Raw genomic sequence first — 288,358 nt, forward strand, 5'->3', positions numbered from 1 at the left:
AGAGAGCTGTAGGATTTTCATACTAAATGTACCTTTAATGAGAAGCATAGAATGAGAATTGTGAACAGGACGGAGTGAGTGAGTGAGTGAGTGAGTGAGTGAGTGAGTTAGTTAGTGAGGCTACGTGTAACAGTTTATGGTCTCAAACACCTGAGCCTCTAGAAAAAAGACAGGGATGTCAGTTACTTTTAACAACCCCTTTCCCCCATTTGTTCCCATCCGACCACTCTGACAGCTGATTGGCTAGCCGATCCCCTAACTTCACACATCGCTCCCCAATGAAGTTTCCCCTAGGTACAGATCTAGGATTAACTTCCCCTACTCCAATCCTAACCTTAAAACCATTAGTGGGTAAAATACAAAACGGACCCAAGATCACCATCAAGGGACAACTTCCCCCTATTCCCCTCAAGTGCCACACAGAGGTCAAGGCAGTGCTGCTTCTGAAGACGCAAAAATGACAGAAAAGTGTTATTTGGGTCATTGCATTTCCAAACCACCTGAGCAACCGTGACAGAATTTACATAACTGGTCACAAGACTGGGACTGCATCCCATATGGTACCCTATTAAGTACGTAGTGCACTATCTTTGACCAGAGCCCGATGGGCAACAGTGAAAAGTAGTGCAATATATAGGTTGCCCTTTGGAATGCACACTGGGGTTTCCCTTTTGCTAGTAACAACCAGTTTAGTGGTTGAATCACAGATAATCTAGAAGAAAGGTCAGTCTCGCAAAAAGACGCATTCTTGTGTTCTAACTACCTGCTATTCAAAGTGGTCTGAACAAATTAAAGGGAATTGTTCACAAACATTGGCACATCCTAAAATCCGATGATAGTCTCGGTAATGTGTTTTCGAACCTTCCCTTGGTCGTATTCTCGCGGGGCAGAAATCTCAGAGACCAATTGGTAAACTCTGATTTACCACCCCAAGATATTCCTGAACAACGTCTCTTTGCGACCCTACTGGATGGAAACTACAAGTGTAATGGCTGTGCTCAATGCAATGGCACTTATAAATGTAGATCCTTCAAACACCCACAAACAGGGAAATCGATCCCAATCAAAGGTGTTATTACGTACTCCACTAAGGCAGTTATTTATCTTATAACTTGTCCTTGTGGTAAAAATTATGTAGGTAAAACAAAGCGCGAATTAAAAGTACGTATCTCAGAGCATCGTAGCACCATTAGGTGTAAAAACTTTACTTATCCAGTTGCGGCCCACTTCTTGGAGGCAGGCCACTCGATTTCGTCTCTGCGTTATGTTGGCGTTGAACATGTCACCCTCCCTAGGAGAGGGGGTGACCTTGATAATTTATTGTTAAAACGAGAGGCTGCCTGGATCTTTAATTTAAAGACCCTTGCGCCCTTCAGTCTCAACGTAGACTTTGATCTGAAGCCATTCTTGTGATTATTGTGACTTTGCCATTGTAATTGTTTGCAAGCCTGTGTAGTCAAATGAATCTATGATCGTATGCTATCTATTTGTTGTTTGTATGCTGTTCTTTGTATGCCATTTTAATATTTGATAATTAACCAATGATATTAGGCCACTCTTGGCCAGGATTACAGACACCTGTGTCTTTTGACACTATATAAACGAGTCATCCCGCAGTGTTTGTGATTATACCCTGATGAAGACAGCTTGGCTGTCGAAACGTTGGTAATTACATTTTTGCATCTGAGCTCCTAGAGTGTGCGGCTCTCTTTTATTTTCATGAATCACAGATAAGCCAGGTCCTTGGGATGACAATCATTCACTCTTGTAAGCTACCACAGGGCAAGTCCAGACAGTGTAGTCACATGATTACTGTTAAGTTACAGTATGACCAGTTAGTGATACTTTAATATGGCACCTTCAGTGGCCCACAAACAGCAACATCTTCCTGGTTCACTGCCATATATAATGAGAAGTGCGAATGAACTCAGTGTACTTAATATATGCAAATAAAATCGAAACGCACGTGTCAACAGGCACAGAGCCAAATCCAAGTCCAAACTATTTCCGATGTAAAATGAAAATGAGTATTTCTTATAGGACAAGTTGGAGATTGAGTACCTCACACTCCACTTCAGACAGTCTTCTTCTGTTTGGTGCCTACTTAACATGACAGATGTGTCAACAACACCTGGTTGTCATTAGCGGCTGTGACACATTGAAGTCATGCAGGTGTAGGATAGGAGAGGGAGCTGTGACTCACAAAGACAACTTTCTGCACAGTACAGTGATAGGAGGAATGCCTGTCTTCAAGGGTTGCCGTGTTTGCTGGTTTCATTTCTAACCTTTTAGGATGGAAAAACGTCTAAACCAGGAACAACAGGGTAGAACATAAAATGGAAACCGTTTAACACTCCTTTTAACTCTAATGTTTACCTTCAGGTTCTCTATCATTCTGAAAAAATGAGAGCAAATTTGCACTGCAGGAAAGCTTAGTAAATTCTGCTGACAAACGATATGTCTATCTTGAAAGGACAGACAACAAAGCATGGTCACGGTCAGTGGGCCTTAAAAACTAACATCAAGCTCCTCTGTTATAGGCCTACTGGTAAACAAATCTGTATGTAAAACAGCAAGAGAAGGATGAGTCCAGGCAAGTGCAGAGTCGTTGGCTGATTAAGAGTGAGAGAAGTGGTTGGCTGACTCAGAGGAAGAAGCAGAGCCAGACATGATATCGGTGAACAAACTGACTGCCCACAAAGCATGAGCAATAGGCTGGTCCGACAGCTGCATTAAACCATTTCTAATTCAATTATGCCAAGCAGAGCTGCTCTATATTGAAAAGCCATGAAATACAAATACTGTACATTTCAATGATTAATATTACAAATTAAGGCTAATAAGTAATATGCTAGCCAGACCAACTTCCTTTTTCGGCAGTCTATATGCACTTGATCCAAATTCTCATAATTTTATCTTTATACCAATGGCACATTTAAAAAAAAAACTTACCACAGTTGAACTACTGTGCTTCGGACACCAATACTCCATCTCTGAATTGAATTGCTTTTCATTCTACCAACTTAGTTTTCCCTTGGACTGGACAAGTGTGTGACTTTTCTCAGTGGAGGCACTAGGTAGGGTAGAGGGAGGGAAAGGACTGTCTGTACTGTCAAGACACCAATCCATGAGCGACCAAGCGGGTTCCTCCTCTCTCTCTAGCAATATTCTGATTATGGAGGATTTTACTTGCAAACTAGCCGCCACTCCTCTCCTATCAAATATTAACTTCACCGTGGGATAAGCTTGTACGCCTCACCACCTGTCCAGGCAGGCAGGCAGGCAGACAGACGTCCTTGGGAGAGAGAGCGATTTCCTTGAGCCTCTGGCCTAAAGGCAGAGAGTTCGAGTGCTATTATTTAGAGTTAAAGAGCTAGTTCCATCTCATGGTCATTAGTCCACTTGCGATACAGTGGTATTCAAACTTTTTCAGCAGGTACCCCATTTTTCTGCCAGAAATCTAATGACACAAACTTAATTTTAAAAAAAAATCGGTCAATTTCCATTTTTACATCAACAAATAAGTGAATTGTTTTGTTTTCTCTTATCAAAATGAAAATAAACCAATTAATACATTTACATCTTTCAAATTATCTATTTTTTTTTTTAAATATATTGCCCCCCCCCCCTCAAATAAATTTTTACATTTTTATAAATAAATAAATAAATATATAAATATATATATATAAATATATATATATATATATATATATATATATATATATATATATATATATATATATATATATATATATATATATATATATATATATATATATATATATATAGGCAGCCCCACTGCAGTTTCCAAGACTTAATACAATCTCAAACAGCCTGGTCTCAGACTAGACTTAACATAAATGTAAATTAGTATTTGTTACACTTGGTAGGGTTACATAAGACAGAAACTGAACATAGGATTGTTGGTCAGGGTGGATGGGTGGGCATATTATGCAAATGTCTAGCAACCGAAAGGTTACGTGTTTGAATCTAAGACAACTTTAGCATTTTAGCTAATTAGCAACTGCTTCTTAGCTACTTCGCCACTACTTTGCATGTTAGCTAACCTTTCCCCTAACCTTCACCCCTAGCATAGGTAACATTCGCCACCTAGCTAACATAAACTCAGCAAAAAAAGAAGGACCGTCTTTGAAAGATAACTCGTAAAAATCCAAATAACTTCACAGTAAAGGGTTTAAAAACTGTTTCCCATGCTTGTTCAATGAACAATAAACAATTAACGGTTGTAAAGACACGAACAGCTTACAGACGGTAGGCATTTAAGGTCATAGTTATGAAAACTTAGACCACTAAAGAGGCCTTTCTACTGACTCTGAAAAACACCAAAAGAAAGATGCCCAGGGTCCCTCCTCATCTGCATTAATGTGTTTTAGGCATGCTGCAAGAAGGCATGGGGACTGCAGATGTGGCCAGGGCAATAAATTGCAATGTTCATACTGTGAGACGCCTAAGACAGCGCTACAGGGAGACAGGACGGACAGCTGATTGTCCTCGCAGTGGCAGACCCCGTATAACAACACCTGCACAGGATCAGTACATCCGAACATCACACCTGTGGAAACAGGCACAGGATGGCAACAACAACTGCCCAAGTTACACCAGGAACACACAATCCCTCCATCAGTGCTCAGACTGTCCGGCTGAGAGAGCCTGGACTGAGGGCTTGTAGGCCTGTAGTAAGGCAGGTCCTCACCAGACATTACCGGCAACAACATCGCCTATGGGCACAAACCCACCGTAGCTGGACCAGACAGGACTAGCAAAAAGTGCTCTTCACTGAAGAGTAGCGGTTTTGTCTCACCAGGGGTGATGGTCGGATTCGCGTTTATCTGTCGAAGGAATGAGCGTTACACCGAGGCCTGTACTCTGGAGTGGGATCGATTTGGAGGTGGAGGGTCTGTCATGGTCTGGGGCGGTGTGTCACAGCATTATCGGACTGAGCTTGTCATTGCAGGCAATCTCAACGCTGTGCATTACAGGGAAGACATTCTCCTCCCTCATGTGGTACCCTTCCTGCAGGCTCATCCTGACATGACAATGACCGACTCATCCAGCATGACAATGCCACCAGCCATACTGCTCGTTCTGTGCGTGATTTCCTGCAAGACAGGAATGCCAGTGTTCTGCCATGGCCAGCGAGGAGCCCGGATCTCAATCCCATTGAGCACGTCTGGGACCTGTTGGATTGGAGGGTGAGGGCTAGGGCCCCTGCACTTTTTCCACATTTTGTTACAAAGAGGAATTAAAATTGTATTTGTCATTTGTTAGTGATCTACACAAAATACTCTGTCAAAGTGGAAGAAACCTTCTAACATTTGTTAAAAATGTATGTAAATTAAAACACTAATATCTTGATGAGAAGTATTCAACCCCCTGAGTCAATACGTTAGTCACCTTTGGCAGTGATTACAGTGGTGAGTCTTTCTGGGAAAGTCTTTAAGAGCTTTCCACACCTGGATTGTGCAACATTTGCCAATTACTCTTCCAAAATTCTTCAAGTTCTGTCAAATTGGTTGTTGATCATTGCTAGACAACCATTTTCAGGTCTTGCCATAGATGTTCAAGTAGATTTAAGTAAAAAATAATTCAGCCACTCAGGAACATTCAGTGTTCTTGGTAATTAAATTGTGTGGAGTTGGCCTTGTGTTTTAGGTTATTGTTCTGCTGAAAGGTGAAGTCATCTCCCAGTGTCTGGTGGAAAGTAGACAACCCGGTTTTCCTCGAGGAATTTGCTTGTGCTTAGCTCCATTCCATTTATTTTTTAACCTTTTGGTTTTGTCCTAGCACTACACAACAGATTCAAATAAACTAATCAAGCTTTGATATTAAATCAGCTGTGTAGTATTAGGGCAAAAAAACAAATATGCACCCCTTGGGGTCACGAGGACTGAGATTGGATAACTGCTTTAACGATTACACGCATACCCATAACATGATGCAGCCACCACTATGGTTCAAAATATGGAGTGGTATTCAGTCATGTGTTATTGGATTTGCCCCAAAACAGGACACTTTGTATTCCGGACAGTTGAATTGCTTCATTTATTTTTTACAGTATTACTTTAGTGCCTTGTTGCAAACATGATGCATATTTCAAAATATTTGTATTCTTTACAGGCTTCTTTTCACTCTGTCAATTAGGTTGGTATTGTGGAGTAACTACAATGTTGATAATCCATCCTCAGTTATCACAGCCATTAAGCTACGTAACTTTTTTGGGGTTAAAAAAAAAAAAAAAAAATCACCATTGCCCTCATGGTGAAATCCCTGAGTGGTTTCCTTCCTCTTCGGCAACAGAGTTAGGAAAGACGCCTGTATGTTTTCAGTAACTGGATGTATATATACACACCATCCAAAGCGTAATTAATAACTTCACCATGCGCAAAGGGATATTCACCCTCCTCCCCCCGGTGTTTGACTGAGGGACCTTACAGATCAATTGTGTGTGGTGTACAGAGATGAGGTAGTAATAAAAAGTAAAGTCCATGAAACTAATGACTTAAGCAAATGTATACTTCTGACATTTCAGCTTTTCATTTGTACAAATTTCCCAAAACAATTTCACTGACATTTTGGGGTAGTGTTTAGGTGACAACAAAAAAAAAAAATCTACATTTATTCCATTTTCAATTCAGGCTATAACAAAATGTGCATGAAGTCAAGGGCTGTGAATACCTTCTGAAGGCACTGCATGTCAGACCAAATGTAACTTACACTAATTGGAATGTTCTAGATTTACATTTACCATGTTACATCTACCCCCCCGAAAACACACAACGCAAGTCTGGCTGGTTAACTGCAAGTGTATGCCATGCTCTAACTTAATAAGACGTAACTCAGATTTATGTCAGAACAGAATTCTCTCTGTTCATGTACCATAAAACAGTTCAGGGGTGACTGGTCTATGATCAATGCCACCAGGACAACACCCTCTACAGGCCATATATAGGCAGTACATCCTAAAAATGAATACAACCATTAAAAAAACTAAACACGCAAAACAGTCATAATGAATAAGACGTATACTTTATTATGAACAATCGCATTTAACAGAAAAACAATTACATTGAAATGAGGAAAAAACTAAGGGACTAGCAAAAACATCTAGGAGACAAATAAAATCTAAATAGCCACACGGATAAATCACTGGGAAGGTAGTGCTAGGAAAGAAAACTAGGCGCCATAGCAAGCAAATGTAGACTTCTTCATGTCTTCAAGTAGCTCTGTGAGAACTGATACAGAAGGCCTGTCTCCGGGATTCAGAACGGTCCGGAAGAACTTGCTCCAAAACGCATCGCTCCGGTCACTGTAAACAAAAAGAGGGACAGGGGATGAAAGACAATATCTGCATCCCAGTAATCTAATAATGTGTCCTTTCTCAAGGCCGCATTCTCAGAGCTTGCGCTGACCAGCGTCTTCACTGACATTTTCAACCTGTCCGAGTCTGTAATACCAACATGTTTCAAGCAGACTACCATTGTCCCTGTGCCCAAGAACACTAAGGTAAACTGCCTGAATGACTACCGACCCGTAGCACTCACATCTGTCACCATGAAATGCTGGTCATGGCTCACAACACAATTATCACAGAAACCCTGGATCCACTCCAATTCGCCCCAACATGTCACAATTGCTATTGTACTTCATACTGCCCTCTCCAATCTGGACAAAAGAAACACCTACGTGAGAATGTTGTTCATTGACTACAGCTCAGCAGCGTTCAACACTAGTGGCCTCCAAGCTCATCATCCAAGCTAATGACCCAGGGACCGAACTCCTCCCTCTGCAACTGGATCCTGGACTTCCTGACGGGCCGTCTACAGGTGGAGGGTAGGCAACACACCAGCCACACTGACCATCAACACAGGAGCCCCCCCAGGGGCGCGTGCTTGGTACCTCCTGTACTCCATTCACCCACAACTGCGTGGCCGTGCACGACTCAAGACGCCATCATTCAATTTGCTGACGACGCAATGGTGTTAAGTCTTATGACTGACAACATGACCTAGCAGTTTGGTGCCAGGACAACCTCTCCCTTAACGTGAGCTAAACAAAGGAGCTGATCATGGACTGCAGTAAACAGAGGGCCGAGCACACCCCCATTCACATCAGCAGGGCTGTCGTGGAGCTGGTCGAGAGCTTCAAGTTCCTCAAAGTTCTACAGCTGCACCATTGAATGCATCTTGACTGGCTGCATCACAACTTGGTATAGAAACTACTGTCAGAGGAAAGTCCTAAAAATGGTCAAAGACTCCAGCCACCCAGGTCATAGAGTGTTCTCTGCTCCCGCACAGGAAGCGGTACAGGATAGAGGGCAACCGATTAATTGGCAGGCTGACCACCTGTTACGCGATTGCAGCAAGGAGCCAAGGTAAGTTGCTAGTTAGCATTAAACTTATTAAAAAAAACAATACATCTTAACATAATCACTAGTTAACTACACATGGTTGATGATATTACCAGGTTACCTAGCTTGTCCTGCGTTGCATATAATCAATGCTGTTAATTTATCATTGAATCACAGCCTACTTCGCCAAACGGGGGGTGATTTAATTAAGCATATTTACAACAACAACAACAAAAAAGCACAACCGTTGCACGAATGAACCTAACCATGAACATCAATGCCTTAATTACACAAGTATTTCATTTATTTATTTTTTAAACCTGCATATTTAGTTAAGAAATTAATGTTAGCAGGCAATATTAACTAGGGAAATTGTGTCACTTCTCCTGCATTCATTGCACGCAGAGTCAGGGTATTTGCAACAGTTTGGGCCACCTGGCTCGTTGCGAACTAATTTACCAGACTTTTACATAATTATGACATAACATTGAAGGTGGTGCAAAGTAACAGCAATATTTAAACTTAGGGTTGCCGCCCGTTCGATAAAATACTGATCGGTTCCGTATTTCACTGAAAGAATAAACATTTTGTTTTCAAAATGATAGGTCATTAATATGGTCAAATCCAGAAACTAACGCTCATATTTGTGTTTATTATAATTAGGTCTATGATTTCATATTTGATAGAGCAGTCCGACTTAGGCAGCAGCAGGCTCGTAAGCATTCATTCAAACTTTACTGCTTTTGCCAGCAGCTCTAAGCAATGCTTGCTTCACATCTGTTTATGACTTCAAGCCTATCAACTCCCGAGATTCAGCTGGCAATACTAAAGTGACTATTAGAACATCCAATAGTCAAAGGTCTACGAAATACAAATGGTATAGAAATAGTCAACGCGTCATAATTCCTATAATAACTACAACTTAAAACTTAACTGGGAATATTGAACCACCAGCATTCATATGTTCTGAGCAAGGAACTTACACGTAAATTTTTTATTTTTTAAAGCTAACATGGCACATATTGCACGTTTACTTTCTTCAACACCATTTTTGCATTATTTAAACCAAATTGAGCAGGTTTCATTATTTGAGACGAAATAGATTTTATTTATGTATTATATTACAATAAAAGTGTTGGTCCAGTATTGTTGTAACTGTCATTATTAAAAAATATATAAATCAAATGAATAAAAAACAAAAAACAAAACTCTGCGTCAAAATCATTAAATCGGTTGACCTCTAGTACAGGAGCACCAAGTCTGGAACCAAAAGGCTCCTGAACAGCATCTACCCCCAAGCCATAAGACTGCTGAACAGTTAATCAAGTGGCCAACCCGACTATTTACATACCCTGTGTATTATCTATCCCGATTGCCTATTCACATTTACTCCTACCTAAATGTAGATATTACCTCTACCTCGTATCCCTGCACATACTCCTTGTATATAGCCGCTGTCATTTTATTGTGTTAACATTACTTTTTTGGCAAATCTGTAAAAAATATATGAAATAAATGTAAACTCTGCATTGATGGGTAAGGGCTCGTAAGTAAGCCTTTCACAGTGGACTACACCGGTTGTATTCGGCGCAAGTGACATAAATGTGTTTGATAATATGGTGAAAAACAAGAGGATTGGAAGACAGGAGCCAGTTGTGTTCCAACATACCTATATGGCTTCCTAACCTCATCATTTTCTCTCTATGACCACTTATCAGACAGCCCGTAGGGTCATCACTAGTTACCACAGGCACGAAGTCAGAAGGCCCGCTTACTGGACCAATCAGATGAGGGTGTGTGACGAGGCATATTCCGGTTGGTGGGAACTGTCTCATTTTCGAAATAGCATCGAGTTCAAGTTTGATATATAATGTGTATATCAAAACATTATACTGTGTATTAAAAGTAAAGTGCAGGAATAAATGTAACAAAATATCAGTAAAAAACAAAAAATGTAAGTCAAGGTTACATTTGTCTTCCTAAGAAGGGGGTGGATGGGCTAATAGAACATTTCCAGATGGGTTTCACCCCAGTGTTTTACCCAAAAGGCTCAGAATTAGTTTCCATCTATGCGGGCCGGCACTCAGTTGGGGCCAAAGCCAGGCCACTGGAACTTTTCAGATTTCATTAACATAACAATGGCTAACTGAACTTTAAACACCTCGCAAAGCAAAAAAGGTTGAAGTTGTCATCTTAAAAAAAATATGAAATATGTGAAACTACATTTTACTTGTGGATTTTAAAATAAAAATCAAGATGTCAATTTGTCAACATGCCATTTTAAAAACAACACAGATATTAAACCTATTTTGGTTTTACACAAGTAGTAAGGGCAAACAAGCTCGCTAGGAGAGTTTGAATAAGACATCCAAGTAGGACTCTGCATTTAAAACGGTTGGTTTATTAGATAATAAATAAGCTAATCATTGATGAGCACTAGATTCAAGCAACGCAAGTCTCTCGTCTGCATACACATACTCCCTCATTTGATTGGTCGTTCCCCACTAACCGTAAGCCGGGGTACATGACATCACCCCCTCATCCGATTGGTCGAGTAGGACAGGCCTTCTGACTGTGGCAACTGGTGAGGACCCAGCGGCAGGACATGACAAGAGGAAACCGTAATATACCTGGGACGCGCTTCCTGATATTCCTCCAGTGTCCACAAGGAGTCTTCCTTAACCAGGCGCATGGTTCTCTTCTTCAGCAGAGTGTGGACAGTCTCTGCAATGCCCAGGAGATCCACCTGTAATCAGGGAGAGCGACAGCTACTGAACTAGGGGAGAGCGACAGCTACTGAACTAGGGGAGCGCGACAGCTACTGAACTAGGGGAGCGCGACAGCTACTGAACTAGGGGAGCGCGACAGCTACTGAACTAGGGGAGCGCGACAGCTACTGAACTAGGGGAGCGCGACAGCTACTGAACTAGGGGAGCGCGACAGCTACTGAACTAGGGGAGCGCGACAGCTACTGAACTAGGGGAGCGCGACAGCTACTGAACTAGGGGAGCGCGACAGCTACTGAACTAGGGGAGAGCGACAGCTACTGAACTAGGGGAGCGCGACAGCTACTGAACTAGGGGAGCGCGACAGCTACTGAACTAGGGGAGCGCGACAGCTACTGAACTAGGGGAGCGCGACAGCTACTGAACTAGGGGAGCGCGACAGCTACTGAACTAGGGGAGCGCGACAGCTACTGAACTAGGGGAGCGCGACAGCTACTGAACTAGGGGAGCGCGACAGCTACTGAACTAGGGGAGCGCGACAGCTACTGAACTAGGGGAGCGCGACAGCTACTGAACTAGGGGAGCGCGACAGCTACTGAACTAGGGGAGCGCGACAGCTACTGAACTAGGGGAGCGCGACAGCTACTGAACTAGGGGAGCGCGACAGCTACTGAACTAGGGGAGCGCGACAGCTACTGAACTAGGGGAGCGCGACAGCTACTGAACTAGGGGAGAGCGACAGCTACTGAACTAGGGGAGAGCGACAGCTACTGAACTAGGGGAGAGCGACTCAATCGTAAATGTAGGTATCTGGTAGCTTTTTAGGATGGGTTTTATTTATATATACACGTACCACAATGGAATATTTTACATTAAAGAAAACCTAATTGCAGTGCATCTTACATAAGGGAAAAACATGATTAAAAAGAGAAACACATACAGGTGAGGTTCAAAAGAGCATTGGGGCCATGCAATAAATAAATGAATCAAATACATCCTACATAATGTAAATAAAGTATAAAGATGAAGATGGGGCAGGCCGAGGGTTTTTGGGGAATGCATTTCAATTAAAAATAGTGAAACATTGACTTTATTCTTGATGTCTTTTTAGACTTTCCTCTGGAAAGCATGTAGCGATGTGATGGTGCCAACAAGAGGCTGTAGACAGGTGTGTACCGTACCTGATAGGGGCTGGCAGAGGGGGCTAGTAGATCCTGTGTGATGAAGTTATGGGCTGCTGGGAGGATGTGTGCTGCTGTCACCTCTGGCTGAAGCTCCAGGTCCACGGAGCAGGAGAAGTCCAGCGCCACGGCAGCACTGATCTTATCCATTGGTTCATCATAATGACTGAGGGGGGGGGGGGGGGGGGCAGAGAAAAGGAAGAATAAGACTTGACTAGTAGATAATATGACTTATGATTTAAAGATCAAATACACATGTAGGGAAATGGCCCTAATGTTTATCTCCCACAGCGAGTGTATGCAAGGATGCAAGGTGAGTGAGTAAGTAATATGCCTGTATGTCAGAAGTCTGCGTTCGGAAACTCATATGCATGCGTGGCTGGACCGTGTGTGTGTGTGTGTGCATACCGATTCATGACCAGTGTGTCTGGACTGAGAGCTCCGTGGATCAGGTGGCAGGAGTGCATGAGTCTCACCAGCTCCACTGTCTGCATGGCCAGGGAGGCCACGATTTCCTCAAATGACTCCTCAGCCACCTCCTGTGTATGCCATAAGGAGAGGAACCACAGACTTTAACAGGTCTTTCCTATCAGAATCCTGTTCTTTACATCATAACTAGTGTTTTTTTTGCAAAAAGAACACTCAACTAGCAGTTCTTAATGGACAACTTCAAATAGAACCTCCTCGTTTCAGATCATTTTCTTCCGTTTGATGCCTACTGAACACGACCCAAGGTAGACTATAAAATTACATCTTGCAAAGGGTTTATACGCCGAGCTATTGTTATTTTAGGGGTGGGGAAAGGTTGCAAGATTGAATCCCCGAGCAGACAAGGTAAAAATCTGTCGTTCTGGCCCTGAACAAGACAGTTAACCAACTGTTCCTAGGAGGTCATTGAAAATAAGAATTTATTCTTAACTGACTTGCCTAGTTATATAAAAAGGTTAAATAAAATTTTTAAAAAAAGCAGATTCTATAAGGGTACAATAATGCATGGAGGACAGGGGTGGAACTACCCACACGCAGTGTGCTCTGCTGGGAGGCCTTGTGGACCGTGACGCAGCCATCCTGGAACAGGAAGCAGCGCCCCGCGTCGTGGACGGGTGCCTGGGAGTCCCGGGCTAGTCGCTCCCTCAGTTGTGAGCCGATGTAGAAGTCCCACGGCACCGCGGTGCGCTCCAGCTGCACAAGGCAAGAGTGACGTGTTAGATCTCAACTCACTGGAGAACACCGTGTAAAGTAAATGTCAAAATCATCATGTTGATCTCATGGACTGTCAGTCATTGTATCCATAGCACCATATATGGACTTGATTTCTCCAGCGCCATCCCTCAGCTTTATAGCAAAAGTGGAGGGGAAAATTTTGCCATTAAAATAAAGCCAACGAACCAGCAGTGCAATTTTGCTTAATCTGCTATTCTAGAAAAATAGAGGTGGAGTCTGCATACATAAACAGTTTGAGGTGGAGCGTACATGAAGGAAATCATTCAACTCATCAACTCACATGAAGGATAGTTATTTAAATCTACTTTGAGTTCAGTCATTCACTGCCTTACCTTAATGGCAACGTCACCTCCACCTTGGCCTGCATAGATGGAAAAGTTCTCATAGTCCATCTTGGAATAGGTAGCAAAGGTGTCGTTCCCTTTAAGCAAGACGGTAAAAAAATAAACAAACAAGCGGTGTAGTATTATAATCCGTCATTTAAACCAGCCGCCCAGCCCTCACTAAACCAGCCCTCACTAAACCAGCCGCCCAGCCCTCACTAAACCAGCCGCCCAGCCCTCACTAAACCAGCCGCCCAGCCTTCACTAAACCAGCCGCCCAGCCTTCACTAAACCAGCCGCCCAGCCTTCACTAAACCAGCCGCCCAGCCTTCACTAAACCAGCCGCCCAGCCTTCACTAAACCAGCCGCCCAGCCTTCACTAAACCAGCCGCCCAGCCTTCACTAAACCAGCCGCCCAGCCTTCACTAAACCAGCCGCCCAGCCTTCACTAAACCAGCCGCCCAGCCTTCACTAAACCAGCCGCCCAGCCTTCACTAAACCAGCCGCCCAGCCTTCACTAAACCAGCCGCCCAGCCTTCACTAAACCAGCCGCCCAGCCATCATTAAACCAACCGCCCAGCCATCATTAAACCAACCGCCCAGCCATCATTAAACCAACCGCCCAGCCTTCATTATTAGTTGAACTACCTAGAATCAGCACACCATCTTCCTCAGCCATGGGAAGGGGACCATCCTCTGAGTAGAAGTTTGGAAAGGAGCTCAGGTCCACTTGATCCAGCAACCGTTGTCTCACCCTCACACTGCAAGGGTCCTCAATCACAGGTTGTACTGCAATACCAGGAAGGAAGAACAAGGCATTCCAACATCAAATAGACTTTACTTATTCCTTACAGCTCCTAGTGAAGCCAAGAGTCTTAAATATACTAGCCATACAAAATGAATGGGCACTGGATTGAACCCCCAAATAGTCAGATTCAGCAGTGTTAAATAGGTGAAATGAAATGTCAGTGTGCAGTTGAGCACATTAATTCATAACTGATAGTTTCTTATGGACCACATGGAGTTAACAGTTACCTACTATGCACCAATGCTTCTACTGAAACATAAGATACCAATCCAAATGAAAATGTATTTTAAGAAAAATTAATAGAAGGCTTATTTTTTTGGTCCACTAAACTGCCATGTGCAATACAATGCAATGACTTTTACATTGATTTGAGGTGAAATACAGCTTTCTTGGACAGCCAAAGAAAAGGCAGGCAAGAATTTATACTGGAAATAGGATTGTGTAATTCAGCAGTGGCAAAGTTTGTTTATTATTATTATTTTTTACATTTACGTCATCTAGCAGGCTCTTATGCAGAGCGACGTACAGTAGTGCATACACTTCACACCCCCCCCTTCTCAGTCCTGGTCCCCCGTGGGAATCAAACCCACAACCCTGGAGTTGAAACCGCCATGCTCTACCATCCAGATACTCACTGCATGGTGAATTCTGGTCCATGGCTTCGGGGTGGGGTTCTGCGTGGCTGTCCTTCAGCCTGCCGAGGTGGTGGACGGCCTTGCCTCCAGAGTTCGTGCACACGGAGGAGGCGGAGGTGGGGCCTGAAGCCATGGAGCCCCAAGCCTCCAAGCTGGCTTCTTGGATAGGGCTGCAGAGCAAACGTCAAGGAGATGGTCACAAGTGCCCTGTTCAAATAGATATTTTCTTGACGCAATTACTGTTCTGACATAATTGGTGAAAGCAATACAATGGGTTTTAGAATGTTGGTAACACATTAGAGCTGCACGTTATGACCTTTCCCTTTATTTTCCATTTGAGCGGGGTTGTGTTCATTAGGCATAAAACTGAAGAAAACAAGGTGTAAAGAGGGGAGGTACTACCTGAACTTGTCCAATAAGAAAAGGGTCATTTTCAGATACATTCAAACATTTTACAACAATGTGTCCGCATCAATGAACACAGCCCCCGGCTTATCATCATGACTTGCACTGGCAGAGATGGTTTAGAATGACTCCGGGAGGGAAAGGGGACAAGCTATAGAACTCGCTGCCATCAAACCATCAATAAGGCTAGTGGACCCTTGTCGGTCGGGTCAAGTCATTGGGTGGACAAACTATACCTGAGCTTCTTCCTTCCGTCCGAGTCAGCATCAAGTTGAGGGGTAATGCTGGGCTCCTTGGTCAGAATCCCAGCGTTGGGCGAAACCGCCCTCTGTCCCATGGCGTGATAAGGAGAGGAGGCCATCTTGGCGGCCTTCACAAAGTCCTGCGTGTCCTCTGGGCTGGAGCACAGAGTCTTGTTCTTGTGGCCGCTGACCACCTCCTCGTTCAGGGACTCTGTTCGCTCTGGGAAGTTCTGGATGGTACAAGTCAATCAATCTACCTATTGATATGATTTTTTTTGTGCAACCAGGAATTTCCAACAGATAACATACGTACACTAGACTGAGCTCAGGTCTGAGTTAGCAAGACCGCACAAACAGATCTGGGAACAGGCTTTACAATCAAAGGCAGTGGATCATTGATGGTCTTGTCTGAACTGTACTAGATTAGAGAGATCACTTCGTAGCACAAGTGATCTTGTTCCAAAAACTGTCCAAACCTTAGATAATTGAGTTCGTTCAGAGTGGGGGATACTGCCACCTGTCAAAAAACACACAAAAAAAAACCAGGATCACCATTGAAGTGCATGGAAAAGTCTGAAAGAGTTTGATTAGTGTCATTGTTCCCGCATAATTATTAGTTCTCCAAATAATACTACTGTGTTAAAATAACATGTTTTAACCCATGTTACAAAACTTAACCTCAACAGTTTTGAAGTAGGTTGGCATTTAGAGGACTTGTGTACATTCAGAATTACCTGGAAACGGGTAAGGAGTCTTAAAGCAAAGACCTCTGTCTCCAGCAGGTAGGAAAACATCATCTAAAATAGCAATCAAGTCAGAGAAAGACCTCAAGTACAGGTCAAATGTCAGATAAAGGCCAAGTACAGGTCAAAGTTGATAATTGACTATCAAATAGCTATATATTTTGTTTTACCTCACATTTTTTTTGTATGTTGCGTGTATAGCATAGATGCAAACTAAGGAACACAAACCTGGACACATGTCCTTTTCACAGGGAATAGGGTTTCTGTAAAGTAAAATGGGGGAGACATTTCATTGTCATATAGCCTAATTCATGCATGTGAAAGTATGACTTGTTTGACTGTCTATGACAATGTAAACTAGACTTAAGCAATCAGGCCCGAGGTGGGGTATACGGCCAATATACCACGGCTAAAGGCTGTTCTTATGCGCGACACAACGAGGAGTGCCTGGACGCAGCCCTTAGCCGTGGTATATTGGCCATACATATACATACATCTATCTATCACTAACCCTAGAGGTGCCTTATTGCTATTATAAACTGGTTACCAATATAATTAGTGCAGTAAAAATAAATGTTTTGTCATACCCTTGGTACACGGTCTGATATACCACGGCTGTCTGCAAATCAGAATTCAGGGCTCGAACCACCCAGTTTATAATGTTTATTAATGCAGTGATACATGACAGGAGTCTCAATGGCTTACCCAGACCCATGTGCAGAGCCAGACTGGGATCCTTCATCAAAGATCTGGAAGGCCATTGCATTCGGTTGGCTGCTAGGTAGGACAGTTCCAGACCTACACTCTGTTATTTGCATGGAATCAGTCCCAGTGTCATCCTAGGAGCAAAAAGTTAGGAAAATTGTTTATTTTGCATGAAAACACTTAGACAGCAGGGTTGTGCTCAATAAGGAGAAAATGTTTAGGAACTAACTTGTCCAATAAAAAAACTAATTTTCCTGTTGCAACCCCTATGATATTTTTCAGAAGCAGTGGCAGAGTAGAGTCTTCCTGGGGTATACATCTATACTAAATAAAAACATTAAAAAAACTGGGGAAATATTGGCTACGGTGCGCTCTACTGAACATGACCCAGATAGTCTAGTAGCAGATAATCATATTAACTATCCCAAACAAGTTGCTTTCACAGTCGACGTCAATGACCTCTGCAGTTTTTCTAAACACTTTCTAGCTGGGTTTCCTAAACAGACCTCCAACTGAAAAAAAGGGATGGCAAATCACAATTACGAAACACATTGGACATTTGCAATGCAAGCTCAGATCTCTCAAACCAGAATAGTGTTCAGTAGGCAAGAAACGCAACGAAAGGGGTAGATAATAGCGGAATTTGTCCAATAAGAGACACTTTGTTACAAAACGCGTCGCTACGATGTGCCCTAATGAACACAACCGTGTATTAAGAGTGTTTGCCACTTGCCTGTTGTGATAGTTGTGGTCGTTGCTGGGATTGCTGCAACTGAAGCAGTCGTTGCTTCTCATCAATCTGTTGCCTCAGCCTCTCTTTGGCTTGGCTCTGCTGTTGAATCGTCTCTATCAAAAGGAAAGGGTGGGAATAAAGAATGAATATAAAGGGTCATTGGTGGTTGACCTTGAGGGAATATGCCAATATGAGGAGAGAAGATCATTGAATTTTTTTAATTTATTTTTTAAAGTCCGAAGACAAAAAGGGAGGGCCCCGAGTGACCGTGTGAAACAGCAGTCGAAAGCACAGTAGACCATTTTATTCCCCGACAAGATACATGAATATGGGATACACAGAGCTTTTTTTACCCAAGTATTTTGTCCAAATCTATCGGTTGTATGTCTATACTTTAAAAGATGCATTTGAAAACAGGAAATATGTAAAATGTCATGGGACATCCCAGGTATAATGTGACAGTTACTGTCCAATGGTAACCTTCGATTTCTTGCCGCTTGCGTGCGAAGTAGTGTTCGGCACGCAGCTCTTCGATGCTCAGCTCCACAGCGCCATTCAGCAGCAGCTCTTTGAGGTACATGCTCTGTTCCTTCACCCCGCCTCCTCCTCCCTCCTCCAGCACAGACTCCTCTTTGGAGGGGGGCGGGCGATCAGAGAGGACAGTGTTCACTGCCGGGTCAATCTTACACGCAGACCTGTAGCCGTGGAGAAAGTGGAGGAGATTATTTTTGCTGCATTTAGGTCAGAGATAAGACATTAGCTAGCCTACTTGGTTAGTTAGCTACTGCAAACAAGAATTTCCATGGTTTCTAAGAGCATAACCAGACCATTGAGAGTTTATGCATCATCAACTTCTTGTAATTTACTCCTTTTACTAAAAACACATTTTTGACCAGAATATGCACCAAAATTAATTCTGACCAGGTAGAAAATTCATGCGAGTGTTCTTTATATGCATGTATGAACCTTACTCTTTACACTTGAGACATTTGTAACAACATTTGTTTGCAGAGTCCATCTTTAACCATGAGGGGAGTTACTCTAACCTGGCCCTAGATCAGCTGCTTGAGTCAACTTTAGTCCTCCACAACTCACAAAGAAGGGGTCTGGTCTAGAGGTCAACCAATTAATCGGAATGGCTGATTTCACAATCAGTGAATCACAATCAGTAATCGGAATTTTTGAACGCTGATTATATTGAAATGAAATCAAATGTATTTATATAGCCCTTCGTACATCAGCTGATATCTCAAAGTGCTGTACAGAAACCCAGCCTAAAACCCCAAACAGCAAGCAATGCAGGTGTAGAAGCACGGTGGCTAGGAAAAACTCCCTAGAAAGGCCAAAACTTAGGAAGAAACCTAGAGAGGAACCAGGCTATGTGGGGTGGCCAGTCCTCTTCTGGCTGTGCCGGGTAGAGATTATAACAGAACATGGCCACGAGGAGACTGCGTGGCAGGCTGACCACCTGTTACGCGAGTGCAGGCAGCAAGGAGCCATGGTAAGTTCCTAGCTAGCATTAACTTATCTTATAAAAAAAATCTTAACATAATCACTAGTTAACTACACATAGTTGATGATATTACTAGTTTAACTAGCTTGTCATGCGTTGCATATAATCAATGCGGTGCCTGAAATTGTGTCACTTCTCTTGCGTTCAGTGTAAGCAGAGTCAGGGTACATGAAGCAGTTTGTGTCGCCTGGTTCATGTGTGAAGACCATATCTTCCTAACAAAGACCGTAATTAATTTGCCAGAATTTTACATAATTATGACATAACATTGAAGGTTGTGCAATGTAACAGCAATATTTAAACTTAAGGTTGCCACCTGTTCGATAAAATACAAAACGGTTCCGTATTTCACTGAAAGAATAAACGTTTTGTTTTCGAAATTATAGTTTCCGGACTTGACCATATTAATGACCTACGGCTATTTCTGTGTGTTTATTATATTATAATTAAGTCTATGATTTGATATTTGATAGAGCAGTCTTGACTGAGCGGTGGTAGGCAGCAGCAGGCTCGTAAGCATTCATTCAAACCGCACTTTCCTCTGTTTGCCAGCAGATTTCCACAATGCTTGAAGCACAGCGCTGTTTATGACTTCAAGCCTATCAACTCCCGAGATTAGGCTCGCAATACTAAAGTGCCAAAAAGAACATCCAATAGTCAAAGGTCTATGAAATACAAATGGTATAGAGAGTCCTATAATGACCTAAAACTTCTTAACTGGATTTAAAAAAAAGGAACCACCAGCTTTCATATGTTCTAAGCAAGGAACTTAAACAGTAGCTTTTTTTACACGGCACATACTGCACTGTCACCTTCAACACTGTTTTTGAATTATTTAAATCAAACCAAATTGAACATGTTTAATTATTTATGAGACTAAATGATTTTATTTATGTATTATATTAAGTAAAAATAAGTGTTCATTATTCATTGAGTATTGTTGTAATTGTCATTATTACAAACACATTTAAAATATGTATATATTAAGCATCTGCTTTTTTTGGTCCTCCACTACTCACACAGAAGGGGTCTGGTCGCCCTCCTCCACTACTCACACAGAAGGGGTCTGGTCGCCCTCCTCCACTACTCACACAGAAGGGGTCTGGTCGCCCTCCTCCACTACTCACACAGAAGGGGTCTGGTCGCCCTCCTCCACTACTCACACAGAAGGGGTCTGGTCGCCCTCCTCCACTACTCACACAGAAGGGGTCTGGTCGCCCTCCTCCACTACTCACACAGAAGGGGTCTGGTCGCCCTCCTCCACTACTCACACAGAAGGGGTCTGGTCGCCCTCCTCCACTACTCACACAGAAGGGGTCTGGTCGCCCTCCTCCACTACTCACACAGAAGGGGTCTGGACGCCCTCCTCCACTACTCACACAGAAGGGGTCTGGACACCCTCCTCCACTACTCACACAGAAGGGGTCTGGACACCCTCCTCCACTACTCACACAGAAGGGGTCTGGACACCCTCCTCCACTACTCACACAGAAGGGGTCTGGTCACCCTCCTCCACAAAAGGCTGGAAGTTGAGCCTGCTGGCAGGGACCGTTACACTGGAGGCAGAACACCATGACTTCTGGGGAATCTGCCAAGACAAAGAACACCCCCTTAAAATGGCTTAATAATAACAGTTATAAACAGTCAAATACAAAAAGGTTCCACAGAAAATTGTATTAGTTCCATATTAAAACACAAACCCAAGTCTACCAACTCAATTCACTACTGGCAAGCTATCTCGACAAAGTCTCATAGATTAGAAACCGTGCACATTGATGCAATTTAAATGACAGGTCAAGTTATCTATGGAGATCGGCATCGGCGGTCAAACCTTGATGTCGGCCAATTGCTCAGACATGACTTGGTTCTCGTTGGCCCTGCTGCTGGGTGGTGCCATCCAGGGTTCCAGCTTCAGTTGTGCAGCTTGAAGGGAATCCGCCTGATTCTCGTTAAACCCCAGGATCGGGTTTTTCTGGATGTGGCGAGCTGACCGCCTGGGCAACTGCAAGTTCAGACTTCGAGAGTGTCCTACCAAAGATAGCAAAACAGTTGAACCGCTACATCCTTACTTTACTTTTAATTAAAGGCTCAGTGGCTTTTTCTTGTGTCAAAGTACAGCATTTCATCTGAAAATACTGCATTTTAGAACATTTTCTAAACATCAACCAAGATCGACTCTGGATCCACTTTCCTCAAAGACGGCATTGAATTCAGAACACTGCCGATTGGCTGAGAAAGCCCCCATCTACACACCCATTCGTAGAGCAGCTACTTTGCAGCTAAACCCCTACCTAGTAACGACCACAAAGGGCTAACCTGCAGCCTCTGTTCGATTGACTGGTGCGACGGCCTTCTTTCTCCCCCGTGGTCTCAGGTCTACCATACTGGTTCTTGCTGGTTCGGGTTCCTCCTCAGTTGCAGACCAAGCCTGATGGGCCACCCTGGCCTGGAAACCACTAAAATGAACAAATAATAATCACCAAACCACCGACAAGCAAGGACAAGGGCTGTGCCTAAATCCTCATTAAATCACGCTAAAGTAATTACTATGAACTAATAGTACATTCTGTTCAGTACAAATGAAAATCTAAGTACTGTGACTTATTTGTAATGGGGCATATTGTTTACAGCCTACTCCCTTCCATATATGACGTAGACAGAGGCAGACATAGGACAGCTAACAAGGAATGGACAGAGACAAGGAGCACACACTTGTGATATTGCTGAAGTTTATCCATGGGCTGGGCTCTGCACTTAAGTCCCTCACGGAAGATGGCGTCTGCCCTCTGGAAGTTGCCGTGCTTCTCGAACTCCTCCGCCCAGGCAATGTAAAGGTCAGCCCGAGTGAGTCCGATGCCGTTGTCCTGCATGTAGCTGAACATTTCCAGGGGCTCCATGCTGTTCTGGGCCTACAAAACAGCAGTGTCCATTAGGCACCAAAACAAACTCAAATAGGGAGGAACTACCTGGACTTGTCAAATGAGAAAATCTATTTTTTTTTTATGTTGCAAAATGACTTGGAACTTTTCCGTTGCGTATCCTAATGAACACAACCCAAGTTGGGTCAATTGTTCAGAGTTCTGTATCGATGCAAACAGGTGGGTAGTGATAGCATGCAAGCCAATGTCTGTGCTTTACCCAGTAGTAATGTACAGTATATTGAACGGCAGGGGTTGGAACAGGTTCGAGGAACAGAACCCTCAAAAAACATTGAGGAACTGAAACAAACATTTTCAAATCTTGAGAACCGGTTAATGTTATTTTTGCTCCAAAAATATTCCTAATGTCTAGTCTATAATTCAGTAATAGCTAGTAATAGCCTAAACACATTCCAAGCCACATCATGATGTTCTGTATTTTAAGCCAAGCTCCATCCATGTCCACCCTCTCTCCTCACCCGTGAACTGTCCGTTGCTCTAGTACTTGCACTTACAGTATCTGTCCATCAAACTAGCTTACCCATTCCATAGCCAGCTGCTCTATCCATGCTAATTGGTGGAGTAAATTAAATAGCCAAATGTAAAAACGATTGATTTCACTAGGCACATTTTTTTTTTATATATACAAAAAGTAACTGATACTTTTTGGGGTTCTAACTGGCTCAGAAGTTTATTCTTCCGGTCAGAACACTGAAACAGAACAATATAAATGGGGATTATTTTCAGAATGAGTGGAAAATGTATGTTCCAAACCGTTCACATTTTCATACAAATTGATACGAGCATCTAAACATGGCTGTAAACATACATTACTACACCTAGTATTAGCTTGGGGAATGCAGAGAATATTGCTCCATTTCACTATTGTCAATGAAGGGAAACAGTGAAACTGAGCAATATTTCATTTGGATTACAATATTCCAGGCTATCCTTAGTAAAGCATGCGTTTGCAAGTGTGATATTGCATGAGTGGGCAATAAACTGCCTTAGCTCTTGCTTAGCTCAATAAACAAATTGGATATGAACAAGATCACGCATAAAATGTAGATATTCTCATTGACCACTAGAGTGTGATCATAGAAGCGAGGCACACGAGGCTATCGGTATTCCTTAATCTTTTGGTAATCCATGTCATGTTGCCGCTCACTAGCTCTGGTCCAGGGCATTAGCGGAGTTTGTCTATGGAGTTCAACATCTTTCAATACAGTAGTGGAAGATCACGCACTAACGACCTGGACTAGCCACTCACCAAATTGATCCAGAGGTTGATGTAACGGGGGTCATCGTAGTATTTCTTGTCATGAGCAAAGAGCTGCACAGCCCTCTCCAGCATGGCCGTAAGACTGCTCTCTTTACTACCCTGGGGGTAGGTCTTGAGTGTCCATTTTAGGTACCTGCACAACACAGAAGCCAAAGTTGTGTATGGTCCCAGAGTGTGTGTGTGTGTGTGTCTGTGTGGTCAAACTATTGTCCAGAGGGACATTTTGGACTGGAAGCAAGTTAAACCGGATTTAAAAAGTTGACCTATACAAAAGTTAAACAGATCACACAAAAACACAGATATACCATTATGGCAGGTGAAGTTAGGGAGCATGGGGAAGTGTATGCCTAAACCTCTGTGTGTGTGTGTGTGTGTGTGGTGAGGTGAGGTGAATTGCATATGCTGCTGCACATCTCACCTATCCCAGATATCAAGTGGATCATCTCCAGTGTACATATGGAGTTCCAATTCAAACGCTCTGTGGGGCACAAAACAGAGCTTTCAATTTTATAGACTGAGCCTGTGTGAACTTTTAAAGATATGCCCCATGTAGAAACTCACCAAATCCACACAACACCAAATTCTAGAACAGATATTATAACATATCTCTACACAAAGCCAAAACAGAATAGCCCGGACAGTGATTCTTGACCCCAAACTTAAAATGGTTGAATATAGCTAGCTAGTAACATTGTGAAGACAGCGTTGTTGACATACTGTCTCTGTTGCTGGATGGCTGCATGACAGGATCCCTCTTGGTGGCTGAGGTGCAGACCAGTCACAGCCAATCCCTCTCTCAATGGCTGGGTGTTCTCTTTACACAGCCCCCGTTCTGCCTCCACCTGGGCCATAACCACAACTTTGAAAGAAAAGGGGATGTTCACTAGCTAATTACTTTAAAATGCTAAAAAAGTAGCCTTCAATCTAGATTACATGATGACACCAGTGTACATGACACCATACATACACACTTCACTAAACGTTATATTGGACGTATTGTACTGAATTTGTCAGTGTTCCTTCGACATTACTAACGCTAACGTATATTAATTTACGACTAGAATACTAAACAAAAACACTTACACTTGGTAATAGTAACGCAAGCTAGCTAACAGTTAGCATGTGGCTGAAGTAACATTTACCGTTTAGTCAATTAGCAGACGCTCATTTCCATTGACAGGAGAAATTAGGTTTAAGTGCCTTTATCGACAGACTTTAGGCCAACTTAGAATTTTTATAAAAACGACTCATTTGCTGATTTAACTAGCCAGCAATCTGCTGTTCATGACACACTAGTTGGCTAGCTTTCTTGGTTTGCATTTTGTTATTTTAGTAATGAAACGCCACTACGCTAACGTTAGTTTGGCAGCAACACAGTTATTTTATAGCTAACGTTAGCTAGCTTAATGAAAGGGACCGGTCGAGTTAGTGGTAACTAACGTTACATACATTATGTAATGTACAACTCAAACTTAGCTAGCTAAAGACAACTTACAGTTTCTGTAATTATACAAAATATATTCACCGTTTCTCTTCTCAAATCTTAAAATGCAAAAGTTGGCTACAGCTGGTTACGCCTGTGTTTTCCACACATTTAAAATGAACCGCCAGCAAAGGACGAACGCGATTGGATTATTTATTTTTTGATCCGCCTATTCGTGTTCTTCTTCTGTGGGTTTATGCGGACTACAACCCCAAAAATGTGTGTTGCTGCCACCAACTGGACGGGTTGAAGCCAAAACAAGGTCAAAAGAAAAGCCATATGTTATATGGAAACTAACTTAATCCACCAAAATAAAAATAGTACATTGACAAAGCAAAACAAAACTCCCACTTCTCCTTTCTTTCAATTCTCCATATCTCGCTTCTCAGGCTCTAGGGCCTGAGAGGGTGGTACGGCTCTAGGACCTGAGAGGGTGGTACGGCTCTAGGGCCTGAGAAGGTGGTACGGCTCTAGGGCCTGGGAGGGTGGTACGGCTCTAGGGCCTGGGAGGGTGGTACGGCTCTAGGGCCTTAGTTGGTAGTACGGCTCTAGGGCCTGAGAGGGTGGTACGGCTCTAGGGCCTGAGAAGGTGGTACGGCTCTAGGGTCTGAGAGGGCGGTACGGCTCTAGGGCCTGAGAGGGTGGTACGGCTCTAGGCCTGAGAGGGTGGTACGGCTCTAGGACCTGAGAGGGTGGTATGGCTCTAGGGCCTGAGAGGGTGGTATGGCTCTAGGGCCTGAGAGGGTGGTACGGCTTGTGAAAATATTCCATGTAACTCCTTCCCAGGAAATCTTTTAGCCCCAGGAACCTCTCTGCCGCTTCCACAATGATTTCCATCTTCTTGGACCTTCTCTCCACCTTGGCAGTGCCATTTATCACCATAGGTATAATGGCCACAAAGTCCACCCTAACATTTTAAATGTCAGGATCCTGCAAGTGAAAGGGAACCCCTGCAGCCTGGAGTGAAGGCCTATTCACCACCATGGACTCCTTTCACACCCTCAACCCTTTTAACAGCTGCTGCATAGCCCTGACTTTGGCCACCTCATTTTATTTCACCCTTGTGGGGCATTTGAAAGACTTGGCTTCATGGTTCCCACCACAATTACAACATTTTCATCACTTTTACAACATATAATATGATATTTTCCACAAATTTGACATCTCAGTTTCTCCCTTCTGCAAACACTCAAAACATGACCAAAAGCTTCACTGCATTGGTCTTGGGATAAAGGCTCTAACTCTGTAGTTAATATACCCTAACTGCACTGGAGTAGGGAGAGACTCCATGTAAAAACATTTTTAAAGAACAGATGGACTCTTCACTTTTTCACCCTTCACCACACAATTAATCCGAAGTGCATCAATCACTCCAGGAATATTTTTCAACATCTACTTCCCACGTGACTCCAGATATAACCCTCTTGAGGGGTGCCCTATTCCTAAGAGAGACACACACAACACTTCAAACTTATCAAATCGGGTGAGACGCAACACACATTTATTCTGATCCTCAGAAGCACAAAAAATCTAAACCAGGCCGCGTCTCATGATCCTCACAGCCTTCACTTTACCCAGCACTCTCTTCACCAGTCTGGATATCTCAAATGGATTCCTCAAGATTGGTAATTTGACCATCTGCTCCTCATTTATAAACCGTACCCCTACAAGATACGAAGTGACATTCTCATCACATTCTTTTGGACAATATTCCAATTCTCCTTGATTTTACCTCCATGAGATTCCGAATCCACTTCATCATTCCCCTTCCGCCATCTTTTTCTCCTCTCTGAGTGGATAATGTCACTGCACTTCCGTAGAAATGGGTAGATTAGATTATTCTGAGCCCCTGGGCACCGGCCAAAGGCCTGTGACATGACCAGGCAAAAGGGCCATTGGAGGAGCACCCTTTTCAAATGGAACAGTAATCTGAGCCACTCTGTCATGTTGTCAACAAGGCAGCATAGTGCATCGTCCAGAAACATAGTTGTCATTGGGAAGGCAGATTTTTACCAAAAGCAAACCCTTTTGCATGTGAAAACAAAGAAGCGTACCTCGTGCTTAATTACGTCACTTTTGTTTTAAGGCGACTTCCCGAGTGCTTTAAACCGGGCATCTGGCCCGAACGGTTCCAAAACTAATGCAATTAACTTTCGCCCTATGCAAAACACAATTACCCGGGCGCCTGAGCCAAATTAATCGAATCCCCTCATGGCACCTGAGCCAGATTCACCGAATACCCTCATGGCACCCGAGCCAGATTCATTGAATACCCTCATGGCACCTGAGCCAGATTCACCGAATACCCTCATGGCACCTGAGCCAGATTCATTGAATACCCTCATGGCACCCGAGCCAGATTCACCGAATACCCTCATGGCACCTGAGCCAGATTCACCGAATACCCTCATGGCACCTGAGCCAGATTCATTGAATACCCTCATGGCACCCGAGCCAGATTCATCGAATACCCTCATGGCACCCGAGCCAGATTCATCGAATACCCTCAATCTTTCTAGGTTCACACTATCCTTCCACTCTTTCTTGGCAGGCGTAACATGCAGGTCAAAATACAGTTGGGGCTCTACTGGATTGGAATGTGAAAACATTAAGAGAAAGAGGAGAGATATTCTGAACTTCAGAAGCCAGCACACAGTTCACTAATAATGCAGTGCAGCCTGTAATACTGAAAAAATATATAAACGCAACATGCAACAATTTCAATGATTTTACTGAGTTACAGTTCATATCAGGAAATCTGTCAATTGAAATCAGTTCATTAGGCCCTAATCTATGGATTTCACATGACTGGGCAGGTGTGCTGCCATGGGCGGTTCTGGCTCCCAAGTGGGTGGGCCAGGCCCAGCCAATCAGAATGAATTTTTCCTCTAAAAAGGACTTTATTATTTACAGAAATAATCCTCAGTTTCATCAGCTGTCCAGGTGGCTGGTCTCAGACTATCCAACAGGTGAAGAAGCTGGATGTGGAGGTCCTGGGCTGGCGCGGTTACACGTAGTCTGCGGCTGTGAGGCCGGTTGGACGTACTGCCAAGTTCTCTAAAACTACATTGGAGGTGGCTTATGGTAGAGAAATTAACATTTAATTATCTGGCAAACGCTCTGGTGGACATTCCTGCAGTCGTCATGCCAATTGCACGATCCCTCAAAACTTAAGACGTTTGTGGCATTGTGTTGTGTCAAAAAACTGCACATTTTAGAGTGGCCTTTTACTGTCCCCAGCACAAGGTGCACCTGTGTAATGATCATGCTGTTTAATCAGCTTCTTGATATGCCACACCTGTCAGGTCGATGGATTATCTTGGCAAATAAGAAATGCTCACTTACAGGGACAATACATACAATTTGAGAGAAATACGTTTTTTTGTGCATATGGAAACTTTCTGGGATCTTTTATTTCAGCACATAAGACCAACACTTTACATTATGTGTTTATAGTTTTGTTCAATATATTTAAATATTTTAATATATATATAATATTTAAATATTATATTATATTATAAGTCAGTTAAAGAACTTCTTCAGGGTGGGTGGGTTCCCTGTGGGACGGTTGAGCTAACGTAGACTAATGTGATTAGCATAAGGATAAAAGTAACAAGTACATTTCCCAGGACATAGACATATCTGATATTGCCAGAAAGCTGACATTCCTGTTAATCTAACTACACTGTCCAATTTACAGTAGTTATTACAGTGAAATGATACCATGCCATTGTTTGAAGAGAGTGCACAGTTTTGAACATGAAAAGTTATTAATAAACAAATTAGGCACATTTGGGCAGTCATGACTACATTTTGAACAGAAATGCGATGGTTCATTGGATTAATGTAAAACTTTGCACATACACTGCTGCCATCTAGTGGACAAAATCTAAATTGCAACTGGGCTGGAATAATACATTATGGCCTTTAATTTCAAAGATGATGGTAAAAAAAAACTTTTTTTTTTCTTTGTATCATCTATTATCAGATCTAATGTGTTATATTTTCGTACATTCCTTTCACATTTCCACAAACTTCAAAGTGTTTCCTGTACCAAGAATACCAAGAATATGCATATCCTTGCTTCAGGGACTGAGCTACAGGAAGTTAGATTTGGGTATGTAATTTTAGGCGAAAATTGAAAAAAAGGGGTGGATCCTTAAGAGGTTGTTAAGAACAAATTCTTATTTACAATGACTGCCTACCGGGGAACAGTGGGTTAACTGCCTTGTTCAGGGGCAGAACAACAGCTTTTTTACTTTGTCAGCTCGGGAATTTGATCCAGCAACCTTTTGGTTACTAGCCCAATGCTCTAACCACTAGGCTACCTGCCGGGAAAACACTATTTTTCTTTAATTTGACTGTTTTCCACCCAACAACCTTCAAAAAGGGTATTTGCCACCCCTTGTATCCAACTGCATCCATCTTTCCCTGAAGTGTAACTCCCGATCACTCCTCCATGGTTAGATAAGAGCCGTTGAAATGTATCTGTCAAAGATAGACAGTCATGTACAGTAACTACAGTAAGGAGAGAGATACAGTATGGTTAGGAGAAAAATACACCAAGAAGAAAGATATTACACTCTTATCCAGTTAGGGAAACAGTCTATATAGGCCATATCATTTTGTGAAGGTATGCTCTTTACTGTAATATGATACAATATATAAAACGGTATATACTGTATGTGATATTATGTGATATTATAAAACACAAAAAAAACACGCTCATTTGTATCAGTTGGTGGTTGTTGAGGTGGTCGTTGGCTAACTTGTAATCCCTGGATTACAATTGTCTGTCAACTGCTGTAAGGTGTTGAATTATGAGCTGGGCGATAAACCATATTCCCTTACATTTTATTTGTGTTCAGGAAATAGGTTTTAAAAAGGGCAGTAGAAAAGAAGAAAAAAAAAGAGTCAGAAAATGCAATATAATATATAAACTAATTCAATGGTAAGAACATTTGGGAGTAGATTGAACCTGCCTCAAATTAAATAAATTACGTTTATTTAAATATTTGTATTGTCACAAACACTGGATATGTGCAGTGAAATGTGTTGTTTTACAGATAGGTGCAGTGAAATGTGTTGTTTTACAGATAGGTGCAGTGAAATGTGTTGTTTTAGACAGGTGCAGTGAAATGTGTTGTTTTACAGATAGGTGCAGTGAAATGTGCTGTTTTAGACAGGTGCAGTGAAATGTGTTGTTTTAGACAGGTGCAGTGAAATGTGTTGTTTTACAGATAGGTGCAGTGAAATGTGTTGTTTTACAGATAGGTGCAGTGAAATGTGTTGCTTTAGACAGGTACAGTGAAATGTGTTGTTTTAGACAGGTGCAGTGAAATGTGTTGTTTTAGACAGGTACAGTGAAATGTGTTGTTTTAGACAGGTGCAGTGAAATGTGTTGTTTTACAGATAGGTGCAGTGAAATGTGCTGTTTTAGACAGGTGCAGTGAAATGTGTTGTTTTACAGATAGGTGCAGTGAAATGTGTTGTTTTACAGATAGGTGCAGTGAAATGTGTTGTTTTAGACAGGTGCAGTAAAATGTGTTGTTTTACAGATAGGTGCAGTGAAATGTGTTGTTTTACAGATATGTGCAGTGAAATGTGTTGTTTTACAGATAGGTGCAGTGAAATGTGTTGTTTTACAGATAGGTGCAGTGAAATATGTTGTTTTAGACAGGTGCAGTGAAATGTGTTGTTTTACAGATAGGGGCAGTGAAATGTGTTGTTTTACAGATAGGGGCAGTGAAATGTGTTGTTTTACAGATAGGTGCAGTGAAATGTGCTGTTTTAGACAGGTACAGTGAAATGTGTTGTTTTACAGATAGGGGCAGTGAAATGTGTTGTTTTACAGATAGGTGCAGTGAAATGTGTTGTTTTAGACAGGTGCAGTGAAATGTGTTGTTTTACAGATAGGTGCAGTGAAATGTGTTGTTTTACAGATAGGTGCAGTGAAATGTGTTGTTTTACAGATAGGTGCAGTGAAATGTGCTGTTTTAGACAGGTGCAGTGAAATGTGTTGTTTTACAGATAGGCGCAGTGAAATGTGTTGTTTAACAGGGTCAGCCATAGTAGTACAGCGTCCCTGGATCAATTTAAGGTTAAGTGCCTTGCTCAAGTACACAGACACATTTTTCACCTTGCCGGCTCGAATACTCGAACTCGCCATCTTTTGGTTACTGGCTTAACGCTCTGCTACCTTCTGCCCTGAAGAATGTCAAAACTCTGATATGCTTCCACTGATTTATTGAAATTCACAAAGAGAAAAAGTTTCGATCCCCCCCATTGGGATCTTTAGCGGATCCAAGGCTCGTCGACATTCTGTGATGCCTAACTGCCCTTTTATGGATTGAAGTGAATTTGTTTTAGGTGATATTTTCCAGAATATCATAGGTAACATCACAGTACACATATTTTCAATTGGAGATCACATTTGAAATTCCGATGTAACAGTTAATGAGAGCACTGCCTCTTTTAAAACAATACTTTAAGATAAACAAAAGTATTAGTAACCATATTTACAGTACTGTCATGACATTGGCCTGGGGGATTGGTTTATGACAGTCCAACCCTTTTTCCTCTCTCTACCCTACTGAGGTTACATTTGCAAAACTCTTGGTTAACATAGAGATTCTGCCTGCCCACGTGAAGAGACAGAGGTTGAAAACTATGAAACACAACCCTTTTCTCCCTTTCTATATAAAGACTGTTCCGCCCGCTAGGGACGTTTTCCTTTATGACGTAATTTGTAATCAAGTTATGATTAATTGTGTGTATGTGTAATTCTGTGTGATTAGTTAGGTATTTAGTAAATAAATAATTAAACCCAATTTTGTATTGCTGATTCAAATTGTTAGCCAGGGTTCATGCAGATAACTAAGAATCTACAACTTTCAGATGAGACTGAATTAAGGTGATGATTAATGTTGACTGCTATTGATGTAAAATATTACTAGGTCTTTAAAAGTTTATTCGGAAGATAACAGCTCTATAAATATTATTTTGTGGTGCCTGACTCTCTAGTTAATTACATTTACATGATTAGCTCAATCAGGCGATATTAATATAGAATAGCATATCATATTACTGAATCCGGCATAGCCAAAGTCACGACAGTACATTCTTGGGCTAGTCATAGCAGGGGATTCATCAGAGAAAACATTTCAGAAAAAATTCAGAAAAAATAAAAAAGAATGTCAACATAAGCTGTGATCTGATTATTCAAAATGCCAGAAGTGTCCATTAACACCGAAGAACATAACAAACCAGGCCATGGTGAATTGGTGAACCATTCTGTAACATAACAGTGAAAAACATCGACATAAACGATAGACTGGATAATCCATCAACACTAGACTGGATCTCTCATTCTACTTCAGAGGCAACTGATACCAAGAGGTGTTTGAATCTAGTAGGACATCTCTATGCTATATTACGTCATATTTAAACTCAGTTTTACACAGATGCCCCATTGGAAGACCCACCAGGCTTATGTGAGTAAGACATGTATGGTATCAAATGGTCCTAATAATATAAGGTCAGGACGGACTGGCCATGGGGACCCTCTTTGACAAGTGCTGCCAACCACTAATATAGACACTGATAGTGCAGATTGTGGATACATAAGGATATATCTAGATACATGAGGACTGTCACTGTACACACATCCACAGCTACAGGTGAGAGACAATGGTGTCTCATTTCACATGGTCCAACTTTTGTTCATTTTTTCAGGGACATCTTGCGAAGTCCCTTCATACGATACAGCAAGCCGTCGATGAAGTCCTGTCAGGAAACAGTAGAGAAGATGTGAGCGAGAGGTGGTAATTCTGTTTACAGGTTAACCAGTCAATACGTGCATGCACAACACAGTTTTAGGTGTGTTTATGGAAACTTAGTGGAAGTATATCTCACATGTTGTGGTTGTAAGAGTCATTTTGATAGGGTGTATGTTTGGGTTTGTTTTTGGGCTGTCACTTCTCACCACTAGAGAGCAGTCTCACGAGGGTAAGGGGTTGTGTGGTGGGGTCAGGTAAACAAGTAGCAGTCGTGTATGGGTCAACGGAAGATTCACCGTTTTTTAGCGCACATCACAAGATAATAATCAAACGTTTAGGGGCTGCTTATATTTGTCCTGTTACACACTGGTACAAGTGTCAGTGTGTCGTGGAAAGGTGTTTCTTCATATCCCAACTCCCCCTGAGACACCCGCAGGGAGTGGGGTCACGGCCAGGGTCACCGTTGTCCAGCGCCCCTGGAGCAGTTGGGTTTTCACCTTGTCGGCTCTGGAATTCAAACCACCAACCTTTAGGTTACTGGTCCAACGCTCTAACCTCGAGGCTATCTGCCTCCCGTTAGAAAGATTGCCTGTATCATTGGATTATTCATTAAACGGTGCCTCACCCACCCATCATTAGCGTGTCAATAACAGTTTCCACATCCTTCATGAATCAAGTAGATAACTTTGAAATAGCCAATACCGTGGTAGTTACTATGTCAGGCTTTTCCTTTCTCTCAGCTGAATGTGCATGGGGCTCAGAGTGAAGCTGTTTAGGGGTGGATGGCTCATAAAATGACTGGAATGGAGTGTAATGGCTATGAATGGAGTGTAATGGCTATGAATGGAGTGTAATGGCTATGAATGGAGTGTAATGGCTATGAATGGAGTGTAATGGCTATGAATGGAGTGTAATGGCTATGAATGGAGTGTAATGTCTATGAATGGAGTGTAATGTCTATGAATGGAGTGTAATGTCTATGAATGGAGTGTAATGTCTATGAATGGAGTGTAATGTCTATGAATGGAGTGTAATGGCTATGAATGGAGTGTAATGTCTATGAATGGAGTGTAATGGCTATGAATGGAGTGTAATGTCTATGAATGGAGTGTAATGTCTATGAATGGAGTGTAATGGCTATGAATGGAGTGTAATGTCTATGAATGGAGTGTAATGGCTATGAATGGAGTGTAATGTCTATGAATGGAGTGTAATGGCTATGAATGGAGTGTAATGTCTATGAATGGAGTGTAATGTCTATGAATGGAGTGTAATGTCTATGAATGGAGTGTAATGGCTATGAATGGAGTGTAATGGCTATGAATGGAGTGTAATGTCTATGAATGGAGTGTAATGGCTATGAATGGAGTGTAATGTCTATGAATGGAGTGTAATGTCTATGAATGGAGTGTAATGGCTATGAATGGAGTGTAATGTCTATGAATGGAGTGTAATGTCTATGAATGGAGTGTAATGGCTATGAATGGAGTGTAATGTCTATGAATGGAGTGTAATGTCTATGAATGGAGTGTAATGGCTATGAATGGAGTGTAATGTCTATGAATGGAGTGTAATGGCTATGAATGGAGTGTAATGTCTATGAATGGAGTGTAATGTCTATGAATGGAGTGTAATGGCTATGAATGGAGTGTAATGTCTATGAATGGAGTGTAATGTCTATGAATGGAGTGTAATGGCTATGAATGGAGTGTAATGGCTATGAATGGAGTGTAATGTCTATGAATGGAGTGTAATGTCTATGAATGGAGTGTAATGGCTATGAATGGAGTGTAATGGCTATGAATGGAGTGTAATGGCTATGAATGGAGTGTAATGTCTATGAATGGAGTGTAATGTCTATGAATGGAGTGTAATGTCTATGAATGGAGTGTAATGGCTATGAATGGAGTGTAATGGCTATGAATGGAGTGTAATGGCTATGAATGGAGTGTAATGGCTATGAATGGAGTGTAATGTCTATGAATGGAGTGTAATGTCTATGAATGGAGTGTAATGGCTATGAATGGAGTGTAATGTCTATGAATGGAGTGTAATGTCTATGAATGGAGTGTAATGGCTATGAATGGAGTGTAATGGCTATGAATGGAGTGTAATGTCTATGAATGGAGTGTAATGTCTATGAATGGAGTGTAATGGCTATGAATGGAGTGTAATGGCTATGAATGGAGTGTAATGTCTATGAATGGAGTGTAATGGCTATGAATGGAGTGTAATGGCTATGAATGGAGTGTAATGTCTATGAATGGAGTGTAATGGCTATGAATGGAGTGTAATGTCTATGAATGGAGTGTAATGTCTATGAATGGAGTGTAATGTCTATGAATGGAGTGTAATGGCTATGAATGGAGTGTAATGTCTATGAATGGAGTGTAATGTCTATGAATGGAGTGTAATGGCTATGAATGGAGTGTAATGGCTATGAATGGAGTGTAATGGCTATGAATGGAGTGTAATGGCTATGAATGGAGTGTAATGGCTATGAATGGAGTGTAATGGCTATGAATGGAGTGTAATGTCTATGAATGGAGTGTAATGGCTATGAATGGAGTGTAATGTCTATGAATGGAGTGTAATGTCTATGAATGGAGTGTAATGTCTATGAATGGAGTGTAATGGCTATGAATGGAGTGTAATGTCTATGAATGGAGTGTAATGGCTATGAATGGAGTGTAATGGCTATGAATGGAGTGTAATGTCTATGAATGGAGTGTAATGTCTATGAATGGAGTGTAATGTCTATGAATGGAGTGTAATGGCTATGAATGGAGTGTAATGTCTATGAATGGAGTGTAATGTCTATGAATGGAGTGTAATGGCTATGAATGGAGTGTAATGGCTATGAATGGAGTGTAATGGCTATGAATGGAGTGTAATGGCTATGAATGGAGTGTAATGTCTATGAATGGAGTGTAATGTCTATGAATGGAGTGTAATGGCTATGAATGGAGTGTAATGTCTATGAATGGAGTGTAATGTCTATGAATGGAGTGTAATGGCTATGAATGGAGTGTAATGTCTATGAATGGAGTGTAATGGCTATGAATGGAGTGTAATGGCTATGAATGGAGTGTAATGTCTATGAATGGAGTGTAATGGCTATGAATGGAGTGTAATGGCTATGAATGGAGTGTAATGGCTATGAATGGAGTGTAATGGCTATGAATGGAGTGTAATGGCTATGAATGGAGTGTAATGTCTATGAATGGAGTGTAATGTCTATGAATGGAGTGTAATGGCTATGAATGGAGTGTAATGGCTATGAATGGAGTGTAATGGCTATGAATGGAGTGTAATGGCTATGAATGGAGTGTAATGTCTATGAATGGAGTGTAATGTCTATGAATGGAGTGTAATGGCTATGAATGGAGTGTAATGTCTATGAATGGAGTGTAATGTCTATGAATGGAGTGTAATGGCTATGAATGGAGTGTAATGTCTATGAATGGAGTGTAATGGCTATGAATGGAGTGTAATGGCTATGAATGGAGTGTAATGTCTATGAATGGAGTGTAATGGCTATGAATGGAGTGTAATGGCTATGAATGGAGTGTAATGGCTATGAATGGAGTGTAATGTCTATGAATGGAGTGTAATGGCTATGAATGGAGTGTAATGGCTATGAATGGAGTGTAATGGCTATGAATGGAGTGTAATGGCTATGAATGGAGTGTAATGTCTATGAATGGAGTGTAATGGCTATGAATGGAGTGTAATGTCTATGAATGGAGTGTAATGGCTATGAATGGAGTGTAATGGCTATGAATGGAGTGTAATGTCTATGAATGGAGTGTAATGGCTATGAATGGAGTGTAATGTCTATGAATGGAGTGTAATGGCTATGAATGGAGTGTAATGGCTATGAATGGAGTGTAATGGCTATGAATGGAGTGTAATGTCTATGAATGGAGTGTAATGTCTATGAATGGAGTGTAATGTCTATGAATGGAGTGTAATGGCTATGAATGGAGTGTAATGTCTATGAATGGAGTGTAATGTCTATGAATGGAGTGTAATGTCTATGAATGGAGTGTAATGGCTATGAATGGAGTGTAATGGCTATGAATGGAGTGTAATGGCTATGAATGGAGTGTAATGGCTATGAATGGAGTGTAATGTCTATGAATGGAGTGTAATGTCTATGAATGGAGTGTAATGGCTATGAATGGAGTGTAATGGCTATGAATGGAGTGTAATGGCTATGAATGGAGTGTAATGGCTATGAATGGAGTGTAATGGCTATGAATGGAGTGTAATGGCTATGAATGGAGTGTAATGTCTATGAATGGAGTGTAATGTCTATGAATGGAGTGTAATGTCTATGAATGGAGTGTAATGTCTATGAATGGAGTGTAATGTCTATGAATGGAGTGTAATGTCTATGAATGGAGTGTAATGTCTATGAATGGAGTGTAATGGCTATGAATGGAGTGTAATGTCTATGAATGGAGTGTAATGGCTATGAATGGAGTGTAATGTCTATGAATGGAGTGTAATGTCTATGAATGGAGTGTAATGTCTATGAATGGAGTGTAATGTCTATGAATGGAGTGTAATGGCTATGAATGGAGTGTAATGTCTATGAATGGAGTGTAATGGCTATGAATGGAGTGTAATGGCTATGAATGGAGTGTAATGTCTATGAATGGAGTGTAATGGCTATGAATGGAGTGTAATGGCTATGAATGGAGTGTAATGGCTATGAATGGAGTGTAATGGCTATGAATGGAGTGTAATGGCTATGAATGGAGTGTAATGTCTATGAATGGAGTGTAATGTCTATGAATGGAGTGTAATGTCTATGAATGGAGTGTAATGTCTATGAATGGAGTGTAATGTCTATGAATGGAGTGTAATGTCTATGAATGGAGTGTAATGTCTATGAATGGAGTGTAATGGCTATGAATGGAGTGTAATGTCTATGAATGGAGTGTAATGGCTATGAATGGAGTGTAATGTCTATGAATGGAGTGTAATGTCTATGAATGGAGTGTAATGTCTATGAATGGAGTGTAATGTCTATGAATGGAGTGTAATGTCTATGAATGGAGTGTAATGTCTATGAATGGAGTGTAATGGCTATGAATGGAGTGTAATGTCTATGAATGGAGTGTAATGTCTATGAATGGAGTGTAATGTCTATGAATGGAGTGTAATGGCTATGAATGGAGTGTAATGTCTATGAATGGAGTGTAATGTCTATGAATGGAGTGTAATGTCTATGAATGGAGTGTAATGTCTATGAATGGAGTGTAATGGCTATGAATGGAGTGTAATGGCTATGAATGGAGTGTAATGGCTATGAATGGAGTGTAATGGCTATGAATGGAGTGTAATGGCTATGAATGGAGTGTAATGGCTATGAATGGAGTGTAATGTCTATGAATGGAGTGTAATGGCTATGAATGGAGTGTAATGGCTATGAATGGAGTGTAATGGCTATGAATGGAGTGTAATGGCTATGAATGGAGTGTAATGGCTATGAATGGAGTGTAATGGCTATGAATGGAGTGTAATGGCTATGAATGGAGTGTAATGTCTATGAATGGAGTGTAATGTCTATGAATGGAGTGTAATGTCTATGAATGGAGTGTAATGTCTATGAATGGAGTGTAATGTCTATGAATGGAGTGTAATGTCTATGAATGGAGTGTAATGTCTATGAATGGAGTGTAATGTCTATGAATGGAGTGTAATGTCTATGAATGGAGTGTAATGTCTATGAATGGAGTGTAATGTCTATGAATGGAGTGTAATGGCTATGAATGGAGTGTAATGGCTATGAATGGAGTGTAATGGCTATGAATGGAGTGTAATGGCTATGAATGGAGTGTAATGTCTATGAATGGAGTGTAATGGCTATGAATGGAGTGTAATGTCTATGAATGGAGTGTAATGGAATAGTATCAAACACGTGTTTGATACTATTCCATTCCGGACATTATTATGAGACGTCCTCCCATCTGCAGCCTAACTACATTATCAAATCCAAAGGGCCTTGCCTCTCAATGCAATTTGTTTGGTGCTCCCTTACCTCTTTGGGCTTGTCACAGTCTTGAAGAAGGTCCTGTAGAAATAGACATGGGAAACCATGAACCCTTTCACTCTGACTCTTTATTAAAAATCACAAGGTGTTTCTGACAGATTTAGAACAGGGTTGAAATAGCTTTAGTTCTCGTTCAAATAGTTTGAGCGTTTGGTTGAGCCTGTCAATGCCAGATGGGCTGAGTTTTGCACTTTGGGGACTGTTCCAATGCCAGCCAAATTCAATTAAGCACAGCTACAGTATTTGCAGGAATATGAATAGTATTTGTACACAGGTCTGAATAGACCAAGGATTTTGAGCTCACATGTAGCTTTGCTCTCTGTTCTGCGTCTGATAGATCCAGCAACTCATCCATGTCAATTTCTAACTCTGGAATATCCTCCTCCTGAAAGAAAGGCAAAACACAAACAAAGAGAGAACTGGAATAAAACAAGAACCCAAATGTCAACAAGATAACTCTCCATTTATTCTAATAATACATTTAACCAATGAAAAAAAGGCTATTCTGAGTCTGAATGTCCTCTCTGTCAACTGTACACTAATGTATTTCTTCATCCAGAATATACATTCTGAGAAAGGGCATCCGTTGCTTTCTCACTCAACCATTTTCATGAACTTGATTGTTGATGGATGAACACACACAACGATCACTGTGAAATGAACAAAGCAAATAAAAACATTCCCTTTTTTTCCCCTCCTTTTTTTGTTGTTGGTTGCCAGCAGATTTCCATGTTGATAGGAAGTGATAGCATTTTTGTGACCCACACAGTCACGCACAGATAATAGTTCAGACACTTAGTCTTTTGTGTTGACGGCCAACAAGCACAACATTCCCTGGCATACACTGGGCTTTGGTGGACCACAGTTGTCCCACTAATCATGCAGCCACAGCTACCAAAGAGCCAATGACATACTTTAAAAGTAAATAACCACAAAAAAGAAAACATATTGTGCACCTATAACTCTACAATTCCCATTCACACTGTTCTGCCATTTTAATATCAATGAACTATCGCAAACTTCTGACATAATGTGGATGGTAGATCTCCAGGAAGAGGTTTAGGCATAGAGAGGGCTAATAGATCATAAGATTTACCCAGAGAACACTTTCCCTTGCAAATTAGCTTCCATTGAAATGATCCTTAGTTTTCAAGGATCATTTCATGAGTATGTTGGCCTATACTAGTAAATCTGTTCCCTATTGTACCTACCTACAATTTGTCTAATGAGACAAAATGGCTGCCGATCCTGACAGTAGAAGATGGGAAATGACTGTTGACATCATTAATGAGTGGGGAAACAGCCAGGAAACCAAAACACAAGTGCACCTAATGTTCCCTGCACACTTACGCAAAGACAAAAAGGTTCTTATTCTACGCAGCAGAATGTTTTGGTCTAATTAATGCATGAAGATCATTTGTCATTTGTGTTGAGATGTTGCTTTTCAACAGCATTAGGGAGGATAATGGAGAAAATGGGTTGGGCTCTGAAATGGTTTTCAAGAACCGCAATCATGAGTACAGTGCATACATTTTTCAAACCTCAAAATGACTTTGCAACTTATTTAGAGCTGCATTTCAACTGACAAACAGGCTAATTATAAAGCTCTTCATTTACAGTTGTCATCTCCTGCATTATGGTACCTTTTTGTTGTACCATTCCAGAACAGGAAATTGTGGGCAAGAAGGAAGTTAGGCCTTGCCCTGTTTGTTCTCTGTTAGGTTGAGATAAAACAGGGATGCTTTCCAAAATACATTCTAGCTTATTGTAGTGACATTTTTTATCAACTTTAACTTCCTTTATTTTTTCTCTTAGTTCGTTCCACTAACTGAGAAGGCATCAAGGAGCAAACACATATTCTGCCCAATAGAAAATATAGTTATAGACCAATGAGGGTAGTACGCTACAGAGGATAGTGCTTCAATCAATCAGAGGGTAGTACTTCCTGCCATCCAGGACCTGTCTACTTCTTCCATTTAAGAATGATGGAGGCCACTGTGTTCTTGGGGACCTTCAATGCTGCATAATTTATTTGCCACCCTTCCCCAGATCTGTGGCTCGAATTCCTTCGAACTCATGGCTTGGTTTTTGCTCTGACATGCACTGTCAACTTATGCACTGGACCTTATATAGACAGGTGTGTGCTTTTCCAAATAATTTCTAATCAGTTGAATTTAACACAGGTGTACTCCAATCAAGTTGTAGAAACATCTCAAGAATGATCAATGGAAACAGGATACACATGAGTTCAATTTTGAGTCTCATAGCAAAGGGTCTGAATACTTATGTAAATAATGTATCTGTTTTTCAATTTTAATAAATTAGCAAAAATGTGGAAAAAGTGAAGGGGTTTGAATCATTTCCAAATGCACTGTACATATTACCTCAAATACCTCGACTAACATCTATCCCCGCACATTGACTCGGTACCCCCTGTATATAGCTTCGTTGTTGTTAATTTATTGTGTACCTTTTTTTATTTTTTATTTTTTTTACTTTGGTTTATTATTATTTCTACTTTTTTTTTGTAAATATATTCTTACTTAAAAAAAAAAATGGTTGGTTAAGGGATTGTAAGGAAGCATTTCACAGTAAGGTCTACATCGCATGTGACAAATAATGTTTGATTTGATGAATGGGTGTACTTTTTGTCCCCTTTGGAAGTGGAACTAAATGCAGTCCCTCATCTAAATCTACAAGACAGCCTATTCCGCTGACACGGCAGCCTTTAGCGTCACAACTCTGGAAAGCCAGAACAAGCTTGTCAGCAACAGTCAGACTCTTAGAAGTAATGATCATAAAACGAGGACAAGGAAAATCATTAGGCTATAAAGCTAGATAAGGCTAACCCTGTGAGCTAAATGGGCCATTATCCCTTAAATGCAATACATTAGCTAATGTTTTCTATTGTATGACCTTGGAGCTTTAAAAGTTATGTTCACCCCTCCTGTGGTAAACTTCAGATGTAGGATCTTATTTTGAGCCAATTTGTTAGAGCAGGAAAATAATCTTGCAGCAACAGGAAATGTGAATTATATTGTGGATTATAATTTTTGGACATTTTTGTAGGGGTTGATTCATTTTTCATTAGTGCAAATCAAGTCAAATTTCTAAGTAAAAATGACAAATGTTAGAAACCTTTTTAAAACTCAAATACACTACAAGTTTGCAAGTCCTGATTGGCAGGAAAATTATCAGTGTGAGAGTGATCAAATTAAGATCCTACATCTGTAGTTGTCCATTAAACTCCATTCTAATCCACACAATGACACCTCTTTATACAGTGCCTTGCGAAAGTATTCGGCCCCCTTGAACTTTGCGACCTTTTGCCACATTTCAGGCTTCAAACATAAAGATATAAAACTGTATTTTTTTGTGAAGAATCAACAACAAGTGGGACACAATCATGAAGTGGAACGACATTTATTGGATATTTCAAACTTTTTTAACAAATCAAAAACTGAAAAATTGGGCGTGCAAAATTATTCAGCCCCCTTAAGTTAATACTTTGTAGCGCCACCTTTTGCTGCGATTACAGCTGTAAGTCGCTTGGGGTATGTCTCTATCAGTTTTGCACATCGAGAGACTGACATTTTTTCCCATTCCTCCTTGCAAAACAGCTCGAGCTCAGTGAGGTTGGATGGAGAGCATTTGTGAACAGCAGTTTTCAGTTCTTTCCACAGATTCTCGATTGAATTCAGGTCTGGACTTTGACTTGGCCATTCTAACACCTGGATATGTTTATTTTTGAACCATTCCATTGTAGATTTTGCTTTATGTTTTGGATCATTGTCTTGTTGGAAGACAAATCTCCATCCCAATCCCAGTGCCTTGCAAAAGTATTCGGACCCCTTGAACTTTGCGACCTTTTGCCACATTTCAGGCTTCAAACATAAAGATATAAAACTGTATTTTTTTTGTGAAGAATCAACAACAAGTGGGACACAATCATGAAGTGGAACGACATTTATTGGATATTTAAAACTTTTTTAACAAATCAAAAACTGAAAAACTGGGTGTGCAAAATTATTCAGCCCCTTTACTTTCAGTGCAGCAAACTCTCTCCAGAAGTTCAGTGAGGATCTCTGAATGATCCAATGTTGACCTAAATGACTAATGATGATAAATACAATCCACCTGTGTGTAATCAAGTCTCCGTATAAATGCACCTGCACTGTGATAGTCTCAGAGGTCCATTAAAAGCGCAGAGAGCATCATGAAGAACAAGGAACACACCAGGCAGGTCCGAGATACTGTTGTGAAGAAGTTTAAAGCCGGATTTGGATACAAAAAGATTTCCCAAGCTTTAAACATCCCAAGGAGCACTGTGCAAGCGATAATATTGAAATGGAAGGAGTATCAGACCACTGCAAATCTACCAAGACCTGGTCGTCCCTCTAAATTTTCAGCTCATACAAGGAGAAGACTGATCAGAGATGCAGCCAAGAGGCCCATGATCACTCTGGATGAACTGCAGAGATCTACAGCTGAGGTGGGAGACTCTGTCCATAGGACAACAATCAGTCGTATATTGCACAAATCTTTCCTTTATGGAAGAGTGGCAAGAAGAAAGCAATTTCTTAAAGATTTCCATAAAAAGTGTTGTTTAAAGTTTTCCACAAGCCACCTGGGAGACACACCAAACATGTGGAAGAAGGTGCTCTGGTCAGATGAAACCAAAATTGAACTTTTTGGCAACAATGCAAAACGTTATGTTTGGCGTAAAAGCAACACAGCTCATCACCCTGAACACACCATCCCCACTGTCAAACATGGTGGTGGCAGCATCATGGTTTGGGCCTGCTTTTCTTCAGCAGGGACAGGGAAGATGGTTAAAATTGATGGGAAGATGGATGGAGCCAAATACAGGACCATTCTGGAAGAAAACCTGATGGAGTCTGCAAAAGACCTGAGACTGGGACGGAGATTTGTCTTCCAACAAGACAATGATCCAAAACATAAAGCAAAATCTACAATGGAATGGTTCAAAAATAAACATATCCAGGTGTTAGAATGGCCAAGTCAAAGTCCAGACCTGAATCCAATCGAGAATCTGTGGAAAGAACTGAAAACTGCTGTTCACAAATGCTCTCCATCCAACCTCACTGAGCTCGAGCTGTTTTGCAAGGAGGAATGGGAAAAAATGTCAGTCTCTCGATGTGCAAAACTGATAGAGACATACCCCAAGCGACTTACAGCTGTAATCGCAGCAAAAGGTGGCGCTACAAAGTATTAACTTAAGGGGGCTGAATAATTTTGCACACCCAATTTTTCAGTTTTTGATTTGTTAAAAAAGTTTAAAATATCCAATAAATGTCGTTCCACTTCATGATTGTGTCCCACTTGTTGTTGATTCTTCACAAAAAAAAACAATGCTACTTAATATAATGTTTACATATCCTACATTATTCATCTCATATGTATACGTATATACTGTACTCTATATCATCTACTGCATCTTTATGTAATACATGTATCACTAGCAACTTTAAACTATGGCACTTTGTTTACATACTCATCTCATATGTATATACTGTACTCGATACCATCTACTGCATCTTGCCTATGCCGCTCTGTACCATCACTCATTCATATATCTATATGTACATATTCTTTATCCCTTTACACTTGTGTGTATAAGGTAGTAGTTTTGGAATTGTTAGCTAGATTACTCGTTGGTTATTACTGCATTGTCGGAACTAGAAGCTCAAGCATTTCGCTACACTCGCATTAACATCTGCTAACCATGTGTATGTGACAAATAAAAATTGATTTGATTTATAGGTATAGTACAGGGGTTCCAATTAAGGTATTTTGGCAGCTGATGCTTAAGGTGATCAGTCTCTACACAGTACCCCAACATCAATTTGATCATGTGGGCAGATGTCAACATCTCTTAACTTCCTCTTCCATTACCCACCTTTCAGGCACAGTCACATCTTCCTATAACACCCTGTATTGCTTTTATCCAGTGGGGTATTTCGACACAGACGCCTAGGGTCATGTGTTTTATTATTGAAGGTTATTCCTTAATTCACGTGTGGTTCCAGGGGTAGACTTTATCGGTAGCTTGATATCTTTTTTTTGCAATTTTTCTCTTTAAAACACACATTGTATTACAAACCCTGTGGAATTGAACAACAGCTAGGACTAGTTTCATAGATTGTGTTTATGCGGCCTGTATGTACCATCCCTGACTGCATTCAACACCATACACTCATCATCGGTACTCTATAATCTGAAACCAACTATTACTAAACCATTAAAGCTCAGGTTATATAATTTAGAGGGAAATTAGTTTAGGTATTGGGAAGCCAATGTCATTCACCGTGTGAAGCTAAGAGAAGGTTTAAGCACAAATAGCTGAGAAATTAAGCTGATTTCCAGAATATTAATCAAGTCAAGAATCTTTGAGCAAGAAATGTTCAGTGCATTTATCTACACTGTGGGCAAACATGTTAAATCTTGGTAGGCTAACTGGAGGTAATCGCTTACCTGCCGTAGCATGCAGAGAGGATTTACTCTGCAGGGGGAAGTCAATAAGTCAGCCATTTTGTTTTTTGGAATGAACCCCACACACAAAAAAAGAATGTGACCTCTGACCTGTGTGTTAGTGGAAGCTTAAACCACCTTTGTGGCATACTGGAGGGTAATGGATATGTTTCTGCTTCTACAATGTTTTCCTTTTAGTTTAGTGAACATCAATAAAGTCCAGATTACTTTTGTTTTTCCCCCCATAGCAAACCACTTCAGACCTTCCTCGTATCACTTGGCAAGCTCCTTTACTCAATTCCTACTTTCTTTCCACTGGCATAAATCCAATAGAACACACGTACTGACTGCTACTTGGGAAAATGCTGCAGTATTAACTCAATGAGTAAAAAGTAGATTGTTATTATCTTTTCATCTTTCCATCCTTTCTCAATCATGTATGAACTATTTCTAACCTCAGTGTCTTGGAAAATAATAATGCTATCTGATCATTTATCATGAATGCAGTGAGGGTCCAATCCCTCAGATCTGGCTAGGTCATCCTGGAGAATGTCAAGATTAAATGACTTTGTCTTGATTTGAACCCACAACACAGTCTGTTGTACACTACTTTGGTATTTCCATTAATATAGGAACAAAGAAACAACTATTTCAGAGACAACAATGAGTGCCTACCAGGGACGAAATATCAAGGAAACCTTCTAGAAAATGAACAATATTCTTTTGAAGGAATATGCTAATAAGCTGGTGGTGATTTCTCAGGCCAGTTCACTGTACTTCTCCTCCCATACAAATGTGAGGCCTTACACTGTGAAAGCAGCTTCAGTTTTAATACTCAACTTTTATCTTTCAATCAGAGCTACTGGACATGGTGTTTGTACTAAAGATGCAAATGTAAGATGTATTTCATGGATTCTATTATTGATTATGTAAAATATTTTTGACCACCACTGTACTATACAGTGCATTGTATTGCAACATACCACCCTGCATCCCACTGCTGGCTTGCTTCTGAAGCTAAGCAGGGTTGGTCCTTGTCAGTCCTTGGATGGGACACCAGATGCTGCTGGAAGTGGTGTTGGAGGGCCAGTAGGAGGCACTCTTTACTCAGGTCTAAAAAAAATATTCCAATTCCCCAGGGCAGTGATTGGGGACACTACTCTGTGTAGGGTGCCGTCTTTTGGATGGGACGTTAAACGGGTGTCCTGACTCTCTGAGGTCATTAAAGATCCCATGGTACTTATCGTAAGAGTAGGGGTGTTGACCCTGGTGTCCTGGCTAAATTCCCAAGCTGTCACCTAATCATCCCCAGCTTACAATTGGCTCATCCCCCTCCTCTCCCCTGTAACTATTCCCCAGGTCGTTGCTGTAAATGAGAACGTGTTCTCAGTCAACTTACCTTGTTAAATAAAATAAATTGTTTCAGGCCAACTTTTATTATGGACTTTCTTACAATGGGGGCAAAGGGGACATTGGATGGGGGCAAAGGGGACATTGGATGGGGGCAAAGGGGACATTGGATGGGGGCAAAGGGGACATTGGATGGGGGCAAAGGGGACATTGGATGGGGGCCAGCACACCGACTCTATTGTCACCCACGCTGCTGGTCATATGACGCCTTAGTTGAACCCTGACTAGGCCCCTTTCTCTCTCAAACACTGGGTTCTTTAGCCACCAGTTATTTACTTCCATATAGGCTTCACTGGCTAAGGGACAACTGTGTCCCAAGGTCATGTGAAAAAAGACAGCGTTCCTGACAATGACCTCCAGGAGGGTAAAGTAGAAATAAAAGAATTCTAGAGAACTTTAGCTACAGTACTTCACTTACAGTGCATGTGATGTTAGACTATTTATAACGGAAGTTGGTTTAATGGGTCACAAAATATGAATATGTGTATACTGATATGTGTTAATCAAATCAAATCAAAATTATCCTAATGTTAGGATTGATTGAGGATAAACTGATCCTGGATATGTTTCCACAGGCATCTACAGTATCTTGTATCATCTATATATCTTCTATATATGGTCTATCTATCATCTATCTATCGTCTATCTATCGACTATCTTCTATCTCCCAAAACAAAAGGTTTACGGTTCACTGACAAGGAGCCAAAACTGGAGCCCAAATTTTAGTTTCCATTGCATTTCCTAGGGGCCCGGTAATCAAATTGCCACAGCTGAGGTTATAATTGGACCGAGCTCCCTCTGGTTCCGGGACTAATTATTTGAGTCAATCAAGTCTTCATACTTAGCCTCACTCAGCCTCATTCAGGTTCCCAATTCAGTTTGTCTGCTCTGGAAACGCACAGAGAAATATCCCAAGATAGCTAGATTCTGTCACAACATGAAATAACCAAAGTACTGAACTTTATCTCCTTCTCTCTATCCTCTCTAACAAGGGAGCACCATCCCCTCTTCCCTCACCTCTCCTAAACTCTGTTTCTCCCCTTCTCTACCAGGCAACTGTTGCTATGGGAGCTCCCTTGTCTAAACTAAAGCTTGCTTACTTTACCATTATATTTACATCATGCCCTAATAAGATACTGGTCCAAGACTAGTTTTTGATATATTACACCACAATGGTGAAGATCAACACTGGTGTAAAAGGAGCTGACCTTAAATCAGAAGATAGCTTAAACTCACCTCACAGTCGAACAGGAGATGCAGCTGCCCGTCAATCCACTCCTCGATGTCCAGCCTCTTTTGCAGGTCCTTGCGGTTGTACTTGACCGTGAGTTTTCCCAGTCTGCGTTGAGGAGGCTCCTCTTCCGCCTTCTCCTCACCTGGGGTTTGGAACAAGACCCTGTGCTGGGGACCCGGTTGGGTGGACATGCCTCTGTCTGTCTGTCTGTCTGTCTGTCTGTCTGGCTGTCTGTCTGTCTGTCTGTCTGCAATGATGTCTGTCTGTCTGCAATGATGTCTGTCTGTCTGCAATGATGTCTGTCTGTCTGTCTGCACTGCTGTCTGTTTGGCTTCCTCTTATGCTCTCTCATCTGTGTATTCCTACTTCCAAACCCCCTCTGTATCTCTCTCTATCTCTATGGCCTCCTCTCTTTCTCCCTCTGCCCTGCTTTCCCTTCTCTCTGTCATTTCCTCCTACTTTCTCCGGGGCTCCCTCTTTGACTCCACCCTTCCCCCTCTCGCTCTCCCTCTCTCTCTCTCTCTCTCTCTCTCTCTCTCTCTCTCTCTCTCGCCACTCTCCCCTCTCAGTCTCCTCCTCCTTTGCCTTGCGTGCCCTCTTCTTCTTTAATTTCCTATCCTCTTCCTCGCTCCTCTTACACTCTCCTCTTCGTCTCCCATCTTCCTCTCTCCTCTCTTTATCCCTGTCGATTTACTTTTTTATTTTCTGCCTCTGTCTGACTGTCTCTCGCCTTTGCTCTGTACATGGTAAGAGTGCAAATGCTTTCCTTTCCTTTTTGTGTGTGTGTTTGTGTGTGTGTCAAACCCACAACACGGGGAGTTTTTGACAGATGGCTTGCTGCCCTTATTTCGAAAATACATTTAAAAATATACAGTATTGCAGAGTACTTTTTGCAAGTCATCTATCTGCTTGAGAAAGAAAACATTTGCATTGTAAATTATAATTTACCTTCCTTTTTCCATATATTCACTGTGAATGGAATCCACGACTCTTTCCCCCACAGTGAAATTATTTGAAGGGGAAGGAGAACAACAGCAATGAAAGCCAACAACAAATTCTGAACCCACATCAATGCATAACTGACCAAATAATGAAATACAAACATTGGAATTTTGAATTCCGTAGTGAGTGTGGAACATGTGAAAAACATATTGTTGTCTATCAATAATGACAAGCTACCTGGGTCTGACAACTTGGATGGAAAATTACTGAGGATGATAGTGGATGATATTGCCACTCTTATTTGCCATCTCCTTAATCTCAGCCTACAAGAAAGTGTGCGCCCTCAGGCTTGGAGGGAAGCAAAAGTCATTCCGCTACCCAAGAATAGCAAACCACCCTTTACTGGCTCAAACAATCGACCAATCAGCCTGTTACCAACCCTTAGTAAACTTTTGGAAAAAATTGTGTTTAGCCAGATCCAATGCCATTTCACAGTAAACAAATTAAAAACAGATTTTCAGCACGCATATACGGATGGGGATTCAACAAGTATGGACGGCACGTACACAAATGACCGATGATTGGCTGAGAGAAATGTATAATAAAACAATTGTGGGAGCTGTTTTGTTAGTGCAGCTTTTAACATTATCAATCAACTATCTGTTGCTGGAAAAACGTATGTGTTACGGCTTTACATCCCCTGCCCTGCTATATTGTGAATTGAGAGGTACCAGTCTAACAGAACACAGAGGGTGTTCTTTTATGGAAGCCTCTCCAACATAATCCAGGTATAGTCAGGAATTCCCCAGGGCAGCTGTCTAGGCCTCTTACTTTTTTCAATCTTCACTAATGACCTGACACTGGCTCTGAGTAAAGGCTATGTGTCTATGTGTGCTGATGACTCAACACTATATACGTCAGCTATCACAGCAAGTGAAATCACTGCATCATTTAACAAAGAGCTGCAGTCAGTTTCAGAATGGGTGGTAAGAAATAGGTTAGTCCTAAATATTCCCAAAACTACAAGCACTGCATTTGGGAAAATAAACCCTAAACCTCAACTAAATCTTGTCATGATAAGGTTGAGGAGAATAAACTGCTAGGAGTAACGCTTGATTGTAAACTGTCATGGTCAAAACACATTAATGCAACAGCAGCTAAGATGGGGAGAGGTCTGTCCATAATAAAATATGTTCTGCCTTCTTTGTTGCACCTGAACTACTGTCCAGTCGATTGGTCAGGTGTCACAAAGAGGGACTTATGAAAATGTAAATTGGCACAGATGAGGGCAGTATGGCTGGCCCTTAAATGTACACGGAGCTGACATTAACAATATGCATGTCAATCTCTCCTGGCTCAAGGTAAAGGAGAGATTGACTTAATCCATTCTTGTATTTGTGAGAGGTATTGACATGTTGAATGCACCGAGCTGTCTGTTTAAACTACTAGCACACAGCTCAGACACCCATGCACGCCCCACAAGACATGCCACAAGAGGTCTCTTCACAGTCCCCAAGTCCAGAACAGACTATGCGAGGCGCACAGTACTACATAGAGACATGACTACATGGAACTCTATTCCATATTAAGTATCTGATGCAGCAGTAGAATCAGATTAAAAAAACTGATGAAAATACACCTTATGGAATAGCGGGGACTGTGAAGAGACACACACAAAGGCACACACACACACACACACACACACACACACACACACACACACACACACACACACACACAATAACATACAATAACACACAATAACATATGCTCTATACCTACACCTGCATTGCTTGCTGTTTGGAGTTTTAGGCTGGGTTTCTGTACAGCACTTTGAGATATCAGCTGATGTACAAAGGTCTATATTAATAAATTTGATTTGATATACACGTACACATTGATTTTGTATTGTAGATACAGTTGAAGTCTGAAGTTTACATACACCTTAGCCAAATACATTTAAATGCAGTTTTTCACAAGTCCTGACATTTAATCCAAGTAAAAATTCCAGTTAGTATCACCACTTTATTTATAGAATGTGAAATGTCAAAATAATAGTAGAGAGAATGATTTATTTCAGCTTTTATTTCTTTCATCACATTCCCAGTGGGTCAGAAATTAAGACATTCAATTAGTATTTGGTAGCATTGCCTTTAAATTGTTTAACTTGGGTCAAAGGTTTTGGGTAGCGTTCCACAAGCTTCCCACAATAAGTTGGGTGAATTTTGGCCCGTTCCTCCTGCCAGAGCTGGTGTAACTGAATCAGGCCTCCTTGCTCGCACAAGCTTTTTCAGTTCTGCCAACAAATGTTCTATAGGATTGAGGTCAAGGCTTTGTGATGGCCACTCCAATACCTTGACTTTGTTGTCCTTAAGCCATTTTGCCACAACTTTGGAAGTATGCTTGGGGTCATTGTCCATTTGGAAGACCCATTTGCGACCAAGATTTAACTTCCGGACTGATGTCTTGAGATGTTGCTTGAATATTTCCACATAATTTTCCTCCCGCATGATGCCATCCCTTTTGTGAAGTGGACCAGACCCTGCTGCAGCAAAGCACCCCACAACATGATGCTGCCACCCCTGGGCTTCACGGTTTGGATGGTGTTCTTCGGCTTGCAAGCCTCCCCTTTTTCCTCCAAACATAACAATGGTCATTATGGCCAAACAGTTCTATTTTTGTTTCATCAGACCAGAGGACATTTCTCCAAAAAGTACGATCTTTGTCCCCATGTGCAGTTGCAAACCGTGGTCTGTCTTTTTATGGTGGTTTTGGAGCAGTGGCTTCTAACTTGCAGAGCGGCCTTTCAGGTTATGTCGATATAGGACACATTTTACTGTGGATATAGATACTTTTGCACCTGTTTCCTCCAGCATCTTCACAAGGTCCTTTGCTGTTGTTCTGGGATTGATTTGCACTTTTTGCACCAAAGTACGCTCACCTCTAGGAGACAGAAGGCGTCTCCTTCCTGAGCGGTATGACAGCTGCGTGGTCCCATGGTGTTTATACTACAATTCTACATACTATTATACTGTTTGTACAGACGAACGTGGTACCTTCAGGCGTTTGGAAATTGCTCCCAAGGATGAACCAGACCTGTGGAGGTCTACAATTATTTTTCTGAGGTCTTGGCTGATTTCTTTTGATTTTCCCATGATGTCAAATAAAGAGGCACGGATTGGCCTTGAAATACATTAGCCTTGAAATAGATAGACACCTCCAAATGACTCAAATTATGTCAATTAGCCTATCAGAAGGCTAATGACATAATTTTCTGGAATTTTCCAAGCCGTTTAATGGCACAGTCAACTTAGTGTATGTAAACTTCTGGCCCACTGGAATTGTGATGCAGTGAATTATAAGTGAAATAATCTGTCTGTAAACAATTGTTGGAAAAATTACTTGTGTCATGCACAAGGTAGATGTCCTAACCGTCTTGCCAAAACTATAGTTTGTTAACAAGAAATTTGTGGAGTGGTTTAAAAATAAGTTTTAATGACTCCAACCTAAGTGTATGTAAACTTCTGACTGTATGTGGTAGTAGAGTAGTAGCCTGAGGGCACACACTTAATGTTTTGTGAAACGTGTTAAAATGTTACAACTGCCTTTTTGCTGGACCCCAGGAACAATAGCTTCTGCCTTGGCAGCAGCTAATGTGGATCCATAATAGACACAAATGCAAAAGCTCCTTTAGCTGCCAAATACATTAAATATCAACTGTTTAATTTACACAGTTTAAAAGTAGACTTAGTGATATGATGTAATTAATAGAGTTGGCCAACTTCCTGCTTACGGACATCATCAACAACAACAACATTCCACAACCATTGGATCTTTACAAATGATGCCTTCCCTTGAAGCATGAATGCAGTAGGAGGAGACAATCGTAGTCGTGGCAGATTCAGATTAGAATTGTATTATTGTTGATTGTTCAGCCTGTTGGGCCTGGTCCCAGATCTATTTGTGCTATCATGTCAACTCAGTTTGTCACTCATTGTCATGCCAACGAGCGGACATGATAGCACAAACAGATCAGGGACCAGGCTAGTCACCTGCAGTGTTTGATGTTGTTACAACATGTATGAATAGGAACTACACTATCAACCTGAACATTTACGCTCTGACAAAAAAACATGGTTGACATGAACTAAGTGTAACTATGCAGGTATAGGTCTGACCTTTGACCTGTGTCCTTGTATACTGTGTCACGATGTGGGCTTTTGGGTGTATAACATGGCTCCCCCTTCTCTCTCTCTCTCTCTCTCTCTCTCATGTCAGGTTTTACATCGGTCATAAATACCATGCAGTATTGAGGGAGAGATTCTACCTGTCACGGCTCCCGCCGAAGGTGGCTACCCTGCCTGTTCGGGCGGCGCTCGGTGGTCTTCGTCACCGCCACCGATCCCTTTTCCCTTGTCTGTTGGTTTAGTCTTATTAGTTGCACCTGTTTCTTTTGTGTTTCTTGATTTCTGGTCTATGTAAGCCTGTTAGGCCCGCTTAGGGTTGTGCGGGATTATTTTGTGTTCGCTGTCGGTTGTGGTTGTATTTTTTCTCCGGATCGTTTTGTCCTGTGTGTTTGGGCTGGTCAGTGTTTCTGCGCCCTGTGTTTGGCGTGACCGTTTTGTGCCCGGAGAAATTAAATCATCTATTATTGAACCCTCTGCTCTCTGCGCCTGACTCCTACCTTCCACGCCTAGTAACGCGTGACACTACCAGAACAAAAAGCTTCTCTTCGTTCAAAACTCCTAATCCCCAAAATGGGAGAACTAAACAATATTTATATTTTTGAGAGTGTGGGAATGGTCCGTGGACACTTAAGGGACAGTTATGACGAGTGTGTTTCATTTGTGATCTCATGAAGGACAGGAAACACATATAACTGTATCTCTTAAAGTGTACTTTTCCCAGCTGTCTGATTTACATCTAAATATTGTGAAACTTATGTGATTAAACATTCAACTATTTGTGAAAAGATGTAATGTTATGTTAACTTTCTAAATGAGAGTATGGATTTTCATATAAAGATCAACTAGTCAGTGGCCACACCCCCGTGAGCCCAGACATCACATTAGGCGTCATAGAACCACACTTTCTTCCCAAGAGTTTAAAACCCACTTCCTACAAAATATACATTAAGTCAGAGAACGCCGGGACAGAGTCCCCACGTTGGAATGGCTACAATTGAGATCATTAGACCATACAGCTGTAGTTTTGGCTACACAGCTGGAAATGGTTCAACTCTGACACTATCGATCACCACAGAATAAGAGCAAATCTTAGACATATAATTACTAGTCTGCAGCTAGAAATGACGTAAATCTAGAACGAGAATACCGACAACCGCCAAAGCATTTATCTATTAGAACATTTCCGAATGGTACTCTGAAGTATGCATTCTAACCACCTACAACCACGAAAGACATTGTGACTTCTGGGAAAGTTAACCAGGAACTGGATTCCAACATAGAAGAAAACAACGACATACGGCGTAAATATATACATTGCAATTATTCTCGAAGGATTACGATAGCAGTGATTATAATTATCCACTGTGTGTAGTGAATTCATTTAGTCTTTCTCAGTCCCCACCCCTTTCCTTTGTCTACCAATCCATCATATCGGCTCGGGATCTTTTCTTTGTATCATGTAGTAACGGAAATATCTACTGTTTGTTTGTTATGTAATTCTGTGTGATTATTTATGTTAGTTAGTAAATAAATAATTAAGCCAATTTGTATATTGCTGATTCATTATAGAAACGATGGTTTGTGCAGATATCCAAGGGTTTGCGTCGTTCAGTAATGAGAACTGATGAGGTAATAATAATAATTCATTAATAAGCGACTGGTTTGATCAGATATTAAAATATCTGAAGAGTTATATTCAGGGAATTATAATTCTAACTCTAAACCTTTTCCTGTGGTGCCCCGACTGCCTAGTTAATTAATGTTTACATGATTAGTTTAATCACAAAATAATTAAACTAAGATATTTTATTTGATAATACACAGTCTTCCCATTTAATGATAGTCCAGACACGACAACTGTTTCCCAATGTTCTTTGTGGGCATCTATCCTTCTCCACAACCTTCTGGTGTTACATAGTACCAGTGTACATCCCACATGGCACCCTATCCCCTCCATTGTGCACTGCATTAGTGCACTAGGTAATAGGTGCCATTTTCTTACATGAACCTACACCTGCAGCAAACAGCCAATAACATTACTCATGCTTGCTTTCTTTGTCTTTGTTTGAGACCTTTGTCACAGGTGTAAGGTGATCCATGTGTGTACGTATAGCATAACGTAAGACAATATGGCTTATCGTCCGGCTCATAATTTGACACCTTTACAGCAGTTGACAGACAACAAAGGTCCAGGGATTACAGGTAGAGACAAGTTAGCCAACGACCACCTCAACAACCACCAACTGATACAAATGAGCTTGTTTTTTTGTGTTTTATAATATCACATAATATCACATACAGTATGTACCGTTTTATATATTGTATCATATTACAGTAAAGAGCATACCTTCACAAAATGATATGGCCTATATAGACTGTTTCCCTAACTGGATTAGAGTGTAATATCTTTCTTCTCAGTGTATTTTTCTCCTAACCATACTGTATCTTTCTCCTTACTGTAGTTATTGTACACGACTGTCTATCTTTGACAGATACATTTCAACGGCTCTTATCTAACCATGGAGGAGTGATCGGGAGTTACACTTCAGGGAAAGATGGATGCAGTTGGATACCTGGGTGGCAAATTGTCACGGATCCCCCGGTACTGCTGCTCATTCCGTGCACCAATACCGGAGGTCTATGTCACCGGCCTCTAGGTGTCATTGAACTGTTTCATTATGCACACCTGGTTCCCATTTCTCTTGATTAGTGATTGTATAATTGTTCCCTTTGTTCACCATTGTCTTGGTCAGTTATTGTTCCCATGTCTGTTGGTCTTGTGAATACCTGTGCTTTGTTGTTTCGGCAGCTGTTTCGACGCCACCGCAACTTTGGCAGCTGCAACTGACCCGTCCGACGACAACGCAACTTTGGCAGCTGCAACTGGCCCGTCTGATGCCGCAACTTCAGCAGCTGTAACTGGCCCATTTGACGCTGCTGCAACTTTGGCAGCTGCAACTGGCCCGTCCGGCGCCACTGCAACTGGCCCGTCCGACGCCGCAACTTCGGTAGCTGCAACTGGCCCGTCCGGCGCCGCTGCAACTGACCCGTCCGGCGCCGCTGCAACTGGCCCGTCCGGCGCCGCTGCAACTGGCCCGTCCGGTGCCGCAACTTCGGCAGCTGCAACTGGCCCGTCCGACACCGCAACTTTGGCAGCTGCAACTGGTCCGTCCGGCGCCGCTGCAACTGGCCCGTCCGACGGTGCAACTTCGGCAGCTGCAACTGGCCCTGACCAACCCACACCACGTCCCTGTGGTCGTCCTCGAGGCTGGTGTTGTTCCGCTGCTAGTGCAGCGGTCGGGGTTTGGTACTGTCACGGATCCCCCCGGTACTGCTGCACATTCCGTGCACCAGTACCGGAGGTCTATGTCACCGGGCTCTAGGCGTCACTGAACTGTCAATACGCACACCTGATTCCAATTCCCCTGATTAGTAATTGTATAATTGTGCCCTTTGTTCACCATTGTCTTGGTCAGTTATTGTCCCCATGTCTGTTGGTCTTGTGAATACCTGTGCTTTGTTGTTTCGGCTTTCGTGCTGCGCATTTGTTATTACGGGTCTCATCCCGTGTATTTATTAGGGGTGTAACAAATTTGTTTACAACCCTGTTAGTGAGGATTTCTCCTTTGCCAAGATAATCCATCCACTTGACAGGAGTGGCATATCAAGAAGCTGCTAAACAGCACGCTCATTACACAGGTGCACCTTGTGCTGGGGAATGTAATGTTAATTTCTCTACCATAAGCCACCAACATTGTTTTAGAGATTTTGGCAGTACGTCCAACCGGCCTCACAACTGCAGACCACGTGCAACCACGCCAGTCTAGGACCTCCAAATCCGGCTTCTTCAGCTGATGGAAACTGAGGAGTATTTCTGTCTAATGAAGCCCTTTTGTGGGGGAAAACGAATTCTGATTGGCTGGGCCAGGCTCCCAAGTGGGTGGGCCTATGACCTCCCAGTTCTATCCATGGCTGTGCCCCTGCCCAGTTATGTGTAATCCATAGGTTAGGGCCTAATGCATTTATTTCAATTGACTGATTTCCTTAAATTGGGGTATCGCCAGTCACTCACCCCCGGAAGTAGCTGTCCATTCACCGCTATCACTTGCGCTGCGGCGGCTTTCAAGTTTGGATCCGCCCACTGGGCCGTCTCGAATTGACCCCTGAGTTGGCCCCCAGCGGGGGTCTCGACTGGCCCCTCGAAATCACGGAGGGGAGGGGGGGTCGGGTTCCGGCGGGGGGGGGGGGGGGGGGGGGGGGTCGGGTTCCGGCGCCCCCTCCGACTCCGATTCCGGACCTGTAGATACAGGTTGGTCAACGGTATCAAACACATTAAACATATGGAAAGTACATGTATGACTCCGTTCCATTAATTCCATTCCAGCCATTGCAATGAACCTGTTCTCCTATAGCTCCTCCCACCGGCCTCCACTGATTCCGGACTGGCTGGCAAAGAGACCCTATGCAATAGTTGGTTCCTCCTTTCGTTCCAGTTCTTTTCTACCCCTCATAAAGATCATCATAGATCACCTCTCAAGAGGCCGAAATAGCACCTTCTCACACCCTGTGTGAACTAATCGGAAAGCAATTATCCAATTAGTCCTAAATAAATTCAGAATGATGTGGATTGACTTCAAATTCCTAATTCCTAATATTTTCTGTATTCTGTATTCCTCCATGGTTGGTTTCATTGACTTTCCCTTTAATGCTGCAGTATGTAACGTTTTGGGCGACCCGACCAAATTCACATAGAAATGTGTGTTATAGATCTGTCATTCTCATTGAACGCAAGTCTAAGACTTTAATGCTTCCCGTTCTTAAGTTTAGTTTCTGCATCTTTTACTTTCAATTTTGTACACCAACTTCAAACATGAAAAATATATATGTTTGGTTATGGAAATTATATTTCACAGCGGTTTAGACGGTAAAGCGATTCTCTACTCTATACTTGCTGGTTTTGGCACAAACTGAAATTAGGCGAACTATTCGAATTTTAGCAACCAGGAAATGGCGGAGCGATTTCTGCATAGAGCTTTTTTAACTGCCCCTAATTGACACATGTTTCATCTACAACTTCAGAGTCCATTGGAGAAGATCAGCTTGAGCAAAGTGAGGTGTAGAATCACTGATCTACAAAATAATAGTATTACCTCCCATATAATAGGTTTTGTGCAATCAAGATTTGCAGAGCTAAATCAAATTAAATCAAATTTTATTGGCCACATACACATGGTTAGCAGATGTTAATGCGAGTGTAGCGAAATGCTTGTGCTACGCCTCCCTTCTCAGGCGATACTCCTGCCAAACCCACCTGCACAACCAGAAGTTGATAGATTGATTGGAGACGGCTTGTATCATTTACAGAACATTTCCTAGGATTTTCTACCAGCATCAATACAAAATATTGCTAGAAATACGGTTAAAAGCACAATGGCTCCATTTCCGGACCAAAAGACGGGCCCTAGAAAAGCAATAAACCCCTTCACACACACACACACACACACACACACACACACACACACACACACACAAACACACCACACACACACACACCACACACACATCCATTTTAAATTAAGATCCCTTTATTGTCCATCGGATCCAATGTCCAACAAAAATATCAGCAGAGGTTGGAGCAGCTGGCTGCCACATCGCTGCTTGCTTAGCGAGTACCGCTTCCTCCTGATTTCGACTCACACCCAGGAGGGACCCTCTGCCTTGCTAGGACACGTGACCACCCTCCATGTACACTGAGTGGACAAAGCATTAGGAACATCTTCCTAATATTGCATTGCGCCTCCTTTTGCCCCCAGAACAGCCTACATTCTGGCCCATGTTGACTAGAGTACTTCCCACAGTTGTGTCAAGTTGGCTGGATGTCCTTTCGGTGGTGGACCATTGTTAATGCACAGGGAAAACTGTGTGAAAAACCTAGCAGCGGTGCAGTTCTTCACATACTCAAACCATTGCGCCTGGCACCCTGTTCAAAGGCAATTAAATATTTTGTCTTGCCCATTCACCCTCTGAAATTGCACACATACACAATCCTTGTCTCAATTATTTCAAGGCTTAAAAATCCTTCTTTAACCTGTCTCCTCCCCTTCATCTACACCGGTGGTTCCCAAACGTTTTATAGTCCTGTACCCCTTCAAACCTTCAACCTCCAGCTGCATACCCCCTCTGGCACCAGGGTCAGCACACTCTCACATTGTCACGTTCGTCGTAAGAATTATCGGACCAAGGTGCAGTGTGATATGGTTTCCACATGTTTATTTACTGAAATGCACAATAACAATAAAGAATGAACGAAACTTCACGACAATGGAGTGCTAACAGACAACTACACATAAACAAGATCCCAAAAACACAGGTGGGAAAAATAACTACTTAAATATGATCCCCAATTAGAGACAATGGTTACCAGCTGCTTCTAATTGGGAATCATAAAAACACCAACATAGAAAAAGAAACTAGAACACAACATAGACATAGATATACTAGATCACTCCCTAGTGACCTACTACGCCCTGACCTACTACACCATAGATAAACAATGGCTCTCTATGGTCAGGGCATGACACAAATGTTGTTTTTTGCCATCATTGTAAGCCTGCCACACACACACTATACAATACATTTATTAATCATAAGAAAGAATGAGTGTGAGTTTCTTATAGAACCAGGGCACAAATAATATGTGGCGTACAGCAGGTCAGCCTACAGGGGGAGACTCGTTGAGGCCTGGTGGCAGACAGAATCTACATCACGAGGCGATGGCTCCCTCTGCTGGACGTGCCAAGTCTCGACGTGCTCTCCGGACAGGACTAATTGGGGCTGATTGTGGTTGGTGATAAATCAAGGGCTGATTGCTCACCAGCTGTACGAGTCCAATAAAGCTGCCAGAAGTGCAGCACACAAGGGAAGGGACTGGGGGAAGAAAGGTGACTTCTGTATAGTTGGAGACGGTGCCTGAGCTAAAAGGAGTTGGTTCTGTTTTTGTGCCCGACAGGATACAGCAAGACCCAGAGCCCAGAAGACGGTATCCCGGAGAGGGTGTCATGGGGGAGACCTATCCTTTTCTTTTGATTTATTATTTAAATAAACACCCTTGAAGCTAATCCTACTCTGTCCATGTCTGATCTGTGTAAACGTCTTGACTAAACCCCCTGGTCTGCCACAAGTTCCCAGGTAGATGGAGATTAAAAGAGGTGTTTTGAGTGTGGCGCCCGGGGGCACATTGCCTGGAATTGCCCAGCTCGAGAGTATTCGATGCCATCAGCAAGCCCCGGAGGCGTGGTAGTTCACGGCGTGACCCACCATGTCACCTCCTGTTGTTCGCACCACGAATCAACTGCACCCATGGTCCCGGTAAAGATTGACGGACACGACATGGAAGCTCTATTAGACTCTGGAAGTATGGTTACGCTCATAACCACAAGCCTGCTGAACCAGGAGACTGAAGGTGGTAGGGAGATGTCCATTTCCTGTGTTCACCTTGACACAAAGCAGTATCCAACCATATGGACCAACATCGTGACACAACAAGGGAGCTGCCAGATGATGGTGGGTGCAGTACCAGAGTTGCCGGTACCTCTCCTAGTGGAACGGGATTGTCCGCTGTTCGCGGCCCTATGGGGGCACGAGCTGAAGAAAAAGATACGAGCTGGCGGAAGAAGAGAGCGGGGACGACCCTGAGCGTCTGAGTGGCCCGGAAGCAACCGGTTGACCAACCTGTATCTACAGGTCTGGAGTCGGAGTCAGAGGGGGCGCCGGAACCCGACCCCCCCCCTGGGGACCACTGGAGTAGCCCAGCCTCCCCCTCTTCGATTTCGAGGGGCCAGTCCCCCGCTGGGGGCCAACTGAGGGGACAATTCGAGACGGCCCAGTGGGCGGATTCGAATTTGAAAGCCGCCGCAGCGCAAATGATAGCGGTGGATGGACAGCTACTTCCGGGGGTGAGTGACTGGCGATACCCCAATTTCCAAATCAAGAATAACCTTTTGTATCAGGTGTCCTGCCAACAGGGGGAACGTCAAGAGGTATTGTTGCTTCCCTGACGGTACGTGGGAACCTTTCTTCAGCTGGCCCACACCCACCTGTTGGGGGCGCACCTGGGAAAGGAGAAGAATGGATCGCCGCCCGGTTCCACTGGCCCGGGATGAGGAGGGCCGTGCAAGACTACTGTCACAGCTGCCCGGAGTGTCAACTCACTGCCCCAAAAGCGCACTTCCGAAACCCACTGGTCCCCCTACCGATCATCGGGGTGCCCTGTAAACGCATTGCCATGGACATAGTTGGACCCCTGGTAAAAACAGCACGAGGACACCGATGCATCCTGGTGATAGGAGATTATGCCACCCGGTATCCTGAGGCCATTCCCCTACGGGCGGCATCCAAGGGAATCGCCCAGGAGCTGTTCCACCTCTTTAGCCGGGTGGCCATCCCGAACTAAATCCTGACAGACCAAGGTACTGAGTTTATGTCCCGCCTAATGAAATATTTGTGTGCTCTCCTGCAGATCAAGCAGATCCGGTCTTTCACCCGCAGATGGATGACCCCACAGACGGATGGACTCGTCGTGAGGTTCAATAAAACGACAGGGTGTTGGTATTAATCCCCACGGATGAAAGTAAGTTCCTGGAGACATGTCACGGACCATACGAGAAGCTGGGACCCGTCAATTAACGAGAGGACAGCCTTGGCCGTGTTTTGGTCGAGACCCAGGACGCCAACGGTACCAGTGGTGGTCCCGAGCATTGAGGACCTCGACCCGGCCCAGAAGCAAGAGCTCAGGGAGCTCATCGATCGAAACATGGCGGTGTTCTCTGAGAAGCCGGGCCTCACGACCCTCATTGAACACCACATCCGTACCCGGCCCGGGGAAACGGTACGAAAACGTCCGTATCGGATTCCGAAGGCCCGAAGGAAGGCCGTGAAGCAGGAACTGGAGGCTATGCTGAGGATGGGGGTCGTTGAAGAGTCCCACAGTGCCAGGTGCAGCCCCATCGTGTTGGTGCCCAAACTGGACTGTAGCCTGTGCTTCTGTAATGACTTCTGGGGTGTGAACAACATCAGCTTGTTCAACGCCTACCCCATGCTGAGGGTGGACAAACTCATTGACCGATTGGGAAAGGCCTGGAACATCAGCACCCTTGACCTGACCAAAGGATATTGGCAGGTACCGTTGACAGCCTTCTCCCAGGAGAAGACAGCGTTTTCGACACCAGATGGACTATATCAGTACCAGGTGCTCCTGTTCGGTCTCCATGGAGTCCCATCCACATTTCAGCACCTGATGGACAAAGTACTTCGACCCCACCAGCAGTACACAGTGGTCTATCTGGATGATATCATCATCCACAGCCAAGGTTGGGAAGAGCAACTGACATGCTTCCAGGCGGTGCTGGACGCGCTCAGGAAAGCCATGTTGACAGCGAACCCCAAGAAATGCAAACTAGGGTTTGAGGAGGTGGGGTATTTGATTAAATACCTGGGGTATTTGATCGGACGGGGGAACGTCAAGCCCCAGGAGAGGAAGGTTCACGAGGTATGTGACTTGCCCGTTCCACGCACCAAGACCCAGGTCAAGTCCTTCTTGAAACTTGCAGGATACTATAGCCTGTTAATCCCCAACTCTGCGGCTATGGCTTCCCCCCTCACCGATCTAACCAGGGCTGCCTCCCGAAAACAGTGAAATGGACGGACGAGACAGAAGTGGCGCTCAGGCGCCTGAAGGAAGCACTGTGCTCCCATCTGATTCTTGTAACGCCCGATTTCCAGGTGCCGATGTTGGTCCAGATGGATGCATGTGACACGGGACTAGGGGCTGTTCTGTCCCAGATACACAACAGGGAGCACCCCATCATATACATAAGCCGAAAGCTAATACCTAGAGAGAAAAAGTACTTGATTGTTGAGAAAGAGTGTCTAGCGGTGAAGTGGGCGCAAGACACTCTCAAGTATTACCTGTTAGGTACCCACTTCACCCTGGTAACTGACCATGCTCCCCTGGTCTGGATGTCCAGGGGAAGGGACACAAATGATCAGGTCACCAGGTGGTTCTTGTCCCTTCAACGCTTCTCTTTTTCTGTTGTGCACAGGTCAGGGGCGAAGCATGGAAACGCAGATGCCATATCGAGAAGAGTAACATACACTGACGACAGCCCCTTCCCCGACTGAGCTTAGGTGGGGTGGCATACAGCAGGTCAGCCACCAGGGTGAGACTCGTCGATGCCTGGTGGCAGACGGAGTCTACATTACGAGGTGATAGCTCCCTCTGCTGGACGTGCCAGGTCTCGACGTGCTCTCCGGACAGGACTAATTGGGGCTGATTGTGGTTGGTGATAAATCAAGGGCTGATTGCTCACCAGCTGTACGAGTCCAATAAAGCTGCCAGAAGTGCAGCACACAAGGGAAGGGACTGGGGGAAGAAAGGTGACTTCTGTATAGTTGGAGACGGTGCCTGAGCTAAAAGGAGGGAGTTCAGTTTTTGTGCCCGACAGGATACAGCAAGACCCAGAGCCCAGAAGACGGTATCCCGGAGAGGGTGTCATGGGGGAGACCTATCCTTTTCTTTTGATTTATTATTTAAATAAACACCCTTGAAGCTAATCCTACTCTGTCCATGTCTGATCTGTGTAAACGTCTTGACTAAACCCCCTGGTCTGCCACAAATAATATAATAATAATCTATCATTTTGCCATCTTACATATAAAACCTTATTTGTTAATCGAAAATAACTCTCGCTGCCTATATCATTGCATAGTGCAGAAAATACACAAGAGTTCAGGGGCCTTGCTTTAACAAAGTTAACCATTTTCATTGTAGTGTCCAAAACGTCTTTCGAGCTGTCAGGCATTCCCTTGGCAACAAGAGCCTCCAGGTGGATGCTGCAGTGTACCCAAGAGCCTCTCGGTGGATGCTGCAGTGTACCCAAGAGCCTCTCGGTGGATGCTGCAGTGTACCCAAGAGCCTCTCGGTGGATGCTGCAGTGTACCCAAGAGCCTCTCGGTGGATGCTGCAGTTTACCCAAGTGGCGTCGGGAGCAACTCCCTGTCATGGCTTTTGCGCCATCAGCACAGATACCAACATGAGCAGCAGCTAGGTTTGGCTACAAACAGACCGTTATTGGAATTCCCCCAAGAGAGTAACGGTTAATGTGATTGGATGTTAATTATTTGACTAGGCTACCTCTATTTGACATTGTGTTGATAATTTGCTGTTTTTGGCAGTGAAACAATGCTACTCAGGCAAAGAAAAAAACTCACCCAAATGTATAGCCCTGTTGGGAAATATAGATGGACTGTTTGAAAATGTGAAGACACATTTTTATTTGGGGTACCCCAGTTTGGGAATACCTAATCTACACTGACGGAAGTGACATCAATAAGATATCATTGCGTTCCCCTGGATTCAACTGGCCAGTCTATATCATGGAAAGAGCCGGTGTCGTTAATGTTTTGTACACTCAGTGTCGTGCATACAAAAGAAGATGAAAAAAAAGACCACACAATGTCTCTTTGTCTCTTGACAATACAATGTGCAGTGTTACTAGACATGTCTGCCTGTGGAATCAAAGACCAACTGTTTTAGGACGTCAATCATTCTAAGGCATCTAAACCATTAACCACTTTCATAAGAAAAGGTAACAATGAACAAGAGTTTTCATACAGGCTGTGTCGTCATGCCTAGTTAAATAAAGGATAAATACAAATAAAAATAAAATACCATCTTTGAAAAAATGGGTCCAAAAGGGTTCTTCAGCTGTCCCCATTGGAGAACCCTTTTGGGTTCCATGTAGAACCCTCTGTGAAAATGACTATTCTACGTGGAACCCAAAAGGGTTCTACCTGGATCCAAACATGCATTTTTTCCCCCTAATATATGCTAGATGATGAACATTTTCGCGTGAATATTTATTGGAATAAGGGACGTGAAAGGAGTAGAGGCTGGGGTGTATTATTGAAGTAAAAATCATTTCACCTCTAAAAGTGTTATTCCAAGTTTTGTTGGAAATGATTGTGCACAAAATAAATACACATGACACATTATTTATTGGCAAGAAAATGACAAATGGTTTATTGAAAAATGACATTATATATTGACAATAGAGGAGGGATGTTGAAGTCAGGAAATACAAAGGGCCCCCAGCCTGATGTGACAGAAGCAACAGTCCACCGAAACTCTACCGCCCACATCAACGTCAGTACAACATTTCACTTCCTGGATTTTACAGGTATGACACACCCATAGAGATAGATAGAGTATTCATCATGGACATTACCCCTGAGGGATTCCACCATGCTTACGCCATTTCAAAGTAACCTAGTCAACTGGATGGGGTTTCCTATGGGTTGTTGTAAACCTCAATGGCGCTGCACATGCGTTCACCGACGATATAATAGCACAGATATATATGAGTCCTCTATCTATCTCTATGGACACACCTGAGAATTTTGTTTAAGTTAAATTGTTGGCCTTTCTTGCGAATGAAAACACCCAACATTGCTGAGTGATTTAATCGCGTGAGGTACTCTCTTTACTTGGATTCTAAACAAGGAACACAGAAATAAGATTATAGCCTATCTTGTTTGTTTTTCAGCAAAATACATACGTATTGCTATAACCCGTGTTGTTGGTCGACTATTGAACTCATTTCATGTCGCACGTTCTGTGTTGGAAATTCATGGAATATCGGTTTGTTTTAAATTAAATAAGGCATTTTGGAGACGGAATGGGCGTTGAACCTTTGTCCAAATAGTGTTTATAGGAGTAATTCACACGGAAACCGAGAGGAAACATAAAACAACACTTGACTGCATTTACCTTCGTTGTGTCGTAGGCTATTGTTCGGTAGGCTACGTCTTTCAAGTAACGGCAATAATGACGGCTCTGTGTATTGGGTCAATATTAGGATCCGCGCTGTTGCTCCTGTCAATAGTCTGCCAAGACAACGCACAGGTTACAAATGGAGAAGGCTGCGCCGGGAATTTCAATGTGGGCAATGTAAACTTTGTGCTAGACACTGAAGACTCTGTCAAAGAAGGAGCCAGTTTCATCTCGTCCCCAACTATAACCCAAGCTGAAGACTGTGTTGACTATTGTTGCCAAGACCCCAATTGCAACTTGGCTCTGATTGAGAATGGTGCAGAGAAAGGCTCGGTTAAAACATGTTTTCTGTTTAACTGCCTGTACAAGAGAGAGTATGTCTGCAGGTTTGTGAACAAAGTGGGATTCACAAATTACATTTTGGACTCCGTCTATGAAGATTACCTGGGAGGACCCGAAAGCACCCGTGGTAAGATCAAGACTCGACTCACTCCAGTTCCAGGTAGTCATTGCTTTATAGTCTTGTAGGCCTACGAACCAGTTTCCCAGACACACATGAATAAACATAGTCTTGAACCAAGCATGTTTAATGGTGATTTAAATCGTCAATCAGGAGTTGAAACAATAAAGTATAGTCCCCACCTCTGTTCCACTAACAAGCTGGAGAAATGGAGCCACTCTCAAATTCATTGACAGAGCTATGGATGCAAGGACTGACCAGCCATGATATCAACATTATAGTTTGTATCATGTTTTGAGGCTATACAGGGTTGGTTTGCATTTACTTTGTATACAAACATTGGAGTAAAACATGCTTATATTTTGGGTTCTGATGGGGTACAACAGTTGACCTAAGCATGAGCTATTTTAAGTTGTGTTCTTCAAGAGTCAATTCATATTGTTAATTTATATGTCCAAAAATCTATTTATCTATTGCAGATTTCTCATTTTTAAAGAGATTTTTCTTCCAGTACTATAGGCTAAATCTAGAAACCAGCCCATCAAAGCCCATTCTTACTGATAATTACTAATACTAACCCCCACAACCTAAATGTTATCCACCCCATCTCCTGCTTGTGTCCTACTGTGATTTATTTTGTGTGTGTTTGGTGCTGGGACAGGAAAAAATTAAGAATCTCAGTGCAAATATATTTATTATGATTATGATTATTATTATGATTGTTTTGATGGTAATTATTTTGCTGATTGGTATGGCTGCTCTCAGGTGATGAGGATAAGTTCCCCACTGCCAAAGCGGGCCGGGACATCGTGGTCCAACCCAACGACACGGTGACATTGAATGGCATTGAGAGCTGGGATGACAAAGTGATAACTAGCTACAAGTGGAGCCTTGTGAAGGGGGACAGCACGGTGGAAATTACGGTGAGGACATCAACCGTCATCCTCACAATAATAACAATGCTACACATTATTATCCCAGAGGGGAAATAGTCTTGGGAACATAGTATCGCTGAATTAAAAAAATGAGTACTATACATTACACGCTCAACACATACTCTTCATCATCATACCCTAATTTTCTTCATTAGCCAATGTATAATCTATTGTTGTTATTCAGAACAGTGCTTCATGTTTTAATGGTGTGGTCTTGCTGCCTGGTTAAAAATACAGAATATATATGCACATTTGCCTTCAAATGTCTTTGTGAGTTTAATAATCTGAATAAAAACACTGATCAAGCATTGGTCCAGCTTAAATGCTTGTTTTCATATAGATAGATGGATGGATAGAAATGTAAAAGTCAGGTATGGGCACAGTTGTATTCTTCTCTAATCCTTTTTCTTCCAGAAAACAGACCTGAAGGATCAGGTGATGCTGAGCAACCTGAAACCTGGGATGTACGTCTTCCAGCTAAAGGTCACCGACTCCAGCAACCAATCAGCCATGGATAAGGTCTCTGTCCTCGTCCTCACTCCAGAACAGTCTGAGGGTGAGTACTGAATTGTGGCCATGTAAAATGTCCATGTTATTAAACACTGAGTATGTGTTTCAAAGCTGTCAATAACTAGGTTTCCAGCCAACCTTTTTACGTCCGATTTAAAAACAGGCCTGATGGAAACAGACAATTTGTCGGTAAACTTTCCAAATGTCGACAAAACAAAGAACATTAGACGAGGCATGTCGGTAAAATGTATTATGTGAGAAATGTCAGTGGAAACGCTTTTATGCGCAAATATTGATATAATAACCATAATCATATGGAAGTAAACTTGGAGTCACACGATATGTTGTGTGGTCCGGTCCTCCCACTACGACCTGGGAAAGCATGCAGTTTATTAGGCTCCCGAGTGGTCTAAGACACTGCAACGCAGTGCAATAGGTGTCACTGCAGTCCGGATTTGGCCGGGGTAGACCCTCATTGTAAATAATAGTTTGTTCTTAACTGAGTGGCCTAGATAAATAAATAAATGAGGTTACAGAGGAAATAAGTTATGATGAACTTCACAGGGGGGTGAAAGTGCAAGGTGATGCGCTTGATGCTCCTTTCCAAATAAATATCGAGGGTCTGATTGTGGTGACATGATGATCGATGCTCGGCTGCCATTTGACAAATTTTAAAATAATCTCTGTCTTTTGTCCATAATCTCATGTAGGCTATACCCACACTGTAGCTGTAATCTGTTGGCTGGAACGCACCTGCTAATACCTGAGTGTGAACACTCGCTATATAACGCAATTTTCTTTTTGTATCAGTAGAGTTGAAAATGTGATGGAAACACATTTAACTTATATTTTTTAGTAGGAACTTGGGAATTTAACTTCGTCATTTTTATGTGCACTGTCATCATGCACAGCCTTTATATGCCACAAGTCAATTTGATGGAAACTTGTCTCTAGGGAAAATGCTTTTTTTTTTTTACATTTTAGAATATTCACATACATTTTTATTTATTTTATTTGACCTTTATTTAACCAGGCAAGTCAGTTAAGAACAAATTCTTATTTTCAATGACGGCCTAGGAACAGTGGGTTAACTGCCTGTTCGGGGCAGAACGACAGATTTGTACCTTGTCAGCTCGGGGGTTTGAACTTGCAACCTTCCAGTTACTAGTCCAACGCTCTAACCAATCTTTCGCCAATTAGATGGAATCCTAGCTATAGACCCCAAAATGTAATGGTTTTAGCTAGTTTAAATGTAAGCTGTCCCTCAAGGAGGATGGACCATAGCTTGCCTGTCACTGACACACGATAGCTCAGTTGGTATGTAGCATGGTGCTTGCAACCCCAGGATAGTGGGTTTGATTCCCAGGACCAGCTATAAAAATCTATGCACGCATGACAGTAAGTAGCTTTGGATAAAAGAGTCTGCTAAATTGCATATATTATATATTACACAAGAATGATCATATAGCTTGCCAGTCTGTACAAAAGGTTGCGAAACACTATTCCAGCACACTAGCCTTGTGGATTGACGCACCATTGATATCTATACTGAACAAAAATATAAACTCAACATGCAAAGTGTTTCATAAGCTGAAAAAAATTATCACAGAAATTTTCCATACACAGAAAAAGCTTATTTATCTAAAAATAATTGAACAAATGTCTTTATATTCCTGTTAGTGAGCATTTCCCCTTTGCCAAGATAATCCATCCACCTGACAGGTGTGGCATATCAAGAAGCTGATTAAACAGCATGATCATTACACAGGTTCACCTTGTACTGGGGTCAAAAGGCTGTGCTAAAATGTGTGGTTTTGTCACTACACAATGCCACAGTTTTGAGGGAGCGTGCAATTGGCATGCTGACTGCTGGAATGTCCACCAGCTGTTGCCAGATAATTTAATTTGTATTGCTCAACCATAAGCCGCCGCCAACGATGTTTTAGAGAATTTGGCAGTACGTCCAACTGGCCTCACAGACGCAGACCACGTGTAACCACGCCAGCCCATGACCTCCACATCTGGCTTCTTCACCTGCGGGATTGTCTGAAATCAGCCACCCGGAGAGCTGATGAAACTGGAATATTTCCGTCTGCAATAAAGCCTTTTTGGGGGTTAAAATCATTCTGATTGGCTGGGCCTAGGCCCACCCATGGCTGCGTCCCTGCCCAGTCATGTGAAATCCATAGATTAGGGCATAGTTCTTTTTATTTGATTTGACTGGTTTTCTTATGAACTGTAACTCAGTAAAATTGTTGCATGTTGTGTTACTATTGTGGTTCAGTATAAATGAATGTCATCCTTTGACTGGTCTTTGGTTTCCAGTTAGCTAAGTATAGTCCTCTACCCTGCAGGAGGTTAAGATTGGTGCCACACACACGCCATTTTAATGTGGATCATGTGTAAGCAAAGGTTTACATGAAGGCAGGGCCTTATTTTGTTACTGGTTAACATGGGCTTGGGTTTTAGTTAAAGAAAAATGTACATTTTATTGATGCTTGGGCCAAACAACTTCGATACAGTACTTCAATTGCAATCAACATTATTAGGTGCTCTCAATGGTTTGTGATTCAAATTGTTTATTTTTTGACCATTGACCATTTTTAAGTCAAGCTTGTAGCTTTAAAAATGTGTACTTGACACCCAACACAAGGAGATAACCGTGTGACCACTCCCCTGCCAAGCTAGGATGAGAACAGGTCTGGCGTGATTCACAGTTGAGTCATATCAGCCAGTTTCCCAGGTGAGACCACAGACAGACAGTCAGGCATTCACACAGACAGGCACACACACAGACAGAGACAGACAAAGGTTGACTAGGGTGCCCTAACACAACCCTCTACTTTACTACCGATAGGAGTGGATAAGTTTATTGGCCCAGTCCTCCTTGAAAGTTCCACAGAATGTTGTGTTGCTAATACCAATGAAAAGGTTATGTCACAGACCGGGAGAGATATTTCTACGTGTTTTGGAACATGAAATTGTTTACAGATTGTCAATTTTTGTATCTCGGTAGAAAGAAAGAAAAAAATCTGGAAACTTTACTGACTACAGCAAAGGAAAAGCGGGAAGCCCCCAAAACGGAGTACCAACAGACAGTAGACCAGTGCCAATAGATAGTAGAACTACACAGTAGATGCCACAGCAGGAAGAGCAAATATGGCCATGCAGGGGTTCCAGTGAAATATTTGTTACAAATACAAAACAGTTAGTCAATAGCATCTACTACAACCTATCCCTTTTGGATAACATTTCCCTGTAGTGGAGAGACTTTCTCCAGAGCTTGGGACTACGTTTCTATCTGCAAAAAGATGATTCTGAGAGAATTATCTTTCACGTTCTGAACCCTCATTGGTTTGATTAGTGTCAGCAATTTAGGTCTTGTATTCTTTTGAACTTAACGTGAATTGTGGTATTTTAGAGTACTATTATAGTTAGAGAACATTGAACGGAACAAGACTGTCAATGGAACCTTGAAGTCCTAAGTTCTCGAGGTCATAAATGTAAGGAATTCTATTGAATATACTAACCCACTATACATACACTTGGGATATTGCAGTGTGTGTATCGCTTTGTCCTCCGATCAATGGCCCCTATCACCTTATCTGTGTTTCAGCTAAAAGTCATGTGTATATGTGCTATCACTTAGCGGTTTATCTGAGGTAAACAGTAACTGTCCGCAGGCTTACTGGGTAGGAAGCTCCTCTTTAACTCTCACTGCTGATGCACTGACTTGATGAGGGTCCATAGCCTCTTTCAAATGTTGACAAACTGTTCTTCCACACATTGTCATCTGGGTTGAGTCAGTAAGGGCACACACAGAAATGTTTTGCAAAGTCTTATGAAATTTTAAGGCTTCTTATTGGACAAGTCCAGGTAGTCCCTCCCTCTTTCAGTCCTTTTTTTCTTCCGTATGATGCCGAATGAATGCAACCTATGTCCATGTGATGGGTTGGGCCAACACTTGGTTGGTTGCTATTATAAGGTTTGATAGTATAGATGAATTCATTGTTGCGTTCATATCACTCCATCATAGCTGTGCTGAGTGACCGGTCCAATATGGTAACAAGTGGAAATGCCGGATTAATTCATGTTCAGTGTTAGCCCCTATTTAAGTCAGTTTTGTTGAACGCCTTTGGTAATCGAAACAGTTCCCTTCCTAAGTACCCCTAGAAATCTGAAATGTTTAAATGGGTATAAGATGTATATGACAATTCCACCAAGCCTATCAAAATGAAGGGTAAAGCAATGACTATCTTTTTAAACCTATCCGATTCCTTTGTATTTCCCCTATTCCTAGTGCCTAGGAATAGGGGCTAGGCCACGAAGGCCTGATTTGGAATTCGTAAAGCTATTACGCCTGGCTTCTGTCACGTGCTAGTCGCAGGCCTGGGCAATTCCAGTCCTCGGGGGCCTGATTGGTGTTATACTTTCCCCCAACCCTAGTGAAAACACCTGATTTTAAACTAATTGTATGTTTAATTGAAGATCATGATTAGTTGATTATTGGAGTCTGGTGTGTTAGCTGGGGCAAAAGTGTGACGCCAATCAGGCCCCCAAGGACTGGAATTGCCCAGGCCTGGGCAGGTAGCCTAGTGGTTAGAGCGTTGGGCCAGTAACCGAAAGGTTGCTCGATCGAATCCTCGAGCTGACAAGGTAAACATTTGTCGTTCTGCCCCTGAACAAGGCAGTTAACCTACTGTTCCTAGGCCGTCATTGTAAATACAAATTTGTTCTTAACTGACATGTCTAGCTAAATACATTAAAAAAAATGTTTTTTTTTAAATCAGTCCCCCCGAGGACTGGAGATTCCCAGGCCTGTAAGCTAGTGCCTTGTTGGTTGTCACACTCTCCACTTGTGTCCTTTGTTGTCTAATATATCCCTCCCACTCATGAGGGCCAGACAATGGTGTGTATCTTTATTGAGTGGGAGGGGCACAGCTGACACCTGGTCTGAAATGATTGAAACCCTTGATTTAAAGATGAGCAATAATGACCGTTTATATAATATATTATTCAAATACTGGGCTATATTATATGGGGAGAAATTCTATTTTATATTTTAAGATTGTTTAACAAGTAATATATTTTTTCTCAAAGGTAGGGGTCAAAATGATTGACACCCCTAAAGATTCTTATAAATAGAGTAGTCAAGTCTTTAGTATTTGGTCCCATATTCCTAGCACACAATGATTGTGACTCTACAAACTTGTTGGATGGATTTGCTGTTTGTTTTGGTTGTGTTTCAGATTATTTTGTGCCTAATAGAAATGGGGAAATAATGTATTGTTTAATTTTAGAGACTTTTATTGTAAATAAAGATGTCTACATTAATGTTCGATGCTACCATGATTATGGATAATCCTGAATGAATCGTGAATAATGAGTGAGTTACAGGGATCATACCCCCAAGACATGCTAACCTTCCCTGTTATTGGTAATGGTGAGGGGTTAGCATGTGTTGGGACCTATGATCTTTGCCCCTCTATCTGTTATCAAGGATCTAAAACATTTTGGAACCCCCACTGTATGTTCTATACAGTTCTATCTCAACGTTCTCGAACGATGACTCTCCTGAACACACCCTTGTTGACATTCCACCATGAGCCTAAACGGTGTGCATGGGTAAATGTAAGGGTACGGTCACAGACCTCCTCTAATGGTGGCATTGTTGCCCTGTCGGCTGCAATAAGCATTTTATGGTTGTGGGGTTAAAGGGAAGCACCAACACTGTGTACTGTAGAGCTACAGTATAATGTTAAACAGTTTAGCTGCTCAGGTTGCTGGACTTTGGATAAAAACGATTTTGTTGACATGAGGAAGTGTGTTAAAGGGATAGTACACTCAAAATACACATTGGCGTGAATTTCTACTTACCTTGGCTGTTGTCGACTGACCGAGGGCTTAGACAGTTTTGCATTATGGTAAAACAGAGGGATCCATTATCACGAATAGCTTATATAAATGGCAGGTGCAATACATTCACATTACAGCCATGCTATGTAAAGCATAGATTATTTACCTATGTATCTCATGTAAAGTTGTAAAAAATATATATATATATTTAATCAAACCAATATTAACCCTCCATAATCATCTCTGACTTGTCTGTCTGCTTGCCCAGGTCACTGTCTGGTCCCCAAAAAGGTGGGTCACTGTCGAGGATCCTTCCCTAGGTGGCACTACAATGGTGCGTCAGAGAAGTGCGAGGAGTTCATCTTCGGGGGCTGCAAGGGGAACCGCAACAACTACCTCTCCCTGCAGGAGTGCTCCGACGCCTGCCACGGCGTGTCAGGTACAATGAGATGGAGCGGACTGTCTGCAGCGGGCTGACTGTCTGCAGCGGGCTGTCTGTCTGTCTGCAGCGGGCTGTCTGCATGTCTGCCAGCTGTCTTTTCATATTCTGTCTTGCAAGTTGAATCTATTGTCTCTCGTTTTCATCCTACAGCTGCGTCAGGAAGAAGTATTGTTGTGCCTGAAGGTGAGTAATGCTAATGCTAACATGCAAATTCATGGGCGCATAAACACTTCACAATATAAACACTATACACAACGTAAACACCATTCACCATATAAAAAAAGGTGAATGAACTATGTTTACTTGCATTCGTACATACTATCCACCACATCTCCATTAAGTAAGTGTGTGTGTGTGTGGTTTAGGGGAGGTTTGTGGCTCCCCCTGTAACTCCGGTCAGTTTACTTGTGGCACCGGCTGCTGTCTGGATGAAGACCTGGAGTGCGACACGGTGACTCAGTGCAGCGACGGCTCTGACGAGGCTTCCTGCGACAAACGTGAGTCCACACACAAACATGCACACGGAGGTTTTTACTTAAATGGCTACACGGACTATCTGAGTTTAGCTTTTTGTATTTACATTTTCTTGCACTGTCTCTATGCAAACTCACAGGACTCTACACACTCACGCACACTGATCTCGCTCTCTCTCACACACAACATGCACACACATTTATACTGACTCTACACACTCACGCACACTGATCTCTCTCTCACACAACATGCACACACATTTATACTGACTCTACACACTCACGCACACTGATCTCTCTCTCTCTCACACTCTCACTCTCTCTCACACACAACATGCACACACATTTATACTGACTCTACACACTCACGCACACTGATCTCTCTCACACTCTCACACACAACATGCACACACATTTATACTGACTCTACACACTCACACACACTGATCTCTCTCACACTCTCACACACAACATGCACACACATTTATACTGACTCTACACACTCACGCGCACTGATCTTTCACACACAACATGCACACACATTTATACTAACTCTACCAACACACACACACAATCATATACGGTGCTGCTACTCTGTTTATCGTATCCTGATGCCAATATCTATACACATCTATGTATGTCACTCCAGTATCCCTGCACATTGTAAATATGGTATTGGAGCTGACTTACCCAGTATACTCTATAGCTTCTTACTTACTTGTTGTGTGTTTTTGTTCTACCTTGTGTTATTTTTTGTGCTACATTAATATTGATTACTGCAATGTTGTTGGGTTTAGAGTTTGCAAGAAAGCCATTTCTCTGTACTTGTGCACGTGACATTTACTTGAAACTTATCAACTGCGATGAAAACAAGGAAGTCTGCTAGTCTCAAGTCACTTTACCTCACACATGATCAAAAACATCTTAGTTTTTAAAGAGTGACTCTTAAAAGATTGAGGTACGCTTCATGAATTCAACAAACTCCTAAACGTTCCCATGCTGTGTCTGTACAGCAACATAACATGACGCTTGTTTTGGCAGTGAACCAGACCTTCACTCGTCTGCTGAACATTCATGTGGACAAAAGCCGGGGTGAGTTGATTTTGATTTTCACACCCAAGCTTACTATAGCCCCTTATAAACCCTTACCAAAGCAATACCATTTATCCTTCTACAGCCCTAGTACCCATACCTCGAGCGTATTTACCAGTGACAACGCTAGTGTGCTTAGTATAGTCCCAGCCCTAGATGCCTTGCCCAATCCTAGTTCCCTTACTACAGTCACAACCCAAGTATCCAGCCCACACAGTCCTGTAGTGGACAATACCTTTATCACATCTCTGTCTGTCTTTTGCTCTCTCTCAGCCCGCTGCACCGAGCCCCCCAGGACGGGGCCATGCCGCGCCAGCCACTCCCACTGGTACTATGACCCGCTCAACAGGAAGTGCAATCGCTTCACATACGGTGGCTGTGACGGCAACGACAACAACTTTGACGTGGAGGAGAGCTGCAAAGAGACCTGCAAGGGCGTGACTGGTACAGAACTCTAGGCCTGTATTCCATCTGAGTAAGAGTGCTGGACTAGGATCAGTTTAGCCTTTTAGATCATAATGATTTAAGATTAGGAGGACCTGATCCTAGATCCTGGGCGGCAGGTAGCCTAGGGGTTAGAGTGTTGGTCTAGTAACCGAAAGGATGCAAGATCGAATCCCCGAGCTGACAAGGTAAAAAATCTGCCCTGAACAAGGCAGTTAACCCACTGTTCCTAGGCCATCATTGAAAATAATAATTTGTTCTTAACTGACTTGTCTAGTTAAATAAAGATAAAATAAAAATCAGTACTCCTACTTCGAGACACTCTGAACAACTGAGCTACAGTTTAGGGCTGCGTTCAGCAAAATGTTATGGAATGTTCAGATGTTAAAATATTATTTTCAACTGATCCGCTTCATCGACATGTAGAGGAAGGAATCATGTCAGTTCTATTTATGGTAGTTCTACCTGCAACTGTATTGTTCAACGTAGTGCTATTTTGATCTGCTGTATTTATTGCAGGTCTGTCTCCTTTAAGTCTCTGTGTGGTCAAGCAAAAGTTTTCAAAGGCTTTGAGGTCACGCAGCATGAAGCGTTTATTCTTAATGGCTGGGTGTCTTTTTCTCTATAGAACATGACGTGTTTGCAAGGGGAATGTTTGAACGCTACGAGGAAGAGGAAAGTGAGTCCGGTAAGAACCCGTCTATACCTCCTCCGGGAGTTAGAACCCGTCTATACCTCCTCCGGGAGTTAGAACCTGTCTATACCTCCTCCGGGAGTTAGAACCTGTCTATACCTCCCTCCTCCGGGTGTTAGAACCTGTCTATGCACAGTGCTTGACTTGGGTGGGAGGTCACTGGAGCTGAGTACCAGCACCTCAAATGTTCTACTGATTGAGCTCTTTTATAGAATATTGGCTCAAAGGTATTGTGGAGCTTCTACACCTAACATAAACAGTACTGGAACCTATTTCAGTCCAAGTCGAGCACTGTCTATCTCCTCCACTGTCATCTCTTGTTGTGGAAAAACATGCTGAAAGTTTGTCAGTTGGTCTGCTATGTTATACTTTCCCAGCATTCTCTAGTGTACATAGCCAGATTATATTCCATATACAGTGGGGACATTTGGGCAACTTCACTTTTCCAGAGGAAAGCCCAGAATCTTCCCCTGGTCTCTGTTTAGTTGCCGAAACCAGTGGTTCTCACATGATTCTTCTCGCCTGCATGCACCAATACATCTCATTCAATTATTGGCTTGAAAAGTTGAATCAGATGTGTTATTGCAGGTATGGAACACAAATCCTGTGAGAAAACAACTGGTTTAGACGACTAAACAGATTAAACGCCGGTCTAAACCTTCATCGTGTTGTTTAAATGCTTCTGTTCCTCCAGGCTCCATCGCTATAGCTATAGTGTTATCGGTAGCCATCCTGGCGGTGCTGGCTGCCCTGGGTTACTGCTTCCTGAAGCACAGGAAGGACCGTTCTCAGCACCAGCCCGTGGCCACCAACGTCCCCCATGTGGCTTTCGAAGAACGAGACACCCTGGTCTACAACACTACCACCAAGCCTGTCTGAAACAATTAGCACCTGCCTGGCTTTCAGGACCTTGGTTTATTGTGTTCTTGCGTATACACTGATCTAATCAGAGCGGGACCAGACCAATAAATACACACACTGACCTAACCAGACCAATATACACACACACACATCTCCCACACAGGTCTACAAACTCCAGATGCAGTCAGTAAGTGAGGAATTTAAGCAACATTTCATTTGAATAGAGCTTTGGCTCTTGCTTGGGCTCCTCCTTGGGCTCCTCCTTGGACAACCGGTTTTTGCTTTCACAGAATTTTGCATTAAGGAGTTGATGATATATTAGCATGCTCTGTCACAACCATTCTGCGGAGCTTGAGTGAACGGAAAGTATGAGACATGGGCACAAATCCAAATACTATAACTGTGTGGGCTTTTATAAGTGTGTTTTGTATGGAACACATTCTCAGGGGGGAAGAATTCTGTACTAGGTTTTTCTTACAGATTTTTTTAAGATTATTTTTTTTCTGAAACTTTTATTTATAAAATGTGATTGGTGCTGGGGTTGATGTTTGCATTAGCCATTTTGTTTTGTCATAAATTCATAAGGAATACCAGATTTAAATGTAGGTACCAATAAGTGATCTATGTACATTTTTACTTACTGAAATGATTCTGTTACTAATGTTATGCACCAGGGTGTTTGTATACTCAATTGTTATCATACTGTAATAATTTCTTACTCTAAGTAACAACCATGACCTAGACCGTAAGGTAGGTGTCTGTTTTTTGTAATGTTCTGTTTTTGTGTTTCATGTTTCCTTTTTAACTGTAATAAAATCGTAATTCCACGTTGTGGTGTTTCTATATAATATGTTCTGGTTTAGTCACTAGATGGCGATATTTCACCAATGCATGCACAATATTCCTTGAGCATCATTTGTCAACTCCAAATCAATAGACCCAAACCACTATCCATTAGTATGTAAAATTCTTTGAGTTTGATTAGGAATTACATGCCTGTGGAATAGGAGTAGCCTACGTAGCTACACGTAGCTTGGTCCAGTCACATGCTGTCTTATATTTACGGTATATGGTTGATCAATATCCTTCTGGGATATATCCTCGAAGTAATCTCTCGTTAGAGACATATTTGGTTCTGGGTGCCGATTATTAGTGAAAGCAATCCAAAATTGTCCATATAGAATTTAAATTTTATTGTATGTAACACAATCACCTACTTGTTCTGAATAGGCAAACGCAGTTTGGAATCCTCCCCAAATTTCATAATCAAATGCATAACAAGCCGAAATTACATTATGCCTTCATGATTGCTTTTGACTTAAGCTTGTGTATACTTTCCCCAAGCAATTTGAAGATTCCTGACAGGTCCTGACTTGCGTGGACCTTCCCTTAGTTTGTTTACCTCCAGAATAGGGTCACCTGTAGATGTTAGACTTCCTGCTTGGTAATGCAATCTGAGCTTGTTGCAATGCATTACACAATCCCGGATTTAAATGGAAAAGTGTGTCTTGTGTATAATGATTTGATGATGTATGTGGGCTTCCTGACTAGTGGGTTCAACCAATTAGAGCAGACATCCAGTTAGGGTCAGATGGCCAGGATCAGATATATTTTTTTCCTCCCTCCCAATGGTTTTTATTAAAGGGCCACTGAACAAGCCGATTGGCAAGTGTTGTTCTTTTGCTTATCAGAAAAATTTGATTTCAGTCTTGGTGTGTTTCTTGACTGATTCCCTGTGTGGTTAAAGTTTGTCCCACTTGACACTGTAGCCTATTTAGCCCTTTTCACTTCCTCCAAATCCCCAGAATGAATATAAGAACTCAATAAATCTGTAATTACCTTACAAAACAATGCAGAGGATGTTTTAGTTGCGCAATTTTATATTAACTAAGGTGTTTGGTGCAGTATTTTTCAAGTAAACAAATGTGCGACATGTCTTTGGGAAACAAAGTCAGACTGCTGGGCAGGTCTGTGTACCTGTCTATGCTATTGGATAGAGAGCAATCACCACAGCTGTTCACCCCATGTTAGTGGGCAAATGTACATATTCAAATTAAAACCCAACCTTCATTTACCGTGGTGAAGCGTGGATGTTCCAAACTCCATTTAGACGAGAGTGACTTTATGACCAACATTATCCTATTAACAATTTCTAGTATATTTTCACACTAGAATGACTGTTTCTGTCTCACATTGATGCCACATAGGCCATTTTCGAACGCTCTTGTTGCTTTTTAAAGGCACTCACTCTAAGGTTAGAGTAAGGGGCAAAGGTAATCTGATCGTACTGTAGATCAATGATATATGTTTGACGAACAGGGGCGCTGTTTTGAAACCACACAGCCATTTTGGTACTACATAAAAAATTACAATTCTGGAAGCTATAGATATGCATTTATTCATGTCTAAATTATTTTTTTACTAATATTTTCTATTTAAAAAATGTTGTACTGTCCCCACTCAAATAAAGAAATACTTACAGTACCAGTCGAAAGTTTGGACACACCTACTCATTCAAGGGTTTTTCTTTAATTTGACTATTTTCTACATTGTAGAATGATAGTGAAGACATCAAAACTATGAAATATCACATATGGAATCATGTAGTAGCTAAAAATGTTAAATCAAACTATATTTTAGATTCTTCAAAGTAGCCACCCTTTGCCTTGATGATAGCTTTGCACACTCTTGCCATTCTCTCAACCAGCTTCACCTGGAATGCTTTTCCAACAGTCTTGAAGGAGTTCCCACATATGCTGAGCACTTGTTGGCTGCTTTTCCTTCACTCTGCGGTCCAAATCACCCCCAAACCATCTCAATTGGGTTGAGTTTGGGTGATTGTGGAGTCCAGGTCATCTGATGCAGCACTCCGTCACTCTCCTTGGTCAAATAGCCCTTACGTAGCCTGGAGGTGCATAGGGTCATTGTCCTGTTGAAAAACAAACAATAGTCCCACTAAACGCAAACCAGGTGGGATGGCGTATCGCTGCAGAATGCTGTGGTAGCCATGCTGGTTAAGTGTGCTTTGAATTCTAAATAAATCACAGACAGTGTCGCCAGCAAAGCACCATCACATCTCTCCTCCATGCTTCACGGTGGGAACCACACATGCGGAGATCATCCGTTCACGTACTCTGCGTCTCACAAAGACATGGCGGTTGGAACTACAAATCTCAAATTTGGACTCATCAGACCAAAGGACAGATTTCCACCAGCCTAATATCCATTGCTCGTGTTTTTGGCCCAAGCAAGTCTCTTCTTCTTATTGGTGTCCTTTAGTCATGGTTTCTTTGCAGCAATTCGACTATGAAGGCCTGATTCACGCAGTCTCCTCTGAACAGTTGATGTTGAGATGTGTCTGTTACTTGAACTCTGTGAAGCATTTATTTGGGCTGCAATTTCTGAGGCTGGTAACTCTAATAAACGTATCCTCTGCAGCAGAGGTAAGTCTGGGTCTTCTTTTCCTGTGGCGCTCCTCATGAGAGCCAGTTTCATCATAGCGTTTGATGGTTTTTGTGACTGCACTTGAAGAAACGTTCAAAGTTCTTGAAATTTGACTGACCTTAATTTCTTAAAGTAATGATGGACTGTCGTTTTTCTTTGCTTATTTAAGCTGTTCTTGCCATAATATGGACTTGGTCTTTTACTAAATAAGGCTGTCTCCTGTATATCACCCCTACCTAGTCACAACACAACTGATTGGAATAAACGCATTAAGGAAAGAAATTCCACAAATTAACTTTTAACAATGCACACCTGTTAATTGAAATGCATTCCAGGTGACTAACTCATGAAGCTGGTTGAGAGAATGGTGAGAGTGTGCCAAGCTGTCATCTGGGGCAAAGGGTGGCTACTTTGAAGAATCTAAAATATGAAATATATTTGGATTTGTTGAACACTTTTTTGGTTACTTCATGATTACATATGTGTTATTTCATCATTTTGATGTCTTCACTATTATTCTACAATGTAGAAAATATGCAAAAAATAAAGAAAAACCCTTGAATGAGTGGATGTGTCAAAACTTTTCATCTGGTACTGTACATGTGATTTTGTCCTTGAAACATTTCATTGAAATACTGCCCCTTCTGGGGAGTGCCAATTTGGTGGCCGATGTCTATTAAGCCTCTCATTGGCCAATACATAGCATATGCAATCCAGGGTTTATATACATCATTGCTATAGATCTGTGGTAAGGGGCAGCTTTTACCTTCAAGTGACATGACGGTACTGTAGGCCTTCTTGCCTGAGAATAATATCCGCAGTATGCATGATATGCTAAACAGTATATGCTTTATTCAGGAGGGGGAGTGTGAAGTGTCTATATCAATTTCACATCCACAAGGGTCACATGCAGATAATCTATTGACTCCCCCATTTCCGATATGAAATGATTGTGTGGGTATAAACAATTTAGATAGGTTACGTTTCTGCCATATTGCCTAATCTTTCCAGTCCTTTCATATCTGTGATGAGAAGTAAAAACAGTTTTTGGGATAGAACAAAACTTTATAGAATGCTCTTTTTTAGTGTCCCCTTTTCCACAAAACACACTCTTATGATGTGTTCAAAATATTCTGTTGTCGTGTGATGTTCTGTCAGGGGTCAACGCAAGGTCATGTTTACAGATTTGATGTATCACAATTCTCCCACAGCAGCTGCCAATCAACCAACCTTCCAACAGAAACTGTTTGAGGTGATTGAGAGATAACATAGACAGTTCAGATAATATCTTTCCCCTTCCTGGAGAAGACAGACTACGGCCCCAGTTGAAAAACGACTAGATGGGACAACTAAACAAGCAGTGGGTGTGGATTAATGGAAACTGGCTCAACACCATTCTCACACCTGTTCAATACATTGTAATCCCTTGGGGAGAGGGAATGACTGCAAGATCCATCACTCTCACACACTCAGCCGGCAGGAAGTCAGCCATGCTTTAATGTAGGCTATTTCTCGCAGCTATTTGTCTGACATTGCAATGCTGTTATCATAGATTATCTATGGCTTTTATACTGGTGGAGCGGGGATAGATGCCCAATATGGACAGTAGTAGTTCTTGCAGGTGTAACAATTCCAACACAGTGTTCAATTCTCACACATTTGATAGTGATAGATATGCTATAAAATGTAATGTGTCATGACACCATATTGCTTTTAGAGATTATGTGAGATAAAGAAGCTAGATTACTAGAGAAACAAGCAACAAAAATGGATTGATTGTGCATTTATATAGATATTTGTTGGGTGCATTCACCATCTCATTGACCGAGGGGAACATGACACGTGTTGTCACACCTATGTAGCCTACACCTTCAATAAACATGACAATCATCGCATATTTAGGGACTGAGACAATACGAACACTAGCCTACAGTATTGCTCGTCACGCCAGCCCACTTTTTAAAAAATGCCTCGTGCATCTCAAGCAAAGGATGACTTCCTGCTGACGCATGTTTTACATTTCATTATGCCGTGAAGAATCGTGGTGCATTCTAATCCAACGCTAGCTGTTAAACATAAAAAAAAAAAACTTCGATAACTGTGTTTTCTTTATTTGCATCGTCTTTTTGATGCTGACAAAAAGACGATGCAAATATATATATATTAAAATAGGTTCAACGAGGGACGCAGGGGAAAGGGGGCGGCGTTCACCAGTCAGTGGAATTCATGAAAACCACTGTACCGACAGACTCAAACACTACAGTTGGCCTACATCGGCTCGTCCAGGCGCAGTCAAACTCCTCGGAATTATAAGAACGTTTTGAACTTTTAGGGTCATTGAACAACTGTCAAATAATACTGCGAATGTAACCGCAACATTGTCGTGCCACAAAGGAGTTCTCAGTAAAGTTTTAGAAACTTTCAGCACTGCGGTAAGTTGCAAAAGTTCATTTTAAACCCTGTCAATTGATGAGATGTGAAAGGTTACAGCTGATACAGTATGATGATGTGTCGGAAATGTGCCTTTCGTCGAATTCCTTCGTCGGTTGTAAAAAAAATAAATCTGATTCCTTAGAAAAGTTATTTATATGTCTGTCTGACAACATGGAGGGCAAACAACGTAATGTCGTGTTAGTTGTTGTATATGAGCAAACTGGCAGCTTAACGCAAATAATATGCAATTTTGTGGTCATCATCAGCTGACAACACTGACAGACCATTGTTGAACAAAGGCTTTATGGTAACATTGTGACCCATTTTAAAAGTAACACGTTCAGATGCCTGAGATAAAAGCAGCTCTCATAGTTTTGAAACATTCTGGTGAAGTTGTTCTATGGTTTTGAGGAGTATATCAATGATCCAATGTTGGGACGGCTTACAAAAAGCCTAATCACTGACAACTTGTCATACTGTCAATGCAAAAGAGAGAGAGAGAGAGAGAGAGACCACAAGTGGATGGCAGGTAGTCTTAAGGGTTAGAGCGTTGGTTGCTAGTTCAAATCCCTGAGCAAACCATGGTAAAACAAATCTGTCGACCTGTCCATGAGCAGGGCACTAAACCCTACCCACCATCAATAATGTCTGATCCCATGCTGTGACCCCACTCTCAGGAGTGGGATATGAAGAAGAAAAACCAAATCACATTTCCATTTCACCTCACTTGTACAGGTTACACACTTGTACATATGTGGAACGGGACACATAAATGTATTTATCATAGGATGCAACGTGTCCATGAGCAGGGTCTAAAACCTGGATCCACAGGAGTAACCAGCGTCTTAACTGTTTGCCTAGACCAGGGGTGTCGAACAAATTTTGCCCCGGGGGCTGCATTCAGTGTTCAACGGAGGATCGCTTGGAAAATTTGCTGTTTCCTCGCTGGCAAAATTTGCAAACAATAGTCCTCTTTTCAATACTCCCTGACCGTCGAGCTTTAGTTTCAGTGATTTATTAGCGAACTGGACACGGTCAAGAAACTGTATAAATCTAAGTCCATTATCATTTCTACCCAGTTTTGATTTGGTTGTAGTCATTTGAAAGAATATTAAACGTTTTTACTAAACCCACCCTCCGGCTTCGCAGGCAGTATGTTTAATGTGTTTGACCCCGGTCCTTGAGGGAATCCTCTCGTGGACCGATGGTGACACCGATCTTGAGGTTGCAGACGAACATGACGAACTGTGAGCCCGACTCATGTACGCATCTAAGTGCTATCAATCCTGTTTTAATGGCCAAATCTCTCAATAGGAATAGCTAATTTCTTTGCAATTTAAAAAAAAAATTCAGCTATTTTCTACCATACGTCCATATAGTATTTCACTAGCCTATATTTTCAGCCTCCGATTACTCCAAGGTAAGTTATTTAATACATCAATGCCTGCACCTTGGGTATGTGCGTCATTGTAGAGTCAACCTGGCAATTTGTCCATTTACATCAGCTGATTGTATTACAACAGCCTGTGGGATAATTGCTCTGTTGGCCTAGAGATGGGTTTGCTCCACACTTTTCTAAACACCGCTAAGCCTGCTACTGCACCTGAGCATGGCCACCTGAAAAAATGACCATCACGTGCTGCCCACTTGTGAAACCACACTGGCCACAAGGCCAGTGGATTCAGTAATGTGTTGTCGATAGTTCAATGTCTGGTATCTCTTTCTGAATGAGTTTCGATGGGCCAAAGGCCTTGCATTCCTTAGGTTAATGACCTTTCAGACAGCACAGCCTGCAGACATATTCGAGACATCTCTGCATTTGTTGTGAATTTCTGTTCCTTTCACACTACTAAGGATTCTACAGTTAATAACCAAGTATCATCGTCCTGTCACCTCCAGTGTCAAGCCTCAGTCACCTTCTGCATTACCATCCATGTTCATATCTTTCTTGCATAGCGCAGTAGTGCCTGGGAATAGAGCTGGGCGGTATCCAGATTTTCATACAGTTTCTGTACCATAATGAGATATATGGTAATACCAGAAGTGCGCACAAGGGGCACTATTCAAAATCTTTACACACAAAACAATTTGTGCAACAGGGATCTTGATCCAGGAGAGGATTGTATGTCTCTGCTGTAACCAAGAAATGAATCTTGATGTCTAGCCACTTAGCTAGCAAGTAAGCAAATGTATAGCTGGAACCCTGAGCTGGATGACATTTTATTTGATACATCTTAGATTTCTTATAGTTTATACTTAACTTCTAGTTAGTCACAAGCAGTGGTGTAGCATGCACCCTCCCGTGAGGTGGGGATGCCCCCCTCCCCGGTACAGAAAATCACACAGTCGGTATTTTGAAACACACCTGTATATACGGTATAAAGAATATATCACCCGAGCCGACCTGTGAATATCTTTGTGGACCAATGAAACACAGGTTGTTATCTCATCACAAACCTCGTTATCAGTGTCTTGGTCAACAGAAACAACCTTGTGGTTGTTATTTGGGCTTTGTACACTGCCACCACTGAGCAAATAGATATTTGCTGTTGTGCATTATGAACATGTAAAATGTTAGGGGATAATTTGTATGTTTTTTTATGTCAATGAGTCATTGTAAGATATGTTGAATCAATGGCCTAAGTTATAAGCAATGTTCACATTGAAATAATGCAGCCCTTGCCAACACAAATGTGGTTGCCAGCAGGCTAGTCACTCTTTCCACTGCCACACTGGGCATCATGCATATGACAGAGCACGGTATCTTTCTTTATTCAGATGGAGAGACTTCCATCAACATTTAAATGTGTGGAACGATACATGGAAATGCTGAAGGAATCAGTTACAGATAAAGGTACACCGCATTGCAGAATGTTAGCTCTTTATCAGCGGTGTTAATCCTTCCTCCCGTAAGCTGTTCTTCTAGCAGACATTCTCATTGGATATGGACGCGAAACTACATGTGTCCTTTAACCTTTCTAGGGCAGGCGTTCCGCTAGCGGAACCCCTCAACAACATTCCGCTGAAAAGGTAGCACGTGAATTTTTAAAAAATGTTTTAAATTTTTTTTTTTAAATATGTAACTTTCCCACATAAACATCTTGTTTATTGGACTTGTTCATCTTTCATGTATGTACCCATAGTGTCCGATTTAAAAAAATAAAATAAATTAAAAAAAGCTTTACTGTGAAAGCACAACATATTGAGCATCAATCGTTACAAAATGAAACTTGAGGGACCGGACGTGGAGACGCTGTACAGAGAAGCAGCTCATTTTGGAGGTTAATACTGAATGGAACTGTGATGATGATGAGGGATAGAAACACCAAAATAAGCTTGTTTATGTTAGGTTATAGCCAAGTAAAAAAAAACACACAGCCATTTTTCCAGCCAAAGATAGGAGTCACAAAAAGCAGAAATATAGATACCTTTGATCTTCATCAGATAACACTCATAGGACATCATGTTAAACAATAAATGTATGTTTTGTTCGATAATGTGCATATTTACATCCAACAATCTGTTTACATTGGTGCGTTACGTGCAGTAATGTTTTGATTGCAAAACATCTGGTGATTTTGCAAAAATACTTAAACTTTGATAAAAGATACAAGTGTTATTCACAGAATTAAAGAGACTTCTCCTTAATGCAACCGCTGTGTCAGATTTAAAAAAAAAAAAACTTTACGGAAAAAGCATAATCTGAGAACGGCGCTCAGAACCCAAAACAGCCAGAGGAATATCCGCCATGTTGGAGTCAACAGAAGTTAGAAACAACACCATAAATATTCACTTACCTTTGATCTTCATCAGAAGGCACTCCCAGGAATCCCAGTTCGACACTAAATGACAGATTTTTTTTACATTTATGTCCAAATAGCCACTTGTTGTTAGCGTGTTCAGCCCAGTAATCCATCTTCATGAGGCGCAGGCACTTCGTCCAGACACCTTGAAATGTTCCGTTACAGTCCTTTAGAAACATGTGAAACGATGTATGGAATCAATCGTTAGGATGTTTTGAACATAAAACATCTAATGTTCCAACTGGAGAATTCCTTTGTCTGAAGAAAAGCACTGGAACGAGAGGTAACTCTGTCAGGAGCGCGCGTTATGAGCCTCAAGGCACTCTGCCAGACCACTGACTCAAAGAGCCCCTCCTTTATAGTAGAATCCTCATTCAAGTCTCAAAAGACGGTTGAAGCCCTAGGAAGTGCAACCTCATCCATATCTCAATGTGTATTCGGTAGGCCAAGCTTTGAAAAACTACAAACCTCAAATGTCCCACTTCCTGGTTGGATTTGTCTCAGGTTTTTGCCTGCAATATGAGTTCTGTTATACTCCGACATCATTCAAACAGTTTTAGAAACCAGAGTGTTTTCTATCCAATACTAATAATACTATGCATGTATTAGGATCTGGGACAGATCTGCAATTGATTGAATTCAGTCTCGTAATGTTATAATACAGCGCATTCGGTCAGAGCCCTTGACTTTTTCCACATTTTGTTACGTTACAGCCTTGTTCTAAAATTAGTTACATTAAAAAAATTCTAATTTAATATACACACAATACCCCATAATAACAAAGTGAAAAAAAAAGGTTTCTAGCAATGTTTGCAAATGTATAAACAAAAAAATCAGACATAAGTATTCAGAGCCTTCGCTAGGAGAGTTGAAATTGAGCTCAGGTGCATCCTTTCTCCATCGATCATCCTTGAGATGTTTCTACAACTTGATTGGAGCCCACATGTGGTATATTCAATTGATTGAACATGATCTGAAAGCCATACACCTGTCTATCTAAGGTCCCACAGTTGACAGTGCATGTCAGAGCAAAAACCAAGCCATAAGGTTGAAGGAATTGTCCGTAGAGCGCCGAGACAGAATTGTGTCGAGGCACAGATCTGGGGAAGGAAAGCAAACATTTCTCCAGTATTGAAGGTCCCCAAGAACACAGTGACCTCCATGATACTTAAATGGAAGAAGTTTGGAACCACCAAGACTCTCCCTAGAGCTGGCTGCCTGGCCAAACTGAGCAATCATGGGGGAGAAGGGCCTTGGTCAGGGAGGTGACCAAGAACCCGATGATCACTCTGAAAGAGCTCCAGAGTTCCTCTGTGGAGATGGGAGAACCTTTTCAGAAGGACAACCATCTCTACAGCACCCCACCAATCAGGCCTTTATGATAGTGGCAAGACGGAAGCCACTCCTCAGTAAAAGGCACATGACAGCCTGCTTGGAGTTTGCCAAAAGGCACCTAAAGACTCTCAGACCATGAGAAACAAGATAATCTGGTCTGATGAAACCAAGATGTGACACTTGGCAGTTCAATCTGGAGGAAACCTGGCAGCATCCCTACGCTGAAGCATAGTGGTGGCAGCATGATGCTGTGGGGATGTTTTTCAGTGGCAGGGACTGGGAGACAAGTCAGGATCAAGGGAAAGATGAACAGAGCAAAGTACAGAGAGATCCTTGATTAAAAACATGCTCCAGAGCACTCAGGACCTCAGACTGGGGTGCAGGTTCCCCTTCCAACAGGACAACGAACATAAGCACACATCCAAGACAACACAGGAGTGGCTTTGGAAAAAGTCTCCATGTCCTTGAGTGGCCCATGCAGAGCCCGGACTTGAACCCGATCGAACATGTCTGGAGAAACCAGAAAATAGCTGTGCAGCGACGCTCCTCCAACCTGACAGAGCTTGAGACGATCTGCAGACAAGAATGGGAGAAATTCTCCAAATACAGGTGTGCCAAGCTTGCAGCATCATACCCAAGAAGACTCGATGCTGTAATCGCTGCCAAAGGTGTTTCAACAAAGCACTGAGTAAAGGGTCTGAATACTTATGTAAATGTGGTGTTTTTTTTTTTAATACATTTGCAACAATGTTTAAACGTGTTCTTGCTCTGTCATTATGGGGTATTGTGTGTAGATTGAGGGAAAACAATTTTATAGTAAGGCTGTAACGTAACAAAGTGGAATAAGTCAAGGGGTCGGAATCCTTTCCGAATGCGCTGTGTGTGTGTGTGTGTGTGAGATATATATATATCTCACACACACACACACACACAGCGCATTCGGAAAGGATTCCGACCCCTTGACTTATTCCACATTTTGTTACATAAAAATATATATATAAAAAAAAGGTTGTCCTCTCCATCCTCCATCAATCACGCCCTCATGCTGGGACTAGCATTGTGAAGCATTTCTGAGTGGTGGAACATGTGGAAAGTATGCAACAATAGGTCCCATGTGTAAGGGCTAAGCAGTGTCAAGGCAGGGGCAGTGGTAGGCACACCCAGTTCCTCTCTGGGATGACTGAATCTGGCCTGTGGCTCGCAGCGCTGGGGTGCCAATCCAGTCTCACCATTTTTCTGATCCCAGACAGATAAAGGCCACCCTGTGGGAAAAGAAACCGTTAGCACAAAAAAAGGAAATATGAGCCATGTAGGCCTACAAAGGCACCAAGCCTCAAGAACTCCATGATCCTCAAGACATTTTGTCCTATATTGTCTGTTGCTGAGATCTGGTTGATCAGCGGCAGCTTCGTGAATCAGGTGCAACTGGCCCTGGAGAAAGAAAGCGTGTTTGACATTTTGCTGCGATTGTCTCCCGATAAATTCCTGCCCCCATCGACATGTGGCAAAGGTCTGTGATGGAAATATGAAAACAATGCGGTACAGTGTGTCAACAGTCTGTTGTTCATTGGACAACTGAGGCATGTGGTATAGTTTTTACGTTCTTTGTTTGGAACATAATGCTCAGTCAACATGCCATCGCTATTCATGCCTCTGGGACCTTCGGTCTGTACATACAGTTGTTTGACTAGTACTACCCTGAACAGATGGCTGACTAGTGCTACCCTGAACACATGGCTGACTAGTGCTACCCTGAACACATGGCTGACTAGTGCTACCCTGAACACATGGCTGACTAGTGCTACCCTGAACACATGGCTGACTAGTGCTACCCTGAACACATGGCTGACTAGTGCTACCCTGAACACATGGCTGACTAGGGAATGCAGTACAATGTCCTTAATGGTCTAGCAGCTACGGCTGTATTTTGCTCTCTGACCTACCCTGGCGTGCTTACAATGAGCTCAACTGTTGCCGTGACGACATGTAAATTATCAAGCTTACTGCTTAGGTTCTTTTATAGCCAAGTGTGTGTTGCTAACCCTACAACCACGAAGGGCACATACACAAATGAAGGAAACCCTGCTCTAACAAGGACAGTCAATAGTGGTGGTGCAGGAAGCCTACTGCATTTGTGGAAGGAGGGCTTTGAAATGCTCTGCTGGGCCCAGTCCACATGCCATGAATTCTCCATTTTACTACTGTCTGCCTGCGGTCCAACTCCGATATCACACAATGGACTGGGGATGGAATGCTGTATGAATACACTCGCAAGGAAGAGTCTGCTTTATGTAGACAGTAACTCCTGATGCTCTAATCGAATAAGTATTTTCTGTCTGTTGTCAATAACAGTACACACTTCCCCTAGTGTGTGTGTGTGTGTGTGTGTGTGTGTGTGTGTGTGTGTGTGTGTGTGTGTGTGTGTGTGTGTACAGTACTAGTCAAAAGTTTGGACACCTACTCAAGGGTTTTAATTTATTTTTTATTATTTTCTACATTGTAGAAGAATAGTGAAGACAACACTGAAATAAAACATATAGATTCATGTAGTAACCAAAAAAGTGTTAAATCAAACTATTCTTCAAAGTAGGCATCCTTTTCCTTGACGACAGCTTTCGCTCTTTCGCTCAACCAGTTTCACCTGGAATGCTTTTCCAACAGTCTTGGAAGGAGTTCCCACATCTCAAATTTGGACTCATCAGACCAAAGGACAGATTTCCACCGGTCTAATGTCCATAGCTCGTGTTTCTTGGCCCGAACAAGTCTCTTCTTCTTATTGGTGTCATTTAGTAGTGGTTTCTTTGCAACAATTCAACCATGAAGGTCTGATTCATGCTCTGAACAGTTGATGTTGAGATGTCTGTTACTTGAAGCATTAATTTGGGCTGCTACCTGAGGTGCAGTTAACTCTAATGAACTGATCCTCTGGAGCAGAGAACTCTCCCGAGTGGCACAGCGGTCTAATGCACTGCATCTCAGTACTAGAGGCTTCACTACAGACCCTGGGTTCGATTCTAGGCTGTATCACAAACGGCTGTGATTGGGAGTCCCATAGGGCGGTGCACAATTGGTCCAACGTTGTTAGGTTTTGGCCGGGGTAGTTCGTCATTGGAAATAAGTATTTGTTCATTAACTGACTTGCCTAGTTAAATAAAGAAATCACTTCCTTTCCTGTTGCTTTCCTCATGAGAGCCAATTTCATCATAGCTCTTGATGGTTTTTGCAGTATCTAAAATATATATTTTGATTTGTTTAACACTTTCTTTGGTTACTACATAACATGGAATTATTTCATAGTTTTGATGTCTTCACTATTATTCTATAATGTAGAAAATAGTAAAAAATAAAGAAAAACCCCTGGATGAGTAGCTGTGTCCAAACTTGACTGGTACTGTGATTTAAAAAAAATATATATATTTATCACACCCACAGGTCTTGCCTTAACCACTCACAGGATTTGTAAATGATATCCTAGCACAAGCTTCACAGTAGTACCATTCTGGAAGTCTGAACGGGTCATTGAGTAAGAAGACAAAAGGTATAGCAGAATAGGTTTGGCTGATGGCAGTGGCACAACAATGCTGCCTTGGATGGTTTTCAAATGACCCACTCTCTCCAGAGAGCTTGGTTCAGGAAGCTGTAGTAAGGGACCCCCCACCCTTCAATCCGTACAGGATGAGGCCTTTCCTGTTTGGAAAGGAGAGCAAGCAGCTCCCCGTCAGGGTGTCTTCCTTCAGAAAATAGGAGTACCCATTTTTAAGGGCCAGTTTCCCCAGAACAGCTTCAGTGTAGTCCTGGACTTGTTGAATGGAGACTCCCAAAGTGCTTTTTAGTCCAGGTCCAGCAATGAACTATGTCCAGGAAACAGGCCCTAAGTGGACCCCACAAGATAATTCCTGGAGCCATCAGTGCACTTTCCAAAGTGAATCTTTGGTAATTAGATGTATCTTCTAAATGACTGGAGTTGTGTATCAGGTTTGCACTGAGCTAGGTATGTTATTGGTAATTGAATGAATGGTGGTGCATGTGTATGGTGACTTTAAAAAAAATGTATTTTAAGAAAGTGGGATGCAAAGCAAGTAGACTACATCGTAAGCATAGGGTAAGTTTGTTCACAGTTTTTGGGAAAATATTTAAGTGTCGGGTGAAGTGCTGTTTGAATGATGTGGCACTGCTTTTAAAAATGATCACAGCACTTGTGAAAAGACACCCACATCTTGTCAACTGTGAAGGCTTCTTAGTACATGTCTTGTCTTGTCAAAGGACAATAACAAGCAACAAGACCTGCCTCCAAAGAGTCAGTTGTGCTCATTTGAGGTGTGGAATTTTTGCTGCTTCCATCTTGTCTTTTGTTTTCATTGCTCATCAATGACGTCAGTGACTCTCAAATTGTCCAAATGTTGAAACGAACAACAAACTGTTCTTATCAAGAATCATTCTAAGCAGAAGAAAATACAGGTTTCACAATCTCGAAACGATTTGCCGCCAGGGATGAGCTCAGCCAATGTGTATCTCCTGCCAGCAGAACTCATGATTATGAAATGGTTCCATTCCATGATCTGCCTCGTATCATGATTTTACGTGTAAGGCTTTTGTTGGCCAGTTCCATTTCTCATGTTCAGACTTGAAGCAGTCTTAGATGTAGCAACACATGAACCAAAAACACACCAAAAAATAGAATGGCCTCCATCTTGAGGCAAAACAAAAGCTCTCAAAATGTAGATTAGTCTTCAGCCAAATAAATAAATACAATTTAGAAAAATCAATAACTGGGCCTCCCGAGTGGCGCAGTTGTCTAAAGCACTGTATCAGTGCTAGCTGTGCCACTAGAGATCCTGGTTCAAGTCGCAGCCGGCCGCGACCAGGAGACCCATGGGGTGGCGCACAATCGGCCCAGCGTCGTCCGGGTTAGGGGAGGGTTTGGCCGGCAGGGGATGCTCTTGTCTCATTGCGCACTAGCGACTCCTGTGGCAGGCCGGGCGCAGTGCACGGTTGCCAGGTGTATGGTGTTTCCTCTGACACGTTGGTGTGGTTGGCTTAAGGGTTCAGTGGGCGTTGTTTCAAGAAGCAGTGGTTGGGTTGTGTTCCGGAGGGCTCACGGCTCTCGACCTTCGCCTCTCCCAAGTCCATATGGGAGTTGCAGCAATGAGACAAGACTGTAACTACCAATTTGATACCAATAATAAAATCAATGACATCCTATGATAATACAGAATTGATTTGTATACTCCATTTTCATGTCTAAGTTTCCATCCAACAAATTGCAAATATTCTAAAATGGCATTTTCCCAGCAGAGATGTTTCCATTAAATTTAATTGTTGTGGGAAAGGTTTGCCTGATGACGTAGTTCACATAAACATTAGTTTTGCGGTTTAAAAATACAATGTCTTAAAAGTCTTTCAATCAAATTTTTACTTCTGATCATCCCCTCTCCCCAACATAGCAAATGTGCCCACTCTGGTTTTGCGGGTAGGCTACAGTACCTACATGATGAAATGATTATGGACAAAATAGCAAGGTCATTTTTATTTGTCAAAAGGCAGGCAATCAACGATCATCATGTCACCAGAATAAGACCCTCGATTATTTTTTTTTTGACAATGAGCATCAAGCTCATCACTGCACTTTCACCACCCCGTGAAGTTCATCATAACTTATTTCATCTGTAGCCTAATAAACTGCATGTTTTTCCTGAGTCGTGTCATCTGGTGACTCTCAAGTGTACTTTGATATGGTTATTATATCAGCATTTGCACATGAAGGTGTTTCCACTGCCATCATTTTAGAAACAAAATGATATCCCACCTTGCCTAGCGTATTTCGTTTTGCCTACATTTGGAAAGTTTACAAACAAATTCGAGGTTTCCATCAGGCCTGTTGTGACTTTGCTTAATTGTTTTTTTTTTATCAGACATATACTTTACTTGAATAAAAAGGTTGGATAGAAACCTGGTTAGTGTGAAAATGTAAACGCATGCTTGAAATAATAACGAAAGATCATTCCATTCAAAAAAAATATATATTCTCCCTGGGCAAACTGGCAAATCTATTCCAGCTTAATGCGTGATGGTCCATATTCCATATATAGCCTATCAACTAACATCTTTCCCAGTAGGGGAATGTGTCACTCCCAGAGTCCTCTAGGGCCTCATTGGAGTGGAGTTTTAGGGATGAATCCTCACATTTCCTCTCACAGGAAGCCTCTGAAACTGAGGGGGCAGATTCACCACATGGGCATATTTTTAGTACATTTCTAACACTTGGGGTTTACCTCCTACCCAGAAAAATGGTCCCACTCATTATTTTATTTAACTAGGCAAGTTGGTTAAGAACACAATCTTATTTTACAATGACTGCTTACCCCGGCCTAACCTGGACGACGGCGGGGTAATTGTGCGCCGCCCTATGGGACTTCCAATCACGGCCGGTTGTGATGCAGCCTGGAATCGAACCAGGGTCTGTAGTGACACCTCTAGCACTTAGATGTAGTGCCTTAGACCGCTGTGCCACTCTGAAGCCCTAAGATAAGCTTCTGGAATTTGACGAGCGTGTATGGCAGTTTGAGTGAAAAAACTTCCCATTTTGTCTGCCGGCCCTTATCTGAAGGGTTGACTGGAAGCCCTACAGTAAGGGTTTTTATAGTCTACAGCTTTTCTAAGCGTAGTGACATCATACACATTTTGTGAACTAGAAATGCCACTGAGCGTGTTAGACAATGCGTTTTGAAAGTGTGTCTCAAGAAATATGCAACGCAATGGGGTGGCACAACTCATAATAATGTTGCTTTCTGACATAACAGTTCTCCCAAACTCTGTCCTGGGGCCCTCCCTGGGTGTACATTTTTGTTCCCCCCCCTTGCTCTTCACAGCTGACTCAAATAACCAACTCTTCATCAAGCTTTGATTATTTGAGTCCGTTGTTTAGTGCTAGGGCAAAAATCGAAACGTCCAACCCTGGTCTAAAACATACGTAAAGCATAGAGTACACCACACTTACCTCACCCAAAGCTTCAGCTGTTTCAAAGAAGTTCAGGTTTGAAGTTTTCTTCTTTGTCTTAGGTTTTTGAGTATTGAGTCATATGGACATGCTAACTGTATTAGCTGCAGCTCTTGCATATGCCATTACAGCTAATGATTGCTATCCTTGCTCTTCCTTATGGGGCTTTCACAACAAATATTATTTTTTTTTCCCGCTTAGTTCGGTTAGTTTGGACTTAACAACTTACTGTGGTTCGCTCAAAAAGTATGGTCTTGGTCTGATTCCATTCGCGCCATGGTGCGGTTCAAAGCAGGTGAGAAGTATTATTGATTGTTTGACTGCGAGCATTTGATGAAATGCACACAGTAGCCCTCAACTTAATATCTCTGAAACATTTTGTCAGCAGCAGTGCATTTTGAGGCATCTGATGCAGATTAGGGGAGAGGGTGCTATAACCTACCAGGGATATAGGCTACAGAATCTAACCTGTTCACTAGCGGTTACAACAGCTATGGTTTTCTCCCGCATGTTGTTGGAAGACCAAAGCCAAACTAATGATGTTTGGGACACAAATTATTCTTCTTGATAATCATAGAATGGATTTAGCTGAGATGTAAAAACACCCTTAGTCTCTTCTAACTTGCAACCATGAGGGTCATTTCCAGAGTGGTCCTCATTGTTAGTACCCATTCCAAAGACTCATTGAATGGGTCGTAGACCCTACAACCAGTTATGTTGTCAGGATTCAGGAAGTGAGCCAGTCAGCATCTTTTGTTGAAGCTCTGCCACTGCTACCTTCTTTTCTTGCTTTGTCCTCCTTCTCTTCCCATCTCTGTCCCTCTGGCTTGTTTTGTTTGCACTAAACCGTCAACATTTTGGCTTTGTCTCAGTTGGAGTTGAGACATTCCTATAAGAATATTTGGGGTGTATGAGAATTGTAAACATTTAATTTAACCTTTTATTTAACTAGGCAAGTCGGTTAAGAACAAATTGTTATTTGCAATGAAGGCCTACCCCGGCCAAACCCGGACGATGCTGGGCCAATTTTGCGCCTCCCTATGGGACTCCCAATCGCAGCCGGCTGTGTCTGAGGGGTCAGCTCTGTCAGTCCCCCCAAATGTCACCAGTTGATCCTGCCTAAGTTGAACCATGATGTTTCCTCTTCAGGCTAGCGTAAAGACCAATGCTGATATGCTTAAGCAATAAGGCCCGAGGGGGTGTGGTATATGGCCAATATCCATTTGGAGGAAACCTGGCACCATCCCTACAGGGAAGCATAGTGGTGGCAGCATCATGCTGTGTGGATGTTTTTCAGCGACTGGGAGACCAGTCAGGATTGAGGGAACAATGAACGGAGCAAAGTACAAATAACTCCTTGATGAAAACCTGCTCAAGGACCTCAGACTGGGGCTAATGTTTACCTTCCAACAGGACAACGACCCTAAGCACACAGCGAAGACAACGCAGGAGTGGCTTCGGGACAAGTCTCTGAATGTCCTTGTGTCCCAGCCAGAGTCCAGCTATGAACCTGATCGAACATCTCTGGAGAGACCTGAAAATAGCTGTACAGCATTGCTCCCAATCCAACCTGACAGAGCTTGAGAGGATCTACATAGAAAATGGGAGAAACACTCCAAATACAGGTGTGACAAGCTTGTAGCGTCATACCCAAGAAGACTCCACGCTGTAATCGCTGCCAAAGCTGCTTCAACAAAGTACTGATTAAAGGGTCTGAATATGTAACATTTATTTGCAAACATTTCTATACCTGTTTTTGCTTTGTCGGTATGGGGTATTGTGTCTAGATTGATGAGGAAAAGAAACAGTTGAATCCATTTTAGAGTAAGGCTGTAAACGTAACAAAATGTTTAAAAAGGCAAGCGGTCTGAATACTTTCCGAATGCACTGTAAATTGAACAAAAATATAAACACAACATGTGAAGTGTTGGTCCCATATTTTATGAGCTGAAATAAAATATCCCAGAAATGTTTCATACGCACCAAAAAGCTTATTTCTCTCAAATTTTGTTCGCAAATCTGTTTACATCCCTGTTAGTGAGCATTTCCCCTTTGCCAAGGTAACCCATCCATCTGACAGGTGTGGCATATCAAGAAGCTTATGAAACATGATCATTACACAGGTGAACCTTGCCCTGGGGACAAAAGGCCACACTAAAATGTGCAGTTTTGTCATACAACACAATGCCACAGATGTCTCAAGTTTTGAGGTAGTGTGCAATTGGCATGCTGACTGCAGGAATGTCCACCAGAGTTGTTCCCAGAGAATTTAATGTTAATTTCTCTACCATAAGCCACATCATTTTAGAGAATTTGGCAGTACGTCCAACCACGCTAAAAACCGCGGACCACTTGTAACTACGCCAGCCCAGGACTTCCACATCCATCTTCTTCACCAGCGGGATAGTCTGGGACCAGCCACCTGGACAGCTGATGAAACTGAGGAGTATTTCTGTCTGTAATAAAGCCCTTTTGTGGGGGAAAATCTCATTCTGATTGGCTGGGCCTGGCTCCTCAGTGGGTGGGCAAGTGAAATCCATAGATTTGGGCTTAATTAATTGTCTTGTATGAACTGTAACTCAGTAAAATATTTGAAATGGTTGCATTTATGTATTTGTTCAGTATAATTGTTTTGTGCTTATTGCACATTTATGAAACGGACTAGACAGCTAGTATAACAGTCTTTGGCTGAAATGCTGCTAGTGCCACAATGAATGTTCATTGATACTCGTGTTTTAGTAGTGTCGGATCTGCATGCAATTTGAGTAGCTGAGCCTTAAAACAGGGGTATCATTATAAAAGGTAACTTCTCCTCTATTACAGTAAAATGTCTCCACGTGTTTTGGTGTCCATATGACCGATTCTGCTGGACCAAATTGCAAATAGTGAGTTGAAGCCGCTTGACAGAGGTGAAGAAGTGATCTCTCATCGTTGGTGTGTGTGTGTGTGTGTGAATGAATGGGAAGGTGCACACGTCTCAGGAGACTAGACCAAAAAGACAACATGAAAACAAGGGGACATAAACGCTACTAAAAACGGAAAAAAAAATGTTTATTTGGAATATCGCACTAAAACATTAATTTAATTCATTGAATTCATTCGATATATCGCCCAGCCTTAATTCCAACCTCTTGGTCGTACATACAAGTAACTGCCAAAATAAAGGAAACACCAACATAAATTGGCATAGATTCTTCTTGTCTGAAACTCCATTTCAATGAGAAATTCCATAATTTGCTGTTGGTAGTGGATACCTCTTGTCAGCCGCCGCTCAAGAATCTCCCATAAGTGTTGAATTGTGTTGAGTTCCAGTGACTGAGACGGCCGTGGCATATGGTTTACATCATTTTTCATGCTCATCAAACCATTCAGTGGCCACTCATGCCCTGTGGATGGGGGCATTGTCATGCTATAGCCATACGGTAGTAGCCAGGATAATGACATGCCCATCATTTTTATACATGATCCTAAGCATGATTAGATTTTAATTGTTTAATTAACTGAGGATCCACACCTGTGTGGAAGCACCTGCTTTCAATATACTTTGTATCCCTTATTTACTCAAGTGTTTCCTTTATTTGGGCAGTTACCTGTATCTACTGCTGACATTGAGGTGTTAATAGGAGTTTGACTCCTCTAACATGGATCTAGGAATCCATGCAACCCCCCTTTTTGAATATCATTTGTTAAGCCTTCTCCCTCACTGGTCATACTAGCTTCTATAACAGGCTCAGGCCCTGAGGCGCAGGCAAAGGATGTGCACTAGGAACAAAGCAGATCTTGATTTCCCCCCCCCCCCTCCCAAGCGCCCCCACTTCGGTGTTCTCGCCAGAGAAGAAATGAGGGATTGTCAGGGGAATAATGCAGGACTTGACCCAAAGCCTGGCCCATAGTTTTGATTAGGGATGGACGGTTGTAGATATGTCAACACGTTAGTGGACGTGATTGGGTGAAGCTATCACACCCCGGCCCTTTATTGCACCCCACATATCAGTCCCCAGTGGACATCTAACGTTGCGTTGCCGGAAACCCAGGCTACTATCCCAGGATGTTCCTCAACTTTTGAACCTTGTGTTCTACAGGTAACTACCAAAATAAAGGAAACCCCAGCATAGTGTCTTTTTAATTGGGCTTTGGGCCACTACGAGCCGCCACAACAGCTTCAATGCACCTTGGCATAGATTCTACAAGTGACTGTACATTTATTGGAGGGATGCGACACCATTCTTCCACAAAATGTTTTTGTTGATCGTGGTGGAAAACACTCCTGCGCTGCTACAGAATCTCCCATAATTTGGGTTGAGATCTGGTGACTACACACACTTTAAACCCCCTATGCTCTTTCGTATCTCCTCTTTCAAAGTCACTGATTGCTTCTTTTAGCCATGGTAGACAAAACAATGGCCAGAATAATGACATTCCCAGCATTTGTATGCATGATGGGATGTTAATAGTTTAATTAACCCAGGAACTACACCTGTGTGGAAGCACCCGCTTTCAATATTCTTTGTATCCCTCATGTACTCACGGGTTCTTTATTTTGGCAGTTACCTGTGTGCTTGAGCTTCAATACTCACTCACAGTGAAATTGAATTTACAGACTATTGAATTTACAGATTGATGGTTGAAAACCCTGAGGCGTGTGGGAAAATTGCATGTCTAGTTGTATTCCTTCAGCTGTTTGTTCTGAGTGGAACACACTGTGCTGTTACAGAACTGCTTCATCATGTTTTCTCAGGCACACTCCACATAAGCATGTGTTAAAGGGATAGTCCCCCAAAAAATTTTTTTAAACAATTGGGATGATTTGATACCGTAGGTTTGTCGACGGCAGGTAGCCTAGCGGTTAGAGCGTTGGGCCAGTAACCGAAAGGTCAGCTCATGAATTCAAATGAGCAACAAGGTGAAACATCTGTCGATTGCTCCAAGGTCACTGTCAATAATGGCTGATCCCTGGCCGTGATCCCAGGGGGAATTGGGATATGCAAAAAAAAATACAAATTTTCATTTCACACCTGTAAAGGTTACCCACTTGTACATGCAGTGAACCAGGACAAATATAAGCACCCCTTATTTGAAATGGTTGATTTTAATAGGCTTCAATACCAAGCTCCAAATAAATACTTCTGTTTAGCAAAGTTGTGAGACATCTCTTTTTCTGTCTGGACGGTGCTTTTGGTCAGTGAGACCCCTCAGGAAATCAACAGGTGCATAAACCAATGTGGTATTGCTATAGGGGAGATGGGTTTTTGGTTTATTTTCCCAGTCAAAATATACACGAGTAACATTGGCCTCCAGACATGGTGTGAAAGAAAGCACAGGAGGTTGGTGTCAGCTTAATTGGGGAGAACGGGCTTGTGGTGATGACTGGAGTGGAATTCCATCCATTTATTATGAGCCGTTCTCCCCTCTGCAGCCTCCTGTGTGTGAAACAGACTTGACCCAGTTCAAGGACGTTAAAGGGCATTTGTTCTACTGGGATACAGAATCTAGTCACCTGACTATACTAGTCATAAGTGTGTCTAAAGTTAGCGGAAGATGTTCAGTTTTGGCCTCGTGATTTCTGATTTACTTCTAGCAAAACACTGTCGCTATAAATGGGAAGAAAATAATGAGTTTTGAAAGATGCAGACAGCATGAAATCAGACAACAATCTGACTAGACCTATTCCATCATTCATCCATCGTAATGTTTTTTTGAGACATTTGACTGTTGCAGCCTGGGTATATTTAGTCTGACTCATTTGTAATCACACATGTTAACAATATCATACTCAATTATTTAGTTGCTCAATTATGTTGATGTGTTGTTCATGTTTTCTGACGATTTAAATACCTTTTGTGGAGACAATCACTCACTACTGCAATTCATTATTGAGGGCAGTGACTGAGTAAGGACATCTACTGGCTGTAACTGAAATTAGTTTCTCACAACCCTTATTCAACCAAACCCACTAACCAAGATCCCAGGAAGTGTATTGAAAATGTTCTAGTACTTTATATCAATAGGCAATTGAGTTCCGTTTTGTGTTTGAGTGACTGAATCCAAACATTGTTTCTTTCAACACAAGAAACATTGACTTTGTTTTAACCACTCATATTGTCAGAAATAATTCCAATCTACAATTCTTATCAACATAATACAGGTCATTTAGTTTTTTCAGTACGTTTAAAAAAACATCTTTCAACGTTGTTCAAACTGTTCAGGAGTAATGCACTTTTTGGAATAATTTACTAGAACTGGGCGATATGGACAAATCCATATCATTATAAATTGACTGAATCATAACGATAAAATTAACGATACGTTTATAACATTAATGTGCACCAATTACTTTTTTATAGTAGCCTTAAAACTACTACTTTGAATATTGCAGCTACTATTGTCCCATTTCAAACTTCACATTCTTCTAGTAAAGGCTACTGAGTCAGTTGTGCTCACGTAAGGTGGAATCTTTCCTGCCGCCATCATGCCATCTTCTCTGTTTTGTTTTCATTACGCATCAATGAAGCAACCAACTGTTTTTTTTATCAGGAATCATTCTAAGCAAAAGAAAAGCCAGGTTTCACTATCTCTAAAAGATTGGCCTCCGGGGATGAGCTCAGCCAATGTGTTTCTCGTGCCAGCAGAACTCATGATTGTGGAATGGCATGATATGCCTTACTTGAGTGGGGATGGTTGAGAACCATGAGGATTATGGGACAATTGTACGTCTAGTTGTTGTATTCCTTCAGCTGTTTGTTCTGAGTGGAACACACTGCTGTTACAGATCTGCTTCATCATGTTCTCAGGCACCATCGACATAACTGTATTAAAAGGATAGTAAAACAAATTATAATCAATGTTTTAGCGTATTTAAAAAAAAAAAAAAAAAAAAAAAAAACATCTAATCATTGGATCATTTGAAGCCCTAAGTATGTCGACTGCAGGAAGTCTAGCGGTTAGAACGCTGTGCTAGTAACCAAAAGGTTACAAGGTGAAAAATCTGTCGCCTTAAACAGAATTGCTCCATGGTCGCCGTCAGTAATGGCTGATCCCTGGCTGGGACCCCACTCTTCGAGGGAGTTGAGGATATGCAAAAAGCACATTTCCATTTCACACCTCACACTTGTACAGGTTTTTAAAAAGTTTTAATTAATCAATCCCCTTTAATCGACACACACATCGACATCTTGGTGTCCACACACATCATCGTAATGTTTTTGAGACATTTGACTGTTGCAGCTATGGTAAAATTAAGTAATACGGCCTGGGGGAGTGTGGTGTATATGTCCAATATACCACAGCTAAGGGCTGTTCATAGCCACGGCGCAATGCGGAGTGCGTGGACACAGCCCTTAGCCGTGGTATATTAGCCATATACCACAAATCCCAGAGGTGCCTTATTGCAATTTATAAACTGGTTACCAATGTAATTAGAGCAGAAAAAATAAATGTTTTGTCATACCTGTGGTGTACGGTCTGATATACCACAGCTGTCAGCCAATCAGCATCCAGGGCTCGAACCACCCAATTTCTAATACGTCTTTTACTCATTTGTAATCACACACATTTACAATATCATACCCAATTATTTAGTTGCTCAATTATGTTGCGTTCATGTTTTCTGACTATTTTAAATGCCTTTATTCAACCAAAACCATTACAGCTTCACAGAAGCACTTATTTAACCAAAAACCAATAGAGCTTTACAAGCCCTCATTCAACCAACACCAATAGAGCTTTACAAGCCCTCATTCAACTAACACCAATAGAGCTTTACAAGCCCCCATTCAACCAACACCAATAGAGCTTTACAAGCCCCCATTCAACCAACACCAATAGAGCTTTACAAGCCCCCATTCAACCAACACCAATAGAGCTTTACAAGCCCCCATTCAACCAACACCAATAGAGCTTTACAAGCCCTCATTCAACCAACACCAATAGAGCTTTACAAGCCCCCATTCAACCAACACCAATAGAGCTTTACAAGCCCCCATTCAACCAACACCAATAGAGCTTTACAAGCCCCCATTCAACCAACACCAATAGAGCTTTACAAGCCCCCATTCAACCAACACCAATAGAGCTTTACAAGCCCCCATTCAACCAACACCAATAGAGCTTTACAAGCCCTCATTCAACCAACACCAATAGAGCTTTACAAGCCCTCATTCAACCAACACCAATAGAGCTTTACAAGCCCCCATTCAACCAACACCAATAGAGCTTTACAAGCCCTCATTCAACCAACACCAATAGAGCTTTACAAGCCCCCATTCCACCAACACCAATAGAGCTTTACAAGCCCCCATTCAACCAACACCAATAGAGCTTTACAAGCCCTCATTCAACCAACACCACTAACCAAGATCCCAGGATGTGCATTGAAAATGTTCTATTATGTTTGAATTAAAAGGCATTTGAGTTCCATTTTTGTTTCACAATACTTTTTTTGTTTTTTACTTCATGAATTCAAACAGATTTTTAGCACAATACTTTTTGGTTGTAGTAACTACTCATATTGTGTGAAATTGTCAGTCCACAATTCTTATAAACAAAATACAATTTCCCTGGTGCAATATTGTTCAGACTTCATGCGCAATATACTTTTTGTCAGTGCTTGACTTGGGCAGGAGCTCACCGGAGAGGAGTACCGGCACCTCATGTTCTGCTTGAGCTCCTGTTCCTCTTATAGAATATTAGCTCTAAAGTTTAGTGGAGCTCCTGGACCTAAATATAAACAGCCCTGGCACCCAACATGAGTACTGGCACCTATTTCAGTCCAAGTCAAGCACTGCTTTCTGTAACAATTTACGTTAATGGTTTAGTGCTGCTCAGAGTTGTCTGAGGTGAGAGCAAGCAGAAAGTGCTTAAAGGTGTAATAAAATGGTGTGATAAATAAATATTGGCCCACTGTAATTGCATTGGCTGCACCCCAAGCATAACAGATGAATAGGCTGCCTGCAGACCCACCTTATACAAGGGCAATGGTGCTTTGAGCTCACCGAGGGCCTGACTGCGTCAATCCACTGTGCCCTCAACCTTTTTAAATGACTGAAGGGAGGAGTGAGAGGAAATTTGGATTGGAGAAGTAGCTGTGTCAGTGCCCCTAATTTATTGCTTTCTTGCCCTGTGGAAAATCAAGTAAGTTAGTCCTGTGTGTGGAAAATGTAGTGTTTTGCCAAACTTGCACAGTGTGAATAGCACTGTGGACTGAGACAGCCACCCAGACAGACAAAGCCAGAAGTCATGGACAATACCTTACAAGAAGCATATTTCTACTGTGTTGTCTGTCACACCATGGAAGATGGGACTGTTAGAAAAGTAAACTGGAGTTTGTGGTTGGTTGGAAAGCCTGGCATTAGTGGCATGAAGTAACAGCTTAAAGACCCTTGAAGATGTGAGATGGATTCACTTCTTGGATTCTTTTGAATGCCCCCTAAGTAGTCTGGTGGACATTCAAGATGTAGGAAGAACCATAAAGACATTGGTGGAATCTGTTTTCTCAGACCACATGAAGAGGCACATTGGACCACAGTAATTATATACGGACTATTTAATATGTACTTATTAGGCTGGCAAACACCTTGGTCTCCAAGGAAAGTTTGGCCTGCCGTGGCCCGTGGGATCTACATTTTTAGTTTATTTTAGGATTTGTTTTAAATGGGAGTCAATTGATATATTGCTGAGTGGGGATTCTTTGCCAAGTTACAAATCATTAGAGCTATTTTATAAACTTTTAAAAGTTTGTGCAATAAAAATAACAATTTTGCGGCAGCTTGAGGCAATTATTCACAGGATTTGGAACTTATTTTATTTCTAATACATACTGAGGTTAAGTTGAATTTCTCCTGCTGTGTTCAGCATGGTTAAGAGTTAGGGGAGCTGTTAAACCGGCTCGCTGAAACACCTGCATGATTTGCAATGTCGAGTGGCGATGATATATCCAAGTTCTGTCTAGAGTTCTCCATAAATCAGTCTAGGTACGATTTTTCTTTGTCTGTTAAAAATGTCCAGCTGGAAAAACATGATATCTCAGTTTCTAGTGCTTTTCCAGGCCACAGCAGCTAAGATAACACCTACACTGTAAAAAAAACACATTTTGTTTCAAATGACAACTGACGACTTTCCCACGCATAATTACCTTAGTGAGCAGACCTGTACTTCCTCTTTTGGGGGAAAGGAGGATTATGGCACTTCCTGTAATGGTGCGTTGTGGGATTGATGAGCTGTCAAGACTCTGGTCAGCAGCTGTGCACAGCAGTAGTATGTCACAAGATGGGTGATTTTTAACTGTGGTCCTCTAGTCTCTTGACAGGGGGATCTGACGAGGGCTTTCATTCGCTGTCCTAATCCTGCATCGTCATGTGTTCTTGCAGTTCCCGAGGCCGCAGTGTCATGCCAGAGGGATCTCTCAACGCCACCTATGAAGTCCCAATGGGTGAAGGTAAGACGACTCACTGCTCTCCTGCTTCTTAAAGATATAGTTGTTTTAAAGATATACCCAGACTATATTGGGATGTTTGTGATTTCTCAAAACTGGTTACCAAATTTTCTGGGAGATCGCATCAAGTGAGAATTTCTAAAATGAGTTGTCAACAAGGAAATATATTTGCTGTAGAGGGCCTAGCCAGCAGTTTCTTTTTCATACTGCGTCTACTTGTCTCGTCCTGCTAAAAATATAGGCTGTTTTATTGAGGGGACCTTCATTGAATCACATCTCCCAGAGGTTAATGTATGAACACAATTATACTATTATAATACTCTTGTTCAACCAAGCACATTTGCTTGCAAATGTGGAAGCCCAAGTTTGCTGTCCAGTTTTAAAGTAATGATGGAATATTGAAGAGCTTAGAATCTTCCGCTGAACTGGGCATTCTGAGTGTCTTCTTCTTTGTCTGCCTCCTGACATTTCAGTTCCTGAACTCCAAATAGATGCCAGCCATTTACCAGGAAGCTAGGGAGACTATTTTCTCTCCCACACTCTCTTCTTGAATGTTCTTTTTACATCATACAGCTGGCCTGGCAATGAAGTTAATCTGTTCTGTTCACGCAGGCCATGTCCTTCAAAGAAAAGAGAAACCAGCACTCTGCTCTTGCTCATGCCACTTGTTTTAATTCAAAATGAAACAAGCAAGACCAGTGTGTAGGTTTTGTCTTTTCAATGACGCTATCGCATTATTCCCACACACCTGCAACAATAAGCACTTTCCCCATCTATCTAAGAAGTCATTAAATAGCACCCTATTTCAAATATTGCGCACTACCTTTGACCAGGACCCATAGGGAATAGGGTGCCATTTGGGATACAACCATAGAGTTGTGGCAGGTTGAATAGGAAACGTCAAGGAGAAGGGTAGGGAATCTGAATCCTTATGAAGTGCCCAGTACAACAGTGGTGATTGTGTGGTGTCTGCACTGTGTACTTCCATTCTTCTCTCTCTCTCTGGTGCTGTGTGGCAGTGGAGGGAACCGGCTCAATTATTAGTCACACAAATCCTTTTCCAGGGTCTGAGTTTCTCACAATGGTGTTCTTTCTGTGCCCTGGTCCCATGCACTATAAAGGAATCTGGTTAGATTTAAACATTTTAAAGTACAGAATATTATATATTTTTGTTGTTACAACATCGGCTTTAGACAACACAGATTTTGTGTTCCCTGGATTGGATGAGGCCATGATCAAAGTGGCAAACTTTTGTAGCTGCAGTTCATGTATTTTTACAGGGGAGGGGGGGGGTTGCCTGTTGCCTGTTTAACAGATGTAATTCTTAGTGGAGTTCATCTGAACTCAGTCGGACAAGCCACTATAAAGTCACACCTATATCCCCCCCCCCACACAGATGGTACATTCCCAGAGATAATTTATTATAGTGGTGTAACACTGACCACACCAACATGGTTGAATAGGGGTGAACATCCCTTCAGAATTACAGCCTGGTGATATTGTTAGTAGGGTTGGGTGGTATCCAGATTTACATATCGTCATGTTGTCCTTCTCTCATAGCGGGATATACGGTATTACCAGTTTAGTACACAAGGGGCTGCCAACAAAAGCAACAAAGCCCATTGGGCATCTATTACCAGAGTAATAGTGAATTTCAATGGAGGCTGCTAACTAAACCAAACCAAAATAAGCTAATTGCAAAGACAGGCAATCCAGCTCATAAAGTTATACATGTACAGTGTTTTGGGACTGTATTCAGACCCCAAGGCTTTTTCATTTTTTTTATTACTTTACAGCCTTATTCTAAAATTGATTAAATTGTTTTTCCCCCCTTATCAATCTACAAACAATACCCTATAATGATATAGCAAAAACAGTTTTAAAAAAAATATTTGCTTATTTATACAAATAAAATGATCACATTTACATAAGTATTCAGACCCTTTACTCAGTACTTTGTTGAAACACCTCTGGCAGCGATTACAGCATCGAGTCTTCTTGGGTATGACGTTACAAGCTTGGCACACCCGTATTTGGGGAGTTAACCCCATTCTTCTCTGCAAATCCTCTCAACCTCTGTCAGGTTGGATTGGGAGCGTTGCTGCACAGCTGTTTTTCAGGTCTCTCCAGAGATGTTAGATCGGGTTCAAGTCCGGGCTCTGGCTGGGCCACTCAAGGACTTTCAGAGACTTGTCCCGAAGCCACTCCTGCGTTGTCTTCGCTGTGTGCTTAGGGCCGTAGTCCTGTTTGGAAGGTTAACATTCATCCCAGTCTGAGGTTCTGAGCGCTCTGGAGCAGGATTTTATCAAGGATCTCTCTGTACTTTGATCTGTTCATCTTTGCCTCGATCCTGACTAGTCTCCCAGTGCTGCCACCACCATGCTTCACTGTAGTGATGGTGCTAGGTTTCCTCCAGTCATGACGCTTGGCGTTCAGGCCACAGAGTTCAATCTTTTTTTCATTAGACCAGAGAATCTTGTTTCTCATGGTCTGAGATTCTTTTGGTGCCTTTTGGCAAACTCCAAGTGGGCTGTCGCGCCTTTTACTGATGAGTGGCTTCCGTTTGGTGAATCTACCATAAAGGCCTGATTGGTGGAGTTCACCAGAGATGGTTGTCCTTCGGGAAGTTTCTGCCATCTCCACAGAGGAACTCTAGAGCTCTGTCAGTGACCATCGGGTTGTTGACCACTTCCCTGACAAAGGCCCTTCTCCCCCGATTGCTCAGTTTGTCCGGGCGGCCAGCTCTAGGAAAATTCTTGGTGCTTCCAAACTTTTCCCATTTCAAGAATGATGGAGACCACTGTGGAGACTTTCAATGCTGCAGAATGTTTTTGGTACCTTTCCCCAGGTCTGTGCCTTTACACAATCTTCTCTGAATTCTACGGACAATTCCTTCAACCTCATGGCTTGGTTCTTCTGACATGCGCTGTCAACTGTGAGACCTCGTATAAACAGGTGTGTGTCTTTCCAAATCAAGTCCAATCAATTGAATTTACCACAGCTGGACTCCAATCAAGTTGTAGAAACATGTCAATGATGATCAATGGAAACAGGATGCACCTGAGCTCAATATTGAGTCTTATAGCAAAGGGTCTGAATACTTAGTTTAAAAATGTGAAAAACATTATTTACATTTTTTCACTTTGTTATTGTATTGTGTGTAAATTGATGAGGGGGGGGGGGGAGTATTTATTTAATCAATTTTAGAATAAGGCTGTTAACGTAACAATGTGGAAAAAGTCAAGGGGTCTGAATACTTTCCCAATGCGCTGTACATATAAAATACAATAGATGGCAGTAATCACCCCCAGACACACCCGGCTAACTTGATGGGTCTTGTGAAAGAGATGCTCCAGTAGAACCACCCCACAGCCATGCCTAGCTAAGTGAATGGGTCTCTACAGTAGGTGTAAACCGCACGGTGGAATGGTTACTTGCGTACTTGTATAGTAGCCAGTGGTGTAAAGTAAAAATACTTTAAATGACTACTTAAGTAGATTTTTGGGGGGGGTATCTGTACTTACAACTTTTACCTTGCGACTTTTCAAAAAAACAAACTACTTTCTACTCCATACATTTTCTCTGACACCCTAAAGTACTTGTTTGAAAGCTTAGCAGAACAGAAAATGGTCAAATCCACGCACTTATCAAGAGAACATCACTTGTCATCCCTACTGCTTCTGATCTGGCGGACTCACTAAACACAAATGCTTTGTTTGAAAATAATGTCCGAGTGTTGGAGTTGTACCCTGGCTATCTGTAAATAAAGACATTTGTGCTGGGTAGCTTAATATAAGGATTTTTTTTTTATTATTCATACTTTTTAGTTTTGATACTAAGTATATTTTAGCAACTTCATTTATTTTTGATAAAACCAAATACATTTAGACTTACTCAAGTAGTATTTTACTGGGTGACTTTCACGTTTACTTTTCTGTTAAGGCATCTTTACTCTGACTCTGGTATGAGAATTAGGTACTTTTTCCACCACTGATACACTGATAGTAACGATATCAAAACTAGAAAGTGTCCAGATCAAAAAACAGTATCAGTAGAGAAAGAACAAAATAATATACAAGAACCATATCAAGAACCATATCAGAGACCCTGGTGATAGATGAGGTAGTTATACGCATACAATCAGGGATAAAGTGGCTGAACAGCACGGTGAAAATAGTAGCAGCAACCTTTGTGTGTTAGGAAAAGGTCATGTGACTGTGCATAGAGTCACTGCAGATAGTCCGGATGAGTGGGAACTCGCCCCAGTAATGAACTGGTTCGTCTGCCCCACGCCTGAACAACGGAATCTGTATGCGGAGAGCCTGCCTCGGTCCTGCCCTTGACTTTGGTGAGAGGCATGGGATGTCCATGGCCTCCGTCACAAAACTCCCTGATCTTCTCAAAGATGATACGTTTGTTTAGTTGTGTCCAGTCCAGGTGGTGCTTGTACAGGCAGACCATCTATGGGAGGAAGGATGTCAGCGTTGTGCAGCAGCTGAAACCTGGTCTTGATTGAGTCCCAACGCTCCTTGGCGACAACAACACCAGGTTCCAGAGCTGTGACGCTGTAAAACACAAAATAGTCCCAACAAAAATGTAAGACATTTACAACCTTGCATAACATCAATTCACCTTCCCAAGGTTAGATAATGATAACCTTTCTACAATGAAAATGATATTCATCTGAAGTGCTGGTACTGCTTGATATGTGGCAGTGGCCTGAAGTACAGAGTCAGGTGTTGACAGCCGTATCTTTCCACCAGCACCGTGCCGTCTTCCAGTCCAACCAGCTGTGGGATATTGACCCCTGTCAGTGTTGTCCTTCACCACACCTGGAATCTCTGACAGTGTTCACTCTGGTCTGTCTGAAGCGCCGCTTGATGAGGCCGTAGCACCAGTCAGGTTCAAACTTGGTGAGGCCTGTGATCAGAAAGGGAAGGTCCAGACTGATGGAGCTTGTGTATGGTCTGCCAGGCACAATACCTGAGCACATTTTTTAAAAAACTAACCCAAGATAAACCTCAGCATGTCATTTTCAACGGGATCAAATTCGTCGTAGTGGGCAGAACAAGCAAGGTGGGCAGAGCCAAGCACGAGCTAGTGAGATCTTATTGGAGCGTTCAAGCATATATTTGCATATTTCCGTTAGGGAACACCTACTCTGAAGTGCGCGTGTGCAATACTGTAACTAAAATTGTCCTTTGCACTCCTTCTAAGCAATGCAATTTAAAAAAAAAAACGTTGTCAAAGGGTAAAGTCTACAAAAATGTGGCCACTCTGTTTGTAACAGATTCTAGTTTTTGAGAAAAGATAACTGTATTGAGATCAAATGTTTCATCGATGAGAACATTTGCAGAATGTCGGCCAAAATCCATCTCATTCCGTCTTCTCTGGACACTGGGCTTCCTCTCATTACCATATTTGGTAGTGAGTGGAAACGCCAAGCAGTGGCTTGACATTTTATACATCCCGTGAAATATCTGTCATTGTTTTATCTGTGGTGGTGACGTGTGACATACGCCTAGCTTCCTGAAACGGCTCGCAAATAGCGTTGCACTTCTGTTGTGATCTGATGAAAAGGTAGCTATTTTCTGCCGAATGTGTTGCACTAATGTATTTTCTGTGAAGGAAAACTATAGTTGCATGTCCCTGATCACTCTATTGAAGCAAAAACACACTGACTTTCAATATAAAACACGACCTCTGTCAATACACAGCTGGACTCACCTGCTCCCGCTTTCTCCTGTTGTGATGTTGACAAACAAACATGTGACTGACTCAACTGTTCTGGAGAACTACGGTGAGCTTCATAATGTAAAATAATGTGACTGGCTCAACTGTTCTGGAGAACTACGGTGAGCTTCATAATGTAAAATAATGTGACTGGCTCAACTGTTCTGGAGAACTACAGTGAGCTTCATAATGTAAAATAATGTGACTGGCTCAACTGTTCTGGAGAACTACAGTGAGCTTCATAATGTAAAATAATGTGACTGGCTCAACTGTTCTGGAGAACTACGGTGAGCTTCATAATGTAAAATAATGTGACTGGCTCAACTGTTCTGGAGAACTACAGTGAGCTTCATAATGTAAAATAATGTGACTGGCTCAACTGTTCTGGAGAACTACAGTGAGCTTCATAATGTAAAATAATGTGACTGGCTCAACTGTTCTGGAGAACTACGGTGAGCTTCATAATGTAAAATAATGTGACTGGCTCAACTGTTCTGGGGAACTACGGTCAGCTTCATAATGTAAAATAATGTGACTGACTCAACTGTTCTGGAGAACTACGGTGAGCTTCATAATGTAAAATAATGTGACTGGCTCAACTGTTCTGGAGAACTACGGTGAGCTTCATAATGTAAAATAATGTGACTGGCTCAACTGTTCTGGAGAACTACAGTGAGCTTCATAATGTAAAATAATGTGACTGGCTCAACTGTTCTGGAGAACTACAGTGAGCTTCATAATGTAAAATAATGTGACTGGCTCAACTGTTCTGGAGAACTACGGTGAGCTTCATAATGTAAAATAATGTGACTTACTCAACTGTTCTGGAGAACTACGGTGAGCTTCATAATGTAAAATAATGTGATCAGTGAAATTAAGAGCGCAATCTGCTTTATCTCCTAACCTATTTCACAAGTTGACTGCAGGGATTTGTTTAAAAAAGTAGCTACAAATAGTAAAATGTATTGAAAAACTTCTAATAAATAGTTTCAACAGTATTGGAAAACCATCCTGTGGTTATTTTCCAAATACCACAGTATACTGAATATACGGTATACCTCCCAAGCCTGCTGGTGTCTTTCTCCTCCGTCGTTGAGACCATGTATTTTATTTGTCAGCATGAGGCCTAATGTTATTTTCCTGACAGGTGGGACTACATGTAGTTTGATCTTTACGTGTTCTAAAAGGATATCCATCAGTGAAGCTGGTCTTCTGTACTTCTGTGTTTTTGTAGCTTAGAGTATTTGTGAAAAGTGCAGCACTCTGAACTGTTGCTGGGCCACAGTAACCGAAAGGTTGCTGGATCGAATCCCCGAGCTGACAAGGTAAAAATCTGTCGTTTTTGCACCTGAGCAAGGCAGTTAACCCACTGTTCCCCTGGCGCCGAAGACGTGGATGTCGATTGGAGTCCTCCGCATCGCTCTGATTCAGAGGGGTTGGGTTAAATGCAGAAGACACATTTCAGTTGCATGCATTCAGTTCTACAACTGACTAGGTATCCCGTTTCCCTTTCCTAACACAGCCCAGTGACCTGTTGTCTGCTTCACAGAGAGAGCCCAGTGACCTGTTGCCTGCTTTACAGAGAAAGTAATGTGACCTGTTGTCTGCTTCACAGAGAGAGCCCCGTGACCTGCTCCCTGCTTTACAGAGAAAGTAATGTGACCTGTCCTGTTGCCTGCTTTACGGAGAGAGCCTAGTGTCCCGTTGTCTGCTTTACGGAGAGAGCCTAGTGTCCCGTTGTCTGCTTTACGGAGAGAGCCCAGTGACCCGTTGCCTGCTTTACGGAGAGAGCCCAGTGACCTGTTGCCTGCTTTACGGAGAGAGCCCGGTGACCTGTTGCCTTTTTTACAGAGAGAGCCCAGTGACCTGTTGCCTTTTTTACAGAGAGAGCCCAGTGACCCGTTGCCTGCTTTACAGAGAGAGCCCAGTGACCCGTTGCCTGCTTTACAGAGAGAGCCCAGTGACCCGTTGCCTGCTTTACAGAGAGAGCCCAGTGACCCGTTGCCTGCTTTACAGAGAGAGCCCAGTGACCCGTTGCCTGCTTTACAGAGAGAGCCCAGTGACCCGTTGCCTGCTTTACAGAGAGAGCCCAGTGACCCGTTGCCTGCTTTACAGAGAGAGCCCAGTGACCCGTTGCCTGCTTTACAGAGAGAGCCCAGTGACCCGTTGCCTGCTTTACAGAGAGAGCCCAGTGACCCGTTGCCTGCTTTACAGAGAGAGCCCAGTGACCCGTTGCCTGCTTTACAGAGAGAGCCCAGTGACCCGTTGCCTGCTTTACAGAGAGAGCCCAGTGACCCGTTGCCTGCTTTACAGAGAGAGCCCAGTGACCCGTTGCCTGCTTTACAGAGAGAGCCCAGTGACCCGTTGCCTGCTTTACAGAGAGAGCCCAGTGACCCGTTGCCTGCTTTACAGAGAGAGCCCAGTGACCCGTTGCCTGCTTTACAGAGAGAGCCCAGTGACCCGTTGCCTGCTTTACAGAGAGAGCCCAGTGACCCGTTGCCTGCTTTACAGAGAGAGCCCAGTGACCTGTTGCCTGCTTTACAGAGAGAGCCCAGTGACCTGTTGCCTGCTTTACAGAGAGAGCCCAGTGACCTGTTGCCTGCTTTACAGAGAGAGCCCAGTGACCTGTTGCCTGCTTTACAGAGAGAGCCCAGTGACCTGTTGCCTGCTTTACAGAGAAAGCCCAGTGACCTGTTGCCTGCTTTACAGAGAGAGCCCAGTGACCTGTTGCCTGCTTTACAGAGAGAGCCCAGTGACCTGTCCTGTTGTCTGTTTTACAGAGAGAGCCCAGTGACCTGTTGCCTGCTTTACAGAGAGAGCCCAGTGACCTGTCCTGTTGTCTGTTTTATGGAGAGAGCCTAGTGATCTGTCCTGTTTTTAATGCAGCCATGGGGAGGTATGGCCTCCTGCCATGGGCATTGTAATGGTTCCTATCGGACAGTGAGTCTGGAGCACTGGAATGCTTCTAGTTCTGTCATCACATACACTTAGCTGAAAGGTGAAGTGAGGTGAGCTCATACTTTGAATTAAAAAAAAAAGTGAAATACAATAACATCTTTGTAGGGAGATTGTACAGAACAGTGCTCCAACTACAGAAGATTCTCATTGGCTCACCTCCAGGCCTGAAGAGCGTGTTCTGATGAGATTATTGTCTGGAAGTGAATTTATGACATCCATTTAAGGTTGTGTGTTATTATTCATGTCGGTGAAACGTCTGCATGAATGATAGTTGGTGCCTTGAGGCTGGTTTAGAGTCTTAATATCTACCTCTTCTCGTTGGTAATTGCAGAGAGAGACCTAATGCAGAGGGCCAATATGAATGTAATTTGTATTTTTCCTAGTATTTCTCCTGTAAAGTCTTATTATAAGTCTATGATTGTCTTCAACTGTCTGCTCAGCACGCAGCATGTTTAATAACTAGGTTAACTCTTTAGCTGCATAATGTTGTACACTATAAAGACTTGGTAGTGACTCTGCAGCCTGTGAATCCCTCAGGAGTCTGTCCATCCTGTTCCCCTCTATGTTTGTGTGACTTGCTGACTTACACTATAAATTCAAATGCATGTGGATACCTTCAAATTACAAACATTGGTAGTAGGATGGCCTTACCGAAGAGCTCGTTGACTTTCAACGTGGCACCGTCATAGGATGCCACCTTTCCAACAAGCCAGTTCATAACATTTCTGCCATGCTAGAGCTGCCCAGGTCAACTGTAAGCGCTGTTAATGTGAAGTGGAAATGTCTAGGAGCAACAACGTCTCAGCCGCGAAGTGGTAGGCCACACAAGCTCACAGAACGGGACCGCTGAGTGTTGAAATGAGTAGCGCGTTGTCGTGTCTTTGGCATCATTAAAACTGAAGACTTATTTATCAAATAACTCTCTAATTATTAATACGCAATTAAACTGATTAATCATGAACTGTAATTAACTAGGAAGTCGGGGCACCAAGGAAAATATTCAGATTACAAAGTTATAATTTTTCTAATATAACTTTTAGATATTAAAATATCTGATCAATTAGTCTTCGAATTAATGAATTATTATTTACCTCACGTTAGTCTCATTCCAAACATCGTAAATTGTTGGGTTATTTGCAAGAACCCAGTCTCCACTATGAGTCATCCATACATCAATTGTCTTAAAATAATTTATTTACTAAGTAATTCACAGAAATGCATAACAAACAAAGTAGATATGGTTACAAAGAAATGATAGAATGTGCCCTAGTGGGCTAAACCGGCAAGGCGGCTTGTTAGACAAAAGGGGAGTGGGGGGTCAGCTGAGGAGACACTACAGAGTTGATTGAAATGCTAATCCTTTGCACATGAACGCTCACTCATTCGGGAACAATTGCAATCAATATATATATTTACGCTCAGTGTGTCGTCAATTTACGCCCAGGTTGTCTGTCAATCAGTGTAGATTAAGTGGAGGAGACGGGTTCAAGGATTTTTAAGCCTTGAGACATGGATTGTGTATGTTTGCCATTGAGGGTAAATGGGCAAGAAAAATGATTTAAGTGCCTTTGAACAGGGTATGGTAGTAGGTGCAAGGCGCACTGGTTTGTGCGAAGAAGAACTGCAACGCTGCTGGGTTTTCCCACAGATTCCGCGTGTGTATCAAGAATGGTCCATCGCCTGAAGGACATCCAGCCAACTTGACACAACTGTGTCTTTCAACACCTTGTATAGTCAACATGGGCCAGCATCCCTGTGGAACGCTTTCAACACCTTGTAGAGTCCATGCCCCGACAAATTAAGGCTGTTCTGAGGACAAGAGGTTGTGCGACTCAACATTAGGAAGGTGTTCTTAATGTTTTGTACACTCAATGTATGTATTTATATTCCAGACTATGACTTTGCTCATTCTGATATTTTAAATTATATTTTTTTTATTTTTTTTATAGGAATATAGGCGTATTGCTAGGTATTATTGTTGCACTGTTGGAGCTAGAAACACAAGCTTTTCACTGCACCTGCGATAACATCGACAAGTCTGTGTACACGACCAATAAGCTTTGATATGGTTTGAATGGGCTTCTTTAGTAAATAAATGTCTGAATCAAATGCCTTGCAGAAACGTAGAACAGCAGTGATGGGAAGTTAAAAATAGTAATTTGCTTATTTTAAATTTGCTTCACTTCATTTAAGGAGGTGCATGAATTGTTGCCGGTAGGCCTATTCAATACCCTGAAAGTAGGCCTATATTGAAAAACATTAATTGTGACTGATTTATGGCTGTAAAAACATCCAAAACACAGAGGTCAGCGGCCCTAATGGTAGCGTAGAATCAAATGGTTTATAGCGCCCCATATTTCCTCTTAACCTCTTATGGTTGATGACTAGGCCCCCAGGTTGATGACTAGGCCCCCAGGTTGATGACTAGGCCCCCAGGTTGATGACTAGGCCCCCAGGTTGATGACTAGGCCCCCAGGTTGATGACTAGGCCCCCAGGTTGATGACTAGGCCCCCAGTTAAGACTTAAGGCTACAACTGTCAAGAATTGTCTGTCAGCTGTGAAGGTGCGAAAATGACATAAGCTCAGTCCAAGGTCTCTTCTTGACATTGGGATTTGGTTAGATAAATGCCATTAAGAGAATTATTAATGCACACTATGTTTGAGAACATTTTGTTGGCTGGTTTAAAAATGCCTGCTCCGGGAATGTTTTCTCAGCACATTTGAAAGGAGATTAAAAGATCAGCACCTTTTACCTAGAGTGTTTTGGTGACATTATGCCAGACGTTGCATTTTCAACTGAAATGGAGCTGATTAGCTAGCCTACTATAACCACTCTACAGAATTCAGAGAGCTTAATCAATGCAGGGTAAAGCAGAATGTGTAAAAATGCCACAGAAGAGACGGAGGTAAGTCTTCCCCTCACTGAAACTGAATGTTGGCCTGAATTATGACAAAAGACCCTTGAAACTAGACCAATTTCCTTACGCTGTGTTTCACTCTGTTGATCAATTTGGCAGTCTTGGTTACTGTGTTAACCTGTTTTGTATGATAGTCCCAGTGTGTTGCCTCTGATAACATGGAGTAAAGACTGAATTCTGGTTCTCCATCCATCTCATAGCATCACCTGGCCCATGAGACACAGGGAGGAGGGCATTCCGCAGATACCACCTCAGGCCGAGGGATGATTTGTTTGAGCGGTAGCCCAGCACGATGCCTGTCAGACTGCTTTCTTTCATTACACAAACCCAGCAAGTGTCTTCCAAGCAATCATCAGCTCAACACCAAGGTTTCCAAAGGGTGGGTGGGTGGTCGGGATAGTATCTAGGAAGAATGTAAGAGATCAAGAAAAAAAAGTAAAATTAGACGCCCTGACGATGTTCCTACGTCGTCACGGCGGCAAAAGGAATTCATTTGTAATCAGACTGACATGAAATTTGAGACACATCTGACCACTATACTGTACAGTATGAACCATGGCTTGTTTTTACAGTCTAGAGCCCATCCAGTGTTCTCCCTGGCAGGAGAACGCTCCACACTTACATCCAGACATGGAAAGAACATAGACCAAATTCGGTTTGGCTGTGGAGTAGGTCTGAGAGCCCACTAGCTCAAATATTCATAGGTTCATATCTATTGTAAATCTTAGTCTCAACTGCGGTGGAACACATGCTTTCAGGGAGGATTACCTCTGATTTCGTTTTTAATAAATCAGACGTATAAATGAAACCAGGCTCACCAGCTCTGAGAATCCAAAGTTCATGGCACCTCATATTTAAAGCCCCTTTGCAGATATTCTGTATATTCAGTCAGGAATGAACAATGTGTACTGCTGCCCAGACTATTAGGTTGCTGAGCATACATGACTTGATACATGGTTGGAAAGGAGTTTTTGAACCCCAAACTGTTCAGCTCAGACATCGGATTTGAATGCCCAGAGAACTGTTAGCATGGTATATTATAGTATATCATGTTCACACTGTTTATGTTGCCAACACTGCTACTTATCAAGTCAGCAAGGATTGCTGTGGTTATTGGGAGCTGCAGTTGACAACAACTAGCAACATACAACGCTGTGTATTGTGTACTGTTGGCACACAAGGTGAAGGGAGTTTTTGCCCCCCTCTGAGTGCTTGAACAGTTTGGAGACTCAATGTTTTGACCAATCAATGGTGTCTGTGGCAGTGAACTTATGCTGCTGAGAGAGAGAGCGAGAGACTTAAAGTAGGTAAATTGTTTAAGTGGCTTTGGTGGGCAGGCTGTACTATACAAGCCTTCTAGTACTGTATGTTGTGAGTGTAAACAGGAGCCATTAACAGACCCAATGAAACGTTAGGTAGGATGTACAGGGACATACGTTTTGTTCTTGGCAAATGTTTTCCTCATTCCTCTACACTCTAACATGGATTAATTGTTCTGATGTGATTTTATAAAAAATATATTATATAGAATATATCATCTCATATGGCAAATGATTGACTAGTGTTTTGTCTCCGATTGGGTGAGTCAAGTGGATAATATTTGGCCATAAAAGAGGATATTTGTTCTGCAGTACACTCATGTGATACCGCACTCAGGTGTACTATTTGGGTAATTGTACATAAATAATGTAATATTGGGTCTGAAGTGTGTTATGGACGAATACCAAGTTACTTAGAAGCTCCACTGTACCTTTAGAGGAATGCACCAGGGGGAGTTTGCTGGCTGCACTTCACTGGTGTCCTGCTTATCTGATTACAGCAGGCTACTGTAAGTGCCTCTGCTAACAACCCTGTCTCTTAATGCCAAACCACACTACAGTATATTGTTAGACTAAGAATTTGACTAAATAAATGAGTCAAATTTAGTTTTTCTCCCCACCACCATTCCTTCTAGTTTGACCTTGTAAACACTTAGACATATATCCCCCACATCACACTTTAAGATGCATATCGCACTGTTTTTTACAAGCCTTAACCTTCCAGACATGTTCAGCAGAGTAGGGATAGGCTGGCTGCCGCTGCACTGGGCTGTCTACGACTGCAGTCAGTGTGAGTGGAACGTCTAGCCTGGCTGCAGATCAGTGCAGTCCGCAGGCTTTATGCTGTCAGTTCCCTCTGAACTAACACTAATTGGATAGAAGTTTTTCCACCAGCGAAGGGAGGCAGGTGTGTTTTGGCCGAGGATACAGACAATCTGATTTGATGAATGGGAATGCTGTGAGGGTTGAACATTTTTGATAAAAGAGGGATTTGATTATGTTTTAAAGACGTCAATCAAGATTTCTAAAGGATTTTTCTTTGAGTTTTTCCAGAGGAAAGAGATTAAGGTTTGTAGTCATTTTTAAGGACATTGAATGTACCGTTTTTGATTGCACTAATGGGACGCTTCTGTTATGTAAATGGAACTAGTTACATTTTTAAAAAGATATTTGTTTGTGATGGCAAGCCTCATAGTGAGCAAATCACCAAGTTGTTGTGGGGTTTTATCAACTTTCCATTATTCATTAGTCGTATTCAGCATTATTTAATGAATTGTGATTATGCTACCCATTTGGTTTATAAGACTTCAACCTAATCCTGCAAAAAAAAACCTGAAAAGTGGCAATTTGTATGTGAAAATATCACCTGTTTAGTTCATTGATGCCCTTGTCTCACAAAAAAATATATTTGCAAAAACAAATCCCTGTCAGACAGTTACTTGTCCCTTTACAGAGGATTTATTTTTAAATTATAATTGTTTTGTTTAACAGGGAGTCCCATTGAGGGTCTCTTTCTCAAGGGAGCCCTGCATACACATGATTTACAAAATACAATAGAATACAAATACATGAAAGAAACACAATCACATTCATAAGCAAGGATGTCCCCAATCAACTTGTAGGACTGCCTAAGAGGCACCATAAGATCCTGTTGTAAGGAACTCTGTTTGAAGATTGTTCTATACATGAGTTGCAAATAAATTAAAAGCAGTTTTACCTCTGAGGAGACCAGAGGGATTTCCAGAGTTAGCCATCCCTGAGACCGGGTATGGTATCTCGTACACTACCAGTCAACATTTTTAGAACACCTGCTCATTCAAGGGTTTTTCTTTTTTTTTCACCAACTAACTTTTTTACATTGTAGAATAATAAAGACATCAAAACTATGAAATGACATATGGAATCATGTAGTAACCAATAAAGTGGTAAACAAATCAAAATATATTTTATATTTGAGATTCTTCAAATAGCCACCCTTGATGACAGCTTTGCACACTCTTGGCATTCTCTCAACCAGCTTCACCTGGAATGCTTTTCCAACAGTCCTGAAGGAGTTCCCACATATGCTGAGCATTCATTGGCTGCTTTTCCTTCACTCAGCGGTCCGACTCATCCAAAACCATCTCAATTGGGTTGAGTTCGGGGGATTGTGGAGGCCAGGTCATCTGATGCAGCACTTCATCACTCTCCGTCTTGGTAACATAGACCTTACACCGCCTGGAGGTGTGTTGGGTCATTGTCTTGTTGAAAAACAAATTATAGTCCCTCTAAGCCCAAATCCAATTGGATGGCGTATCGCTGCAGAATGCTGTGGTACCCATGCTGGTTAAGTGTGCCTTGAATTCTAAATAAATGACAGACCGTGTCACCAGCAAAGTACCCCAAAACCATAACACCCCCTCCATGGAAAATACACTTTCTGAGATCAGCCGTTCATCCACACCACGTCTCACGAAGACAGTGGTTCAAACCAAAAATAACAAATTTGGAATCCAGACTAAAGGACGATGTCCATTGCTCGTGTTTCTTGGCCCAAGCAAGTCGCAATTTTCTTATTAGTTTCCTTTAGTAGTGGTTTCTTTGCAGCAATTTGACCACAAAGGCCTGATTCACACAGTTTCCTCTGAACAGTTGATGTTGAGATGTGTCTGTTACTTGAACTCTGAAGCATTTATTTGGGCTGAAATTTCTGAGGCTGGTAACTCTAATGAACTTATCCTCTGTAGCAGAGGTAACTCTGGGTCTTCCTTTCCTGTGGTGGTCCTCCATGAGAGCCAGTTTCATCATAGCGCTTGATGGTTGAGAGAGGTGATGACCTCATGATTCCAATAGTGTGCAAATGTGTCGTCAAGGCAAAGGGTGGCTACTTTGAAGAATCTCAACACTAAAATATATTTAGATTTGTTTTAACACTTTTTTTTTGGTTACTACATGATTCGATATGTGTTATTTAAAAAAATATATATAAATATTCTACAATGTAGAACATAGTAAAAATAAAGAAAACCCCTTAAATGAGTACTGTAGGTGTTCTCAAACTTTTTTACCTGTAGTGTATGGTTATTAATGGACGTTTGGTACGGCGTGAGTTTTTGGAAGAGCGCTTAATATAAAAAATGTAAATAAAGAGCGATAAGGCGATCTATGTGACTTCAAAGAGGGCCAGCCTACTGTCTGGTAAGTAATGCAGATGGTGATAAATTATCCCACCATCCAGCAGCATATTGTAGTTCTAAACTACCTGTGTAGAGGACAAGGAGCAAATTTATAACAAAATAGTCAAGGTCATGGAGTATCTGCGGTCTGTCACACACCAGCATTTTGTCTGGGGATTCCAGTTGTAGCTGTAGAGCGGTGGTCTTATGGGCAGTGACGAAGTTCTCTAAGTTGCTAATCTCGGGTCACATGTTCAGGGTCTGAGACCCTCTTAGTTACAGTGTTAAGTAACAGTGCCACGCCTCCTTTGGTATTACCTTGCCCGATCCATCTATAGATCATCCTATCATTCTAATGCATGATCAGTTATTAGTTCAAATGTAAAGGTGAATGTGAAAATGGAGTCACTGCCTAACTGCCCAAAAATAATGTTTGTGGAATTCGGAACAAAATGGGACCGCAGTTTGAGAATTGAATTAGAGAGCGGAAAAAAGCAAGTCGATGGTTACCACTAAGGTCAGCCTCTGTGGCACACTGTGATGAAAGCAGCATTGGTTCGAGGCTGTAACGACTATAAGGTTTTGTAGTGTCCGTAAGCACTGGCCCTGGAACATTGAAGCGCTTATCATTTGCAATGTATGAACAAAACACTTATTTCATAACCGTATCATCAGATGATCAGAAATGTTCATGAATAACTCATGTACGAGCCCAGTTCCATTTTTAGGGATTTAAAAAAAAAAAAAAATTTACAGGACCAAGCCAGTGTTTTTACCTCCCATTAGATGGGAGATGGGAGCAGCTGGTAGCAGTCGCAGGACACACAGTGCAGTTCGAGAGATCACCTATGTTATACAGCTCCTAGGCCAGGGCAGGTTTCTCTCATAATAGGGATGTTCCTTTTTTGAGTTTTTTTCCTGGAATAGGAAAACCCACACCTGAGTTAGCGAGGTGCAGGCCGGGGGAAGGCAACACTTTAGAAAGAAGGTCGAGAAGAAATAAGATAATCACGCACTTCATAACTATTAAGGAATATAACCAATGCGTGTTTGCCACAGGGATCCACAAGCATTTGAGCTGTAATGGTCTTCCCAGCTGAAATTTATTTCCAGCCACGGTAGGCGTTTTCAGGGCCACGGTAGGCGTTTCAGGGCCACGGTAGGCGTTTCAGGGCCACGGTAGGTGTTTCAGGGCCACGGTAGGCGTTTCAGGGCCACTTTTTACTCTATTAGGAAGCCCTAGTTGGAGATCCTTCCCTTTGCCTAGAGTTACGAGTCACAATCATCTCTGTCTCTTCCTTCGAGAAATGTGTCATGGTTTGTGGGGACCCAAAAAAGAGCTCCTACACATTCCTTCTCCCTTTGAAATGCTATACTTTGGCTTTGATGTCTGTATTCATTGACGTTTTATAGTTCTGTCTGTCCCCCCGTCTCCTATACTTAGTGTGTCTCATATGCTACCACTCACGGTGAAGTTAACCAAGTGAGGGAATGCTGTGATCCTAGGAGTATGCCCAAGGTTACAGTTTATTTGAAAGCCTATGGCTTTTTCAGTAGCTACTAGTGGGCCCTTGCCCAGGGGACACCACTGCATCAGGATCAAGAGCCGGTCTTTTGACCTCACCTAGCAGCAGGGATTAGGTTAATCTGGGCCCATTGGACTGAGCAAGAATAAGGTCAGTACAATGGGAATGATTCCAAGAGATAAACATGTCCCTTTCTGAGAGACAGTCCTATGAGGGTCAGTTGTCCTCACCCGATTGTCACTGCCCCCACACTGTTCTGCAAGTGCCAAAAACTATTTCAACAAAGTTCATCCCATTACGTCCATCCTGGATGCAGGTAGATCAACATTACTGCTGAGGTCATATACTTAAAACACCTATTTTGTAGCCTGATCCCAGGTCTGTTTGTGCTCTTGACAACTCTTGCTCATTGTCAATAAAAAAAAAACGGTTTGACATGACAATAAGTGATGCGGAGTTGGCATGATGGCACAAACAGATCTGGGATCAGGTTACGTATTTTGTGGGACGTCAGTAGTTGTTTTGGGTCACACGGTGGTCTGACACACATGCATTAAAAGTTGAAAACCGTACATTATGTAATAGTTTGTCTAATCCTGTATCCATCTGATGCAGTACAAATGGAAACGTGTAATAACAACGGTCTCTGTATTTTGTGGAAAAAAGGACTCCCTGGTTTACTATTCATTTTGAAGGTCTGTTCTGAAACGGTTAATGACTTTATCAGAACCATTATTTTTCAATGAGATAACGGTTAAGGACTTTATCAGAACCATTATTTTTCAATGAGATAACGGTTAAGGACTTTATCAGAACCATTCTTTTTCAATGAGATAACGGTTAAGGTCTTAACAACGTAGTAGACTCTTGTCTACTACATTGCATTAACCTCGTTCTACAGTATATCTTTATAATCTAGCTGGGCTGCGAGGACAAACTTGCATTGATGCTGCACTCTTGTTGTGTGAACGGTAGAGTTGTAAGCCCATTTACCACAGATGGTCAGGAGATTTCCCTTAAAGGCCCAGTGCAGTCAAACATGTGATTTGCCTGTGTTTTATATATACTTCCATACTATGAGGTTAGAATAATTCTGTGAAATTGTGAAAATTATGGTAATGTCCTTTTGGTGTAAGAGCTATTTGAAAAGACTGATATTTCAAGGCTGTTTTGGTGGGATTGGGTTTTGGCCTGCTTAGTGACATCACCAAGCAGTAAATTGGTTAATAGACCAATAAGAAAGAGTTAAACTCTCTGCCAATAACAGCTAGTTTTAGGTTTTCCCCTCCCCACTCAGACCACTCCCAGACAGTCCTAGCTAAATTCTAGCTTGAGAAATTGCTCTTTGCTAAGAAGCTATTTTTGTTACTTTTTGACCATTTCCATTGAAAACTATCACAGAAATGATTTGAAATTGAGATAAAAACGGCTGCATGTGACCTTTAAAAAAAATTAACGGCCACTCAAGCACATTTGGGTTTTATCTGTTGTAGTTGTAGCGGGAGGGCGGATTTGATATTAAGAACGCAAAGAAGGATGACTCAGTTATAATCCCCAAGTAGTCAAATTACCCAGCAGGCCATTCTAGTGCATCTGGACTACAATACTCCCAAGTGTGTCATTGTCATAATTATGGATTTAGAGGTGGAGATTATTGGGCTTTTTACACATAAAATGAAGTCCACTCACAGGGCAGCGCAGGTTCCTAACCACTGAGTGAAAAGAAAGACTGTCCTCCTTTTTACTGGCAATGATCAAGAACTTGTTGCATCGGTTGAGTACTGTACTGCGCCTTTTGATGTAATTTGTTACTCGGGGTAAGAACCTGATAAATCCCGAGATGCAAAATGATACTGGCATTCATAATTCCCAGTGTCAATCCTCATTGGGTCATTTACTTCCCATGTTTGGTTGCCTCAAAACAAACTAGAAATGCAAATTGTGAGGATTTAACAACCATGTGATGGTTCTTTATAAGAGATGTTGGACTGAGGCACCTGCCTTATCAACTTTATCACTGAACTGGGTTTATATATACACACACACACACACACACACACCAGTCTGCCATGTAACTCTGCACAAATAATTTATTGTTTTAAGTGTGTAACACAACAATCCAGCGAAGCACATCTCTAGTTGCCCACACAAGCCCCAGAGAGGCTGGGATATAGCTTAGCCCCAGTTGCTGTGCATTACCTCCCTGATGAGGACATGTTTTCTGGAGGGAGTCACTATGAGAGACCGAGGGCGGGACCGGCTAATTGGCTTGTTTCCAGTGGTGGAAAAAGTACCCAATTGTCTTGAGTAAAAGTAGAGATACCTTAGAAAATGACTCAAGTGAAAGTCACCCAGTATAGTACAGTACTAGTATAGTACTATATAGGGTGACTTTACTAAAAGTATTTGGTTTTAAATATACTTAAGTATAAAAAAAATACATGTCAAATTGCTTATATTAAGCAAACCGCACAAATCTTTTTATTTTTTAAATGTACATATAGCCAGGGGCACACTCCAACACTCAGACATAATTTACAAACAAAGCATTTGTGTTTAGTGAGTCCTCCAGATCAGAGGCAGTAGGGATGACCAGGGATGTTCTCTGTTTAGTGAGTCCTCCAGATCAGAGGCAGTAGGGATGACCAGGGATGTTCTCTGTTTAGTGAGTCCTCTAGATCAGAGACAGTAGGGATGACCAGGGATGTTCTCTGTTTAGTGAGTCCTCCAGATCAGAGGCAGTAGGGATGACCAGGGATGTTCTCTGTTTAGTGAGTCCGCCAGATCAGAGGCAGTAGGGATGACCAGGGATGTTCTCTGTTTAGTGAGTCCTCCAGATCAGAGGCAGTAGGGATGACCAGGGATGTTCTCTGTTTAGTGAGTCCTCCAGATCAGAGGCAGTAGGGATGACCAGGGATGTTCTCTGTTTAGTGAGTCCTCTAGATCAGAGACAGTAGGGATGACCAGGGATGTTCTCTGTTTAGTGAGTCCTCCAGATCAGAGGCAGTAGGGATGACCAGGGATGTTCTCTGTTTAGTGAGTCCGCCAGATCAGAGACAGTAGGGGTGACCAGGGATGTTCTCTGTTTAGTGAGTCCGCCAGATCAGAGACAGTAGGGGTGACCAGGGATGTTCTCTGTTTAGTGAGTCCTCCAGATCAGAGGCAGTAGGGATGACCAGGGATGTTCTCTGTTTAGTGAGTCCGCCAGATCAGAGACAGTAGGGGTGACCAGGGATGTTCTCTGTTTAGTGAGTCCTCCAGATCAGAGGCAGTAGGGATGACCAGGGATGTTCTCTGTTTAGTGAGTCCACCAGATCAGAGACAGTAGGGATGACCAGGGATGTTCTCTTGATAAGTGTGTGATTTGGACCATTTTCTTGTCCTGCTAAGCTGTCACAATGTAAAGAGTACTTTTGGGTGTCAGGGAAAATGTAAAAAGTACATTTTATTTTGGAATGTAGTGAAGTAAAAGTTGTCAAAAAAATAAATTGTAAAGTACACATACCAAAAAAACTACTTAAATAGTACTTTAACATATTTTGTTACTTAAGTACTTTACACCACTGCTTATTTCACATCAGACATCCACTTTACTTAACAGCCCTAGAGACAGACACTCACCAGGAATTTGCAGAATTACAATAAGGAGTGTAGAATGACTGGAATCTCAGTTATTCTGCCATGTCCGTAGCCCACAAATGAATCAAATATTTCTGCGCTCCCTGGACACGAGTAGTTAATCTTGCCTAATCCCTCTCAGCATGTTAGAATACCGAAATGTGGAGACTGTTTTGTAGGGTGATAATAACAACAGTGCTTTTACGCTGTAACTCACCTCATCCACCACTGATGTTTAGCTAGCACCCACCTTGGTGATGTCATGGCAGCTCGTCTGCACCACAGACTTCACTACACATCAGCTGAGAGTTATGGGTGAAACATGCCAATTAGGATACAGCTTCCGATATTAAGCTCAAGCCGAATGACTCGTTCTCAGAAAGGAATGACCACAATTAAAGGTGTTGACGGTGATACAAAACCAACCCCACACCACGTGAGTCTGATCCCCTGCACGCTAATCCAAATCCACTTTGCTTATCATTTGCTTGTTAACAATAGCCATATTAGAGGGTGGGCGGAATGAGAAAGTAGCCTGGTCCAAGATCTGTTTACCCAGTCTGACCAACGCCAGTGATTATTGTCATTAAGAGTTGGCTCTACAGAATAACCGGGGACCAGGCTAGGGAGGAAGCGCTCCTGTGGATGAAATGCTGTGTGGAACGGACTGTGTTGTCCTATTCTCTGATTTGGTTATCTTTTGTTCTGGTTGTGGCGCACCAGGCAAACCCCCTCAAGAGAACCCTTGTGTTTTCCAAACAGACCTGCATTATGCTTCTGCCCAAGACAGAAAACCCAGCCATGGGATAAACAAGCGCCCTCACAAAAGGGCAGCGCTGCTTATTCTTTAGTAGGGGGGCAGGCGGTACGACAATATAAAAAATGCGATGACATAACTGTTACCATCTTTGTCTATGTACTCTTCACTAGACAGCAAAAATACCACAATGTGTATTGTTATTGTCCAAGAGCTTGTATATATTGTGATTATGCCATTTGTGTGGCCTTATCCCATACTGTACAGCAGTGGTTCCCAACCAGGGGTACTAGGACCCTGGGGGTACTTGTCCTATCCACAGGGGGTACATGAGAAGACTCATGAGACCATAAGCTTACTGATAAAATGTACATGAGGTAATTAAAATTTTATTTAAACTTTTATTAACTAGTCAGTTAAGAACAAATTCTTATTTACAATGACTGCCTACCCGGTCAAACCCGGACGACGTTGGGCCAATTGTGCGCTGCCCTATAGGGCTCCCAATCACGGCCGTTTGTGATACAGTCTGGAATCGAACCAGGGTCTGTAGTGACGCCTCTAGCGCTGAGATGCAGTATCCTTTGATTGCTGCGCCACTCAGGAGCCCAGGGGAGCTCTGGGTAGAGCAACATTCAGTTGGTGGTACAGTAACTGGAACTGGTTGGGAACCACTGCTGTACAGTATGGACCAGCACTGTTGTACTGTTTCTCAATAGATGCATACAGTTGTCAGAGTCCATGTGTTGCCTGCTTCCAAAGTAGCTGTCTATCAATCAGCTTCCATCACCCCTCTGGTCTCGTCTGTCACAACACCTGTAGCGAACACTTTATTCCAGGCTTATAATGGCTACCTTTTTCAGGGTTGCCAAATTCTGGAGACTTTCACCAAATCCCTCAGTTGGAGGATTCCCTCCTGATTCTTCTGGGAGTTCTCCAAATGGGATTGGTGGTGAAGCTGGGAAGTTTGTTAGAGTTTCCAGGAATGTTGCGACCCTAGCTTCCTTTCATGCGTGTCAGGTTTTAATTATAGCTATATGTGTTGACCGGAAATACAGATTTTTATTATATCTATAGGTGTTGACAGGAAATACGGGTTTTAAATTTAGCAATAGGTGTTGACAGGCAATACTGGTTTTAAATTTAGCTATAGGTGTTGACAGGAAATTCAGGTGCGGTTTAAATGCAGATTCCTCCTCTACTCAGAATTCACAATGTGTCACAGTCAGTATGATGAGAAAATCCTGATGTGTATGCACACAAGCTTATGCTGTTTGTCTATTTTTGTCTATTTTCATTTGCGAGTGCATCTATTTTGTAGGTCTATTCATTGCCCATGTTTGAAAAACATACTAACGAACGCTGTTACCTCCAAAGGGCAGTTCCACTACTTTTCAACTTAATTTTCATCGTCAAGTTCCAGGTTTTAATATCACATGCACAAGTACAGTGAAATGCCTTTCTTGCTAACCCCAACAATACAATAATTAATAATGTATTACTAGAAAAAAAACACTCATGAAAAAGAATAGGAAATATTAAATAAGCATACAGGAAATATTTAAGTCAGATATTTACATGTACAGGGACACTGTGGGGACGAGGCAACAGGATATAAGATAAACAGAGTAGCAGCAGCTTGTATGTGAGTGGGTGTGTGGAGTCGGTATAAATGTATGTGCATATTAAAGGTCAATAAAGAGACCAGGTTAACACACAGAGTCCGTGTGGATATTTTGTGAGATTGAGGGTGTTGCTATTGCCATACCAAGCAGTGATGCAGCCAGTCCAATATGCTCTACTCAATGCTACAGCTGTAGAACCTGTTGAGGATTTGAGGGCCCATGCCAAACTTTTTCAACCTCCTGAGGGTGAAGAGACAGTCATGGCTTCACGACTGTGTGTGTTTGGACCATTTTATGTCTGTAGTGATTTGGACACTGAGGAACTTGAAGCTGTCTACTTGCCGCTGCCGCTCAGTCGACGTGATGGTAGCGTGCTTACCACCCGTTTCTTGTAGTCCACGTCAGCTCCTTGGTCTTACTGATGTTGAGGGAGAGGTTGCTGTTCCGGCACCACACTGACCTCCGCTGTAGTGAATGAACAGCATTCTCACATAGGTATTCCTCTTATCTAGGTGGATGAGGGAAGTGTGGAGAGCAATTGAGATTGCGTCGTCTATGGATCTGTTGGGGCGGTATGTAAATTGGAGTGGGTCTAGGGTGTCTGGGATAATGGAGATGATGTGTGCCATAACCAGCCTCTCAAATCACTACATGATTACAGACGTGAGTCCTACAGGGTGGTAGTCATTGTGGCCTGAAGCCTTAGAGTTCTTGGGAACAGAAATAATTGTGGTCATCTTAAAACTTGTGGATTACAGACAAGGACAAGGAGAGGTTGAAAATGACTGTGAATATACCTGCCAGCAGTTTTGTGCAGGCTCTGAGAACACACCCTGGAATACCGTCGGGGGGGCCCATGGCCTTGCGGGTGTTGACCTGATTTTAAAGACCCTTCTCACGTCAGCCTTGGAGAGCGAGTTCAGCCAATCCTCAGGGTCGGTGACGGCCCTCACACCCGGCTCGATGTTGTCAAAGCGTGCAATGAACCCAAGAGAATTGACACAATTTCACCTGGTTAATATTGCCTGCTAACCTGGATTTCTTTTAGCTAAATATGCAGGTTTAAAAATATATACTTGTGTATTGATTTTAAGAAAGGCATTGATGTTTATGGTTAGGTACACGTTGGAGCAAGGACAGTCTTTTTTCGCGAATACGCACCTCATCGATTATATGCAACGCAGGACACGCTAGATAAACTAGTAATATCATCAACCATGTGTAGTTAATGACTAGTTATGATTGATTGTTTTTTATAGGATAAGTTTAATGTTAGTTAGCAACTTACCGTGGCTTCTTACTGCATTCGCTTAACAGGAAGGCTCCACATAGAGTGCAATGAGAGGCAGGTGGTTAGAGCGTTGGACTAGTTAACTGTAAGGTTGCAAGATTGAATCTCGCCACACACACACACACACACACACACACACACACGTATGTATATATGTGTGTGTGTGTGTTTATATGTATTTATATATATATATATATATCTATATAAATACATATAAACACACACACACACATATATACATACGTGTGTGTGTGTGTGTGTTTATATGTATTTATATATATATGTATATGTATTTATATATATATATGTATATGTATATGTATATATATATATGTATATGTATATATATATATATATGTATATGTATATGTATATATATATATGTATATGTATATATATATATATATGTATATATATATATATATGTATATATATATATATATGTGTGTATGTTTGTGTGTATATATATATATATATATGTGTATGTTTATATGTGTATATATATGTATATATGTGTGTGTGTGTATATATGTGTGTATGTATATATATGTGTGTGTGTGTGTGTGTGTGTGTATATATATGTATATATATATGTGTGTGTATATATATGTATATATATATGTGTGTGTATATATATGTATATATATATGTGTGTGTATATATATGTATATATATATGTGTGTGTATATATATGTATATATATATGTGTGTGTATATATATGTATATATATATGTGTGTGTATATATATATATTTATATGTATATATGTGTGTGTGTATATATGTGTGTGTGTATATATATGTATATATATATATGTGTGTGTGTGTGTGTGTGTGTATATATATGTATATATATATGTATGTATATATATATATGTGTGTGTATATATATATATGTGTGTGTATATATATATGTGTGTATATGTATGACTTTGCCTAGTTAAATAAAGATTACATTAGACAAGAACAGCTCAAGGACAGAACTACATAACATTTTTTTTAATGGCACGCGTTGCCTAGATATCAATGCATACACACAAACTATCTAGGTTATGGTATCTTGTCCGAGAACCATGTTTCTGAAAAGCAAAGAATATTGAAGTTCCGATAGTCCCATCGGTAGCAAATCCACGATCAGAGGTCATCCATCTTTTCAAGTGACGTTTAGAATATAAGGAAGAGGTGGCCGGTTTTCCCTTTGCCTAAATCTCAACAGGATCTCCCCTCTCTTGCCTCTGCGTTTTTCTTGCGTTTTTCTTCTTTGGTAGCCCGGAATTACAGAGAGAGGCCAGGACAGAGGGGTCGAAGTAGAAGCTGGAATTGGGGGGTTTATTACTGCCTATCTGATGTTCAAGAGTTCTTGTCAGTTGTAAGAAATAATAACGGATACTTTTCGTGAAAATAGAGTAAAAATAAACAAGAAAATAATCACATAATAGCAAACTTGGGTCGGAGCTTGCTAAATGGCAGCCATCTTAATATCATCTCCAGCATAATAACAGTTTCTACATATGTGAAAACGGTGCAGTTCTACATCTTGTAGAAAAATAAATGAAGTAAATAATGTTCTACCAGATGACATCAAAAATTCAAACATTTTAAAAAGTGATGTTCAAACACTACGAGAGTCGTGAGGACGTGGGGAACAAGAAAATACCCTCCCTAGCTAGAAACTAGTTGCAGGTTTTGAAAATCACTGTTTTTCTTTCTTTTAATCCTACCCTGTGATGTCACAGAGAAACGACTTTCCTTCTTCTCTTTTTAACCACAGATCATAGAATCGCCTAGTTTCAACTGTGTTGACACCGGTATGGTGCGAAAAATAATGAATATAATGTTGAAAATTGGCGGAATTGCCCTTTAAAGATGAACCATTTGGGCTCTCTTTTGAGTCACTTATCTGATTTCCAAAGTTCACTTTGAATGAATTAGTCTTTCAACGGGCACTTACGTCATCTACCCTTCTCAGCAATGCCATCTAAGAATAATCCTAAATGCCCCCACTGGGTAAGTATTACTGGCAAGGCATGGCCAGAGACAACATTTGATTGTTTTAACCCTTTATGCTTGTGGGAATGGGCTTATATGGATAGGGCTACATTTTGAGTTTATAATAATAAATATGAAATGCATAACCGTGGCATGGGAAAATTGGTCTAATATAAAGGTAAGGACAGTTGACGAGACTGAATCCCAACATTACACTGTTGATTTTATGTGCCTTTCTATATTTACTGTACTTTTCTCTCCATTTGTTGATAACAAAATCAGAACATACTTTCGATACATTCAGGGGCATGATAAGAATATTCATTGGAAATGTGGGGTAGGTGCAACCTAAGACAAACAATAATGACGAGGGTTTGAGTGCGATGCAAACTGACTCATTCTGTCCAGGGTATGACACCTTGTCACCAGGTAACTGTACATCAACGTAGTGATCATAAATGTTAATGAGTTTTATGTCATGGAAAAGTGAAGTGCACATTTGGACTGTTTGGCTTGCTTGTATGACATCAAAGTGGTATTTGTTATAACCCTCAAAGTCTCATCTTTCATAATACATAGTCCTCTTAATTAACAGCATTTCCCCTCGCTTGGACAACAAAACATTACCAAAAGTTGCCCAATTAGTTGGAGTGATGGGGGAACTTTTTGTTGTGGGAGGAGCTCAAGTGCAGAACCGCTTTCAGTCAAAACCCATACAGCGCTGTGAATCGCAGAGCCAGAGCTCTGACATGTATAACATGTTACTGAACAGCCTCGGCTTTCCAATTTAGCCGTTTATCAGTGCCCATTTTCAACCCGTATACATACGGGTACGAGAGTAAAGGGTTAAAGCAAATTTCCTGCAATATTACATATTTTGCCGGTTGTGGAGAGAACATTTTACAGTTTTAAAGCTCATTTCCTGCAGTTCTACACTTTTTTGCCATGGCTTATGCAGCGTTCTTATGCGATCAGAGTGACTCAAACGTTATAACAAAATCAACGGGGCACCTTGCCATTTTTGCTATTTTAAATTCTCCCTGACAGGCAAGTTTTTATTTATGAGATTTGTTAGTTCTCAAAGAGGATCTTATTTAAAAAGATATTGGTCCATCATGTTTTCTACATACTTTAAATCTAGTTTTAATCGTTTAAGTTTACACTGAAAACATTTTACCATCCCGAAAATTATAAAATTAGCAGCGGTGGAAGCAACATGGACTCCCACAACAGTCATACACACCATTTGAACCAGGGAGGGCGTTAGGTGGCTAGTGTTAGTCGTATAGGGTATTAACTGCCTGAGTGGAAAGTGAAGGACAGTATTTGAGGTGTGTGTGTGTGTGTGTGTGTGTGTGTGTGTGTGGGGGGGGGGGGGGTGTGTGTGTGAGCGAGTAAGCTGTGTGTGTGCCTTTACCAAATGAGTCAAACTCACACACATCAGGCAGTACCCCCCCCCCCCCCCCCCCCCATGCCCACGCTCAGCCTGTGCCATTTGACATTCCCAAGGATTCCCTGCCACTTCAAAGCCGCTCATAGGTCAGAGAGAAATAAGGATGGACTTCAAACCGACAGGTTCAGTAGGGAAAGAGCACTCAGTCCACGGCTTCCTCTGACCCGAGACACAGAAAAGGGAATGGTCTTCTAAAACTTAGTGTTGAAAAAGAACAGGGGTTGGAAAGGATGTGTTACTCATAACAGAGGTGGGCACCACCGCACTGCCCACATCTCTGCCGTGACATGCCACGCCACGGGGTAGGTGAGGATATGAGTCAGCACAGTAACAACCCACAACAACCGCAGCTCTCCGGTGTAACTGCCTTGCTCAAGGGAAGAACAACATTTTAAAAGCGGAAGACAAATTCCGGTTGAATGCGTTCAGTTGTGCAACTGACTAGTGTTCTACATTCCATTCATCTTATTGTTGTCATGCACTATGTTTAGATATGGCATGGTTCAGTCATTTCACCTGGGACTGAGCTTAGACCAACCACTGGTCTTGTCTGCTCCTGGTTTGAGAATAGTATTATGATGCCAAATTCTTCTCACCCATTGGCTGATTAGGATAGAAATATAAATCATTTAATTCTATGTAGCTACTTCTACACCATTTCATTTTTTAATAAACAAAAAAAAAAAGTATTTCTCATTCGATGCTGTTTCTCTGTGTGCAGCAATATTCCTCAGACACTGGGTGTTATTGTTCTGAGAGCCGAGGCACTGCCTCCCTAGGCAACCACTCCTCTCCGTGGAGAAGTGGAACGAGAGAGGGAGTAGGGGGCGAGGGACAAGTCTCTTGTGGAAGCCAAGGCTGGGAAGGGAGATAACGTTACATGCTGTGCATTCTTGCAATCACAATCGAACCTCCTTTCCTTCAACCTCCCTCCCTCCCTTTCCTCCAACCTCCCTTCCTCTCTTTCTCTTATGGCCATACTTGCGTTTGACACCTAACACCCTCCCTGGTTCAAATGGGCGTGTGTGTGTGTGTGTATGAGTGTTGTGGGAGCGGCAAGTCCAGGTGACTTCCTCAGTTGCCTTCCATTTGTGGAGCTGTAGAGGACTATGTCTGAAGCTCCCACCGGGAACACTGCTCACTACTTTTACCTCCGTGGGTTTGTGTAAGACCGCACCTGGTTAAGAAGTGTTGTTGAGACAACCTGGCACTCAAGTTTGGTACCCCATGAAGTGGCCTGGAGTGGGTCAGTCCAGCAGGTCCGTGCACTCGGTGTGTGGGAAGCAAGAGAGAGCCATGAGCACTCTGGGTCGGTCCAAGGACAAAACCTGGGGGGTCGCCCTCAGACCGGGCATGGAGATGGCCACCCTCCGGAGCGCCTGGGAGGAGAAAAGGCTCCTGAACGGATTCAACCGCAAGTTAACCCGTTGGTTCGGTGAGTCCTCGACCTCTGGAAATTGTTGGATGGTAGTATTCTCTGTTCATATTTACCATGTTCACATTCAGTCTTAATTCCCTGACAACGCTCCCAAGGATGACTTTGTTTTAGGGGGGAAGCTATGAGGTCAAGATTTTAAAACCTGATACTGCTTGTTGACATATTGCAAAGAATCGTAAAATCTGGGGACCTTTGTTCTACCTTCATCTTTCTTCACCCACCACTTGTTCTGATCACCATTCACTTCCACTATAATGGGATTTATTTTTTAAAGAATCAGCACCAACACTAAGATTGCTGCAGTCAATGGAGTCTGCATAATTTCTTGTCAGCATGATATTGCAGCTTCGCCCTACCTATAGGTAGCCCAAGAGACAGGACCTCTGGGATGCTTTGGAGAAAGCTAGTTGGCTGTTTTCAGACGCCAAAGCCTGTATCTATGGGACCAAAGCCGGTATCCATGGCAGTCTGTCTCCGGAGTGGCGGTTAAGTCCTGTGGCTTTATAAGCGCCTGCTGGTTGATTTGTGTGTTCACGGCACAGCGGTGGTCGGGGAACCTTTTTCCTGATGTGCTCCACTTCGCAAAGAAGACACTTATATTTCAACGGTGCAGAGGTTATTTGATTTTAGGATATATATGAATCATAGTGATTGTTTAGTTGTATCCCAACTGGTATTAGGGGAGTCGTAGCTGGATCTCTTAGAAAGCCTGGACCCCCCCTCCAGGTGAAAGAATCATTCACCATGAAAATGCTGAACATGGGTTGGTTTATTCTCCCTCCATGCCAGTCTACATGAATAGGGTTTACAGGAGTAAGATTTGTATTTATACTAGCCTGTGATTTATATTTGTAAACGCTAGTTCAAAGATGTCACCACATGCCTGAGACTGTGTCTGCTTTGAGATTTATGTCTGTGTGCATGGATAAATGACTTCATTTTGATGTATAGTGTTTGGATAGGTTTGAGTGCCTTCGTACACGTTAGTATTTCATTCTACGGTTTCATTCTACACTATATGTACAGTATGTCTCCTTTGCGTGTATGCACACATTGATTGACTCCTTATTAATAATTGAAAGTCACTATGTAACAGCCTGTTACGTTCTGAAATTGTCGGGCAGGCTGAAATTGTCGACATAGCTTTAAATCTCAAGTGTTTATTTAGATTATTTTCTTGACTGCACTGTATGGAAGGAAGCCTTTTCCACCAGTAATATAGTAAAACAAATATAGAGTATCTTGCACTTTTTAAATAGTATCTCAAAATACAAAAATGTTGAGATAGTAGATCATACTTATTGGATGTGTTTCTTCATTTGTAGCATTGTCTCCAAAGGAGTGTTTTCCTAGGGCACAGAGTGTGACCTAGGTAGGCTAACCTAACCAGGTAAAACTCTGGACCCTAGTTGTAGGGTATGACATAGTAAAACAGTTTTATTACGGGCTGTGATTTGACCCGTTCTTTCTAATCAGGTCATGTGGGTTTAAAAAACCCACTAAAACAACAACTGCAATTAGACAATAGAACTAACCGGGTTTAGCTTGCTTTATGCAGGGTTGCGTTGTGTAGGTCTTTGCATCTGTAGTTAAAACGTTACTCCCACAGTATGTCATAGATAGCTAGATAGCCTAGCCACCCAAAGTTTGAGTATAAACCAAATTCGATCACATTCACATTTTCTCTTAACACAAATAAATAGATGTATTTTAGGCTATATATACATAGCTTAGCCATAAATACATGTTATTGTTGGTTTCCCCTGGCCAGAGGGGAATATACAGTAGGGCATAGGCTTATTTAGGCTGCCTGCAGCTGTGGTTATCGGAAGGCTACAGTTGATCAGACTGAAGGACAGATTCATTGTGCATGAGGTAAGAAGTCATGAGGTAAATCAGTCTAATCAACAGTACTTTGACCCTCTTTTCAATGCTTTTGTGTCTATTTTTTGGGGACAAATGCGAGCTTGCCACAACGTTTTCTGGCGTCCCTACTGTGCTAATCTTTGCAACGTGGATAAATAGAACAAAATCTCCACATAAAGTTACAAATTAAGAACCATATCCTATATGTATGTTCTACGATCTCAATTTTGAGTTACTATCTCAACATTTTTTGATATTATCAACGTTTTAGTTGTTTGCGGTGGCGGGAATGAGCGTCCATAGCACTAAGCGAGAGGTCTGGGCAAGAAGCAACCCCCCCCCCCCCCCCCCCCCAATTTGATTTTACCTCATATAATGACATTATTTTGATCAAATGATGCTTCACTTTAAAATGGTAGCTAGTGTTATCCTATAGGAGCTCCTATATAGCTATGGTTCAGCTAAACGTCAGCATTCAGCTATAGCTAGCATGTTTATGTGAGGACGCAGAAATGATTTTGTTTAGCTAGCTAGCTAACGCTACCTAGCTGTGTAGCCTAAATTATAATACTGTATTGAATGATGCTGGATAACTTTTTTGTACTGTTATATTCGTATAGGAGGTGGAAGCATTCACTCATATGCTAACGTTACTAGATTGTGAAGCATGTTTGCTTGCTAATTGAATGTGTATGGATGATAAAATTACCTTTTTATTGTCTGCACATGCTTGTGGATTGTTGCATTATTCAATCGTGTAATATGGTTTTGTTGCATTATTTATGTTTTAGAATAAATGTTGTTGTTGAGTAGTTTGTGCTGATTGGCTAGTGACTACTGTGATATTTACGGTCAATTTGAGCTGCAGACCAAGAATAGGCTTTGCCAGCCACAACGTAAGGTAAGGATGTAATATGAAATCTCTTTCGCCAATCCGCTCCTCACACTCTCCTTCCTCTCGTAGTGGGGACAGGTCCTAAATGTGTGTGAACCCCGTGTATTTGAATGTCTGTGTGGCTCCATACTGGTAGTACTTCAACCAACGGCTGTGTTTGTGTGTAGGTGAAAGTCCAGCCACTGCCTCTTAAGGCTGACTGGCTGACTGGAGACGGACGTTACCGGTTTGAAAATGTTTTCTTTCAAAGTGTGCGCCCTAGGACTAGGAGAATGCACCGGAAAAAGGGAATTGTATCAGTGCTGGACTTCGCTCCTACAACAAGGCCTGACCTTGACCAGGGGGTTTAACGAGTCAATGGGAGAGTTAAGCATAGCGAGGGAGAGGGAGGCCCACCTTTTCCTCTCTGTGCACCCATCTCTTCACTCTGCTATTGCTGCTGCAGTAAGAGTTTATTAAGTGTTGCTCTGCTAACCGATAGTCACAAGTTGCTCCATGTTTGATAGGGGTATGTGTACCAATGTAATGCTATATCACTTTTTGTACATTAGGCTTACTGATTTGCTAAGTGCTGATGAACTCTACAGTTATATATTTTGGCATGACTCTGTTTGAATGTCTCTGTCTATTCCTCCCCCCCCCAGGTAGAAACACAGGCTCAGTCCTGTACAAATGTATTACAGAACTGTCTCCGGACTGGTTAGTGGGTATGTCCATGTATATATATTTTTTTGCATGCTAGAAAGAAAAGCTCAATCAAACTTATTTTTAAAAAATACCAACAAATCAATCTTTGGTTTTCTGTATGATCCGTCTCCACATATTACAATCAATTCATCTGACTCAATGATTTGGCATGCAGAAGATTTGCTACTGACATAACATACCCGCTTATAATGTAGATGAATGATTATTGTGCAATGATGATCTGACAATGAGGTTATAGTGCGACGACGCTAACCATTGACTCCCAAGACAGGAATGGATCATATTATTATTATTATTCTATTGTGGAAACTGGATGTAAAAGCTACAAAGGCTGATCTACTGCATTGCAGAGCAGTCTAATAGGGGAAAACATGCTAATGCTAATCATGCACTCTTGTCACGAATGGATGATTTAACAATGATTTAATTGAGCGTTAATGGTAAACACCCATGAGGAGAATGGATCCTGACATTCCCGTGGGAACGTTGTGTCCTTCATACTAACAGAAAAGTCATTCTCTTTCGAGTTTGTCCCGTGATCTTCCTGTCGGCTCATCTCAGCGTGTCCAAAAAATATACACATCAAATAACGCTATTTGATTTGTCAAATAAGCTTGTTGACCAATCAGGACTTGAATATGACTGCACGTCAAATAATAATTTAATGTGTTCATTCATTTTTTATGTAATTATTACACTATCACTTGTATTTCATATGTCACGATTCATCGATACGTATGCTATGATGCTGGTAAAGTTGTCTCGCGCACGTACAGTGCTGGCCATAAAAAAAAAAGCTAGCTTGCTCATGCAAACAATGTTCTTCCCCAAAAAACATAGCTAGTTTCAGTAGCTGTAGTTAGCTAGTTAACTATATAGCTCGGTGTCATCTAAAATAACCCTCATTCAGAAGACAGTTCTTATTTGATTAATGGTGGTCGGACCCATCTTTGTGAAGCTAGCCACAATAGTGGACTTTTCAAAATAAAAGTATGGCATAATTCTATTTGTATTCATTTGAATCACTGTCAATGATCTTCCGGCGCCGACAGAGATGGCCGCCTCGCTTCGCGTTCCTAGGAAACTATGCAGTTTTTTGTTTTTTTACGTGTTATTTCTTACATTAGTACCCCAGGTCATCTTAGGTTTCATTACATACAGTCGAGAAGAACTACTGAATATAAGATCAGCATCAACTCACCATCAGAACGACCAAGAATATGTTTTTCGCGACGCGGATCCTGTGTTCTGCCTTACAAACAGGACAACGGAGTGGATCCTATGCAGCGACCCAAAAAAACGACTCCGAAAGAGAGGGAAACGGGGCGGTCTTCTGGTCAGACTCCGGAGACGGGCACAGCGCGCACCACTCCCTAGCATTCTTCTTGCCAATGTCCAGTCTCTTGACAACAAGGTTGATGAAATCCGAGCAAGGGTAGCATTCCAGAGGGACATCAGAGACTGTAACGTCCTTTGCTTCACGGAAACGTGGCTTACTGGAGAGACGCTTTCCGAAGCGGTGCAGCCAACAGGTTTCTCCACGCATCGCGCAGACAGGAAAAAACATCTTTCTGGTAAAAAGAGGGGCGGGGGCGTATGCCTTATGACTAACGTGACATGGTGCGATGAAAGAAACATACAGGAACTCAAATCCTTCTGTTCACCTGATTTAGAATTCCTCACAATCAAATGTAGACCGCATTATCTACCAAGAGAATTCTCTTCGATTATAATCACAGCCGTATATATCCCCCCCCAAGCAGACACATCGATGGCTCTGAACGAACTTTATTTAACTCTCTGCAAACTGGAAACAATTTATCCGGAGGCTGCATTCATTGTAGCTGGGGATTTTAACAAGGCTAATCTGAAAACAAGACTCCCCAAATTTTATCAGCATATCGATTGCGCAACCAGGGGAGGAAAGACCTTGGACCATTGTTACTCTAACTTCCGCGACGCATATAAGGCCCTGCCCCGCCCCCCTTTCGGAAAAGCTGACCACGACTCCATTTTGTTGATCCCTGCCTACAGACAGAAACTAAAACAAGAGGCTCCCACGCTGAGGTCTGTCCAACGCTGGTCCGACCAAGCTGACTCCACACTCCAAGACTGCTTCCATCACGTGGACTGGGAGATGTTTCGTATTGCGTCAGATAACAACATTGACGAATACGCTGATTCGGTGTGCGAGTTCATTAGAACGTGCGTTGAAGATGTCGTTCCCATAGCAACGATTAAAACATTCCCTAACCAGAAACCGTGGATTGATGGCAGCATTCGTGTGAAACTGAAAGCGCGAACCACTGCTTTTAATCAGGGCAAGGTGTCTGGTAACATGACCGAATACAAACAGTGCAGCTATTCCCTCCGCAAGGCTATCAAACAAGCTAAGCGCCAGTACAGAGACAAAGTAGAATCTCAATTCAACGGCTCAGACACAAGAGGCATGTGGCAGGGTCTACAGTCAATCACGGACTACAGGAAGAAACCCAGCCCAGTCACGGACCAGGATGTCTTGCTCCCAGGCAGACTAAATAACTTTTTTGCCCGCTTTGAGGACAATACAGTGCCACTGACACGGCCTGCAACGAAAACATGCGGTCTCTCCTTCACTGCAGCCGAGGTGAGTAAGACATTTAAACGTGTTAACCCTCGCAAGGCTGCAGGCCCAGATGGCATCCCCAGCCGCGCCCTCAGAGCATGCGCAGACCAGCTGGCCGGTGTGTTTACGGACATATTCAATCAATCCCTATACCAGTCTGCTGTTCCCACATGCTTCAAGAGGGCCACCATTGTTCCTGTTCCCAAGAAAGCTAAGGTAACTGAGCTAAATGACTACCGCCCCGTAGCACTCACATCCGTCATCATGAAGTGCTTTGAGAGACTAGTCAAGGACCATATCACCTCCACCCTACCTGACACCCTAGACCCACTCCAATTTGCTTACCGCCCAAATAGGTCCACAGACGATGCAATCTCAACCACACTGCACACTGCCCTAACCCATCTGGACAAGAGGAATACCTATGTGAGAATGCTGTTCATCGACTACAGCTCGGCATTCAACACCATAGTACCCTCCAAGCTCGTCATCAAGCTCGAGACCCTGGGTCTCGACCCCGCCCTGTGCAACTGGGTACTGGACTTCCTGACGGGCCGCCCCCAGGTGGTGAGGGTAGGCAACAACATCTCCTCCCCGCTGATCCTCAACACTGGGGCCCCACAAGGTTGCGTTCTGAGCCCTCTCCTGTACTCCCTGTTCACCCACGACTGCGTGGCCACGCACGCCTCCAACTCAATCATCAAGTTTGCGGACGACACAACAGTGGTAGGCTTGATTACCAACAACGATGAGACGGCCTACAGGGAGGAGGTGAGGGCCCTCGGAGTGTGGTGTCAGGAAAACAACCTCACACTCAACGTCAACAAAACTAAGGAGATGATTGTGGACTTCAGGAAACAGCAGAGGGAACACCCCCCTATCCACATCGATGGAACAGTAGTGGAGAGGGTAGCAAGTTTTAAGTTCCTCGGCATACACATCACAGACAAACTGAATTGGTCCACTCACACAGACAGCATCGTGAAGAAGGCGCAGCAGCGCCTCTTCAACCTCAGGAGGCTGAAGAAATTCGGCTTGTCACCAAAAGCACTCACAAACTTCTACAGATGCACAATCGAGAGCATCCTGGCGGGCTGTATCACCGCCTGGTATGGCAACTGCACCGCCCTCAACCGTAAGGCTCTCCAGAGGGTAGTGAGGTCTGCACAACGCATCACCGGGGGCAAACTACCTGCCCTCCAGGACACCTACACCACCCGATGTCACAGGAAGGCCATAAAGATCATCAAGGACATCAACCACCCGAGCCACTGCCTGTTCACCCCGCTATCATCCAGAAGGCGAGGTCAGTACAGGTGCATCAAAGCTGGGACCGAGAGAAGCTGTTTTTCAGTCTATCTCAAGGCCATCAGACTGTTAAACAGCCACCACTAACACTGAGTGGCTGCTGCCAACACACTGACACTGACTCAACTCCAGCCACTTTAATAATGGGAATTGATGGGAAATGATGTAAATATATCACTAGCCACTTTAAACAATGCTACCTTATATAAATGTTACTTACCCTACATTATTCATCTCATATGCATACGTATATACTGTACTCTATATCATCGACGGTATCCTTATGTAATACATGTATCACTAGCCACTTTATACTATACTATGCCACTTTGTTTACATACTCATCTCATTTGTACATACTGTACCCGATACCATCTACTGTATCTTGCCTATACTGCTCTGTACCATCACTCATTCATATATCCTTATGTACATATTCTTTATCCCCTTACACTGTGTACAAGACAGTAGTTTTGGAATTGTTAGTTAGATTACTTGTTATTACTGCATTGTCGGAACTAGAAGCACAAGCATTTCGCTACACTCGCATTAACATCTGCTAACCATGTGTATGTGACAAATAAAATTTGATTTGATTTGGATTTGCCTTGCGGTCGGAGGCCGAGCAATTGCCGGACCAGGCAGTGATGCAACCGGTCAGGATGCTCTCTATGTTGCAGCTGTAGAACCTTTTGAGGATCTCAGGACCCATGCCAAATCTTTTTAGTTTCCTGAGGGGGAATAGGCTTTCCTGAGGGGGAATAGGTTTTGTCGTGTTCTTCGACTGTCTTGGTGTGTTTGGACCCTTCTAATTTGTTGTTGATGTGGACACCAAGGAACTTGAAGCTCTCAACCTGCTCCACTACAGCCCCGTCGATAAGAATGGGGATGTGCTCGGTGCTCCTTTTCCTGTAGTCAACAATCATCTCCTTAGTCTTGGTTACGTTGAGGGATAGGTTGTTATTCTGGCACCACCCGGCCAGGTCTCTGACCTCGTCACTATAGGCTGTCTCGTTGTTGTCGGTGATCAGGCCTACCACTGTTGTCGTCTGCAAACTTAATGATGGTATTGGAGTCGTGCCTGGCCATGCAGTTATGGGTGAACAGGGAGCACGTACCCCTGGGGAGCTCCAGTGTTGAGGAATCAGCGTGGCAGATGTGTTGCTACCTACCCTCACCACCTGGGGGCGGCCCGTCAGGATGTCCAGGATCCAGTTGCAGTGGGAGGTGTTTAGTGCCAGGTGCCTTAGCTTAGTGATGAGCTTTGAGGGTACTATGGTGTTGAACGCTGAGCTGTAGTCAATGAATAGCATTCTCACATAGGTGTTCCTTTTGTCCAGGTGGGAAAGGGCAGTGGGGAGTAGTATAGAGATTGCATCATCTGTGGATCTGTTTGGCGGTATGCAAATTGGAGTGGGTCTAGGGTTTCTGGGATAGTGGTGTTAATGTGAGCCAATAACAGCCTTTCAAAGCACTTCATGGCTACGGACGTGAGTGCTACACGTCTGTAGTCATTTAGGCAGCTTACCTTAGTGTTCTTGGGCACAGGGACTGTGGTGGTCTGCTTGAGACATGTTGATATTGCAGACTCAATCAGGGACATGTTGAAAATGTCAGTGAAGACACAGGCCAGTTGGTCAGCACATGCCCGGAGCACTCGTCCTGGTAATCCGTCTGGCCCCGCAGCCTTGTGTATGTTGACCTGTTTAAAGGTCTTACTCACGTTGGCTATGGAGAGCGTGATCACAAAGTCGTCCGGAACAGCTGATGCTCACATGCATGCCTTAGTCTTGCTTGCCTCGAAGCGAGCATAAAGGTGATTTATCTTGTCTGGTAGGCTCATGTCACTGGGCAACTTGCGGCTGTTGTTCCCTTTGTAGTCTGTAATACTTTGCAAGCCCTGCCACATCCGACGAGCGTCGGAGCCAGTGTAGTATGATTTAATCTTAGCCCTGTATTGACACTTTGCCTGTTTGATGGTTCGTCGCAGGTTATAGCGGGATTTCTTGTAAGCTTCCGGGTTAGAGTCCCGATGTGCTGATATCCAGAAGCTATTTTCTGCCTTAAGATACGGTTTCAGAAACATTATGTGCAAAATAATTTACAAATAACATGAAAATAAACACATAATCGCACAATTGGTTAGGAGACAGTAAAACGGCGGCCATCTCCTCCGGTGCCATCTTGGGCTAGGTTAGGAATGCTGTGTTGCACGTTTAGCGCGACAATTTACTTGGCATCATTACATCATGTACGTTATCATGTACGTTATATAGGCATGCACGGTAGCATTAGCATAGACCACGATTGATTTGTTCATAGCCAGTTCTCCAAGTAGGCAGATCATTTCAGATCAAATACGAAGTTATAATTCCCTCAGTCATGTTCCTTATAGGCTGATTTTATGATTCTCTTTTCCAATGTCCGTACTGACACACAACTTGGAATACATACCCACAATGCATTGCTATTAAATGGTATGCTCGTGTGTACATTATAGGCTGTCATTGTAAATAATAATTTGTTCTTAACTGACATGCCTAGTTAAATAAAAGCTAAATCAAATAAATAAAAATATTGTTTGTGTGTTGGTACTAAGGGATCGTATTACTCTCATAGCTTTATTGATAAGCCTACTATGTCAATAAATGATCTTCCCCTTAGTCATATCCTGTTTCCTCTTGGCTCATCAGGGAGTCAACATGCAGAAACATGTTATAGTCCAAGAACAGTCTTCCACCAGAAACCCTTGTTAACAGCTGTGGAATGTCTTGTGCCTGCTGGTGTTTTGAGGAAGCTACAGTGTCTTTGATTTTGGTCTGCTGTCTTCAATGAATTTTCCAGCGGTTCAAACTGACATGATTTACAGTATGTTGTTCTAATGTTTTAGTTTGTGACCGATGTTTTGGGCTCTTTGGAATGGCAGCACTTTACTTAATTGCATCATCTCTGCAAATCCTATTTAGAGGCCACTAATGCTTTGATGGTGTGAGGTTCTGACATGTGTTTGCAAATGTTGATATTTTGGGTTGCTTATGTCGTTTGGGAATGTATGACACCTCACAGGGTGTGTAGTAATTCTGTAATTTCTCTTCATTTTTTTCTCGGGAAGCACTCTTGTTTTTGCAATGCCATACTCATACATCAATGATGTAACTATTTGATGACGCGGGCTCAAATCCTGTGGAGGGAACCAAATGGGTCATGGTAAATGATTTGCTTATATTATAAAACTGTGGCATACATTTCCTTCCGTTCAGTTATGAAATGATAGTTACCAAGGAACTAGTCACACTAACAAAACCTGGGGGTGCTTTCCAACTGATGCGGCGTTCACAGTGATGAACTCATGCAATGTTATATGCATTTGCGTTGTAAAATAACAAAGCAGTCATTACCTATATGTTTCGTTATTTGCTTTGGCCTATGTATATTCATGTGCTTGTCTACTGGAACTATACGATATAATCAAAATATGATATACAGTGCATACATGGATAGGCCCAATATGATCTTTGAGAGATCTGTTAAATGTTTCCTTCTACCTTTAATGGAAGCTGAAGTCGTATACTGTATTATCATAGCAGTGCTGTCTTTACCACTATGGCCTTGTTAGTATATGTAGACTTTATGGGGTGCTGAGGACCCGATGCCTCAAGATCGACCTCAGAGCGTGGCCATTCTGTAAAATGACCACTGCTCAAACGCTCAGCTCATCAAGTGAAGTGGGCAGCTCGGAAGTCTCCCAAGTCCACCATGACTTTTCCACCAACTGTTTCTGTCCTAATGTTAACACAAAATTCCTTAGTTGAGAATGGAAAAGCTCCCACTGATCCAGAAGGAAATTACTGGATTTCTGTATTTTCCAGAGGATGTGGTGTTTTAATTCAGGCACATTTTAGGATGACCTAACAGAGGTCCTTTTGTAATACTTGAGGCTGAGTTGCCCTTCACCACAGTTTTAGGTTCCGCTTACCTTTTTAAGGCCATCTTCAGCATGACCAGGCTGTTCAAATGTGGGGTCCTTTGTTCTGGTACACACCTAAAACATGTCCCTTCTCCAGTTCCCAGGAGATTTCACTCCCTTTAAAAAAATATATATATATCTGATGGAATTCACAGGCTTTAATGCTGAATCTGTTATTCCAAAAGCAAATTTTGGAAATGAGAAAAATCAACATGAGACCATCTGAATTGATGTTGAATGGGTCGGGCTTCAGGGAGAAGCCAGGAAAAGGAAACCACTATTGCAAACTTAATCGATCATAAATAACTGTCATTTCCTCATGAGCAACATTACAGTCGTGGCCAAAAGTTTAGAGAATGACACAAATATTAATTCCTACAAAGTCTGCTGCTTCAGTGTCTTTTAGATATTTTCGTCAGATGTTACTATAGAATACTGAAGTATAATTACAAGCATTTTCATAAGTATCAAAGGCTTTTATTGACAATTTCATGACGTTGATGCAAAGAGTCAATATTTGCAGTGTTTTTCAAGACTGCAATCTGCCCTGGCATGCTGTCAATTAACTTCTGGGCCACATCCTGACTGATGGCAGCCTATTCTTGCATAATCAATGCTTGGAGTTTGTCAGAATTTGTGGGTTTTTGATTGACCACAAGTTCTCAATGGGATTAAGGTCTGGGGAGTTTCCTGGCCATGGACCCAAAACATTCTGGAGTATATGCAAATTGCCATCATACAAACTGAGGCAGCAGACTTTGTGAAAATTAATATTTGTGTCATTCTCAAAACTTATGGCCACGACTGTACATCAAAAGCAGAACACGGTGTCACATTCCGCTGTCTTCATTTCGTGAACAGTTTTGGTACTATCTCAGTACTTGTATTGTATGTAGTATATACAGTTTAAGTATTAATACTCATAGTTTATTTAGTGTAGTATCTAATGTACAGTGCATTGGGAAAGTATTCAGACCCCTTGACTTTTTCTACGTTTTGTTACGTTACAGCCTTATTCTAAAATTGAGTCGTTTCTTTCCTCATCAATCTACACACAATACCCCATAATAACAAAGCAATATATATATATTCAGAATGCACTTTATTTAGTGTGTGTGTGTCCCATCATAAGTATTCACATTTTGTTGCATTACAAAGTGGGATTAAAAAAGATTCAAGTGATTTTCTTTTTGTTATTGATCTACACAATTTTTTTTATTTAAAAAACTTTTTTTACAAACTAATACAAATTATAGAACTAAAATATTGTCTGCATAACTATTCACCCCCTTTGTATAGGCCCTGCCTAAATCAGTTCTGGAGAAACAATTAAAATAAGTTACATGGACTGTGAAATAATAGGGGTTGACATGATTTTTTTTAATGACTTCCCGTTTCTCTGTGCCCCATAGATACAACATTGGTAAAGTTCCTCAGTAAAGTATTGAATTTCAAGCACAGATTAAACTACAAAGAGCTTTTTGAAAGAAGGGCAGGGATTGTTAGATGGGTAACAAATCAGAAATGTAATATATTTTTAAGCATGGTCAAGTTAATAATTACGCTCTTTGGAATATATAATAAACCATCCAGACACATCAAAGATGGTCTTGCTTCTGATCTGAGCTGCGGGACTGGAAAAAAAAACTGCTCAGGGATTTCACCATGATTCAGACTTCAAGGGCTGTGATGGGTGAAAACTTAGGATGGATCAACAACATCGTAGTGACTCAACAATAATGACGTAAATTATAGTGAAAAGAAGAATACAAATATTCCAAAACATTAATCCTGTAAGGCATTAAAGTAATCCTGCAAAAACAAATGCACCAAAGGAATACACTTTTTTTGGGCTAAATGCAAAGCCTTATGATTGGGTCAAATCCAACACCACACATTCACTAAGTAACTGTGTCCTTGTTTTCAAGCATTGGGGTGGCTGCATCATGGTAGGGGTATGCTTTTCATCGGCAAAGACGTCAGTTTTTCAGGATAAAAAGAAACGGTATGGAGCTAAGCACAGGCAAAACCCTTTAGGAGAACCTGCTTCAGTCTGCTTGACACCAGGCACTGAGAGGAACCTTTCAGCAGGACAGAAACCTACGACACAAGGCCAAATCTACACTGCCGTGTCTTACCAAGAATACCGTGAAAGTTCCAGTGTGGCCAAGTTACAGTTTTGACTTAAATCTGCTTGAAAATCTATGGCAAGAATAGATAATTTCTGTCTAGCCATGATCCACAACACCTTGACAGAGCTTGAAAAATGTTAAAGAAAAATCTGCAAATATTGCACAATCCAGGTGTCATCGCTGCTAAAGGTGTTTCTAACATGTATTGACTCAGGGGGCGAATACTTATTTAATCGAGGTAAATTAGTGTTATTTTTCATTCATCTTAACAACAAAATGTAATGTTCAATTTTTTTTGTGTAGATTATTGACAAAAAAATGACAAAGCCATTTGAATCCCACTTTATATAGTTAAGAGACACTATAGCAATGGATTCTGCACTGCATTGAAGCATAGGATGTTCTTCTCCTGACCAGTCAATCATAATTGCAGCTCTCAAAACAAATTGAGTGAAGCCAACTTGCTTACATGGGGTATTTAACCAAGTGGATACTTTTTATTTTGCAGAATATGCCTGGACAAGTAGCCATCTTATAAATAGTGGGATGCTGCACTGATTTACACCTCTCCAAATCTCTCTTCCTGATAGGAAACTTCAGTTGCTGTACAATGTCAATAGGGGTCCATTAATGGTACATTTCTGGTGAAACAATCACAAGGCATCTTTGCTCTGCTATTTCTCAGTGAGGGACTTGTTCAGTTGATTGACCAAGTGATGCCTAGCTCTTTACTCATCTTTGATTTTTGCTTCAGAAAACTCAGGCGAGTTGAATATGTGATTTGGTGGATGAGCTTTTCCCACCTTTTGGATGACCAATCACAATGAATTCCACCAATGTCAGTCAGAATGTACATACGTTTTCCCTGACTTCCTGTCCTCTTCTCCTTCCAGAGTCCCCCCGTTTGTCCACTGCCTCCATCAGTAGTAATGAGCGGGCACCCTCCGCCACACCCTCCGACTGCTCCGACTTCCGCTCCGCTGGCCAGCGCCCCGTGAGCCTGGTCTCCACCTTGTCCTCGGGGTCAGGGTCATCCCGGGACGACGGCCCCGCTCCGCCTCCACCTGGCGGCAGCGTGCCCCCTACCGGAGACGACATCGACTTGGAGCTGAATCCTCCGGTTGGCGTCGGCGATCAGGACCGCCAGCATCCCGATACGGCGGACCCTTCTGGGGAAGGACTGGTCTCTCGTGGCGGGAAGTTCGACCAGCTTAACAACAACAACACTGACACGCCCTCGCGGGCTGCCAGCACCTGCCACACGCCCCCGTTATCGCCCTTCGCAGCCATAACCATGGCGCCCAACCCCAAGATCACCTACTTGGACCGGGTGGTCATGGAGATCATCGAGACGGAGCGCATGTACGTGAGGGATCTGCGCAGCATCGTGGAGGTACGTGACAAAGTATCCTCTCTGCTTTTAAAGAGCTCCCATGCATTACACAGTCAAATTGACCTTGGTATTTGTTGGTTTGCCTGTGAAATGTCTTTATTGCAAAAGAGCTCAGTCAAAATTTAGCCTATACAGAATTTGCCATTATCCCTCTATACACTGCTGGTAGTCAAATCATAACAGTTCTGTGTATAGTGAGTAGGCTGTTTATGTGAAATATCACAATGTAAACTGATTTACGCACTTGCGAGTGTAGAGAAGGCACCCCTAGCGAGGGACACTGGCGGGCTGACGGTGTCGCAGGCCTGGGATGTTTGCATGTGACAGGTGGGCTTTCTCCTCACAACCCCTTAGACAGGTCACACGATGGTCCAAGTCCCATTAGCATGCCCTATCTGTCAAGCCAGTCCCATGATTGGCCTAAACTTAAGGCTAGGCGCAAACAAAAAGGGCAATGAGAGGTCAGTCTCAGATTTACTGTGTGTTGTGTCTGGGATGACAATGCTCATAAAATCACATTTTAAGGCATGTTTGTAAACCATTGCATTGTGTGGACCAAAGAGATTGACAATGTAAACAAGGGTCTTTCATCTGGTCTCAAGTCGGGTGATTGGCTGGACTATTCAAAGATAGCTATGCGGATTTGGTTGTTGGCAGTAGGAAGGCCTCATGCTGAGTTGAATCCTTCAATCTCAAGCAATTTGAGTAACTCCAAAAGAGCGTCGCTGGAGATCTGTCATTCACTTATGGCAAATCCAGTTAGCGTGGTCAGACCAGTGCAGCGTTAGGGGGCTTAGCAGGTTTGTTTGTGTGCGAAGGAGACTGCAGCGCGAGCATGTGTTCCTTCTTCGTGTGTCAAGGCTTGTGACCACGTGCCACTCCATTTCAGCCAGTTCTCTCGACTGTATGGAACTGACTTGAACATTTTGACTTTTATCAATGACTTATTATCAGTGGGTGGAGATAGGAATCCATGGATACCAGGTGTGACGTCACTGGGTTGACTATTATTAACCCTTTAAGGCTAATGCTGTGGGATCATCTCCTTACATAACAATGGGTCTTGACTGGAGGATCATGCCGGTGCTTAAGCAGACAAGTCAATGTCTTTCTTCTTCCATACAGGATGCTGCATGTGGAGATTATGTGTACATTATGCACTGCACAGACTGATTCATCAAACATAATCCAAATATGACAACTTTGCAAACGCCATACACTAGTGGGTGAACACACACAGACACAATAGTGTTTACATACTGCTTTAGATACTACTGCACTGTTGGAGCTAGAAACACAAGCATTTAGTTAGATATTACTTGTTAGATATTACTGCACTGTTGGAGCTAGAAACACAAGCATTTTGCTACACCCACAATAACATCTGCCAAATCAAATTGTATTGGTCACATACACATGGTTAGCAGATGTTAATGGTCACATACACCTGGTTAGCATATGTTAATGGTCACATACACCTGGTTAGCAGATGTTAATGGTCACATACACCTGGTTAGCAGATGTTAATGGTCACATACACCTGGTTAGCAGATGTTAATGGTCACATACACCACACCTGGTTAGCAGATGTTAATGGTCACATACACCTCACCTGGTTAGCAGATGTTAATGGCCACATACACCTGGTTAGCAGATGTTACTGCGAGTGTAGCGAAATGTTTATGCTTCTAGTTTCAACAATGCAGCAATATCTGACAGGTAATATTGAACAATTCCACAACTACCTAATACACACAAATCTAAGGGAATGAATAAGAATATGTACATATAAATATATGGATGAGTGATGACCGAGCGGCATAGGCAAGATGGTATAGAATACAGTATATACATATGAGTATGTGACCAATAAAATGTGATTTCATGTACACACACACACACACACACCATGCTGGTATAGTGTTGTTACAAAGGAGTGAGCTCTGTTATTCCGGACCAGCTGTGGTTTAGACACACACACACCACGCTCAAGCACAACACTTACATACTATACACACATTATGCTTTTAACACATGCTCATCCACACACTCACACCCATCAGTCGAGAGCTCAGTCAAGCACATCCTGCTGAGAAAACGATTGTACAATGGCTGCTCACACACTCGTTCTCTCAGGCAAGTCTTCCTCTCGATAAATGTATTATTTTATTTTTTTAACTAGACACAGTACACTTAGAAATTGCAATCTTATAAACATGTATTCCATGAATACCTAAATGAGTGAAGTGAATGTTTTCTCATCTTATGATAAATGACATCTTAAAACTGTAGCACTGTTTCATTTTAAAGGACCAGGATGATACTCTGGAATGTTTTATGTAGCTGACAACATACTAGAGCTGGGACGACAAACCGAAAATGATCAATACTGACCATTATCAAGGACATTTTACTGATATCCATAATAACGAATAGTATCCTTTACGAAGAGGAAAGTGATGTTTCAAGTAAAATAAGGGGACCATGATAACCACAACATTTAAAGTAGTGGTCGTTGTCCTACGACAGATTTTTTTTATATTACACTTAAATTGATATGGATTTTTGTTCATATGGCCCAGCTCTACAACATACCATTCGTTACCATCACATTTATTTGAAGTAGTGGAGTCAGTGCTTTGCATTTCTTCGTCTTTTTTGTCCTGAAATCCATTGGTTACTTGGTTGGGTTAGTGTTGGAGTACTTGATTGGGCTAGGGTTGGAGTACTTGGTTGGGCTAGGGTTGGAGAACTTGATTGGGCTAGGGTTGGAGAACTTGGTTGGGCTAGGGTTGGAGTACTTGATTGGGCTAGGGTTGGAGTACTTGATTGGGCTAGGGTTGGAGTACTTGATTGGGCTAGGGTTGGAGTACTTGATTGGGCTAGGGTTGGAGTACTTGATTGGGCTAGGGTTGGAGTACTTGATTGGGCCAGGGTTAGGGTTGAGGTACTTGATTGCTTGACAAAGTCATGAGTGCCCAAAAGGCGGCTATCCAGAATTAGACATTTTTTTAAAAGAGCAAGATCCCACTCAAGTAACTGATTTCGGTCTGAAGAAGAGCTCTCAGCTAACTTGACATGGTATTAGCGACTTTCAGGAACTCTGTATTCAATCTCCCATGTAATTTGCGTGGCAACTGATCCATCAACATGGTAAACCTATGAAATTATTGCTCAGAACCCCAGATTAGCCAATCGGGGCACAGAAATGTCCCGCTCTCTGTCTCAACAGAGGTCATATGGTTGTGTTTTTTATTTGTTTTTTTATTTTATTTTACCAGGTAAATTCACTGAACACATTCTCATTGCAAAGTATCAATGACCCAAGTCTGCCTCAGAAGTAGTCGTATGTCCCATACTGTAGTTCCTGCACAGGGTAAAAGTTGCCTGTGAGCACCGTCCTTCAATACATTATGTGGGAAAATGCTAAACTGACCTTCAATTAGTGTCTCTAGGGGAAAGTTCCCCCTACTTCATGACCTTGACCCCACACCACCATCAATGCTCTAGCTCAGTATTTGCAAGTCTGGCTGAAAGTTCCACAAGAATAAAGACATTTCAAATGTCATTATGTCTATATACAATGTTGTAACGATGTGCAAATAGTTAAAGTACAAAAGGGAAAATAAATAAACATTGGTCACTTTTCCTGTGGCAACAGGTTACAAATCGTGCTGCTGTGATGGCACACTGGTATTTTACCCCGTAGGTAGGGGAGTTCATGAAATGTTTGTTTGTTTTCAAATAATTTGGATCTGTGTAATCTGAGGGAAATATGTCTCTCTAATATGGTCATACATAGCGCAGGAGGTTAGGAAGTGCAGCTCAGTTTCCACCTCATTTTGTGGGCAGTGAGCACATAGCCTGTCTTCTCTTGAGAGCCAGGTCTGCCTACAGCGGCCTTTCTCAATAGCAAGGCTATGCTCACTGAGTCTGTACATAGTCAAAGCTTTCCTCAACTGTGGGTCAGTCACAGTGGTCAGGTATTCTGCCACTGTGTACTCTCTGTTTAGGGCCAAATAGCATTCTAGTTTGCTCAGTTGTTTTTGTAAATTCTTTCCAGTGTGTCAAGTATTTACGTATCTTTCTGTTTTCTCATGATTTGGTTGAGTCTAATTGTGTTTCTGTCCTGGGGCTGTGTGGGGTGTGTTTGTGAACAGAGCTCCAAGGCCAGCTTACTCTTCTCCAAGTTCATCTCTCTATAGGGAATTTAGCGGCTCTTTTCTGGATTTTGATAATTAGTGGGTATCGGCCTAATTCTGCACTGCATGCGTTATTTGGTGTTTTACGTTGTACACTGAGGATATTTTTGCAGAATTCTGCATGCAGAATCATAGTTTGGTGTTTGTCCCATTTTGTGAATTCTTGGTTGGTGAGTGGACCCCAGACCTCATAGGGCAATGGGTTCTATGACTGATTCAAGTATTTTTAGCCAGATCCTAATTGGTATGTCGAATTGTATGTTCCTTTTGATGGCATAGAAGTCCCTTCTAGGGCAATGGTGTCTTGATGGAATTTGTGGTCCTGGTGACTGGACCTTTTTTGGAACACCATTATTTTTTGTCTTACTGAGATTTAGGTCTGACAGAATCTGTGCAGAAGATCTAGGTGCTGCTGTCGGCCCTCCTTGGTTGGTGACAGAAGCACCAGATCATCAGCCAACAGTAGACATTTGGCTTCAGATTCTAGTAGGGTGAGGCCGGGTGCTGCAGACTGTTCTAGTATCTCTGACTTAACATTTGTTTGACTTAATTGAAGAACCTGCTATCAGTGGTAATGTGCATGGGTTGATTTATGTGTGAAAGGCACAAGACACCTTTTTATTTTCTCACTGAAATGACAATGGTTTATTCTCTTCAAGCTTGAGTTGTTGGAGGATGCAAGGTAGGGCCTCTCTATAAATATCAAACAGAGGCAGGGTCCCTAAATCTATTTAACTAACCACACAGCGCCAACCCTGGGCACTCCTATACTACCCCCCCCCCACCCACAAAAAGATGACTTCACAATCGTCCAGGATCTTACCTGACCATTCATTCAACCATAGAGAAAACCCATACTTACTATTCCAGTATTTTCTATCACAATTCCCTCTTTGACGTTTGTGGGTTTTGGGTGCTGGCCATGGTGCCTGGTTTGATTTTCATTCGAGCCTCTTTAACTGGCTCAGAGATGTAAAACGATACATTGTACGTGTGCGGGTTTCGCATGAGCTGGAATTTCCCTGTGAACTTGGAAATGTTTTAGCAAAAGTATGCCTCTGTGAGGTAAATCCGTAAGATTGGAAAATGAGCGGTGTAACACAAAATCCGACGCGGTGTTCCACATTCGGGGGAATGTTGACTTTTCCGTCGAAGCAGAAAGAACTGATTTCACCGTGGGCTTTAGTCCAGGGTGCTGTAAATGACATCTCCACTGACACCATTTCTCCACTGTATTTGATGAGCGAATACCATAACTCCATTGGGGTGTGGATTGCCTGTATATTCATTCGTTAAAATGTGTGATGTACGTTTTTGTTGAAATATGCTGACTCGTATACGTTTGCACCAAATAGGTCAGTGTATTCAGGCACGACTCCAACCACTACCCCACCCCACCCCATTATCCATTCAACCATATGTAACAGGATCCTTCTCTGCCACGGTCGACTCGAGATTCAAACCGGTGTTCCCAACCATACAGCATACCCATGAAGCCACCGACATTAGCGCCAGCCTGGGGTCATCCAGTATTTTAGGTTTCTGGGAAGGTGGCATCAGTGAGCGACACTAACTTAGCCCAATATGCATCCTTTCCATTGTTACCTGCATGCTCTTGTCCCATGAGCATTAATGACAGAGAAGGAAACACTAACACACTTCACTCTAGAAAGTTTGCTTCCTCCCATGAGGACCAGAGGTGAGGAAAACAAGTCTTTCTTTCTCTTCCACTTTTTCTTTCTCTCGCTCTCTTTCTTTCTTTTTTTCTTTAACTTTTTCCTTTTCATATTTGTGTGTGTGTGTGTCTACATCACCAGCATGTGTTGAATAGATGCGAGAAAGTAGTCCCCAAGGAGCAGGTTGTCTGATTTCAGACTGAGGAAAGCCTTGATTTACAGGGAGTAAGGGAAAAGGAGACCTCTCTCAGTGAGCCACCAGGGAAGCGTTGCAGGCACTAAACGATAACCCGTGATCAAGCAGGAAATCGAACTAAAACATATTGATATTAGTATCTTGCTTTATTTCGATTTCGTGGGGGGGGGGGTGTAGCTGTTTAGATACTAACAGTGTGGAGTGGTGTGTGTTGGATTTAGAAATGAAAGTGTAAATAGATGGCTGAACATTCTGAGCTAATCCTCCATCTGAGGTCTGATCTGCTTTTCTGATTATACCTTGACTGCATTTCAGATCAACTGGAATCTAACATGCCTCCACCACAGCATAGTTTACACTTGTTTGTGCGTACCTGCCCGAATGTGTGAGTGCGTGCGTGCGTGTGTGTGCGTGCGTGTGTGTGCCCTTTGTGTGTACCGTGCCCTTTGTGTGTGTGTTTGTGTAAGTAAATTGGTACAGTACATACTATAAGATAAAACTTGATCATGTGCATCTGTTGAATAACACGTTTTGTGTATTTAAGGATTAGGTAAGTGTGTTTTTGGATAAGGGGAAATTTGCACACGTCATTGTGTAATGAACTATTCCGATGAAGATTTGCATTCGAAGATGAACACCGAGACGGATGTACATGCACCCGCCGACCTGTGTGTGTGCTTGTAAACAATAAGCTTTTGTTTAGTTTTATCTAACCTCAATTCACCAGACTGAACCATGTTGTGTGCTTCAAAAACCTGTTTTGGGCCTAGGTTATGGTACAACGAAACTCTAATGTTTAGACAACCGTCATGATGTGCGGCGTGGTTGAAGCATCGCTCTTCTCGCTGGTGTTCTCTGTTCACCTCGTATGATCCCTTTGACCTGAGTTGACCACTTTGGTTAAAGCACATAGCCCACACGTAGTTCCTATCTGTTATTTATCCTCGTTGAGTGTGCTATAATGTCTGCAGATGGTTGGACTGCGTCCCGTTCCCCGGAGGATTAACAAAATGCTGCATGTTAACCAAAACATCACAGATCTAGTACAAAGCCCCTCCGACGCTTGCTTACACTGAGTAAAGCGGATACCTTTTGCGTTCGCTTGCGCCAAATTGGAAGCTGACTGTTACGTGGGCGCTAACAACGTTATTTTGGTCAACCTGCATGATGATTACTGTCTTTTTGTTCGGTGCATTTTGAACTGCTAGACAAAAACGAGACATGTCAGATTTCACCATGCTGTTCACTCACGCCCTCTAGTGGATGGCACTCACGCCCTCTAGTGGATAGATGAACTGTCTCACACACACACACACACACACACACACACACACACACACACACACACACACACACACACACACACACACACACACACAACTCCACCCAACCTGAATGACTATGGAAGTGCTGCAACTGGAAGCTGGAGGGTCCCCAGGTATTTATTTTAGCACAAAGTGGCATATCAATACACAAACACACACACTTATGCTGTCCCTTGCATATGTTATATTGTCTCATGACCAAGTTTTGATGTCAAAATAATCGTTGAGGGTTTACAGTGATGAGATCAACACAGACCCTAAAATAATGCTGACTTGTCAAGCAGTTTGCAAAAGGGTCTATTTGCTCCCTTTTGTATATACAGATTTCAGTCTACGGACAAATGTAAAAGCCTGACAACATAGCAGGAGGTCCTGACCATAACATAGCAGGAGGTCCTGACCATAACATAGCAGGAGGTCCTGACCATAACATAGCAGGAGGTCCTGACCATAACATAGCAGGAGGTCCTGACCATAACATAGCAGGAGGTCCTGACCATAACATAGCAGGAGGTCCTGACCATAACATAGCAGGAGGTCCTGACCATAACATAGCAGGAGGTCCTGACCATAACATAGCAGGAGGTCCTGACCATAACATAGCAGGAGGTCCTGACCATAACATAGCAGGAGGTCCTGAGCAATAACATAGCAGGAGGTCCTGAGCAATAACATAGCAGGAGGTCCTGAGCATAACATAGCAGGAGGTCCTGAGCATAACATAGCAGGAGGTCCTGAGCATAACATAGCAGGAGGTCCTGAGCATAACATAGCAGGAGGTCCTGAGCATAACATAGCAGGAGGTCCTGAGCATAACATAGCAGGAGGTCCTGAGCATAACATAGCAGGAGGTCCTGAGCATAACATAACAGGAGGTCCTGAGCATAACATAGCAGGAGGTCCTGAGCATAACATAGCAGGAGGTCCTGAGCATAACATAGCAGGAGGTCCTGAGCATAACATAGCAGGAGGTCCTGAGCATAACATAGCAGGAGGTCCTGAGCATAACATAGCAGGAGGTCCTGAGCATAACATAGCAGGAGGTCCTGAGCATAACATAGCAGGAGGTCCTGAGCATAACATAGCAGGAGGTCCTGAGCATAACATAGCAGGAGGTCCTGAGCATAACATAGCAGGAGGTCCTGAGCATAACATAGCAGGAGGTCCTGAGCATAACATAGCAGGAGGTCCTGAGCATAACATAGCAGGAGGTCCTGAGCATAACATAGCAGGAGGTCCTGAGCATAACATAGCAGGAGGTCCTGAGCATAACATAGCAGCAGGTCCTGAGCATAACATAGCAGGAGGTCCTGAGCATAACATAGCAGGAGGTCCTGAGCATAACATAGCAGGAGGTCCTGTCAATCATCCAGAGAATGGTACAGGAACTACAGTATGAATTTTCAAAACATACTTAAATGGCGTGTTATCAGTGTCACACGGAGTTTCTCAGAATAATTTATTTATGTTTGAACTTTGACATGTATTGGTTAGTTACAAACCAAAATAATATAGAGACAATCAGGGCAGATGTTAAAAAATAAAAATAGAGGCATTGAATCAAAAAAAGTATTTTGGTAAATAGACTTTATTAGTCAAAGTCGAAAAAGTAAAGAAATTAGTGTGGTGTGTGTGTGTGTGGCGCTCACTCGGGCTGTTCAAATGTTCAGTGACGTGAAAAAGGAGGAGGGACAGAAAAAAGGTTGGCTTGAAGGAGGGGCGGGAGGGGAGAAGTGATCCGGCATCTGCAGTTAGGGGAAAGGTTCTGTCTGGCAGACTTTCACCCCCAATAGAGGAGAAGAGAAAATGGACATTAGTTTAATCAGGATGGAACTTTGCTGTCTGTATTATTAGCTCTTTCAGGATATTAATGTCATTAGTGCTAACTTCGGGGACTAATTCTGAGCTAAGAAAACCCATAACTGTTTTGAGGTTCCCTAATGCACAAAAAAACTATTTTACATTGGTTTTAAATAAACCTTAACCCATTTCACTACCTCAGAAGTTTCAGTGCTACATTTACCTTCATGTTGTCTGATTCTGGCAGTTCATTTGCACCCATCAAGAGGATCTAATTTGTAATAATATGTGAAATGCTCAAATGACGCACACGTATTCAACAGGAGGTCGAACCCTGAGAATCGTACCTGTTTTGGATAGGGTTGGGTGTTGGACTTCTCCATCTTCTGTTGCCTCTTGGCCTGCTTCTTCTGGGACTTTTCCCTTTGGCTCCTCAACCATTCCTCCTCTACCTTCTTTCGTTCTTCCATTGCCATCAGTAGCGTGGCCCTTTTTTTCTGCTCAAACATAGCACAGGTCATGCCTCGGTCTAAATTGCCTTTGACCAACTGGTCCCCTTTCTTTTCCTCATTTACGAAGGTCTTCTTGATCTTTGTCTCGTGGTTTTGTCTTACTATTTTGTTCAGCCAGTACGCCGCCCTTCTGCACTTGCTGTTTTTGATGAATGCTTTTTTTTCTGCCTCATCTTGGAAGTCCTTGTCCTCTTTGTCACTGGTCTCGGTCTGGAGGCTTGAGCAATCTGAGCCCTCTGGGTCCTCCTCTTCTTCAATTTCATCCACCAGGAACTGTTTGTGATTTTTCTTCAGTTCCGCAATGATCTTCTGACGTTCGATCTCAAAGGCCTCGGCCTGAGCCTTCTGCTCAGCTTCCTCGGCCTGAGCCTTCTGCTCAGCTTCCTCGGCCTGAGCCTTCTGCTCAGCTTCCTCGGCCTGAGCCTTCTGCTCAGCTTCCTCGGCCTGAGCCTTCTGCTCAGCTTCCTCGGCCTGCGTGAGGAGCCTCTGCCTGGCTTCCTCTGCCTCCTTGAGGAGCCTCTGCTTGGCATCTTCAATCTCCAACGAATGGACGATCCTCCCCTTGTAGGCAACATCAACATCGATCCATTCGTTGTCATCAAGCTCAATGTCCATCACTATACATTGAGCCTCGGCAGCCATCTCAGGCTCTAAATCCTGGTTGGGCTCCGGAGCTTGGTCAGTCTGGGTCTGGAGCCAGGACTGTGGTGTGAGGTCGGCCTGGGGCCTGGGCTTGCACACGATGAGTCCCCGGGGCTCCGCCGCAGCCTGATCACCCTCCACCTGTTGCTCTGTCAGGCTCTGGGCTCTCATTTTCTCAATCGCTTTCTGTAATTCAAAATGTTAATACTAAATTAACAACAATTGCAATTACGAACTCTATTCTGCTATTCAATAATAATCATAATACTCATGTAAAGTAATTGTTATTGTCATCATATAACATCATAATCTTGGTCATAATGTCTGCCTTGCCTGCCATCTTAGCATCTCAGACTGTTGTTGATGCTCTCTTCCAGCTTTTATGATCCTCGTCTGTCTCAGCTGGAGATCATAGTCTTTCAGGTTTTGCTCCTCCTTGAACCACTCAATTTCAGCATTTTTCTTCCTCTCAATCTCTTGAATAGCTTCCTGTAGTCGTCCTTCAAACTCCTCTTCCATATTCTTTCTAAGGTGCATCTCTATCTTCCTTTTGATTTGTTGGAGTTTCTCCAGCTGTCCTTCTTTCATCTTCCCTAGCTCTTCCTCCAACTCTGTTCTTCTGTTGGTCTCCTCCTGGATCATGGTCCTGGCCCTCTCAACCAGCTGAGTCCTTTTCTCTCTCTCTTTCTTGACCGTATTTTTACACCTCTCTAGAAGGCTTTGCGCGGCCTCCTGATCCTGCTCTGCTTCTTCCTCCTCCATCCGGCGGAGCTTATCTTTCAGACGCTGATTCTCTGTCTCTCTCTCCTCCCACCTGCTCTCCATTTTTTTATGGAGTACGATATTGCACCTCTCCTTGGTGCTCTCTGCTCTCTTTGACCCATCCTCTCTTTTATCCGTGAGTCCTCTCTGACCTTTGACCCTTAGGTCAGGACTGCTCGATTCATTTGCCATTCTTCTAGCAGGAGTAACAGAACATATACAGTACCCGTCAAAAGTTTGGACACGCTTACTCAAGGGTTTTCCTTTATTTCTGTTATTTTCTACATTGTAGAATAATGGTAGATGACCCTGCCTCTACAATCACCCGACCTCAACCCAAGGTGGATGGTTTGGAATGAGTGAAGGAAAAGCAGCTAACAAGAAAATAGTAAAAATAACGAAAAAAGCTTGTGTGTCCAGACTTTTGACTAGTACTGTAAATACAACACTCCCAGAACATATAGGCTAAATACACCATTCACACAAGACACATCCCATGTATCTTATTCCATAGAGAGAGGATGCAAAGAACACAATCATCACCAAGAGCCTATGAGCAGTTCTACAGTATGCATGTACGAATAACGAGCCCCACCACTAACCTAAACTTTGACCTCTGTGACCACACCCACATTCTGATTGGTTCATTCCTCATATGAATCCTTTGCTTTGAGAGACAGTTTATTTACACTAGCCATTGTTCCCCTAAACCAACTCTTTCTTTACAAGTAGTTGAATTGTTAAAACATGTAAGGTAACCACAATGCTCTCTGCTTCCTATTTATCCAGTAGTGGAGTTTTAGTAAGACATTGAAGACATGTCTACTCACCACCATCCAGTCACTCCAGCTAACTGTCTGTGACTGAATCAGTAATGGATTTGGGATTTTGTGTTTGACCTCATGACAATGCATTGTGATGTCATTCTAATGTCATGCCTACGCTGACCAGCTGAGCATCACAATAGAGTCCTGTATACTGCCCCATTGAATTACATAGAAAACAATTTAATAGGATTTGTATCCAGTGCCACCTTAACAGTTAGGCCTAATCAGAGACAAACATTTGCCTGCTGTACTGTATACACATATACAGCTGAGGCAAGCGCACCACTTTTAGTTCTGGTTATATTAAATGTGCTTTCATAGGTTGCGTGAATGCTAGTTTACTTTATCCTGGTATTTCCCAATGACCAGTATAGAATATATATATATATATATATATATATATATATATATATATTTATATTTTAGTTTTTAAATCACTAGCTACCTTATTTTAGTCACTGGTGAAAATTATAGGCAGTTATCTGAATATTTGCAATAAAGAGCGAATAAAAATCCTCATATAAAACAGACTATGGTTGTGCACTACCAGACTGTATAGTGTACTACCTTTGACCAGAGCCCTGTGGGCTGTCCCGGATAAAAGGTAGTGCACTATTTAGGAGAGAGGGTGCCATTTGGGACACATCGTTAAGGTATTACTGAAGTCAAGTGATGTCATGCCTATGTCTATGATGTCATGCTTAGTGACACACACGTCCAACATCACTACTCTGGACGGCTCTGACTTAGAATATGTGTACAACTACAAATACTTAGGTGTCTGGTTAGACTGTAAACTCTCCTTCCAGACTCATATTAAACATCTCCAATCAAAAATTAAATTCAGAATTGGCTTCCTATTTCGCAACAAAGCATCCTTCACTCATGCTGCCAAACACCCTTGTAAAACTGACCATCCTACCAATCATCGACTTCGGCGATGTAATTTACAAAATAGCCTCCAATACCCTACTCAATAAATTGGATGCAGTCTATCACAGTGCCATCCGTTTTGTCACCAAAGCCCCATATACTACCCACCACTGCGACCTGTACACTCGTTGGCTGGCCCTCGCTTCATACTCGTTGCCAAACCCACTGGCTCCAGGTCATCTACAAGACCCTGCTAGGTAAAGTCCCCCCTAATCTCAACTCGCTGGTCACCATAGCATCACCCACCTGTAGCATGCGCTCCAGCAGGTATATCTCTCTGGTCACCCCCAAAACCAATTCTTTCTTTGGCCGCCTCTCCTTCCAGTTCTCTGCTGCCAATGACTGGAACGAACTACAAAAATCTCTGAAACTGGAAACACTTATCTCCCTCACTAGCTTTAAGCACCAGCTGTCAGAACAGCTCACAGATTACTGCACCTGTACATAGCCCATCTATAATTTACCCCAAGCAGCTACCTCTTTCCCTACTGTATTTATTTATTTTGCTCCGTTGCACCCCATTATTTCTATCTCTACTTTGCACATTCTTCCACTGCAAATCTACCATTCCAGTGTTTTACTTGCTATATTGTATTTACTTGGCCACCATGGCCTTTTTTTGCCTTTACCTCCCTTATCTCACCTCACATTGTATATAGACTTATTTTTCTACTGTATTATTGACTGTATGTTTGTTTTACTCCATGTGTAACTCTGTTGTTGTTGTATGCGTGGAACTGCTTTGCCTCATCTTGGCCAGGTCGCAGTTGTAAATGAGAACTTGTTCTCAACTTGCCTACCTGGTTAAATAAAGGTGAAGAGAAACATTCCACAGTTAGCCATACTCCTACACTGTCTCTTTCTGCAATCCAGTTTTCCTGTATTTCTGTCCTCCCTAATTTCTTTTTACAGTTATATCAGACTGCATATACATGTCAAAGACAGTGAGATGTCCCTGATACATTCCCATCCTTTTGTTTCTCATAGAAACAGAATGCAAACACCACAGAGATACGTGATGAAAAGTGTGACAAAAGTACAAAACAAAATCATGTATTTTATTTAACTAGGCAAGTCAGTTAATTAAGAGCACATTCGTATTTTCAATGACATCCTAGGAACAGTGGGGTTAACTGCCTTGTTCAGGGGCAGAACGACAGATTTGTACCTTGTCAGCTCAGGGATTCGAACTTGCAACCTTTAGGTTACTAGACCAACGCTCTAACCACTGCCGCCCCATATGCTTGAGGTACTATCTATATGTGGCTCCGAAGTACCCGTTCTTACCAAGTCATTTATACCAAATAAATCCCTGTGGTGATTGGACTTTAAAAGAAAACGTTATGATTTGATAGGTGTCCATAGCTCTTTGAAAATACGGGGGGGAAATGTAGCGTACCTGGGTTTAAGACTAGGTGTGAGCGTGTTTCATGAACAAGGAGCTAGTTAGACTTTATTTAGTAGATAGTGTGTGGACCTAAAATGCTCAGTGATGAAAAGTGGAAAGTCCATACTAAAATGTAGGCACAAAAGTAAATGAATCCACTTTTTTTTCTTCGTTTGAGACTTTTGCGTCATGATGTAGTCAGGTGAATTGTGACTGAGGTGAAACTATCTGCCTTGCAGGACTACCTGGCCCACATCATCGACCAGGCAGACCTACCCATTAGACCAGAACAGGTGTGTGCCCTGTTTGGAAACATCGAGGACATTTACGAGTTCAACAGGTGAGCCGCTGACTAACTAATTTCTCTTATCCTTGTGAGGATGTAATGAATTACTGTATGAAGGAGTGAATGACTGAATGAAAGAATGAGTGAGTGACTGTTTTCCCCAGTACCCAAGTTACACACGGATTAACACTATTTACATTGTCAAGGCAATTCTATTGAACTATTGATGAAACTATTGTGTCCTTAACACAACACAAGTAAGGATTCTGAGTCAAAGTCACGTTCATTAAATATTTACAAGAGGAGAATTTCAGAATTGATGTGCCTGATTTGATGGGTGAAATTGTTCTCATGAAAATGTTGATTGCTGAGCTTGGAAGACCACATTTACAATGATGGATTTGATGTTGGCGTTTAGGGCACACGTTAACACATGCATGCCTGCATGCCTGCATGCCTGCAACAGACACACGTTAACACACATGCCTGCAACAGACACACGTTAAAACACACATGCCTGCAACAGACACACGTTAAAACACGCATGCCTGCAACAGACACACGTTAACACACATGCCTGCAACAGACACACGTTAAAACACGCATGCCTGCAACAGACACACGTTAAAACACGCATGCCTGCAACAGACACACGTTAACACACGCATGCCTGCAACAGACACACGTTAAAACACGCATGCCTGCAACAGACACACGTTAACACATTCATGCCTGCATGCCTGCAACAGACACACGCTAACACACGCATGCCTACATGCCTGCAACAGACACACGTTAACACATGCATGCCTGCAACAGACACACGTTAACACATGCATGCCTGCAACAGACACACGTTAACACACGCATGCCTGCAACAGACACACGTTAACACACGCATGCCTGCAACAGACACACGTTAACACACGCATGCCTACAACAGACACACGTTAACACACGCATGCCTGCAACAGACACACGTTAACACACGCATGCCTGCAACAGACACACGTTAACACACGCATGCCTACAACAGACACACGTTAACACACGCATGCCTACAACAGACACACGTTAACACACGCATGCCTACAACAGACACACGTTAACACACGCATGCCTGCAACAGACACACGTTAACACACGCATGCCTACAACAGACACACGTTAACACACACATGCCTGCAACACACACACGTTAACACACACATGCCTGCATGCCTGCAACAGACACACGTTAACACACGCATGCCTACAACAGACACACGTTAACACACGCATGCCTGCAACAGACACACGTTAACACACGCATGCCTGCAACAGACACACGTTAACACACGCATGCCTGCAACAGACACACGTTAACACACGCATGCCTGCAACAGACACACGTTAACACACGCATGCCTGCAACAGACTCACGTTAACACACACATGCCTGCAACAGACACACGTTCTTTGCACGTCTCGCTCCAGTAGACAATGAAACAGCATATTTACTCGGTTACACTTTTGTGTCAGGCTACCACTCTCATCATTTGTCATCAATGGTTTTGTACACCACAGTTGGTTCATGGTGCCGGGGAGCAGTTTACAGAAGGCCCGCCTGTGTTGACAGTGGTCCTTTGTGCTCTGAAAGGCCCAATTGTATTAGTGTGTCAGATCTAGAGCCAGAGACCCACAGAGGCCTATCAGAGAGAGAGATTTGGGTTGCAAGTGAACAGGGGCCAAGTCCTGTGTTTAGGAAAAATAAATAATTTAACCACACTGCCTCCCAAAACAATGTCTGTGGGCACACACACATACACATAGCTACTCTCTCGTCCTCTTATTCACTGAAGCATCTGAACACCAAAAGCTGTGTGCTAAAGATAGCTGGCCTCATGACCAGTAACGTCACCACACTCCTACTGTTTGTTAGTGGTGGGTCGTGTCCAGGCCACCCACCTCACTACCCAATGCTATCCTACAGTGCCTGAGATTAGAGAGTCCCATCTATGCTCCAGCATCCACAACAATGTTTGTTAGTGGTGGGTCCTGTCCTTTTTAACTTTGATTTACGATGACATGCAATACTCCCTGAAGTCAGAGATGGTACACCCATAGCCTCCCCTTTCCCCTACTACTGCAGTAGCACATATGACGTCTGTCATTTAAGTAAGCACAATGAAAATGGCCTTGTGCTTTATATTCATTGGCCAAACGACATGGTTTTTTCCCCCAATATCCTCTAACGAAAGTCATCCATGCTCGCCCCAGGGTCACTGGAATAAAACACAAAACCCACGCTGGAGTATTTCAATGAGGTGTAGCACCAAAATAAGCATTTTCTAGCCCTGCCTATTGAGAAGAAGTAGGATCATTCAGTAGCACTTTAGTCAGGGTCCCTGTTCAGAGGCCTTTGTACACAGTAGAGTACATCCTCCAACAACTTTGGTAGTGTACTGTATATAAGTATTGCAACGAGCCAGCAAATCAAGATGGATGAATGTTTGTTCCGTTTTAGGCAGACTGGTATAGATGATAAACTCTATTAATTTCATTGCACAGTGGCACTTCCTACCTAATTATTATTTTGTAGAGTGGTTGGCTCATAAGAAAGCACCTGAAATAAAGTGTGTCTGGAATTTGTGTGAAAAGGGATTGAGAGGCACATGGAATATTGGTGCTCACTAGCCTCGTACCACCATCCTGATCCGTCTATATACACTGTCTATATACACTGTCTATATACACTGTCTATATACACTGTCTATATACACTGTCTATATACACTGTCTATATACTCAGTCTATATACACTGTCTATATACACTGTCTATATACTCTGTCTATATACTCTGTCTATATACACTGTCTATATACACTGTCTATATACACTGTCTATATACACTGTCTATATACACTGTCTATATACACTGTCTATATACTCAGTCTATATACACTGTCTATATACACTGTCTATATACACTGTCTATATACACTGTCTATATACTCTGTCTATATACTCTGTCTATATACACTGTCTATATACACTGTCTATATACTCAGTCTATATACACTGTCTATATACACTGTCTATATACACTGTCTATATACTCAGTCTATATACTCAGTCTATATACACTGTCTATATACACTGTCTATATACACTGTCTATATACTCAGTCTATATAGACAATCTTCAAAAAGGCACTCTGCAGTGGTGCTTGATTGTAGACGCCTGTGGCTGTGCAAATGACTATTTGAATGTGTAAAGTTGTGCCTGCTAGAGTTATGTAGGGTTGTGACGATAGCAGTATCGTCATGTTTTTTCCGGGGTAAAAATGTAAACGAAGCAGACCGAACTCCTTTAAAAACCCGCTGTATGTAAAATATTGTGTTATGCTGTAGCTTGGAAAGTAAACACATGTGACTCTGGATGACGACATAATGATGTTTTTTTTCCAACATTAGGGCTGTTTTCCTAAAGAAGTTAAATCCGCTTCATGTTTTGTTTCCTTGCCTTAATGCTAATCAGTATTGCGATACTGGTATCGTCCCGGCCCTACGGTTATGTTATAGAAGTATACCTACACATCTTCTCCCAAATGACAGTCAAGGGATGGTTGATGACGTGAAGTGTCATGCTATTTTGTGGATCTCACCCTACAACCAAAGGGCATCCTGTCTGGAACAAAGTAACTCATTTGATTCCTGTGTTTTTCTAACTCCTGGTTAGAGATAGAAAAGCCATTTGTCCTGTTGGCGTGGTTACTGGGTGACTCTTATTTAACCCCATAACGGTTGGTTTGTTCAATTATGTGCTGATGGTGTGTTTTCCCCCTCAGGGAGAAAAGAGATATGAGCTGTTCTGTTCTGAGGTGTTGTCAACCTAACCTGTGATTGGCCTGAAGCTCTTTACCTGTCTGCTTCTTCACCATCGATGCCCAATAGCTGTACTTCAGAGTGTAACTGGTGCTCATCAGGAATTTATCTTCATCTTTTACCCAAATTGTCCCTGTAACATTTAAGGTTCATGCATCCCATTTTAAAGGGAGATCATGGTTCATGCTTCCCATTTTAAAGGGAGATCATGGTTCATGCTTCCCCTTTTAAAGGGAGATCATGGTTCATGCTTCCCATTTTAAAGGGAGATCATGGTTCATGCTTCCCATTTTAAAGGGAGATCATGGTTCATGCTTCCCATTTTAAAGGGAGATCATGGTTCATGCTTCCCATTTTAAAGGGAGATCATGGTTCATGCTTCCCATTTTAAAGGGAGATCATGGTTCATGCTTCCCATTTTAAAGGGAGATCATGGTTCATGCTTCCCATTTTAAAGGGAGATCATGGTTCATGCTTCCCATTTTAAAGGGAGATCATGGTTCATGCTTCCCATTTTAAAGGGAGATCATGGTTCATGCTTCCCATTTTAAAGGGAGGTCATGCTTCTCTCTCACTCTCTCTTGACCTTTTATCAGTCTTTCCTTTTCCTTATACTGTCTCTACCAGTCTGCACTGTAATTAAAACCCTGTCCTAAATAACTCATGTGTTCCCGGCTGTTATATGGCTAAACTCTGTGAGACCAAAGACGTTGAAGACAGAGGCCAAACTGACACATCTGTCTGTTGTCGTCCCTTGATTGTTTAGTCTTATCGGGGGACTGTTTTTGCTACTCCAGTGGTTGTGGATGGTAAGTTTTGGTTTGCCCATCTGAAGTGGCTGACAAAGTGCACTGAGGGCATGGCATGCTGTGGTGTGCAGTCTGGGTTTGCTGTGTCTCGTGTGGTAAGGCATGGCGTGCGGTCTGGGTTTGCTGTGTCTCTCGTGTGGTAAGGCATGCTGAGGTGTGGTGTGCAGTCTGGGTTTGCTGTGTGTCTGGTGTGGTAGGGCATGGCGTGCGGTCTGGGTTTGCTGTCTCTCTCGTGTGGTAGGGCATGGCGTGATGTGGCGTGCGGTCTGGGTTTGCTGTGTCTCTCGTGTGGTAGGGCATGGCGTGCGGTCTGGGTTTGCTGTGTCTCTCGTGTGGTAGGGCATGGCGTGCGGTCTGGGTTTGCTGTCTCTCGTGTGGTAGGGCATGGCGTGATGTGGCGTGCGGTCTGGGTTTGCTGTGTCTCGTGTGGTAGGGCATGGCGTGCGGTTTGGGTTTGCTGTGTCACTCGTGTGGTAGGGCATGGCGTGCGGTCTGGGTTTGCTGTCTCTCGTGTGGTAGGGCATGGCGTGATGTGGCGTGCGGTCTGGGTTTGCTGTGTCTCGTGTGGTAGGGCATGGCGTGCGGTTTGGGTTTGCTGTGTCATTCGTGTGGTAGGGCATGGCGTGATGTGGCGTGCGGTTTGGGTTTGCTGTGTCACTCGTGTGGTAGGGCATGGCGTGATGTGGTGTGCGGTTTGGGTTTGCTGTGTCACTCGTGTGGTAGGGCATGGCGTGATGTGGCGTGCAGTTTGGGTTTGCTGTGTCATTCGTGTGGTAGGGCATAGCGTGACGTGGCGTGTGGTCTGGGTTTGCTGTGTCTCGTGGTAGGGCGTGGCATGCGGTCTGGGTTTGCTGTGTCACTCGTGTGGTAGGGCATGGCGTGATGTGGCGTGCGGTCTGGGTTTGCTGTGTCTCTCGAACTCCTAACGCTGGAAGATTGTCTCTCTGCCCATTTCCCTGTGATCATGGCTCTCGACGCTCCAAAGCAAACAACTTTGGGCCTGAAGACAAGATGGACACACAACAATATTTAACCACATCTCTTTTTCTAGTATCGATTATGAAATGTAGCATTTCAGGGAGTTGTCGACAAAAGCCTTAAGTAAATGCTGCTTTGGTTTGTGTGTTACGAGTGTGATTGAAATGTACATCACTACGATATCTGCAATATATTTGCAAAAGTCATACCTGTATAATTTTCCATTTGATGTAACCAGGCCTCATCTTTGATCTCTGACCTCTGTTGCAGTGAACTGTTGCAGTCCTTAGATATGTGTGACAACGACCCTGTTGCCATCGCTAGGTGCTTCGTCATGAAGGTTAGTGCAATTCCAATCCTATTATGCTGTGCATGATTCTCTATGATTCTCTGCCCAGCTGAAGAGTTTCGTTCAGTGCTCGAAACCAATCACTCGTCATTTCTGGTGGATAAACACTCCCTTTCGAACAGTATTGAGACTATGTAACGTATCATGTTTTTCTTTCAGAGAGAGTATTTTGAGATCTATACACAGTACTGTACCAACTACCCAAAGTAAGTGAACTCTCTTAGCTGGCCAGTGTACCTGGCATGTGCAGCTTTTACTGGCTCAACTGTTCACAGAAACAGACTGAGCATGTGAAGAAAACCATGGGGGGGATGTCTGCTACTGACACCTAGTGGTAGAAAGTATACTCTGTTTGCTGTGCTGTTACACACAAAAAAAGGAGTTATACGGAGAAATTGGGTTGACCGGCTCATTACTGCCGGAACAGAGCAAATGGAATGACATCAATCCCCTGGAAAGCATGTGATTGATACCATTCTGCTCCAGTCATCCCCACGAGCCCGTCCTCCCCTATTAAGGTGCCACCAACCTCCTGTGCATCCTACACACCTATTAGTTGTGTTTTCAACCCACTCCAGAGAAATGTAGTCCATTTTCTCAAATGAAATGGGTGAGAAACAAAAACGCTGAATATGATCATATTGAAATGGGTAATTGGGGGAACATATGACACAAATATTGAATTGTAGAGATAAATGTGGAGATGTGCACCAGTTTCATCCGTTCGTATAACTAAGTGTTGTGTGCAATTATTCAATCATTGTCCAATACTTTCATCTAGACAATCATTCTGTAGTACTGACCTGGTCCTATCTCCATCTGTTTCTGTAGTACTGACCCGGTCCTCTCTCCATCTAGTTCTGTTTCTGTAGTACTGACCCGGTCCTCTCTCCATCTGTTTCTGTAGTACTGACCCGGTCCTCTCTCCATCTAGTTCTGTTTCTGTAGTACTGACCCGGTCCTCTCTCCATCTGTTTCTGTAGTACTGACCCGGTCCTCTCTCCATCTAGTTCTGTTTCTGTAGTACTGACCCGGTCCGCTCTCCATCTAGTTCTGTTTCTGTAGTACTGACCCGGTCCTCTCTCCATCTAGTTCTGTAGTACTGACCCGGTCCTCTCTCCATCTAGTTCTGTTTCTGTAGTACTGACCCGGTCCTCTCTCCATCTGTTTCTGTAGTACTGACCCGGTCCTCTCTCCATCTAGTTCTGTTTCTGTAGTACTGACCCGGTCCGTTCTCCATCTAGTTCTGTTTCTGTAGTACTGACCCGGTCCTCTCTCCATCTAGTTCTGTGGTACTGACCCGGTCCCTCTCCATCTAGTTCTGTTTCTGTAGTACTGACCCGGTCCTCTCTCCATCTAGTTCTGTAGTACTGACCCGGTCCTCTCTCCATCTAGTTCTGTTTCTGTAGTACTGACCTGGTCCTCTCTCCATCTAGTTCTGTAGTACTGACCCGGTCCTCTCTCCATCTAGTTCTGTTTCTGTAGTACTGACCCGGTCCTCTCTCCATCTAGTTCTGTAATACTGACCCGGTCCTCTCTCCATCTAGTTCTGTTTCTGTAGTACTGACCCGGTCCTCTCTCCATCTAGTTCTGTGGCTGCTCTGACAGACTGCATGAGGAACAAATCCTTGGCCAAGTTGTTCCGGGAGCGGCAGGCCTCACTAAAACGCTCCCTTCCCCTGGGCTCCTACCTGCTCAAGCCTGTACAGAGGATCCTCAAGTACCACCTATTGCTTCAGGTACAGAGATGGGATCAGTTTTGCCTTTTTAGATCATAATGAATAAGGGACAGGGGGGGCGACCTGATCCTAGATCAGGGCCAATGTCCACAAAGCGTCTCAGAGAAGAGTGTTGATCTAGGATCAGTTTAGCCTTTTTAGATCACAATTAATACAATTATTTGGACAGGTCCTAGATCAGCACTAATACTATTGGAATATAGCCTGTTGAGAGGCTCATCAAGTATCACAGTTGCTCCAGGTAGTTGCTCCAGGTAGTTGCTCCAGGTATGTGCTCCAACTAACCACCAAAGGAATGCCCTGCCATAGCATCCTGGTTCAAATACTTTCCTTCCTACCCTCCCTTGAAGTTATCACTGATCTGACACACATTGATAGGTGTAAAGATGGGTTTCCACTTCATAGATTTCCCCTATCCATCCATGTCAGATCAGTAATTACTCTTGAGGATGGGAGGAAGAAAGGATGCATTTTTGAAGGAACCAATTTGTGCTCTCCAAAGCAGCTTGAAATTATTCAGATATATTAACACTGTAGGTTCTACTTCTTACTAGAACAAACAGAACAACTCTCACTAAAAAGCCATGTCTGTGGGAAGTGCACTAGTTTAAATAACTATTGTGTTCCTTCTGCAGGAGATAGCCAAGCACTTTGACCCACAAGAGGAGGGCTATGAGGTAGTGGAGGAAGCCATCTACACCATGACAGGCGTGGCCTGGTACATCAACGACATGAAGAGGAAACACGAGCATGCCGTTCGACTGCAGGTTAGCAAACAAACACGCAAACATCCATATAAACATATATTCTGAGACAATTACGAAATGATTGCCACACAGAGCTGAACAGACGCCTCCTTCATGCAAACCCTCACACAAACATGCAAACAACCATATATACATATTCTGAGACAATTACGAAATGATTGCCACACAGAGCTGAATACAAACACCCTGTGTAATCAATGTGAATAAGCACATTAAACACATTAATAAACATTTAAACCCACTGGCCGTCTGTCTAATCCTTATTTTACATTTTTTTATTTGATCTTTATTTACCTAGGCAAATCAGTTAAGAACTAATTCTTATTTTCAATGACTGCATAGTGGGTTAACTGCCTTGTTCAGGGGCAGAACGTCAGATTTTTACCTTGGCAGCTCGGGGATTCGATCTTGAAACCTTTCGGTTACTAGTCCAACGCTCTAACCACTAGGTTACCTGCCGCTATCCTGTCTCATGTTGTGCTGTTATTACATTTCATTTAGGCAGGTCAGGTCAGTGCATGTGAAGAGGCTGTGTCCCAAATGGCACATCATATCCTATAGTGCATTACTTTTTCACCAGAGGCCCCTATGAGCCCTGGTCAAAAGTAGTGCACTATAAAGGGAATAAGGTGCCATTTGGAACACATCCCAATGTTCTGAACATCAATTACAAACCCTCCATGGTTCTCCTCTCTTGTTAAACTAGATTGAGTGTACAACATGTCTGACCAGAGACAACATGGCACAGCCAACCCCGGGAGACCCTCACAGAGTAGCCCTCGCAGGGCTTGTCGTCAAAGGCCGTGTAAAAATAAACAGCGACTACATTGTGTTCTTAGACTCATTTCTCATGGGGCCAGTTATTTACTGGTCATTGGAATATATTTCTTTATCATGTGCAGTTAGGCTTGATTATGTATTTAACTCTGTTTGGAGGATCTATTACCCGTAAACTATAGTGCCTTCGGAAAGTATTCAGACACCTTTGACTTTTTTCACATTTTGTTATGTCACAGCCTTATTCTCAAATGGATTCCATAAATGAAGGTCTTCAACAATCTACACACAATACCGCATAATAAGACTATGTACATATAAATATATGGATGAGCGATGGCCGTGCGGCATAGGCAAGATGCAGTAGATGGTATAGAATACAGTATACACATATGAGATGAGTAATGTAAGATATGTAAACATTATTAAAGTGGCGTTATTTAAAGTGACTAGTGATACCTTTTATTAATAAGTCAATTTATTAAAGTGGCCAGAGATTTGAGTCTATGTTGGCAGCTACCTCTCTATGTTAGTGATGGCTGTTTAACAGTCTGATGGCCTTGAGATAGAAGCTGTTTAACAGTCTGATGGCCTTGAGATAGAAGCTGTTTAACAGTCTGATGGCCTTGAGATAGAAGCTGTTTAACAGTCTGATGGCCTTGAGATAGAAGCTGTTTAACAGTCTGATGGCCTGGAGATAGAAGCTGTTTAACAGTCTGATGGCCTGCAGATAGAAGCTGTTTAACAGTCTGATGGCCTGGAGATAGAAGCTGTTTAACAGTCTGATGGCCTTGAGATAGACGCTCTAAGGTGCAGGGCTGCATAACCAGGCGGAAGCCGGCTAGTGATGGATATTTTAAGTCTGATGGCCTGTTTTTGAGTCTCTCTGTCCCAGCTTTGATGCACCTGTACTGATCTCTCCTTCTGAATGATAGCGGGGTGAACAAGCAGTGGCTCATGTGATTGTTGTCCTTGATTTATCTTTTTGGCCTGTCATTTCCTTCCTCCTCTGACGAGCCTTCACTGCTCAAAATACCCTCTAATATACCCCCCAACGATCCCCAAAAACACCCCCAACAATACAAAATACCCCCAACAATACAAAAACATCCCCCAAATATCCCCAAAACACCCCCAACAATACAAAAACACCCCCAACGATACAAAAACACCCCCAACGATACCAAAATACCCCCAACGATACCAAAATACCCCCAACGATACCAAAATACCCCCAACGATACAAAAACACCCCCAACGATACAAAAACACCCCCAACGATACCAAAATACCCCCAACGATACAAAAACACCCCCAACGATACAAAAACACCCCCAACGATACCAAAACACCCCCAACGATACAAAAACACCCCCAACGATACAAAAACACCCTCAACAATACAAAAACACACCTTCAAGAAACACCCTTGAGCATTTTGGGGAAATGAATTTCTTAACATTGTTTGTGCCACAATGATACCCTTTTCACCCTATGATGTCTATTGCTGTTGGGTGTTTAATAAATAGGTGCTCCTTCATCACCTCATCTGTGTTGGCTTGTCCAGGAGGTCCAGTCTTTGTTGATCAACTGGAAAGGACCGGACCTGACCACGTACGGGGAACTGGTCCTGGAGGGCACCTTCAAGGTCCACCGGGCCAAGAACGAGCGCACACTCTTTCTTTTCGACCGAATGCTCCTCATCACCAGGCGCCGAGGAGAGCACTACGTCTTCAAGACCCTCATCTCGGTGAGTGCTGCTTGCTGGGGTCAAGGGTTAGGGGGTCAGGATTTGTCAACCCTGTTGTCCTGCATTTTTTTCCTGTTTCAAATCTGATTTTGTTTTGTAAAGTCTCCATTATATTCCAATCACTTAGTTTGAATGGCGAAAAGTAATGTCTTGAAGTCTGTGTTGCATTTATTGTATATTCATTATTTGGAGATTTATGTAAATTTGCACTTGTGCTCTGATAATGTCTTATCAATGGTCCCTAAGGGGATTAATGAAGACGTATTGAGTTGAATTTTAATTCAATTGAAAAACAGAGCTGAGTGTGTTTTGGCTTATCTGTGGTTTGTCCCATTGGTCTAAACTAACTTCCTGTCGTCGTTTCCTTTCTTTCCTGATGATGAATGACAGATTAGGTAGTAGGACTGGAACTGATCTACTCCTTTCCTGCGTCAGTGATAATGATGGACCTGATTCTTTTCTGTGGTTTATGAATATTTTCTAACTTGTTTTAAAAAATTGTTTTTTTAACTTTCTTCCACCTTCCTGATATGTCACGTTTGTCTTTACTATCTTTCTGGTGACACTGGGTTTGATCCGTGTTCATCAGTGTCCCCTGCACACTGAATTAATGAATATACTTTAGTATTACATCTAATTGTCCCTATTTGAGTGCGGACCAATCTTTTCTCTTAACTATATTTCATTCGTTTTTCATTTCTCTCGTGTTTGGCTACAGTGTTCCACCCTCATGCTAATCGAGAGTGCCAAGGACTCTCTAAGCTTCAGCGTCACTCACTACAAGCACCCCAAGCAGCCCCACACAGTGCAGGTGAGTGAGGGAGACCTCTCAACCAACCGCACAGTACCACAGTGGCTAATTCATGGGAATTCAGACATGGTAGGAGAACACATTAGTAGTGGACTTTTAGAATCATGAATGCCATAGTTAAGCATGTGAATCAGATTACAATATTGTGTGTGGGGAGGTTGGTTTTTATAACCTTGAAGGGACCAGACGTCCTCACAAAGATTGTAAAATAAGGGAAAAAACTAACAAGTGGGGACATTTCGCTGGTCCCCACAAGGACAAAAGGCAGTTTTAGATTTAAGGGTCAGTGTTATGAGTTAGCTTTTGGGTTAGTGGTTAGGGAAAATAGGAATTTGAATGGGAATCATTTGTTTGGTCCCCATAAGGATAGTAATACAAACGCGTGTGTGTGTGTTCATGGCTGATTCTGATAATACAACTGTATGAATATTTAAAGTAGGTCAACTCTCACCTTGCAGGCATTGTTCCTGTTGTGTGATAATGTAGACTAGATTGAAATAAGGCCTGCTGTTCATAAGAACCTGCACCTGTAGAATGTAGGTGTACTGATGTACTGGCTTGGTTTTTGCCAAAACAAATCATCATTACGCCATCATTATCATAGCCATAAAACTGTCTTTTTTGTTTTTGGTGTTTGTTTTTATCTTTACTGTAGTGAATTCTCTGTGGGAATGCATAGGAACTTACCTGCCCCCTCTCTCACCCCCTTACCCTCAGGCCAAGACTGTGGAAGAGAGAAAACTATGGGCCCATCACATCAAAAGGATCATTCTCGAAAACCATCAAGCCATCATCCCTCAGAAGGTACATATGAGGTGCTGTTGCTAATATTAAAGAGGGAAGGGGGTAATCTAAGGGAGGGATAGCTGACGGTTGTTTTTGTGTTTCTTTTTATCAGGCAAAGGAGGCCATCTTAGAAATGGACTCGATTTGTGAGTATTCGTAGTGATTATTAATGCACTTTTCTGCCCAGCCATCCAGCGTATTTTTATATCCAAGCAACAACGGAACAAAGTTGATTTATTTAAGAGTGGCGGAGAGGGATGCTTTTAATATACTGACCAAAAATATAAACTCAACATGCAACAATTTAAAAGATTTTACTGAGTTACAGTTCATATAAAGAAATCAGTTAATTAGGCCCTAATCTATGGATTTCACATGACTGGGCAGGGGTGCAGCCATGGGTGGTTCTGGCTCCCAAGTGGGTTGGCCAGGCCCAGCCAATCAGAATTAGCTTTTCTCCACAAAAGGGCTTTATTACAAACAGAAGTACTCCTCAGTTCCATCAGCTGTCTGGGTGGCTGGTCTCAGACGATCCCGCTGGTGAAGAAGCCGGGTTTGGAGCTCATAGACTGGCAAATTCTCTAAGACAATGTTGGAGGCAGTTTATGGTAAAGACATTAACATACAATTATCTGGCAGCAGCTGTGGTGGACATTGCATTGTTGCAGTCTGGCATTGTGTTGTGACAAAACTGCATATTTTAGAGCTGTCTTTTATTGTCCTCAGCACAAGATGCACCTGTGTAATAATCAGATTCTTGATATGTCACACCTGTCTGGTGGATGGAGTATCTTGGCAATGGAGAAATGCTCTCTAACAGGGATGTAAACAATTTTAGAGAAATAAGCTTTTTGTACATGTGGAACATTTCTGGGATATTTTATTTCCGCTCATGAATCATGGGACCAACACTTCAGATGTTGCGTTTTATGTTTTTGTTCAGTATAGATAAGTTATTTATTAATAAATGTTCTAGAAATGATGGAATGGCAGGCGTTGTGTATTTATTATTTCAGACTGCCTCCTCTTAAAGGACTCTTCATTAGTACTTGACCAGAATAAATTAACTAGAATATATGTATTAATTATATACAAAAGCCGCACACTGTAATAATATTGGAAAGTGAGTGGATTGACCATCATGCATCAGCTGAATTTTTTTTCTTCAAGATGTTTGTATTTATTGTTCTTGGATCATGATGTCATTCATTAGACTATAAGTTCATCAGGTGTGATTCATGATTTGTAAGTCTGTTAACCCATGTTTGTCTCTGTGCCTAAAAGACCCATCAAAGTTCCGGTACAGTCCAGAGAGGATGAAAAAGGCCATGTCCTGCCAATCAGACGAGTTTCCCAGAGAAGGTCGTCAGGGCCGACGGCAGTCAGGTAAGCACCCAACTTTAGTCCTGAAACTCAAATATCTATTATTGATGTGTAAACCATTCACTGCTGTGTATGTGAACGTACAGGGACATTATATGGGGAGACATATTATGACTAGTGTTTTCAAATTTTGATTTGATTTGGCCAATGTTCAAATTGTGTGTCAGTCACGTAGCTAACTGTTACTCTACATGCTTTGTTAGCCTGGATTCAGATTTGGCTTTACGTGTCACATTTACATAACTCAAATATTGTATCGCACTGAAAAGGATTTGACAATGACCATCCATGCAGTTTTTTGAATTGTGATGAGGCGGGGACTGTCTGAAGTGGCTCTCTTTTGAGATGTGCTCATTGTCTATTTCTCTCTCAGAACCGACCAAACAGATCCTGAAGAACACCAAAGGTAAGGACACAAGGCTTTCATCCCAGCCAATTTCATGTCATCATCAGCCATTATGACAAACACCTCTGAGAACCTTTTTGTGACTGTTCAGAACCTACTTCCTCTGTGTAATAGTCACAGTTGGTAACCAAATATGAAAGGGTTAGCTTGAGGAAATGCGCATCTCCTATGATGCTGGTGCAAATGGTGAATTCTATGTCTAGTATTTCGTATTTTATTCGGATCCCCATTACCTCCTGCCAAAGCAGCCACTACTCTTCCTGGGGTCCAAACTGAAACAAAACAACACATCAAAACAATAGTCTACATCATTCATTTTTATTTTTTTTTATTTTATTTCACCTTTATTTAACCAGGTAGGCTAGTTGAGAACACCTTTATTTAACCAGGTAGGCTAGTTGAGAACACCTTTATTTAACCAGGTAGGCTAGTTGAGAACACCTTTATTTAACCAGGTAGGCCAGTTGAGAACACCTTTATTTAACCAGGTAGGCTAGTTGAGAACACCTTTATTTAACCAGGTAGGCTAGTTGAGAACACCTTTATTTAACCAGGTAGGCCAGTTGAGAACACCTTTATTTAACCAGGTAGGCTAGTTGAGAACACCTTTATTTAACCAGGTAGGCTAGTTGAGAACAAGTTCTCATTTGCAACTGCGACCTGGCCAAGATAAAGCAAAGCAGTGTGAACAGACAACACAGAGTTACACATGGAGTAAACAATGAACAAGTCAATAACACAGTATTGATAAAACAATGCGTCACATAAAGACATTGTGCACTGTAAAAATTGACGCTGCTCCACCAGTGTGTGATGAGGGACCATCACACAGCAGGTGCTTCAAAGAAACTGTGGGTAGCAGTAAAAGGATAGCCCTTTTGTCCCCGTTTTGGGGAGAACAAAAGCTAAGGTCTTTTACTTCTCCCTCTGAAATGAGAGCATAAAAGCCCCTTGGTTGCTCCATCGAGTGTCTCTCCAGCTCTTTTCTAGTAGTCAAATGTGGTTTGGAGAGCCGATCAGTGTCTCTTGCCCATTCGATTGATTCAGACTTTTAGTGAAAAATGTGACATTAGCATTATCCATTTTATTTTTTCATGCACCTTGTGTGGTGTGACAGTGAGCTAGGTTTAGTCCAAGCAAACAATGATGTCAGACTGCAGACTGACTAATTCATTTTCCAAACTCAATATGGAACTGTCAGTCATATGTAACTTTGGCATGGTTTCGTCTAAGGATATTAGACTAATTCATTGGAGAAGCGAACTCAATTTCATCATCGGGGAGGTATCATTGTCATTGAGTGCATTTTCAATTTGGCTTAACTTAGGCTTGTTTAATTTACAATTGACTGAATACTTAGCTTTTTGTCCATTTTTTTAAAATACATTTTTAAAAATATTTCTCTTCCCTTCTTGTTCACCTGTCCTGTTACCGGTGGGGATCCTACAGCCGTCCTCAAGGTAAGCCCAGAGTGGTCCATTTGAAATTCTACTTGATAACAAACACGTGCTCTATTATGCTGCACTTACCTCTGCTCTCAAAGCCCAGCCGAGGGGAATTTACGGTTAATAATGTCAGTTAACATGCCGTTCAAAGATGGCTAACGTCATACAAAGGAAGGCTTTTTTTTCTAAGTGAGAGGAAACATACATCTGGAGATGGACATATTTAATTTAGTGGGCTTAAATTCAGGAAATTACAGTTTATATTTTGGAACTGCCCTCAGTGATTGCTTTCTCATGATTATTTCAGAACAAATTAACAGAATTCTATTCAATTTTCACTCCATGCAGTGTCTTATCCAAAGGTGGGGGGGGGGACTCTGAACTCGATGTGAAATGCATGTCTTGTCAATTGGCAATCAGTGTCTTATTCCCAGGCACTTTAGGGGTCTTAATAGGAACCATCCTGTTGCTCTGTCTGGGATTTACTGTAGCTCTATAATGTCACCACATGTGGGTATGAGACGATTTTTGTAACAGGACTCATGTTTTCACACAATCCAGAGTATTTGCTGAGTGTGTGGAGATACCCAACAGGCTTTACTGAATAGGTCTTGAGGAGGTTCGTCAGACAAAATGCATTGTGTGATCTGTGTGACTTCACGCTACAGCATGCAGACAGCGAAGGGACCCTACCAGATGACCCGCGCTCCATTCAGGCAGCCGCTAGCGTCAGCACCCTGGGCTCGAGCCTAGGCGAGTCCGAGGCTGAGAGGCCTAGTGTGGAGGAGGAAGAAGAAGAAGAAGAGGAGGAGGATATGGGCCTTAGGAAGGGCTCACTTGAGAGGCTAAGCCCCAGTGACATTGAGGAGCCGAGGACAGGGTCATCGTCCCACAAGGGCAGGGCGACCCTGGGGGAGGAATGTGACTCGGATGATATTCTGATGGAGGAAGACCAGGTAGAGGACTTTGCCAGTTCCATGCTGGCCGCCATCTCCTGCTGGCACTATAGAGCCAGGGCTTTGCTTTCCATGGGGGTCACAACGGTGAGGCTCTAGCTGCCACCATCGGGTTTCCTTCTTCTTCTAAGCTTTGTAGCTACCCCCCTACAGTCCCCAGCTTGGCCACATTGGTCCACCCTAGTCTAGCCCAGAGTCTTGTCAGCCATAACCTACTAATGTCTTGGATAACCCCTTGTCAATGCTATTCGCATCCTGCAAACAGCGACTGACTTTCATGTATGATGCTCCGTCTAAGCATGGATGCTCTTTGTCTCAATGCTTTCTACATTCAACTGCGTTAGACTACTAGATGCATGATCGTCATACTCCCGGAGTACCTCTAATGCTGCTTATGTTGAGTGACTGTGCTTTGTGCTTGTGCGAGTGACTGTGCTTTGTGCTTGTGTGAGTGACTGTGCTTGTGTGAGTGACTGTGCCTTGTGCTTGTGTGAGTGACTGTGCCTTGTGCTTGTGTGAGTGACTGTGCCTTGTGCTTGTGTGAGTGACTGTGCCTTGTGCTTGTGTGAGTGACTGTGCCTTGTGTGAGTGACTGTGCCTTGTGTGAGTGACTGTGCCTTGTGTGAGTGACTGTGCTTGTGTGAGTGACTGTGCTTGTGTGAGTGACTGTGCTTGTGTGAGTGACTGCTTTGTGCTTGTGTGAGTGACTGTCGGTGCTGCAAAAACAAGGGGACGAATGGAACCCTTTTCATTTCTATTTAACTGACAAAATTAGCTTTTTTGTTGTTTTGCTGCCATTTACAATGTCGTTGTCATTGCCTCTTGTGAATCTCTCAATTAAAAAGGGAATGAAAAAGGGTAGGTAACTGCCCTCATCTCTCAGTTTAGCACAAACTTTGGCTCCAATGTCTCGCTCTGACACTGCTCCCAGGACAGGTACATACTAAGAAAATAGGAGTCCCTTTTCTGTTTGTGCTCTAAACTACTGACCAGTCCTGAAGAAGTTCTGCATGCATAGTGTCTTGTTTAAACCAGCTCATCTATAAATGTCTCATCTATAAAAACATCCCCCCCCCCACCCCGGTATTTTCTAATTTGTCTGTTTATTTATGCTGAACTAAAATAAGCGTTTGCTGCTACTTGAGTGTCAGTCTGACAACACAACACTGATTTGCATGTCTGCTGGGATTGATCATGGAGTGTGCTGTTGATAATGAGGTTTGCTGATTCACAACACAGGCTTTACCTGGCTCTAATCCCCTTGCAAATGCGTTGCCGTCTGTATTTTCAGACTCAAATAATGAGTCCCATTCTTACTATGTACATCTTGAGCAGACCGGTATCATCTTTCACTGTTGTAGTTAAAGTAATATGAGACAATAGGGTCAAAAATAACAGATTTATTGGCAATTTATACAATTTTATGAAAACATCTTGAAGACAAATGTTGTATCATTGCTTATCAAGATGTATTAGCCCTGTCTTGGCTGAGGTTAGGAAGCTAATTCTAAATATTTTTAAACCTGGTTCTAAAATGATATTTTTCTTCCTGAAGGATGAAGAGGGAGACGATGTAGTTGAGGAGAATGGGTCTTACAAAGAGAATGGGATTTCATCTGGTCCTGTGTTACAGTCGGAGACGGAGCAAAGCACCTCCATCGCGGAGAAGGTAAAGACGTGCCAGAGCTGGTTGGTGTTTGTGCCTCCTCACTGTACCGTCTGAATCTGTGAAAAATCAAACATCATCCTGGGGATGGAGGGAAAACATTGCTCATCCGCTGTCCACTCCACTTTCATCTGTCTCAAGTTTCTGGGTTTGGTCTTCACCACTTCCACTGACATTATTCAGTGACACGTTGTGCCCATCTGTCTTGACTGATGTATTCCATCAAATGATGGCTGTGGAAGTGGCCTGTCTGGGTCAATGTGTCTCTTCCAAAATACTTCTCCTTGCCTCTCAGATTGGAAGCGCTGTCCAACCAAGCTTTCTGCTTCAGATTCATTCTGTCACAGTAACAGAACATGTCAGAGTCTGGTAGATAAAATGGAACTGTAGATCATGTGAGGTTTATAGGTGGGTCGCTCCACCAATTAGGTGCTTTTTGAGTAGCCTAACTTGGCTAGGGGGGGGGGGGGTGGAAATGTCACTTAATTTTTACTTTCTGTCATAAAGAACACATTTTCAACCTAATAAAAAAAAGGCATTCCTTCCAATCTTGAGGTTAAGTATAAAAAATACTATATGCCTATTAAGTGCCAAATAAAGTAACATGGTTGACAACCTCATCTTAAATCAGCCATCAATCTCTTTTTGATGACAGGGGAATGGTAGCTTTTTGTGTGCAACAGGAAGGGGCAATTCAATGCAAGCTCAACTAAATATATACTTTCCGAATGCACTAATATATATATATATATATATATATATAGTGCATTCGGAAAGTATTCAGACCCCTTGACTTATTCCACATTTTATTACATCCAGTCTTATTAAAACATTTTTTCCTCATTTTTTCCTCATTTTTCCTCATCAGTTTACACACTACCCCATAATGACACATTTAACACAGAAATACCTTATTTACGTAAGTATTCAGACCATGTGTTATGAGACTTGAAATTGAGCTCAAGTGCATCCTGTTTCCATCGATCATCCTTGAGATGTTTCTACAACTTGATTGTAGTACACCAGTGGTAAATTCAATTGATTGGACATGATTTGGAAAGGCACACACCTGTCTATATAAGGTCCCACAGTTGACAGTGCATGTCAGATCAAAAACCAAGCCATGAGGTCGAAGGAATTGTCCGTAGAGCTCCGAGACAGGACTGTGTCAAGCCACAGATCTTGGGAAGGGTACCAAAATATTTCTGTAGCTTTAAAAGGTTCCCAAGAACACAGTAGCCTCCATCATTCTTAAATGGAAGAAGTTTGGAACCACCAAGACTCTTCCTAGAGCTGCCCCCCCCCCCGCCAAACTGAGCAATAGGGGGAGAAGGGCCTTGGTCAGGGAGGTGACCAAGAACCCGATGATCACTCTGAAAGAGCTCCAGAGTTCCTCTGTGGAGATGGTTGTCCTTCTGGAAGGTTCTCCCATCTCTGCAGCACTCCATCAATTAGGCCTTTATGGTAGAGTGGCCAGACGGAAGCCACTCCTCAGTAAAAGGCACATGACAGTCCGCTTGGAGTTTACTAAAAGGCACCTTAAAGCAAGGTTCTCTGGTCTGATGAAACCAAGCATGTCTGGAGGAAACCTGGCAACATCCCTACGGTGAAGCATGATAGTGACAGCATCATGCTGTGGTTATTTTTTTATGCGGTAGAAACTGGATGACTAGTCAGGATCGATGGAAATATGAACGGAGCAAAGTACACCGAGATACTTGATGAAAACCTGCTCCAGAGATCTCAGGACCTCAGACTGGGGTGAAGGTTCACCTTCCAACAGGTCAACGATCCTAAGCACACAGCCAAGACAATGCAGGAGTGGCTTTGGGACAAGTCTCTAAATGTTCTTGAGTGGCTCAGCCAGAGCCTGGACTTGAACTCGATCGAACATCTCTGGAGAGACCTGAAAATATCTGTGCAGCGACGCTTCCCGACCAACCTGACAGAGGTTGAGAGGAGAAACTCCCCAAATACAGGTGTGCCAAGCTTGTTTCTTCATTAACAAGAAGTCTCAAGGCTGTAATCACTGCCAAGGTGCTTCAACAAAGTACTGAGTAAAGTGTCTGAATACTTACTTAAATGTGATATTTCAGGGTTTTTTTTGTCAAGTTTTGCTTTGTCATTATGGGGTATTGTGTGTAGATTGATGAGGGGGGAAAAAATATTTTATGCATTTTAGAATAAGGCCGGAATGTAACAAAATGTGGAAAAAGTCAAGGAGTCTGAATACTTTTCAAATGCCCTGTATTCAGTTGAAGTCAGAAGTTTGCATACACTTATGTTGGAGTCATTAAAACTTGTTTTTCTATTTTTGCAACCAATATAATTTAAAAAAAAAAATATATATATATATATATATATATATATATATATATATATATATATATATATATATATATATATATATATATATTTGACCTTTATTTAACTAGGCAAGTCAGTTAAGAACAAATTCTCATTTTCAATGACAGCCTAGGAACAGAATGTTATATATAGGGGGGATACAACCATCCCAGCTCTGCAGACTGTGCTGCGAAGAGACAGAATCATTTGATTTTGTTTTGGTTCTGTCCATATGTACAGTTCAAGTTGGAAGTTTACATACACTTCGGTTGGAGTCATTAAAACTCATTTTTCAACCACTCCCCACATTTCTTGTTAACAAACTATAGTTTTGGCAAGTCGGTTAGGACATCTACTTTGTGCATGACACAAGTTATTTTTCCAACAATTGTTTCCAGAAAGATTATTTCACTAATAATTCACTGTATCACAATTCTAGTGGGTCAGATGTTTACAAACACTAAGTTGACTGTGCCTTTAAACAGCTTGGAAAATTCCAGAAAATGTCATGGCTTTAGAAGCTTCTGATAGGCTAATTGACATCATTTGAGTCAATTGAGGTGTACCTGTGGATGTATTTCAAGGCCTACCTTCAAACTCAGTGCCTCTTTGCTTGACATCATGGGAAAATTAAAAGAAATCAGCCAAAATTGTAGACCTCCACAAGTCTGGTTCATCCTTGGGAGCAATTTCCAAATAACTGAAGGTACCACGTTCATCTGTACAAACAATAGTATGCAAGTATAAACGCCATGGGACCACGCATACATCATACCGCTCAGGAAGGAGACGCGTTCGGTCTCCTAGAGATGAACGTACTTTGGTGCAAAGAGTGCAAATCAATCCCAGAACAGCAGCAAAGGACCGTGTGAAGATCCTGGAGGAAACAGGTACAAAAGTATCTATATCCACAGTAAAACGAGTCCTATATCGACATAACCTGAAAGGCCTCTCAGCAAGGAAGAAGCCACTGCTCCAAAACCACCATAAAAAAGCCAGACTATGGTTTGCAACAGCACATGGGGACAAAGATCATACTTTTTGGAGAATAACTTCTGGTCTGATGAAAAATAAATTGAACTGTTTGGCCATAATGGCCTTTATGTTTGGAGGAAAAAGGGGGAGGCTTGCGAGCCGAAGAACACCATCCCAACCGTGAAGCACGGTGGTGGCAGCATCATGCTGTGGGGGTGCTTTGCAGCAGGAGGGACTGGTGCACGTCATAAAATAGATGGCATCATGAGGAAGACAAGTACATGGATATATTGAAGCAACATCTCAAGACATCAGTCAGGAAGTTAAATCTTGCTCGCAAATGTGTCTAACAAATGGAGAACGACCCCAATCATACTTCCAAAGTTATGGCAAAATGGCTTAAGGACAACAAAGTCAAGGTATTGGAGTGGCCATCACAAAGCCCTGACCTCAATCCTATAGAACATTTGTGGGCAGAACTGAAAAAATGTGTGCGAGCAAGGATACTTTAAAACCTGACTCAGTTACACCAGCTCTGTCAGGAGGAATGGGCCAAAATTCACCCAACTTATTGTGGGAAGCTTGTGGAAGGCTACTCAAAACTTTTGACCCAAGTTAAACAATTTAAAGGCAATACTACCAAATACTAATTGAGTGTTTGTCAACTTCTGACCCACTGGGAATGTGATGAAAGAAATATAAACTGAACTAAATCATTCTCTCTAATACTTTTCAGACATTTCACATTCTTAAAATAGACTGACCTAAGACAGGGAATTTTTACTAGAATTAAATGTCAGGAATTGTGAAAAACTGAGTTTAAATCTATTCGGGTAAGGTGTATGTAAACTTCGACTATATATACCAAAATGAAGGGTTATGTTCGACTGGTTCAGTTCTCCACCATAAAATTTACAAAAAGAATAGGACCAGCTGCTTTTACACCATGATTTGACTATTGATATAAATGTTGTATTTTTATTGGGATGGGGGGGACTGTTGCTGTCTGAACTTATTTAACAGTAATAGTCAACAGTCAAAATGTTGTTGTGCATCAGAAGTCACGTTCTTTTGGTAAGTATTGTTGAATTACTGACCAGGGTGGGGCCCATTTGCTCATCCGTTATCATATTAAAAAAATGGCAACATTTGCCTAAGGCAAAATGTGTAGAATCGCAGCAAACATTTTCTCTACTGCCCATGAAAGAATGCTCAGAAATAAATGTTTTTGCGCGATATTCCAAATGCCTGAATCGCATTTATGTCCGCTTTTTCTCAAGCGGACATAAGGGTGTGTTCATAACAATTCAACTGTTCCACTCTGTTAGCTAGCAAATAGATGTAAATTTGCTAAACTTTAATAAAATATGGTCTGGCTAATCACTAGCACTTGGGCTTGAGAGATTGTTGATGAGACTTCTGTTAGTTTTCTAGAGCCTAATGCCTGCTACAAGTAGTTATTAGTGAATGTTCATTATGCATGGTTCTAGTAAAATGTGTAACAAAAAGGGCATTTTCATAGACAGACTTGAAAGCCAGATCAGTGATTTATTGCAAAAAAATCAGGTTAAACTATTTTGATAAAATAACCAATGGGGCTTATGGTTGTGGAAGGCTTATATTTAGCCTAGGTAGAATTACACAAGCCCTGAATTAATTTGATTATGGCTGACTGTAATGCATTGTATTTGACCTGTAATTGTATAACAACAATAATTTAAAGAAAGCATTTTTAAAAATGTAGATGTACAGTCGTCGCCAAAAGTTTTGAGAATGACACAAATATAAATTTTCCTCCGTTTGTATAATGGCAATTTGCATATACTCCAGAATGTTATGAAGAGAATGATCAGATGAATTGCAATTAATTGCAAAGTCCCTCTTTGCCATGCAAATGAACTGAATCCCCCAAAAAAACATTTCCCCTGCATTTCAGTTCTGCCACAAAAGGACCAGTTAACATCAGTGATTCTCTGGTTAACACAGGTGTGAGTGTTGACGAGGACAAGGCTGGATATCACTCTGTCATGCTGATTTGAGTTCGAATAACAGACTGGAAGCTTCAAAAGGAGGGTGGTGTTTAACATCATTGTTCTTCCTCTGTCAATCATGTTTACCTGCAAGGAAACACGTGCCGTCGTCATTGCTTTGCACAAAAAGGGCTTCACAGGCAAGGATATTGCTGCCAGTAAGATGGCACCTAAATCAATCATTTATCGGATCATCAAGAACTTCAAGGAGAGCGGTTCAATTGTTGTGAAGGCTTCAGGGCGCCCAAGAAAGTCCAGCAAGCGCCAGGACCTTCTCCTAAAGTTGATTCAGCTGCGGGATCGGGGCACCACCTGTACAGAGCTTGCTCAGGAATGGCAGCAGGGCAGGTGTGAGTTCATCTGCACGCACAGTGAGGCGAAGACTTTTGGAGGATGGCCTGGTGTCAAGAAGGGCAGCAAAGAACCACTTCTCTCCAGGAAAAACATCAGGGACAGACTGATATTCTGCTAAAGGTACAGGGATTGGACTGCTGAGGACTGGGGAAAGTCGTTTTCTCTGATGAATCCCTTTTCTGATTGTTTGGGGCCCCCGGAAAAAAGTTTGTCCGGAGAAGACAAGGTGAGCGCTACCATCAGTCCTGTGTCATGCCAACAGTAAAGCATCCTGAGACAATTCATGTGTGGGGTTGCTTCTCAGCCAAGGGAGTGGGCTCACTCACAATTTTGCCTAAGAACACAGCCATGAATAAAGAATGGTACCGACACATCCTCTGAGAGCAACTTCTCCCAACCATTCAGGAAAAGTTTGGTGACGAACAATGCCTTTTCCAGCATGATAGAGTACCCCACAAATTCTGACAAACTCCAAGCATTGATTATGCAAGAATGGGCTGCCATCAGTCAGGATGTGGCCCAGAAGTTAATTGACAGTATGCCAGGGTGGATTGCAGAGGTCTTGAAAAAGAAGGCAAAAGTGATAACGAAGTGGCTTGGGGAACAAAACATCTATATTTTGGGTCCATGGCCAGGAAACTCCCCAGACCTTAATCCTATTGAGAACTTGTGGTCAATCCTCAAGAGGCGGGTGGACAAACAAAACCCCACAAATTCTGACAAACTCCAAGCATTGATTATGCAAGAATGGGCTGCCCAGAAGTTAATTGACAGTATGCCAGGGCGGATTGCAGAGGTCTTGAAAAAGAAGGGTCAACACTGCAAATATTGACACTTTGCATCAACTTCCTGTAATTGTCAATAAAAGCATTTGACACTTATGAAATGCTTCAGTATTCCATAGTAACACCTGACAAAAATATCTAAAGACACTGAAGCAGCAGACTTTGTGGAAATTAATTTGTGTCATTCTCAAAACTTTTGGCCACGACTGTATATCGTGAATCGCTCATAAATCTGAAACAATCTAGATATCATTTTTAGGCCATATCACCCAGCCCTACCCCCATTAAAGTTGCACAAGCACTAATTTCATGGAACTACCCAGGTACTGACACATTTTTAAAGATGCACATTTTGCATTGTTTGTTTTCAGTGTATGTTGAAAAAGACTTCACTTGTTTAGAGAATAGATGAATGTTAAAGGTGAAATATGCAGAAATCCCTCTGCCATTTCCTGGTGGCAATAAATGGAATAGTTTGCCTAATTTCAGTTTGTGACTAACTAAGCAATGCATAGTGTAGAGAATCATTGTACCATCTAAACCGCTGTGAAATATTTTTTCAGTAACCAAAAATATAGTACTTTCATCTGTTTGAATCTGTTGTACAAATCCGAAAGTAAAAGACGCAAGAGCGAAACTTAAGAACGGAAAGTATAGACACAGGCGCACATAGAACACTTCTACCCCTTCTTACACTTGCTTTCAATGGAAATGACAGATCTGTAACTCTGATCTCTATGTGAATTTGGTAGGGTCACCCCAAAAAGTTATAAATTGCAGATTTAAGGATGGAGGTTGCTTTTGTGCTCTTACTTAGAATTACACTTTTTCTCCAAGGCTCCTCAGGACAAGCCACTGCTCCAGACCAACACCTCTGCCTCGGAGTCCACTGAAAGGCTTAAGCCAGCCTCCTCGGACCCAGAGATGGCTTCTGCCACTCCTCCCAAGGTCTGCACCACTCCTCCCAAGGTCTGCACCACTCCTCCCAAGGTCTGCACCACTCCTCCCAAGGTCTGCACCACTCCCCGCTGGATCGCGTTACCAGAGCCCCAGTGTGACAAGGAGGATGCGATGGAGGAACAGACCGGGGTGTCGTCAGCATCTCAGTCAGATGACATAAAAACATTGAGCAGTGCAGAATCTTCCGAAGAAGAGGAGGAAGAGGAAGTAGCAGCAGCACAGGAGAGCGGGCCCAGCAGCATTCTACCTCCCTCCGTACTGAATCAAGCCAGTGCCATCGCGGAGCACTTCACCAACAGCGCCAGGCGAGGCAGCACGGATGATGCCCGCTCCCTTGGCTGCTCCTCGCCACGCCTTCCCAGCCGGACTGGCAGCACCCTCAGCCTTGGCGGCGAAGGCAATGAACGCCCCCACTGGCTGAACAGCGCCTGCTTCGAACCGACCCAGGACAACTTTGGCGGAACGGATCTGACTATGCTTTCTCCGAGGGATGACAGCATCTTTGAGATCCACAAGAGGAGAGACTCTACCCTATCCAAGCAGGACCAGTTGCTCATTGACAAAATCAAAAGCTACTACGAGACTGCTGAGCACCAGGATGCCAACTTCAGCCTCAGGCGCAGGGAGAGCCTGACCTATATCCCTACTGGCCTTGTCAAGAACTCTGTCAGCTGGTTCAACAGTTCGGATGAGAGCCCTGGTGCAGAGAAAAGTGATACATCAGCCTTGGCCACTTCCTCTGCACCCCACCCTTCCACTTCAGAACCTGATTCATCCAAGGCTCCAGGCGTCTGGGACTGCATGACCTCCGGTGCATCATTTGACTCACTGGAGTTGGAGAGAAGTAAGAAGCCTGAGGTGGTGGGTTCAGAGGCAGAGAGAAAGGACCGGTCTCTGGGTTTACAGGAGAGGCACATCCAGGACGAGGAGTTCCGACCTTCATCTGAGATGATCAAGGTTTGGCAGGACATGGAGAAAAAGGGGAGCAGATCCCAGGGAGAGGCCAGAGGCCCTGTGAAAGACACCGAGGCTCAACAGAAGACCTCTAGAGTCGGTGGTCCAAGCCTATGCAGAAGGAGCCAGACTCCAAAGAAGAACTCTGAATTGGAGCCTGACGATTCCTTTATGATACTGGAGGAAGCTGACCTGAGCACCATCACTGAAGAGTCCATGAGCCCTTCGCCCATCAAGAGCAAGGTGTTGGGGCTTGGCCGTACAGCGAGTGTGAGGGATCCCCGCAGATCCAGGGTTGACGAGGGTAGGCTTTCCAGAGCTCCTATGCCCAGGGTCATCCAGTTGAGGGCTGAGGAAGGGGAGGAGACCAGCAAGGAGCCTCAGTCGCCAGACGATGCGGAGATGGCTAAGAACAAAGTTTTCCAGTTGGCCCGGCAGTACAGCCAGCGTATCAAGTGCACTACACCAGCTCCTAGACAGCGAGATGTCCTGTTTGGAAAGAAGAATCTGCCCTGTGTGATCGAAGAGAAGCCAGAGAGCTCAGGTACGGAAGATATGGAAGAGTGTTGTGTTTTTCTAAATGATGTGCACTCAGGTAGGGAAGAGCTTTGTTTGTCCCTAAGTGTTGTGCCTCAAGAAGTGCTGTGTTATTCTTTTTACCAAGTAGGGTTTGAATTAGTCTTAGCCTCGCTAGGAAGTGCTCTCCTATTAGCCTGGCAAATATCGGTTTCAAGTGACTGATAGGGCTGCCCACATTGGGGGGGAAGATTTGATGGAAAATGTACTAATAGATTGCTTAGCAAATCATACAGTTTTTATTTATGCGGCCTATGTAGTTTACATGCACACTAAACCAGTATTACTTCGACTATGGCAATACTCTGAGTAAGGCAGAGTAAGGTCTTAATTAGAGTAAGCATACTCTTGAGTAAAATAGGTTGACTATCGAGCTATTTTCCACATTATTATAAGATTATTAGGACAAGTAATCGCCTTAATCGGAGTATTACTCTTTCTCTGAATACTTTTCGGCAAACAAGCGCACAGGAAAGCAACTTACTCCAGAAGAGAAGGCATTGGGTGAGTCAAGGTAGGATGATGAGTAGCTGGTTTTAGCAATGCTAATTAGTATTCTCCAGCCAATTTAGCTTGTTTGCTAAATTGTGTCATTGGTATGTCGTTGTCGTGGGTATATTAGCGGTCGTGACGGACATGAGACGGAGCTCACGATAAGCTCCCACTGTTGTCAATGCAGCCTACTACATTGGCAGCGTGAGCAGTACAGCAGCACTTAAAGCACGCATTTTGACTCTATTTTCCTGAAACCGACACAAGTCGCTGAAGCTTCTGGAAACTGGAAGAAATGTATTGCGCTGCCTTCGTAATATGCTGCCTGAGTAGCAGTCAAAAAACTATGCTGACAGAACGCGAATGTGATGTTTTGTAGTGCATTGTAGATTTGTCATTACTGAGAATATTGTTTTACTCAGAGTATTCACAATAATCGTGAATATTGTGTGCATGTAAACATACCTGAAGATACCAAAACTACTACTAAGCAATATAGACCGCAGTGTCCCTTCGGAGCATTACAGTATACCACACGAGAATGCCCAAAATAAAAACAGAACTTTCAACTTATTCTGATACTCTGACGCTCAGATACTTCCTGTTCAGTCTTTTTTATGTGGTGTGTTTTACAGGTAAACCCAACTTGACGCTGCCCCTGCTCTCGTTTGATCGTGTGAGCAATCTCCAGGAGTTGAGTCCTATAGCCATATCTCCCAACCCTGCTCACATGCCTAGCTCTTTGGGCAGTCCCCGAGTCCTTTCACCTGGCCGCATGTCCGCCAAGAGCCCACTCAATCCTACGCCTACCGAGGCTTTTAACTGGCCCGACGTGCGGACACTTCGCTGCAAGTATGCCAGCTCGGACAAAGATCAGTCCCAGCTGCCGCCAGTTAACCGAAGCCGTTCAGTTCCTGAGAGGATGGACAGCGGCCCCAAAAGGCGCTCAAGCTTCTGCTCCAGCTTAGTCACTGCTTCTGGTACGGTCGAGGCTCCGGCCTACAGACCCCACCTCAGCAGGGACCCTGGCCCTGGAGAGGGGTTGGCTAGGCTCCACAGGGCCGGGTCATTGGACCAGAGACTGAGTGGGCTGCATCTGAGTGAGCTACAGAACCTCCAGGATGAAGTCCCTAATGACAGTTACTACATCTCGGCACAGGCCACCATGCCCAATGACCACAGGGTCGTTGTTGTGGAGAAGGTTCCGGAGCCTGAGACAGAATCCAGCTCTGCAGAACCACTGGAGATGGTACTCAGGGCAAGGAGAGTAGAGGTGGTAGAGGACATAGATGATAGCTATGTCCAGATCCGTTCACCGACCACTAGAGAGAAAATCTCCATCATGGCTGTAATCGACCGTTGCCGGGTCTATCAGGAGTCAGATGAGTATAGGCAAAGGGAGGAGGGCGGGGCTAAGGCAGAGTCAGTACCCTTAAGTGGGAGGGGCAAGGAACTTGACAAGGGTCCACCCTCAAATGAAAAGCTTGAAGATGCCCAGAAAACTGCCATGAACTTGGTCAAAAAGACAGATGCTAGTCAACAGAACGTGGTGAAAAACTTGAGACAAAAATTCCTTAACTTGAGGTGAATAGCACCAGTAAACTTTTTAAGTAACCTTTTATTCTGTTCATATTTTTCATCAACTAAGGGGTTTGTTAGGTATGCTGATCTCAAGTTAGGATTCGGTGTGCGTGTTGGTCAGTCTTGTACTGCAATTTAATGGTTTAAGCTTTGCTGTCAAACTTTCTGTGTACATAGAAGCGGTTATTGTGACAGCCCAGGGAAAATGTAGTTGTTTTGTCTCTAATGTTGCATAGAAATGTTTAAATATCTATGTACAATACTCAAGAGAACCCTCTCTTGATCCTGAAATGATGTCGGTCTAAAGCACCTTTTTGTATAGCTTGTGTTGTTCCATCATAAGGCAATTGTATTGCACAATTGAAGAGAGCAATTTTTTGGAGGGAGTGAAATGTATTTAGTTTTCTTTCTAGGGTGGCTACCCACTGGGCACAGATGTCACTTCAACGTCTAGTTTTGATTTACATTTGATTGACTTGTCATCTAACGTAAATTCAAAGTAAAACCAACAAACATTTTCACCATCATTGGATTTAGGTTCAACGTTGGGTGAAAAAAATTCCTTTACGTCAATGACCATGTTGATTCAATGTCTTCAAATTGAATTGTTTTGTTGAAATGACATGGAAACAACATTGATTCAACCAGTTTGTGCTCAGTGGCTACTGTGTCTCTGACATGAAATGAGAGCCCCTCAACATCATAGCAGCACTACTGTTTACTGGAAAGCACAGAAATATATGATATTGTCTGACGACAATAGTTTTCGGGGGAAATGCTGACCAGAAAATTAAGGGAATGAGTCTGAAACTTGAGAGCATTGCATAATTAGCTGTTTTTACCATCTTTCCTTGAACTCTCACCCTGCACTAGACTCAACTTTCACTGCACATGGCCTGACCAATAAAATACACATGAGAGAGTCATGGCCATACTGGGATATAAATGGTTCATTAATTGCCCTGTGACCACTTTGTAAATCCCACCGGAAGTGGTGATAGCTCAAGGATTGTCTTGTAATTTTATATAATCATTGAATTGTCAAATGGATTGAGAATCAAAGACCCTGTATGAAGTGTTGCTCTTTTCTAGTTAGTCAACTTCTTACCTTGATTATATATATATTATTGTTCAGTTAATTGGCTAATGATGTGCACTTTGTATGTGTTCTCTGCTTCGGCTGCCCAAAGGAACTTCATTCTCAGCAACAGGTCATTGAAATGAGTGGACGTAAAACTTGAAAGAGTGAGAACTAGTGTACACGTATAGATCCAGGGGACCCTAGTCAAAAGGGTCCAGGTCTTCTACTGCTAAAAAGTGTTACTGTCACTGCTCACTACTCCAAGGGTCATTCCTTTTCTTCACTATCTACATTTACCTCTTATTTATTAAGCCAACGTCAATTTATGAACATTACTTGTCTTGTCTTTATATATTTGTGAGTGTGTATGTATGTGTATATATATATATGTGTGTGTATGTATGTGTATATATATATGTGTGTGTATATATGTGTATATATATATGTGTGTGTATATATGTGTATATATATATGTGTATATATGTATATGTGTGTATATATATATATATATATATGTATATATGTGTGTGTATATATATATATATATATATATATATATATATATGTATATGTATGTATATATATATATATATGTATGTGTGTGTATATACACACATATATACATATATATATATATGTGTGTATATATATATGTGTATATATATATGTATACGTATATATATATGTGTATATATATATGTGTATATATATATATATATGTGTATATATATGTGTATATATATGTATATGTGTGTATATATATATGTGTATATATATATATGTATGTATATATATATATATATATGTATATGTATATATATGTATATGTATATAGATATGTGTGTGTGTGTGTGTGTGTATGTTGTCTTGTATCTTGACGGTTGTACAGAAATGTTTGTGTTGCCTAGAGGCGGTATACATTCCATATTAAAACATACGGCTCACTTGTCCAGGAAAAAAATGTTTATTGTGTGCGCATGCGTGCGTTCGAGTCAGGGAGAGCATGTCTTTCTGTTTCTTTTAAAGAATTTGGGCTGTATGGCTGAACAAATGAGGTTTAGTTGAATCTCCTTTACGGTTTACATATTAGAATTGGGGCTGCATGGCTGGACAAGAAAGATTTAGTCAAATCTCCTTAACACAGAACCCAAACCGGCTGCGTGCGCCATCGTGCACACAAAATTATTTTGTACCCCCACATCAAACGCGATCGCGACACGCAGGTTAAAATATCAAAACAAACTCTGAACCAATTACATTTATTTGGGGACAGGTTGAAAAGCATCAAACATTTATGGCATTTTAGCTAGCTAGCTTTCACTTGCTAGCTAATTTGTCCTATTTAGCTAGCTTGCTGTTGATAGCTAATTTGTCCTGGGATATTAACATTGAGTTATTTTACCTGAAATGCACAAGGTCCTCCAACAATTAATCCACACAAACGGTCAACCAAATCGTTTCTAGTCATCTCTCCTCCTAGTCCTTTTCTCTTGGCTTTATATTGCGATTGGCACCTTTCATAAATGATATACATTACTGCCACTGACCTTGTTCGTCTTTCAGTCACCCACATGGGTATAACCAATAAGGAGATGGCATGTGGGTACCTGCTTCTATAAACCAATGAGGAGATGGGAGAGGCAGGACTTGCAGCGCGATCTGCGTCACAAATAGAACTGACTTCTATTTTAGCCCTTGGCAACGCAGACGCTCGTTGGCGTGCGCACAATAATTGAATAATATAGATTTCTAAATTAATTTTGCAACGCTCGCGCAAGCGGTGTAGTCAGCCTGTTATAGTGTTCATATTAGGACAGGCTCGCCGTACTCCTTAGAAAAGAATCATGACATTTAGAATGATTCGGCCCATAAAAAGGATATGACCACTACATATCATGACGACAACAGACATTACCTGAATTAGGAAAGCTGCTGTTTGTGGTAATAAGAGACTGCTATGAGGTGATTATGGTTCAATGGTTTCTAAACAGACATGCTTTTTATATAATAATATATGCCATTTAGCATATGCCAATTTTACTTATTGTCATCCGTGCATACATTTGACATATGGGTGGCCCCGGGAATCGAACCCACAACCCTGCAAGCGCCATGCTCTACCAACTGATCCACACAGGACCACTGAAGGTAGATTTGAAATGCACTACAGTCTCTGCTAAATGGCTCTCCTACTTGTCAGCGAAGTGATTGGAAACCCTTTCAGAATGGGTAGAGAGGAGGGAGAGTGTGCATTGACAATGGGACCGATGCAGTTGTTGTTCGCGGTAGCGTTGAACACCCATTAACCTGACGGTGAATGTGGGAAGATCATTACGAGTGTCGTATATGCGTTTCACATAAGCCTTAGCTATTCTCTATAATGTGTTTCTAGCTATTATAGAACAGAAAATCCAGCAGAAGTGGATCCTCTATCATTATTTTATTATGTTGCATTGTCTATTCTGTTCCTTATGTGAGATTTTCAGGTGTAAGATTTTCCACTCGTAGCATTAGTAAACAACAATGTCATTTCTGAGAAACTGATGCTAGTGTTCAGTTCTAAACAAGTAGTGCTTTATGATTATGATATGTAAATAAATCTGTCATGTTTAAAAAGGATGTGTATGAATAGACTTTGTCACAGAGAAATATGATAATTAACTTTGATGCATCTTACCGACCTGAGTGCCAACCAATGATCTATATAATACCGGGATTACTGATGCTATGTCTTGGCCAGTGAGAGGATTTGAAGCCACCTGCTGCCATATTGGTACTCCTCAGAATGAGCAGCCCTCAACAGGAATGAATTCTAGTGTTTCAATTAAAAGGATAATGTTACATTTATTTATTTGTTGTAGAGTGGGGACCGTAACATTAGTACTCTCTAAAAATTCAACATTAACGAAAATGTTTTCATAAATTTTGTATTTTAATGGTCATCTCACATAATATATTTCAAAAGTATGCATTAAGGTGTCTAATGGAATATACTTGCGAAAATGTAGTAATGTAGACCAATCTTTTTACAATGGTGGAGGAGTACAAAAATGTCTGCAGCGGCTTCAAAACAGCGTCCTGTCAGTCATCTAGGGTTTGGGTTTATATACATGATTGGGGCAACCTGAGTGGTGGTAGAAAGAGTGAGGCTGTGTTTAAAAAAAAAAAAAAAAAGTATTTTGACCAATCAGATAAGATCTCATGTGATCTGATGTGATTGGTCAAAATATCAATTAGTGGAAAAAATATCAGAATTGGGCTGCCTGTGTAAACGTAACCCTTGCGAGGTGTCAGTATGTGCAGCCTATGAGGTTCAAGAGAGGCCAACTGTGCTTAAGCACAGGAATCCTACTGTCTCCTGCACCAGTTAAATGCAATTGTGTTTACAATAAGAAACCACATTAACATTATCAGAGAAAAGTTTCAAATTAAATCACTTTGCCGGATTATAACGAGGTTTATGGTAAATTCTGCACTTTCCACAATTATTTTGAAATACGAAAATGTCACCCTCTAAATAGGTCTAACAATATAAAGGGTTGCAGGCAAACGTCCAAATAGAAAGTGTTTACCATTTGGTACCCATCAATGAATTGACTGTTTTAAATGGATTTGTTTTCTTCTCAAATCATTTGCATATTTGTTAAAGCCCAATGGCGTGTTGAGTTTGTGAACATACCAGGAACAGCATATTTCAACTATGACTTTGGAAATCTGTGTTTAAAACTGTTTAAAGGAAGTGTATCTTTTAGTATACAGTGGGGGCAAAAAAGTATTTAGTCAGCCACCAATTGTGCAAGTTCTCCCACTTAAAAAGATGAGAGGCCTATAATTTTCATCATAGGTACACCAACTATGACAGACAAAATGAGGAAAAAAAGTCCAGAAAATTACATTGTAGGATTTTTAATGAATTTACTTGCAAATTATGGTGCAAAATAAGTATTTGGTCACCTACAAACAAGCAAGATTTCTGGCTCTCACAGACCTGTAACTTCTTCCTTAAGAGGCTCCTCTGTCCTCCACTCATTACCTGTATTAATAGCACCTGTTTGAACTTGTTATCAGTATAAAAGACACCTGTCCACAACCTCAAACAGTCACACTCCAAACTCCACTATGGCCAAGACCAAAGAGCTGTCAAAGGACACCAGAAACAAAATTGTAGACCTGCACCAGGCTGGGAAGAATGAATCTGCAATAGGTAAGAAGCTTGGTTGGAAGAAATCAACTGTGGGAGCAATTATTAGGAAATGGAAGACATACAAGACCACTGATAATCTCCCTCGATCTGGGGCTCCACGCAAGATCTCACCCCGTGGGGTCAAAATTATCACAAGAACGGTGAGCAAAAATCCCAGAACCACATGGGGGGACCTAGTGAATGACCTGCAGAGAGCTGGGACCAAAGTAACAAAGCCTACCATCAGTAACACACTACGCCGCCAGGGACTCAAATCCTGCAGTGCCAGACGTGTCCCCCTCCTTAAGCCAGTACATGTCCAGGCCCGTCGGAAGTTTGCTAGAGAGCATTTGGATGATCCAGAAGAAGATTGAGAGAATGTCATATGGTCAGATGAAACCAAAATATAACTTTTTGGTAAAAACTCAACTCGTCGTGTTTGGAGGACAAAGAATGCTGAGTTGCATCCAAAGAACACCATACCTACTGAGAAGCATGGGGGTGGAAACATCATGCTTTGGGGCTGTTTTTCTGCAAAGGGACCAGGACGACTGATCCGTGTAAAGGAAAGAATGAATGCGGCCATGTATCGTGAGATTTTGAGTGAAAACCTCCTTCCATCAGCAAGGGCATTGAAGATGAAACGTGGCTGGGTCTTTCAGCATGACAATGATCCCAAACACACCGCCCGTGCAACGAAGGAGTGGCTTCGTAAGAAGCATTTCAAGGTCCTGGAGTGGCCTAGCCAGTCTCCAGATCTCATCCCCATAGAAAATCTTTGGAGGGAGTTGAAAGTCCGTGTTGCCCAGCAACAGCCCCAAAACATCACTGCTCTAGAGGAGATCTGCATGGAGGAATGGGCCAAAATACCAGCAACAGTGTGTGAAACCTTGTGAAGACTTACAGAAAACGTTTGACCTCTGTCATTGCCAACAAAGGGTATATAACAAAGTATTGAGAAACTTTTGTTATTGACCAAATACTTATTTTCCACCATAATTTGCAAATAAATTAATTAAAAATCCTACAATGTGATTTTCTGGATTTTTTTTTTCTTCTCATTTTGTCTGTCATAGTTGAAGTGTACCTATGATGAAAATTACAGGCCTCTCATCTTTTTAAGTGGGAGAACTTGCACAATTGGTGGCTGACTAAGTACTTTTTTGCCCCACTGTATGTAAAATTCTTTATCAATATTAAAGTAAAATTCCAAAAGTTTGCAAAACTGTATCGCAAGTAAGGATTAGTAAACTTTTGAAAGGGTGACAGAAGTGGCTCCACATTTCTCGCGGGCAAAATCATAGTTCGAATGGGAACCCAAAGGGGTTTATAATAGCTCTTTGGTGACTGGGAGAAAAATGATATTGTGAGTAATATGTGATAAGTCTGACATTATTGTGTTCAAGTGCTTTTGAAGGCAGACCAATTCTTCAACCAATAAGGTTTTAGCTAGCTTGATAAGATGGCTTAAGTTGCTAATAGTAAGGTTAGCTAGATTGCTTAACATTGACATTATGGTCAAACTATCTACGTTATCAATATAAATTGATACATTTGTGATTGTAAAAAAAAATATGTTGTCATCATTTGGTTGAAAAGGTGAAAGGTAAGTGGTGAAACTCGGGTAATAAAATGATCAGTTTCCCACTTGGAGGGTCATTCAAGTGAAACTTCCCTGTCAGATCTCCAAAACGTCCGATATCTCCAACAGCATGTGAACGCTCCATAAGAGAGCAAGAAATAAGTGAAAAGACGAGTTATATTTCATCCTTTCCAGTTTTATTTTATTGGCAGTGTAAGAGCATGGAAACACGGGTGACAGTAAATGCAGTGAGAATTAATTCTAATTATGTAATATTTTTACTCTCCTGTCTCCATTTCCAGTCATACATGAATACTATATTGAACAAAAAATATAAACACATGTGAAGTGTTGGTCCCATGTTTCATGAGCTGAAATAAAAGATCCCAGAAATGTTCCATATGCACAAAAAAGTGTATTTCTCAAATGTTGTTCACAAATTTGTTTACATCCCTGTTAGTAGCATTTTATCCTTTGTCAAGCTAATCCATCCACCTGACAGGTGTGGCATATCAAGAAGCTGATGAAACAGCATGATCATTACACAGGTGCACCTTGTGCATGGAGACAATAAAAGGCCACTTTGAAATGCAGTTTTGTCACACAACAAAATGCCACAGTTGTCTCAAGTTTTGAGAGAGTGTACAATTGTTATGCTGACTGCCGGAATGTCCACCAGAGCTGCTGCCAGGAAATGTAATGTTCAATTCTCTACCACTTACCTCCTACAATGTAATTTTTGAGAATTTGGCAGTTTGTCCAACCGGCCTCACAACCTCAAACCAGGTGTCTGTAATTAAGCCCCTTTGTGGGGAACATTTTTATCTGATTGGCTGGCTCCCCAGTGGGTTGGCCTATGCCTTTGAAATCCATAGATTAGTGCCCAATGAATTGATTTCAATTGACCGATTTCCTCATATGAACTGTAACTCAGTAAAAATTTTGAAATTGTTGCATGTTGCTTTTTATATTTTTGTTCAGTGTATTTTTATCAATTGCTATATACTTCAGTAAGCTTATTGCATGTGATGACCACAACAACCAAAGGACACATACATAAGGGCCATTATTCACAAAGCGTCCCTGAGTAGGAGTGCTGCTCTACGATCAACTTTCCTCCCTCTTATTCATTATGATTTAAAAGGCTAAACTGATTCTTGCTCTCCTACTCTGAAACGCTTCGTGTAAACGGGGCCCAGGCTAGGATAGTAGCGTAACTCATGACAACCCACATTGATCCACTAACGCTTTAGTTCCAAATCATCTCTACACCCTACTTTATTCAGGCTAATATGGAGAAAACTACACCCTACTTTATTTAGGCTAATATGGAGAAAACTACACCCTACTTTATTCAGGCTAATATGGAGAAAACTACACCCTACTTTATTTAGGCTAATATGGAGAAAACTACACCCTACTTTATTCAGGCTAATATGGAGAAAACTACACCCTACTTTATTCAGGCTAATATGGAGAAAACTACACCCTACTTTATTCAGGCTAATATGGAGAAAACTACACCCTACTTTATTCAGGCTAATATGGAGAAAACTACACCCTACTTTATTCAGGCTAATATGGAGAAAACTACACCCTACTTTATTCAGGCTAATATGGAGAAAACTACACCCTACTTTATTTAGGCTAATATGGAGAAAACTACACCCTACTTTATTCAGGCTAATATGGAGAAAACTACACCCTACTTTATTCAGGCTAATATGGAGAAAACTACACCCTACTTTATTTAGGCTAATATGGAGAAAACTACACCCTACTTTATTTAGGCTAATATGGAGAAAACTACACCCTACTTTATTCAGGCTAATATGGAGAAAACTACACCCTACTTTATTTAGGCTAATATGGAGAAAACTACACCCTACTTTATTCAGGCTAATATGGAGAAAACTACACCCTACTTTATTTAGGCTAATATGGAGAAAACTACACCCTACTTTATTTAGGCTAATATGGAGAAAACTACACCCTACTTTATTTAGGCTAATATGGAGAAAACTACACCCTACTTTATTCAGGCTAATATGGAGAAAACTACACCCTACTTTATTCAGGCTAATATGGAGAAAACTACACCCTACTTTATTCAGGCTAATATGGAGAAAACTACACCCTACTTTATTCAGGCTAATATGGAGAAAACTACACCCTACTTTATTTAGGCTAATATGGAGAAAACTACACCCTACTTTATTTAGGCTAATATGGAGAAAACTACACCCTACTTTATTTAGGCTAATATGGAGAAAACTCAAGTGCCACTGCCAGACTGTAGACAAGACGGACACTGATGTGATCAGTGATTTGAAGCACTCGCGTGGTGTTTGTTACTGAAGCTACTTGGCCAGGGACTGTAGTCCACTGAAGAAGTCACCTGCCTCTCCAGTCTCCTCTTGCAGAAGAAAGGAGGGACAAAGTCCACAGGGTCCTTGATGCCCAGGAGGATGTTATACAGGCTGAGTTTATTTGCCATGTGGCTCCTATAGACAAATTCACAATAATCCATCACGCATTACACAATCTGCACAATACTTTCAAACAGTACAACAATGTACTGTAACACCAAGTTATATGAAAGTCACCAGCTTTAACGTTTGAGTCTCCACATACTGTATAGGGTTACACGCATTGATAGAGAAGTGGGATGAAGTTGACCTAGAGACTGATCTAAGATCAGTTTTGGGGTTTTCCCCTCAAATGGTTAGGTAATGATATGGGGAGGGTAAGCTGATACTAGATCAGTGCTTATAAGACCAAATTCAATCTACTAAATATGAAATACATGTAGGTGTGACTTGTTTTCACTGACCTGACTACAGTACATCTGCTTTGTGGACCATCATGGTGAGGGGTAGGTAGGCAGCCTAATTCAGTGAAGGTGCTCATGTACTGGCCTGGACATGAGAGGAGGTTACAAGTGGCTAAGCTATTATGTCAGAAATACATTGCATTCAAAGTCAGTTTGCTTTTGAGGTTATTTAGTCTTAGCCTGGTGTGCCAGACCTAATTCAGAGCTATTTAGTCTTAGCCTGGTGTGCCAGACCATATGGTAAGATAGCAATATGGCTGCAGAGTTTAAATTGTTAGCCAGGCAAATTAATTATCGGCTTTCTAAGCAGCCCTGGACCTGGAAGCCACTACATTTGCCAATAAAATCTTAACAATTAAAAATATGTTTAAGTTAAATGAATAACCAATGGATTTTAGAGCTGACGAGTAGCCCTTTTCATTTGCTTTGCACTGACCGATGGTTAACCCGCAACGAGGCGTTGCCATGCATCCCATAGTTTCTGGAATGCACTTTCTGTTCGAGAGAGCCATACGTGAACCTTCCATTGGTCATTATAGACCCTTCATTAGCAGTCTGAGGAAGAGTTTCATAAAGCGGCAATCCTTAATTCAAACATTAACAAAGCCCATCCCCGCCCATGTTTAGTTAAAAGCTGAGGAATGGGACTGGAAAAATGTAACCACTCTCAAATTCATAGACATTGCTCTGGATGTAAGGGCTGACCGTCCTTGATATCAAAATTGTAGTTTTAACCATGTTTTGAGGCAATATGTTTTAGAAATATTGGAGTAGAACAAGCTTAAATGTTGGGTTCTGATTTATAAGTTATATTCTTCAGTAATCAGTTGGTACATATCATTCATTTTTAAGTCCAAAAATGTATGTAGCAACTGCAGATTGCCCCTTTTAAGATGGTTTCATAACATATTCAGTATCTCTGAGTTTTTGTGCTTTGTAGAGAAATTATCTTTACAGTTATCCACTGTGAAGGTGTGTAATTGACTTTAAAAAGCACTGCAGTAGACATTTTATAAGAATCTTACCAAGGACATGGTGGTGAAGCTGAAAACGTATAAGAAGTCAACAAAGTTCAATTACATTCAGTTCATGGAAAGTTAAAAGTTGTCATTCAACAGGGACACATTATGTCTCAGCATTTTTTTTAATAATTTTTTTTTTTCAAGATTCTTCCTACTATTTTGAGACCTTCAGATAATCCTTGAGACGTGTACACACTGCCAGGATGAGGTTTCTGAGCCCAGACGTTCAGATCCTGACTGAGACAAATGGAGACCAGGATGAGGTTTCTGAGCCCAGACGTTCAGATCCAGACTGAGACAAATGGAGACCAGGATGAGGTTTCTGAGCCCAGGCATTCAGATTCAGACTGAGACAAATGGAGACCTAGATGAGGTTTCTGAGCCCAGACATTCAGATTCAGACTGAGACAAATGGAGACCAGGATGAGGTTTCTGAGACCAAATGTTCAGATTCAGACTGAGACAAATGGAGACCAGGATGAGGTTTCTGAGACCAAATGTTCAGATTCAGACTGAGACAAATGGAGACCAGGATGAGGTTTCTGAGACCAAATGTTCAGATTCAGACTGAGACAAATGGAGACCAGGATGAGGGATCAAATGGAGACACAGGTGAAGGAAGACCCAGACTAGAAGAAGCGAAGAGTTCTCTGACACCTGGTGCTCAGATCTCATACCTGTTCACAGGTCAGCCACCTGATCTAAAGTGATGCATTTACTGCAGTATTCCAAAAACATTGAGGTTTATTGAAAACCACCTCTTTCAATGAGCATACATAAATGAGCATACATACAGTTGAAGTTGGAAGTTTACATACACTTAGGTTGGAGTCATTAAAAATCGTTTTTCAACCACTCCACATATTTCTTGTTAACAAACTATAGTTTTGCAAGTCGGTTAGGACAGCTACTTTGTGCATGACACGAGTCATTTTTACAACAATTGTTTACAGACAGATTATTTCACTTATAATGGCCATCCCAAAGTCCTGACCTCAATCATATAGAACATTTGTGGTCAGAACTGAAAAAGTGTGTGCGAGCAAGGAGGCCTGCAAACCTGACTCAGTTACACCAGCTCTGTCAGGAGGAATGGGCCAAAATTCACCCAACTTATTGTGGGAAGCTTGTGGAAGACTCCCCAAAACATTTGACCCAAGTTAAACAATTTAAAGCAATGCTACCAAATACTAATTGAGTGTATGTAAACTTCTGACCCACTGGGAATGTGATGAAAGAAATAAAAGCTGAAATAAATAATTCTCTCCACTATTATTCTGACATTTCACATTCTATAAATAAAGTGGTGATCTTAACTGACCTAAGACAGGGAATTTTTACTAGGATTGCATGTCAGGAATTGTGAAAAAACTGAGCAAAGGTGCATGTAAACCTCTGACTTCAACTGTATAGTATTATTTATTAATTATCAGAACATTAACCATGTGTGTTCGCTTGTTTTGTAGCGTTCTGCAGATTCGAATAAATGATTAGTCTGACAAACAAAGAACTTTGCGTCCTGCAGGCCCAGGCATGGATCAAAGCTGGCGAGACATTAAATAATGTCATCTTCACAGACAAATCAACCGTGGCCCTTGAGCAATTTGCTCAACATTGCCACAGAAGTAAAGGAAGAAGATCAAGCAAGCCTAGTCTCAAGCATCCGCTCAAACTCCACGTGTGGGGGGCAATTTCTCGCCAGGGACCAGGCCCATATTTGATTTTTAATGGTAAGTTTGGCTATTTACAAAGAGAAAGATATGTAGTAAAATAAAGGTTCAATGAAAATAAATAAAAGAACTGCAACACCTTCGGTAGGCCTACAGTATACCTAAATATATTTTTAGATATACTAGTCTCCTTGTTTAAACTTGTGTGGGATCAACTGAAAACATTCATCCGTAACTCTGCCAAGCCGACAAGCAAAGATGAATTGGTGAAGGCCATCAAGATGTTTTGGCTAGAGAAATTGACGATACATCAATGCAACAAATACATTGATCATCTCAGCAAGGTTTTACCTGTGGTCGTGGAGCTGGGCGGAAGTGCAACTAAAATGTAGTTTATATAAACATCCGCATTTGAATGTATTTTTTCTCGTTATTTTATTTTATTAACAAAAGCATAAAGATGTTGATGAAGAAATACTGTACTGCTGTTTTGAGTTAGAAATGTAACACTTTAGAGTACTTAAGCATTGAATACATTTCAAGTTGAGGAATTTTCACAACAGTAGCCGGGTTATAAAAAGTCTATTGTCCTGCTAATAGGAAACATTTGCATGATGAGCTACACCTGCTACAGTTGTGATGTCTTCACTATTATTATACAATGTAAAAAATGGTACAAATAAAGAAAAATCATGGAATGAGTAGGTGTGTCCAAATTTTGACTGGTACTTGCTTAATTAATTTGATTAATATTATGGTGATTCTATTCCATGAAAAACCCTATGGGCTTCTGTTAGAATGGAATGGAAAATATGGCGCTGTACAACATGATGGTCGGCAGTTCAGTACCGGGCTATTTAGTTAAAGAATCCCTGTGTCGTGCGGACTGGAAACCGGGGTTCAATCCCCCGACGGGGAGGAAGGAGTAGGCTGTCCTGTAATACATACATACATACAGACACAGCATCATTCAAATAATGTAGTTTGATGCACCTGGTATTAGATATGACTGGGAAAAAACTTGGTAAATAGCGATTTTCAGAAATTAACTTAATAAATCTTCTTATGGCTGGGAGCAGTATTGAGTAGCCTGGATGAATAAGGTGCCCAGAGTAAACTGCCTGCTACTCAGTCCCAGAGGCTAAGATATGCATATTATTAGTATATTTGGATAGAAAACACAGTTTCTAAAACTGTTTGAATTATGTCTGTGAGTATAACAGAACTCATATGGCAGGCAAAAACCTGAGAACAAATCCAACCAGAAAGTGGGAAATCTGATGTTTGTAGGTTTACAAGATACAGTGGGATATTGGTCATGTTGCACTTCCTAAGTCTTCCACTAGATGTCAACAGTCTTTAGAACCTTGTTTGATGCTTCTACTGTGAAGGAGAGGGGAATGAGTCAGTGGTCTGGCAGATTGCCATGAGCTGGCCATGCTCGTTCACGTGAGAGCGAGCTCTTTTCCATTGCATTTCTACAGACAAAGGAATTCTCTGGTGGGAACATTATTGAAGAATTATGTTAAAAACGCACAGCGTCGTCCAGGTTAGGGAGGGTTTGGCCGGTTTGGGTTTCCAAGATGGAAAGTATTCAGACTCCTTGACTTTTTCCACATTCTGTTACATTACAGCTTTATTCTAAAATGGATTAAATAAAATATTTCCCTCAGCAATCTACACAAAATACCCCATAATGAGAAAGCGAAAACAGAAAAATCGTATTTACGTACAGTGGGGAGGACAAGTATTTGATACACTGCCAATTTTGCAGGTTTTCCTACTTACAAAGCATGTAGAGGTTTGTGATTTTTTATCATAGGTACACTTCAACTGTGAGAGACGGAATCTAAAACAAAAATCCAGAAAATCACATTGTATGATTTTAAGTAATTAAATTGCATTTTATTGCATGACAGAAGTATTTGATACATCAGAAAAGCAAAACTTAATATTTGGTACAGAAACCTTTGTTTGCAATTACAGAGATCATACGTTTCCTGTAGTTCTTGACCAGGCTTGCACACACTGCAGCAGGGATTTTGGCCCACTCCTCTATACAGACCTTCTCCAGATCCTTCAGGTTTCAGGGCTGTCGCTGGGCAATACGGACTTTCAGCTCCCTCCAAAGATTTTCTATTGGGTTCAGGTCTGGAGACTGGCTACGCCACTCCAGGACCTTGAGATGCTTCTTACGGAGCCACTCCTTAGTTGCATTGGCTGTGTGTTTCGGGTCGTTGTCATGCCACGACCCATCTTCAATGTTCTTACTGAGGGAAGGAGGTTGTTGGCCAACATCTCACGATACATGGCCCCATCCATCCTCCCCTCAATACAGTGCAGTCGTCCTGTCCCCTTTGCAGAAAAGCATACCCAAAGAAGGATGTTTCCACCTCCATGCTTCACGGTTGGGATGGTGTTCTTGGGGTTGTACTCATCCTTCTTCTTCCTCCAAACACGGCGAGTGGAGTTTAGACCAAAAAGCTATATTTTTGTCTCATCAGACCACATGACCTCCTCTGGGTCATCCAGATGGTAACAGGCAAACTTCAGACTGGCCTGGACATGCGCTGGCTTGAGCAGGGGGACCTTGCGTGCGCTGCAGTGTTTTAATCCATGACGGCGTAGTGTGTTACTAATTGTTTTCTTTGAGACTGTGGTCCCAGCACTCTTCAGGTCATTGACCAGGTCCTGCCGTGTAGTTCTGGGCTGATCCCTCACCTTCCTCATGATCATTGATGCCCCACGAGGTGAGATCTTGCATGGAGCCCCAGACCGAGGGTGATTGACCATCATCTTGAATTTCTTCAATTTTCGAATAATTGCGCCAACAGTTGTTGCCTTCTCACCAAGCTGCTTGCCTAGTGTCCTGTAGCCCATCCCAGCCTTGTGCAGGTCTACAATTTTATCCCTGATTTCCTTACACAGCTCTCTGGTCTTGGCCATTGTGGAGAGGTTGGAGTCTGTTTGATTGAGTGTGTGGACAGGTGTCTTTTATACAGGTAACGAGTTCAAGCAGGTGCCGTTAATAGAGGTAATGAGTGGAGAACAGGAGGGCATTTTAAAGAAAAACTAACAGGTCTGTGAGAGCCAGAATTCTTACTGGTTGGTAGGTGATCAAATACTTATGTCATGCAATAAAATGCAAATTAATTACTTAAAAATAGTACAATTTGATTTTCTGGATTTTTTCCCTTTCTCACAGTTGAAGTGTACCTATGATAAAAATTACAGACCTCTACATGCTTTGTAAGTAGGAAAACCTGCAAAATCGTCAGTGTGTCAATTACTTGTTCTCCCCACTGTAAGTATTCAGCCCTTTTGCTATGGGACTCAAAATGTAGCTCAGGTGCATCCTGTTTCCATTGATCATCCTTAAGATGTTTCTTTAACTTGATTGGAAATCCACCTGTGGTAAATTCAATTGATTGGAAATTATTTGGAAAGGCACACACCTGTCTATATAAGGTCCCACGGTTGACAAAGCATGTCAGAGCAAAAACCAAGCCATGAGGTCGAAGAAATTGTCCGTAGAGCTTCGAGACAGGATTGTGCCGAGGCACAGATCTTGGGAAGGGTAGCAAAAAATGTCTGCCGCATTGAAGGTCCACAAGAACACAGTGGCCTCCATCATTCTTAAATGGAAGATGTTTGGAACCACCAGGACTCTTCCTAGAGCTGACCAAACTGGTATGCCATGAGGGAGGTGACCAAGAACCTGATGGTCACTCTGAAAGAGCTCTAGAGTTCCTCTGTGGAGATGGGGGAACCTTCCAGGACAAACATCTCTGCAGCACTCCACCAATCAGGCCTTTATGGTAGAGTGGCAAGACGGAAGCCACTCCTCAGTAAAAGGCACATGACAGCCTGCTTGGAGTTTCTCTCAGACTCTCAGACCATGAGAAACAAAATAATCTGGTCTGAATGCCAAGCATCATGTTTGGAAGAAACCTGGCACCATCCCAACTGTGAAGCATCATGTTTTGGGAATGTTTTTCAGCGGCAGAGACTGGATGACTAGTCAGGATCGAGGGAAAGATGAACGGAGCAAAGTACAGAGAGATCCTTGATGAAAACCTGCTCCAGAGCACTCAGGACCTCATGCTGGGGCGAAGCTTCACCTTCCCACAGGACAACGACCATAAGCACACAGCCAAGACAACGCAGGAGTGGCTTCGGGACAAGTCTATGAATGTCCATGAGTGTTCCAGCCAGAGACCGGAATTGAACACGATCGAACATCTCTGTAGCGACCTGAAAATAGCTGTGCAGCAACGCTCCCCATCCAACCTGACAGAGCTTGAGAGGATCTGCAGAAAAGAATGGGAGCTGTTGCCAAAGGTGCTTCAACAAAGTGCTGTGTAAAGGTTCTGAATACTTACAGAAATGTAATATTTCAGTTTTTTATTTGTAATAAGTTACCTAAAATGTCTAAAAAACTGTTTTTGCTTCGTCATTATGGGGTATTGTGCATAGGCTGATAAGGAAAACAAAACAATTTCATCAATTTTAGAATACGGGTCTAACATAACAAAATGTGGAAAAAGTCAAGGGGTCTGAATACTTTCCGAAGTTACTGTATGTTTTCTTTGTAGTCTCCTCCATGTCTGCTAAATGATGCTCTCTATAAAGGTCTTTATCCTTATAATAACAATGTAAAATTGACAACTGTACAGAAAGACCTGTGTGAAGGCCAAATTACAGAGGAGGAACTTCTTGAGCCAATTAAATCCTTTCAGTCTGGAAAACCCCTGGGGCTTGATGGCATACCAGTAGCCTTGCCTAGTTATATCAAGGGTAAATAAAAAAAAAATAATGTGGGGCATACAACCATGTCAGCTACAGTATGTAGATTTTGCTGTAAAGGGAGAATTAGTGAATAATTTATTTTGGTATTGCACCCCTTGTAGCTGGTTTCTGGTCACAGGTTCAGGAGAGGCAAAATAAAGTCATAACCTTGTTCTAAAATGAACCCTACAGACTGTTGGCTGTAGTCAATCAATCAACAACATAATAATACTCTTCGCAAAAATGTTCATCTGTTGATAACAGACATGATGACTCCTTGCTGTCCCCAGTCCACCTGACTGTGCTGCTGCTCCAGTTTCAACTATTCTGCCTTATTATTATTCGACCATGCTGGTCATTTATGAACATTTGAACATCTTGACCATGTTTTGTTATAATCTCCACCCGGCACAGCCAGAAGAGGACTGGCCACCCCACATAGCCTGGTTCCTCTCTAGGTTTCTTCCTAGGTTTTGGCCTTTCTAGGGAGTTTTTCCTAGCCACCGTGCTTCTACACCTGCATTGCTTGCTGTTTGGGGTTTTAGGCTGGGTTTCTGTACAGCACTTTGAGATATCAGCTGATGTACGAAGGGCTATATAAATACATTTGATTTGATTTGATGCAATCAGAAAGGTTCAGATTGTAAGACATCACAGCACAGTTGAAACATATACTGCACAAGGAAATCAAGAAATGGTGGTCTGTGTAGATAGGTGGGATGAGCTGAGAGAAGTTGAGCGGTGGATTTAATCTGTAATAGTTATTCATCTGTAAATGTTGTGACTGAAAAAATACACAGGGAGCTCCAAAAGTGGGGCAGTGACACATGTGTTGTTGTTGTGGTTCTGTACTCCTGCAATTTGGATTTGAAATGACACAACGACTATGAGGTTAGTGCAGATGTCAGCTTCAAATGGAGGGTATTTTCATCCATATCAGGTGAACCGTTTAGAAATTACAGCACTTTTTGTACATAATCCCCACATTTTAGGGGACCAAAATTATTGGGACAAAATCACTACTGTGTATTAAAGTAGTCAAACGTTTCGTATTTGGTCCCATATTCCTAGTACACAATGACTACATCGAGCTTGTGACTCTACAAACTTGTTGGATGGATTTGCTGTTTGTTTTGGTTGTATTTCAGATTATTTTGTGTACAATAGAAATGAATGGTAAATAATGTGTTGTGTCATTTTGGGGTCACTTTTATTGTAAATAAGAATAAAACATGTTTCTAAACACTTCTACATTCATGTGGATGCTACCATGATTATGGATAATCCTGAAAGAATGGTGAATAATGATGAGTGACAACGTTAGACGCACAAATATCATACCCCCTAGACATACTAACTTCTCACTATTACAATAACAGGGGAGGTTAGTATTTGTAGGGGGGTATGACATGTGTGTGTGTAACTTTCTCACTCATCAGCCACTTTGTATGGCTTGTTGGAGAAAGGGAGATACTTTGATAAAGGCTTCATTTTCAATTAACTAAATGTTATGTTGTTTTAGGTAAAAAGGTCATTTTTGAACAAAAGATAAGCCTTTCTTAATCTACTGGAGAACCATTTTGGGTTTAAGTATACATTTTGTGTGTGTGGAGCTTTTAGTGAGAGGTTCAATGCTAAGGTCAATGTCGCCGCCCCCGCGGAAATATAATTAGCATAATACTAAAATATGCATATAAATCTGTCCGTTTAAAATAGATAGTACTGTTTTTTTGTTGTTGCAATGAATGCGTCTCAATCCACCGCATCTGCCTATGCTGCATTTCCGCAGGTATGGTGAAAAGTGACAGAGCTAGAGAGGTGTTTGTCAGACCATGAGACATCTGGGGTGAAAGGTGACAGAGCTAGAGAGGTGTTTGTCAGACCATGAGACATCTGGGGTGAAAGGTGACAGAGCTAGAGAGGTGTTTGTCAGACCATGAGACATCTGGGGTGAAAAGTGACAGAGCTAGAGCCGTGTTTGTCAGACCATGAAACATCCCGAAAATCGGTCTTCTCACAAAATCGTCTGTAGCATCCAGACTATTCTGACCCTTGATGAGTCTCACAAAATTTTTGATTTTTTTGAAAACTTCTGTCTGTAGTGTCTGAATAGTTTGGGACACACATTAATATGACCCCTCTGTGGAAAGATTGGACTCTAACGAATACCTAGATATTGGTTGTTCTGCTCTAGGATGCCCACAGGCCTCACAGATCCCCCGGTACCAGTTGAAAAAATAATCTCCACAGGTGTGGTTCCCACCGTGAAGCGTGGAGGAGGAGGTGTGATGGTATGGGTGTGCTTTGCTGGAGACACTGTATGTGATTTATTTGGAATTCAAGGCACACTTAACCAGCATGGCTACCACAGCATTCTGCAGTGATATCTGGTTTGCACTTAGTGGGACTATCATTTGTCTCAGTCTGGATCTGAACGCCTGGACTCAGAAACCTCATCCTGGTCTCCATTTGTCTCAGTCTGAATCTGAACGCCTGGGCTCAGAAACCTCATCCTGGTCTCCATTTGTATCAGTCTGGATCTGAACGTCTGGGCTCAGAAACCTCATCCTGGTCTCCATTTGTCTCAGTCTGAATCTGAACGCCTGGGCTCAGAAACCTCATCCTGGTCTCCATTTGTCTCAGTCTGAATCTGAACGTCTGGGCTCAGAAACCTCATCCTGGTCTCCATTTGTCTCAGTCTGGATCTAAACGTCTGGGCTCAGAAACCTCATCCTGGTCTCCATTTGTCTCAGTCTGGATCTGAACGTCTGGGCTCAGAAACCTCATCCTGGTCTCCATTTGTATCAGTCTGGATCTGAACGTCTGGGCTCAGAAACCTCATCCTGGTCTCCATTTGTCTCAGTCTGGATCTGAACGTCTGGGCTCAGAAACCTCATCCTGGCAGTGTGTACACGTCTCAAGGATTATCTGAAGGTCTCAAAATAGTAGGAAGAATCTTTAAAAACAAAATGAATTTAAAAAAATGCTGAGACATAATGTGTTCCTGTTGAATGACAACTTTTAACTTTCCATGAACTGAATGTAATTGAACTTTCTGTTGACTTCTTATACGTTTTCAGCTTCACCACCACTACAGACTGCAGCCATGTCCTTGGTAAGATTCTTATAAAATGTCTACTGCAGTGCTTTTTAAAGTCAATTACACACCTTCACAGTGGATAACTGTAAGGATAATTTCTCTACAAAGCACAAAAACTCAGAGATACTGAATATGTTATGAAACTATCTCAAGAAACTCTCTCTCAGACTGCTGCCGACAGGTCTATAATGACAAATGGAATGTTCACATACGACTCTCTTGGACAGAAAGTGCATTCCAGAAACTATGGAATGCATGGCAACAAGATGTTTGTTATAGACCTACTGATGCGCTACAGAGAGGAAGAATGCAAGCTGCACAACTGGGCTCTCCTCATAGTCATTACTGGCAGGGATATAATATATATGATTGAGGAAAAACATTGCCCAGGTACAGGAGCTCTAGTTTAACAAATCACAACTGTCTCTCTCTCTGTCTCCCTCTCTCTCGCTCTCTCTGTCTGTGTGTCTCTCTCGCTCTCTCTGTGTCTGTCTCTCTCGCTCTCTCTGTGTCTGTCTCTCTCTATCTCCCTTTGTGTCTGTGTCTCTCTCCCTCTGTGTCTGTGTCTCTCTGTGTCTGTGTGTCTCTCTCGCTCTCTGTGTTTGTGTCTCTCTACTACTACTACTATGTGGGACAAGTTCTCCTGTAAGAAGAGACTGGAGGGCCCTTTGGGGTTCCCCAGGATGCCAACCTCATGGCCCAGATGGTCCTAGGAAGCACCCAATGTCACAGGAAGGCCAAAAAGATCATCAAGGACAACAACCACCTGAGCCACTGCCTGTTCACCCCGATATCATCCAGAAGGCGAGGTCAGTACAGGTGCATCAAAGCTGGGACAGAGAGACTCAAAAATAGCTTCTATCGCAAGGCCATCAGACTGTTAAATAGCCAACACTTACACATTAGAGGCTGCTGACTATATACATAGACTTGAAATCAGTGGCCACTTTAATTTTATTTAAAACATATATATATATTTAACCTTTATTAAACTAGGTAAGTCAGTTTAAGAACAAATTCTTATTTACAATGACAGCCTACATCAGCCAAACCCGGACGACGCCTTATGGGACTCCCAATTCCAGCCAGTTGTGATGGAACACTAGTCACTTTAATAATGTTTACATATTTTGCATTACTCATCTCATATGTATATACTGTATTCTATACTATTCTACTGTATCTAGTCTATGCTGCTCTGACATTACTCACCCAAATATTTACATATTCTTAATTCCATTCCTTTGCTTCACATTTGTGTGTATTGTTGTGACATTTGTAGATATTACTTGTTAGGTATTACTGCACTGTTGGAACTAGAAACACAAGCATTTCGCTACACCTGCAATAACATCTACCATACACGTGTATCTGTGACAAATACCATTTTATTTGATTTTGATTTGATTTGAGGTGTTGGGATGGGCTTGTGTAACAGATGTATATCGTACTCTCCTTGGTTGTGTTTTGTCCAAATAAATCACATCAGCCAGTGGTCCCAGTTGAGCATCATTTATTTCTGTTGCTGTTGTTAAATAGGAAACAGCACGTTAGTTGTGCAGGGCTTAACGGTATTGACGGCTGTCGATGGTAAAATCTGTAGCATGAAGACAACTGTGTTAGCAGTGGGCTTATGTGACCATTACGTTGGTGTAATACAAAATAACAACGTGAAAGACAGAAACGAAACAGTTCTGTATGGAGCAGACACTGACACAGAAAACAATCACCCACAACTCAAGTGGAAAAAACAGGCTGCCTAAGTATGGTTCTCAATCAGAGACAACGATTGACAGCTGCCTCTGATTGAGAACCATACCAGGTCAAACGCATAGAAAACCAAAACTAGAACAACACATAGAATGCCCACCCCAACTCACGCCCCGACCAACCTAAAATAGAAACAAAAACAAGGAACTAAGGTCAGGACGTGACACAGAAATAATTTGAAATTGAGATAAAAGCATCTGCATTGTACCTTTAACCATTGTTACAATTAAAAATATGTTTCAGATTTTAATTCAAATGATAGAGATTTGATTGACAAAGGCAGTGGCTTCCAGGTCCAGGTTGTAAAGAGAATGAATTTGTTTGGCTAACAAGTCAAATGCTGTAGCCACATTGCTATTGTACCATATGGTCTGGTGCACCGGGCTAAGACTAAATAGCTCCTATTTAAAACTGGAACAACAGGCAAAGAAAATACTAAATAGATCTGTAATCTCAATGAGACTAACCTAAAAATATTCAATAACTGCTTATGGATGGCTAGAAATAACCTCAAAAGCAAACTGACTTTGAATGCTATGTATTTCTGACATAATAGCTTAGCCACTTGTAACCTCCTCTCATGTCCAGGCCAGTACATGAGCACCTTCACTGAATTAGGCTGCCTACCTACCCCTCACCATGATGGTCCACAAAGCAGATGTACTGTAGTCAGGTCAGTGAAAACAAGTCACACCTACATGTATTTCATATTTAGTAGATTGAATTTGGTCTTATAAGCACTGATCTAGTATCAGCTTACCCTCGCCATATCATTACCTAACCATTTGAGGGGAAAACCCCAAAACTGATCTTAGATCAGTCTCTAGGTCAACTTCATCCCACTTCTCTATCAATGCGTGTAACCCTATACAGTATGTGGAGACTCAAACGTTAAAGCTGCTGACTTTCATATAACTTGGTGTTACAGTACATTGTTGTACTGTATGAAAGTATTGTGCAGATTGTGTAATGCGTGATGGATTATTGTGAATTTGTCTATAGGAGCCACATGGAAAATAAACTCCTGTTTAACATCCTCCTGGGCATCTAAAATCAAATCAAATCAAATGTATTTATATAGCCCTTCGTACATCAGCTGATATCTCAAAGTGCTGTACAGAAATCCAGCCTAAAACCCCAAACAGCAAGCAATGCAGGTGTAGAAGCACGGTGGCTAGGAAAATCTCCCTAGAAAGGCCAAAACCTAGGAAGAAACCTAGAGAGGAACCAGGCACCAAGAGAGTGCCTCAAATCACTGATCACGTCAGTGTCCGCCTTGTCTGCAATCTGGCAGTGGCATTCAATGATTCCTCCATATTAAACCAAACACAGTAGGATGTAGAGATTATTTGAAACTCTAAAGTGTTAGTGGAGCAATGTGATCGGCACTACTGATATTCCTGTTTGACAGTATGATTAGAAGGGGGAGAGAGAGGAGTAAAGGGTTTTTCATTCCATCACTGTGTTTACTGTCTCCACATGTTTCTCTGCTCTTACAGTGACTGAATGAAATATGAATGAAATAAAACAAGAAAAAAGCTAACTGCAGTCACTTTTTTTGCTTTCGTTAAAAAAAATTCAGGCTGGTTACTCAAGCCTAGGACCTTTCATTGGGAAACACAAAGATTACACTAACAGGAACTGGACATGCTGAGTGGGCTATATATGCAGCCAGTGATGGGAGGTGTAAATGGTTTGATTGATGAGAGGGGAGGAGATGTATACGTTTCAGGTGTGGTCTTTCTTCCTGAACTTTAGTTAAGTCACACATAACACCAGTGAAATAGATTAATTTAAATTCCAATGCAATAATTGAAATGGCATTTATTTTGGGGATTTTTCAGTTCTTGAATTGGAATTTCAATTCATTGAATTGAAATGAAATGTAATTGATCCCAAACCTGTGAAAGCAGCACTTTTTATAGACCTCTGTTTTATCATAAATCAATTTTGATTTTGATTTGGAAATGAAGTGCTACCATGTTATGTTAGCGTTAGAAAATATGTCAGTTAATTACTGATTTGCCTCTGCTTGCTCTGACTCGGCTGCGTGTGGGTTTAGTCCTTATTGTTTTTTCCATTAACGTGTCATAAGTCCCATGATAGTGACATGCCAAATCTGATGTTACATTCGCCTCAAGGGAATATTAAGGATGTGTGTGTTATACAAGACTGTGTGTGTGTGTCTACCATTGTACCGTTTTAAGTGATTTTGCACCTCACTACACAAATTAATAAAATGTTTTTCAAAAGAGCTGTGTGGAACAAGCAATAAAAACACTAAGCTATACTCCCCCCACACCCAGCTCTCATTTACATACCTGCTTTTATGAGTTATTTGGGTCATTATATTTCAAGTTCAAGTAGGCCTATCGTAAATGGAGGGACTTTAGTAGGCTATGAGTTGGATGGCGCAGCAAAAGAGCTAATGATATGCCCTCCCTCCCATCGGCGCCAATAGTCTAAAGCCTAGATACAGTACATCTCCAGAACTCTGTTTGACAGTCGTCAGTGCGTTCTGCCTGACGCGCAGATAGTGGACTCAATCCATGATCAAAGGACCCTCCACGCGCAAAACATGTACTTTCTGTAAAATGTGAGGTTTCACGACTTAGTGTGATCATTTGAAAATGTTCCTACTTATTTGAATGCAATTTCACGCGATTGTCATTGTTTAGTTTTTTTTTGTTGCCGGAGATGGGGTGCGCAATATCAGGCTTGGTACCAAAACAAGTCGGGGACGTGATTGACGATGTTCCCATTGTGCATCTAACTGACGAGCACAAGGAGATAATCAAAGAGACGTGGAAAGTCATCCAAGAGAACATCGCGAAAGTTGGCATTATTATGTTTGTTGGGTGAGTACATTTTAACTGTAGCCTACGGGCTAAATTGGTTTCCATAGGTTTTAAGAAATTGCACTAAATCGAATGTCAAACATTGATTCGATTAATTCAAGTCATGAAATCTAACCCTCTTCTACTAGGTAATTGAACTGTTTTGTCATGAACATGAGTGGACACAGCAAAGGTGTCACTTCACTGGTGATTGTATAGAACGCATAGTCTTGTCAAAATTAAATCAAGTGATTGTATATGATCTTATACAATGGAAATACAACGCCCTCCACAAACGTTTGTGTTTTGGTCACGTTTTCCATGTTAGAAGCCTATGACCTATATTTATATAGCCTACATAATGTTCAACCATAGCCCTGTCTAATGAAATAAATGGATAGAGAAATAGTCTTACATGTCCACACAACCTTTAAACGAACACAAAACTATTGACAGTGGAACTCTGTTTAAGGTATCCTTCTTAAATTAAGCCATACAGAGTTGCCTACAATTCAAACGTTATCCTCCGGAAGAGGCAGAATATATATTACAGCAAACGTATGGCTAATAACTCCAATGTACTGATAGAGGACAAACCAATTTTGTTGCAGAGAATGTGTAAGGAAGGTAGCATCTTTATGAATGACATTGTAAACAACTACCGTAAAATGTTACACAAGCAATTAATCAAGGTGTATGGAGAAGTATGCCAATACAAAATTACAACCAACTCATCTCACCTCTGCCACAAGAATGGAAGAGGCAATTACTTACAAGAGAAAGAAATTAACTAGTTTGTCTGCCACCAATAACACATTTTAAATGGCTTACAATGACCAATATTGCCTAAATCCTAAAATGTATAATGTTCACTAACGTTAAAAGGTTTGACAACTAGGCCTACAGTCTTAGAAAAAAGGGTTCCAAATAGAACAAATAGTCCCCGTAGTAGAACCCTTTTTGGTTCCAGGTAGAACCAAAAAGGGTTCCAAAACGGTTCTTCGGCCGTCTCCATAGTAGAACCCTTTTTGGTTCCAGGTAGAACCATTTTCAGTTTCATGTAGAACCCTCTGTGGAAAAAGTTCTATATAGAACCCAAAATAGTTCTACCTGAAACCAAAAGTGTTTTTACCCGGAACCATAAAGGGTTATTCAAATTGTTCTCCTATGGTGACAGCTGAAGAACCCTTTTAGGTTCTAGATATAATGAATTTTTCTTAGAGTGTATGCCGCATAAAGAGATAGTTGGGAACAGATTTTTTTATGTCCCAATAACAAGGCATGATTGGCATCGGGGTTATAAACTGATATGTAAGACAACAATTGATCCTTTCATTTCTTTTCAATTTAAACTAGAATATTAAATTCTTGCTACAAAAAGAATGCTCAGTATATAGGGCATTGAGAGGATACCCCCTCAAATTAGTGGATTTGGCTATTTCAGCCACACCCGTTGCTGACAGGAGTCTAAAATCGAGCACACAGCCATGCAATCTCCATAGACAAACATTGGCAGTAGAATGGCACAAACTGAAGAGCTCAGTTACTTTCAACGTGGCACTGTCATAGGATGCCATCTTTCCAACAAGTCAGTTCGTAAAATGTCTGCCCTGCTAGAGCTGCCCCGGTCAACTGTAAGTGCTGTTATTGTGAAGTGAAATGTCTAGGAGCAACAACAACTCTGCCGCGAAGTGGTAGGCCACACAAGCTCACAGAACGGGACCGTCGAGTGCTGAAGCGCGTACAAATCTTCTGTCCTCGGTTGCAACACTCACTACCGAGTTCCAAATTGCCTCTGGAAACAACATCAGCACAAGAACTGTTCATCGCGAGCTTCAGGAAATTGGTTTCCATGGCCGAGCAGCCGCACACAAGCCTAAGATCACCATGCTCAAAGCCAAGCGTCGGCTGGAGTGGTGTAAAGCTTGCCACAATTGGACTCTGTAGCAGTGGAAATGTGTTCTCTAGAGTGATGAATCATGCATCACCATCTGGCAGTCTGACGGATGAATCTGGGTTTGGCGGATGCCAGGAAAACGCTACCAGCCCCAATGCATAGTGCCAACTGGTAGAGGAGGAATAGTGGTCTGGGCCTGTTTTTCATGGTTCAGGCTCCTTAGTTGCAGTGAAGAAAAATCTTATCGTTACAGCATATAATGACATTCTAGACGATTCTGTGCTTCCAACTTTGTGTCAACAGTTTGGGGAAGGACCTTTCCTGTTTCAGCATGACAATGCCCCTGTGCACAAAGTGAGGTTCATAAAGAAATTGTTTGTCGAGATCAGTGTGGAAGAACTTGACTAGCCTGCTCAACCCCATTGAATACCTTTGGGACGAATTGAAACGGCGACTGCAAGCCAGGCCAAATCACTCAACATCAGTGCCCGACCTCACTAATACTCTTGTGGCTGAATGGAAGTAAGTCCCCACAGCAATGTTCCAACATCTAGTGGAAAGCCTTTCCAAAAGAGTGGAGGCTGTTATAGCAGCAAAGTGGGGACCAACTCCATATTAATGCCCATGATTTTGGAATGAGATGGTCAACAAGCAGTTGTCCACATACTTTTGGTCATGTAGTGTAGATAAACAAATATATATTTTAGCTGTCACTGAGGACATTTGAAAATAGAACTTGAAGGCAACATACAATTTCATTTTTACTATGCTCCACTGCCCAGCCTCTGTCAAAATTGACCATGGTTATTGACTTTTGGCCTGGGGTCAAAGGTGATATTCAGATGGTGCTAGTGTCTTGTTGTCAAAAAAATCACTGTCTAACTGGTGGCATCCCATTGAATTATGGATTGAATGTCATGATGCATGGAAAACATTAATTTATCCTGCTCAAATAAGAACATGCTTATGTCCTACAGAAGGTGGGGTAAAATCCCATATAAATGTAGGTGTTAGCTTAATTTAAAACAAAATCAGATGTTATTTGTGCCATGCACTGAATACAACAGGTGTAGATCTTACAGTGAAATGCTTAAAGCAATTATTTTTGTATGTGCCCTTTACCTCTCTACCAACACCTATGTTGCCCCTATGTTAAAATACATACAGTAGGTGCCTGTTTACAATAGCTCAGGGTATGCAAATATTATCTTCAGTTATGATGGAATAAATGCAAAAATATGTTGTTTATTGCAGGAGCCAAGCATCAAAATACATTCTAATCAAATAATTGGTGGCTACCTTCTGAGTTTTCCTGGGCCCATATTTATAAAGCTACTCAGTGTAGACTGATGATCTAGGATCCATTAGAACATTTTGACCATAATGAATAAGATCACATGGACAGCAGAGACCTGATCCTGGATCAGCACTCCTTATCTGAGATACATTATGGTTTATAAAAGTTTTGCAAATCAAGTGCATTTTTTTGGTTTACTGGTTTGATATTTATACAGATAAATCTCCCTTCCTTTAATCGAAATTAAACAAGTACATTTAAAATCTATATACCTTCATGTTCACAAACATAATATTCTCATTCATATCGTCCTGTTCAAAATATTTGACTTGTCCAACATCACAATGCAAATCTCGACTGTATTCCACTGTCACGTTGTCAGTGGCAACCAACCTATCATTTAAACCATGATCTCTGTCTTCATAATACAACCAATTTCAAACCTCAAACCGAAATCTACCTCCCTCCCTACTGAAGTACCACTAAAAATAGAACTAACCCACTCCCCCTCTTTAAAAAAAACAACAACATTGATATGCAAATCTTCACTCCCTTTTCTCTACCTTTCAACGTTTACCATAGGTCTGTATCCCAAATGGCACCCTATTCTTTATAAAGTGCTCTGGACAAAAGTAGTGCACTATGTCTGGACGAGGGTGCCATTCAGGACATAGTCTGTCTGTTCCTAATGAGTCAATCAATGCAAAAAAGGGACAGGGAACGCAACCAATAAACTTCTTCTGAGGCCCATTTAAACCCCAAACACGAAGGCTGTGCTGATAAGGCTTTAACAGGCTATTTATCAGTGGCCCTCGCCATATCAGTTAGGCCTTTAATGGGCTCTGTCTGTGGACCGAGCTGTCAGCTGTGGCATGGGGCCTGCCACCACTGCCCGTTTTGGCACCAGTGTGATGTACCCATAGGTAAGTGTCATGCTATACATCCACACATTTAACAGGCTATTTATCAGTGGCCCTCGTCATATCAGTTAGGCCTTTAATGGGCTCTGTCTGTGGACCGAGCTGTCAGCTGTGGCATGGGGCCTGCCACCACTGCCCGTTTTGGCACCAGTGTGATGTACCTATAGGTAAGTGTCATGCTATACATCCACACATTGGGGGTTGTGGTGTTTGTGTATACTGGATTCTATAGAGGGGTAGAGGTGTACTGCAGAACGTTGAGAATTGTATTTTTTATGAGGCTAGAGATTGCAGCTTGAAAGATTGGTTGGTTGGTGGGTTGCCGGCTGACAACACGCGGCAATAAAGATGGTCATTTCGGCTACTGTCTTGAGATGTGGTACATCGGACAATATTATGCGTGAGAGGGCGAAGTGGAAAAAAATGTCTTTGCCTTTTTGGAGAAATCACATTTCTCAAACTTTGAAAAGTACTGATATCCATTGATGTCAGACAGTATAGGTGATGTATTGAGGATTCAAAATGACTTACCGTTCTAGTCTTAGATATAATATCAATCAAATTTAGCAACTCAAAGTGAGACTCCCAGTGTGGTTTTAAGTCAAATCTTCACAGGGACACCAAAACAGGTGTGAATTTAAAAAAAAACACTGTTCATCCAGAAAATCTCAAGTTATTCAATAAATTGAAACTAGTTCAGTGGAGTTTGCCCTCTCTTCCTCTCTCCCTGTAGTGCTGTACGAAAACAGATGCAAAAACGTGTCACGTGTGACGTCGCTGGATACAGACCTCGCTCTTCTTCGTTGCCAGTGAATTTATAACCGAACGTAGCAGTCAGAAGACAAACTCCTGAGCGGAGTTCCCACATCCGGTTTTCAGCTGAAAAATAGCTCAAGTTTAAAATGCTGTATCTCTGAAATCCGGAACGTACTTGTTGGCAACTATCATTATTTTATATAGCCGAATGCCGCAGTCGTGGAGATGGGTAATAACTGAGCATGGGCCCTCTCGGGGGAATCCCTGCTACGTAGAAATGGCACATTCTTCCCTTATTCACAGATGTAACTCTTTTTCAGCGGAGATGTGAAGACAGCGTTACCCATTAGTTATACAAAGTAAATAACAACCTACAAACCATGTCTGACGACCAAATACTCGCGAGTGATGAAGATGAAGAAAACTACTGGAGGGGCTCCGAAGTTATCGTCAAACCTTATTCATTTGAGCCTGAGTATTCAGACCAAGAATTGAGGCAAATTGAGGCCGCTCTAGGCTTTCAAAGCCGCAGCAGCAGCTGGACCACAGCCCCAACCCATCCCCAGGATCAACACAGAATGGTGGTGCAGCTGTGGCAGATGCACTCCAATGCCGACAGATGAATGTTTGTGCTGCATAGAATTCAAATGCGTTACTACAATTCTTACAGAAATGGAGCGACATAGTGATGAGGAGCAGTTTGTTTGGTTTTACAAGCACAGGGGATTTTTCTGCCCACATAAACTCTGGTGTCCTGAAGAAGAAAAAACAATCTGTATTCCATAAACTAATTAGAGATGCAACCCTGGGAAAAATCGACAGTTATCCAATGAGTAAATAGCTCAACTTTACTTTCTTGAATGATCGTATACCATAAACCTCTATGAGCATTACTGGGTTTACACTGAGTGTTCAAAACATTAGGAACACCTTCCTAACATTGAGTTGCACCCCCTTTTGCCCTCAGAACAGCTTCAATTCATCAGGGCGTGGACTCTACAAGGTGTCCTTTGGGTGGTGGACCATTCTTGACATACACAGGAAACTGTTGAGTGTGAAAAACCCAGAAGCGTTGCAGTTCTTGACAGACTCAAACCGGTGCACCATTCAAAGGAACTTCAATCTCTTGTATTGCCCATTCACCCTCTGAATGGCACACATACAGTACACAATCTCACAGGAGGTTGCTGACAGGAGAACAGCTATTAATCATTACCGGAACAGAGCAGATGGAATGGCATCAAACACCTGGAAACCACGTATTTAATGTATTTGATACCATTCCACTGATTCCGCTCCAGCCATTACCACGAGCCCGTCCTCCCCAATTAAGGTGCCACCATCCTTCTGTGCAATCCATGTCTCAATCATCTCAAGGCTTAAAAAACATTATTTAACCTGTTCTTTAACCTTTTTAACCTGTCCTATTCTGCAATGTATGGTGACACAATGTCTATTGTCTCCTCAACCCCCCTGTCATAAATAGATAAGGCACATACGCTAGCTTGTAGATCACCTATATGTCTACAAGAACACCTCGCACTTCAAGGATCAGGCTAAGCTTGCTTTGTCGCTTTCTCTTCTCAAACACGCGCCTTTGTTTTGGCACTGCGCCAGATCCAGGCCATGGAAATACAGTAGTAACAGCTGTATCTTCACATCCATCGCTTTTCTGTCCCCATCATTTCAGATGATCTCGTTCCTATGCATCGTCACTGAAGTGCTTGCTACACACACACAGGCGATGTAAGTTTGGCTGCAGGACTATTTACATCATATCTACCACTTTGAATTGCAACTAACCATCTATCTTATGCATCTCTCCATATGTTTTATTGGAAAACAGTGAAATGTGGTACCCTATTTCCTGCAGCCAGGGACCGATACCAGCTCGCTCTTACTGCCTTCTCTTTTGCCACTTTGCGTAACTAACTTTACCTGCGATATTTCTAACTCTTATCAACTTTCACACCAGCTCCTTCTCCCCACCCCCCAAAAAGTAATATGTGAAGCCAATCAAAGATGGGTAACCAAAAGTAACATGGGCTATATGTGAAAGTCAAAGTTTCACTTAAGTCTTCCATTTCAATCAATGCAGGACAAAGTGAAAACTGGATATGACACTTTCTCTCAAGCTGAAAAATGAACAATTGCAAAGTTGAGCTGTATTGTGTTAAGCCAAAAGCGGGCAAAAGAGAGGTGTTAGCCTGGATATCTGCCGAGGCCAGAGTTAACAGAGAGGCAGTGGTAGGAAATATTGAGTACTTGCAAAGGGTTTGCAAAAATAGAAAAAGGCGGGGTTACTGGGTAATTGAGTTCCGACGTACATATCGGGGCCTGTGTGATGCTGATCAAACAGAAGTGATGTAACAAACTCTTTGACAGTGCTGCAAACATAGAAAGAGGTCCTCAGAAATACCACGACGTAGATACAGAGTGTATGAGGGGATCAGTTAGAGCAAGGCACTAAGCTTCCTCACTCATTCATGACAAGCCAAGTTCCTCGCTACATCTATTGTCATTATATCACCAAAGACGAATGCCAACCTTAATGTAATCAACGGTTACGCTGCCTGACAAAAACTGCTGGCTGGGAAGAAAACATAAACAGAAGATCAATACACTTGAATAAATAGGTCAGTGGAAAAAGGTGTAAAATAGGAACTTGAAACAATCTGTTTTTACCTTAACCTGATCTTCTGCCATCATCATGAGACGAACCTCTGGATGAGTCACCTAGGTTGCGTTCCAAATGGCAACCTATTACCTATATGGACCAGAGCCCCATTTGTCAAAAGTAGTGCACTACGTAGGGAATAGAATGCCATTTGTTACGCATCCATAGAATCTTGTAACCAAACAAATGTGACTCGTGCTTGGTGTGAAGGACGTGCTTGGTCTGAAGGGCGTGCTTGAGTTCATTAGCAGAGGAAAGGTGGTGGTAAGCCCACCATGGCCTTTACAGCTTCAGCCCTCACAGCGCAGCACAGCAGGGCTTCTCTATAATGAGAGAAGATTTACCCAAGGGCCTTTTCTTCAGCACAATCAGGCCTATTCTAGTTTAAGGGTTATGGAAAGATTGTGTAGGGTCAAGTTCATGCTGAGCAATGTCAGTCAGAAGCTCCAATAATAGTAAACTGAGGGCTTTTTTTTTTTTAAAGAGGGTGTCATTTTGGCCCATTTGGTGTTTCAAACAACATTGTGTAGGATCACACTATTTGGAGCATTTCTTTTTTATAAAAAAAAAACGTGTTTAATATTATATGTAGAATATAAAGATCATGAATTGCCATATGAAATAAATTTTAACTAGACTGAGGGCCAGTCTTGGACCAGGCTACATTTGAATTTGAACTACACTAAAAAAGTGCAGGTTAATAATGAGGTTTGGACGTTTCCTCCCAAAACCATCGACAAGTGTACCCAACCCCATAACCCAATTTAAATTGATGTGATTAATCAATGTTATAGGGGGCGGAGGGTTACTTTGACACTCTTGTATGACTCGTCCCTGTGCCCAAGAACACTAAGGTAACCTGCCTAAATGACTACCGAACCGTAGCACTCACGTCTGTAGCCATGAAGTGCTTTGAAAGGCTGGTCATGGCTCACATCAACAAAAGGAACACCTATGTGAGAATGCTAGTCATTGACTATAGGTCAGCATTCAACACCATAGTGCCCTCAAAGCTCATCACTAAGCTAAGGACTCTGGGACTAAACACCTCCCTCTGCAACTGGATCCTGGACTTCCTGAAGGGCCGCCCCCAGGTGGTAAGGGTAGGTAACAACACATCCGCCACACTGATCCTCAACACAGGGCCCCTCAGGGGTGCGTGCTCAGTCCCTTCCTGTACTCCTTGTTCACTGATGACTGTATGGCCAGGCACGACTCCAACAACATCATCAAGTTTGTTGACAACACGAGTGGTAGGCCTGATCACCGACAACGATGCGACAGCCCATAGGGAGGAGGACAACAACCTCTCCCTCAACGTAATCAAGACAAAGGAGATGATTGTGGACTGCAGAAAAAAGAGGGCACACCCCCATTCTCATCGACAGGGCTGTAGTGGAGCAGGTTGCGAGCTTCATGTTCCTAGGTGTCCACATCACCAACAAACTATCATGGTCCCAACACACTAAGACAGTCATGAAGAGGGCACGACATAGCCTATTCCCCGTCGGGAGATTGAAAAGATTCGGCCTGGGTCCTCAGATCCTCAAAAGGTTCTACAGCTGCACCATTGAGAGCATCCTGGTTGCATCACTGCATGGAATTGCGACTGCTCGGCCTCAAGGCACTACAGAGGGCAGTGCAAAAGGCCCAGTACATCACTGGGGCAAAGTTTCCTGCTATTCAGGACCTCTATACCAGGCGGTGTCAGAGGAAGGCCCTAAAAATTGTCAAAGACTCCAGCCAAGCGAGCACCAAGTCTAGATCCAAGAGGCTTCTAAACAGCTTTTACCCCCAAGCCATAAGACTCCTGAACAGCCAATCAAAGGGCTATGCAGACCCCTCTTTTACGCTGCTGCTACTCTCTGTTATTATCTATGCATAGTCACTTTAACTTTACGTAAATGTACATATTACCTAGACTAACCGGTGCCCCTGCACATTGACTCTGTACTGGAACCCCCTGTATATAGCCTCCACATTGACTCTGTACTGGTACCCCATGTATAAAGCCTCCACATTGACTCTGTACCGGTACCCCCTGTATATAGCCTCCACATTGACTCTGTACCGGTACCACCTGTATATAGCCTCCACATTGACTCTGTACTGGTAACCCATGTATATAGCCTCCACATTGACTTTGTACCGGTACCCCCTGTATATAGCCTCAACATTGACTCTGTACTGGTACCCCATGTATAAAGCCTCCACATTGACTCTGTACTAGTACCCCCTGTATATAGCCTCCACATTGACTCTGAACCGGTACCCCCTGTATATAGCCTCCACATTGACTCTGTACCGGTACCCCCTGTATATAGCCTCCACATTGACTCTGTACCGGTACCCCCTGTATATAGCCTCCACATTGACTCTGTACTGGAACCCCCTGTATATAGCCTCCACATTGACTCTGTACTGGTACCCCATGTATAAAGCCTCCACATTGACTCTGTACCGGTACCCCCTGTATATAGCCTCCACATTGACTCTATACTGGTACCCCATGTATAAAGCCTCCACATTGACTCTGTACTGGTACCCCATGTATATAGCCTCAACATTGACTCTGTACTGGTACCCCATGTATAAAGCCTCCACATTGACTCTGTACTGGTACCCCCTGTATATAGCCTCCACATTGACTCTGAACCGGTACCCCCTGTATATAGCCTCCACATTGACTCTGTACCGGTACCCCCTGTATATAGCCTCAACATTGACTCTGTACCGGTGCCCCCTGTATGTAGCCTCCACATTGACTCTGTCAATGATTACGATGGGCAAAAGAACACAGACACTGGACAGAGGAACTCTGCCTAGAAGGCTAGTATCCAGGAGTCGCCTTTACTGTTGACGCTGAGACTGGTGTTTTGTGGGTACTATTTAATGAAGCTGCCAGTTGAAAACTAGACACTCTAATGTACTTGTCTTCTTGCTCAGTTGTGCACCGGGGCCTCCCACTCCTCTTTCTATTCTGGTTAGAGACAGTTTGCGCTGTTCTGTGAAGGGAGTAGTACACAGTGTTGTACGAGATCTTCACTTTTTTGGCAACTTCTCGCATAGAGTAGCCTTAATTTCTCAGAACAAGAATAGGCTAATGAGTTTTAGAAGAAAGTTCTTTGTTTCTGGAGATTTTGAGCCTGTAATCGAACCCACAAATGCTGATGCTCCAGATGCTCAACTGGTCTAAATAAGGCCAGTTTTGTTGCTTCTTTAATCAGAACAACAGTTTTCAGCTGTGCTAACATAATTGCAAAAGGGGTTTTCTAATGATCAATTAGCCTTGATAAAATGATCAACTTGGATTAGCTAACACAACGTGCCGTTGGAACACAGGAGTGATGGTTGCTGATAATGGGCCTTTGTATGCCTATGTAGATATTCCATTAAAAGAATCACCCCTTTCCAGCTATAATAGTCATTGTTACAGAACAATATATATATACTTCTATATATACACACACACAGTATATTTTTATTATTCACTATTAGGAGAGGTTAACCACTGGATAAAACACAAATGAACCCCATACAACATAGATTAGCCCCATGATAAAACATAGATTAGTCCCATGATAAAACATAGATTAACCCCATGATAAAACATAGATTAGCCCCATGATAAAACATAGATTAGCCCCATGATAAAACATAGATTAACCCCATGATAAAACATAGATTAGCCCCATGATAAAACATAGATTAGCCCCATGATAAAACATAGATTAGCCCCATGATAAAACATAGATTAACCCCATGATAAAACATAGATTAACCCCATGATAAAACATAGATTAACCCCATGATAAAACATAGATTAGCCCCATGATAAAACATAGATTAGCCCCATGATAAAACATAGATTAACCCCATGATAAAACATAGATTAACCCCATGATAAAACATAGATTAGCCCCATGATAAAACATAGATTAGCCCCATGATAAAACATAGATTAACCCCATGATAAAACATAGATTAGCCCCATGATAAAACATAGATTAACCCCATGATAAAACATAGATTAGCCCCATGATAAAACATAGATTAGCCCCATGATAAAACATAGATTAGCCCCATGATAAAACATAGATTAGCCCCATGATAAAACATAGATTAGCCCCATGATTAAACAGATTAACCCCATGATAAAACATAGATTAGCCCCATGATAAAACATAGATTAGCCCCATGATTAAACAGATTAGCCCCATGATAAAACATAGATTAACCCCATGATAAAACATAGATTAGCCCCATGATAAAACATAGATTAGCCCCATGATTAAACAGATTAGCCCCATGATAAAACATAGATTAAGCCCATAAAACATAGATTAGCCCCATGATAAAACATAGATTAGTCCCATGATAAAACATAGATTAACCCCATGATAAAACATAGATTAGCCCCATGATAAAACATAGATTAGCCCCATGATTAAACAGATTAGCCCCATGATAAAACATAGATTAGCCCCATGATAAAACATAGATTAGCCCCATGATAAAACATAGATTAGCCCCATGATAAAACATAGATTAAGCCCATAAAACATAGATTAGCCCCATGATAAAACATAGATTAGCCCCATGATAAAACATAGATTAGTCCCATGATAAAACATAGATTAACCCCATGATAAAACATAGATTAGTCCCATGATAAAACATAGATTAACCCCATGATAAAACATAGATTAACCCCATGATAAAACATAGATTGGACATCACTTCCAAAGCGCAGTTGTGCATTTGAAACCCATAAAGAACCACATCTGTATTTTCTCCACTGTGTTTTAATAGCCTACAGAGCAATGTTTGTGAATCTATTAAATCGCGACCTCGAGTGTGCTCACAAGTAGTGTCCGTTGTCATGGTAACAGGTTGTTTGAGACCCATCCAGAATGCAAAGACGTTTTCTTCCTGTTCCGAGACGTTGAAGACCTGGAGAGGCTGCGGAACAACAAGGAGCTACAAACTCACGGCCTACGGTCAGTGACACCCTTCGCCTCCTCCCTCAACCTCCTCCTATCTCCTTTCTCCCTCCTGCCATTCTACCTCCTACCTCTCACCCTCTCATCATCACCCGCTTGTCAGCTCCCAGATAAGCTCTGAGCACATCCAGAGACGCCAGTGTAGAAGCTGTGAGGACGGTGGGCCCCTTATTTCTTATTGTCTTGGTACATTGACAACACAGCCAACTAGATTCAGAGATGGGGTGAGTTGCACCAAGAGATTTTTTTTTTTTTTGTAGAGTAAATTAATAAGGTTGGGTCTAGGAAGCACAGCTGTTTGTTTGTTTATTGTGTATTGGGATCCCCATTAGCTTTTGCAGAGGCAGCAGCTATTCCTTCTGGGGTCCACGAACAACACAAAACATGACAAGCAACAATCACTGATAGACAAGGACAGTAACACACATTTATAATACAACGATGTACGAACAAAAAATTATACATACAATAAAACTACAAAATTGATGTGTGTGTTAGTGCGTCTGTGTGTGTTAGTGCGTCTGTGTGTGTTAGTGCGTCTGTGTGTGTTAGTGCGTCTGTGTGTGTTAGTGCGTCTGTGTGTGCGTGTTTGTTTGTGTGGTTAGAAGCTGGTTAGAATATGAGATAGCACTCCACAGACCACATGCACAGAATACCTTACTGCATTCACGTTGATAGCCAAGTTTACAATGTAGTATAACTAGTATAATCTCATGCAGCTTCGAGTGTCGTCATCGTCAAACAAATTGGTAAAATGGCACTGACGGATGACGCCTCGAGCTCATACAAAACATTGCAGGTTTCTACTTTTTCTAGCGTTTTTCCTCAAATTGTATTACTTGTTTTGTGCAATACTTCATAAACCCGGGCAGAACAATTGGAATATCAATCCCCACCGCTCCCCCCTCTGAGATGTTCACTGTACCGTGTAATTACAGCACACCTGCAACCCTGTACATGTGACTATTAAACTTTTAATCTAAATCTAATTTAATATGCCTGTTCTTGAGGTGAACGTGAGTGGACTGATATCACTTATCTTGTACATGCTGCAGCTCTGGCAAAAAGGAGACATTTAACCCAGTGTCTGTTGTCTACGTTCCCTCACAGCGACCCACAACACACCTCGCCTTCTAAAGCTCATGGCACTGACCTTACGCGAGGCATTAAATGGTTGCCAATGCTAACGCTGGAGCTAATTAAGCCACAGTGAGGGTTGTGGCTATTAATTCAGCAACAGGGTGCATCAGAATGTGACTAAACTAGAGGTTGACCGATTAATCAGAATGGCCGATTAATTAGGGCCGATTTCAAGTTTTCATAACAAACGTTAATCAGCATTTTTGGACACCGATTACAATGCACTCCACGAGGAGACTGCGTGGCAGTCTGACTACCTGTTATGTGAGTGCAGCAAGGAGCCAAGGTAAGGTGCTAGCTAGCATTAAACGTATCTTATAAAAACAATCAATCTTAACATAATCACTAGTTAACTACACATGGTTGATGATATTACTAGTTTATCTAGCATGTCCTGCATTGCATATAATCGATGCGGTGCCTGTTAATTTATCATTGAATCAAATCAAATCAAATTCATTTATATAGCCCTTCGTACATCAGCTGATATCTCAAAGTGCTGTACAGAAACCCAGCCTAAAACCCCAAACAGCAAACAATGCAGGTGTAGAAGCACGATGGCTAGGAAAAACTCCCTAGAAAGGCCAAAACCTAGGAAGAAACCTAGAGAGGAACCAGGCTATGTGGGGTGGCCAGTCCTCTTCTGGCTGTGCTGGGTGGAGAATCATAACAGAACATGGCCAAGATGTTCAAATGTTCATAAATGACCAGCATGGTCAAATAATAATAATCACAGGCAGAACAGTTGAAACTGGAGCAGCAGCACGGCCAGGTGTACTGGGGACAGCAAGGAGTCATCATGTCAGGTAGTCCTGAGGCATGGTCCTCAGGAATCATAGCCTACTTCGCCAAATGGGTGATTTAACAAGCGCATTTGTGAAAAAAGCACTGTCGTTGCACCAATGTGTACCTAACCATAAACATCAACACCTTTCTTAAAATCAATACACAAGTATATATTTTTAAACCTGCATATTTAGTTAATATTGCCTGCTAACATGAATTTCTTTTAACTAGGAAAATTGTGTCACTTCTCTTGCGTTCTGTGCAACAGAGTCAGGGTATATGCAGCAGTTTGGGCCGCCTGGCTCGTTGCGAACTGTGTGAAGACTACTTATTCCTAACAGCCAACTTCGCCAAACGGGGGGATGATTTAACAAAAGAGCATTTGCGAAAAAAGCACAATCATTGTACGAATGTACCTAACCCTAAACATCAATGCCTTTCTTAAAATCAATACACAGAAGTATATTTTATTAAACCTGCATATTTAGTTTTAAAAAATCCAGGTTAGCAGGCAATATTAAACTAGGGAAATGGTGCCACTTCTCTTGCGTTCATTGCACGCAGAGTCAGTGTATATGCAACAGTTTGGGCTGCCTGGCTCGTTGCGAACTAATTTGCCAGAATTTTACGTAATTATGACATAACATTGAAGGTTGTGCAATGTAACAGGAATATTTAGATTTATGGATGTCACCCATTAGTTAAAATACGGAACGGTTCCGTATTTCACTGAAAGAATAAACGTTTTGTTTTCGAAATTATAGTTTCCTGATTTGACCATATTAATGACCTAAGGAAGCTATACTGTTACACTGGCAATACTAAAATGCCTATAAGAACATCCAATAGTCAAAGGTATATGAAATACAGATGGTATAGAGAGAAATAGACCTATAATTCCTATAATAACTGCAACCTAAAACTTCTTACCTGGGAATATTGAAAACTCATGTTAAAAGGAACCACCAGCTTTCATATGTTCTCATGTTCTGAGCAAGGAACTTAAATGTTAGCTTTCTTACATGGCACATATTGCATTTTTACTTTCTTCTCCAACACTTTGTTTTTGCTTTATTTAAACCAAATTGAACATGTTTCATTATTTATTTGAGGCTAAATTGATTTTATTGATGTATTATATTAAGTTAAACTAAGTGTTCTTTCAGTATTGTTGTAATTGTCATTATTACAAATAAATAAACAAACAAAAAATTGTCCGATTAATCGGTATCGGCTTTTTTTGGTCCTCCAATAATCGGTATCCGAGTTGAAAAATCATAATCGGTCGACCTCTAGACTAAACACACACGGATGAAAGCTATGTTTGCTACCTCCAGCGTCAACTTCAGTTGCTTCTTAGTATGACATGTTTTTAAAGGCTCTCTGGTCTCTTTCTTTGACAGGTAGAAAATCTCTTATTTTCTTGACTGTCTATTCTAAAGTACTCAGACTATGACTTGGTGGCATGGATACTGAAGAGTTCCTTGAGATCTTCTGATGATGAAATATTTCTGATAGCTCGGTTAATTGAAGCATGGTGCTGGCATGGGGAGGGGAGGGGGGGGGGGGGGCATGTAATGTAATTAGCTACATTCAAGTCTTTATCTTACAACCTAGACATGTGTACTGTGTATTTACCTATTTAGTTGTAACTGCTGGAGAGCATGGTGCATCTAACCTGACCAGCATTATCATGAGGTACACTTGGTGCCTTCAGGAACACAAACACATGAGTGTCTGCACTAGTCAATCAGTTGCTAATGCCATAAAACTAAACAGATGTCTCATTCTCCCTTCCATAAATTTCCCTTTAGCTAACAACACAGAAGCTTGCTACTTTGCATTGACCGATGTCACAGTTCGACTGTGTTAGTGTCTGTCTTTCTACATCTGATCCTGTCTACCTCTGACAATGGCGTTTTGTTCCATGTCTTGAAGGATAATGCACTTCATTGAGAAAAGCGTGGCCAGACTTAATCAGATGGAACGACTGGACCAACTGATCCTAGATCTGGGCAAAAGCCACTATCGTTACAACTCCCCTCCGAAGTACTACATGGTAGGTGTTCAGTCTGTCCTACTCTGTAGGTTTTCTGGCTAATGTAATCTTGTCCACGTGATCTTGTTCCTTTATGATCTTAAAGGCAAAACTAATCCTAGATCAGCACTCAAAATATTCCATGACTAGGAAATACGGTTCCAGTACTACCTTTGCTTAACAACAGAACGTGGACTTTCACAGAACAATCATCACCACAGGACTAGGGATGTGTGGAGATTTTCTTGGAATCCATCCAGCTTTAATCTTCTCTGTCTAGATAATAACTGCATGATAACGTAATGGAAAATCTGGCTTGCTATTTTGCTGGATGTTGGATCATCAGATAATTCTGAGTCTATTGCTCTCTGTTTATCAAACATTTATGACCTTCCAGGGCCCTAATTATGTCCTTTGGGTTTATTCCAGTACGTGGGGGCAGAGTTTATTCGAGCCGTCCAGCCAATCCTGAAGGACAACTGGACCTCAGAAGTGGAGGAGGCTTGGAAGGTAAACAGTTGATGGGAACATTCCCATCCTAGCTAACAACCATGGTGTGACGATGACCATGAGCCTTTATCTATGTGGAGAAGCTATTTAACGGTTAAAACACTACTTTATAAGGCCTTAAAAGGTCCATCTGGGATTGGGACATGCAGTTTTGGACTTTTAAATTAAATACAGTTTATTTAGCCATTGATTCTTGAAAAAATATAACATATTCATGCCTCATAGGCTTAGTTCAACTGTCTTAGTTCAACTGTACCCCATCAGAACCCAAAATATAAGCTTGCTTTACTCAATTTGTAAACAATGTAATTGTGAAGACTATAGCTTTAAAATGGGTTTCAACCATAGAGATCCTATTAAATGACATGTAATTAATTGTTTAAAACTATAATTTTGATTGCATGGATCGTCTGTCCTTGTATACATAGCTCATTTCTTCTGCTCTATCTCTCAGCCGTTTACCCAACAAAGTAGCAGGGCGTCAGCTTTGTGGTTGTTTGAGTGCCAGATTGCCCTTTTAAAAATACAAAATATTACACAATTATTTTCTAACTATTTGTACTGGATTATGGGTAATTCAGTAACGTTGCAACAATGGTTATTGACATGTGCGTAGTTGTAGAATATAGTGGTAAATATACCCTCCCCATTTCGGCCTGTTTGCTTCCATTTGGTTTCTAGTGAATACACCAGTATCGGGGCGGCAGGGTAGCCTAGTGGTTAGAGCGTTGGACCGGAAGTAACCGGAAGGTTGCAAGTTCAAATCCCCAGGTACAAGGTACAAGGTATCTGACAAGGTACAAGGTATCTGACAAGGTACAAGGTATCTGACAAGGTACAAGGTATCTGTCGTTCTGTCCCTGAACAGGCAGTTAACCCACTGTTCCTAGGCTGTCATTGATAATAAGAATTTGTTCTTAACTGACTTGTCTAGTTAAATAAAGGTAAAATAAAATTACAAAATACACCAGTAGAGGCTGCTCAGGGGAGGACGGCTTGTAATAATGACTGGCATGGAGCAAATGGAATGGGATCAAACACATACAAACCATGTGTTTGTTACCATTCTGCCGCTCCAACCATTACCACGAGCCCGTCTAAGGTGCCACTAACCTCCCATGGAACCTGCTTTTCAGCACATCTGTAGGAAAAGACTCAAAGCAATCTTTTCACCCAGAAAACATTTCAAACTGGTTGATTGCTGAATACATGTGCCATTCGCCCACTGTCCTACAGTGTTAAGTATATACTCTGAAGAGCTGTGGTGCTTGTTGAAAGTGCAATAGTATCATTTAATGCTGCAATGTGTAACTTTTTGGGCAACTCGACCAAATTCACATAGAATGTGAGTTTTATGCCAGCCTCATTGAAAGAAAGTCTAAGAAGTGGTATGTGTTCTATGTGTTCTATTTCTATGCTTCCCATTCTTACATTTTGTTTTTGCATCTTTTACTTTCAATTTTGTACACCAGCTTCAAACAGCTGAAAATACAATATTTTGGGGTTATTGAAAAGAACGGTTTAGACGGTTCAATGATTCTTTACACCATTTTTGTTTTGTTACATAAACTGAAATTAGGGGACTTTACAAATTATTGCTACCAGGAAATGGTGGAGTTTCTGCATATTGTACTTAGCACAGGAAAGACATACAGTATGACAGTGACCTCTAGTGGATTGACTACATAAATTGTAGGCAATGTGAATTGTGAATGACGGTTTAATATTTTTCTAAAAATCTACACATTTTCCTTCCCGAGAAAATTGCAAGAAATGACCAGGCATCCCAGTATTCCTGTTCAAACCGGAAGTGCTATTTAAAAGCATATAATACCAGTGAAAAAAATCAGGCATGATTATACGGGGCTCCCAAGCGGCACAGTGGTCTAAGGCACTGCATCTCAGTGCTAGTGGTGTCACTACATTCCCTGGTTCGATTCTAGGCTGTATCACAACCTGCTGTGATTGCAAGTCCCATAGGGCGGCGCACCTTGGCCCAGCGTCGTCCGGGTTAGGGTTTGCCTGGGGTAGGCTGTTATCGTAAATAAGAATTAGTTCTTAACTGAATTGCCTAGTTAAATAATAAAATATCACTGTAAATGGATAAATATACACATTAATGTAATGGTTTCTTGTTGAAATTGTTGTAAGTTCTCTCCATCTCACCACACTATTTCGTTGATGTAGCCTACTTTAATGTATGGCCTATGAAGCACTGTTGGCCAACTGGTGAAATATTATGAGGTTATTACAGTCAAGTGAAAATTTGATTAGTTTTAGCCTAGCAGAGATTCAGCACCGTGGACAGTGCTGGGGTTGATCAATTGCCCTTGAATCTAAACCCGCCGTGCGCTCGCTTTTGTTAGTGTAACATCATGAAACAATGTTGCACATCCAGCTAGTTTGGAGTTTTGAACATAGCCGTGGGATGTAGGGGTGCTGAGGGTGCTGCCGAACCCCCTGAATAATTACAATCCAAATTAAACAAATGTTCTCACAAAAGCAGTGCACCGTTCCTGTATTAGCGGACCGATATAGCCGTCTGTAGCGCAAGCTAAACAAATGATCTGCTGAGTCCCCCTCTCATCCACTTACCTCACTATGTTGGGGGTGTAGGCCTGCATGTCAGAACAATCCTACACTTCCTCGAACCACCGGAACATGTTATTGTTGTCGCTTGTAGATTTTGCATTCTGCCTCGGTGCCATTTCTTTTAGTGAAGCTTTGCCACACAGCAGAAGTGTAGAGGAATGAAACGTTGATGATCAGCAGATCAGAGACGGCTGTAGTAGAGAAGCCACATTTAAACATGACATATAAGTTAACAGCTTCATTTCACGTCACACATTTCACAACACAACACTTACATTTCACAACACTTAACAATTATTTATCTCAGGAAACAGGTTTCTCCGTAGCCCGGTTCCCGTTATTAAACCAGTGAATATGGTTGTAGGCCCACAGTTATCTACTTTAGCTATCTCCTTTTCTCCATATCCATTTACCAACCGCAACTCACTATGAGAAAAAAAATTTCACCACTTAGTCTCACAGGCATACAATGTCACCTCTGTAAGCTATTTACCAGATGTAACACACTAATAGCATAAATGTACACCACTGTGGTCGTGTCTACACGCTTACATGCGACTTCTGCTATCAGAATACAAAGATCGCATTGAAAAGACGGGTCTAGATGCACAAAAGTCGCTTTGTGGACTGTTTGTGTTCAGATCAAGCTGACCACTTCAGGAGGTGGTCAGGGATGCATTGTGTGTGAATTTATTATTTGATCCTGCTGGTCATCTATGAACATTTTGAACATCTTGAAGATCGATCTGGCTTTAATGGCCATGTACTCTTATAAATCTCCACCAGGCAGAAGAGGACTGGCCACCCCTCAGAGCCTGGTTCGTCTCTAGGTTTCTTCGTAGGTTCCTGCCTTGCTATGGAGTTTTTCCTAGCCACCGTGCTTCTACATCTGCATTGCTTGCTTGCAGTGGGCAGCGTCATCAGCACTCCTCGCACAAGTCTCCTAAAAACTTCTTTTTTTGGGACTGAACAGCACATTTTCATTATAACATTGAAGGAAATATGTTCCTAGTGTGTGAGGAACATGTTTGCTGGCCTCATAAAAATGTTTTTTTGATTGGCTAGAGTAAGGCTAAACCGTTTGCAATCTCTTTAGCGTTCGTTGAAAGCTTGCTGGCTAGCTACAGAGGTTAGCTTTGCTAGTTAGCTACAGTATTTAGCTACTGCCATAAGTTGTTGTTGTGTTACTATCATATTTGGCCTATTCCACCATTTGTAGAATGCATTCTGCCATTTGAATATAGAGTGGGGATAAAGAATCACACTGTGGACTCGGTAGACACATCTAAATGTCCGTGTAGACATTCGGAATACCATGATCAGAACTCTATGATCAGAATACTATGATCAGAATACTATGATCAGAATACCATGATCAGAACTCTATGATCAGAATACTAAAGCTGTATGAACTGTCAAGTCTAGACACAGCCTTGGATCAGGAAAGGTCCTATCACAAAACACCTGGGCCTGAATAGCTTTAGGCTAGGGAATGATGGATGAAATTATACAAGATAGGCATCTTCAGACATAGACCATGCATCCACATGATGCTTCTGGAATTTCAATTAGCACTTGAGACTGAATTTGTACTGTACTTGCTCTTGTCTCAACCAATGAAATAGAGACAGAAAGACACCATTTAGCAACACAATTACACTGAACAAAAATCTAAACTCAATAGGTAAAGTGTTGGTCCCATGTTTCATGAGCTGAAATAAAATATCCCAGAAATGTTCCATACGCACAAAAAGCTTATTTCTCTCAAATGTTGTTCACAAATTTGTTTACATCCCTGTTAGTGAGCATTTCTCCTTTGCAAAGATAATCCATCCACCTGACAGGTGTGACATATCAAGAAGCTGATTAAGCAGCATGGTCATTACACAGGTGCACCTTGTGCTGGGAACAATAAAAGGATATTTTAAAATGTGCAGTTTTGTCACACAACACAATGCCACAGATGGCTCAAGTTGAGGGAGCGTGCAATTGGCATTCTGACTGCAGGAATGTCCACCAGAGCTGTTCCCAGAGAATTATAATGTTAATTTCTCTACCATAAGCCACGTCATTTTAGAGAGTTTGACAGTACGTCCAACCGGCCTCAAAACTGCTGACCAAGTGTAACCACCCCAGCCAAGGACCTCCACATCCAGGATCGTCTGAGACCAGCCACTCGGACAGCTGATGAAACTGTGGGTTTGCACAATTGAAGAATTTCTGCACAAACTGTTAGAAACTGTCTCAGGGAAGCTCATCTGTCAGCTCATCATCCTCACCAGGGTCTTGACCTGACTACAGTTCGGCGTCGTAACCGACTTCAATGGGAAAATTCTCACCTTCGATGACCACTGGCACACTGGATACTTATGGTATGGGCAGACATATGCTACAGACAACGAACACAATTGCATTTTATCGATGCCAATTTCAGATACCGCAATGAGATCCTGAGGCCCATTTTTGTGCCATTCATCTAACGCCATCACCTCATGTTTCAGCATGATAATGCACGGCCCCATGTCGCAAGGATCTGTACACAATTCCTGGGAGGTGAAAATGTTCCAGTTCTTCCATGGCCTGTATACTCACCAGACATGTCACCCATTGAGCATGTTTGGGATGCTCTGGATTGACGTAGACGGCAGTGTGTCTAGCAACTTTACATATCCATTGAAGAGGAGTGGGACAACACTCCACAATCAACAGCCTGATCAACTCAATGCGAAGGAGATGTGTCACGCTGCATGTAGCAAATGGTGGTCACACCAGATACTGACTGGTTTTCTGATCCACGCCCCTACCTTTTTTAAAGATACTGTATCTGTGACCAACAGATGCACATCTGTATTCCCAGTCATGTGAAATCCATAGATGAGAGCCTAATTAATTTATTTCAATTGGCTGATTTCCTTCTATGTAAAATCTTTGAAATTGTTGGATGTTGTGTTCAGTGTATACTGTAATATCTTGAATAGGCTGAGCCCAGGCTTTTATCTCCAGGATGTTTAAGGCCCTTGCCCTTGCATTTTTTTCATAGTTGCAGGCCTTTATCAGCTTGGCATTTAGCTATAAGGGCACATTTGTAATCCAGCAGAGTTGTGCTGAAAACATGTTGCCAGTGTGATGTTCTATTTTTCTGTGTTGTTATTCACTAAGTAAAAGGCTTTCTAAGCTTTTTGTCTCCATTAACAAGAGCACCAGGAACATCCAGGGAAAACTGAAAGCCCTGAGCATATTCAATGTTGTGCTGTGTTAATGGGACAACAGAGAGATGTTCCGTTTTTGACTCAAATTCATTCGGACATCTCAAAAGGACTGCCATGTATACTGTATACCAGTGGTTCCCAACCTTTTTCGGTTACTGTGCCACCAACTGATTTTTGCTCTGCCCAGAGTACACCTGAAGTAACCCCTCATGTGCATTTTATCAGTAAGCCTATGGTCTCATGAGTCTTCTCATGTACCCCCTGTGGATAGGACAAGTACCCCCAGGGTCCTAGTACCCCTGGTTGGGAACCATTGCTGTATTTACCCTACAATAGAGCAGTAGATGTCTATTCCATGTCTTATGTGTTGACCTTCATGTTGTCCCACAGACGTTGTTCCTGTACATCACCAGTATCATGAAGCAAGGCTATGTGGAAGAGGAGAAGAACCAGAGGAACACCATGGCCAACTCCAGGAGAGAGAGACCAGAGAAGAGGCTCAATGTCATCTAGGAGCAGCCTACTCTCCAGTCAACTTGTACAGTGCATTCGGGAAGTATTCAGACCTCTGGCCTTTTTCCACATTGTGTTTCGTTACAATGGATTAAATAAATAAAAACATATCATAAATCTGCTAACAATACCCCATAAGGACAAGGCAGAAACCGGTTTAGAACTTTGAAAATGTATTTAGTAAAACAGAAATACCTTTACGTAAGTATTCAGACCCTTTGCTATGAGACTCGAAATTGAGCTCGGGTGCATCCTGTTTCCAATGATCATCCTTGAGATGCTTCTACAAATTGAAGTCCACCTGTGGTAAATTCAATTGATTGGACATGATTTGGAAAGACACACACCTGTCTATATAAGTTCCCACAGTTGACAGTGCATGTCGGAGCAAAAACCATGCCATGAGGTCGAAGGAATTGTCCGTTGAGCTCCGAGACAGGACTGTCCTTAGGCACAGATCTGGGGAAGGGTACCAAAAAAGCTTTAAAGGTCCCCAAGAACACAATAGCCTCCATCATTCTTTAATGGAAGAAGTTTGGAACCACCAGGACTCTTTGTAGAGATGACTGCCCGGCCAAACTGAGCAATCGGGGGAGAAGGGCCTTAGTCTGGGAGGTGACCAAGAAACCCGATGGTCACTCTGACAGAGCTCCAGAGTTCCTCTGTGGAGATGGGAGAGCCTTCCAGAAGGACAACCATCTCTGCAGCACTCCACCAATCAGGCCTTTATGGTAGAGTGGCCAGACAGAAGCCACTCCTCAGTAAAAGGCACATGACAGCCTGCCGGATTTTGCGAAACGGCACCTAAAGGACTCTCAGACAATGAGAAACAAGATTCTCTGGTCTGACGAAACCAAGATAGAACTCTTTGGCCTGAATGCGAAGCGTCACGTTTGGAGGAAACCAGGCACCATCCCAACTGTGAAGCATGGTGGTGACAGCATCATGCTGTGGTTATTTTTTCAGCGGTAGAGACTGGATGACTAGCCAGGATCGAGGGAAAGATGAACGAAGCAAAGTACAGAGAGATCCTTGATGAAAACCTGCTCCAGAGCGCTCAGGACCTCAGACTGGGGCGAAGGTTCACCTTCCAACAGGACAACAACCTTAAGCACACAGCCAAGACAACGCAGGAGCGGCTTCGGGACAAGTCTCTGAATGTCCTTGAGTGGCTCAGCCAGAGCCCAGACTTGAACCCAATCGAACATCTGTGGAGAGACCTGAAAATAGCTGTGCAACAACGTTCCCCATCCAACCTGACACAGCTTTAGAGGATCTGCAGAGAAGAATGGGAGAAACTCCCCAAATACAGCTGTGCCAAGCTTGTAGTGTCATAACCAAGAACAAGGGTGTAATTGCTGCCAAATGTGCTTCAACAAAGTACTGAGTAAAGGGTCTGAATACTTATGTAAATGTTTTAGTTTTTTATTTTTAATAAATTTGCTAAACATTCTATGGGCTATTGTGTATAGATTGATGAGGGTGGAAAAAACAATTGAATCCATTTTAAAACAAAGCTGTAACAAAGTAACAAAATGTGGAAAAAGTCAAGGGGTCTGAATACTTTCCGAATGCACTGTATATGGATTCATTAAGACTCAAGTAAAGCATAGGCCAACACTACCAGGGTCGTATTCATCAGGGCATCCAATAGAAAATGTTTTGAAATGTTTCGCAATGAAAAATTAAAATGAGTGTTTCCTATTGGACAAGTCCCAGGAAATCCCTGCATATTTCAGTCCGTTTTCTTAAATTTTCTGCCTAATGATTATTACCCAGATGTCTGCTAGATGGTGCGTTCAAGACAACTGGGAATGAATAAAAAACAAGCTCAGACTGGGATTTTTTTTGCCGTCAGTGATCTTCAGGTTGGAGAAGTCAGAGCTCAGGGATGATAATTCCGATTGGATGCGTTGGGTGTCTGAGAGATTATAGCCTCTAATTATTTAACCATGAATGTGCACTTTTCAAAATATATCTCCAGTCAACGTTGTTGCTAGCACGTGCACCCAAAATATAGCGTACCCTCTGGGTTAACTTGGTTTGAGTTTACGAAAACAGGTTTAATACGACTACTAGTGTCATCCCAGATGAGGAATAATATTTTGGAGCATGTGTAATGTTGCCAAAGTACAAAGTAATTACACACGCACTCTACACACAAATACACATGGATTTTGTATTGTAGATATGTGATAGTAGAGTAGTGGCCTGAGGGCACCCACTTAATGTGTTGTGAAAAGTGTTATGAAATGTAAAAGTCATGTAATATTTGTAATTGTATAGAACTGCCTTAATGTTGCTGCACCCCAGGAAGAGAATGGGATCCTTAATCAATACAAATGACTAGTTGTTACACAGGAGTTAGCTAGTTAAAATGAGGTGTATCTTGAGGAGTAATTACTTGTAATTAATGTTTACTTACACAGTACATTAATCGTTCTGACAACCTTGCCATCATTTTTTACGTTTCTGGAAGTGCCATCCAAGTCAGACAATAAACACACTAGTGCACCATAGAGTACATTATTTTCTTTAGAACTATAGAGGAGGAGAAGTAAAAGTAGTAAATTAAGTAGTACTTAAAGATTTGTGTAATTTCAGCCAGTAGTTTTGAAAGTGGAGCTCATGAGCCAAAAAGTGGTTCCCGTTATTTGTGTACTACGTCATCAATGTCGTATGATGTGTTACGTCCTGCAAAAAAATAAATAATAAATAAGAATAATAATTGTGTTTGTGCAATTAGTATGATAAGTCATAAATCAAATTTGTGCTATACTGTATGTTATACATTTGTTGTGCTTAAAATCCTGTAGTGCATTTTTAAGTCCCCGGTACTTTAGTTTACACCACTACCGAAAGCATCCAAACACCATGTTGCAGCCTGCATAAACATGATATGCGTTAGCCAACTGAGAACCGATCTCCTCATTGACACAACTCTGCTTACATCGCCAGGTAGTAAGTTAACTGTGACAAAGGTTGGGATCCCTTGTGCATGCGCTGGGTGTCTGAGTGATTATAGCCTATGTTTAAAAGTCTCTCATTAATTAGCCACGAATGTGCACTGTTCAAAATATATCACCAGTCAACGTTGTTGCTAGCACTTGCCCCCAAAATAAAGTGTATCATCTGGGTTAACTTGATTGAGTTTACGAAAAGAGATCTAATATGAGTGTAATTCCAGATGAGAAATAGGACACTATTTCAAAGCATAGTACATGTAATGTTTGCTTAAGTACAATGTACAATTTCTAGCTGTTACACAGGAGTTAGCTAGTTAAAATGAATTATATATTGAGGAGTAATTACCTGTAATTAATGTGCACATATACAGTACATGTAAATGCTTATAAACAGTCGATGAGTTTCTACTTTATTCAACTTTAATGCAACATGTAAAAAAAAAAAAAAATCTTACATTTGTTACAAAATATGGATTTTTATTGTAAGATTAATGTGATTAATTAGATTAAACAAAGATATAAGTAAAATAACTATTCTAGTGGTGGCTGAAATCTGTAGCCTTTAGAATGGTGAGTAGCCTAGATAGCTCATATAGAAAAACGGGATTGTCTTGTAACAATGGAAATCAACAACTGTCTTCATATGTTTCTTTCTTGTAAGCATTTTCCCATCCTTTCACTTCTGTATTTCATCACTAGGTGGAGACATTGACCACTGCACATCACACCCTGAGTACTAACCTGTATGGTCTAACACTGTATCTCCACCAGCTGAAGAGTTTGATCTGAAATTGTCTTCCCCATGCCCTATATGAACTTGTCCATTCCCTTTGGATTATTCTGAAGAAGGCCGAAACGTCAATCTTTTAAACTTGTCTAAGAAAACGAAAAAAAGATGATGAGCGAGCGTTGCGCCTTTTCCAGTCCAATGATGTCTAGACATTTTTAGATTGCACCTCTACTCATGTTGGTTGGTTGAGCACCTTCATCTTATGTACCATGGAAAACAACAGATGAGAAATGATGTGGAATGTGTTGAAGTGCCAGATAGAGGCTGAAGTGTGAGGTTGGGGCGGGATGCGGGCTTGCCACATGTTTCAGCGAACTTCAATGTGAAAGTAAACCCGATGATAAGTTGTGCGAGTTCATTAAAAGTTTAGACCACATGAAATCACATTCGACAACGCTTGACAATGATTCTAGCTAAGAATGAAACATTGTTTTCCCTGAGAAAATGCAATTCTGTTAAAACCTGTTGGTACTAGGGGGCAGTATTTTAATTTTTGGGAAAAAAACGTTCCCGTTTTAAATGGGATATAGCGTCAGGACAAGATGCTAGAATATGCATATAATTGACAGCTTTGGATAGAAAACACTCTGTAAAGATATTGTCTGTGAGAATAACAGAACTGATGTTGCAGGCGAAAGCCTGAGAAAAATCCAATCCGGAAGTGCCCCATATTTTGAAAGCGCTGTGTTCCAATGAGTCCCTATTGAGCTGTGAATGTCCTATCAACGAGCTTACGCTTTCTCCGTATTCCCCAAGGTGTCACATTGTCACGTAGTTTTACGCATTTATGTTGAAGAATAGCCGTATTTCGCCTACAAAAATAATATTTTGGGAAAAAAATGAACTTTGGCTATCTACCTGGGAGTCTCATGAGTGAAAACATCCGAAGTTCATCAAAGGTAAACGATTTAATTTGATTGCTTTTCTGATTTTCGTGACAAGGTTGCCTGCTGCTAGCAAGGCATAATGCTATGCTAGTCTATGATAAACTTACACAAATGCTTGTCTAGCTTTGGCTGTAAAGCATATTTTGAAAACCTGAGATGACAGGGTGATTAACAAAAGGCTAAGTTGTGTTCCAATATATTTCACTTGTGATTTTCATGAATAGGAAGATTTTCTATGAAGATTTATGTCCGTTGTGTTATGCTAATTAGTGTCAGGCGATAATTACGCTCCCGGACCCGGGTTTGAGAGTCACAAGAAGTTGTCACAGTTGGAGGGATGATCAGGAATAGGCAGCTGCTCCCCAGCTGCCTGTGGATGAGGTCTCTTCCCTCGGCATCTGTCTGGGTTCTGCTGCTCCCCAGCTGCCTGTGGATGAGGTCTCTTCCCTCGGCATCTGTCTGGGTTCTGCTGCTCCCCAGCTGCCTGTGGATGAGGTCTCTTCCCTCGGCATCTGTCTGGGTTCTGCTGCTCCCCAGCTGCCTGTGGATGAGTTCTCTTCTCTCGGCATCTGTCTGGGTTCTGCTGCTCCCCAGCTGCCTGAGGTTGAATCCATAGATTAGGGCCTAATTCATTTATTTCAATTGACTGATTTTCTCATATGAACTGTAACTACGTTTTACAAATTTGTAACATACAGTTGAAGTCGGAAGTTTACATACCCTTAGGTTGGAGTCATTAAAACTCGTTTTTCAACCACTCCATAAATTTCTTGCTAACAAACTATAGTTTTGGCAAGTCGATAAGGACATCTACTTTGTGCATGTGATTATTTCACTTATAATTCACTTTATCAAATCAAATCAATGTTTATTTGTCATGTTTGCTGAATACAATAGGTGTAGACCTTACAGTGAAATGCTTACTTACAGGCTCTAACCAATAGTGCAAAAAAGGTGTTAGGTGAACAATAGGTAAGTAAAGAAATAAAACAACAGTAAAAAGACAAGTTATATACAGTAGCGAGGCTATAAAAGTAGCGAGGCTACGTACAGACACCGGTTAGTCAGGCTGATTGAGGTAGTATGTACATGTAGATATGGTGAAAGTGACTATGCATATATGATGAACAGAGAGTAGCAGTAGTGACATATATGAACAGAGAGTAGCAGTGGCGTAAAAGAGGGGTTGGCGGGTGGTGGGTGGTGGGTGGGACACAATGCAGATAGCCCGGTTAGCCAGTGTGTGGGACCACTGGTTGGTCGGCCCAATTGAGGTAGTATGTACATGACTGTATAGTTAAAGTGACTATGCATATGTGATAAACAGAGAGTAGAAGCAGTGTAAAAAGAGGGTTTGGCGGGGGGGGTCACAATTCCAGTGGGTCAGAAGTTTAAATACACTAAGTTGACTGTGCCTTTAAACAGCTTGGAAAATTCCAGAGAATTGTGTCATGGCTTTAGAAGCTTCTGATAGGCTAATTGACATCATTTGAGTCAATTGGAGGTGTACCTGTGGATGTATTTCAAGGCCTACCTTCAAACTCAGTGCCTCTTTGCTTGACATCATGGGAAAATCAAAAGAAATCCGTGAGACCGCAGAAACCTAATTGTAGACCTCCACAAGTCTGGTTTATCCATGGGAGCAATTTCCAAATGACTGAAGGTACCACATTCATCTGTACAAACAATAGTACGCAAGTATAAACACCACGGGACCACGCAGCCGTCATACCGCTCAGGAAGGAGAAGTGTTCTGTCTCCTAGAGATGAAAGTACTTTGGTGCGAAAAGTGCAAATCAATCCCAGAACTACAGCAAAAGGACCTTGTGAAGATGCTGGAGGAAACTGGTACAAAAGTATCTATATCCACAGTAAAACGAGTCCTATATCAACAACCTGAAAGGCCGCTCAGCAAGGAAGAAGCCAACTGCTCCAAAACCACCATTAAAAAAAGCCAGACTACGGTTTGCAACTGCACATGGGGACAAAGATCGTACTTATGAAGAAATGTCCTCTGGTCTGATGAAACAAAAATAGAACTGTTTGGCCATAATGACCATCGTTATGTTTGGAGGAAAAAGGGGGAGGCTTGCAAGCCGAAGAACACCATCCCAACTGTGAAGCACGGGGGTGGCAGCATCATGTTGTGGGGGTGCTTTGCTGCAGGAGGGACTGGTGCACTTCATAAAATAGATGGCATCATGAGGAGAAAATTAGATGTATATATTGAAGCAACGTCTCAAGACATCAGTCAGGAAGTTAAAGCTTGGTATAAAATGGGTCTTCCAAATGGACAATTGACCCAAGCATACTTCCAAAGTTGTGGCAAAATGGCTTAAGGATAACAAAGTCAAGGTATTGGAGTGGCCATCACAAAGCCCTGACCTCAATCCTATAGAACATTTGTGGGCAGAACTGCAAAAGTGTGTGCGAGCAAGGAGGCCTACAAACCTGACTCGGTTACATCAGCTCTGTCAGGAGGCATGGGCCAAAATTCATCCAACTTATTGTGGGAAGCTTGTGGAAGGCTACCCGAAACGTTTGACCCAAGTTTAAAAATTGTTTAAGGCAATGCAACCAAATACTAATTGAGTGTATGTAAACTTCTGACCCACTGGGAATGTGATGAAAGAAATTAAAGCTGAAATAAATAATTCTCTCTACTATTACTCTGACATTTCAAATTCTTAAAAGAAAGTGGTGATCCTAACTGACAGGGAATTTTTACTAGGATTAAATGTCAGGAATTGTGAAAAATTGAGTTTAAATGTATTTGGCTAAGGTGTATGTAAACTTCCGACTTCAACTGTACATATTATGTTAACCTCAATTTAGTCCCGATACCTCTACTTCAACTCTCTAAAATTAGAATCCATGTGACATGACTTCACAATCATGACGGTAGACATGTTGCAGGTGATTTTCTTTTCATTGTTCTTGTGATTTTATACAGAAATGGATCTAGTGTTTCTATTACTAAACTGCTCTCAATATTGGCTGTCAGATTCATCCCATTAATACCAACACTGATAGATACATTCAAAAAGCAGCAGCAGCACAAGGCCTAAAGTAGCACACATTCTCCTTCATTTGATCAATCATTAACCTTCTACCAATTAAGTTAACCTTTACATTAGTGTCTTTATTACTGTGAAAATTATATCTTTAGTTACAGTGCAACAAGTATTGTTACTGCTACTCCAAGATGGCGTAGCAGTCAGACGTCTTTGTACTGTTGTGTCCCTTGTACAGTGGGGCAAAAAACTATTTAGTCAGCCACCAATTGTGCAAGTTCTCCCACTTAAAAAGATGAGAGAGGCCTGTAATTTTCATAATAGGTACACTTCAACTATGACAGACAAAATGAGAAAAACAAATCCAGAAAATCACATTGTAGGATTTTTAATGAATTTATTTGCAAATTATGGTGGAAAATAAGCATACTCCTGGGATACAATATCGGCCTGCTAGCTCCCTAGAGCTACTTGGAACCCTACTAATTCCACGACTGGTCTATCGACGTCACTGCACGAAGAGGCAAAAACAGACTTACCCCCATCGCGACCCCCCCCCCCCCCCCCCAAGGCTAACTTTCTAGTCCCTGCTATCTGCTTGCTTGCTAACCCGGTCTGCTAACTGCTAAACTGCCAGGCCCTGGTCTGCTAACTGCTAGCTTGCCTGCCCGGTCTGCTAACTGCTAGCCCTTGCTAACTGCTTGCTTGCTAACCCGGCCTGCTAACTGCTAGCTTGCCCTGGTCTACTAGCTGCTAGCTTGTTTAGCTCCAGCTTACTAACTGTTAGCTTGTTAGCCTGCTAACTGTCTGAATCGCCGTGTCCCCACCCAGCCCAACCACTCACTGGACCCATATGTTCACTTGGCTACGCATGCCTCTCTCTAATATTAATATGCCTTGTCCATTACTGTCCTGGTTAGTGATTGCTGTCTTATTTCACTGTAGAGCCTCTAGCCCTGCTCAATATGCCTTAACCAACCATGTTGTTCCACCTCCTACATATGCGATGACATCACCTGGTTTAAACATCTCTAGAGACTATATCTCTCTCTTCATTACTCAATGCCTAGGTTTACCTCCAATGTACTCACATCCTACCTTACCTTTGTATGTACACTATGCCTTGAATCTATGCTACCAGAAACCTCCTCCTTTTACTCTCTGTTCTGAACGTGCTAGACGGCCAGTTCGTATAGTCTTTAGCCGTACCCTTATCCTACTTCTCCTCTGTTCCTCTGGTGATGTGGAGGTTAATCCAGGTCCTGCAGTGCCTAGCTCCACTCCCACCCCCCGGGTGCTCTCATTTGTTGACTTCTGTAAACCTAAAAGCCTTGGTTTCATGCATGTTAACATTAGAAGCCTACTCCCTAAGTTTGTTTTACTCACTGCTTTAGCACACTCTGCCAACCCAGATTTCTTAGCTGTGTCTGAATCCTGGCTTAGGAAAACCATCAAAACCCTGAAATCTCCATCGCTAACTATAGCATTCTCCGTCAAGATAGAACTGCCAAAGGGGGCGGTGTTGCAATCTACTGAAAAGATAGCCTGCAGAGTTCTGTATTACTATCCAAGTCTGTACCCAAACAATTCGAGCTTCTAAAATTCACCTTTCCAGAAACAAGTCTCTCACTGTTGCTATAGACCTCCCTCTGCCCCCAACTGTGCCCTCGATACTATATGTGAACTGATTGCTCCCCATCTATCTTCTCAGCTCGTGCTAGGTGACCTAAACTGGGACTTGCTTAACACCCCGGCCATCCTACAAACTAAGCTTGATGCCCTCAATCTCACACAAATGATCAATGAACCTACCAGGTACAACCCCAAATCAGTAAACACGGGCACCCTCATAGATGTCATCCTAACTAATTCGCCCTCCAAATACAACTCTGCTGTTTTCAATCAAGATCTCAGTGATCACTGCCTCATTGCTTGCATCCGTAATGGGTCTGCGACCAAACGACCACCCCTCATCACTGTCAAACTCTCCCTGAAACACTTCTGCGAGCAGGCCTTTCTAATCGACCTGGCCAGGGTATCCTGGAATGACATTGACCTCATCCCGTCAGTAGATGATGCCTGGCTATTCTTTAAAAGTGCCTTCCTCACCATCTTAAATAAGCATGCCCCTCTCAAAAAATGTAGAACTAGGAATAGATATAGTCCTTGGTTCACGCCAGACCTGTCTGCCCTTGACCAGCACAAAAACATCCTGTTGCGTTCTGCATTAGCATCGAATAGCCCCCGTGATATGCAACTTTTCAGGGAAGTTAGGAACAAATATACACAGGCAGTTATAAAAGCTAAGTCAAGCTTTTTCAAACAGAAATTTGTATCCTGTAGTACTAACTAAAAAAAATTCTGGGACACTGTAAAGTCCATGGAGAATAAGAGCACCTCCTCCCAGCTGCCCACTGCTCTGAGGCTAGGAAACACTGTCACCACCGATAAATACACTATAATTGAGAATTACAATAAGCATTTCTCTACGGCTGGCCATGCTTTCCACCTGGCTACCCCTACCCCGGTCAACTGCCCGGCACCCTCCACAGCAACCCGCCAAAGCCCCCACCATTTCTCCTTTACCCAAATCCAGATAGCTGATGTTCTGAAAGAGCTGCAAAATCTGGACCCCTACAAATCAGCCGGGCTAGACAATCTGGACCCTCTCTTTCTAAAATGATCTGCTGAAATTGTTGCAACTCCTATTACTAGCCTGTTCAACCTCCCTTTCATATCGTCTGAGATTCCCAAAGATTGGAAAGCTGCCGCGGTCATCCCCCTCTTCAAAGGGGGTGACACTCTAGACCCAAACTGCTACAGATGTCATGTATTGTCATGTTGTGTCTCTCTGTCCTTTCCTTTCACCCTGTCTCCCTCTGCTGGTCGTATTAGGTTACCTTTTCTCCCCCGCTTTCCCCCAGCTGTTCCTTGTCTCCTCCTGACTACCTCGTCACCCCGTTTCCCACCTGTTCCCTTTTTCCCTCTGATTAGTCCCCTATATCTCTCTCTGTTTTTGTTCCTGTCCTTGTCGGATTCTTGTTTGTTGTGTTTCATGCCTGAGCCAGACTATCGTCATGTTTGCTGTAACCTTGTCCTGTCCTGTCGGAATCTGCCGGTCTATCTGAGCCTACCTATGTTTGGTTATTAAAGAAGCTCTGTTTAAGTTAGTTCGCTTTTGGGTCCTCATTCACTCACCGTAACAGAAGAATCCGACCTAGAATGGACCCAGCGACTTCGGATCCTCTCCACTCAGCCGTCGAGATCCAGGGAGCGATGCTAGGCAGACACGAGCAGGAATTGTCTGCTGCTCGACATGCCGTTGAGACCCTGGCCACCCAAGTCTCCAACCTCACAGAACAGGTTCACCATCTCCGCCTCGATCCACCGGCCACTTCCAGGGCTTTCGAATCTCCGGAGCCCAGAATCAATAACCCGCCGTGTTACTCTGGGGAGCCCACTGAATGCCGCTCGTTCCTCACCCAGTGTGATATTGTGTTTTCTCTCCAGCCCAACACTTACGCCAGGAGCACTGCTCGTGTCGCCTACGTCATATCTCTCCTTACTGGACGGGCTCGTGAGTGGGGCACGGCAATCTGGGAGGCAAGGGCTGAGTGTACTAACCAGTATCAGGACTTTAAGGAGGAGATGATACGGGTTTTTGATCGATCTGTTTTTGGGGAGGAGGCTTCCAGGGCCCTGTCTTCCCTATGTCAAGGCAATCGATCCATAACAGACTACTCTATTGAGTTTCGCACTCTTGCTGCCTCCAGTGGCTGGAACGAGCCGGCTTTGCTCGCTCGTCTTCTGGAGGGTCTCCGCGCAGAGGTAAAGGATGAGATTCTCTCCCGGGAGGTTCCTTCCAGCGTGGATTCCTTGATTGAACTCGCTATTCGCATTGAGCGACGGGTTGATCTTCGTCACCGAGCTCGTGGAAAGGAGCTCGCGTTCTCCGTTGCCCCCCTCTCCGCATCACTACCATCTTCCTCTGCCGGCTCGGGAGCTGAGCCTATGCAGCTGGGAGGTATCCGCATCTCGACTAAGGAGAGGGAACGGAGAATCACCAACCGCCTCTGTCTCTATTGCGGTTCTGCTGGTCATTTTGTCACTTCATGTCCAGTAAAAGCCAGAGCTCATCAGTAAGCGGAGGGCTACTGGTGAGCGCTACTACTCCTGTCTCTCCTTCAAGATCCTGCACTACCTTGTCGGTCCATCTACGCTGGACCGGTTCGTCAGCTTCCTGCAGTGCCTTAATAGACTCTGGGGCGGAGGGCTGTTTTATGGACGAGACCTGGGCTCGGGAACATGACATTCCTCTCAGACAGTTAAGGGAGTCCACGGCCTTGTTCGCCCTGGATGGTAGTCCTCTCCCCAGGATTCAGCGTGAGACGCTACCTTTAACCCTCACTGTTTCTGGTAATCATAGCGAAACCATTTCTTTTTTAATTTTTCGTTCACCTTTTACACCTGTTGTTTTGGGCCATCCCTGGCTAGTTTGTCATAATCCTTCCATTAATTGGTCTAGTAATTCTATCCTCTCCTGGAACGTGTCTTGTCATGTGAAATGTTTAATGTCTGCTATCCCTCCTGTTTCCTCTGTCTCTTCTTCACAGGAGGAGCCTGGTGATTTGACAGGGGTGCCGGAGGAATATCACGATCTGCGCACGGTGTTCAGTCGGTCCAGGGCCACCTCTCTTCCTCCACACCGGTCGTATGATTGTAGTATTGATCTCCTTCCGGGAACCACTCCCCCCCGGGGTAGACTATACTCTCTGTCGGCTCCCGAACGTAAGGCTCTCGAGGATTATTTGTCTGTAGCTCTTGACGCCGGTACCATAGTCCCCTCCTCCTCTCCCGCCGGAGCGGGGTTTTTTTTGTCAAGAAGAAGGACGGGTCTCTGCGCCCCTGCATAGATTATCGAGGGCTGAATGACATAACAGTTAAGAATCGTTATCCGCTTCCTCTTATGTCTTCAGCCTTCGAGATCCTGCAGGGAGCCAGGTTTTTCACTAAGTTGGACCTTCGTAACGCTTACCATCTCGTGCGCATCAGGGAGGGGGACGAGTGGAAGACGGCGTTTAACACTCCGTTAGGGCACTTTGAATACCGGGTTCTTCCTTTCGGCCTCGCTAACGCTCCAGCTGTCTTTCAGGCATTAGTCAATGATGTCCTGAGAGACATGCTGAACATCTTTGTTTTCGTTTACCTTGACGATATCCTGATTTTTTCACCGTCACTCCAGATTCATCTTCAGCACGTTCGACGTGTCCTCCAGCGCCTTTTAGAGAATTGTCTTTTTGTGAAGGCTGAGAAGTGCACTTTTCATGCCTCCTCCGTCACATTTCTCGGTTCTGTTATTTCCGCTGAAGGCATTAAGATGGATCCCGCTAAGGTCCAAGCTGTCATTGATTGGCCCGCCCCTAAGTCACGCGTCGAGCTGCAGCGCTTTCTCGGCTTCGCGAACTTCTATCGTCGTTTCATCCGTAATTTCGGTCAGGTGGCAGCTCCTCTCACAGCCCTTACTTCTGTCAAGACGTGCTTTAAGTGGTCCGTTTCCGCCCAGGGAGCTTTTGATCTCCTCAAGAATCGTTTTACATCCGCTCCTATCCTTGTTACACCTGACGTCTCTAGACAGTTCGTTGTCGAGGTTGACGCGTCAGAGGTGGGCGTGGGAGCCATTCTTTCTCAGCGCTCCCTCTCTGACGACAAGGTCCACCCATGCGCGTATTTTTCTCATCGCCTGTCCCCGTCGGAACGTAACTATGATGTGGGAAACCGCGAACTGCTCGCCATCCGGTTAGCCCTAGGCGAATGGCGACAGTGGTTGGAGGGGGCGACCGTTCCTTTTGTCGTTTGGACTGACCATAGGAACCTTGAGTACATCCGTTCTGCCAAACGACTTAATGCGCGTCAGGCGCGTTGGGCGCTGTTTTTCGCTCGTTTCGAGTTCGTGATTTCTTATCGTCCGGGCTCTAAGAACACCAAGCCTGATGCTTTATCTCGTCTCTTCAGTTCTTCAGTAGCCTCCACTGACCCCGAGGGGATTCTCCCTGAGGGGCGTGTTGTCGGGTTGACTGTCTGGGGAATTGAGAGGCAGGTAAAGCAAGCGCTCACTCACACTCCGTCGCCGCGCGCTTGTCCTAGGAACCTTCTTTTCGTTCCCGTTCCTACTCGTCTGGCCGTTCTCCAGTGGGCTCACTCTGCCAAGTTAGCCGGCCACCCTGGCATTCGGGGTACGCTTGCTTCCATTCGCCAGCGTTTTTGGTGGCCCACCCGGGAGCATGACACGCGTCGTTTCGTGGCTGCTTGTTCGGTCTGCGCGCAGACTAAGTCCGGTAACTCCCCTCCTGCCGGCCGTCTCAGGCCGCTTCCCATTCCCTCTCGACCGTGGTCTCACATCGCCTTAGATTTTGTCACCGGACTGCCTTCGTCAGCGGGGAAGACTGTTATTCTTACGGTTGTCGATAGGTTCTCTAAGGCGGCTCATTTCATTCCCCTTGCTAAGCTTCCTTCTGCTAAAGAGACGGCACAAATCATCATCGAGAATGTTTTCAGAATTCATGGCCTTCCGTCAGACGTCGTTTCGGACAGAGGTCCGCAATTCACGTCTCAATTTTGGAGGGAGTTTTGCCGTTTGATTGGGGCTTCCGTCAGTCTCTCTTCCGGCTTTCACCCCCAGTCTAACGGTCAAGCAGAACGGGCCAATCAGACTATTGGTCGCATCTTACGCAGTCTTTCTTTTCGCAACCCTGCGTCTTGGTCAGAACAGCTCCCCTGGGCAGAATACGCCCACAACTCGCTTCCTTCGTCTGCGACCGGGCTATCTCCTTTTCAGAGTAGCCTCGGGTACCAGCCTCCGCTGTTCTCATCTCAGTTCGCCGAGTCCAGCGTCCCCTCCGCTCAGGCTTTTGTCCAACGTTGCGAGCGCACCTGGAAGAGGGTCAGGTCTGCACTTTGCCGTTATAGGACGCAGACTGTGAGGGCTGCTAATAAGCGTAGAACTAAGAGTCCTAGATATTGTCGCGGTCAGAGAGTTTGGCTCTCCACTCAGAACCTTCCCCTTAAGACGGCTTCTCGCAAGTTGACCCCGCGGTTCATTGGTCCGTTCCGTATTTCTCGGGTCATTAATCCTGTCGCAGTTCGACTTCTTCTTCCGCGATACCTTCGTCGCGTCCACCCGGTCTTCCATGTCTCCTGTATTAAGCCCGTTCTTCGCGCCCCCGCTCGTCTTCCCCCCCCCCCCCATCCTTGTCGAGGGCGCACCCATCTACAGGGTCCGCAGGATTTTGGACATGAGTCCTCGGGGCCGTGGTCACCAGTACCTCGTTGATTGGGAGGGGTACGGTCCTGAGGAGAGGAGTTGGGTTCCCTCTCGGGACGTGCTGGACCGTGCGCTGATCGAGGATTTCCTCCGTTGCCGCCAGGTTTCCTCCTCGAGTGCGCCAGGAGGCGCTCGGTGAGTGGGGGGGTACTGTCATGTATTGTCATGTTGTGTCTCTCTGTCCTTTCCTTTCACCCTGTCTCCCTCTGCTGGTCGTATTAGGTTACCTTTTCTCCCCCGCTTTCCCCCAGCTGTTCCTTGTCTCCTCCTGACTACCTCGTCACCCCGTTTCCCACCTGTTCCCTTTTTCCCTCTGATTAGTCCCCTATATCTCTCTCTGTTTTTGTTCCTGTCCTTGTCGGATTCTTGTTTGTTGTGTTTCATGCCTGAGCCAGACTATCGTCATGTTTGCTGTAACCTTGTCCTGTCCTGTCGGAATCTGCCGGTCTATCTGAGCCTACCTATGTTTGGTTATTAAAGAAGCTCTGTTTAAGTTAGTTCGCTTTTGGGTCCTCATTCACTCACCGTAACAACAGACCTATATCTATCCTACCCTGTCTTTCTAAGGTCTTCGAAAGCCAAATTAACAAACAGATTACTAACCATTTCGAATCCCACCGTACCTTCTCCGCTACGCAATCTGGTTTCAGAGCTGGTCATGGGTGCACCTCAGCCACGCTCAAGGTCCTAAATGACTTCATAACCGCCATCAATAAGAGACATTACTGTGCAACCGTATTCGTCGACCTGGCCAAGGCTTTCGACTCTGTCAATCACCACATTCTTATTGGCAGACTCGACAGCCTTGGCTTCTCAAATTATTGCCTCGCCTGGTTTACCAACTACTTCTTTGATAGAGTTCAGTGTGTCAAATCAGAGGGCCTGTTGTCCGGACCTCTGGCAGTCTCTATGGGGTTGCCACAGGGTTCAAACCTCAGGCCAACTCTCTTCTCTGTATACATCAATGATGTTGCTCTTGCTGCTGGTGATTCTCTGGTACACCTCTACGCAGACGACACCATTCTGTATACTTCTGGCCCCTCTTTGGACAATGTGTTAACTAACCTCCAGACGAGCTTCAATTCCATACAACTCTCCTTCCGTGGCCTCAAACTGCTCTTAAACAGAGGGGAAACTAAATGTATGCTATTCAACCGATCACTGCCCGCACCTGCTCGCCTGTCCAGCATCACTACTCTGGCCAGCTCTGACTTAGAATACGTGGACAATTACAAATACCTAGGTGTCTGGTTAGACTGTAAACTCTACTTCCAGATTCACATTAAGCATCTCCAATCCAAATTTATATCTAGAATTGGCTTCCTATATCGCAACAAAGCATCCTTCACTCATGCTGCCAAACACACCCTCGTAAAACTGACCATCCTACCGATCCTCGACTTCGGTGATGTCGTCTATAAAATGGCCTCCAACACTCTACTCAACAAACTGGATGCAGTCTATCACAGTGCCATCCGTTTTGTCACCAAAGCCCCATACACTACCCACCATTGCTCTCGTTGGTTGGCCCTCGCATCATACGCGTCGCCAAACCCACTGGCTACAGGTTATCTACAAGTCTGCTAGGTAAAGCCCCACCTTATCTCAGCTCACTGGTCACCATAGCAGCACCCACTCGTAGCACGCGCTCCAGCAGGTATGTCTCACTGGTCACCCCCAAAGCCAATTCCTCCTTTGGTCGTCTTTCCTTCCAGTTCTCTGCTGCCAATGACTGGAACACTGCAGCTCACAGATCACTGCACCTGTACATAGCCCATCTGTAAACAGCCCATCTTTCTACCTACCTCATTCCCATACAATATTTATTTATTTATCTTGCTCCTTTGCACCCCAGTATCTCTACTTGCACATTCATCGTCTGCACATCTACTATTCCAGTGTTTAATTGCTATATTGTAATTACTTCACCACCATGGCCTATTTATTTCCTTAACTTACCTCATTTGCACTCACTGTATATTGACTTTTTGTGTTATTTTGTTCCACTGTATTATTGACTGTATGTTTTGTTTATTCCATGTGTAAACTCTGTTGTGTCGAATTGCTACGCATTATCGAAGGCCAGGTCGCAGTTGCAAATGAGAACTTGTTCTCAACTAGCCTACCTGGTTAAATAAAGGTGTTCTCAACTGGCCTACCTGGTTAAATAAAGGTGTTCTCAACTGGCCTACCTGGTTAAATAAAGGTGAAATAAAATTAAAAATAAATTGTAATGACTCATTATTACACTGTACCTACTCAGGGTTACTTTAGGTTTGGGTTACTGCTGTAAGTACTGAATATTGTAACATTGAGTAATTACAATAGTCCTACTTGTTACGATGAAATGACATGAGGAATTACACAGTAAAAAGAGCACTGAAGTGGAGGGAAGTTATTCAACAACACAAACATTCTAAGCACTGAGATTCATTAATCATCTGTCTTCCCTGCTCCTCTGTTCTTACCTCTTTCCCTTTCTGTCTTTTACACCTCTCTCTCCACCTCCTTTTTCTTCTTCTGTGTTTTTTTTAATGCACACCAGATGTGCATTGAATAACAGACTGAACTTGTATTTCTAATATTTATAATGCATGCCTTTATAACACTTGGATAATTAACTTCTTTCAATAAAGCGTTTCACATTCTCTACTGGTTGAGATTAAGTCTCCCCTTTGAAATACTACACCTGTCCTGTGTTTATCAGATCAATACAGATGAAGTAAATTAGATATTGAGATGATCCGGTTTTAGAGTATTTACATGATGCATAGGAAGTGTAGTGTATTGTTTTTAAAAAATATATATATTTCTGTATATATGAATGACAAATCAGCCTTTAACTTGTTAAATCATGTTTCTAGTTTATTACATAGTTACAATGTGTAATCATTGATGTCCCAGGAGCAGGAGTGGTAAACACTGTTGAAGTATATGATTGTAATACATACATGCAGACACTGCATCATTCAAATAGTGGAATTGAAAACTGAAAAATGATCTCAAAGACATTCATAACTAAACTGCACCATTATTTGTCAAGGTCGAGTACATGGGTCTTGCCCTCCTTGTTTCTCACCGCTTTCACCACGCGACACCTCTTGTGAAACACCTCTGACGTTTTAACAGGAGCTTCCTCATACTGTAGCAGCATCCGCTGAGGGTTTTTTCCAAAAGAGGCTGTAGTGCGCACCAAAAGTTCAGCCTGTACTCAGTGATAGACGCGGACAGGCTTGTGCACTGTTTCTCTAGTTGCTTAGTATGTTTGTACATATGGATGTCAAGAAGCCTTTAATATTCATAATCTACATATTGTATTATGTAGCCACGTGTGTTTTGGGCAACCATGACGGTAAGATATTTATGTCCTTCCTTGATCTCTTTACAGGAATGTCACAGAGTAAGAGTAAGGAATGTCACGTCGGTCCCGACCCCGACGCGTGTGCTCGCTTTAATAAGAATTGTGTTTATTTAGTCAACTAGAGGCGAGTAAAACATAGCAAACTAACAGACTTGTGTCTTGCATACCGAGCAGCACTTCGTTCTCCACCCCCTCCATAGTCCCCAATGCAATACACTGTTCTAGACCGTACATGGCATGATACATCTGCGGCATAACCACGGATACCCCAAAAATGCCCCTGAAATGATTCAATATAAATTGTTTTATTTGATTACATTTTTAAAAGAACGCATGTGAGTATTTTCTATGGGTATTTTATTTTAATGTAACAAATAAATAGATACTGTTATCTCCGGCTAAACTGTTTCTATGTATGCAAGCACTTCAGAGTTATAACAAGCTAATAAGTCACTCATAAGACATGAAAGTTGAAAGAGTGGCTTAACTGTATTTTCATTTACTTTGTAGTGCTCACGGAAGGTGATGATTCTGACTAAAACTATAGAATAAAAACGGCAGTTAAAATCAAGGAACCGTTGTGGTTGTGGTTACTGAGGGGAGCGACACTGCTAGATGTCATTTTAGAGGTTCTTGCAGAGTTGAGGCTTGTGGGCACACCAAAATAGAACCCGATGCCCTCTTACCACAAGTCCAGAACAAGACGTCCTTATTTATGTTAGTCTGGTTTAGTAAATTGTTTGACACTAGTGATTTTGCTGCGAAGGCATTACAAAGCTCTACATTATCTGTGACGTACAGTACTGGTTTAATTGAAATCCTCAAAAGCAGCTTTTCTACGTTCAGAGATAACTCAGGTGGAGTCTTTGATAAAGTTCTCATGCTAACTGAAGAGATCATGATTAAGCATGATATTGGTAATTGGGATGTGAGCGCATCACGGCAGCGAAAACTGCCTGTAAATTTGGCATTAGGGAAAACATCCAGCATCAAGAGTGGCAGTGACCTGAGGAAGAGTGGCAGTGACCTGAGGAAGAGTGGCAGTGACCTGAGGAAATTTTGGAACAATATTCTAGAAAGATTACTGAGTTGTAGTGATTTGTATTCCGGCTCTTTTCAGTGAACCGGCTCGTTCGGCTCAGCTCACCTGTTAAGGTTTTCTTTCGTCGAAGGAGAGGAGGACCAAAATGCAGCGTGGTTATTTCGATTAATGTTTAATAAAAAGATACACACGAACAATACAAACAATAAACGTAACGCGAAAACCTAAACAGCCTATCTGGTGCAAACAAACACAGAGACAGGAACAATCACACACGAAACACTCAAAGAATATGGCTGCCTAAATATGGTTCCCAATCAGCGACAACGATAAACACCTGCCTCTGATTGAGAACCACTTCAGGTAACCATAGACTTTTCTAGACAACCCCACTATACCACAATCCCATAACCTACAAAACACACCACATACAGTGCCTTGCGAAAGTATTCGGCCCCCTTGAACTTTGCGAACTTTTGCCACATTTCAGGCTTCAAACATAAAGATATAAAACTGTATTTTTTTGTGAAGAATCAACAACAAGTGGGACACAATCATGAAGTGGAACGACATTTATTGGATATTTCAAACTTTTTTAACAAATCAAAAACTGAAAAATTGGATGTGCAAAATTATTCAGCCCCCTTAAGTTAATACTTTGTAGCGCCACCTTTTGCTGCGATTACAGCTGTACGTCGCTTGGGGTATGTCTCTATCAGTTTTGCACATCGAGAGACTGAAATGTTTTCCCATTCCTCCTTGCAAAACAGCTCGAGCTCAGTGAGGTTGGATGGAGAGCATTTGTGAACAGCAGTTTTCAATTCTTTCCACAGATTCTCGATTTGATTCAGGTCTGGACTTTGACTTGGCTATTCTAACACCTGGATATGTTTATTTTTGAACCATTCCATTGTAGATTTTTCTTTATGTTTTGGATCATTGTCTTGTTGGAAGACAAATCTCCATCCCAGTCTCAGGTCTTTTGCAGACTCCATCAGGTTTTCTTCCAGAATGGTCCTGTATTTGGCTCCATCCATCTTCCCATCAATTTTAACCATCTTCCCTGTCCCTGCTGAAGAAAAGCAGGCCCAAACCATGATGCTGCCACCACCATGTTTGACAGTGGGGATGGTGTGTTCAGCTGTGTTGCTTTTACGCCAAACATAACGTTTTGCATTGTTGCCAAAAAGTTCCATTTTGGTTTCATCTGACCAGAGCACCTTCTTCCACATGTTTGGTGTGTCTCCCAGGTGGCTTGTGGCAAACTTTAAACGACACTTTTTATGGATATCTTTAAGAAATAGCTTTCTTCTTGCCACTCTTCCATAAAGGCCAGATTTGTGCAATATACAACTGATTGTTGTCCTATGGACAGAGTCTCCCACCTCAGCTGTAGATCTCTGCAGTTCATCCAGAGTGATCATGGGCCTCTTGGCTGCATCTCTGATCAGTCTTCTCCTTGTATGAGCTGAAAGTTTAGAGGGACGGCCAGGTCTTGGTAGATTTGCAGTGGTCTGATACTCCTTCCATTTCAATATTATCGCTTGCACAGTGCTCCTTGGGATGTTTAAAGCTTGGGAAATATTTTTGTATCCAAATCCGGCTTTAAACTTCTTCACAACAGTATCTCGGACCTTCCTGGTGTGTTCCTTGTTCTTCATGATGCTCTCTGCGCTTTTAACGGACCTCTGAGACTATCACAGTGCAGGTGCTTTTATACGGAGACTTGATTACACACAGGTGGATTGTATTTATCATCATTAGTCATTTAGGTCAACATTGGATCATTCAGAGATCCTCACTGAACTTCTGGAGAGAGTTTGCTGCACTGAAAGTAAAGGGGCTGAATAATTTTGCACGCCCAATTTTTCAGTTTTTGATTTGTTAAAAAAGTTTGAAATATCCAATAAATGTCGTTCCACTTCATGATTGTGTCCCACTTGTTGTTGATTCTTCACAAAAAAATACAGTTTTATATCTTTATGTTTGAAGCCTGAAATGTGGCAAAAGGTCGCAAAGTTCAAGGGGGCCGAATACTTTCGCAAGGCACTGTAATTAACCCATGTCACACCCTGGCCTGACCAAAATAATAAAGAAAACACAAAATACTAAGACCAGGGCGTGACAGAACCCCCCCCCCCCCCCCCAATGTGCGGACTCCCGGCCGCACACCTAAACCCATAGGGGAGGGTCCGGGTGGGCGTCTGTCCACGGTGGCGGCTCCGGCGCGGGACGTGGACCCCACTCCAACAAAGTCTTAGTCCGCATGCATCGTGTCCTTAGATTGGCAACCCTCGCCACCAACCTTGGCTTAGTAACCCTAACCAAGTGCCCCACTGGACTGAGGCAGCTCGGGACTGAGGGGAAGCTCGGGACTGAGGGGAAGCTCGGGACTGAGGGGAAGCTCGGGACTGAGGGGAACCTCGGGACTGAGGGGAAGCTCGGGACTGAGGGACAGCTCGGGACTGAGGGGAAGCTCGGGACTGAGGGGTAGCTCGGGACTGAGGGGAAGCTCGGGACTGAAGGGAAGCTCGGGACTGAGGGGTAGCTCGGGACTGAGGGGTAGCTCGGGACTGAGGGGAAGCTCGGGACTGAAGGGAAGCTCGGGACTGAGGGGAAGCTCAGGCAGGTAGTAGGCTCTGGCAGATCCTGGCTGACTGGCGGATCCTGGCTGAATGGCAGATCCTGGTGGATCCTGGCTGAATGGCGGATCCTGGCGGATCTGGAAGATCCTGGCTGACTGGCGGATCCTGGCTGACTGGCGGATCTGGAAGATCCTGGCTGAATGGCGGATCCTGGCTGACTGGCGGCTCTGGCGGATCCTGGCTGAATGGCGGATCCTGGCGGATCTGGAAGATCCTGGCTGACTGGCGGATCCTGGCTGACTGGCGGATCTGGAAGATCCTGGCTGAATGGCGGATCCTGGCTGACTGGCGGCTCTGGCGGATCCTGGCTGACTGGCGGCTCTGGTTGCTCTGGCTGCTCCATGCAGACTGGCAGCTCTGGCTGCTCCTTGCAGACTGGCAGCTCCTTGCAGACTGGCAGCTCCTTGGCTCCTTGCAGACTGGCAGCTCCTTGCAGACTGGCAGCTCTGGCAGCGCTAAACAGGCGGGAGACTCCGGCAGCGCTGAACAGGCGGGAGACTCCGGCAGCGCTGGACAGGCGGGAGACTCCGGCAGCGCTGGACAGGCGGGAGACTCCGGCAGCGCTGGACAGGCGGGAGACCCCGGCAGCGCTGGACAGGCGGGAGACTGGCAGCTCCTTGCAGACTGGCAGCTCCTTGCCAGCCTGGACAGGCGGGAGACTCCGGCAGCGCTGGACAGGCGGGAGACTCCGGCAGCGCTGGACAGGCGGGAGACTCCGGCAGCGCTGGACAGGCGGGAGACTCCGGCAGCGCTGGACAGGCGGGAGACCCCGGCAGCGCTGGACAGGCGGGAGACTGGCAGCTCCTTGCAGACTGGCAGCTCCTTGCCAGCCTGGACAGGCGGGAGACTCCGGCAGCGCTGGACAGGCGGGAGACTCCGGCAGCGCTGGACAGGCGGGAGACTCCAGCGCTGCCGGAGTCTCCCGCCGGGCCTGCGCTGCCGGAGTCTCCCGCCTGTCTAGCGCTGCCGGAGTCTCCCGCCTGTCCAGCGCTGCCGGAGTCTCCCGCCTGTCCAGGCTGGCAAGGAGCTGCCAGTCTGCAAGGAGCTGCCAGTCTTTGGCAATTTTTCGGGCTTTCCTCTGTAGTGCTTTGTGGTCAAGGGCGGTGCGTTTACCATACCAAGCAGTGGTGCAGCCAGTCAAAATGCTCTCGATGGTGCAACTGTAGAATGTCTTGAGGATCTGAGGGCCCATGCCAAATCTTTTCAGTCTTCTGAGGGGGAAGAGGTGTTGTCGTGCGGGTGTGTGTATGGACATTGTTAAGTCCTTAGAAATGTCGACACCAAGGAACGTGAAGCTCTCGACGCGCTCCACGACAGCCCCTTTGATGTGGATGAGGCGTGCTCTCCACTCTTCCTCCTGAAGTCCACGATCAGCTCCTATTCAGAAAGACTCAATCATCGTACATACCTGTCTCAAACTGACACAATGGTCAATTGTCTGTGTCTCTCTGTCTCTCTCTTACAGCAGCTTGCAGATACAGGACAACCAGGGTTTCCAATAGAGGAGGTGAAATGGTGTCTTGTTTTGAGCCAAGAGGAAGTAATGACCCTGTGTGCGGGACAGGATTGAAAAGCTTGGAGGGCTGCTGTGTTTACATTAAAGACGACCATTCGTGGTTGAAGTGGGACGAGAAAACAACATTGAGATGTGACAGCACACATTATGGTGAGGACTCTAATTAGTCTGTGTGTTGTGTGAGAAAATATTAATTCAAATCTATTTTTTTGTTTCAGGGAACAACGATGGTGAATGTGCCAGCAATCAATCCAGTGAGTAAAATATAGTAGGCTCCTCAACATAATAGACTACTTACACTGACTAGACAGTTCTGAAAAGGCAAATCTATGCCTAAGTTCAATTATTCATTTTATTACAACGCTCAATGTCTTCCTATGCATCATCACTTCATCAGGTACATTTTATTTCTCCCTACTTCCCTTTGTCTTTTTCTTCAGGAGTATTTATACTCTCCTTTGTCTTTCTCCCCTGTCCATCTCTTCTTTCCCCCCTGTCCATCTCCTCTTTCCCCCCTGTCCATCTCCTCTTTCCCCCCTGTCCATCTCCTCTTTCTCCCCTGTCCATCTCCTCTTTCCCCCTGTCCATCTCCCCTTTCTCCCCTGTCCATCTCCTCTTTCCCCCCTGTCCATCTCCTCTTTCCCCCCTGTCCATCTCCTCTTTCCCCCCTGTCCATCTCCTCTTCCCCCCCTGTCCATCTCCTCTTTCCCCCCTGTCCATCTCCTCTTTCTCCCCTGTCCATCTCCTCTTTCCCCCCTGTCCATCTCCCCTTTCTCCCCTGTCCATCTCCTCTTTCTCCCCTGTCCATCTCCTCTTTCTCCCCTGTCCATCTCCTCTTTCCCCCTGTCCATCTCCCCTTTCTCCCCTGTCCATCTCCTCTTTCTCCCCTGTCCATCTCCTCTTTCCCCCCTGTCCATCTCCTCTTTCCCCCCTGTCCATCTCCTCTTTCCCCCCTGTCCATCTCCTCTTTCCCCCCTGTCCATCTCCTCTTTCTCCCCTGTCCATCTCCTCTTTCCCCCCTGTCCATCTCCCCTTTATCCCCTGTCCATCTCCTCTTTCTCCCCTGTCCATCTCCTCTTTCCCCCCTGTCCATCTCCTCTTTCCCCCCTGTCCATCTCCTCTTTCTCCCCTGTCCATCTCCTCTTTCTCCCCTGTCCATCTCCTCTTTCTCCCCTGTCCATCTCCTCTTTCTCCCCTGTCCATCTCCTCTTTCTCCCCTGTCCATCTCCTCTTTCCCCCCTGTCCATCTCCTCTTTCCCCCCTGTCCATCTCCTCTTTCTCCCCTGTCCATCTCCTCTTTCCCCCCTGTCCATCTCCTCTTTCTCCCCTGTCCATCTCCTCTTTCCCCCCTGTCCATCTCCTCTTTCTCCCCTGTCCATCTCCTCTCTCCCCCCTGTCCATCTCCTCTTTCCCCCCTGTCCATCTCCTCTTTCCCCCCTGTCCATCTCCTATTTCTCCCCTGTCCATCTCCTCTTTCCCCCCTGTCCATCTCCTCTTTCTCCCCTGTCCATCTCCTCTTTCCCCCCTGTCCATCTCCTCTTTCCCCCCTGTCCATCTCCTCTTTCCCCCCTGTCCATCTCCTCTTTCTCCCCTGTCCATCTCCTCTTTCCCCCCTGTCCATCTCCCCTTTCTCCCCTGTCCATCTCCTCTTTCTCCCCTGTCCATCTCCTCTTTCCCCCCTGTCCATCTCCTCTTTCCCCCCTGTCCATCTCCTCTTTCTCCCCTGTCCATCTCCTCTTTCTCCCCTGTCCATCTCCTCTTTCTCCCCTGTCCATCTCCTCTTTCTCCCCTGTCCATCTCCTCTTTCTCCCCTGTCCATCTCCTCTTTCCCCCCTGTCCATCTCCTCTTTCCCCCCTGTCCATCTCCTCTTTCTCCCCTGTCCATCTCCTCTTTCCCCCCTGTCCATCTCCTCTTTCTCCCCTGTCCATCTCCTCTTTCCCCCCTGTCCATCTCCTCTTTCTCCCCTGTCCATCTCCTCTCTCCCCCCTGTCCATCTCCTCTTTCCCCCCTGTCCATCTCCTCTTTCCCCCCTGTCCATCTCCTATTTCTCCCCTGTCCATCTCCTCTTTCCCCCCTGTCCATCTCCTCTTTCTCCCCTGTCCCATCTCCTCTTTCTCCCCTGTCCATCTCCTCTTTCCCCCCTGTCCATCTCCTCATTGCTATCTCCAACAGTATGGCATAAGTATGACACAAAACACCACAGAACCTTTATTTTTCTCTGTCAGGCCTTGACTGTGATGGAGAGATTTCTGCCAACATGACACCTGGCACAGACACACCTGGCACAGACACACCTGGTACAAACCTCTTTCAAACATTATTAGCTATCTTTTATGTGTCCATTTGTCATAACCTAACTGGTTTAATATAACTTTGATAAATACACATGTATAAATGCTTATCACAGGTAAAACAGTAATGGAGGACAGACCCAATAGAACCCCCCCCCCCCCCTTTCTCTCCACAGTGGGAGTGCAGTATCTATGTTCCTCCCCACATGTCTATGTGCTGCTTCTCCCCAGAACAAATGCCCAAAGCTAGATGGGTGAGAGTCATTCTAATACATGCCCTCCTGCATGCTGAGTTATTCTGAAGATAGTAAGATAGCTAGTCATTTTAGTGAAGTAAATTAGTAGGTTACAAATGAGAATTAATGCTTATAAATGTTCTCTAAATCATTAGAAATGCTTATTAATTCTAATGCTTGGAAATATATTGGTAGTATGAAAACTATTGGTAGTATGAAATCTATTGGTAGTATGAAAACTATTGGTAGTATGAAAACTATTGGTAGCATGAAAACTATTGGTAGTATGAAAACTATTGGTAGTATGAAATCTATTGGTAGCATGACAACTATTGGTAGTATGAAAACTATTGGTAGTATGAAATCTATTGGTAGTATGAAAACTATTGGTATTATGAAAACTATTGGTAGTATGAAAACTATTGGTAGTATGAAAACTATTGGTAGTATGAAAACTATTGGTAGTATGAAATCTATTGGTAGTATGAAATCTATTGGTAGTATGAAAACTATTGGTAGTATGAAATCTATTGGTAGTATGAAAACTATTGGTAGTATGAAAACTATTGGTAGTGTGAAATCTATTGGTAGTATGAAAACTATTGGTAGTATGAAAACTATTGGTAGTATGAAAACTATTGGTAGTATGAAAACTATTGGTAGTATGAAATCTATTGGTAGTATGAAATCTATTGGTAGTATGAAATCTATTGGTAGTATGAAATCTATTGGTAGTATGAAAACTATTGGTAGTATGAAAACTATTGGTAGTATGAAAACTATTGGTAGTATGAAATCTATTGGTAGTATGAAAACTATTGGTAGTATGAAAACTATTGGTAGTATGAAAACTATTGGTAGTATGAAATCTATTTAATGTTTATCCTAATTTGAGAATAATGAGACGTAGTGGGTTGGGGGTACTTTTTACTACATTTTTACATCTAAACAAGGTCTGCACTAAAAATACCACCTAGTTGATTTGACCAGATTTTGAATATGGACACGTATTCACAAAGTACCTGAGAGTAAGAGTGCTGATCTATAATCAGTTTAGCCTTTAAGATAAAAATGAACCCAATTACGTTAAAGCAGCACTCACTCTGTGAATGAGCCCTGCTTTCAGGTTATGACACCATGGTTTTGTTTACTTGTATGAGAATTAAGCAATAAGGCCTGAAGGGGGTGTGGTATATGGCCAGTATACCACACGTAAAGGCTGTTCTTATGCACGACGCAACACAGAGTGCCTGGACACAGCCCTTAAGTGTGGTATATTGGCCATATATCACAAAAAACCCGAGGTGCCGTATTGCTATTCTAAACTGTTGTTACTGTTGTAATTAGAGCAGTAAAAATACATACCCGTGGTGTACGGTCTGATATACCACGGCTGTCAGCCAATCAGCATTCAGGGCTCGAACTACACTTGCTTTTCCTCTTTTAGTTCTACAGACAAAATATAACATCTGAGTTGAATTTGTTACATTACAATTGATTTCACTGTAACACTGACTTTCACAGGACAGCAGAACACTACCCAGAACGGGACACCCACTGCCAGCCCAAGAGGTACGTTTTTTGGCAAAACAGCCAGACACACTTGCGTTTGTTGTTGGACATTTTTGTGCAGTAGATGCCGTGTGCCTCCTAGAGAAATGAATGGCGATTCAAAGACCATGGAAGCGCTTAATGGGACATTTCACTCATAAATGAAAGTTTTGTCAGATGTTCTCAGAGCTTGAAACTAAAGTAATGTAAAACTCAGGGATGCAAACTTGTCACCTTTAGGTGAAATTCGCCGTTTTGAATCCAAAATAGGTGGACCTACGTGATTCGTGTAGATCCGATGAGAAAAGGTTGGGAGGGAGGGGGGCTTTGGATCAATACTGGCTGTAAGAGGTTGAGTGATGCACGTTTGGAGCAATACTGACTGTAAGAGGACGAGTGATGCACGTTTGGAGCAATACTGACTGTAAGAGGATGAGTGATGTGCGTTTGGATCAATACTGGCTGTATCCAAGGCTCAACCAATTGTTGACATAACAACAGAATGCAGCGCAGCACCTCGACTGAAGAGAGAAGAGACAACCAATTTACTAGTTAAAGCAGCGCGTCCCCTAAACGATAACGAATAGGTAACGTTAGGTGAGCAGCCTGACCACGGAGACGGGGGTGATGAAGGTAACGTTAGGTGAGCAGCCTGACCACGGAGACGGGGGTGATGAAGGTAACGTTAGGTGAGCAGCCTGACCACGGAGACGGGGGTGATGAAGGTAACGTTAGGTGAGCAGCCTGACCACGGAGACGGGGGTGATGAAGGTAACGTTAGGTGAGCAGCCTGACCACGGAGACGGGGGTGATGAAGGTAACGTTAGGTGAGCAGCCTGACCACGGAGACGGGGGTGATGAAGGTAACGTTAGGTGAGCAGCCTGACCACGGAGACGGGGGTGATGAAGATCACTTCATGAACTATCCTAAAAAAACACCTGGCATTTGGAAAGTTTGAGGTGAGGGGAGAAAGTGTGGTGGAACAAGTATTGTTAGCATTGTTAAGTATCTTGCTAGCTTGATTAGCTTAACTGATCAAATAATTGAGTTTTTATGGTGCGAAAATTAGCTGTCTAATAAAGTCAGACGGCTAACGTTGATGCGCTAACGTTAGTAACCAAACCAATTCGCAATAGTATTAACTGGTATATGATTACTTGCCGTTGTTGTGCGTGTATGTGTGTTATATTAAACATAGACGAGGGAGTAAAATGTAGGCAAGCAACAAACATTTCAGAACAACTACTAGTCAAATAATACATTGGAGAGATGACACATTTTGGCAAAGAGATGTATTTATTTATTTATAGACTAATACACTTGAAACAAATAGCCAAACCGAAAACTGCAGACATTACTTCTGCCTTCTAGCAAGGGGGAGCTTTTTGGCACAACACCGTTCCTCAAGTTATAATGCAACGGGTTAGTTGCCAGGGTCCTCCAGTAAGCAATCTGTGTGAAATGTTAACTAGCTAACGAACTAAAGTTTCCCTCTAAAGTATGTGGTTCATTTTCAGAATGGGAGAATTAGGTGAAAATGAGGTGTTGCTTGATAAACAAGTAGATTCAGGGATCAAGTGTAGCTGGAGCTGGGCCTGGCTTAAACTGGATGCCACTATAGAGGTGAAAGGAACACCACACACATTCCCTCTTTCTCACTTTTGCTGGCACATTGTAGAACAGATGTCCACAGGCAGAAAGTGTACAATGTACTAATGTGTAGGCCAAAAATATTGCTTTTATTGTGTTGAACTTGACAGTAACACGTGTGAATGAGGGGGATTATCATTTTTTTTTTTACTCTGTGAACGTTATTTTTGCACACAGCTTTGTGCACTTGATCAATGTTTACTATAGTGGCCACTATAATAGAGCAACAATAGATTGCCTGTTTGTTTCATTCTATTTCTACTTTAAGATGTTTTTTTCCCCAAGTGCAATATTTATGTGTGTGGTCATATGCGTTCTATTATAAAGGCTGTCATGGTAACAAGCATTCCATTGGATTCATGCTGCCATGGTAACAAGCATTATATTATAAAGGCTGTCATGGTAACAAGCATTCTATTATAAAGGCTGTCATGGTAACAAGCATTCTATTATAAAGGCTGTCATGGTAACAAGCATTCTATTATAAAGGCTGTCATGGTAACAAGCATTCTATTATAAAGGCTGTCATGGTAACAAGCATTCTATTATAAAGGCTGTCATGGTAACAAGCATTCTATTATAAAGGCTGTCATGGTAACAAGCATTCTATTGTAAAGGCTGTCATGGTAACAAGCATTCTATTATAAAGGCTGTCATGGTAACAAGCATTCTATTGTAAAGCTGTCATGGTAACAAGCATTCTATTGTAAAGGCTGTCATGGTAACAAGCATTCTATTATAAAGGCTGTCATGGTAACAAGCATTCTATTATAAAGGCTGTCATGGTAACAAGCATTCTATTATAAAGGCTGTCATGGTAACAAGCATTCTATTGTAAAGGCTGTCATGGTAACAAGCATTATATTGTAAAGGCTGTCATGGTAACAAGCATTATATTATAAAGGCTGTCATGGTAACAAGCATTCTATTGTAAAGGCTGTCATGGTAACAAGCATTCTATTATAAAGGCTGTCATGGTAACAAGCATTCTATTGTAAAGGCTGTCATGGTAACAAGCATTCTATTATAAAGGCTGTCATGGTAACAAGCATTCTATTATAAAGGTTGTCATGGTAACAAGCATTATATTGTAAAGGCCATCATGGCTAACTGCAATATTAGAGTATTGTTTTTACTTACAGTAAAGTCTAGGTAACAAATACCATTCGATTGCTTTCTTTACATGTTTTAGCTGTGAGTCAGGTTCACATGAACCACTTTTTATTTTACTCACAGAGACTGATCATGTAGATCCTATTCTTTGTTGTTTAATTAGCTAAAATCTGCATTTCCCCCTAGCAGGGATTTTATTTGCATGTTTCAGTGTCACCTTTTTGGGCCCTCAGCAGTTTGCATTCCTGAAAGATGAAGCCACGTACCATGCCATTGTTTGTGTAGATCCAGCTATATGCCTCCAACCCAAATGATTGGAAAAGATCATCCCTGTCTAATTTCCTGTTGTCTTGGTTTTATTCGGTGCCTATTTTTCTATTCATTTGGGGTGGAAGAATATAGCTGGATCTACACAAACAATGTCATGGGATAGCTTGATCTATACAACCGGTTTTGTTGGACGTGGTTTCATTTTGACATTAGACTACTTTAGAGACCTGAATACATCTAACAGATTTTTATTTGAAAGTGTAGTGTCCCTTTAGGTTGTCTACGTTGTTGATATTATTCCATTATTCCTTTTTAATAGGTTTCGCTTCATGGATAGACAGAGAAATGTCTCATGAACTCATTGGTTAACTCATTCTCTTTCTCTCATTCTCATTTTAGATAGACTGTTCCTGTTAATCCCAGTCAGCATGGTAGCTGTGATTCTACTGGCATCCTACAAACACAGGAAGAAGTCGGACTCTAGGTTTTTTTGTTGTCCTTGTTGTTGATATTATTCCATTATTCCTTTTTAATAGGTTTCGCTTCATGGATAGACAGAGAAATGTCTCATGAACTCATTGGTTAACTCATTCTCTTTCTCTCATTCTCATTTTAGATAGACTGTTCCTGTTAATCCCAGTCAGCATGGTAGCTGTGATTCTACTGGCATCCTAAAAACACAGGAAGAAGTCGGACTCTAGGTTTTTTTGTTGTCCTTGATGGCTTTTGTTTTGGCAATATTTTAAGTTTTTTCTCTTTTGTTCATTTTGCCGGTTGTTGGTGCGTTGGGGGATGGTGACTTGGGGGGGAGAGGGGGTCTCAGGGGAACTGTGTGGGGGATCTTGGAGGGCTGGTGGCCTGGCGGTTTGGAGCTTGGGCTGGTAGCTGATTATCATTGATGTCCCAGGAGCAGGAGTAGTAAACACTGTTGACGTGTATAATTGTAATTCATACATGCAGACACTGCATCAGTGGAAAAATACTAAACAACACAATAGCAGGAACTGAGCAACTGTTATAACTAGGGGGTGATACCAGAACAGTAGGAATCTATACATCGACGGAGGGAGGACTCCAAGAAGCGCCAAGAGGCGGGGACCCGCCTGAGCGCCTGCGATAGGCTGAGCAAGTCTAAACCACGCTCTGCCTCTACTGTGATAGGCCAACAGACGGGTTGAAACAATGTCTATCATAGTATAAGAACAACTGTTTACATACTGTCAGTTCCCTGTTCTGCCCTGCGTGGTATTACAGTGAGCCCGTATATAGGAATGTTGCATTTGCCATTTATTGCTTAGCTAATAAAAGTACATAGAGTACAATCAGTGACTCAGTGTTATAACTTGTTCTGATACCAGATTCAAATTTACGCAACTCTAACACTAGCTAGATTCTTTACATCCACTGTTTCACAAGACGACAGTCTGGTTTGCTGGTTTTCTCAGGAGTCCCTAAAACATTAAACACGAATTACAAATTCATTCTCATGTCATAACACTAGCTATCTGGCTAATGTTAGCTAGTCAGATAACTTGCTAAATAGCGATTTTCGTGAATTAACTTTATGACGAGAAAATATGCGCAAACGGAGCGTCTTCACTGCAGGTAGATTGTATTGGATGTTGGTACACAGCGTAGTGAACAACTGTGGCCCCCTCCCTCAATGCTGCCCATCCCTAACCTACCTGCTGCATCCTGCTCCAAAGTATTTTTGAGTTCTTAAGAGTAACTGTGAATGGATGTTACAATAACACATTTTCATAAGATTCAATCAATGTTAAACAGTCGATCTTCTCAAAATAAAAGAGTTAGGATATTTTATTTTATTTTATCTTGCCGTTTTCACAGTCACAGGTAGGTACTGTTTTATTTGTGAAGTTAGGTTGCATAATTATTGAATTTGTGTTTGGTAAAATGTGATATGCGGCAGGTAGCCTTGAGGTTAGAGCGTTGGGACAGTAACTGAAAGGTTGTTTGTTCGAATCTCCGAGCTGACGAGGGAAAATCTGTCTGTGCCCTTGAGCAAGGCACTTAATGTCAATTTCTCCAGTGGTGCTGGATAATGGTGACCCTGACTTCCCTCCCTGTAGGGTCTCGGGGGGATTTGAAATAAACAAAAAACTATTTTCCATTTCACACTTAAATAAATGAAAAATATAAACATCCCAAATTATTATTATTATATTCACTCATATTGACATTTTACATTGATGGGTATAGACTGACATCTGGTGGCTAATTGGCGGTACTACAACTTCAGCCATGTTATTGCGAGAATAAGAGTCCATGAGCCCAATCATCGCTCTGTATTTGTACCTGCTGTGCTGTCTGCTGCCTTTGGAGGGAAGAACAAGAACATTTACAAGAGTACTTCCAAGCTCCTACTATACACTTCATCTGGGTGTTTTCTGGTACTTGTAGATAGAAATGATCACTGAATCTGACACATAGTTACCAGGAAGTAAATACCTTTCAATTCAACTCAAATATATTTCTTGTTCATATGAAGTATTGACAGTAGTGGGGACAGTAGTGAAAAGGGTAGAAAGTTTTAAGTTCCTCGGCGTACACATCACGGACAAACTGAATTGGTCCACCCACACAGGCAGCGTGGTGAAGAAGGCGCAGCAGCGCCTCTTCAACCTCAGGAAGCTGAAGAAATTTGGCTTGTCACCAAAGCACGCACAAACCTGTCACGCTGTATCACTGCCTGGTACGGCAACTGCTCCGCTCACAACCGTAAGGCTCTCCAGAGGGTAGTGAGGTCTGCACAACGCATCACCGGGGGAAAACTACCTGCCCTCCAGGACACCTACACCACCCAATGTCACAGGAAGGCCATAAAGATCATCAAGGACAACAACCACTCGAGCCACTGCCTGTTCACCCCGCTATCATCCAGAAGGCGAGGTCTGTACAGGTGCATCAAAGCTGGGACCGAGAGACTGAAAAACAGCTTCTATCTCAAGGCCATCAGACTGTTAAACAGCCACCACTAACATTGAGTGGTTTCTGCCATACATGTAAAAAATGTATCACTAGCCACAATGACACTTAGTATAATGTTTACATACCCTACATTACTCATCTCATATGTATATACTATACTCGATACCATCTAATGCATCTTGCCTATGTTGTTCTGTACCATCACTCATTCATATATTTGTATGTACATATTCTTCATCCCTTTACACTTGTGTGTGTATAAGGTAGCTGTTGTGAAATTGTTAGGTTAGATTACTCGTTGGTTATTACTGCATTGTCGGAACTAGAAGCACAAGCATTTCGCTACACTCACGTTAACATGTGCTAACCATGTGTATGTGACAAAAAAAAGTTAATTTGATTTGAAGGAACTTCTCCTGGTGTAAAGTGGTTCAGGAAAACACACACACTGAAGAATCTGAGGTAATAATTGAAGTAGCTAGTTGTGCTGATATATCATGCAATATTTGAAGTTTTCTCTGTTCCTTCATCCCAGCAGACACAACAGAGCTGCCTCAAAAGCACGTATATGAAGTGTCAGACTAGTCTGGTTAATAAGTGTCAGTCTAGCCTGGTTAATAAGTGTCAGACTAGTCTGGGTGGCTGTCTGTTTCTGCTCTCTTACCTTGTCCTTATGGAATTATCATGTCAAACAGAATCAAAATACATTCTTCAAGAGCGACCAGGTCCAACCACGACAGCAGCAGTGTGTGTGTGTCGCTGTGTCAGTGTAGTATGTGTGGGTAGAGTCTAGTGAGTGTGCATAGAGTCAGTGTAGTATGTGTGGGTAGAGTCTAGTGAGCGTGCATAGAGCCAGTGTAGTATGTGTGGGTAGAGTCTAGTGAGTGTGCATAGAGTCAGTGTAGTATGTGTGGATAGAGTCTAGTGAGTGTGCATAGAGTCAGTGTAGTATGTGTGGGTAGAGTCTAGTGAGTGTGCATAGAGTCAGTGTAGTATGTGTGGGTAGAGTCTAGTGAGCGTGCATAGAGCCAGTGTAGTATGTGTGGATAAAGTCTAGTGTGCATAGAGCCAGTGTAGCATGTGTGGATAAAGTCTAGTGAGCATAGAGCCAGTGTAGTATGTGTGGATAAAGTCTAGTGAGCATAGAGCCAGTGTAGTATGTGTGGATAAAGTCTAGTGAGCATAGAGCCAGTGTAGTATGTGTGGGTAAAGTCTAGTGAGCATAGAGCCAGTGTAGTATGTGTGGATAAAGTCTAGTGAGCATAGAGCCAGTGTAGTATGTGTGGATAAAGTCTAGTGAGCGTGCATAGAGCCAGTGTAGTATGTGTGGATAAAGTCTAGTGAGCATAGAGCCAGTGTAGTATGTGTGGATAAAGTCTAGTGAGCATAGAGCCAGTGTAGTATGTGTGGATAAAGTCTAGTGAGTGAGCATAGAGCCAGTGTAGTATGTGTGGATAAAGTCTAGTGAGCATAGAGCCAGTGTAGTATGTGTGGATAAAGTCTAGTGAGCATAGAGCCAGTGTAGTATGCGTGGATAAAGTCTAGTGAGCATAGAGCCAGTGTAGTATGTGTGGATAAAGTCTAGTGAGCATAGAGTCAGTGTAGTATGTGTGGATAAAGTCTAGTGAGCATAGAGTCAGTATAGTATGTGTGGATAAAGTCTAGTGAGCATAGAGCCAGTGTAGTATGTGTGGATAAAGTCTAGTGAGTGTGCATAGAGCCAGTGTAGTATGTGTGGATAAAGTCTAGTGAGCATAGAGCCAGTGTAGTATGTGTGGATAAAGTCTAGTGAGCATAGAGCCAGTGTAGTATGTGTGGATAAAGTCTAGTGAGTGTGCATAGAGCCAGTGTAGTATGTGTGGATAAAGTCGAGTGAGCATAGAGCCAGTGTGGTATGTGTGGATAAAGTCTAGTGAGCATAGAGCCAGTGTAGTATGTGTGGATAAAGTCTAGTGAGTGTGCATAGAGTCAGTGTAGTATGTGTGGGTAGATATTAGTGAGTGTGCATAGAGTCAGTGTAGTATGTGTGGGTAGATATTAGTGAGTGAGCATAGAGCCAGTGTAGTATGTGTGGATAAAGTCTAGTGAGCATAGAGCCAGTGTAGTATGTGTGGATAAAGTCTAGTGAGCATAGAGTCAGTTTAGTATGTGTGGGTAGAGTCTAGTGAGCGTGCATAGAGTCAGTGTAGTATGTGTGGGTAGAGTCTAGTGAGTGTGCATAGAATCAGTGTAGCATGTGTGGGTAGAGTCTAGTGAGTGTGCATAGAGTCAGTGTAGCATGTGTGGGTAGAGTCTAGTGAGTGTGCATAGTCAGTGTAGCATGTGTGGGTAGTCTTGTGAGTGTGCATAGAGTCAGTGTAGTGTGTGTGGGTAGAGTCTAGTGAGTGTGCATAGAGTCAGTGTAGTATGTGTGGGTAGAGTCTAGTGAGTGTGCATAGAGTCAGTGTAGTATGTGTGGGTAGATATTAGTGAGTGTGCATAGAGTCAGTGTAGCATGTGTGGGTAGAGTCTAGTGAGTGTGCATAGAGTCAGTGTAGCATGTGTGGGTAGAGTCTAGTGAGTGTGCATAGAGTCAGTGCAAAACACTTAAGATGCATAAATAAATAATAAAGGGGGTTTATGTGAATAGTCAGGGTCCTTAGCTTAGTGTTGAGCTTGGAGGGCACTATGGTGTTGAACGCTGAGCTGTAGTTCATAAAAAGCATTCTCACGTACTGTAGGTGTTCTTTTTGTCCAGGTCCTTGTGGGTTATGGGGTCAAATATGTTTGTGTCATAAATATCTTGTCCTAATGTAACCAAAATTACTACATTCCCATGTTGAAAGTGACCTCTGCTGATTAAATGGTGCAGCTGACCTCTGCTGATTAAATGGTGCAGCTGATCTCTGCTGATCAAATGGTGCAGCTGATCTCTGCTGATTAAATGGTGCAGCTGTCAATCTGCATCTCATACATCATGGTCATTTCGGTTCGGTTTAATATTCCCATGCTAGAGTTCTTGTACATAGATTGTATTGCCTTACACATTCATGAATTGTGTGTCTTCACAGTTTCTATCACCATAATGAAGCCAGAGAGAAAGCAAGTATACTGTGACATTCAGAGGAGCCTCTATCGGATATTTTCGCATGGAACACATATTTTAATGGGTCTAATAGTAAAGATGTGTAATTTAACAGTAAAAATGTATTACATTTTAATGTGGCATGAACAACCAGTCATGATATTTTCATCTGATACTCAAACAAATCACTTCAAAAAGTAGGTTACCTGTGGCTGCGTTGCTAAACACCATAATGGAATTCTGTGATCTATGATCTCCTTGACTCAGACAGACAAGTTCAGTGCTGGGAAGGACGATGGATTAGGAGGTAAGCAGGCTCCCTGACTGTGGGGTGGAGGTCAGGTTAGCTGCTGTAAGCGGATTAGTGAGCAGCAGACGTCAGAGAGCGGGCTGAACACACACAGGTGCAGACATACTGTACTCTCTATTACACACACACACAAACACACACACGCACACACACACACACACACCCACACACACACACACACACACACACACACACACACACACACACACACACACACACACACACACACACACACACACACACACACACACACACACACACACACACACACACACACACACACACAAACACAGGCACACACACGCAGGCACACACACGCACGCACACACACACACACACACACACACAAAGCACAGAGGATTACCCTTAGACCTGTATTCAGCCAGAATAAGCTTAAAAACCTTTTACAGAGAGAGTAAGAGCAGGAGCCATCTCTTTCTCTGTCACTTTCTTCTTGTTTTTTTCTAGCATTTTCCTTCAACTCTGTACTCATATTTCTGTTTCCTGGTTTGATCACTGCTACATTTCTGTTTCCTGGTTTGATCACTGCTACATTTCTGTTTCCTGGTTTGGATTTATCTTTCTTCTTTCTTTGGATCCCCATTAGCTGACTCCATAGCAATCGCTAGTCTTCCTGTGAAGCCTCTTCACTACAGCCTTTTTCTTAGTCTTAATGGGGGAGGGCGGGATGCTGGTGTCTGCCGAGCGCCTGGAGCAGCTGATGAACTGCATGGAGGTTCTCCTCTCCGACGTGGAGCAGCTCCGGGGTCACTGCGGCCACAACATGACAGAGCTGACCCGCATGGTGCTGGAGCTGAGGCAGGAGCGGAGAGAGCTGGCGGAGAGGTACGAGGCATTGTCCCGTGACATGCAGGAGGCCATGGATGCCATGGAGGAGCTGCAGGACACCAAGTTCGCCTTCAACTCCAAGGAGAGGCAAGCCCAGAAGCTCAACAGGCAGCTCTGAGGGGAAAAGAGCACTGTGGGGTTCAGTAGGCAGAAAACATTTTGAAATGGAGTGAAACCGGGAGAGACCACCTGGATGTTTCCAATGAGAGTGAACATTTTCATTTGCTCTGCGAAATGTTTTGCGATGTACTGAACACAACCCATGAGAGACTGACTGATTCAGATTCTGTCACAGACTGCTCTATGGAAAACCATATGGACTCTTGAGAGAGCAGAGACTGTGTGGTGGGGTTAGAGAGGATAGAGATGTATCACTCTATGTGGAGATACGGGAGGGGGGAGACGTCTTGGTGGAATGGTGTTTTTAGTGTTTTTAATTAGCTGTTTGTGATGTTGAGCGATGAGTCAATCAAAGAGCAATCTGTCAGATCTGAGCCTATGCAAGTTTAACAGTCTTGTTTGAGACCTGAAGACTAGCGTTAGCTCCCTGAGCTAATGCCTAGGCTTTAGTTCACAGCTAACGCAGTAGCATGAAGGAGACCATGCGTTTTAACCCAGTTGGGAGCACCTGAAATATGGTCACCAAAGTAGTTCAGGACCAACCAGAAAAAACTCCACTTCTACACATTACATACTGTAGTTATTTTTGATTTGGGCTCTCAGGTCATCAGGTCTGCTCTCTGTGTTGTCCCTTTCTCCTGCTCTCTGTGTTGTCCCTTTCTCCTGCTCTCTGTCTTGTCTCTTTCTCCTGCTCTCTGTCTTGTCCCTTTCTCTGTCCCTTTCTCCTGCTCTCTGTCTTGTCTCTTTCTCCTCCCCTCTGTCTTGTCCCTTTCTCCTGCTCTCTGTCTTGTCCCTTTCTCCTGCTCTCTGTCTTGTCTCTTTCTCCTGCTCTCTGTCTTGTCTCTTTCTCCTGCTCTCTGTGTTGTCCCTTTCTCCTGCTCTCTGTCTTGTCTCTTTCTCCTGCTCTCTGTCTTGTCTCTTTCTCCTGCTCTCTGTCTTGTCCCTTTCTCCTGCTCTCTGTGTTGTCCCTTTCTCCTGCTCTCTGTGTTGTCCCTTTCTCATGCTCTCTGTCTTGTCCCTTTCTCTGTCCCTTTCTCCTGCTCTCTGTCTTGTCCCTTTCTCTGTCCCTTTCTCCTGCTCTCTGTGTTGTCCCTTTCTCCTGCTCTCTGTCTTGTCCCTTTCTCCTGCTCTCTGTCTTGTCTCTTTCTCCTGCTCTCTGTCTTGTCTTTTTCTCCTGCTCTCTGTCTTGTCTCTTTCTCCTGCTCTCTGTCTTGTCTCTTTCTCCTGCTCTCTGTGGTGTCCCTTTCTCCTGCTCTCTGTGTTGTCCCTTTCTCCTGCTCTCTGTCTTGTCCCTTTCTCCTGCTCTCTGTCTTGTCCCTTTCTCTATCCCTTTCTCCTGCTCTCTGTCTTGTCCCGTTCTCTGTCCCATTCTCCTGCTCTCTGTCTTGTCCCTGTCTCTGTCCCTTTCTCCTGCTCTCTGTCTTGTCTCTTTCTCCTGCTCTCTGTCTTGTCCCTTTCTCCTGCTCTCTGTCTTGTCCCTTTCTCCTGCTCTCTGTCTTGTCTCTTTCTCCTGCTCTCTGTCTTGTCTCTTTCTCCTGCTCTCTGTGTTGTCCCTTTCTCCTGCTCTCTGTCTTGTCTCTTTCTCCTGCTCTCTGTCTTGTCTTTTTCTCCTGCTCTCTGTCTTGTCTCTTTCTCCTGCTCTCTGTCTTGTCTCTTTCTCCTGCTCTCTGTCTTGTCTCTTTCTCCTGCTCTCTGTCTTGTCTCTTTCTCCTGCTCTCTGTCTTGTCTCTTTCTCCTGCTCTCTGTGTTGTCCCTTTCTCCTGCTCTCTGTGTTGTCCCTTTCTCCTGCTCTCTGTGTTGTCCCTTTCTCCTGCTCTCTGTCTTGTCCCTTTCTCTGTCCCTTTCTCCTGCTCTCTGTCTTGTCCCTTTCTCTGTCCCTTTCTCCTGCTCTCTGTGTTGTCCCTTTCTCCTGCTCTCTGTCTTGTCCCTTTCTCCTGCTCTCTGTCTTGTCCCTTTCTCCTGCTCTCTGTCTTGTCCCTTTCTCTGTCCCTTTCTCCTGCTCTCTGTGTTGTCCCTTTCTCCTGCTCTCTGTCTTGTCCCTTTCCCCTGCTCTCTGTCTTGTCCCTTTCTCTGTCTTGTCTCTTTCTCCTGCTCTCTGTCTTGTCCCTTTCTCCTGCTCTCTGTCTTGTCCCTTTCTCCTGCTCTCTGTCTTGTCCCTTTCTCTATCCCTTTCTCTGTCCCTTTCTCCTGCTCTCTGTGTTTTCCCTTTCTCCTGCTCTCTGTCTTGTCCCTTTCTCATGCTCTCTGTCTTGTCCCTTTCTCTGTCTTGTCTCTTTCTCCTGCTCTCTGTCTTGTCTCTTTCTCCTGCTCTCTGTCTTGTCCCTTTCTCCTGCTCTCTGTCTTGTCCCTTTCTCTATCCCTTTCTCCTGCTCTCTGTCTTGTCCCTTTCTCCTGCTCTCTGTCTTGTCCCTTTCTCCTGCTCTCTGTCTTGTCCCTTTCTCCTGCTCTCTGTCTTGTCTGCTTTTGACTGAGAAATCCCCTCTCTTTTTCTTCCTTGTGTCTCTCCCTCTCTCTCTCTCCCTCTCACTCCCCTTTCTCTCTCTCTCTCCCTCTCACCCCCCCCCCTTCTCTCATGAAAGTATATATTCCAGGGTTCCGTGTGGCTGTGTGTTCCCCAGCAGAGAAGTCGTCATGTCTACTGTCTTCTCCTGTCTGGTGAAAACGTGGCATGGGAACCGCTACTAATGGTACCCTAACACACATAAACAGGGCATGATTCCTTCCCCAGCCTGGCATTGCTCTTCCTCTGTTTTCACACTGAAATAACTCAGAAATAACCCCCTGAGGTGATTTCAGTGACTTGGTGTGTGTTTAGTGGTGTTGTGGGGTGTGCGAAAGGAACTTTCAGCGGTTGGAGTGGTAAACGTCACACGAAGTTGAGCCACAAACAAACATTTAAAGGACTTAACTAACTGTTGTCTCTGGACGTGTGTAACCATGTCTTTTCCAACTGTTATACTCTAAGCTTTTATGGATGTGTATATTTGTAATAAGGAAAACTCAGGCCTCTAAGACAGAGTGGCAGATGGTAGAATGAATTAGGTTTAATAATAGCAAAAAGGGAACAACAATCCACATCATAGCAGAAGATTGTTGCAGTCTTAGACTGAAACACAGCGGGTACCGTATATACTTGATACATAATGGTGCAATACAATTCCTATGTGTGTATACATTCATGTGAATCGTCAGTGTGTCCTCGGTCCTTGGACCTTCAGTAACTAGCTCTGTCGTCGATCATTATCATCAGATATATGAGAACAATTTATTATAACAGACAGAATCAAGTCTAGAGACAATCAGCCCACACCTTCACACTATAGACGTTTGTTATCATTTCCCCATCACAATATGAATTCTGAATTCTAGGATCATTTCATTGTCCTTCCAATGATCTTTGTTCACTTTATTCTACGTTACTGATACCACGGATACTTACTTCTTACCTGGTACTAGAGGAATGGTTGTGGAATTATAATGGATACCTTCTGGTACTTTCTTCAAAGAATATAACTGGTAACTAACTACCCGTTTTTCATAGTGGTGCTTGATAGACTGATTCCTAGAGAAAGAGTAATTCAATGTTGTAATTCCTAAGTTATTATTGTGTAATGACTGTTTTAACCATTTTTAAAGTAAATCAGAGGTCATTTCTTCACTGTAAAATTGAAGGTACATTTTGTGTTATTGTTTTCTTTTACGGTGTGCTGCTCTGCCCTGCCTTACAATATATCAACATCTGTGTGACACGAGGTTGATGTATCAAATACTGTACACAATAACATACCAACACATTATTGGCCTGGATGTCACTTCAGACAGAGTTGAATATCATAGTTTGCCAGAATGAACAGAAGAAAAGTTTTACCCCAAAATAGGTATGTATCCTGATAAAAAGCAACAACAAAAATATGAAAAACCAAAGTGATGGGGGAAATCCAAGTGGAAAGGAACAGAGTGAATTGAATTTTTAAAAATGTTAATTTCATGCAAGGAGTTACTTGTAACCGGACACCTGTACTATATATAGCAGCTCTGAGAGCTGGGAAGTTAAGAGGGCTTCCTGTTTCCTGGGCGAGTGCACATCCTTCTGGGACTCAGAGCAAGAGGAGTGGATTTGAACTACAGAGATCTTGAAAAGGTACGATTGAATGATGATCATATATTCTATAGTATTTTGGACATTTTTGCAAACGTTTAGGCACCTTTGTATTTTTCCTATCCTCTGCAGGTAAACATGAACATCCTACTGGTCCTGGTTCCTCTGCAGTTACTGGCTGTACCATCACTTTCTGTGAGTGCTACTTATTTCATTTGATGTGTTGCTTGGGTTTAAAAAAACATACAGGGGAATAATGATGAATGAGAAAGTTACAGACTCACCAATACAATACCCCCCCCCCCCCCCAAAAAAAATACTAACATCCCTTGTTATTGTATTTGATTTTTGATAAAAAATTGTACTACCCTGTTGCCCATAGCACAGGGTAACACTGAACACATTATTAAGAAACGCTCTCTTACCCAGACGGGCTCATTTTTCTAACTTTGATCACTAATAATCAGTTTAATTAGAGAGTGCTCTTCTCAACCATTGATGGCCTGATAAATCCTACCCCCGCAGATCTATGTGAACTTTCCTCCACATCTAAATGTGATGAGTTTGTGGCATATTTCAGAGTTAAAATAACCAACATTAGGCTGGGTATCAGTCAAGATCTGATGAGAAGTTTGATGATATGTCCTCTAACCTAGCACGCAAAGGCACTATGGATTTATTTTCCCTGGCTGACACAGACATGCTCAGGAAAGTGATATCACGACTTAAGTCCTCTACCTGCCTTCTCGATCCTATCCCCACCACCTTCTTCAAAACTGTTTTGAATTGCATATCTGAAAAATACAAGCTATTGTTACAGGCGTTTTCCCCACTGCACTTAAAACTGCTATGGTGAAACCCCTTCGGAAGAAAAGTAATCTAGATTCTTCAGCTCTTAGCAAATTTCAGCCAATCTCCAACCTTCCCTTCTTAAGCAAAATTCTGGAGAAATTAGTGTTCAATGAGCTAAAGTATTTTTTAAGTGCCAACCGTATTTAAAATAAAATCCAATCAGGTTTCCTACACACCACAGCATAGAAACAGCCTTATTTACAGTGTTACGTGATCTTAGAGTCAACACAGATGCCAAACACCTGTCTGTCCTTGTACTCTTAGATGTAAGTGCTCCATTCAACACTGGGGACCATGCTGTGCTTCTGGACAGACTGGAGAGGTGGGTTGGTCTCTCCGGTCCAGTTCGAAATTGGTTTAGGACCTATTTAACCGGTCGAGAGTTTTATTTTTGTCACATTTTGGACTCGATACTGTTCAGTTTATATGTGTTACCCCTTGGCAGCGTTATCAGAAAGCACAGCATTGACTTTCCCTGCTAAGCAGATAATACACAACTTTACATTTCTGTGTCACCAGAGGATTTTTAGCTCCATGGATAAATTATTAGGGATTTAAATACTTGGATGGCTGACAACTTCCTATAGCTAAATCAAGACAAGGTACTTTTTGTTGGAGCCAAAGCACAGAGAGAGAATCTGGCCACAAATGTTAATTCACAGGCAATAAAAGATCAAAAACTAACTAAAAAACCTAGGTGTTATTTTAGATTCTGAACTCCATTTCGAATCACACATTAGAAATATGACCAAAATACTTTTTTACCACCTGAGGAACATTGCCAAGGTGTGGCTGTTTCGCTCTCAGGCTGATACAGAGAGATTCATCCATGCTTTTATTACAAGCAGGCTTGACTATTATAATGCTTTTCTGTCTGGTCTACCCAAGAAAGTAATTTGTCAACTGTAAAACAAACAGTGACCGAGACCAGACTGAGCTCACACACCTCTGGTTTTAAGGTCTCTGTACTGTAAAACATACAGAATGCTGCAGCATGGGTAGTGACCGAGACCAGACTGAGCGCACACACCACTGGTTTTAAGGTCTCTGCACTGGCTGCCTTTAGAATTCATTTTAAGATTATTCTATTGGTTTTTAAATCCATCCAGGATTGTGCACCTCAATACATGTTAGACATACTTTTTAAGTTATGTTCCCAGTAGGTCCCTTAGGTCCTCCGGAACTGGCCTTTTTAAACTATCCAAATGCCTTGGACCAAGAGGCATGGAGAGGCAGCCTTTAGTTACTATGCCCCCAGCATCTGGAATAGCCTGCCAGAGAACCTGAGGGGGACCAAGAGGCATGGAGAGACAGCCTTTAGTTATTATGCCCCCAGCCTCTGGAATAGCCTGCCAGAGAACCTGAGGGGGACCAAGAGGCATGGAGAGACAGCCTTTAGTTATTATGCCCCCAGCCTCTGGAATAGCCTGCCAGAGAACCTGAGGGGGACCAAGAGGCATGGAGAGACAGCCTTTAGTTATTATGCCCCCAGCCTCTGGAATAGCCTGCCAGAGAACCTGAGGGGGACCAAGAGGCATGGAGAGACAGTCTTTAGTTATTATGCCCCCAGCCTCTGGAATAGTCTGCCAGAGAACCTGAGGGGGACCAAGAGGCATGGAGAGGCAGCCTTTAGTTATTATGCCCCCAGCCTCTGGAATAGCCTGCCAGAGAACCTGAGGGGGACCAAGAGGCATGGAGAGACAGCCGTTAGTTATTATGCTCCCAGCCTCTGGAATAGTCTGCCAGAGAACCTGAGGGGGACCAAGAGGCATGGAGAGACAGCCTTTAGTTATTATGCCCCCAGCCTCTGGAATAGTCTGCCAGAGAACCTGAGGGGGACCAAGAGGCATGGAGAGACAGCCTTTAGTTATTATGCCCCCAGCCTCTGGAATAACCTGACAGAGAACCTGAGGGGGGCTGAAACTGTGAACATATTAAAACACATTTTTAGATTTGCTTTTCCTCAGGGTGCTTTTTAGTTCAGTTTGTCATTCTTTAGTTTTTTATCTCGTGTTTTTTGTGTAGTAAATTATTTCAGCTTTATTTTCATTGTTTTTTTAAATATTTTTGTTCCTGTAAA

General features: G+C 42.5%; 8 protein-coding genes across 21 annotated transcripts in view; 5 read left to right on the top strand and 3 right to left on the bottom strand.

Annotated features, from left to right (window-relative positions):
• LOC110529348 (serine/threonine-protein kinase PAK 6) overlaps positions 1-3,268 on the bottom strand; it is a 39,582-nt gene extending 36,314 nt beyond the window's left edge. The window contains exon 1 of the mRNA XM_021611484.3: positions 2,953-3,268. The gene's annotated coding sequence lies outside the window, so the exon portion shown is untranslated. The remainder of the gene's footprint in view (positions 1-2,952) is intronic.
• A 3,760-nt stretch (positions 3,269-7,028) lies between these two features.
• LOC110529349 (mitotic checkpoint serine/threonine-protein kinase BUB1 beta) lies at positions 7,029-25,468 on the bottom strand. Of its 4 annotated transcripts, none has more exons than XM_036984728.2 (23): positions 25,332-25,468; positions 24,524-24,665; positions 24,225-24,284; positions 23,795-23,939; positions 22,319-22,515; positions 21,923-22,062; positions 21,438-21,634; positions 21,094-21,194; positions 18,574-18,788; positions 18,094-18,206; positions 17,361-17,494; positions 16,884-16,918; positions 16,647-16,709; positions 16,389-16,429; positions 15,907-16,142; positions 15,266-15,435; positions 14,471-14,611; positions 13,832-13,920; positions 13,296-13,457; positions 12,684-12,814; positions 12,276-12,441; positions 10,999-11,114; positions 7,029-7,327 (listed from the first exon to the last, which is right to left on the bottom strand). In XM_036984728.2, the coding sequence occupies exons 2-23, from the start codon at positions 24,655-24,657 to the stop codon at positions 7,195-7,197; spliced, it is 2,919 nt and encodes a 972-aa protein (XP_036840623.2). In that variant the 5' UTR covers positions 24,658-24,665; positions 25,332-25,468; the 3' UTR covers positions 7,029-7,194. The 4 variants fall into 4 exon arrangements, with proteins under 4 accessions (XP_036840623.2, XP_090098675.1, XP_090098677.1 ...); XM_090242549.1 differs by having other exon boundaries at positions 14,471-14,618; positions 15,264-15,435; XM_090242551.1 differs by having other exon boundaries at positions 25,302-25,435.
• Positions 25,469-31,520: 6,052 nt separating this feature from the next.
• Positions 31,521-50,842, bottom strand: LOC110529351 (protein phosphatase 1 regulatory subunit 14B). Its single transcript, XM_021611487.3, has 4 exons — positions 48,270-50,842; positions 39,436-39,516; positions 39,120-39,152; positions 31,521-33,074 (listed from the first exon to the last, which is right to left on the bottom strand). The coding sequence occupies exons 1-4, from the start codon at positions 48,456-48,458 to the stop codon at positions 33,012-33,014; spliced, it is 366 nt and encodes a 121-aa protein (XP_021467162.1). The 5' UTR covers positions 48,459-50,842; the 3' UTR covers positions 31,521-33,011.
• A 14,820-nt stretch (positions 50,843-65,662) lies between these two features.
• spint1b (serine peptidase inhibitor, Kunitz type 1 b) lies at positions 65,663-78,823 on the top strand. Of its 2 annotated transcripts, none has more exons than XM_021611488.3 (10): positions 65,663-66,727; positions 67,451-67,608; positions 68,035-68,176; positions 74,255-74,425; positions 74,579-74,611; positions 74,794-74,925; positions 75,943-75,993; positions 76,267-76,437; positions 77,066-77,125; positions 77,826-78,823. In XM_021611488.3, exons 1-10 carry the CDS (start codon positions 66,280-66,282, stop codon positions 78,008-78,010), a joined length of 1,551 nt encoding a protein of 516 aa, XP_021467163.2. In that variant the 5' UTR covers positions 65,663-66,279; the 3' UTR covers positions 78,011-78,823. The 2 variants fall into 2 exon arrangements, with proteins under 2 accessions (XP_021467163.2, XP_021467164.2); XM_021611489.3 differs by having other exon boundaries at positions 65,728-66,694.
• Positions 78,824-83,360: 4,537 nt separating this feature from the next.
• plekhg3 (pleckstrin homology and RhoGEF domain containing G3) lies at positions 83,361-198,877 on the top strand. 5 transcript variants are annotated; one of them, XM_090242553.1, is made up of 20 exons: positions 83,453-83,868; positions 106,369-106,436; positions 139,619-139,681; positions 150,588-151,087; positions 165,589-165,689; positions 171,559-171,628; positions 171,797-171,843; positions 173,226-173,376; positions 174,012-174,143; positions 176,488-176,670; positions 177,389-177,481; positions 178,199-178,285; positions 178,380-178,413; positions 179,552-179,653; positions 180,024-180,056; positions 181,506-181,516; positions 182,170-182,544; positions 184,013-184,126; positions 191,451-193,071; positions 194,231-198,877. In XM_090242553.1, exons 2-20 carry the CDS (start codon positions 106,388-106,390, stop codon positions 195,181-195,183), a joined length of 4,719 nt encoding a protein of 1,572 aa, XP_090098679.1. In that variant the 5' UTR covers positions 83,453-83,868; positions 106,369-106,387; the 3' UTR covers positions 195,184-198,877. The 5 variants fall into 5 exon arrangements, with proteins under 5 accessions (XP_036840627.2, XP_090098679.1, XP_090098680.1 ...); XM_090242554.1 differs by having other exon boundaries at positions 182,170-182,457; XM_036984732.2 differs by lacking the exon at positions 139,619-139,681 and having other exon boundaries at positions 83,361-83,868.
• A 20,784-nt stretch (positions 198,878-219,661) lies between these two features.
• Positions 219,662-246,105, top strand: LOC110529354 (neuroglobin). The gene is made up of 5 exons (XM_021611492.3): positions 219,662-220,063; positions 232,482-232,589; positions 236,457-236,577; positions 236,986-237,066; positions 243,258-246,105. Exons 1-5 carry the CDS (start codon positions 219,903-219,905, stop codon positions 243,378-243,380), a joined length of 594 nt encoding a protein of 197 aa, XP_021467167.2. The 5' UTR covers positions 219,662-219,902; the 3' UTR covers positions 243,381-246,105.
• A 15,381-nt stretch (positions 246,106-261,486) lies between these two features.
• Positions 261,487-275,357, top strand: LOC149981387 (uncharacterized). 6 transcript variants are annotated; one of them, XM_090242558.1, is made up of 7 exons: positions 261,487-261,710; positions 266,872-267,072; positions 267,141-267,176; positions 269,149-269,220; positions 270,975-271,022; positions 274,435-274,519; positions 274,652-275,357. In XM_090242558.1, exons 1-7 carry the CDS (start codon positions 261,620-261,622, stop codon positions 274,653-274,655), a joined length of 537 nt encoding a protein of 178 aa, XP_090098684.1. In that variant the 5' UTR covers positions 261,487-261,619; the 3' UTR covers positions 274,656-275,357. The 6 variants fall into 6 exon arrangements, with proteins under 6 accessions (XP_090098684.1, XP_090098687.1, XP_090098685.1 ...); XM_090242559.1 differs by having other exon boundaries at positions 261,498-261,710; positions 266,875-267,072; XM_090242561.1 differs by lacking the exon at positions 274,435-274,519 and having other exon boundaries at positions 261,493-261,710.
• Positions 275,358-285,245: 9,888 nt separating this feature from the next.
• Positions 285,246-288,358, top strand: part of LOC110529355 (papilin) — a 16,195-nt gene continuing 13,082 nt past the window's right edge. The window contains exons 1-2 of the mRNA XM_036984735.2: positions 285,246-285,468; positions 285,559-285,621. Coding sequence (XP_036840630.1) covers positions 285,565-285,621 — 57 coding nt within the window. The 5' untranslated portion in view covers positions 285,246-285,468; positions 285,559-285,564. The remainder of the gene's footprint in view (positions 285,469-285,558; positions 285,622-288,358) is intronic.

The sequence above is a fragment of the Oncorhynchus mykiss genome, chromosome 8 (genome assembly GCF_057628025.1).
Source record: "Oncorhynchus mykiss isolate SJ-2025 chromosome 8, ASM5762802v1, whole genome shotgun sequence".
Classification (NCBI taxonomy): Eukaryota; Metazoa; Chordata; class Actinopteri; order Salmoniformes; family Salmonidae; genus Oncorhynchus; species Oncorhynchus mykiss.

Excerpts from the sequence above, each read along its gene's own strand:
- plekhg3 (XM_036984730.2), top strand. The coding sequence starts at position 136,003 with ATGAAGTGGCCTGGAGTGGGTCAGTCCAGCAGGTCCGTGCACTCGGTG. Across the intron at positions 151,088-165,588 it reads ATCTGCGCAGCATCGTGGAG|GACTACCTGGCCCACATCAT; the intron begins GTACGTGACAAA and ends TCTGCCTTGCAG. Across the intron at positions 179,654-180,023 it reads TCAGGGCCGACGGCAGTCAG|AACCGACCAAACAGATCCTG; the intron begins GTAAGCACCCAA and ends TTTCTCTCTCAG.
- LOC110529351 (XM_021611487.3), bottom strand. The coding sequence starts at position 48,458 with ATGTCCACCCAACCGGGTCCCCAGCACAGGGTCTTGTTCCAAACCCCA. Across the intron at positions 39,517-48,269 it reads ATCTCCTGTTCGACTGTGAG|GAGGAGGATATTCCAGAGTT; the intron begins GTGAGTTTAAGC and ends CCTTTCTTTCAG. Across the intron at positions 39,153-39,435 it reads AACAGAGAGCAAAGCTACAT|GACCTTCTTCAAGACTGTGA; the intron begins GTGAGCTCAAAA and ends CTATTTCTACAG.
- LOC110529349 (XM_090242549.1), bottom strand. The coding sequence starts at position 24,657 with ATGGCCCAGGTGGAGGCAGAACGGGGGCTGTGTAAAGAGAACACCCAG. Across the intron at positions 12,815-13,295 it reads CCCAGCAGAGCACACTGCGT|GAGGTGGCTGAGGAGTCATT; the intron begins GTGGGTAGTTCC and ends TGGCATACACAG. Across the intron at positions 12,442-12,683 it reads GACACACTGGTCATGAATCG|TCATTATGATGAACCAATGG; the intron begins GTATGCACACAC and ends CCCCCCCCTCAG.
- spint1b (XM_021611488.3), top strand. The coding sequence starts at position 66,280 with ATGACGGCTCTGTGTATTGGGTCAATATTAGGATCCGCGCTGTTGCTC. Across the intron at positions 74,612-74,793 it reads AAGTATTGTTGTGCCTGAAG|GGGAGGTTTGTGGCTCCCCC; the intron begins GTGAGTAATGCT and ends TGTGTGGTTTAG. Across the intron at positions 76,438-77,065 it reads GACCTGCAAGGGCGTGACTG|AACATGACGTGTTTGCAAGG; the intron begins GTACAGAACTCT and ends TTTTCTCTATAG.
- LOC110529354 (XM_021611492.3), top strand. The coding sequence starts at position 219,903 with ATGGGGTGCGCAATATCAGGCTTGGTACCAAAACAAGTCGGGGACGTG. Across the intron at positions 232,590-236,456 it reads CTACAAACTCACGGCCTACG|GATAATGCACTTCATTGAGA; the intron begins GTCAGTGACACC and ends CATGTCTTGAAG. Across the intron at positions 237,067-243,257 it reads AAGTGGAGGAGGCTTGGAAG|ACGTTGTTCCTGTACATCAC; the intron begins GTAAACAGTTGA and ends GTTGTCCCACAG.
- LOC149981387 (XM_090242556.1), top strand. The coding sequence starts at position 261,620 with ATGTTTGTACATATGGATGTCAAGAAGCCTTTAATATTCATAATCTAC. Across the intron at positions 261,711-266,871 it reads TGTTTTGGGCAACCATGACG|CAGCTTGCAGATACAGGACA; the intron begins GTAAGATATTTA and ends TCTCTCTTACAG. Across the intron at positions 269,221-270,974 it reads ACCTGGCACAGACACACCTG|GACAGCAGAACACTACCCAG; the intron begins GTACAAACCTCT and ends TGACTTTCACAG.